This window comes from Macadamia integrifolia, chromosome 10 (genome assembly GCF_013358625.1).
Source record: "Macadamia integrifolia cultivar HAES 741 chromosome 10, SCU_Mint_v3, whole genome shotgun sequence".
Lineage (NCBI taxonomy): Eukaryota > Viridiplantae > Streptophyta > Magnoliopsida > Proteales > Proteaceae > Macadamia > Macadamia integrifolia.
The window spans coordinates 13,163,433-13,395,713 of record NC_056566.1 but is presented as its reverse complement, the minus strand read 5'-3'; the positions used below and the strand labels follow the sequence as shown (position 1 = coordinate 13,395,713).

Below are 232,281 nucleotides of genomic sequence, written 5' to 3'. Positions count from 1 at the left end.
GGGGGGGGGGGGGGTTATAGATTTAGGGAAAAAATTCAATTACCTATCTAATAAGAACTCTAGATAACTTTACTAACAAGAGAAGGATTCTAACATAGAAAATAACATTCCTAATTTGGACTCCACTAACAATTTGTAGCCCACAACATTACTAAATAAAATATAATAATTTAAACCAAATATCCTAATCGACGCTATAAGAAAAGCCACTAACAGCAATATCACAAATGGTTACATAAAAATCAGATCTACGCTAACTAGGATGAATCTAAACCACCTGATCTGCATCTTGAAGTGCCCCTGCATTAATAATATACAACATCACCACCACCACCACCAACCACAATGAAGGGCAGGAGCCTAAAAAGCTCAACAGCAGACAAAGTTATTGGAAAAGAGTCCATGTACAAGGAAATCCTATTAGCAACCCCATACCCAACTCGTCAGCCAATGAATTAGAAGATTGCTTTCTCAAAAATAATGAGAAGTTTCTTGAGGGAACAGAAGCCTGCCTCTCCTAATGAAGTACATATATTTCCAAGCTCCAATCATTGATCCCTCAGCCACGTAATCACAGTTGATGAATCTCCCTACTGGTGCCAAAGAGAAGCTGATGATAGCCTCCATCAAGGTAGATGGACAAATCCATGAAAATTTGTTCATATTCCCAACCAATACCTAATAAGAACTGCTGATGGCCGCTACTTAACATGGCACCACCCACTGAAGTCCAAATGATGTTCAGAAATGATTCAAAATATATTTGGGGTTTAGAGTTCATTCACAAAGTTGAGTACTGAAATTAGGGAGTACTAAGGGTGGTATGAACAGAAAAGGTTTAGGGCTCATTCACAAAGGTTCAAGACTGAAACTATACACAGAAAGGCTCTGGTCCCGCAATTCTAAGTTTATTGTGTTGGATTAGAGATTTAGAGTTATATAGAAGAGACTTTGGGGAAGAAAGTGTCAAACAGACTTCATTAGCCACTACAAATAAACTCGCACACAATGACGATAGCATCATAGCATAATCCCCCTCAACGATGAGGTTGTAGATGGAAAAGGTGCTCACCAGCTTCGGTCCAGACTCTAGATGGAGCAAACAATATAATATGCAACTGTTTGAGGGTAATGTAAAATTAAAGCATTAAAATATATCAAGAACAAATAATTGAACTAGAGGAACAAGGCCTCATACATCAATTTAAATTGAACTTTTTCAGTCTTTAGATGGATCTATGACCTACAATTTAGGAAGTACAATTCCCACAAAAGGAATAGTCAACTACTTGATCTTTTTAGGATGAATACCACAATTAATCGGACAAAGAAATCAATTGGTCAAGAGATATAAAAGAAACAGCATGACTACAACAAAACCACAGTTTGAACAAGGAATAATAGTAGAGACATGTGGTCAACCAATAAAGAGAGGATCTAAAACATCAATTTTTTATGGACAAATGCCACTCTTAAATTCCAACTGGGGTGCCACAATATGACAAAACTCTCTAAAAAAATATTGACAGCCTTCATGGCTTCATCAGATACCAAGATAAAATCATGCCCAACAATATAGTGCAATTCCCCCCCCCCCCAAAAAAAAAAGAGGTTGTAGATGGATAAGGAGCTCACCAGCCTCAATCAAGCCAGAGCGAACACTGTGATATGAAAACTGACAGAAATGCATTTTGGTTGTTCCAAAGGCCATTTTGAACATTCACACAATCAGCAACTAGGCTACACCTAAATACATTCCAACATATCATACCCATTGAAAGAAGAACAATGCCAAGAACAACCTAAACTTGAGTTCCAAAAGACTTATTAATTTAACGGTTTCCTTTTCTCTCCCTTTATAATAAACTCTCATTGCTGCTACTTATTACCTAACACTCCTCAGTCTTACTTTTTTGGTACTTGTTTATAAGCTTTTATTTTAATTTTTTTTACTTGTAATGGGGCCCAATTATAAAGGCCAAATTTTTGTCTATATGGGATACACGAGATTAGTGTCTTATGTTAAATGCTTGAGTTGGATTAGGATAATCATTAGCTTGAAAGAGTTCGGTTTTGAGTCTAATTAATGGTTTTTTTTTTCCCCGAGGTGAAAAAAATTCCATCACCAAGAGGTAAAAGGAAAGAATGTAAAATGCCCTAAGGGGAAAAAAGAAAAACGAAAAACAAGCTACAAGCTACAAGCAGCAACGCACGAAGCACCCTAGGAGTGGGGAGAGTGCAAAATGGAGGACGGCAAACCCCTAGATACAGCAGTGAGCTTGTTCATTGGGAAGTCCCTTATTTCCTTGAATGGAAAAGATAAATTTGATCACTGCCAAATGGCTTGGACACCCTATGAGGTTTGTAAACAATAATGCTTTCTTTTCATCAATGGAAGTCTTTCCAAAAGTATGGCGATGGGGGAGCAAAAAAAAAAAAAAAAGATGGCATTCCAAATCATGTCAAAGGATCTGGAGTCCGAAGCCCATCTTCGAAGATTGTGTTCCATCCAAAAAAATGTAGTTAATAGTAGCACAAAAGGCAAGCTTTCCGACAGTGTTACAGATAGAGCTTCCAGCAAAGGTCATGTCTACCCATAACCACTCTCTCTGAAGGGGAAGGATGCAATTACTACGGGGCTAGCGATTGGAGAGGACTCTTTTCCAAATGGAGGAGGAGAAGGGACAATTAAAGAAGATATGGTCAAAGTCTTCAATCCCATTCCACCAAAGGCAACAAACTGGAGGGACATGAATGTGCCTATAAATGAGAAAGGATTGGGTTGAGAGGCAATTTGAGAGGGCTCTCCACGCGGTAAAGCTGTGATGGGGATATGACCTTTGAATCAAACAATCCTTCACCAAGGGGCAAGAGGGTTGCATAACCGAACCAAATCCCAAGCTGAAGAAGAGCTGAAGGTACCTAAAGGATCAGTAGACCAAATAATTCTTTCACCTCTTCGGCTCTTCCCCATTGACCAAGGGGATGGGGGGCAGGGAGGACTAGATGTCGGAGGGGGGAGGAAGGGATAGGGGGTCTACACACCGTTGGAGATGATGCCGCTACATTGGCATCTTTGGCAAGAGTGGAAGAGTACATAACTCTGGCTCCCACCATAAAGAAAAGGACCCCAGAGGGATGCCAGTTATCAAGCCAAAGGGAAGTAGAGGATCCATAGTCAATCAGGGTGAGAATGGACCGGAGAGCAATCGGAAGAACTTTGAGTATCTTCCCTCAAACCCAGGAAGCATCGAGGGGGATGGGCAGCAATCCAGAGAGAGTCTTTCCTGAGGAGGGTAGAGTGAACCAAGGAGACCTAGATGTTGTTTTGGTTGGAAAAGCTTCCAAAGGAGCTTAAGGATACACCCACAGAGTTAACCTCTTGGATCCTTCTCAAGCCTAATCTTCCATCCTACTTAGGGAGGCACACAGAAGACCAGTTGATGGGGTGGAGGAATTTAATAAAGTCTCAACCTTTCCAAAGGAAAGAGCACACAAGGGATTCCACTTTCTTGATGGTAGATTGGGGCAATTCAAAAACATCGGACAAGAACACGCAACAAGATTGGAGCACTGATCTGATGAGCTCCAATCAGTATAGGAAAGGAGCTTACCCTTCCAAAGTTGAAGCCTTTTTCTAACGAGGTCCAACATAAGAGTACAGCAATGAGTAGTCAATATGGCGGAAATGGGGGAAAGGCCCAGATATTTGCCAGGGAGGGATCCAAGGGAGAAGCTAGTTAGAGTAAGAAAGTGGGCTTTCGAGGCTTCAGAGACGCCAGAAAAGAAGAGATTGGATTTAAAGAAGTTGCCACGAAGGCCAGAAAGCTCCTCAAAAAAGATGGCGGAAAGATATGATAGTCTCTATAGAAAAGGTGTATGCCTCAAAGAAAATCATGAGATCATCGGCGAAGGCAAGATGAGTGTGGTTGAGGGCTTTGCATTTAGGGAGGGGGAGATGAGATGGAGGTCCATAGAGGCTTGGATGGATCTAGAAAGAAACTCAAAAGAAAGGGAGATGATGAAGGGGGAGGGGGCAGCCTTGTCTAATACCAATCAAGGAAGAGAAGTAGTCGGCCAGGCTACCATTGACCAGGACAAAGAAGCAGGGGGAGGAGATGTAGGAATAGATCCAATGGATGAAAATTGGCGGAAAGGACATACTGTGAAGGACCTTAGTGATGAAATCCCACCTGATGGAATTAAAGGCTTTGTGGATATCAATCTTGAGGAGGGCGGATGGAGAATGGGTTTTCCAGTCAAATCCTCTCACAATTTCATGACACAAGAGGATTTTAGCAATGAATTTGTACAGAAAGTTGCAAATGGAAATGGGTCTGAAATCAAAGATGGATGAAGCTCCCTCTTGTTTTAGGATAAGGTAGAGGAGGGTATGATTAATGCCTTGGATTTGGGAGGGACTAAAGAAAAAGCTTCTAATAGCATTAACGAGGTCGCTCTTGATAATATCCCACCAAAAAAGAGAAAAATCCCGTACTAAAGCCATCAGGGCCAGGTCTTATGTGAGAGGACAGTCACTGAGATTTCATCATTAGAGGAGATGACATGGAGGGAAGAGAGGAGGTGGCTGGGGATGAATTTGATAAGAAGGCCGGGGGGGATTGGAGAGTTGTAAGAGGAGGGGTGAGGTTGAAAGAGCTCGGTGAAGCAGTTAGAGTTTAATTAATGTTAGTCTAGTCAGTGCTTCTGTTTAACTATATGTGACTTACTGATTATCGAATTCTGTTAGAATTTGTTTGAAATTTTCAAGTTTACTCAAACACTACTATTTAGTTTTTATAGAAGGATGCAAACCCCATCAAATTAGACAGTTGAATTGAATTTTATTTGTAAGAGTGTGTGAGCTGTGAGCTCGTTTCTCTCTTCTCTTTTATTTGCGTTACAGTTTACAGGTACTGTTCATACTCCCAAAACAGCCCTCCTATCTCCTCTTTCTTCTCTTCTTTTTTTTTCTTTTTCCTTCCATCAGAGGCTTCTGGAACATACAAACCAGTAAGCTTCTCAGCCAGGTTTGTCAGGAAAACCTCCTTAAAAAGTGGCCTGTGCTGCAGCCAATCAAATTCTTGGTTCCTAATCTGGGACTAGGATTGGCTGGTTGCATTAGACTTGCCTTCAAATATTCACCAACTGCTCACACCAAAGAAACCATACTACTAATAAAATATGGATAATTAATTTCTCCTCTTTCTTGCAAACTTTGCATTCACCAGACACATAGGAATCTCTTTGCATTTTGTGCTTCAAAGTAAGATATCAATCAAGACCACTTGCCCAAGAGAAAAACTCCAACTTAATAGAAGCTGCTGAATCCCCATGTATTATTAGGAATGTATTTTCCTTCATCATTTGCCATAAAAAAAAATTATATTTTGCATTAGGTTCCAGTTTAAGGGGTAACCCAAAGAGAGTGTCAGAGATAAAAGCAGGCATTATCTGTAAAAGCACAACAGAAGACATATTTAGATTGCCAAAGGGTTGTATGCCTACATTATATTTAGAAATGTAGTTACAATAAGCGTCATATAGATACGCTAAGTAGCAGAGATGAGGATGTCGAGATGGATGTGAGGTAAAACTAAGAAGGATTAAGTAAGGAATGATCATATCGGAGCTGATTTGGGAGTTGCCCTGATCCATGATAAGCTCCGAGAAAGTCGTTTGAGTGGTATGGCCATGTTCAACAGAGGCCTACTGCTACACCAATAAGGAGGAGTGATCTGATTCAGATTGAAGGAACTAAACAAGCTAGAGATAGGTCGAAAATGACCGTAGGAGAAGTACTGAAGAAAGACGTGATGGTTTAGTCCTTGTCTCAAGTATGACCTTGAATAAGGCCGATTGAAGGGCAAGGATCCATGTAGCAAACCTCATGCAGCTGTGTTTCTACTTCTTTGTTGTTATTGTGTTACTGTACTCACTTATACTTTTCCTATTTTGTCCTTGCTCGGATCCATGTAGCCAACCCCATTAAGTTGGGATATGGCTGAGTTTGTTGTTGTTGTTGTAGTAGTTTCAACAATTTACTGGCACAGTTCTAAATCTCGAAAATTTCGCAAGATTCAATGGTTTCGACCCAACCCAAGATAAGCAAGTTTCAGAAATTTCGACCCTATTTCGGTAAATTTCAGAACAGCCTAGAAAAATACCTGGTTTCAACCAGTGGTTTAAAAAATTTCGACCTAAAGGTAGAAACCCGAGATTTAGAACCATAGTTACTGATCAACTTTAGCTCCTAAATGGCAGTGTGCTTAACCCCAGCTGAAGAAACACTCACATGGCCTGGAACCCTAGTCCAATAAATTCAACTATTTGTAGGATTTTCTTGAAGAGAAAAAGAAAAATAAAAAGAATAAGAGAGTAATAGATCACAAAACCTAAGCTAAGATTGCTTCACTAAAAATAGATCTTTCATTCAGCCACCCAAACCCACAACTCCAGTAGGAAGGAATTTACATTGAGAGTTCAATCACTACAAACAGACAATGAAAAGTAGTAGAACTGTAGAAGTACATGTAAGAAAAATATCACCATAATATTTTAGCATCAGGCATGGTAAGTTTTAGCGCTAGTACTCGGACTTTCCAGTGAGGTGATACTAAACTTATATTGCACAATGTGATACTGGTGTGGTGAAATAAATGGGTTAAAAGAGGTTGAAATAAATTGAATTGCCCAAAAATAGCTGCCATTATAACTCAATTAAAACATGTTCATGAAGTATTTGCCACGTAGCTTGCAAGCATTCTATATTTAGTGAATGCAACTGTCCTAATTAATACTCCATTTATTATCTTTATTTCCACGAGATTCTTGATTGATGATCACACAGCAGGGAGAAGAGATAAGAGAAAATACAACGAGATTTTGAACCATATCGTCTCGTATCTCAGTGAAGCTGATAACCCTACAAGCTCCTCCTCTTCATGGGCAATTTGAGAAGTAACCCATGCAATGATGCAATCATTATTCATTTCAACCCAAAAACCAAAACCACAAAGAGAAAGATAGAAGAGAGAACATTGAAGGGAGAAGTGAGAACAGGTTGGGTTATCTTTTATTCTTTTTTCTCAGTACTGATCTATATCAACTTTAGTTTCAGGATTTCCTTAAAGGAGTTGGATACTACTAGATTTGATTCTTCTTGCAAACCAAGTACAAGCACAGCATCACACACATATCACACACACCGACTAATCCAGCAATGAATGAAGTCACCCAGTTGCCTGCACTTGTAACTTCAATATTTACTACTTGCCTTTTTTATGCAATTAATAAATTTCTCGGCCTCAATTTACGCTCATCTTTGACCGATATTCAATTCTATTCAAATCTTTCTCCTTACTTTAAATCTCTCAATTTCTCCCTATAGTCTCCAACCCTCCCTAATAATTAATTAAGATTTAAAGAAAACCCATCTCTCTCTCTCTCTTCCATTCCTCCCTTATATAAATGGCCTTAAGAGGTCTAACAACAACAACTTGACCATTCTTGTGTTGGTGCAAAAGTGGTGGAGACATTGGAAACCACTCACCTTTAAGATAAGGTAGCCGTGATGTTTCTCACAGTTCTTCTCTAGTCTATATCTTCACCAAACCATTCCGGCCACTGCCAATCTCTTCTGCTCTAAGCTTGCTTCATCCCTGATCCAATTAGATAAGAGAAAGTCCTCAACCATAAGCTATATAACACATAGCTTACACTTCCTCAGTTTCTATCGATATGTTATCAATCAAATCACCACTGTTCTTTCTTCTGGTTTCTTTAATTGCTTTTTTAGTCTGATTTAATTTGTTTCAATTTTACATGTATGGATAAAAAGTTGTTGGCACTGTTCCATTATTATCAGAATGCAAGGATTTTTTTTTTTTTTTTTTTTTTTTTTTTTTTTTTTTTTTTTCTGGGTCTTAATCAAAAGGAAAAAGGATAATTTTTTTTGCTTTGATTCAAGTTTGCAGAGACAAGCATGAGTCAAAACGGAAAGAGTCCAAAGCTGGATTTGAAGCTGAACCTTTCACCACCAAGGGTGAACCCAAGAGTGGAATCACCGAACCAATCAGGATCTATGTCGCCACAGAGTTCATGTGTGTCTTCAGAGCTGACTCAGCTGAGCCAAATTGATCAGACCATTGAGTTCTCCAACAGCCCAGATGCAACACCCATGATGTTGCTGGCTTGTCTTGGTTGCCACATGTATGTGATGACCCCGGAGAAGGACCCCAAATGCCCCAAGTGCAAGGGTACTGTTTTATTTGATTTCCTCAATGACCCCAATATCACCAACAAGAAGCCTAGGAAGAACTAGGATGATGATGCTGATGCTGATGCTGCTGTTGATGGTTTTTCTCTCTTTAGATACTTAGGACCCCCCATCCCAACCCCTCTATGGTCATAGTTTTTGTTTTTGTCCGCTCCCATTTTGTATCTCTTCTTACAATAATAGAACGGCAGCAATAACGATATATAGATAGCAGTTCTGTTTTCAGTTCAGTTGGGCTTCCTTCTTTTAAGCAGATGACAATGTAAACAGGTTACCTGCATCTTCTGTCTTTCTTTCTCTTCCAATCTTACATACACCTTAACTTCTTTATATTGTTCTCTTATAATAGTATATGTGTTGTGTGTAAGAGAGAGAGAGAGAGAGAGAGAGAGAGAGAGAGAGAGAGAGAGAGAGAGAGAGAGAGAGAGAGAGAGAGAGAGAGCGAGAGAGAGGTAGTTTGGTAATCTAAAAGGGAGTAAAAAAAGATGTCCAAGTGGCAGCACAAAGATCAAGTTGGTGGGAGGCTGCAAAAGCGACTAAACAGGGCTGTGGAGCATTGGCCTGGACTGAAGTAACCTATGATGGTTTCTTTGTATGAGAATAATCCACAAAACAGTAACCTAACACAGTGAAAGAGGCATGTCCAGATACACTGTTCCGATATATATTTTTTTTACTTTTGATATATGTGAATTATAAAGTAGTATGGGTTTCCATTCTTTGTTTTCTTTCTTTTTTCCTCTACCCACTACCTAAGGAATAAAATAAAATGGAGAAAAAAATCAGGGTTGAAAGAGAGAGAGGGAGAAAGAGAGACAGATGGGTGTGTTAGGAAAGGGGTTAAGTACTAGAGAGAAGAGAGAAGGGAAGGTGAGGAAGGTGGTGGGTTTACGTAGTACAATCATTAAAAAGGGGGGCATTTGGGATGGAATTTCCATTAAAACAATTTAATGCAAAGAGTAATCGAAACGGTTTAACAAGGGGATTACGTCAGATGATAAATAAAAATTTATTTCCACCTTCTCTCCTTCTCCCTCTGTACTTTAACTCTTTTATCCCTCTTTCTTCTAACATTAAATGCCATCTCATGCTTGGTGGACATACTCGGTTTGGGCACCTGCATCTCTCCACCATGTATGGTTAGATCTAGACCGTTAGATTTTCATTTGAAGATGTTGTACGACATAAGCTCTTAGATCGGAATCTTTACTATGTTGTATGACAGGTACACCATATTCTGTTCATTCGACCACCTACATCTTGGATTCGAATCTTACTGATGTGGCACCCTATGGTGCATTGATCTGGGATCGACCATATTCCTGAAATTGCAAATAGCCCCTAGGCCTCAAAGACTCATTCCATAGAACCCCTTAACTACGTGAATCAATTGGAACCGCTCATCAAGCACCTACCACAACTTCTACAAAGTTGCAACCAGCCCCTCGAAATTATCATAATTAATAATTAACCCCTGACAAAAAAATCAACTCACTGAGAGGTTTTCAATTTGTTATTTTCGGTTGTGTTCACGACTTGGAGAACTACAATCCTCCAGAACAATCCATTTTCAAACTCATCCATGTGAAATGACCAAAATTCCCTTGAACCTTGCACTCACCATAACTCTCTCGGTCAAAGTCGAAATGAGGCATGGGTGCATTGGAAACCACTTTTTTTTATTCTACAACTTTCCAGAAATATTCGACCACAAAAATGCCACCTTGAATGACCAAAATGCCACCGAACCTAAATTGTCAAAAATTGCCACGGAAATGCATAATAAACACCACTGCCGCACCCACTACACTCGTTACAACCTCAAATACACCTCTGAGTACTGTCATATCATCAGAGTGACCATAAGCTACCACGTCACCACATCTGGTCAACTCATCACCAACACATGGCCAGGGTTGCCAACAAGGACAACCAATATGCAACATGACGATGGCATGTAGCTTGATCTACATATTTAGAATACAATCGACCAATAAAGGGCTTCACGTGAGAATTTATTGCACTCCAGTTTCAACAGCTTTTAAGCTTTAAAATCATGTTGTCCAATGTGTCTTTGGTTGTCAATCCCAATCAGATGGCCCCCAATGGAATGCCCGAATAATGTGTCTCAGACACTACACTTACTGTGGGCGCTTTAATTAATGCCCTCATTGAGGCATACCACCGAACTGGTTGAAAGCATTCAATGCCTCTAATGATTTTCATACTCAACCCCATGTTGCCCCCCTTTTCCCTTCCTTGCTAGCCCCATGGCTTGACTCCGCACACACAGCAAGCTAGCTTCAGCAAGCTGTTGTGATGTGGGCACACCCATGGTGAGCGTGCCTTCAATCCTTGCATTGTGTTGCCACAAGAAGAGGGCCCTGTGGGCTAAGCTATTCACGTAGGTCGGCTCGCCACTTTTGGTTACTGATGTTATAAAAACATTTGTCCTTTCATTCAGTATCTCTTTCCTTGTCAGCTTTGTCTGAGATGGATCTTCCCGCTTGCAACCTTCCAATGGTGCTTCTTGTACTACCAGCTGTGTAGCCACCTCACCTCTGAAACATATCCAGCTTTGATGCCATGTCAGCACAATCTCCATGCCATGCACCATCCATATCTACATGAATCCATAGTCCATACCATGCATTACCTTATCCCATCATGCATCCTTTTGCATGGTGTCATGCGTACGTGCATTTCTCATGCATTGTGTCATGCGTGCATGTATCCTTATGCATTGTGACATGCATACATGTATCATCACATCATGCTATTGGCCCAGTCACTTGCCACATCACCACTACATGATGTAAGCCCGTCATCATGATGTTATCCCCACATTAACACATGTACCCACGCACTCCATGCATCCACATAGCACCATGACATATATTCATGCATGCCATCATATTATGCGGTTATGCCACGCCACATCATCAGGAGACAGACCACATTGGCACCATTAATCTGTGGGACCAACACATCATTTCTCATGCATCAAAATACCTCCATATGCAAAATGCACTTTGGGACATTTTGTCGAACACTTGGCACATTCTGAATATACTGTAACTGTCATATCTTCCTCATCCGGTCGGATAGACGCAATTCCATCTGCATTGGAAAGATAACTCAACACAACATAGGAAATGGACTACCCAAATTTTCCAAGAGGGAATCTTCTAGGCAGCTATAGTTTGGTTCCTTGGGCCTAATTTAACACTTGTCTTCCACTTGGTCCACTTTTGGCCTAAATTCTGAAATCAAGAGAAAATACCTAAAGTAGCTCTGTGGTAAGGCTGCTTAGGATCTTATCAAATAGCATGGGAATCCGACCCCTTGGCACAGGCTCATTTGGTTCAAGCATCATATTCCTAGGCAAAGCTTCACGGTTTGGAGAATACACAAGCTTTCCTCATCCAGAGAAGGATCCCCATCTCCCAAGTTTGCTATGCAGGTTTGAGCATAAAGAGATTGAGCATCTCTTCTTTGCCTACTTGTCTCATCTTCTATTTGGAAATTAGTCCTCTCCAAATGCTGGCCGTCGAGAAGAAAAATCCTTCCTTTCCATAGAGAGTGGATATGGATGGATATGACATTCCAAGGGAAGATCATTTGTGACCTAGTGGCCAAGTTTGCTTTTTTTTCTTCTATTAACCAATTTGGATGGAGAGAAATCATAGGAAATGGACCTCCAACTCTTGGCCTCTTGGAAAGATTTGGAACTCCATATTCTTTGATGTTAAAGCTAAGATCTCTAAAGTTTCTACCACTTGTTCCCCCATCCCCTAGAAATTTCCATATTGTAGCTTACTAGGAGGTTCCCAATTCTATGCTCAAGATCCCGGACTCTTTTTGAAATCTGGGTTTTTGTTCTTCTCCCTCCCCTTCTAGGGCTTATATGTATTTTCTTCTCCTTTGATAATGAATTATTTATTCACCCCAAAAAAAACACGACCCACAATTTGGGGGGCTTGTCTTCAACCTTGGACAAAACAATGGCGGTAGGACAAAATCTGATTCAAGAGAGAGTTCTCTCCCATGAGGACTCCAATCGACTTGAAATTTCAGGAGGAAAATTTGAACCCACCATACTCTTGAACCGATGCAGAAAATAAGGCATTCTCAAGCACAGAAATCAGCAATAACTCCTAAAATCAGGTAGGGCGATGGCTTTCAATTCAAATCTAATGCCATTGGCGATGAACACATCCAACCGAAGCTCACAACAGAAAGAGATTTAGGACTAAGGCTTCAAGGGATTGAACCGCATAGGTACAGGTTGGCTTCCACCTGAATCTCAAGTAAAGAGGGCCAGGGATGAGGGAGATTGATCGAACCTCACTCAGGCCTACTAGTTCGGTAATGGCGAGAAGTAACATAAAAGAAGAATAAATAGAAAGAGAAGAGAATCAGAGAGGTTGAAAGAGGAGGAGATAAAAAGAGAGAAAGGGAGGGAGAAGAAGATGGTCAAACGACCAGGATTAGGCACCTACCGGCTTCATAACCATTCATTCAAATCATTTTTCAAGCTGTCCAACAACTTTCGTTACATGCCTTTATATAATAAAAATCAAATTAAGACTTCCTAATTAAAATCTAAAACTGAAGTAGAAACTCCTAACTACTTCCTAAATCCTAGACTAATAAAATGGAAACACAATAAAACTAAAATTGGAAAATTCTAAAGATCCTAGTAGCTTTGAACCCAAATAACTTTGATTCCAAATTGGATCCGGTTCATCTCTGTCTGGATATCTGTACGTGTCTGGATCGATCCATGATTGTGCACCTGCATCAAGAAGACAAGAACCCTGTAGGACAGCTGTAAGAGCACGAAAGTCAAGGATACGAGTAGGCATCTGGTTGATAAGATATACGGCAGTCAGGACAGCATCACCCCAAAACTGAGGAGGAATATTCATCTCAAAGAGAAGCACAAGCCACTTCGAGGAGGTGTCTGTAGTTACGCTCAGCAACACCATTTTGAGGTGGTATATCAAAGCAACTTGTCTAGTGAATGATCTCATAGGCAGTAAGGTAGGACTAGAAATTCCCTTCAGTATACTCTGTACCATTGTCACTTCGCAGTACTTTAATGGTGGCATCAAACTGGGTGAGAACCATAAGATGAAAGAGTTGAAAACAATTGAATACTTCACTCTAGAGGTACATCAGATAGATCCATGTAACCTTTGTATGGCAATCAATAAATGTCACAAACCAATGATACCCAAAAATGGAACTAACGTGGGCAAAGCCCTATACACTAGAATGTACTAACATGAAAGGTAAAGGACTTCTTTTATTAATACTAGAATAAACGGATCGAGTTTGCTTTGCCAAATCAAAGGCATCGCAAAAAAAAAATCCCAGTGACTACTATTATGAAATAAAGAAGGAAAAATCCTATTTAGGAAGCCAAGTGGCAAATGGCCTAAATGTCAATGCCAGAGGAGTAACTCAGATGCAGTCATGCAGAAGCGGAAGAAGAGCCTGACCAACTAAAGAAGTCCTAGTATCATTGTTCATCAAATAAAGACCACCATGCAGCTACCACAACCAATCGTTTTCTCTGTTACCAGATCTTAAAAACACAGTGAGACGGAAAAAATGTCACTTTACAATTCAGATCATTAGTAAGACGACAAATGGAGATAAGATTAGTGGGAAAATCTGGAACACGTAGAACAGATGCTAAAGGTAAGGTAGGTGAACAAATGACTGAACCCTTGCTAGACACAGAGGAGAGGGAACCATCAACAACCTAAACCTTATCCTTACCTGAATTGTGAGAATACTAAAAAAACAAATTTGATGAACAAGTCATATAATCAGTGGCACTGGACTACCAGAGTCAATTATCCAAGGATGAGTGACAACCGATGCACAATGACCACCAAAAGCAATATCTGAGGACGCAAGATTGGAGTCAGACGAAACCATAGTGGTCGTGGATGAAGTGGCAGGCATACCGAAAGGATGAATCATAGACAACATATGGCGGAACATGTCAATTTCTTCCCATGAAAGGGACAAACCAGCAATAGAAATACTAGCAAGGGCAGGCACAAGGTCTGACATCTCCATATGATTAGCAGCCTAGGAAGACTTGCCTCCACCAAGGCCCTTGCTAGAGGATGCAAGGCAATCACGTAATTTGCAGCAAAATTCCTTGGTGTGACACTCCTTCCCATAATAGTCACATTGAACAGGTTCCTTTATCAAAGGTCGAACGATCGGTGGGACAGGTAGTAAGTGTGGGATGGAAGATGAGACCCAAAAAATAAAGTCGATCAGTTAGAGGACAGCCACCGAGGTAACCAATGATTGCTCTAAGGTGGGGAAAGGATCACAACTAAGCACTTGAGCCCGAATCTAATCCTATTCAATATTGAACCCAGCCAAAAATCATAAACACAAAATTGATATTGTTGTTTCCTGTAGCTGGTAGCATCATCGGTACATTTAGGCTAATGGGTATCATAGAAATCAAGTTCCTGCCATAATGTAAGCAACTCAATATAATAGTGTGACAAGCTGAGATCCTTCAACATGATGTCAGGGAGACGTTTACACAAATCAAACACTTGGGCAGCATTCCCAACCTGAGAATATGTCCTTCGCAGTCTTCCAAAGATTGGCAAAGACGTCCAAGAGAAAGTAACCACAAGCAATCTGTGGTTGCATAGAGCTCAGAGAAAAAAGACATATCCAACGAGTCCTCAAAACTCCACTTATCTTGGGATGGACCTGCAGTAGTAGGATGTACTATCTTTCCTGTCAGATAACCGGTATATCCATGGGTATTGTGATGTAGGGGATTCCTAGGTGACTAGTTTTTCTACAAGATTAACTAACCAGGTAGGGTAAACTCAAGGAATTTGGGTTGGACAAGGTAAGAGAAACTCAGCAAACAAGATTGACATGCAAGTAAAGTGAGATTAATGAATAATGTAGCAATGAAAAATAATAGTCTGAGCATAAAAGCACATAAACTCACTCAAGCTTCAGGTGGGAGTATGGGGTAGGGAACATGGCAGCAACTATGTGTTAAGTTTAGCACGAGTCAATCAAGACAGTAAGCAAACTAAGTAAACCAAACAATGCCTAAAATCAACCAACTAATGAAAGGTAAAACAGCAGAAGTTTCTTTAGGAAAACAATAAATATCGGCTTAAAAGAAAAGGTATATGTTCAGATTTCAGTGGGGACTAATGGAGGTAATGGGCGGCCAATGAATGTAGAACAGGGGGGGTTCTTTACTTACCTTCTTGCTGTCTGAAGTCTGAGGAGAAGAGAAGAACTCGAGGTCCTCCAAAATAAAGAGTTGCAATCCAACCTACTTGATAAAGAACAGCAATCCCGATTGTTGGAGAAGTTCCAGCAGCAACCTAATCAGGGGTTTTCTCGATGGAGATAATCTCTAATGATGGTGAACAATTTCTGCAATAGGGCAGCAGCAACAGGGAAGACAGAAAACAGAAAAGAGAGGGCTGAAGGTCAAGAAAGGAAGAAGGAGAATGGGAGAGAGAGCCGTGAGAGAGAGAGAAGGCTAGAAACAGAGGAAGACCGAGAGTGAGAGATGAGAAGAGGGAGACAGTAGCGAGAGAGAATTCGTAGGGGGGGGTTTGGGGGCTGTTTTGCCTTCAATAATCTTCATTCATTAATTAGAACCTTTGGCCATTGGCCTTACAATGTACTTATGAAATAAACTTCTAAGAAAAGGAAAAGATCCAAACAGAATCTACTAAATAAAGAGTTCTATACTTTAGGAAACAAATAAGAGAAATAATAAAAAAAGAAAACAGAATCTGCAAAATACGTAAGGAGTCCTAACCTCTTTAGGAAAATAAAAATACTACTTAATTAAAACAGATTTATTTCCTAACAGAAAAACATAAAATAGGTAAGGAGTCCTCTTCCTTGCGTTGACTGCTAGTGGGGCCCATATACAACTGCTTGAGTTCCTACGTGGCTCTCCAATGGTGGGCCCCAATCTGATCCTTAACCATCCAACCAAATAGAGTCCAGGTTGGATGGTTCTCTGGGCCGCCTCCTCTGGTAAACCATAAAGCTAGGGTTGATGTCCCCATCACATTGATGGCAAGATAATAGGAGTGGAACCACATCAAGTAATTTCTCCCGTCAAGGCAGACAGTGTTGACAGGGAGTGCTGGTCAGAAAGATTGATGTGCTCTATGACTCACCACTTCTGACACAGGCGATGCATCATTAACTTCTGACATGGTGTGACAGTAAAAGAATTGTGCAGGGATGAAGTAGAATGGCTACAACAAGTCATACAGCCCTATAACACAAATCGCATGCAGCAACAATCCCAAAAGGCAAGGGAAAAAAACCTGAAAAGACAAAAATGATAAAGGGTGAAACCCTAATCAATCGATTTTCTCTAGGTAGATGTCCTGTGATGGAAAAATGGCTAGCACAAGCCACATAGCAAATGAACAGGACCAGAGGAAGGCATCATCAACACAAATTGATGCAAAAAGCAGGGAAAGTAAAACCCTAGCCTCCAAAAAATTGATTAAGGTGAAAACCCTAAAATCAATATAAGTAAAAAAGGGGATGGGTCTCTAAATCATTAGGGAAGGAGATCTGAGGGCCTAGACAAAGGAGAAGAGAAAGTGAGAAGCTCTCGGTAGTTTAGAGAAGCAACACCAAGAGAAGGTTGTGAGAGAGAAGAGGGTGATGCAGTTGGGCGATGGAAGGAATCTTTTTTGGTTTAGAAGTCTGTTTTGATTTACTTTCTTTTTTTCTCAGTTAGAAAATTAGTTTAGTTTCCATTTGAGTGAACTTCCAATTTTATTGCTTTGGTTTTCTTTTATAAGCTATGTAATACACTAGTAACAGACATATTTTTTTGAATGAATTTGAGAATTTAGGTTTTGGTTGAAACGATGGCTGCCATGGCTGCAGACCCTCTTTTCCTCCCTCTGAGATTCACTTTCTTCTCTTATCTTCTTCTTCTTCTTCTTCCCTCCTTATTTTCCTCTCCTTTTTTTATTATTTCTCCCTTGCTGGCTGAACCCCTGTTCTGGGCGATAGATACAGCCCCAATTTAGAGGATCGACCTCTTTCTCCTTTAAGTTTTCTGGACTGAGACTTTGGTAGAAGGTTCCCTACCAGTAGGAGACACCAACCCAAGAGCAGCTCTTCCAAAACTTGGTTTTGATGGTGATAAATCAAAACCTGACCGAGATCTGAGCTCTGCTATCGCCAGATCTGAGTTGCAGGTCTTTTTGGATCTTTGTTGCTTGTTGTTTTATGGACTTTTCTGTCGGCATCACGAGGGCAGCAAGAGTCCAAGCTTGGCCCAAGATTTGGGGCTGAATCGAAGACCCTAGAAGGAGCTCTCACCACTGCCAGTTTTCCCCTCTTGTCGCTGGTTCTAAGTCTATCGTGAGTGCTGAATGTTGAAGAAGCTGATTCCTTCAAATTACAAGTAATCTATATTTAGAAGAAAGACCCCTGTCTTAAAAATTGTGTTCTATTATTTCCTCCCTTACTTTAGCAATTGCAAAATACCCCCTATTCTAATTTCCTATCTCAGTTACCCCTATCACTTGTTATAATTTCAATAATGCCCCTGGTTGTTTCTGAATTTACAATATTGCCCCTCAATCATTAAATTGAGATGTTTAGTCACCCGTGTGGGCCCTAAGCGATCCGACTCCCTCGGATCCGCATCAGAGGGAGGAGAGAGGGAGAGGGAGAGGGAGAGGGAGAGAGAGAGAGGCGAAGGGATGGAGGTGCTGATTCCAAAAGTCGAAAGAGAGAGAGAGGTGAGAAAGCTCTTGATTTTTTATCTAGTTTACCATGATCGATTATGACGAATGAATTGCTCTGTCTAGTTGACAAGCCCTATTTATTAATAATGAGTGGAAGGTAGGTACAAATACAATTATATCCCTATGGACTGTTTTACTTTTATACCCATATAACACCCATTATCACAACAAGCACATTTTCAAAAGAAGAGAATAGTTACCATTAAAACTTTGACATGTCTACTGCAAAATATTCTCTACCATGCATGATGACAGTTATTTAACAAACTAAAGAAACTTGGGGAAAAAATCTGCAATTAATTGAATCATTTAACCCGCATAATGACAGTTCAGTGCATCGTCAGTCCAAAATGGCATAGAAGAACTTTCGTAATGCTACTTCCATTTAACAGCTTAAACAAGGTTACCTCCACCATCATTCAGAAATATATTTTTATATTTTGAAAAGCAACCAGAAGTTTACTAATATGACTAGAATTGGGTTGAATAATTCTCAAGCTTACCTGTTTATATTGGATGTACACTTCAACAAAGCATAAAAGGAAAAGTATGAAACATTTTGGAGTTCTGCAGGGCGAGATGATAAGACTGCAAAAAAAAAATGGAGGAACAAGTCAAGAATTGTTATGATCGCATTCTTGCCATCCACTACTGCTTCTGATGTACTTATCAACAATGCAAAATTCTCTATTTTGAGAAACTCAGCAAGCATAATTTTTAGTTGATATTGGGTCCTTCTTCAGTCGGAGGTATTATATGATCTCCCAAGGCCATAAACGAGCTGAACCAAAGAAAACCTCTAGAGGTAAGTTCTTTTCACTTTCTTCTGGCAGTGCCAACCCATAGTGTTTCAGAACCATGTACATCTCCCCTGAGGATATTCTTGTAGAAGTACTAGTCTGCGAATTAACAGGAACCTCAAGATTCAGCTCCCCACTAGGTGACTCTGTATGTTTTAGTGGCTGCAATTTCTGAGGCTTCCTCGTATCTATTGAATTCTCTGAAGATGAATCATCAGCAGAGAAACTACGATGTTTCAATGAAGTTGTGCCTAGATTTGTTACCTCATACCCAATCCTTGATTTAGTATGGTTTCCATCATCATCCCCATGACTCTCCTTTTTCACCTCATCCACTTCTTTTAAAGATGGTAACAAATACCCATCTTTCACCGTCACACTTGCACCTTTTTGTTTTAAATTCTTTGAATTTGCATCACTTTCCACTTGCTGTTTTTGCTCAACCAAAAGTTGCTTGGATTGGGGACTAGGGACATTCTCCAGATACCCCTTTGAAGAAGCACTAGTTGCCTTTGTTGGTTGCTTACTTGGAGGAGATGGTAAAGACCTTCCAAGTGATATGGACAAAGACAAGGAAGATGGAGAACTTGACCTTGACCTTGGCCTAGAACTTTCAGACCTTGAATAGGATGATGTTGGAGTAGATGAAATTGAACATGGTCTAGAAGACACCGATCTTGATCTAGAAGAGGAACTAATCCCAGAAACAAACATTGAGGACCACAAATGCAAGCATGAACTGGATGCAATGTAATTTGACCGCATAGGAGATGAAGCCACCTTCCTTGACTTCTTTCCACGATGTTTCTTTGGACTTCCAGGTTCTTCCCTACCTCTCTCTTTACCTCGATTTCCCTTTTGAGCTGAGACTGGGTGGTTTCCTTACTTGCAGGAAAGCTTCCATTCCCCCTAACCAATTTCCTAGACTTCCCAGAACCACATTCCCTTCTGTCAGTTCTCTGCTGCCTCGCCAACATAGGATCTTTACTTGACTTCAGCCTTCCCCAATATGAACGCCTTAGCATTTTTAAGTCCCCCTTACCACTAGCTGTAAAACCGGTCCTATCATCTCTCCTATAGTCAAACTGGAAACTTCTTCCTTTGAGAAGTATCTACTTGGGGACACTTGCGCATTATGTGGCCAGTTAACCCACAACCATAGCAGGTCTGTTGGGGTTTTGGTTTATCAGGTTGGTTCAATGTTGCCTCAACAGTATGCTCTCTCCAATGTTTCTCTTTAGATCTTCAATCAGTAGGAGAACCATTCATTTATTGGTATCCTACTTGATCTCTTCTGTCAAACCCATGGTAAGGTTCATAACGATCCAAATCAGTCCCATTTTCCACTCCATTATCATTCAGCATCTCACTCGCAGGTTCACCCCATCTATCATTCTCCACCAGATTGGCTGCAACACTAGCACCTCCATCCAGCAATCCTTCATTGGAGTCATGACACTTTTCCCCACCACGATCTCCAGTATGCTTCTGGTGATGATCAATTTCCTCGTCAAATGGATCCTCTGTGTATGGCAATTGAGTATTACTGTCTAGGTGCTCAGAACTCATTTTCTGGTCTGGCCATCTGTAGAAACCTTTTTTCTTCATACCATAACTTTCTCCCCTTGTTAAATCCTTCCCGCGGTAGGCTTCATAGAACCCTGTACGTCGTGCAAATCTTTGAAAAGGCCTTGGCTGTTTGTTCGCCCATGTAATAGATATTGGCTCCCCACATATATTCTAACCTCGTAGTGCTCTTAGAGCTTTTTCCGCAATGGAAGGAGCATCAAATATTACAAAACCATATCCATCTTTCAGCTGAACACTATTGCACCTATACCTCCGGCAAACATGTTCAAGTTCATCCTGTCGAATATGAGAAGATAGATTACCGAGAAACAAAGACATCTGCAAAAAACAGCAACCAAAATTATATTGCATGAACTCACATGATCATATTGGAACAAAAAAAATTGAAAAATAAGTTCGGAATGGTGTCAATTAAATGTAGAACCCATTAATATGATAGAAGTGAAAGGTAATGTAACCGTTCCAATCGTCAATACCACAAAAAATGGGAAAATGTCGGTAACATGGTAATGCAAATGTAATGGCCACATTTTTTTTTTAGTCCTCTGGTGTTTGTGGTATATAATAAACATATCAGCTGTACGCAGAATAACTGAACGAACAACGTCAAAAAAAAAAAAAAAAAAGGAATAACATTTTAAAGCATTAGTTAACAGAAACACATGGCCCAATTATATCCAGGATGATTAACTAATTAAATTTCAGACCATTTTGAAGAAAAATAAAGTGATTAATAACTATGAGCCCATATGACTAAATTGAGCATAACGGAGCTTCTAAGTTCACATGGTCGAGTCACAGATGAACTTGGTCTTGGGAAACCAAAGACGGGCAATCTGAGTTCCGTTATCATAAAGGAAACTAACCACGAACAGTCAAAGTTCTCCCAACAAGTCCTAATTCAGTCTCATTTTCCTTCCTCCCTCTTCTTGTGCTTTTTGTGCCTTCGACAAACAGAGATTCAATGTAGCGAACTCAAATTAATACATATTTCGGCGTCATTGTCAAGGTTTCGCAGATCTTCTGTGGCAGGAAGTACCATGTTGGTGAAACTCTGATGAATAGACAAAATTCACAGACTTCCAGGAAAAGAAGTTGGAGACTAAATCTATAGAAATGTAAACAAATAGAATAAGAAATGGATTTAAACAATACCTGAGATTTGGAAACTACGAAGAACGATCTCTAAAATGCTTCGAAACCCTGAATTTGGCGTAGGAGAGAAGATCCTCTGACGCGTTTTCTGCGGGGGAGAGATGGAAAGAGAGGTAATCAATGGGAAGAGAGCGGAGGCCTCCGTGGTGGAAAGATCTAGACGACCCGTCCAGCAAGGAAAGGCTTTTTTCGCATGCTCGTCTTTCCCGGTTCCCAAATCCCACGCAGCGAACAGAATGAACCCGGATCCACGAGGTACCGGGTCCTCCAAGTGCGATCCCTTCATATGCGTATCGGATGGCTGGCAGTGCTGAGGCATACACCCCAAGTGTCTCTTAGCTTGCGAACGGAGCAGGTTCACATACAAGAATGTTCTCATATACTTCTAATCCGTGGATATAGAATCTATTAAATGAGGAGAGAGAAAATTGATTCTATATCTACGGATCATGATCATTCTCGTACATGAACTGGATCCGCTCCCTCTTGGCCTTTCGATGTGCACTAAGGGATTGGCATACTTGAGAGGATCTTGTTTCCACAAATGATCCTATAACAGGATTTGGTTCCTCTACCATGAGGGGTGCGCAGGACATCTTCTGATGCGGCACAATTGCTCAACATGTGGTGACTAAGGGCCCGTTTGATAACGTAACCAGAAACGTGTTTCTGTGTTTTCTTGTTCTCAGAAACACAGAAACAACATAAATACCGTTTGGTAAAAGTGTTCTGTTCCACTTGTTTCTTGAAACATAAATTGAAATTTATAACAATTTATGCTTCAAGAAACCTGAATGACGAAACAAGTTTTACTTGTTTCGCTCGTTTCTCGAAACAAAAATGGGGCACAAAAAATCGATATTGAAGACGGAGTTTGGCATCACTACCATCACCACCGTCTCCGACTAGCTCCGTCTACAGAGTTCCTCTCCATCTTGTCAGTCGTCGTCGATTTGGGTTTCTTCCCACAGATTCCGATGAGGCACTGTCATCTTCCTCGTCGACTCCGCTGCTGTGTCTGATAAGATTGGAGCAATTGGCGCTAGTAGTCTTGACTTGAGGAGGATTGTGATCCATGACTATCAAATTCACCATCCCGTAAGAATTATCCAAGGAGGCTGAGCTCTGGCTGGGCAGAGGCGCCGGCGGCGGAGCTTGATAAAGCATTTGGGAAGCAGTGGCAAAGTATCCATTCTGCTGAGGAACAACCTCAGATGCTTTGTGCTTCATGGATGCTACGAATTGAGAATTTCTCTGATTAACCGCTCCGGTGGGAGTCGCTGATACTGCTGGAGACTTGTCGCCGATCTCACGAATATCAGGTGAGGGAGGTCCAGCGACACCGCCACCACAAGACAAGAACCTCGCAAACATGCTCTCCACTTCGGGACTTGAAGAACGAGGTTGTAGGAAATCATCAGCTCCTCCTTCTCCGTCTTCGCTGCTACCGTCCACGTAATTTGCAAGCAGGGGGCTCGGGGCAAAGCGAAATCGCATCAGACCGGAATTCAGCTCTTGCTGCTGCTGATGGCGATTGGAAACCATGGTTTCTCTACTTTTCTGTTGCAGTTCTCCTTCCGAATGCTTGGAAGTCGAAGGGAACAAAAGATTCATGTCTTTTGAGGATGCTAAAGACGCATACATCCTTGATGATATGAACTCCAAATTCATCCTTGATGATCGACCCCTCAATTTGCTGCCAACGCCTATCTTGTTCAAGGAAATAGTCGGCTGTCACGTCGGAGCATCTATTTCTTCAAGCAAATGGTCGCCGATCGTTATCCACCGGAATGTAAATACAACACTGTAATCATCCAATCAAACGGAAACAAGGTTTATCAAACACCAAAAATTATGTTTCTGTTCCCAGAAACGGAAATTTCTGTTTCTGTCGTTTCTTGAAATAGAAACAGCAGAAACGTTATCAAACGGGCCCTAAGTGATCCAATGGTCTGGGGAGATAAAGTCCTAGGGAGTTCTATAGAAATGTGAAGCACCTAAGAGAATTGGTGAGATACACGTGTCTGTATTTGAAACCTCTTCATTCGACTAAAAACAATTGTTCAGTGTAATTAGTGAGTTGTGGTGTGCAAAAATCTCATGCTCACCAGGAGGTATCGAGTTCGAATCTCCTGGCACATATATTGTAATACTATGAGTTGAAATCTCATATTCATGATATTAAACACATATATTGCTATTAATTACTTTTTTTTGGTAGAGGCGTTGGCTATTACTACTATAACTACCACAATATATGTGCATGCATTATATTACATGTTATATTGAAGAAAGAATGCTACCGATAACATGTCCCTGTAAGTTGAAGATACTCACACATGCTCTCCCATTGGACATTAGATGCTAATGTACATGTGTTATTGAGTAGTGTTTTCTCGCCCATATTACATATGGGGAGAGTCTTCTCAGTGGGGGGGGGGGTGCAACCTCCACCAGCACCCCCACCATCTCTCTCTTTCCTTTACCCACATAGGTCATTTCACATGGGGAGGAGAGAGACAAACTATGGCGGAGGCAGTGCTCTAGAGAATATTATCTCATTATTTATTGGGCGAGGAGAATACTATTCGATAACACACATACAAACCATTGCCCGCGGCCAATGGGAGGGCATGTGCGATCATCTTTAGCATGGGGGCAACATAGTCTTCTCACACCTGCTGTGTCTTGGCGTAGGTACATGCTATCGGATCACATTATTTTCTTCCAAATTTAAATTCAAGAAATAATAAGCCTAACAGGCAGCGTATCCCCTACTCTCATACACAATGGGTGTGAAATGTTCACACCATCACTAATAAAAGGCAAAAATTCCAACCATATTAATGCTTCTACTAGTGCTCCCATTGTTTCAGATCTGGCTTCTCTCTAACAACTGCACCCTCCAACCACCCTCCAACGACCATCCAAGGGTTGGGAGGGCTTGGTCATGCATCACAACATTTGTCAACGTTTGGGGATACGTGTTCAAACACTTCCAACCCTTGGATGAATCGTTGGAGAGTCAATGGTGTTGGAGAGGATCTTTTTCATTGTTCCTTGCGCTGGTTAAAGGGTCATGCTGGCTTTTAGGAACCGTCCCCATTTATTTATTAAGGTTGTACATATACACGCACGTCTTAATTTTCATTGAGTTTAATAGGAATTGAACAATGGAAGCACCCTCAACGGTTGACCCAATAAAAGATTTTCAAGCTAGATATGTCCAACTAATGACATAACTAGTGTACCTTGACTATGTTCTGTAACTAATGGTGTGGTTTTCTTAGAATTTAGTCTCTCAAGCATTTGGATTAGAAAAGATGGAGTTTTCTGCCAGTCCTTACGTCCTTACTGATCAACCAAAAAAAAAAAAATTAGTCGAAGAAAGAGATTTGAAAACGAAAGCTTATCCGAACGCCTCTGAAACAAAGCATCTTGAGTCTTGTTGCTTACATTAGAATTGGATGATGGAGCACCCCTTGTTCAGTTTCTATATTTAGAAAAGAGAGATGTAAGAAGATATTTGTTGACCTTGAATTGGACATCCAATCTAGGCTGTGGCCCTGTGGCCTGTGGCCTGTGGGTAGTATCAAAAGGTCAAAAGTGTTATCTGTGGGTGTATCTATCTTTTCCTGTGAAAGAAGACTCCACCTCAGGCAGACCTGGGGGCCTCCCGAATCACGTCTTCTGAGTTAGGGTGTCAATTAGGAATCAAATTCAAAAACCGAATCTAGATCCGGACCAAATACTCTGAATCAAATTCAATCCATTATAATATGGTTAAATCCTGGATCTGAAATAAGTATTTATAATTCGGTTTAATTCGGATTTGGATTTATACTAAGAACTGACTATTCTAACCAAAATCGAATCGGACCAAATAACTTAATGTCCACTTTTTCCTCTTTAATTTTCTCTTTAACTAAAAACTTGATGGATATGATTAATGACCGGATATTAGAAGTTCAATAGATGATCCATAGCTCATGATTTATTTTTTTTTCATTCTTTTGTTGGGGAAAACCAATAACATAGCGAATGAACATTTACATTTTGTTTTCTGAATAATAATTGCATAACAAAATCGAATTTGAAACTGGATACTGGAACCAAATAAGAACCGAATATAAAATCTAAATAGGAATCAGAACCGAACTGAAACCGGATAGGTCAGGTACGAGTACTGATTTTCAGAATCGAGATGAGACTTAGTCCGATTCTAGATCACACTAACGCTCCTTAGAACTAAAACCGGAACCGGACCGAATACCTGGTTCCGGACCGAGTGACACCCTTACTTCTGAGCAAAGGCCAAGAGAGGTTGTCAGTGAGGCGGGGGCTCTAAAGGGCAATAAGCTCTGCGGGGAGTGGTAACTACAAAGCCAACTTTATTCCTTCTGACCCAGACACCATTAACGCATTTACCTCTTTTTTGCTTCTTTATTCTTTCTTTAGGTTCGGTCGTCTTCTCTTTCTCCCACCCAAGATTCTCGATTCATCTCTTCTAATACCCCCCAGACTTCGGCCAGATCTGAACAGAGCCAGCTGAGCAAAACTCTTTATCCTCGATGACGATTGGCTCAGGAGGATCGAGTGTGGTTGGTGAGTTTCCAACCCTTGACAGTTTGTGCATCATTGAATCCATTTCTGATGATTGTAAAAATCATATGATTTTTTTCTTGATTTTCTTCGTTTATTAGATTGTAATTCTTATGGGTTTCGGAATTGTCTTCGATGTCATGGGCTGGTTTCAGTTTTTGCTGTTTCTGTACTCTTCGCACTCTTTCTTATACCGGAATCTCTAATGGGTCCTTGATGATGATTCTATGTTGGTCAGACGCCTTTTTTTTCTTTTGGGTAAATCGTCTCCTTGGGCAGTTGTGCTTCTGGGTTTTCTATCATTTTCTTTTATTTAAATATTTCGTTTCTATTTCATTATTTTCTCTTGGAGGAAGGATGATCGTGTTATTTATTACCCTGTTTCATCAATCACAGAGCTTCATTGTATCTTGTCCTTGGAAGAGCTCCATGGGATATGTATGAAAAGATTTGTGATTTTTAGCTGAGGAGGTCTTGTATTTTATTCCTGTTTCTTACGTAGTATTCTTTCTATTTAGACTTCCAGGAATTAAAGTATAATTTTTATTTATTTATTTATTTTTTACTTTTCAGGAATGACTTTACTTTGTTTAACCTATTTGCTAAACATCTGATCTGTTCTGTTGCCTTGTAATCAGATTTCCGTAATGTGTTTTTGTTATTGTATGCTTATGGGAATACAGTATGGAGCTTTAAACTTGACTATTTCTTTATAATTCTTGATGGAGTACTGTTGGTATAAACAGAATGTAAAATTATTTCTACTATGTATGTTTCAATGTACCCTGTATGTATATGGTTTCTTGTATGCTTCTGGGATTAAAGTATGGGGATTTATTTATTGTTTAAGTGAAATATGACTTCCATAAACAGATTGTAATTTTTTTACTTGTGTTTCGGCGTGTTGTTTCTAGTTGTTTATGGTAATTAGAGAATTAAGTTCTCTTGATCATTGGCACATGTATTTCCATTCATTATTCATGTAGAGATGTATTACTTATGTAGATTTCCAAATATATGTCCTTTATCCTTGACCATCACCTTAATCAATGGTTTAGTACATGACTGTGAAGTTTGGTAAATTTTAAGTAAGCTAGTTCGTTTATTCCTTCCTCTAAGCTCATCGTGATTCTAGCTATAGATAATGACATGTGCAAATGCTTACTGTTTCATATGGTAAATGCCTATGTTTTGATCCATGAACATCAAGATGACCAATATGTTGACATGGATGCATATATACAAGGGGGCTATCATTTGAAACCTTCCTTGATATTGAAACTTTTTTTCCCCCCTTTTTGGTATATTTGATATCGAAACATAACTGTCCTTGTTAAGGGGTTCTTGTTGAAATTTAGGGCATGCCATCCATAGACGTCTAACCTTCTTTCCTTTGCCAATCAATGGGTTTAGTAATGGTTCTCTGATTAGAAGTTCTTCTTTGGTCTTTCCTTTCATCTGATGTGTGGCATTCTGGAGTCTAGATCCCCTTAATGATCTAAGGTTTCAATTCAATGAGCTAGCTCTTGGTTAAACAAAGAAAGGAGATCCATTGGTGGACCTAACCACCTATATTTTACATCTTTTTGATTGGCCTACAATTACACGGGAAATTATGGCACCTTCCTTTGCTTTATAGTAAATATTGTGCAAAGTTTGTCTTGATAGTGGCTTGTACGCTTCTGGTGATCTGGTTAGATGGTTTGGTCATAATCGATGTATCAGCAGTAGTGAGTAGTGATTTCGTAGAGAGGATTTTATATAATTACGGGCATTCCATTTATGCATTGTTATATGATAGTTATAATAAAGGTACCTATGTTCTATTCAAATGTTTCACTCACAGATACACTGATATATAGTTCCTGATGAAATGAGTTGGCAGAATATTATCTTAATTTTTATTAATATGCAGTAACGAGGCAAGGGAAATCAGAAGAAGCTTAAAAGACTTGAATAACTTCATAAAAACATTTTGATAGTGTAGAAGATCTAGAACCTATTGAATGATGGTTCAACAACATGGTAAAACAAAATAGTATAGTATTAATTATATTTACATGATACAAGATGCCTATTTAAATGTTTCACTTATCACTAAAAAATAGAAGTCCCCTTCCTTTTTTGGAACTACGCCTCAAATTAATTAAGGCCCCATTTCTTGAAATCCTGAACCATGTATGTAAAGCTCATAAATTTGGATAGTTAAAAAAAAAAAAAAAAAAAAAAAAAAAAGGATTATGATATATTGATTTTTAAGTGGGCGAGCCTTTGGCGCAACGGTTAGGTTGCGCTATTGCTATCATCAGATTGCATGTTCAAAACATGGAAACAGCCTCTCCGTGAAGCGGAGGTAAGGCTGTGTGCATTTGCCCCTCCCAGACCCAGCAGTAGTGGGAGCCTTGGGCACTGGGATGCTCTTATGATGTATTGATTTTAAAATTCACATCAACAATGACGTATGTGAAATAGAGAAATTCATTCATCCATATATGGTATGGATTTGAAGTGACAGGCCTTCGCTGTGTAAGTGGAGAAAGTACTGTAAAAAAGATTTGGTTTCTTGTGATGTCCATTGATGCAAAGGTTGAGTTTGAGTCCAACTTGAAATATTGTCATGTCTAATTGTGATGCTCTGGATATTTTTTGAGACAGTCTACTCTATTTCTAAAACGTGGATGATTGAAAAACAAGGGTAAAACCCCTATACATGGCAGGCATATGATTGAAATAGGTCGCAAGTTTTGACATGTGGCCAAGCTAGGAACTCCCCATCTATCCAACTGTTAAAATGACCACTTACAAAAAAAGAGAGGGAATAGAACTATTGCACTGATGTCGGATTGATGATGCATCATTATCAGGTGGCAGACCTGGCAATGAACACCTTGAATCCTACACCATTGCTTTGACAGAAGCCTTTCGTTGTGGTTTTGTCACTAGAAAGGTAGTGGTGTGGTTTAGAGTTCAATCTATCGAGAAGCACACGAGTGCTGGAACCACACTTATGACCAGGATCAGGTTTAAAAGAATGAAGAAAATTGAGAATTTTGACAAAACCCTGAATTTAATACAATTCAGAAGGGGAAAAAAATATTTTGGTAATTACCAAACAGTACCCTGATTTTTCTCTCTATTCATCTCAGCCTTTTCCCAATTAAATGATGTTGGCTACCTAGACCTTGTCTCTAAGAGTGAATATTTCTGAAGTTTAAAAGAAGCGAGGGACGGTGAATTGAGAAAATACTGCTGTAACTTGTTAAAAGATAATAAGATAGGTCTGTAACTTTACCAATAGAATTGCCTAGGTCTATTGATCAGACCCAAAACAGAAAATAGAGTTTTAATGATACTTTGGGTGGTACGATGGATTTGTCGCAAAGAAAACGAGAAAACAGAGCAGTTCTATTTTCTAGCAAGAAACAATATGATTAAATTGAAAACTAAAGCTAGAATATGAGAGAATGTTACCAGGAACCTGAGTACCAAATATGGAAGCAAACATACTAGTATTTTATAAATATGACTGGTTTAAGGCAGTTGAAAACTAGCCCAAAACAGGGATCCTCCCAGCTCTGAGATGGGAAAAAATAAGAAAGAAATAAAGAAGAAGAATAGAAGAGAAGTAGGATGGGTCACACCTTAGAGGAGAATCCAAATCTGAGGCAGAACACAGAGAGAGAAAGAGAAACTAGTTGCTCCAATGCATAGCACACACACCAGCTTAGATGAATTCAAATTTCTGTTCAAAACTCCACCCACCGTGGGGCGCGGGGTTTGCAGATTTATATAGACTAACTTTTAAACCAATATGTCTCTAAGTAGGGTTCCTAATTAGAATCTCAGTCTGAATTTATCTTTCAGACTCAAAACAGAAAACCACCAGCCCACAATAGGTCCTAAAGCAGCTCAAACACTACTGTTTAACGAATGAACAGTTACGTATAGCACCTAGACCCCTTTAAAAATCTAAATATTATGATTATAAAACTACATAATGACTCTTCTATCCATGCTGGACTTGATGGCCTTGGATTTCTTCATCCTGCTTCCAAACTGGATACATGTTTATTCTATCAGCCTGAGGCTACTGCCGCTGCATCAGGTAGGTTTGTATGGCAAGCTCTTCCTGTTAACTCTGAGAACATATCTAAGAGTTCTTAATTCGAGCTTTAAAAGTTTCAACAATGAGATGCAGAAGTAATAACATGAAAAAGTATATAGTGTAACAGTATCAGAAATCAGTGCACTTTTTACCTTGTTTCCTGATCTTCATTTGTCTTCCTCACACAACTCATGAATCTTTCATTAGGTTGGCTAACCTTCTTTACTGATTGGCTAGCACCAAGAAGTAATGCTATGGTTAAGGTTCAAACCTGCTTTGTGGTCTGTTTTGTGGGAGTTCATTTCTTGCGTGCTGTTGATTATGTCTAAGATTGACGTATGTTTCTCTTCATTGTTATTAAGCTGTATCTTTCGAGAACAATTTGAGCCATCTTACATCTAAGATCTGATGATCATTTTGTGTGTCTAAATAATGAAAGGAATTGAGAGTTAAAGACATACGTTTGAACTGGATTTACTTTGTTGTATGGCATAGGGGATCCCATAGTAGTGGGATTTTGTACAGAAAGCTGTATTTTCTGATTCCTGGAAGAGATCTATCTATAGCAATATTTATCTTTCTCCAATGTGTTCTGTATTCTTTAAGCAGTTTTCCTGTAAGCTCTTCACTTGAAAATGGAAAGAGGTTTTCTACATGGGCACAATGAAAGGTATATTTGTGTGGGCACTCTTGGATGTGTTGTACTCTTGGATCCTTTTTTCAACCTGATGGGCCACATGATGAAATTTGTATGTGATCTTTGACAGATGACTAATCCACGTGGTACCATTTCTATCCAACTGAAAGTTTGGCAGATCAGCCTTCTGCAGTTTTAATATCTTAAAATGCAAGTTTAGAAATTTTGATGCCTGTTGTTTATACAAATGAGATGGCCCATGAAATTTGACTTCTGGGTTATCTGAGGGGTACCTCAGATATCTAACATTTGGATTGGTTAACACAGTTCTCCAAATGGCAAAGCTTGAGGTGCCTGCATTCTATATAGTTCCTGTATGGAAAATATTTTCCCATTAAAAATCTATTCTCTGATTGAAATCGTAGCTTCAGGAGGTAAATTACATCATTATTGTATGCTCGTACCCACAATCCTGCTTGTTGAAGTAGCTAACCTATATTGGAACCACCGCTACCTAGTGAGGCATTTTGTCACCATTGTTGATTCTTTCTTTAATATCTCTTATCCCTATTACTCCACTTTCTATGGTTGTCCATCTAGTATCAAAGCCTGTATGGCAGCAATTGTTTCTTCATCCACCAGTGGGTTGCTAAGAGAGGATGTGTTTTCCCTGTACCCTGTAATGGCCTGCTCACTATGGCACCAACTCAATTTAATTAGTTCTGTAGCCCCAGCTCAATTGCTTGAATCCTTGCAGGCTTTTAGTTTCTTATGACAATAAACTTCCTGTACCGGCTTCCTGGTCGATTGAGATACTTTATCTTTTCCTTTGATTTCATATTATATGCAATTTCTTGGAGAATGGTGCATCTTAACTTGTGCAACCTTTTCCATCCCTTTTGACTTCAGCAAGTTGCTTATCCCTCTTCATTAAGATGTTTTAATAATTTGTGATCTGCTTTAATGCAAAGGATTTGGTAAACATCTTTGAGCTGCCAACCCAGTGCAATTTTTAACATCTTCTTTTAATGATTTGAGTAGAAACTTTTGTGGTATACTAGTGTACTTTCTATACTTAAGGTTTTGCTAATCCTTTCTTTAGTTTATACTTGCAGTACTTTTGCTTTAGTTTTCCTTTGAATATTATTAGTGCTTCTTTTGTACTCAAGACTCCAAACCTTGTAATTTTCAGCTGGAATCATCAAAAGTATATGTGTATGTTTCCTTGCATCAGATTAGTCCTGAAGCAGTCTCCAACGAGTTCTACCGAAATTATGAAACCTGATAGAAAACTTGTGTTGATCTCTCCCCAATATTATCTAGCTGGCGAGATCTTGTGAAGTAGAGGCTGGGTAAAGGAGCACTGAATCCCTTTAAATCTTTTATAAAAAAACGCAAAGCAGGTCTGAAAAAGCATAAAGTATGAATTCATCATGTCTTATCAATTCAAAGTTCTAACTTAGTTGCTAAGGTCAACTCTTCTGATTCCATTTTCATGCATTTGATGGCGAACGCTACTTGTGGACTGTATGATTCATTAACAGTACTTTGAGCACCTCTTAGGAAGTTGAACACAAGAGCATATTAGTCTTTTTCTTTTTTTGGTAGAAAGGGGCATATTAATCCAGAAGCATATAATTGAAGCTTTTATGTCATGAGTTGATTTGTCAGACATAGATATGTTGAAGGCAATTTCACTTGAAGTTTCTTAGATAGAATAGCATTATTAGAAAGGTATCTTATTGTGCAGGCCTTAGGCATACTGGGTGTGTGTGCTGGAGGCATCCATGCTGCTCTGTGGAACCATATGTGGTGCTAGCTTGGCACTGACACTTCTGAACATTGCATGTGGTGGAAATGTGTGGCATGGATGTGCCAAAGTGCACTCACCTTATTAAGCCCTCAGGCCAACCATATAGTTCTCCAATAGAAAGGGAGGGTTTCATGTCTTAATGTTGCTGTGCAGTTCCCCGAAACTTCAGATTGCTGGAGGAACTTGAACGTGGGGAAAAGGGTATTGGAGATGGTACTGTCAGCTATGGAATGGATGACGGAGATGATATTTACATGCGCTCTTGGACTGGTACTATAATTGGTCCTCACAATGTAAGTCTCTTGTTGCTTTTGGAGTATCACCACATTTACTTGAAATATTTCTGTTAAAATCTCAATGTCGTCATCCAGTGCCAGATTAGCATTTTCATTTATTACTTAAATTTTTTTTCTGTCATATATGATGCAATTCATTTATGCTTTAAATTTTATGCCTTCTCATATATATGCCAAGGTCCATATACGAGTGTTTTTAAGTCTTTAGTCTAGTCACTGTGAGGAGAGCTCATTTTCTTGACTTGGTGGCTTCATTGAAGAACAATGAAAATAACCTCCTTTCTTTGGATAGGGCAAAATGCACCAATGCTCAAAAATCAAGATGTGCGAGTGCAAACTAATGATGTAGCACGAATTACCAATGTCCTTCAAATTTTCATGGTGTTCAATAATTAGATCATGAGAGAAATACCTTTTTATATACAAGTTTGAAGGTTATGGTTTTGAGGTAGAAAGAGGAACTAGTCTGTTTGACTGATGTCTGTAGGATACAGGAACGTGACCATGTTCTTAAACTAGAACAAATTAAGCTGGTATTTACTGTTTCTAACAATTTAATGAGAGAAAGGAATGATGAATTGTCTTTATTAGGTTGTGGAATGATAGATTTTTGTGGGGAATATTCTGTTAAAGATTTTCCAGCTACAATGGAGATTGTGGGTTTCACTTTGTGGCTTCTTACTTTCTACTTTGTAGGGTTGAATAGAAATGCTACAATCCAGGCATAATTTCTATTTTGTAATGTTCTACATAGTTTCTATTTTGAAGGAAGACTTAAGTTGTAAGGGATCCTCATACCATATTAGAGGTTCCTAGTTTGTTGGTTTCTTTGAAGTTATAAGTTATGAGAAGAAGGGGCTTAGGCCCTCTAACAATTGAAAGAAAAAAGAGTTTTGGCTTCAACAGATGCTCATTGATTGTTGGATCTACAAGCATTGGGATCATTTAAAAGATTTGAGGAAGCAGATTCTAATATGAAGGCTACATTTGGATTAGAGATCTAATCTCAGGTCTAACGGTCAGATTAAAAAAAACAACTACCAGATTTTAGAAATTAATTTCAGAATAAAATACCAGAAATAAAATATCCAAAATAAAGAAAGTGATGGGGTGGAAAGGTGAAGAGAGAAAATATCCATAGATGGATAAAGGAGAGAGAAGATGGGAGCAAAAAACAGGACTTGGAAATCAAGAATCGATTAAAGAAAGAAGGGGATAGGAGTGGTCGATGGGTGTAGAAGAGAGGGAAGATTCTATCCAAAAAAATAGGATCTAGATTTTGGCTATGTTCGGTTGCCTAGAAATGAGAAGAAAAGAAAAGAAAAAAATTCAAAAACATTGAGTTTGAGGGGAGAGAGACACACATAAGTCGATCATTGCATCATGATGATTTCAAGTCCTGTTAGTTTAGGATTACCAACCAAGAGATTTGGGATTGTTCCTAGCACCATTAGAATTCAAGGTCCAACATCTTAGGTTGTTTAAATTCATATTGGACATGGGAATTAAATTGAGAAGATAACTAACTGCCATGGTCCCGATCTGCACCACTTTATCCAGTAGATATTTGACAGAAGTTTGGATTGAAACTATCCATCCTACATCAGCAAATAAACCCGGCATTAGGTTTATAATGGGAACTGGGATGTCAGTTCAATTTTATGGATACAATGGAAGTATGTTTCCAAATGAGTGAATATTTGTCTTTTCCCCCATTAGACAATATAATAGATGGGTCCAATTCCTTTGATGTGTCCTCATGGGTGATGCACTTGTTCAACCGAGCTCCCAATCTTGTACTGAATAAGTTGTTCTGCTGCAGTGGTATTCTTACTTAGGATTGCATGATTATTGCTGTATGTGCGGGAGCCATGATTATGGTTGTTGTCCAGAGTCTATTTGACTCCAACAGTAACCAATCTTGATTAACTGCTCTGGCATTTGTCAGGTAAAGTAATAGATGTTGACTAATTCAATGTGACCTCAGTTTGGCTCTCTGGTTAGTATTTTTTGTGGTTACTCCGAACCTTTGAGCTCGAACCATAGTGTGAAGTAAAAGCTTCTCCTGTGTTTTTCCTTCCGTGATTCCATCTTCTACTCGAGCTTGTGAACTTACTTACCATTTCCATTTCAGTCCGTGCATGAGGGTCGCATTTATCAGTTGAAGTTGTTCTGTGACAAAGATTATCCAGAGAGGCCTCCAGGTGTTCGCTTCCATTCAAGGATCAACATGACTTGCGTGAACCATGAGACTGGAGTGGTAAAGTTTTCATTCTTTGCCCTGTTGGTAATATTGAAAAAAAAAAATTCTTACATGGTTGGCATTGTATAATTGTGTACATACATATCTACTCCTGGGTTACCAGAATTAGCTTCTATAATAGACAAATCCAAGCTTAAAGCAGTAGTGGCTTATCTTCCCAACCCATTATCGCTCTAGCAAGGTTCTGCTGCCAGGAAAGTCTGGACCCTTGTGTTTGCTGAAAGTAAAATAATTTGTACTCTGACATGCAACTTTGATATATTTCCAGGTAGAATCAAAGAAGTTCGGAATGCTGGCTAATTGGCAGCGAGAATACACCATGGAAGACATACTGACTCAGCTGAAGAAGGAGATGGCGGCACCCCACAACCGGAAACTGGTTCAGCCCCCTGAGGGTACCTTCTTCTAGTTGAAGTTAAAACAATGAATACTTAGAATGCATCGGATATACACCCATATGAAGTTGTAATGCTATGTCGGTCCTATGAAGCCAAAGGAGGACCCAGTACATCTTGAAACTTTTCATTATTCCCCCCCCCCTCCCCTGTGCTCTCCCTGTTTCTCCCGTCTTCCTTTGTCAAACTGTGCTTCAGGGATGCTGTATGATGGATGGCATTGCTTGTGTGTCATATTGAGAAATGCTCTTTTAATTGAGAATATAAAACTAGTGTGCTGTGTTTTATCTTGCTTGCTTGCACTCATGGCTTGTGGGAGCAATATATCTTTCTGTTGTACACTACTGTTGGGGGGCTTTCTTTGCATCTCACTAATCTTATCTTGTGCTTGTACATGTGGGTTTTGGTGGGTGTCTTGTTGTGTGGTGGTAATGAAGTCTGGCTTTCCATGTTTCATCCTTTGCATAATCCATATATTCTAGACTTTCTAGTCTTCCAGTGTTGTGAGCAATTAAAATCTAAGCGCAGTCATGAGTCAACCACCTAAGTGCAGCAGTCATTTGGAGGTTGTTGCCGACTTAGATGCTATGAACCCAAGTGGGGAAGGGAAGAAGATGGATTTGTGTTCGGTTCCCTCCTCTCGAGGAAGTCTTACATTGGATGACATCACCCACGCTTTCAACGATGCTAGAGTTTGGCGGTAACAAGTTGACGCGGTTCACGTCTCTTTCTCATGACTTTTCTTTTCATATGGAAAGGGTGGGGCGGCATAAAATCCTCAGCGGTGAGACTCGTTGCCACGACTGTGCAAAGATTTATTTTTTATTTTTTTCATGATTAAGTTGAAAAAAAAAATGTGCTCCCTCTTTTCTTGGATTCATTTGATTGAGTTGAAGCATGATAATGTTTTTTGACCGAAAATTCATTCAATTTATCTGATAACTTTTTAATGGTACCGTTTTTCATTACGATTCTATTTGTTTGATGGATAAAAAAGAATGATAAACTTGTGAGGGTGGATCTCATATATTATTGATTGGGTTGGTAAGGGAAGAGAAGAGAAGGAAATGATGGAATATGTAATTTTTAGTGGAGTGGACTTGAAGAGAGAGAGAGAGAGAGAGAGAGGTAGAGGAAATGGAGGTGGGGTGAAATCTATGAATAAAAGAGGAACTAGGAGGAATGAGATAGTGAGAACTGAGAAATCAATTTTTCCATGGATGGTACCAATTGTTATCTAAGAATGTTTTTTTTTTCCTCTTAATGTTTGGTTAGTCTCTAGCATTGGTTAGGGAAGACTTGTTCAATAACCTATAACCTTGTTTAGAGAAGACTTGTATTTTCATTATTAATTATAGTGGAAGGTTTTAGACTAAGTCTGTATTTTTTCTCTTTGATTTTTTATTTTTTTTGCCGATAAAGAAATTATGTATTAAAACTAGAAGAGTGATTAAGTTCAAAAAGGGTTTTCCACGTTAAAATTGATGTATTTTTTATGATTGACTTAATTTGTTTTTATGTGATAATTTTGCAAACATTTGATCGTCGTTGCATTTCTCTAATAACTTGCACACAAGTGAGAAATAATTTGTTTTTGTATGTGATTATTTTTCGAATACATGATCATCATATTAATTTGCACACAAATGAAAAATGATTTGTTTTTCCCCACAATTTGGTTAAAGAAGATTTCTTGGACCTCAGTTTGAGATTTTCTCTAAGACTCTGTTTGGACTTTGGATTTGAGGTCACTTCTTTCCCTTCATCTTCCATTCCTTCTTCTTTACTTAAGCAAATGTTTACTTAAGTTTATAATACATTGCTTTTAGAGACAAATTATAACTCCCTCCAACCCCTCTTCCCCCCCAAAAAAAGGATGAAAAAGATAACTTTTAGCAAAACTTCTTGTGATGATGATAAGTTGGGATTTTGAGGAAATTATATGATAAAATATAACATACAGATAAAAGAATATCTGCTCAATTCAATAACTTTGACATTTTAGATTAAAAAAGATAGATGAATCATCCTAACCCTTTCTAGAGACAGATTCCACAATCAACTCCATTAATTTAGCCTTCCATCCCGAATCCAGTTGTACACTTATACCTAGAATATGTAAAATATTTAGCTTAGCCAAACATGGCCCATTATTTTCATGATTTTACCTTGGAAATCCTTTAGGTTAATGGCCAAATGAGTCATGCCATATATAAAAAGGAAAAAGAAAATCAAATAAAACTCCAAAACTATTGACTACTACTCCTCATCTATTTTCTATAACTAATTTGGATTAGATAGTCAACATTATATTGATTGGTCCGGGATTTGTTTTTCTTCTCTTTTTGAGTCAATAGACTTCTTCCAAGCATGCTAACGCATGCTGATTAGCATGCGTATTAGATACATATGGTAGGTGAAATGAAAATCCTTATCTGAAAATAATATAAAAAAATAAGTAAATAAATAAGAGAAAAAATATTTTATGTTTGAGAGTTAGGCATCGATTAGGATAGGCATGGTGGTCATTTTGCCTCCATCTGTGTTTGCGTGAAGAGCACACTTTCGAATAGAAAACACGTCCCTCATAAATAAGAAACAAAATTCAAAAATATTGGCTGCGTTTGCTAGTAATTCAGTTCTTGAAACGACATTTCGTGTCAAAAACAGAATTTTTATTTTTATGTTTAAATACCGTTAAAAAAAAATAGAAAAACACCAAATTGATACCAAAACTTTTTATTCATTTTTTTCTTCCTGAAACGAAAAAACTTCAAAAATATTTTTCTGAATGACCATCAAACGCGGCCTCACTTTGCATGATTTGTAAGAAAATTCGGAAACAATTGTGTATCAAAAAGAAATATAGGGTTTTAGTTCCCTTGATCAGTACCTATCTACCAAGATGGGATCAGCCAGGAATCGGCCGATCAGGCCAATATGATATTGATTCCTCGAATGATGTGTGGCCCTACCAATGAACAAAAATAAATTAATTTTCGATTTTCAGAAAAGGGTCAAGCGGTAGGTCGGGTGGTTAGTTATTGTTTCAAAATGACGGCAAGTTCGGTAGTGGGAGATGAATGAGTGAGTGGGGCCATGGCCCAACCAATTTGGTCGTGTTGACCGTAAGGTGCTTTGAACCAGTAAACATGACATAAATGGCAAGTAGCAAGTGGGAAGTGGCAAAGCAAAGCCAAAAATGTTTTCATCCACTGAACTCCCATATACATTATACTGTACGTCATGACTCATGAACTCATACGTATGTGACGCATGAGAAAATTGGAAGATAACAGAGAATCTCCCATGGCCACGATAGCCTCGACCTTCTTTATTAATTCTTTCACTTATTAAAAAAACAATCCTATGTTGGGGAAAGTTAGAAACTAAAACAAGCAACTAGGCAATGAGGCTCTGACGACCCTTTATCTTCACCTTCTTTAAAATATAGTAATAATTGTTTAAGTATTGTAATAAGTGTGGTTTAGTGGCCCCTTGTTTGATTCTTTGGCAATTATGTCCGTTTATGATCCATATGTGGCCCTTTCGTGGGTCTTGCGGTTCTTGCCTGGCCTAGTGGCCCTTGAAAGGGTTCTCAAAAAGGAATCGTGACCTGCACCAATACAAGGATCAATGGAGTGCATGCGGAAGCATAAATAGCGGTAGAATTTCTATTTTACATGAGGGGAGATTATTTTGCTTCCTCATGTGTCTGAGTATAAGAGCCACACTACATTTAAGGATTCCTTCCCTCCCTCCAAAAAAAAACCAATGTTCAAAGGAAAAAAATCTCTTATCGCAAAAAAAGAAAAATGAAAAAAGGATATATTCATTCCGGGCATTGAATAGAAAACAAAATTGAGACAAGATTGATAAAAGGAAAGGAAACCATTGAAGAATCGACAAAAACCAACCCACTAATATGTAGAAACGCAACCCTAAAACGATGCAAAAGATAATGAAAAAACAAGAACAAACAATGCACATAGATTTACGAGGGTTGGCAAGATTGCTTATGTCCTCGATAAGAAGAGATCGTACTTCACTATCAATGGAGAATAGGATTACGACGTTCGTCCTCACACCTCTCAGTATTGCTTGCTTTACAAAGAAAGAAACCATCGCTACAAATATATAGCGAAAAATCATAATTCGAAAGTATAAAACTGTCATCAAATAAAAAATTCGAGCCCCCCTACACCTTCGCTATGCAAGGGGGCTGATATAGCCAAAATAACCTCTCGGTGGGGGCAATGACACGTGTCACTGCTGGGACACGTGTCCTCCGCCAGATGGAGGTCCCAAGAAACCACTCACACTCAGGCACGCTCAATCACCGAGGCACGCCCACAGAATCACGCGGGATCACGTCGTCTGCATGAGGGGAATATTCCCCCAGAAGGTTGGACGTATCCTAGTAGGACTCTAAGAGGGAAGAAGGGGGAAAAAACCCTAAGGCCGAAGCACTATATAAGAAGGCACGGAAGAAAGGGGAAGGTAAGCTCGAACACCCTCACCATTACTCCCTTATTGAACTGTGCGGCCGACCCTGACTTGAGCGTCGGAGGACTAACCCCGGACAGTTCCGGGCCTCCGTCGTCTGTGTTTGTGTAGGTTGGACCAGCGGGGTTTTTGGCAGCAACAGATTGGCGCCGTCTGTGGGAACGACGGTAATGGTGGGGAGAACCTACAACCGAAGAAGGACGAGAGCGACGTCCAACGTAGACATGGGGGAAGAACCTTCAGGGGAGCTTCCTCCCTCGGTCGAGACTGGACGGGAAAGGGGTCATGATGACCGGGAAGTGTCCGTCAGATGCCAGCGGTCGGCTGGATATTCAGTACGGGAAGGCAGCGACCATCAGCCTCCCGCGGCCCAGGAGTACGTGACAAGGCAGCAGTTCGAAGACCTCCAGAACAAATATAACCGGATGGCAGAGACTATGAGGGAGGTCTCCAAAGCTGTCTCCCATAAGACCGACGGAGCACCCCCGGGGACTCACGTCCAGTTCGAGAGGGCTCGAGAAGAAGACCGAAGCAGTACGGGATCGACGAGGGCCGGCCGCGATCCCCGAAACCGAGCAAGGGAGAGTCCCGCGCCCCGAAGTAGGATGCGACGCGCCGCCAGAGACCCGCATGGGGATCAGCACCAAGGAGACAAGCAGAGATCCGAGGACTCGGGATTAAAGAGGATGATCTTGGACCTGAAGGACAAGATCAGAAAGGTGGCAGAAAACCAGACAGGGAACCGCGAGCCCGACCTCACCAATGATACAGCCTTAGCTGACGAGGTCATGAGGGACCCGCTCCTGGTCGGTTTCCGCCTACCCAAGTACGACACCTATGACGGGTCGGGGGACCCCGTCGATCACTTGGAAGGCTTTAAGGTCACCATGCAATTCCATCGCGTCTCGGAAAATATTATGTGTCGGGCCCTCCCATTGACGTTCAGGGGGGCGGCGAGGCTGTGGTATAACCGACTGCCGACGAAGTCGATCCACAGCTTCAGCGACCTGAGTTACTTCTTCGTGAAGGGGTTCTCTAGTAGCCAGCCCCTCCAGAAGACTACGTTGAACCTAACCAACGTCAAACAGCAAGAAGGGGAATCGCTGCGGAGTTACATGAAGCGATTCCAACAAGAAAAGATCACGATCAGGGGCCTAGACCCGAAGGAGGAGTTCACGGCCCTGCTGGGTGGCGTCAAGGACAAGGAATTGAAGAGGTCCCTGGCGAAGCATACGCCTAGAGATCTGACCGAGCTGAGGGCGCGATGCGATAAGTACATTCAGATGGAAGAAACCCTCCAGGCAGATGAAGAAGTCGAAAGGAAGGCGGCGAGGAAGAGGCCCTTAAGGGTTGATGATAAACCCACCGAAGAAGGAAAAAGACGAAAGTCCGAGCGCAGTCGGGCCCCCAGTCCACCGAGGAAGTTTGAGAGGTATGCACCCCTGAACCGTAGACGAACAGAGGTGTTAATGCAGATAAAAGATTCTCCAGATGCCAGGGCCATGAAGTGGCCAGGAAAGATGGGGCGACATCCCGAAAGACGCAATGTGGATAGATACTGCCACTTCCACAGAGACCACGGCCATGACACTGAGGACTGTTGGCATCTCAAGGGGGAGATAGAAGGAATGATCAGAAGGGGATACTTAGGCAGATTTGTAGACCGGGAGAAAGAGCTGGCTCCAGAAGGCACTGGCCGGAGAGATAACCGTCGGAGAGATGGTGCAGGTCGGTATGAAAGAGGAGGGCTCGCCCGCAGAGGAAATCAAGAACGGCGGAGGAACCAGACACCAGAGGAAGATGAACGCCGGCCTCGAGAGGAGAACAAGAGCCCAACAAGAGTTATAGCAACCATCTGTGGAGGCCCGGCCGCAGGAGAGAGTTCGGTCTCCGCCAGGAAGGCGAAGGCCTACGCGAGGAGCGTACATGTGGCAGAATGGTCGAACAAGAAGGCGAAGACGGGGACGGTCATCTCCTTCTCAGACGATGATCTGGAAGGGGTGCAGACCCCGCATGACGACGCCTTGGTCATCGCCATGACTATAGGAGATTACAAAGTGAAGAGGATCTTAGTGGATAATGGCAGCTCAGCTGATATCCTGTTCCTCGAAGCTTTTCGGAAGATGGGCCTCGACGAAGGAAAGTTAAAGAAGGTCGAACACCCGCTGCAAGGATTCTCTGGCACCCCGGTGAAGGTGGAAGGGTCGATAGAGCTGCCGGTTCGAGCTGGCACCGGAGATCGCCAGGCGACGGTGATGATCAGCTTCCTGGTAGTGAGCATTACATCAGCGTATAACGCCATACTAGGAAGAGTCGGGTTGAATCTGTTAAAGGCCATCGTCTCCACCCCCCATCTCAAAATGAAGTTCCCAACCAAGAATGGCGTCGGGGAGTGTCGGGGTGATCAGGAGACGTCCCGAAGATGTTACGCCACTACTCTCTGGGGAAAAGAAAAGGCGGGTGAGACGCTCCCAATAGAGGATTTACGTGATGATGCCAGTTATCAATGGGGAGAGCCGGCCGAAGACTTGGTGCAAGTTGAAGCTGAAGAAGGAGATGACACCCGGCAATTTCAGATTGGGGCTACCATGCCAAGGCCTCAACAAGAAAGGCTCATCTCATTCCTACGGAGCAACATTGACGTATTTGCCTGGTCGGCGTCGGACATGCCCGGGATCGACCGAGAGGTAATAGAACATCACCTGAACGTTAGCCCAATGAAGAAGCCGGTGCAGCAGAGGAAGAGAACGTTCGCCCCAGAAAGGCAGAAGAAGATAGATGAGGAAGTAGAAAAGTTACTGAAGGCCCAGTTCATCCGCGAGATTCATTACCCGGAGTGGATATCTAACGTGGTGATGGTCCCGAAGGAAAACGGGAAGTGGAGGATCTGCATCGACTTCACCGAGCTGAATAAGGCCTGCCCCAAGGATGCATACCCCCTGCCAAAGATAGACCTGCTCATCGACGCCACGGCGGGATACGAGGCACTGAGTTTCATGGATGCATATTCGGGGTACAACCAAATCAAAATGGCCGAGGCTGACGTCCCGAAAACCTCCTTCATAACTGAAGGAGGGTTGTACTGCTATGAGGTCATGCCTTTCGGACTAAAGAATGCGGGGGCCACCTATCAGAGGTTGGTGAACAAACTTTTTAAAGGGCTGATTGGCAAGACCATGGAAGTGTACGTGGATGACATGCTCGTGAAAAGCCTGAAGGCGGAAAGACACATCCAAGACTTGGAAGAGGCGTTCCAAGTGCTACGACGGTACGGCATGAAGCTGAACCCAGCAAAATGTGCCTTCGGGGTAGCTTCGGGGAAGTTCCTTGGCTTCATCGTTTCGGAGAGGGGAATTGAAGCCAACCCAGTCAAAATACAAGCCATTCGGAACATGAAGTCGCCCCAGAACGTGAAGCAAGTCCAGGAGCTGACGGGTCGGGTAGCCGCACTCGGAAGATTTATGTCTCGGTCTGCTGATAGATGCCTTCCTTTCTTCAAGGCGCTGAAAGGGGCTAAAAGGTTCGAGTGGACGGAGGAGTGCGAGAAATCTTTCGAGCAATTGAAGGAGTACTTGGCCGCACCCCCACTGCTGACAAAGCCGAACACCGGAGATATCCTACAGCTGTACCTTGCTGTATCGACGGTTGCTGTAAGCGCCGTACTGACGAAAGAGGAAGGAAAGCAACAACGGCCAATATACTACATCAGCCGAACCCTTTTAGATGCCGAGACAAGATACCGAAAGGCGGAAAAAGTGGCGTACGCCCTCGTGACGGCGGCAAGAAAGCTGAGGCCATATTTTCAGTCACATACGATATGCGTACTCACCGACCAGCCTCTGAAGAAAATACTGCAACGGCCAGATATGTCCGGTCGTCTAGTAAATTGGGCCATAGAGCTAGGAGAGTTCGACATCCAGTACAAGCCGAGAACCGCAATTAAAGCACAGGCCCTCGCAGACTTCATAGCGGAGACGACGATTCCCGATGACCCGCAGGAATCTGCCGAGGGACGAGCAGATGAGGCTTGGACACTGTATGTGGATGGGGCTTCCAACAGCGATGGAAGTGGCGCTGGAATTGTGTTGGTAAGCCCCGAAGGCTTCAAAGTAGAGTGCGCCCTACGGTTCGACTTCGACGCCTCCAACAACGAAGCGGAGTACGAAGCGATAATAGCCGGAATTAATCTGGCTCGGGCTTTGATGGTGAAGGAACTAGTAGTAAATAGCGACTCCCAACTCGTGGTGCGACAAGTGAATGGCGAATACGAGGCCAAAGAGCAGAGGATGGCCGAATACTTGAACACGGTGCGAGAAAGGTCAGCGGTTTTCAAGGAATTTGAGGTAAAGCAGGTGTCACGAGAAGAGAATGCTAGCGCAGACGCACTGTCGCAGCTGGCCACTTCCGACTTCGCTGAACTTGGGCGAGCGGTCTATTTCGAAGTACTACCACAGCCAAGCATCGAGAAACCCCACGAGGTGTTACCCGTAGGTGAAAACGGCCGAAGCTGGATGGACGCCATAATAGAATACCTCAAGGAGGGGAAGCTCCCAGAGAACAAGGACGAAGCAAGAAAAGTAAGAATGAGGTCGGCACGCTTTTTACTGAAGGATGACACGCTGTACAAGATAGGGTTTACCTCACCGTACCTCAAGTGCCTGGATTCGTCCGACGGTGAGTACGCGCTCCGGGAAGTGCATGAAGGGATATGTGGCCAACACCTTGGAGCCCGGGCCCTGGCTCACAAAGTACTAAGGCAGGGCTTGTACTGGCCGACAATGAGGAAGGACGCGGAAGCACTGGTCAGGAAATGCGTCAAGTGCCAGATGTTCGCCCCCGTGCCTAGGCTACATTCTACCGAGCTGTCGTGCTTATCTAGCCCAGTACCGTTCGCCATGTGGGGGATGGACATCTTAGGTCCGTTCCCCTTGGCCACGAGACAAAGGAAGTTTGTGGTGGTGGCAGTCGACTATTTCACGAAGTGGGCGGAAGCCGAAGCCCTAGCAACGATAACAGAAAAGAACATAAGGGACTTCTTCCAGAGAGCGGTGGTATACAGATTCGGAATCCCCCAGATCGTGGTTACGGATAATGGCACTCAGTTCGCCAATCCAACTTTCGACGCGTTCTGTGAAGCCCTCGGCATCAATCACCGGAAAACCTCCGTCGGGTATCCCTCGACCAATGGACAAACAGAAGTAACCAACCGTACGTTACTCCAAGGGATAAAAAAGAGGCTAGATGATGCCAAAGGAATATGGGCAGACGAGTTGTACCACATTCTCTGGGCCTACCGCACCACTGAGAGGTTAGCTACCGGAGAAACACCCTTCATGTTAACATACGGCACTGAAGCTGTACTCCCAGTGGAGATAGGGGCTATTACCCATCGGATTCGGTATTACAACGAATACGAAAATGACGAAGGACTCCGGGCAAATTTAGACCTCTTGGCAGAAACCAGAGAAGCTTCACAGGAAAGGATGGCCGCCTACCAACGGAGGATCGCCAGGCACTACAACACCAAAGTCCGGAAGAACGAGTTTAGGCAGGGCGACCTTGTCCTCAGAAGGGCGGAAGTGTCGGACCCAAGGCATCAAGGGAAGCTAGACCCAAGCTGGGAAGGCCCCTACAGAGTCTCGAGGGTAATACGACCAGGGTCCTACCACCTAGAGACTACGGGGGGAGTAAGGGTACCCCGATCGTGGAACTCAGATAATCTAAGAAAATTCCACCAGTAGTAAAGTGGCCCTGTTAGTTTTTTTCCGTCTGTAGTTCTTTGCAATTATTGCTCTTCTGAACTTTTTAAATTGTCATTCATCTTGAAATCCGCAAGATTTAATTCATGAATAATACGAGAGCTGGTTTACGGCAACTGAGGATCCTCCAGGCTGATTACCTCTAACCTTGAGAAACGGATGACTGAAGGTCCACACCTTGGAGGCTCAATCACCCCTTCGGCTCGGAGTTCGGCCATAGCCGAACAGACCTGACCGAAGGGGTAGCATCTAAGCCGAACAGACCTGACCGAAGGGGTAGCATCTAACAGACCCTTCGGCTGGAGCCGAGGGTATCTCCGGTGATTCGGTGATCCTGATTGTTGGGCGGTCGACCTTCAGTGAACCCCTCGACCTTCGGTGAACCCTTCGGCTCAAGCCGAGAAGGAAAACACTTGGTAAAATATTGCTAGTAATAACAGGGTCGACCTTCGTCTGACTTACTGACATGTCGACCCTCGGTGAAGACCTAGCATCTAATAGACCTTCGGCTAGAGCCGAGGGTTCACACTTGGTGGATTACTGGCGATTCTTACTGAAGAGTCGACCTTCGGTGAACCCTTCGGCCAGAGCCGAGGGTGCACAACTGGTTGGTGGGTGCCATCGAATGGACCACCTTCGGCCAAGGCCCAGATTCATGCGATTGACAAACCCTTCGGCTGGAGCCGAGAGGGAAAACACTTGTAAAATATTACTAGTGATTACAGGGTCGGCCTTCGTCTGACTTGCTAACAGGTCGACCCTCGGCCAAGTCTCGGGGCCATGCGCCTATGGACAACTAGGGTTTCGGCCCTTTGCAATTATTTATGAATCAAAGATCATCAAATGAACAGATGAAGAAAGATGATTGCATTCATAAAGTCCCGAAGGCAAGGATTACAAAAAGCCCGAAGGCTAGTAACATATGAAGCCCGAAGGCAACAGACTACAAAAGGCCCGAAGGCTAGTTACATACGAAGCCCGAAGGCCAAAAACTACACTAAGGCCCGAAGGCTAACTACATGACAAGGGGCGAGCCTGCGCTGAGAGCCAGGGCGACCTTAAGGAGCGTCCGTCGGGTTCGCGGCCTCGTCTTCGGCGGGGAGTGCCTCCTGGTCCGAACCCCCACGACCAGGGGTCGGAGGGACTTCCCGATGCGGCTGGATCTCTCCTTCCTCGCTGCCTCCTCCACCGTCGGCGTCGGCAACCTCGGTGGCCGATGGCACCGCCTCCACATCGTCGTCCTCGAAGATGAGGCCGCTGTCTGCAAAGGAAACCCCAGGGTAGTGCCCGAGGACCCAATCTCGGACCTCGGTAGCACCCATGGTGTACCCTGGGGCAATGGCGTTGGTGATCTCCTCCTTGAAGGCCTCGGAGGACCGATACTTCTCGACCCCTCGGGCTTCGGCTTCCAGAAGGCGGGCCCTCACCTGCGACTTCAACTCCGAGAGCTTCCGTTCGCACTCTCGGCGCTCGAGGGCCAGGTCGCACTCCAGGTGCTCCACCTTCTCGAGGAGGGTGGAGCGTTCGTTGTCTAGGGAGACCTTCTCCCTCTCGCTGGCCTCGAGCTCCCGACTCATGGCCTCGGCTCGGAGGACCAGCTGACCCATCTGGTTCTGATCCTGCACAGAGCACCGAAGGTCAGAATAAGAATAAATATGTATGTACGTACAGTGCAAGCAAAAAGGAGGCAGGAAGACCGAAGGAGAAGAAGGCCGAAGCTTACCCCCGCCATGTAGATGCACGCCGAGGTCATTAGTGCCGCCGTCCCTTGCTTCTGGGCTTCGGTGGCGTCTCGGGGTAGACTCCCCTTCGTCACCAACTCTCTGGCAACCCGTCCGACGGTCAGAGAGTCGTCTTCCTTCACCGACCATTGTGGGATGAACCCCACCTCGGCCCTCGACGACGGGACCTTCGGGCCTCGGAAGGCAGTAGCGGACGGAGGGTCTTGAGCCAGACCGTCCCTGGGAGCAGCAAGGGCTTGGACGGCCTCGGCAGTCGACCCCTCCGCCCTGGGCCTCTTCCTCGGGGTCTCAGAAGACGGACCCGCTTTTTCCTTCCTCTTGGACTTCGGCGGCTGAGGGGCGTCACGGGCCTTGGCTTCCTTGATCTTTGCTTGTCTCGCGGCGGCGGTGGCCTTAGCCTCGGCTCTGGTAACTTGCACTGCAAGAAGAAACAAGAGGTATCAGTACGAAAGACCGACACTCGAAGGAAGAAGACGGAGTCTAGCCTAACTCACCCGGGCTAAGCCCGAACTTGAAGAGGATGGCGTCGGACTTGAGGCAGTCGGCCTCGACTGGAGAACAGCCTTCTTGCCGCCTCGCCATCGCCAACGACTCCGCATCTGCCCCGAATAGGGCAGGGGCGGAGTTCACATCCCGAAGGTCCGGGATGTCCCAGACCGTGCCGAAGGGCACCCCTTCGGTCGACTTCACAAAGAAGTACTTATCCTTCCACCCGTGGATGGAACTCGGATAACCCTTCAGGAGCCGAAGGTCCTTTCGGGGGCAAAAGTAGTACCAGCCCGTAAGTCCCTTACAGGCCTGAAGAAGGAAGCAGTTTATGAAGAGTCGAAGGGAGAGAGGCCTCTTGTGCCGAACGAAGAAGATGACGAAGCTTAATGCTTGTCGCCACCCGTTCGGCGTTAGCTGGGTCGGGCTTATCCCATAGTGCCGAAACACTTTGGTGAAGAAGGGGTGGAGGGGCAGCCGAAGGCCTGCCTTGAAGGCCTCCTTGTACAGGCACAGCTCCTCGGGGTTCCGATAGCTGGCTCGGTCCGAGGGTTTGGGCAGACGGAGCTCGAAAGCATCCGAAATGCCGAAGGAGGCCCTTAGCTCCTCCAGTTCTGGTTCGTCCATCGTAGAGACGATCTTAAGGGCCTCAACTTCTAGGGGCTCCTGTGTCTGGGCTCGGGCGTCGAGCACCCTCTCCCTGAACTCCTCACCGTTGGAGCCACCCTTGGACCCCGACGGTGTGGCCGCTGACGATGAGTCGCGGGAGGAGGGAGAGTCGGTGGAATCCGAGGACATCCCTCGGACTTCCCCAGGACTCCTATACCTACGTCTTGGTCTTGACCTCTCGCGGGACGATGGGCTGTAGCCCGACGAGGAAGACATCACTTACTTGTTGCTAAGCTAAGGAAGAAGTGGACGAGGCTAGAATGGGGTCCGAGGCCGAAGGTGAGCTCTCCGAAGGGAAAGAAAGAAAGGTTGCCCCACAAATGGCCCCCCACATTATATAGATGGAAGAATGGCGGTACGACTTCCGATCATTAATGGCACCGCCACGTCAGGGTACGAAGCCTCGATGTTTGCGCCCGAATGGACCAAGCAGGCCTAGCAGACGATCTCACCTTCGGTTGGGAGTTCGGCCAAAGCCGAACGGACCTGACCGAGGGTCCCCCCTTCGGTTGGGAGTTCGGCCAAAGCCGAACGGACGTGACCGAGGGTCCCCCCACGGTTGGGAGTTCGGCCAAAGCCGAACGGACCTGACCGAGGGTCCCCCCTCGGTTGGGAGTTCGGCCAAAGCCGAACGGACCTGACCGAGGGTCCCCCCTCGGTTGGGAGTTCGGCCAAAGCCGAACGGACCTGACCGAGGGTCCCCCCTTCGGTTGGGAGTTCGGCCAAAGCCGAACGGACCTGACCGAGGGTTCCCCCACGGTTGGGAGTTCGGCCAAAGCCGAACGGACCTGACTGAGGGTCCCCCCTTCGGTTGGGAGTTCGGCCAAAGCCGAACGGACCTGATCGAGGGTTCCCCCACGGTTGGGAGTTCGGCCAAAGCCGAACGGACCTGACCGAGGGTCCCCCCTTCGGTTGGGAGTTCGGCCAAAGCCGAACGGACCTGACCGAGGGTCCCTCCTTCGGTTGGGAGTTCGGCCAAAGCCGAACGGACCTGACCGAGGGTCCCTCCTTCGGTTGGGAGTTCGGCCAAAGCCGAACGGACCTGACCGAGGGTCCCTCCTTCGGTTGGGAGTTCGGCCAAAGCCGAACGGACCTGACCGAGGGTCCCGCCTTCGGTTGGGAGTTCGGCCAAAGCCGAACGGACCTGACCGAGGGTCCCTCCTTCGGTTGGGAGTTCGGCCAAAGCCGAACGGACCTGACCGAGGGTCCCCCCTTCGGTTGGGAGTTCGGCCAAAGCCGAACGGACCTGACCGAGGGTCCCTCCCTCGGTAGGGGGCTCGGCAAAGCCGAGCAGTGCTGACCGAAGGTCCCACTTTCGACAGGGGGCTCAGTAAAGCCGATCCGAAGCGGCCATAGGTCTTTCTCTCGATCGACCCCAAAGCCTTGGACACTGGTAATGCTAAGACCGAGGGAACAAGTCAACCTCAGAAGATGGTTACTCCCACAGGAAGAAGCTCCTAGTGGAAGTAAGGGGACTCCTGATACAGCCAAAATAACCTCTCGGTGGGGGCAATGACACGTGTCACTGTGGGGACACGTGTCCTCCGCCAGACGAAGGTTCCAAGAAACCAATCACCGAGGCACGCCCGCAGAATCACGTGGGATCACGTCGTCTGCATGAGGGGAATATTCCCCCAGAAGGTTGGACGTATTCTAGTAGGACTCTAAGAGGGAAGAAGAAAACCCTAAGGCCGAAGAGCTATATAAGAAGGCACGGAAGAAGGGGGAAGGTAAGCTCTAATACCCTCACCATTACTCCCTTATTGAACTGTGCGGCCGACCCTGACTTGAGCGTCGGAGGACTAACCCCGGACAAAGTTCCGGGCCTCCATCGTCTGTGTTTGTGTAGGTTGGACCAGCGGGGTTTTTTGGCAGCAACACACCTGTAGTTCATCGACTACGCCTTTCGGCCTGATCTTAGGCCTTGACTCACTTTCCATGGACGAACTTTGCGAAGGAACCCTTAGGTTTATGGAGCATTGGATTCTCACCAATGTTTGAGTTACTCAAGTTGACATTATCGCTTCTGCTTCGTCCACACCTGCTGGCACGAAAAGACTTAGTCAATTTAAGGATGAGTGGAAGGGAGTTAGAGAATCATGATTGCCTGCATGGGAAATCGACAGAGCTATTGAACTTGCGAGGGAAGCCTTATAAACTTCAGTACAAAAGAAAAGGTGGGGAGTTAGGTTTTAATATTGACTCATTAGGGAGGGTTGGTTCCTGCGAGCTAGTTCCTTACAGAATTCACTTATGAACAATGGTCAAGCCTCTTTTAGACAGGGATATGAGTACTTTGACTTTTGTTGCCCCATCCTCAAAGACTCAGAGCCCTTGGAGAGGGAAAAACCAAAAAAAAAAAACAAAATAGTAGGCCATTTCTTCTGCTCCCCTTCACACCATTGAAGCTTATGGATTAGGAATGCTAGAAGCAAGAAGGAAATCAGATCTTACATCCATAGGTCCAGCAGCTAAGATTCTAATTGAAAACTCAAATGCAATTTTGGTACTAAAAGTTACAATTTTACTAGAGAGAGAAAAACAAAAATCTTCAAAAGGGGTTAGTACTTAAAGGGACTTGAACAACTGCCTTAGCCATATTAGCAGAAAAGAGAGAAATTATTCAGTTAATATTCCACTCTCTATTATGAATTTACTCATTAACATAAATAAATTAAAAATTTTCTATTTAACACTAAGAACTATAATATTATTAATAGATGGGATCCATGGATCATGTCAAATTAATAACGTACCAAAGGAACTAGCATTGGAAAAACTGTACTTTTAAAGGAAGGTTTAGACAAAATTTCATGTAAGAGAAAACAACTCTCTCATATACTTGATGAAACTACCGGATCTTTTTTACCTTTTTATTTATTTATTTATCATTTTTTTATGATAAGCGATAAGATTAGGGTTTACAAAGAAGTAGCTCAGCCCACCGTCTATTGTTTTTTATTATGGGAATATGTCCATTTGTCCTTCATTTTTTATCAAACTTGATGATGAGGCGATAATATTAGTTAACATATATACATATGTGGAGGAGCAACTCATTTATAGGGGTCAGTCTCCATATATGATTGAGAAATTTTTCTTTTTTTTTTTTCTATTAAAATATGATTAGAATTTTCATATATGGGTTTAAGTTTTACTCATTAAGTGAGTTGGTTCAAGATTCATATTAGGTTAGAGATTGCTAGTGATTGCATGGTTGTTGTACCAATGTGGAAACCAACCAAGAAGGTGCACAGACATACAATCAGGGGGCAAGGTGATCTTTTCGCCACCCTTTGTGTCTAAGTTTAGGAGTGTGCGGTCAGATAAAAATATTTTTCCCATATTATAATTATGTTGATATGATTGATATAGTTTTCTTTAATGGTTGATGGATATTGTTGTTAAGTTGTAGAGTTTCTTACTTACCTCAACAAAAATTTGTAGTTTCTCTTTTCATTTCTAATGTAAAGTTGCTAACTTTTTTTATCAAAAAAATAAAAGTTGCTAACATATTTTTTATCTCAGAAAAAAAGACAGTTGTTGGCAAGGTTGTTCTCTCATTATACCAACTTTACTAAGACGAGGAGAAAGGCTGATAAAGCAAGATTTGCAAAGATCTCTCTCTTTCTCTCTCACACTAGCTATGTTCAAGCGTAAGTAGTTTTGGAATTGAAAAAATTGGTTTAATTTTATTTATAGGACAAAGTTTTCTATCTGAAAACAACCCTTGTAGCAACATGAAATGACCACAGTGCCCCTCTTGGGGATGCATGCCATTATGTTTCAGCACAAGGCTCGTCTTAGATAGAAAACACTTACCTTCTATTTTGATATACTTTAATTTTCTTATCTCAATGTAAATAAGAAGATAATCTTTTGTTTTTCTCAAATATTTCATGATGACTTTAATAAAACACCAGTGTTCTTGTCCCGAATTGGATATCTACTAGCCATGTCAACTGCATGGTATATATATATATATATATATATCCAGTCTGGTGCATAGTTTACGTACATAAGGCTCCTAGTGTAGAGGCATATAGAATCCCTTGCATGATCTCTATGTTCTCTGAGGTTTAGGGACACTATAAAATAGTGTAATGTCATATTTAAAAATTAACGAATGCTTTCCCCCCTTAAATTTTTTTCATTCTAAAATCTTTCCAAAACCTTATCAATATAGCAGGCTTGATAGTCCCAACATCCTGAGTTTACAGTCTCTTACAACCTTAGTGCTTAGTTTATAACTAGTATCTTTTAAATCTTTCATCAATAAATTACTAAAAAATCACTTTTATATAGAAGAAAACAAACCCACATCATTCCCAATGAATAGTATGTCATTTACATAAAGAGTTAGAAAACATATTGAGCCCTCACTGAATTTCTTGTAAACACAAAGTTCATCTATGTTTCGATCAAAACCAAGCTCTTTTATTATTTGATCAAACATGATGTTTTAGCTTTTAGAGGCTTGTTTCAATTCATAAATGGACATTAACAACTAACACATTTTGCACTCTTCTCCTCAAGAAGTGAATCCTTCTGTTTGAAACATGTAAATGTCTTCATCCAGATGCTCGTTCAAAAATGTTGTCTAAATATCCATCATGTTAGATTTCTTTAGTCAAATTGTAATACTATGAACACAAAAATTCGAATGAATTTTAGCATCGCAACTAGTGAAAAGATTTAATCAGAATCCGGGTGTGATCCTTTGCTACCAGCCTAGCCTTGGATCATATATCAACGTATTTTTTTCTTTTTATAAATTCATTTGCAGCCAACGGGTTTAATACCCTCTGATGTTAGGAAAAAAATCGTCTGCAATTCCGATCTCGTACAATTCCATGAAATACCACCTTCAAGGGGTGACACGTGTATTGATACCAATGTAATGGTTTAGATCTGATTTAAATGTCTCTTCACTGATTTAATGTTTTATTAGTTGTACCAGATCTGGACCATTGTATTGGTATTAATACACATGTCACTCACTGAAGGTGGTATTGCACGGAATTGTATGAGATCGAAATTACAGACGATTTCAACCCCTGATGTTAACTCTTGGATGACAACTGGATCGAATCTGGAAATGGCATGATCATCCTCTAGGAAAGCAGCATGTTTACTAATAAACCTTTTTTTTTTTTTTTATTGAATAGGATTGTAGAAATAATATTTTATCGTAACTTTAAGATAAATTAAAGAGAGTGGGTAGGGAAGAGAGGTTCTCCTAGTGAGAACCCAAAAAGCTAAAAGGGTGGAGTTAGTTGAGAGTATGTGAGCATAAATCGAACCGTGTCTAACATAGTTTGGTTCTTTCTATGAGAACCACCATTTTGTTATAGTGTTCTAGGTGCTGTCAGCTGGGATAAGGTATCCCTATCACGTAAATTATTCCAAACTTATCATATAACTATTCATCATTCATCACCTCAATCTGATCTTAAGTACTTGAAATGTTTACTTAGTTGGCTCTCAACTTCAACATGAAACTCTTTCAACTTTTCAAAAATTTCAAATTCCAATGCATTAGGTAAATATAACTGCATCGTGACCATTGTTTTAATGCACGGTATCAAAACTAGTATTGATCATCTCAAAAAACGATAAAATATCAAAATGAATTGGTATTGAATCGCTTGTATCAAATATAAATACTCCCTAAGTTTCTTTTAAAAATGAATTTTATGACATTTTTTTTACCACTAATTTATGCCATTCAATTAGGAATGTAAATGGATAGTTGAAATCCGAATTCAAATTCGCAATCATATTCTTTTAGGGGTATCTGTATCCAAATAATCTGAAAAAATAATTATTCGATCCGATTAAATAATCAATTAATGATTTTGAGGGTTCTTGAAATTTAAACAGGTTCTAAAGAACGAGGAAAATAGTTAAAACAACCTAGAAAGATATATCAAGAGCAAATTATATTTACTAGGGGAGGAAAATCCGAATTACAGAGTCGAAAAGTAAATAAATAATTAAAATTCCAAATTCAATCTGTATCCATATTCATTTATGGTATCCGCATCCGATCCGTTTACATCCCAATTAATACCGCATCACCCAAGCATCGGTAAAAGTAATAATATCGATAACTAATTTTGTTAAACTTGTGCGGCCCACACAAAGCATGTGGGACCAAAAACAGAAACACAAAGGAAATAACTCCATAGCTCAGCCCAATTGAGCCGTATGCGTAATGTGCACCTCCCTTTTCACTCCTACCCTATTCAAGCTTTCTGCTGCCGGTCGATGCCTCATGGCGCGCATTTGATACGAAAAACAACAAAGTGGGTCCCACCACAGCTAACGCAATGTTAAAACAGATTTCTCCACCCGCAAATCCCTCTCAAATTTAGCTCACACCCTACTTTATATTATCCGTTAGATTGGAATCCAAAACCCTCTCTCTCTCACACGAAATAAAAAAGAGTATTTCCCCCTTTTTTTATCGCAATTCATCCGCCACCAACGAAATAGCAAATCGACTTCCTGGAAAAAGAGAAGAAAGGGAAATAAGATTCACGTCTTGGCGGTCTCGCCCTTGGAGATTTCACGGGTTCTTCGGGTTTAGCCCTTTTTTGATTCATCAGAGATTTCAATTCTCAAGCCGATCCGCTTCATTCATTTAAAGTTTATTCTCTCATCGTCTCATCAGGGACTGTAGAGAGAGAAGAGGAAGAAGAAGAGGGAGGGAGAGACTGGGGAGGGAGGGAAGGGAATGACTGGGGAAGGGGTGAAGAAAAGAGGGTTATTGTGTAGTGGTAGGAAGAAGAAGGACAAGATGAATCGAGCTCAGAGTCAGAGCAGCAGAGATGGGTTCGATTCAGAAATGAAAACAGAGGAGGGAAAGTATCAGAGTAAGAAGAGATTCGAGCGTCAGCTTGTGAAATACGAAGCTTTGCCTGATTATCTCAAGGACAACGAGTTTATTCTTGATTATTACAGGTCTGAATGGCCCATCAAAGATGCCATTCTCAGCGCTTTCTCTTGGCACAACGAAACTCTCAATGTTTGGACGTAATCTCCTCCATCCTCCTCCTCCTTCCTCCCCCCCCCCCCCTTTCTATATATCTCTCTCTAGAGTTTTTAATGGTGAAATTGATGAACTTGTGAGCAGGCATTTGGGGGGATTTCTAATTTTTGTGGCGCTGACGGTGATGAGCTCCATGGATATCCCGGAAGGTCGAGGAAGCTTTCTCTCTGGTTTCTCAAGGTGATCATTCTCGGCATTAGAGATTTCCTCCATTACTTTTATGGGATTATTCTTGAATTTCATTTTTCTTTGCTTATTCGATGTTTGGATAGGTCGATTCCAGGGGCTTTCATCACTGCTAACAACTCAGACAAATTATTTCCGGTAAGTTCACAACTCGGGTCGTCCACCATTCTTTTATAGAGAGAGAACAGAGTCCCGTTGTTGTCACGCGTTTGGTTAGTCGGATCTAAAATATCTGAAACTGGATTTTCCGCAAAAATAAGAAATCTTAAACCATATGTAATTTAGGAATTCTCCCCACCTGAAACGCCTGAAAATCCCTCTCTAGATTCTCTGAGTCAACCCTACAATCTCACCCTACAAACCCGGACTTCATCAGTTTGTCTCCAAGGCTGTGTTTGGTGCTCAACGAAAATGGAGTTTCTTTTAGTACGGAAAGCACCACGAAAATCTGAAGAATCAGTTTTTTCGGTGTTTCAGTCCAAAAATTCCCCCAACGCAAACACACTTCTTTTTGAGTGCACACCTGATGACTGATGAGTGATGAGTAACCCTCCTCGTGATTTTGTCCTTTAACTATTTGCCACGTGGAAAACTTAATTGAACACGAGTAAGTCTATCTGGTTGAAAATTACATTAGACGGCATGCCACTTATGGTGTAGTAGAATTTACTTTAGTGGTATTTTTGTAATTTTCTTTTTAAAATTATAAAATTCAATTTAACAGACCTTTTAAATTTGCTTTGATCTAAAACAAAAGGGGATTAGTACTTTGGATCCATCTCTTCTTTGTTCATTTAAGTTTGCCACGTTAGGAGGGTGGTTTGACAAATGCTAGATATGAAACATGGACCCAACTATGTCCAATTATGTTTGCCACTTGGCAGGTAGTGACAAATACCAGACATAACATGTGGACCCAGTGTGCCCAATTGGGTTTACCACATGGCAAATAGTGACACATATCAAACACAAGGAAGAATCAAGAATATAGTTAAACAAGTTACATACCTTTTTGCTTGGGGATGGGGACCTAGGACTAGGATGGTTGTAGCTTAGGTAACAAACTAACAATGTGAGGCCTCCTCCATTGCTGTACCTAACTACCTACTCTTTATCTGCCAATAAAGGTTTAACAGTGTTACAGTACAGTTAAAGAGGTCAGGTTACTGGTAGGAATTGGAAAATCTTTCATGAGCTTAATTGGAGGTTCAACAACCCAACCACCCACCCATAACCCCATGACCCTATGACCAATTCGTATATGGGCCATGGGGGACAAATCAAATCCAAATTCAGATGTGGTATAAAGCACAAGGGAGATGGGATGGGGACACCGCCCACGTGGGACATGGTTTCATATCGGACGAGAATGGGTTTATGTGAAAATCGTCTGCAATCACTGTATAGCATAGTGAGCATTGAGTAGTTGGGAACCCCTTGGGACGCATGTTCAGATGCTCTCAACTGTCCGATGTTCATCGCATCTCAGCATTCTCTGTAAAGGATGTGGACTTATGGGTTCATTTCAAAAGGGTGGAGAGAGATATACAAAGTGAGCCCCAATTTGCAACGCGGAGGCAGTGTAACCAGCCTTATACTTGAAGTATAAATTAAAAAGAATTTGGTAAAATTTTAAGGGAAAATGGTTTTTTTTTTTTTGGGTGGAGAGTGCGGATCCTGTGTTAGTATACATCCGATGGCTGGGAGGATTCGAATATGCTTCGCCACATACGAGTGCATATCTCTAGTTCCTCCCAGCCATTGGATATACACTAAACCTCCAATGGCATTGGAGAGGATATGAATCTCTAGTTGATAGAGGAAAAACTTTTCTTTTGGGTAGGGGGGGGGTTAAATTTTAATTTAACTAATAATTGTTGATATTCTGTAGGACATGAAACCACGACAAGTAACATCACAAGGGTCAGTCTTCCAAGTGGACGAAGGAGAAAGTAATGGAATTGATGCACTCCCTCGGTGGCCCTGGTTTGTGTTCTTGGTTGGTGCCATGGCTTGCTTGGTTTGCAGCTCCCTCTCCCACCTCCTTGCCTGCCACTCTCGCCGTCTTAATCTCTTCTTCTGGCGCCTTGACTATGCTGGTATCTCCATCATGATCGTCTCCTCCTTCTTCACCCCAATTTACTACATCTTCTTCTGCCACCCCTACACTAGACTCCTCTATCTCTCCTCCATTTCCACCCTTGGTGTCCTCGTCATCATCACATTACTAGCTCCTGCCCTCTCCTCTCCTCGCTTTAGGCCATTCAGGGCTATCCTCTTCCTCACCATGGGCTTCTCAGGGGTCATACCAGCCGGCCACGCCCTTGCCTTACATTGGGGCGCCCCACATATTTTTGTATCTCTTGCATATGAACTTGCTATGGCACTCTCCTATGCCACCGGTGTAGCATTCTATGTTAGCCGGATCCCAGAGCGGTGGAACCCCGGAAAATTCGATATTGCTGGCCACAGCCATCAGATCTTCCATGTGCTCGTCGTCGCCGGAGCACTGGCTCATTATGCTGCCTCACTGGTGATCTTGGATTTTCGCAAGGCTTCTCCTACCTGTCTGACATGGAGTAGTTAAAAGTTACAAATTGTATGAGTGGGACAATATTCCATATCAATTTAGCTTTGATGAATTAATGGTGAATATATAATTGAGTAGATCCAGATAAGAAAGAACTCTATTTTTCTTGCAAGAGACATTGGAGATGTTCATCACTGAATAGTGAAAGTTTATCCATCCTAAACAGCATCTCACAACTACAGATAACCAACAGGGATCAATATGATCCTAACCCACAGGCCGGTGATTGAAGGTGACCCATACTTAGAGAATTTAAAGCCTTACCGACCAGCCCATACTGATACAGCAGGGAAGAACATATTCTCTCCCCATTGCATCTAAGCTTTATGCTACCTGCAATGCAAAGACCATAGAAAGAAATTCCATTTCATCGGAGATGTAAGTTACATCGCGAGGTGATTGCGTCTCCCGGGGTGAGGGTTCAAATCATATGGCAAAAGTGGTGTTTTGTGCCATTACTCCATTTTCATAAACGTTCAGTGACTCAACCATGTCAACCAACTAGTTTTATTACAGACCAAGATTACCAAGAAAGTTATTCACCTAATGTATTCACCATATTTGATCTTCAGCTAAAGGCAAGAAAAATTCCCAGTTAACAGTAAGCACCACTACCTTGCACAGCTCCTCAACTGGAGATTTACCAATCAGAAAACTAGTTTCCCTACAGTTTGTTATTATTTACTTGGACGGCAACATGAATTCAAAGCATGAAACAAAGAGAAGAACATAACTCCCAGCATTACCAATCAAACAGCGCCTTCTGCTGTCCAGTAGATTTCATCAACATTCTATTATGTAGTTCGAAACATCTCTATTGCCGGACCTTCTCAGTCTCTTCTACAAAATCTTATGGAAACATGAAGTTCTTAAATTGCTCAAATTGCCACAAACTCTTTTAGCAAAGGAAACCAATTCATATTTCTCTGTTGTTTGGCAACAAATTCACTTCACATCTCTCTCTCATCTCTCTGTGTCCACCACAAATCTGTGAAGTTGCAAAGTAAGAGAACTTAAATTTCTGTAGAAAAGTTAAGATCCTCCTTGACCTTGTTAACTCCTGACCTCAATAACCTCAGCTTCACTGTCACTGTAATCTCCCCAACACTTAGTTGGCTTTTCCACAGCTATCACCTTGTCGCAAGTTTCTTTTGCAACCACAACATTATTAGAAACTGCAACTATAGCTGTAGGATCATGTTCCACTTCCAGATTTGACTTTTCATCATCTCCAGATGGATGCCCTTGCTTGTTTTGATCATCTTGTGGGTTTTCCCCCTCCTTCCCTTCCAATGAAGGCTTTTCAGCATTCTCTTCTGTCGCAATATCAGTTCTGTTTTCAGCTACTTCATCTGTTGAAGACTCGAGTGAACCGTTTGGAGACACTGGAATACCATCAGGAGATGCCGTACATGGGGCCAAAATACCAGGTGGGAGTGATGGATGGCCATTTGGAGGCACAGGAACAGCAAGGGAAGAAGCTGGAAAACTATTTGGAACCCATGGTTGCCCTGGTATGAACTCAACTGCATGTGGGTTCATTATTTTAGGAGGGCTTAGGTGATTCCCATCCCCAGCATTTTCACTATTCTGGAAACCATCCCTTTTGCGTGGGACCCGATTTCCAGACCGGTTGTAGCCTCCTGACAGACGGGGACCATAAGGAACCCTGGCCATTGCTGACTGATGAGATTTACGAACAGGATTAACAGTCAGCATAGGAGGAACATTAATAGGTGGAGGCAAAATTCCACCAGGATCTTTGAAACCTGGCATGGAAACTGACTCGAAGACAGGAACCATGGATGGGTTGAATGGAAGTGCCGCTGCAGAAAGTTTTCTACTTGTCTCTTTCCCAGGTTCTGCTTCCTGCTTCTTTTCTCCTGCAATTGAAGGCTTCTCATTCTCACTTTCATTAGATACAGATTTTGGACTTTCACTTTCACCTGCCCCTTTTTTTTCAACAGTGCTTGCATCTTCTCTCGGTAAATGCATTACATCTTCTCTTGCAATAGACTGAGGTTCCAAATCAGATAAAGTAGCTGATTGTTCCCTCATGGTAACTTCTGTACCCGAAGTTTCAGATTCAGTTAAAGTAGCATTTGAACCCTTCAAAGAATCAGAATTATCAGAAAGTGCTGCAACTTCCCCACCTTCAATTTTTCCTTCAACAGAAACACACTTTACTTCATGTGGAAGATCAGTAACTGAATTATCACTCCCTTCTGTTTCTTTACATTCAATCACAGATTCCTTTAATTCCTCACTAGAAAGCAGTGGTCGATGCTTACCCTCAATGAGATTCTGGACCTTTTCCTCATTTCTATTCTTTACTGTTGTCTCTACATCAATTTGAGCCAATTTTGTTACAGCATTTTCCTTGCTTTCCTCAGGGTTATGCTCCTCGGTCCGATTTTCCTTTGGTAGCTGCTCCATTACAGCTTTCACTATTGTCCCAGGTGGAGCCAATGCAACCTCTTTGTACGATAAGAGCTTTCCAGCTGATTGCACATTGATTGGACTGGTTAGAGAAGCAGATTTTGTGGGAGCAGGGCTAGCTGGAGCTGATTTTGGGATCAGAGATTTTTCTCCAGCTGTAACTGAAGTGGCAGGGTTATTAAGTTTTGGACTAAAGCTTGAACTCTTAACTAACATCCTCTGAGTAGGAACAGTAGTAGCATTATTTGGAGAAGTTCTTTGGGGTTGGAAATTGGTAGGCCTTCCTCTGTATCCTGCGGAGTCTGAAGCATTCATGGAATTTGTATTCAGCTTTGCTAGGCTTGGCCTCCTTGAGCCAGAGGACTTACGACCTGCAGGTCGACCCTTCGGAACAGCTTCTTGCCATCCTTCATCAGAGGTATCTTCCTGTGCTGGATAGTCATCCTGTTGATTCAATGTGGACCCATCCATAATACTCATAATAGGTTTCTCATCTTTAGATTCTACAAACCGAGCTTCTGTTTTGTTTTCCTTGTCACTGTAGGTCTCTGTCACAAGATAAGTGGGCGACAATGATTCATCCTTTTGATATTCATCTGTAGCTGTGTCCCATTGGTTTTGACCCTGTTTTCCTTTTATCTGTAGTGATAAGGTAAGGAATTCCAATGCTGATGTCAGAAGGATGAAAGGAAATTAAGATAAAATATGCATTTAAGCTTGAGGGAGAAATGCATTTAAGCTTGAGGGAGAAATATACCTTTGCATGGGCTTGCTTCTTTTGGTTTTCTTTCCCTTTCAGGTCAGCATCTGGGTTTATGTAATCTAAAAGGTCCGACACACTGATCCAAAAGTGGGGTAGAGAATTAGATATCATTGACAACACAATTTCCTTGAATAATGATAATTTTATCTTTTTGAGGTTTGAAATAGAAAATGTGATAGCCATTCTTTTCATACTCATTGAACAGAAACAACAACGAAAATAGTCACAGTAATACTAAAAATAATAAAGAGTACCAGAAGAGAGGCTAAAAGGAAGGTCTAATGAACAAGCCAGATAATTGGGACATAAACCAATACAGTAAGACTATGACAGAATCCATCATCATGCATTAATATTAGCTATTGAATCGATGCGCTATCCACTGTGTCGATGGCAAAAATAATAAATAATATAAAAAGTTTACATGACAGTAAAAAACAGCTATGATTAATAATACTTCACAAAATCGAAGGGGTGGTATGATTTTAGGCCATCACAATAGCTAGTGATTGCAAAACCCCATTATTAGGACCAAATTTTTCAGTTTCCCAAGGAGCAAGAACCATGGACTAAACATAGCAGAAAAGTAAACAACAATGAAACTCCATTAAACCAAGCCTTTTTCCCAACTATATGGGGTTGGCAATGCAGATCATGTTTCACCACTCAATCCTCGAGTGAATTCATGTTTGTCGTGAAAAAAGTAGCTAATCAAATAATATTAAATCTCTATCCAGGAGTTAACTATTGAATAGCTATCATTGACGATTCAAAATGGGTGATGCATATCTAATCAAAAGAGTAGTGGTTTCTAAGCCATCAAATTCATGGCTAGATGAAGAATCCTGACTCTTGTAGATATCAAACTTTTCTGTGTCTCATGAAAGATTAACCAGCCTCTCTTATAGTCTTACCTTAAGTGACCTTTGCTCGCTATAGAAGCATAAGTCTTCGGGGTACCATTGCGTGCAGCTTCTTGCTGTTCAAGGGCCTTGGATTCAAAGTACTCTAACCATGCAGCAGCATCCTGAAAACACCGAAAGTGAAGGTAATCTATGAAAGAAGCTAATTAAAATATGAAATCTACTATTACCATTGAACATGAATGACTGTACCTGAGTGCGGAGATCTTCTGATCCAAGCTTGGCTTGCAGTATCTGTAAAGTGGTTTGTTCATGCTGAACGCTCAATGAGTATGCTTCCATCATAGAGAGAGCAATTGCAATGGCATGATAACTGGCAGCAGTCTGAAAAAAAAAATCCAAGAATACAGATTATCCACCTTGCATGTGTACTGGCTATCCAGATCAATTGTTTCAATACACACATTAGAGAAAGAGCGGGAAATACCTGTATATGATCAGCTCCCAGAAGCCTTTGATTACACTTGAGAGCCTCATGTAGGTACCTAAGTGCGAGATGAATGTTTCCCAAGCCTTCTTCCATCATTGCAATGTTAATATAAGTGGCAGCGGTATTTGGATGTGAGGGCCCACAAGTTAAATGTAGAAGAAACAAAGCGCGATTGACATACCTAGGACCAGGGAAAAGAAAAATGTAAGCTATACATTACAACATAACATCTTTTCTTTGTCCATACACTTACACCAACAGCCTTAGCTCTCTCAGACAGAAAATTGCTTACTGTTTCATGAGGATAACATATTCAAGTGTTTTGCAGAGAGAAAGATGCAATTTTGAAAACCACCGGTAGAGTCCTGTTCAATATTCCGTTATTGCTTGGAACCCTGTTTGTCCTGTAATATTTTCCAGTTGTTTCTCTTTTGATGCATGAATGCCAACACTAGCTTAAGAAGCAAAGGGGGCTATCCAGCCACAAACAAGCAAATGTGCACATACATTTGAATAGCAACAAAACAAAATAATTATTGTTCAGAGGTGAAAGTATGGGCAACAAGACTGAAGTAGCCAACCCCAAGTTGGGGCTTAGAGAGAGAGAGAGAAAGAGAGATTTTTATTCTCTAAGAAACCTCCTGGTTGCGTTAACACTTAGAGGGCGGGAATTTTGTTCTCTAAGACACGTCTTGACTTGAAATATACACCCAATAGTTTTGTTAACTACGTGATTCCATTTGGTAAAACTAATAGAGCCACCTTCATCGTCTTAATTTATGTCGCATAGAAGAAAGAAGATGAGTTTGAAGCTCCTAACATGCTTGCAGTTTTTTAGGTGGTTTGTTAGTTTGAGATGGCAAGGAAATCCTTATTCTTACAAAATCTAAATTAATTACTTAAAAAAATTCATGTGGCATGCACCACATAAAGATAAAATAAAGGATGAATAAAATAGATCTAATTTAGGAGTAGCTCTAATACATGATAAGTTGAGAGAATTTCGTTTGAGGTGACACAGACATGTACGACAGAGACCTTTGAATGATCTAGTAAGGAGCAGTGATATGATTCAATTAGAGGGAGCTAGAAGAGTCAGAGGTAGACCTAAAACGACCCTAGGAGAAGTAAGGAAAAGCATGCAGTAGCTTACACCTAAACAAGTATGTCTTTGAATAGAATTAGAGCTGATTGGAGAAAAAAGATCTATGATTCATGTAGCGAATTTAGTTGGGATAAGGCTCAGTTGAGTTGAGTCAGATGCACAGCATAAAGAATGCGATAGGAACTTTGGCAAAAATATTTTTCCAAGTCTATGCCAGCTCATAAAGTAAAAAAAAAAAAATTCTCCTGATCCTTGTTACTCTTACAAATTATTTCCCTCTATGCTGTCTTCAACAGAAATGATCAAAAAAGCAACTGAAGCCCAGGAAATCAATAAAAAAACAGAGACTTACTCCAAGGCCAATTCTGTATGTTGAAGCCGGTAGTAGAAAACAGCAAGATCCCCATAACTCTTCATTGTATCTGGATGATCAAGGCCAAGTTCTCTCTCATTGATATCCAAAGCCTTCTGCTGATAGATGGTTGCCTGCTTATATGTTACATACAGAAATGCATATCATGTGTGATCGATAATAGCAGGCGAAAGAGCTTATTAAAACCAATGGAGTGGGTATTTAATCATTGAATTTGTGCATAGTAATCATCTACATGAATGCAAAAGAGAGATATCTGCTAAGATTGAAAGTGCAAGAGCTTAAATATGGCCATACAGACCATTTTCCAACTATTTAACAATGATATCCTGTTACAATGTCAGCTGTGATATCATGTATGGTTGTACAACTGACCTATAAAATTTTCTTTGAGTTTTAAAGGAAAAAGTCGATCACATAACACTCTGGACGCACCCTTCTACTTCATCCACCATATTCTAATTCCTTTTGATTCCAAAGTTGATCTCCGTAATACCTAGTATAGCACTACAGCCAAAATAAGAAGAAAAAAAAAATGTTTGTCAAAGCACATACCTGGTTAAAATCCCCAGTGTGGTATAGCACTACAGCCAAAAGGCTATATGCTCCTGCTGTCATTCGATGGTAAGGACCACATACTGCCACAAGCTTTGAGAGTGCCTTCAAAACTCAACATGAACAATTAGGGTTTTGAATGCCAGAAAAACCACTCAATTTGTCAGGAAAAATAGATCATGGTTGCAATACCTTAGTACCATAGTTAACAGCATCTTCCAGTTTTCCTTTATCCAATGACATCTTGGATGACTCCAATAGTGTACGCCCATCTGCAGATGAGCATGCTACATGCTGTATCACAAATTACAACCATTAAAGCTTCCATAAGAACTTACAACGTTTTCAATACCAGTCTTACATAATAAAATCATGTATATTACCTTATTTACTGGGACCATGCTAATAATATCTGATTTCCTAAAAGGTAATGGAGTGTCCATATCATAATCCCTAGGGGCAAGCTCAAGTCCAACCTGATAAGAGATGTTCAATTAACAAAAATAGGGAGAAGGTCAATAAACTAAAAACTATACTAAAAATACAGTGATTGAGTTCGGGTACCTTGTGGCATAGCCCGCGAAGAATGGAAAACTTCCTCAAACCCTGGCAAGTTCCATTTTTCCAGCACCACCCAAACCTCTTCAAGAGGTAGGTCTCTACCCATTTCCATTTGAGGTTATCGTCATTAGTCATGTATGCATCAACATTTCCAGTGGAAAGTTTTCCAAACAAGATATTCAAGCATGAGGCTATAGACCCAACCAAGTCTCCTACACCATCAACTGCTGCAATAACTGCTTGTAGTATGCGCTTATAAGCTCGAACAACCATCTCATGTATACAGAGTGACTGTACATGAGGGAGCTTGTCTGCAAGTTCAACCTGGTGTGATGCAAGGGAAAACAAGAAATACACAAAATGGTTTAAAATCTGAAGAAACTTTTGATGAAGTGAAATACATGCTCTCAGGAAAAACAATACTTATGAAAAAGTTCAGAAGTAAATGATAACAAGGTAAGATGAATAACTGAGTTGTAAAATAAGATTAACTAGGTGCCTAGGCAACTAGGTCAGCCCCAGATGTAGACAATAGAATGCGTAGGCTGTAAGAAATCCAGTCGCTTACCTAATGTTTCAACGTTCAAGTGACGACCCAGGCATTGGGTAATCACTATGTGCTATTTTTGTGCCAGGAGATAGAGGAGCTGAGGAGATAAATAATTATATACAAAGGTATTTGAATAGTTGCATGTAAGATTGTACAAGTCCAACAAATTCAATCCCATGGCCACACTAATATATTGTTCAAATTATCATAGTATTTAAATTTATGTAGAGTTCTCGGGAAAATGTGCTGGGGATTTACCCTACCTAATAGCATATTTGGGAAATAATATTAAAATTCATGTCACTGCCAATATTTAACTCCAATAAAATGACTAACCAGATTTTAGAAAGATAAAAGTCATAAGTAGTTCTGAGAATGCACCGGACAATTGGACAGGCACCTAGCTGTTAAGCAAAACTGATGGCTGGACTGTGTATTAGTTATAAGGATGACAGAAAAGTCATAAGGATTAAGGAATCAAACCCCATGAACAAGCAATATCGAATAAACACTTCTAGCCTGAATGCCATGATGTTGGAACAAAAGATAAATTTTTTTGCCAGCAAGGAAAATAGAAAAATACTACTTAATTATGTGACCACAAGTTTTCTCTCAGATAAAAAATATTTGGCAGTTCCCTTCTGAAAATAGACTTGCATTGAACCACTAGAAATAGCCAATAGGACAAGGCACTGAGCATAGTCAAGAAATCTCCCAAATAAGCCATTAAACGGTTCAAGCTTAGCAGTGAACTCAATTCTGGTGAATGTATGAGTAAGTTAGAGCTATTATTGAAAAGCGCCATAATCTGTAAAGGATCCACCTTCTGCAGAGTCCCAGGGGAGGCAGTCTGGAGTTCGCATTTTCTTGCACAAATCTGTCACCCTCGGACTCAAACCACACTCTTACACTGGCAGCTCAAGCATTGACATGTTCTTGAAAACTTCAAATAGAATTTTCAAAATCTTCAAAATTTTGGGGATGTACGATTAGTCCATCACTAAGACCAATGGAAGTCTCTTTTGTGAAAGAGTGCCTTCTTCATCTATTACAAAACTATTAATCCAAAAAGGAGGAAGAAGAAAAAACGAGAAAGAAAGCTTCTACCAGAAGAAGGTATTCAAGTACTCACCACCTGTCCCAATGAACAAATTTGCAAACCCCTGGTATGCATAAAGTCAGTTAATGTCCTCCCATCAACTGGAGAAAGTTCGAGCGACCCAAAATCTGCAACCTGATAACAGTTGAAGAAACAAAAATCAAAATGTAAGGTTCCATAAAACATCAGGAGCAAGGAATTTTTTATGTGAAGGAAAGCCAATTTTACCAATTTCGGAAGTGCAGTATCAGCATAGTATTTATGAGCCATCTCAATCAATTCACCTGGTGCCTGCCACCATACATGAATCAGACCCCATAATACAATACCAAGGTCCTTGAAATTTCAAGGTAAAACAAATGAACTCATATACTTAGGTAAATAAGAAGCGGAACAAACCATGAGGTGAAGACCAGTTTCTGATTCTTTCAGACGCTGGAATGCTGATTCAGAGAGCAGCTTTTTCAACATCAGTTCTTTATCCGAATCTTGTTTTTCTAATTCCTTTAGATTAGTGATATCTGATTTCTTGCTCACATCTCCGTTGCACATAGGACTTTCCTTTGCCAGCTCACTTTTGCTGCTCTTGTCATCTATCTTTTTCCTAATTTCCTTGAGAAGCCCTCCTTGTTTCCCTAGACCTTTGACAGTTGGTTCAACCTTAACTTCTTCAGTTTTCTTAGACTCAGTTTTCCCTGAAGCCTGATTTTGCAAATGTTGCACCCAGCATGCTCCAAGCTCCCATCTGATAGACTTCCTCTGTTTATTGTCTTTCTCTTGCAATTTTGCCAGGCTGTCCCCTATTACTTTTCTTACCAAAGACCTAGCAGATTTTAAATCTTCAGTATCCGGAATATGTGATCGGTGAACTGCACTGGATGTTTGAGGTGCAGATGCCTTGTGTAGTAGCATTCTCAAGCTGAAAAGCAATTCCAAAAGCAAACCATGACCAATTAATCAAAGGGGTCTGTGGTTTCTTAAGTTGTTTCTATCTATACTAAAGATTTTGCATGAATCTGACTTGCAATGGACAAAGTATAAGCCCCACAATGATATCCATTTTGGTTCCCATAAGCACTACAAAGCCAAAGGTGTCCCAAGGGACCTACCTGTTAACATTCAAGGCATTAGCACCTCCATCAGGCTGATCCTCAATTTCAATGTCCTGAGGCATAGGGTTATCCTCCCAATTAACTTCAACTGGAACTTTCACAACACCCGTCCATCCACAATATCTAACTACCACAACGCCTAAAGTAGCAGTATCCTGCAAAAGAACTACACTACTTCAAGGTTTAATGCTAACTAGTTCAACAGACAAAATAAGAGCATACTATGAAAGTTAAATATCAATTTTATAGAACATAAATTAACTATATTACTTACATGAACTGTAGCACTCTCATCTGCAGTTATCCCTTTCAGTAAGTTTCTCTGTGCAAGCTCCTCGGGTGTCATTCCTGGAGCCTGACTTCCATCAATTTTGGCAGCCAATTTTGTGCTTGCATCAGGCACATCTCTTGTTACTGATATCCGCAAATCACCAACTTCCTCTTCATGCAAAGTAGCAGGGAAATTTGGATAGCATGTATTACTATCAATAAGACGCTGTATAGCTGCAACAGCTTTAAAGACTGAAACATCAACAAATAGGCTATGAAGTAAGAAGGCTTTTCGATCTCGGACTTGTCTTTCCTCCGCTGTCTTACAAGGCATAGTGGCCAGAACTGAAAACTCCCTTGCCCACTGTCTGTGATCATGCTTCCCATCTCTGCCTTGACCACCTCCATTTCCTCCCCAGTTTTCATCTTCCACAGGAAGAGGGGGAAATGTAGAAGGGTTATCTGCAGCAACGGGAGGAACAACCCACGTGTTTGCTCGGAAACCATAAGGAAGGTTCCCAAACTGAAGAAAGCAAATGTTATTGTGGACTCAAGGTCTACATATAACTAGAGGAATACCTTCAGCAAAAAGAAACATAACTCAAGGTATAAATTGAAATCTACTTACCTTATTGTGCCCAGTGAAAGCTTTCATGAGAGAGTTGTAAGCCTACAAGGAATATGGCATCAAAGATTAATAGGAGATGGAACAATCACGGACAAATGAAAAGAAGCAACAAAGGAAAATGGAAGATAAACACAGGTCACACAACAATACAGGAAGTTAGTTTAAAACTTACAGCATCAAAAGCTCGGCTGATTTGCAGCAGCAAACCAACCAAAGAGCGACTCCTGAGAAGCTGTTTTCCTGCAGGGTAAAACCCTTCCCGGGAGGCAACAATTGTCACTGGTTTCCCACTACAAACCCGAACCTGCACACAACCATTCCAAAGTCTCAACCCCGTAAACATATAATTACACCAATAACAACAGCCACCGTCAAATTAATAAAAAGTACTTAAAAGGAAAACTTACATCAATTTGGAAGAAATCATCTTCGGTTTTATCCTGAAGGAACGGTCGGGAAGACCTCCTAATGTCTGCATAAGAGAATAACAGTACCCAATCACAATAATCGAAGAAGAAAGAAACCCACATGAAAAACCAACAGCAGAATAAAACCCATTCAAAATAATTGAAGAGAAAAGAAACCCACATTGTACAGGAGACGTAATATGCGAGAACGAGAAGAAATCGTAGAACTGCCCCAGCTTTGGTGGAGGGCACATCGAAGTGAAATCACCTTTGTCCGTCGCGTCCTTCTCAGTATCGACAGCCACCAAAGCCTCAGACTTCCCTTCTTTACTAACTTTGTCGACACATCCAGCTTTATCATTTCCACTAACGGTAACAGTCGATTTCTTGCTCCCTGCTTTGGTTTTCGAATTGGGTTCACCACCAGCACCATTCTCTTTAAGCGAATCGACAGGGGCTTCGCCATCATTGGAGCTAGGTTCCTTTGGAAAGGATGAACCGGATTCTTTGGGGCTCGATCGTCCACCATGTTTGGGAGAAAGCGAAGAAGATCCGAAGGAGGTTGTGCAGGCAACGATGTCTAGAAGTCGCCGGACATGGGCGACGGCGAGTTCTTCCGTGTAATCCTCTGCTAGAAAAAGCCAGGAGTACTTTCAGCATCTCAGCGTGTGTAAGTCCGGTAGTATATTAATGAAATGGGTTATAGGTTTGTAAATCATTGGATTGGATGATCACAACAAATAGTTTAAATGATATGCTAATCCAACGATTAGAAGTATATTGATTACCTTCGACGATGGTGAGATGGAAAGGCTTGAGCGAGACAATCTCCAGAGAGTCTTTCAACCTGGCGCCTCGGACCTGCTCGATGAAAGGTCGTTAGCCGTTGCACTTCCCCACCACACCCCGAGTCCGGTTCTGCGACCCATCCACCCGAGAACCACCTACCCGTATGTGTATGCTATATGTACAGTTAGGTGAGAACCTATGTCCTTTTCGCTCCCATGAATGCCCTTCAAAACATTCTTAATGGCGGCAAAAAGGAAATATATCATATGTGAATTATACACATACAGGTGGTGATCCTGGTTTCTAGTTTGGTGGCTTCCTTTCCAAGTATTCCACTGATGATATCAGAAAAAAAAAAAAAAAAAATCTATGGCTGATATCAAATTGAACCCTTTTTATGAGTTTTTTTTTTTTTGTCACGTGAAATGATGATTTTTTTTTTTTTTAATCAAGGTGTTCGGACCAACTTATGCGCACCTCAACTAATTCTCGAGGAGACTAGCACAGTAATCCACCGCCATGATCTCTCACATGAAATGATGATTTGATAATTGGATACTCTTAAGAAATAATTAAGAGAAAATAGATACATATTTTATGGCTGATATCAAAGTGAAGTAGTGAACCCTTTTATGAGTTTTTCTTTCTTTCTTTCACGTGAATGATGATTTGATTATTAGATACCTTAAGAAATAGTTGAGAGAAAATAGATACATACCTCGTGAGATAAGGAGTAGTTGGTTAAATGGCATGTGTCGACATGGAAAGCTAAAAGCTTTCTGATATCCAAGATCTTGTCCGTGGAGATCCCCTACATCCATGAATGACTAAACTTTAATAAATCGAGGGGGAAAGAATGTTCCCTGACAAAGTCCGTCGATAAAGGGTGGAGTTTTTGTAATTCATAAGCCAAGAGTTTTCTTTCGCCGGTTGGTAGCGTAGTTAGTTGTGTGTGGAGTGGTGTGTAAAAATCGGATTTAGATCCTCTCCCCCGAGGACGGTGGAGAGAGAGACCGTCCCCAGCACGCTCGGGCTGGAGAAGATCGTACCAGGATTTTGAGCCTCCTGGTTCTCATCCTCGGAAGACGGAGTTAACTTTTTTCTTTTTTTTGGTGTGAGCAGTCGGAACTGAGGTATGAGTTACGAGCACCATTTGCCCTCCCCACCACCACCCCTCAACTCCTCCTTACAAAGGAAGAAGGTTCGAACCTTAACCGTGACATGGGAGTAGTCCGGCGTCTCAACAGTAAATTCAAGGACCAATGGCAAAACTGTAATAAAAAAAAATACTTATCAATGCTCAAAATTTCAGTGAGAAAAATAAACGAGCATAATTAGAGTTGCAGAGAACAGAGAACCAGAGAGAGAGAGAGAACTCTTACCTTTCTCTTCCTTCTTCTTCTTCTCTCCTTTCGTCTTATGAGGTTTCGATTTCCCAGCCTTCGGAGCCATTGCTCATGAAATACGTCAGAGCAATCGAAAAAGGAACATACAAGAAATCTCAAATCTCTGCAAATTCGAACGAAAACGAGCAGATATGCAGAACTGAGGAGAAGAAGTAGAGAACTGCAATGCTTCTTACTCTTCTTCTTCGTATTCTACATCAAAGCTTCAATCAGAGAAATCGGAGATTGAATTTGCTCTGCATTTCATCCGAATGGATTGAAAAGAGCAATGGAGAAAGAAATTTATTGAAAAAAGATTAGACGAATTGGAATCAGAGATGACTACTTCCGTACTGCGCTTGTTTTCTTTTCTTCTTTGCCTCTCTTCTCGGTGCTTGAGAGATTGAGTAGTAAATGCAACCGAACTGAAGTGCTTTCTGCAGTGCTTGTGCTCTTCTCGAATATAACGTTGGGAGAGGAATGAAGAGAAGTTATTAAAGTGAGAACTAGAGAGAGAGAGAGAGTGAGGGAGAAGGTAAGGTAATGTGGGGTGTGACTTGTGAGCGTTTTAATGGTTGGATGGATGGATTGAATATATGGAGCAATATGATACCAGATAAGGCAGGCATGCTCTCTCTCTCTCTCTCTCTCTCTCTCTCTCTCTCTCTCTCTCTATACACAAAGAGGATGTGAGATTAGCGATTTCCGGCCTCTCGTTTCACTGCCTCAACCACGTCAGCTCTCTCTCTCTCTCTTATGAAAATACCACTCTTCATTTTATACAAAAAAAAAAAGTTTGTTTGGACTAGTTAGTGGTAGAAATGGAAACAAATAAATCGAGATTTGGGATCAAATGTTATGGAAAAGGAGACCAGGTGACCCCGGCCTTAACAACATGGTCCGACCGTCCAGATAGGCCACTACAGTTGTATATTCAATGTAAGATCGATAGGAATCACTTATATGCGTGGTGATATACTACCAAGCACCGACAAATTACTTGAACAGGAAATGAATTTGATGTTTCTTTCCGCCAAAAGTTGATTTGATTGAGTGGGCTTTAGGTTTTTGGATGTCTAAAATGGTTTGAAAATGAGCTGATATAGTCTTTGAATAACTTAACCCCATAAATCGGTTTATAAGATGAAGTGATTCAAGACTATATCAATCCACATCAATTCTCATTAGAAATTGATGTGGGATCAGCCCCCCATATGGTTTATATGGGATCGTAACATACCACAATGCTTCTGAATTCAATGTACACGATGGTCACTTTGGATCAGGCATTCCTTTCTAAGCGACTCTCATTTTGCTCCATGGTTTCTACCTAACGGCTCTCATTCTGACACCAAGTCGCACCTTTCACATACAGGTTGGGCTGAGAATCAACTGCTCTAATACCACTGATACAGTCTTGGAAGAACTCAAACCCATAAAATGGTTTACAAAGTGAAAGGACTCGAGACCATATCAATTCCCATTGGGAAATTAAAGGATTTTGACTAATTAAGAAGATGTCAACCTCTATCTAATAAGAAATTAATTGGGTTTCAAATCTCCTACTTTATTCCCACTTTCTACTATATAAATACTTAAAATAACTCCTCCCATATTCCACCCATGATCACATAATCCCGTAACTCCTAATAACTTCTTCAACCACATAATAAATTCTCCCTATAATAACTCTTACTTACATAATCGATAATGACATAATGACATAATGATTTACATATACCTATTTCACATAACAGAGCCAACCATTCTCTAATGGTAAGTGGAGAACACAGGTTCAGCCTGACCTACTTGATCTAAGAGATTTCACCTACAAACCGATCACCTAGTTGTGCCAAGTTGAAAGGAGATGCGGCTATTTTAACCTTAGGTTGTAAAAAAAATGGTATGACATAATGAAAATTAGAATTTAATTATGCAATCAACATGATGAATCATTGGACATGAAATCAATACACGAGAGATTCGAAGATGGGTTCCTTGCTGTTTTCTAAAGGTGTATGGGTTTCTATTTGCTTTAGCTTTGGTAGAGATGATGGGATTTATATATATATATATATATATATTAAATCCTTCTACCACAATAGAAAATGGTTTATCACTGCCTGCCTCGTTTTCCATTATGCATTTCAATCACACATCTCATGTGCTTGAAAGAATTAGATGATTTTGCCCCAAATTTAATTGATCACGGAAGCTTGGATTGAGAAAATATATAAAGCCTGCAGGTGAGGAACGTATTCAGCTTTTGGCTGAGCTGTGTGTCATCAAATATAGCTTTGATATTAACCAACAGAACACGAGGTTAAGTAGGAGACACCCAAAAAACAGGGGTGAAGTTATATTTGTGTACAAATTTGAAAGAATACAAAAATGTTAATGGATATAAGATGGTTGGCTTTGTGACACGGGATGTGATTTCCTCTTTGGAGTGGGAGTCCATTGTCATATTAACAAGACCATGAGATTCCAACAAAAAAGGCAAAGAAGGATAGACAACAAAGATGAAAACTGATGTCACTCTTTATGCAAAGTTGTTCAACCTGATCAGCAACATACAAGCCAGTGACATTACTTGTGGATCGGAGGCTCTCCCAACCATTTTGCACGGAACCCTGTTCCCTTACAATCGGAGCAGCACATTGATCCCTTCAGGAATATGAAAACAATGTTAATGTCGTATTCAAAATATGTATGTTTATCGAATTATAGGACTAAGGAATGAAAAATACCTTTCCAGCACATATAACGCAGTCGCTGTTTCTGGAATGCACATGGCAGAGCATGTTATCTCCAATCATGAAGAACCCTGTGCCTCCACACCATTTGCATTCAACATGCCCATTTGAGTTACAAGTTGAACAAGAAACAGGCCTTGGTTGCTGCACAGATCATAATATAAGGTTGGGATTATATGGACAAAAGAAGAAATAAGCCGGTCCTGAAATGCCAATCATTAGTCCCTCCCCCTTGTAAATAAACTCATAACAAGTAAGTTTTAAGTGTTTGCTTCATGATCTATCCTACCTGTTAGGGTTGGGCAAGGCCCTTATTATGTCAATAGGACTGTAAGGCAATGAAAGTTGCCCCTAATAAATTATGGGCAAGAGATCACTGCCTAGTGCGGGGGCCAATGGGAATGTGCGCAGGGCCATCAACATCAATGGGATTTTTTATTTCAAAGGAAGTGGGCCAGTAATTTTGCGTGCACCTATGTCTGGGTGCAGGGGCCACGCAAACCAGGCAGCTTTCGTTTTCTCATAAATTATTTACAATACATTTTTAGTTGTTTGCAAAGAATGAGGTACGGGGAGAAACAAATGTGTAATAACTAGAAGGAATATAAACCTCTGACAGCAAGAGCTCACTATGCTGCATCAAAATCATATCCAAATAACATGGATTTGGCTTTCATCAATTAATATCCACATAAAATGGTTCCATTCACATAAAATTTAAAATACATATATATATATATATATATGTGTGTGTGTGTGTGTAATGGTTACACTGAAATTGGATCATTTTTTATATATAGCCTCCTGACTCAAAACAGATCTCACCCCCCCTCCCATTACACCCACGACATTGAGCCAATAGAATGTTTCATTTATCGAGCCCTAACCATCACCGCTCAGCAATATATTGATTTTACTTATCCTCACCAAGGACGCTTTTCTATTGTAAAACTGTACCCACTGTCTACAGTTGCACATTGTTACCATACACTTCTAGGGTCCACAAAGATTTTGCCCTTTTTTTTTTGGGTGGGGAGGGCATCTATCTCTTTTTCATGGTGTTGAACTCTTGTTAGCTTAGCCCCATGTCTATTTCGCTGTTTCTTTTCTCTTGAAGTCATCATCTATCTGAGATCTCACTGACATTTTCTTTTATGACTGATCTAACCAGAAAATTTAGCTTCTTCACACTTCCTAGAAATAGTTTTGAAATGACATGCTCGATTACAAGTTTCATGCTCCATTAAAAACATAAAAGTGCAATGACTATATTTCATTCCAAGCCATAATTTGGTAAGAGAATTAAACCCACTAGAAATAACAACAATAAATTTGAAAGCACAAGGTCCACTTTCAGCCTTTGATAATCATTACACTGTAAGTGCATGGGTTCCTAGATTTGATCATTGAACACTTCAACTAGCTACACATCATGCCCAAAATTGCACAAATTGAAAAATGATTTGGAAAAGTTAAAAGCAAATTATGGAAAGCATAGTCTATGATGAGATTTATAATTTTGGGATCCTTTTTCTGATTTCAGTTCTGCGAAGTATATTCCTAAAGCTGAGCCCTCTCTTTAGTTTCAAAATGGTCATAGTATTCAAATTCAATAACTGAGTCTATAGTAGACATCATAGCATCTATGTTTTGGACCTTACAATACCCCCTACACATGTATCTAGATTTTATTTTTTTCAACATTAAGCCACCAATAAAACCTCCCAAACTGTAACCAGCTCTGTTGAATCTTCCTATCTTCTGCAACTCATTCTCAAGTCCCAAAACAAGTTTTTTTTTTTTTTTTTTCTCCCTTTTGAAAAATGAAAGTGGTGCCAGTCAAATCTTCACTTCAGCCTATCATGTCCTTGCAATACCAAAGGTTGGCAACCATATATTCTCCTGATATTTAGCACCCTGCCAGGAAAGTCCTACATAATTTTGTGACAGTCATTTACCCAAGCAACAACTGTATCATAGCATGAGAATCCAATAAGCAAAGTGGAAACTAAGGCTGTGTTTGGTAGTCATCCAGAAAAGTGTTTCTGACGTTTTTCCGTTCTATGGGAACAAAAAAACGGAAAAAAGCATTTGATGTCAACTTGGTGTTTTTCGTTTTTTTTATACGAAAGGAGAAAAAAAAAAAAAAAAACGTTAGAAATGCAATTATTTCGGTTTCGTTTCAAATACAAAAAAAGTGAACAACTAGAGTAATCGTTCTTGAAACAGGTCCACCAAACACCATTTTTTTTTGTTTTAAAATGGCATTTTGACACACAAACTGAAAATTCGGTTTTGACATGAAATGTCGTTTCTAGAACTGAATGACTACCAAACGCAGCCTAAGTTTCACTGGCCGCAGGAGCAATTATTGGGTTATCAGAAGAGTGATTTGTCAAGTTCTGACTGCATTTTTTCTAGTCTTTTCACTCAATTCAAAAATTGCATTGTGTTCATCACAATCCTCCTATGGTTGTATGTTTCTTGGTACTCGACATTTTACACCACAAAACATTGACAGCTTCACTACCATCTTAAAAAATTTTCCTTCAGTTTATTAGGTATACAAATTGGTGTCCATTAACAGGTACATATCAGTGTTGTCAAGGAATACAAGGATGCCGTTTGGGCCCTAGAAATCAGACAGTAGTCCCAACTATTCTCTTGTTATAAAATCTCCCAAGTGAACATTTGGGTGTTGGGATGGAGAATGTTGAAGAAGTCTTCTCTCCCATCCCTCCCTTTTTTCTCAGTTTTAAAACACTGCTCCAGACCATCAAACTAACAAACTCTCCACTATTTTATCGGCTACTGGAGCTACCCTTGGATTCCAATGAGAGTGCTGCTCATCCCTGATTCCATCTTTCCAATCCTTCCACTCAGTTGAACATTCTTATTTGGCTATCTTACGTGTTCCATGACTCTGAGATTTCTCAATAGCCTACATTCTATATTTTAAGATGCAGTCACTAATTTTTTTCTTTTCCTGAAGGAAGGAAACAGTCACTGGTCACTATCATCTTATGAAATTTCCAGATGGGAGCCTTAGTTCCTTACGCATATGCTTGCCACATGACAACTTGGATGCATGTCCTCTAGTCACAGGATTTATGCCTCTGTGTTTTGGTGATAAAAAAACCTTGGATGATGATAACATTAGGATTACCAACATGTGTTTGATCATGAAAGACCTAATCAATCCAAAATGCACATTGACATAAAAAAGGAGTACTTGGTGAAGTGAATACAAGCATTTTGGAGCAAAAGAGAAATGGATGTCTCAAGAATAAACTAGAGAGCTTCAAGACCCAAGCTGAAGAATTAAATCTTTGAAGCATCATGAAGAAGAAGAGTCCATTAGCATAGGTTGCTGTTTTTATTGTATTATCCACGTAACTTATGTTATATTCACATGCATTAAAGCCACCCAAAAGCCACTAAGGACTTAACTGAAATGCTCTTAAACTTAGATGGCTAAGAAATCCAGGTTAAATCTGTCCGGACAGCAATTTCGCTGTCTGTCTACACTCGTCTACCTCCCTAAGGAGATGTCCGTTGACAAAGGAAAAGACCGCATGGCCGTAGAGGCGTATGGTTAAACTAGAGTATTTTTTAAAAGTCCTCTGTCAGAGGTCGTCCGTTGAAGGAATGTGAGGTTAGTAGAGCCAAACAGACTCTTGACTAGTGTATAAATGTAAAATGGGCCTCTGAGTCAGGACTCAGGAGACATCTACATACGGATGCAGACGTCCATGCTCTTACAGAGACGTCCAGTGAATCACTTGGACGCAAAACTAGTATCCTTGACTCTCAAACATGTCAGATCCCTCAGCCATACAGACGTCAACAAACATCCGCTAAGCTGGAGCAGATTTCCACATACTTGTACAAATGCCTATGTGGCATGAATTACAACGGTAACTTTAAGACCGTAGGGAGTCCAATGACTATATTTTTTACCTTTGGAGTTCAGCGGTTGTCTGCATGGTGTTTTTGCTTAAATCCAGAGTGTTTTCTTTCTGATGTCATGTGCCTATTTAAAGGGGGTTTATAGACATTCAAAACAACTTTTGAATAACAATTGTTTATGCACTTAACTAAGAATTCCTTTAACCTTGGGGTTTATTGTTTAGTGAGAGATCTTGAGCTTTATTTTTCCATCAAACCTTTGTAGAGGTTGTACCTTTTCTTCTCTCACTTTCTTTAAAGTATTGCAAGTACCATGTTTGGAAGTTTATCTACACAAGAGGAGTCATGAGGTGACATTGTCTGGTTTTGGAGTGAGCCTTGGAAAACACCTTAGGTTTCTAGTGAACTGTGAAAAAACTACAATAAGGTTATGACTGCTACCTAAGAAAGCAACTGAGATAGTAGAAATCCAAGTGCTTGAGGAGCCTTGGTAATGGACATAGGGAGTTTCCCAAACCACTTTAACTCTCTTGTGTTCTCTCCTGCTTATTTGTTTTTAGCCCCCTTTACATCTTTTTGAGTGTGGGTTAGAGTTCAAAAATTCATAGCTTCCACGTTTATCATCATCGACAGTTTTTTAACCTTGTTTTAATCTTCAAATTTTCTAATCTCAATTCACCACCAACACCACCCCCCCCCCTCTCTTGGGAGATCTCTGATCCTAACACCAACATCTACAATCTAATATCCCTGAGATGTGTCTTCAGACCTAACTTGAGAAGTCAGAAAGTAAGTTCATCAAAATTTTCCAAGCATAAACAAATTGTACGTGCAACTCATGTGGGGTTTGTGGGCCACACTTATGCAGGTGACCCATTGGGCCCATAGTGGTTAAGCCCACTTAAGGGGGCAAGCCCCGCCCAACCTATTGTGGGAGTAGGTTAGGGTTGGGGGGACTACTATATATAAGTCTCTATGGTCCCTACAATCACCACTACGTAAAAACACAATTCACTCACAAAGTTGTGGTGAAGATCCAAGTGGGAGACTGCAAAAGACCTAGAGGATCAAATCTAGTTCGTGGGACAAGGTTCGTGATCAAGTTCAAGCTATTACTCGAGGAAGCTTCTCAAACATCTCTACAGGTATTCTCCTTACTCCCATTAATTGCCCCATTAATGTCTTGCTCCATAAAGAACCCTATTTCATGTACTAGTTCCATGTGAGTGTTCTAAGCACTGAGAAGGGCAATTTTTTGGTCAATTTCCCCAACAAGTCAAACCTTAAAAGAGAATAGTGTGTAGAAACGCAACCCTAAAACGATGCAGAAGATAATGAAAAAACAAGAACAAGCAATGCACACTGATTTACGAGGTTCGGCAAGATTGCCTACATCCCCAGTGAGATGAGATCCTGCTTCACTATCAATGGAGAATAGGGTTACAGCACTCGTCCCTCACACCTCTCAGTATTGCTTACATTACAGAGAAAGAAATCCTCGCTACAAATATATAGCTAAAAACCCTAATCTGGGATCACCGTCCTACCTGTCGAGGCGCTGCACCAGTACTCTCTAGGTTAAATTGTGACGGAATACAAGACATCGTACACCAACAATCTCCACCTTGGCTTGAATTATGTCGAGCCTCCTATAAAGATAACTTGTAGACGTCTTCATCCCCGTATCTCATTAGAGGTACAAACCCGCACCTATTTGGTGCGTCCTTCATCTTAAACAATGAGTAATATTAATCAAATTCAAACAGGACTCGAACTTCTCTGTAGTAACTGGCTTGGTAAACATATCTGCAGGATTGAGATCTGTATGAATTTTTCTCAAGTGAATACTACCTTCTGACACAAGCTCCCTGATCTTGTGAAATCTCACATCAATATGCTTTGTCCTTGCATGAAACACCTAATTCTTTGCAAGATGTATGGCACTCTGACTGTCACAATGTAACACTGTACCTCCTTGCTCCAACCCCAACTCACGAACTAATCCAGCCAACCAGACTCCTTCCTTGGTAGCCTCAACTGCCGCCATGTACTCTGCCTCTGTAGTGGACAATGCAATTGTAGACCGAAGCATCGCCCTCCATGATATAGGTCCACCAACGTAAATACATACCATGTAGTAGACCTCCTTTTATCTAAATCACCAGCATAGTCGAAATCAACATAACCTACCAATTCTGTGGAACTTCCCTTGCCACTGAACATAACACATATATCTTTAGTCTTGCTCAAGTATCTGAAGATCCACTTAATTGCATTCCAATGCTCCTTCCCTGGATTACTCATGTATCTGCTAACAAAACTGACTGCATGAGACAAATCCGGCCTGCTACAAACCATAGCATACATGAGACTCCCAACTGCGCTAGCATAAGAGACCTGAGTCATCTGCTCCACCTCCTCATGTGTTGTAGGGCATTCCCTTTCAAATAACTTGAAGTGGCCAGCTAACGGAGTGCTAATTGGCTTAGCCTTTTCCATATTGAAATGCTCTAACACCTTTTCAATATACCTCTTCTGAGTTACCCAAAGTTTACATGCATTTCTATCTTTAAGGATTTCCATGCCAAGGATCTTCTTAGCAGCACCAAGGTCCTTCATCTCAAATTCAACACTCAACAAAGACTTCAAAGAAACTATATCATATTTGATCTTCGCAGCAATGAGCATATCATCAACATATAGCATCAACAAAATAATGTAATTATCACTTAACACTTTATAATAAACATAACTATTATACTCACTTCTTATGTAGCTAATCTTCATCATGTGAGAATCAAAGCGCTTGTATCACTGCCTAGGAGATTGCTTAAAACCATAAAGCCACCTCTTAAGCAGACAAACATGATCTTCCTTTCCCTGCACCTTGAAACCTTCAGGCTGCTCCATATAAATCTGTTCCTCTAAGTCACTATGAAGAAATGCAGTCTTCACATCAAGTTGTTCAAGCTCCAAATCATACATGGCCACCAAAGCAAGTAGTACCCTAATTGAAGTGTGTTTCACCACTAGAGACAATATCTCATTGTAGTCTATCCCCTCCTTCTGTGCATAGCCCTTGGCTACAAGTCTGGCCTTATACCTTTCACGCTCCTTCTCAGATCCTACCTCTTTCTTACGAAAGACCCATTTACACCCAATGATTTTTCTTCCTTTGGGTTTTTTCACAATCTCCCAAGTCTTGTTATTTTGCAGAGACTCTATTTCCTCCATCATAGTTGTCATCCATTTATCATATTGTGCATCACTCAAAGCATCTGGTAGGAGGATGAATCACTTGTACCTACAGTGAGGGCATAGTCAACTATGTCCTCAAACCCGTATCTCACAGGTGCTTTGTGAGTACGCTTCCCTTTATCCTTTGCTACAGTATAGGAAACTTCTACTGCTTCCTGTTGTCCTGGTAAGTCACTGGATGACTCATTTTCTTTTGTTATTTCTGACTCACCTAACTCCACCTGCACAGTAGAACCTTCTTTATTTTCACCAACTGTTTGTGAATTGCATTTTGACTTCACCATATGAGACTTATTAAACACAATGTCCCTACTAACCACAACTTTCTGTGAACTTGGATCCTACAACTTGAATACCTTTACGCCTTTCTTAAATCCAAGAAAGATGCAATGCTTAGACTTTGAGTCTAACTTGGAACGCTGCTCACTCTCAACATTTGCATAGGCTAGACAACAAAATAATCTACTGGTTTTCCAGTCCATACCTCTTCGGGAATTTTACAATCAATCGCCTTTGATGGAGACCTGTTGATGAGGAAACATGACATATTCACTGCTTCTGCCCAAAATCTCTTGCTCAACCCTGCATTTAGCCTCATACTCCGAGCTCTTTCTAGAAGTATTCTATTCATCATTTCAGCTACACCATTTTGCTGTGGTGTCTTTGGAACCGTGAAGTGACGTGTAATCCCTTCAGCTTTGCACAATTCTAGAAACGGCTTTTACGTGTACTCCCCTCCATTATCTGTTCTCAAGTACTTAATTTTCTTTTATGTCTTCCCTCAGCCTTCCATTCCTTAAATTTAGAGAACACCTCACTTTTATGCTTCATGAAGTAGATCCAGACTTTCTTTGAGTAATCATCAACAAAGGTCACAAAGTATTCTGCCCCACCTTTAGATTTTGTTGTTAAAGGACCCCATACATCGTTGTGTACATAATCAAGCACCCCTTTACTCTTATGTTTTGTAGTTTTGAAACTAACCTTGCATTATTTTCCGAACACACAATACTTGCAAAAGTTTAATTTACAAGTTTTCACTCCCTTCAACGGTTTCCTTTCATGAAGCTCCATCAATCCTCTTTCTCCCATATGCCCTAACCGCATATACCACAGATAGGTATCATCTGTATCAAATCCTGTATCTGTAGTCACAGATGCTCCACCTGTAACTGTGCTCCCTATGAGTCTGTATAGGTTTCCTGTTAGCTGTCCCTTCATGACAGCCATAACACCCTTAATAACTTTGAGAACTCCACCTTCTGCTATGTACTTACAGCCATTTGAGTCAAGTGCCCCCAAAGATATTAATTTTTTCCTTAATTCCGGTACATGTCTCACATCTGCTAAAGTTCTTACTATCCCATCAAACATTTTGATTTTGATAGTGCCTATCCCAATGGTCTTGCATACAGCATCATTCCCCATTAGGACAGACCCACCATTATATGGTTGATATGTATCAAACCAATCCTTATGTAGACACAAATGATATAAACATCCAGAATCTAAAATCCAAGAATCATAAGGTTGATTCTTACCTAATGATATAGAGAGTACATCTCCATCATCTCCATCTGAACTATCAGCCACGCTAGCTTCCTCAGATGCCTTATCTACACCTTTATTCTTTAAGTCCGCCTTCCTCTTCAAGCACTTTCCTTCAAATGACCTTCCTTCTTGCAATAGTAACAAGAGACCTTTGTCTTTGCCCCTTTTCATTTCAATCGACTCTTCCAATATCCCTTCTGATTTGATCTCCCTCTTTCCTGCTCCTTGTCACCACCGAAAAAACCTTCTCCTTGAGATTTCGTACTACTGACCTTTTTTCCTTGTATCATTGGACATAAGGGCAGCCGCAATTTCATCCATCTCAAGGGTCTCCTTCCAGTATAAGATAGTCGTTACTAAGTGATCATATGATTCTGGGAGCGATGACAGCAACAGTGACGCCTTGACTTCATCCTCGATCTTAACCTTCAAGTTTGCAAGTTTACTTACGATCTAATTGAACATGATAAGATGCTCTAATAGATCCGTACTTTCCTCCATCTGTAGAGAATACAATTGCTTCTTCACGAACAACTTGTTCGTTAAGGACTTCATCATATATATGCTTTCAAGTTTTGCCCATAACTGCAGTGCAGATTCTATACCCACAACATATTGTAGGGCATCATCAGAAAGATTCAATCGAATAGCACTTACTGCATTTTCCTCTATCTCTTCCCAATCTTCGTCAGTAATTTTTGCAGGTTTCTTCGACTTCTCCAACAACGTTTTCGCCAAACCTTGTTGCATCAGAAGATTCTTCATCCTTTGACGCCAGAGAGTTAAATTATTCTTCTCATTAAACCTCTCGATATCATACTTGACATACGATCCCTTCCCTGCCATCGTGATAGTAAACCCTAGAAAACAGAAACCTAGAGCTCTAATACCAATTTGTAGAAACGCAACCCTAAAACGATGCAGAAGATAATGGAAAAATAAGAACAAGGAATGCACATTGATTTACGAGGTTCGGCAAGATTGCCTACGTCCCCGGTGAGATGAGATCCTGCTTCACTATCAATGGAAAATAGGGTTACAATGCTCGTCTCTCACACCTCTCAGTATTGCTTGCATTACAGAGAAAGAAACCCTCGCTACAAATATATAGCGAAAAACCCTAATCTAGGACCGCGTCCTGCCTGTCGAGGCGCTGCACCAGTACTCTTTGGGTTAAACCGTGACGGAATACAAGACATCGTACACCAACATAGTGAACTTCAATAAAATAAAACAATCAATTGGAGACCTAGAAATATCAAAACATGCTCAACAGGAAAATTCTACCAAATGAATAAATTACAGATATTGTTCATCAATTGCGTATATATCAGTATAATACGATCAATTCAGAATAAACAACTGTTCTTCATCACTGACTTTAAATGAAAATACCAAAGTGCACAACCCAGAAAATAAAATAAAATCAATTCTTTCATCATTTAAACCTTGAGGGGGAGATGAACAAAGGCAAGAGCGGGGAAGGGAAAAAGGTATACCTGAGAGATTAGCCAAGCCTGCTCTGTGCGCTTAACAAAATCGGAAGAGCTTTCAGAAGAATCCACCATGGAAGCTCTCACGCCACGAGCCATTGAACCCATAAATCTTTCACCACCACCATCTCTATAAAACGGTACCCTTCCCATATCAACCCGAGTTCTTCTTGATGAAACGAAATTGTTCTTCACGGCTTTTGCCAAATTTACAGGTCTGCAATACGCGCAACTCGACATTTCTTATTCTCCTTCACACCAGAGTAATGGTGCAAGGAAGCGCAGGAGAGATAGGTAGAGAAATTTCCTGGAGCTGCTGGTGGCGTGTATCGCCGCTTGTATTACGGCATTTACTAGGGGCCAAAACCCCCATTTCGATGGTCTGACCAGCCACTTTGCTTCTTGTATTCTGGTTTTTATATGGCCACGTGGCAATGTAATACTAACGAAATTAGGTTATTGGTAGCTGTGTGCCAGTGTTAACCGTCCACTACAAATCGATGGATGACAAACTTAGTCTGTGTTGCGCCACCACTGCCTAGGTAAGATTGAGTGAAGCCAAAAACTTGGTGGACGAACAGATCCTGAAGTAATTTCCTCAATGTCAACTTTCAGCTCAAGTCAAAGAAACAAGTCTTGATTCAATCCCCCCTATCGACACTTCCTCTTCCCTTTATGTCATGCTTCAAGCTCCCCTCTTCAGTTCTTTCTTTATTTGACTCTTTAAGTTGAAATTTCTTTTGATCCAATGATGAAAAGAAATTGATTCCTACTATTGTTTGGTCCAAGATTTATCATCTTATATGAATCAAGCGCTTCTCGAGGAAAAAGCATGACAATTACTCAGCCCTAATAGGTCTCTTTGGGGGCGATTAATGAAAGCAAAATATTTCCCAAATTGCAGTATCCTTGAAGCTTCTTGCAGTCCAAGTTCCTCATGGTGGTGAAAATCTATTGTTCATGGTAGAGATCTCCTTACGAAAGGTCTTTTCATCCGTATCGACGTGGTAGAATGGTTTATCCTTGGACTGCCCCTTGGATACCCAATGTTTCTTACCCCTTCTACAGCTCATTTTCCGTTGCTTCCTAGTGCTCCATCGTCAGTTGCATATTTCATTGATTTGAAATCATTTTGCCGGAAAGTGGATCTAGTTCGGTTTTGGTGGACTACTGATATAACAACAAATATTATTCTTTCTATTCCTATTTCTCTTTCTAATGGAGCTGATACTTGGATATGGTCTCCCACTTCTAGTGATAATTTTGAGGTCTCATCCACTTACATATTGGCTCTAAATCCTCAAGATTCCAGTGCCAATCCTACTTGGCTAAGGTTATGGCATATTCCTGTTGCGCCCAAGGCTAAAGTTCAAGTGTGGAAGGTACTTAATGCCAAGACACCTATTCCTTTACTACTCAAGCAACGGGGATGCAATTTTAACTCTCAATACCCATTTTGTAATTATGCAAATATGACGTCTCAGGATCATCTATTCCTGACATGCTCCTTCTCTTGTACTCTTTGGAATTCAGTTGGATTCCATTTTATGCACATCTCTATTTCTTCTTCTTCTATCCATGACTGGATCTCATCTATTTTGGCATTAATGATTCCCAAACGATCAAGGGACTGGCTATTAGGCCTCATGACTGTTGGTGTATGATGTCTTGTATTCCGTCGCAGTTTAATCCATGAAGTATTGGTGCAGCACCTAGACAGGCATGACGAATTTTTTTATTTGAGGGCAATTGTAGTTTAATCCGGATTAGGATTTTTTCGCAATATATTTGTAGTGAGGGTTTCTTTCTCTGTAATGCAAGCAATACGGAGAGGTGTGAGGACGAGCGCTGTAACCCTATTCTCCATTGATAGTGAAGCAGGATCTCATCTAACCGGGGACGTAGGCAATCTTGCCGAACCTCGTAAAATCCGTGTGCATTGTTTGTTTTGTTTTTCCATTATCTTCTGCATCGTTTTAGGATTGTGTTTCTACAATGACAAGTGTTATTTGGAATTTATGAATTGCTTATCTTGATGCTACATTTAGAAACTCGATTCCGACCATTCAGTCATTGGCTTATAAATGCATCCAATTTACTCAAGATTTTTGTCGACCTCCTTGTGCATCCAACTCAATTTTTGTGCTGAATATTAGATGGGATCCTCCATCGTCTAGTTTTTTGAAGTTTAACGTGGATGGCTTCTCCCTTGGGTGTCTTGGAGCTACTGGTTTTTGTGGATTTATGAGGGATGACAAAGGTGCCTTTCTTTTGGGGTTTGCTGGTTCTGCAAGTATTTCTTATGCATTCATTGTTGAAGCCTTGGCAATTCGTCAAGCCCTTTCTCTTGCTGCTAATCGGGTTTTTCATTCCATCATAGTGGAGAGTAATAACTTAATGTTGATCAATCTTCTTAAGCATCATTCAACCAATGTTCCCTGGAGAATCAATTAGATTTTAGAGGATTGTCTTCACATTGTGTCTCGTTTCGCTAGAGCAGTGTTTCAACATTGTTATCGCGAAGGAAATTTTATTGCAAATTCTCTAGCTACTTTTGGTTGTAATTCTACTGATTTTGTTGTTTGGGAGCCCTCCACCTCCTTTTAACGTCGCCTCTCCTTTTCAATGATTGTAATGGGTCCTCTCAAGCTCGTTATGTTTCTTCTACAACGGATGCTCATTTAACATAAGTTTATTATTCTACCCAAAAAAAAAAAAAACTTTCAGCTTAAGTGGAGTCTTAATATAGTGGCAAAATAAAGTTTTAAAAAAGTCAAAACTATGAGGATAATGCATTGATTATAAAAAAATTACATATCAGTACATGAGAGAGTTTTACCAAATCTATGTTTGAAATTTGATATATGACTAATCTAAGATCATTACCTACATCATCCTTTCATGTGATGCAACTTAGATAGTGTCTGATTATAAATGGAGAGATGTGATATAATGTACGAACATAACAAACATAATTTAATAGGGTTTGATAGGGGAGAGATTTTGTGTTTCGTCACGCATGGTGCATGCACCAAATCCAATGTATCAGTATCAAATCACTAGATATTGGCAATCCGTAATGGTTTGCATGTTGCTGGTCTCAATACCCAGTTGATATTGTATCAATTGAACGGTACAAAACAGGGGTAAAAAGCTAAAAAAAAAAAAAAAAAAAAAAAGAAAAAAATCTTCTTCTTTAGGAAAATTAAGGGCATTTATGTTCAGTACTGGCAATCTGATACCAATCTATGCCAATACCATATCAGTTATTGGGATACCCAATCCAATACCATGAACTAGAACCATGACCTACCAAATCATTGGATAAGGGTGAGAGGTTGTGTACTGTACATAGTCATGCCCATCCAACGGTTGGGTGCATAATCATACACCATGCATGGTTGTGCACAAAACCTTTTGTCAATGTATAATAAAGATAAATAGTTTATGTGGGAAGCATGGGGTTATGCCCGGACACATGAAGAGCCAAAAAGACCACCACGCCCCCCCCCCCCCATCAATAGAAATGATCCACCACTTGATGCTTCTACATACACTCCTTTGGTCCTCATGCTCGTGCAGCAGAGGCCATGCTCCCCCACAGTAAACACTTTCCCTTATCAATATTACCAATAATGAATAATTGTGTTATTCAAGGGGATGGCTCCCCATGCAACTAGTGCAGGAAGAATTTTCCATTCCACATCAGTAGTTATGCATAGTATGGCATCATCAATTACAATTCATGATAGTCGAATAGGAGAGAGAAAGTAAATAAATTAATCATTGTGAAACGACATACATTAAGACTCCTTTTGGTTGCAAGATAAATTAAAAATGAAAGGAAAGTGAAAAATTTTTAATCATTACCCCATCTGACTATATCACTAACTCCAAATCATTTCATATTTGTATCGCACACGATATATATATATATATTCATACTACTGTCTTTGGTATACTTTTGCAATAAGACAAAAAAAATCATCGACATCTATCAAAAGAATTTTCCAAATGACCAAAAACCCCCTCAAAATGGAAGATGAAAAAAATATAATTCTCTCTCTCTCTCTCTCTCTCTCTCTCTCTCTCTCTCCATATTTAAATCTCTTTAATTAAAAAAATTCCAAACGACCAAAAAAAACTTCAAAATGGAAGATGGAAAAAATAATAATTATCTCTCTCTCTAGACGTGGAGGAGAAAGGTGGAAGTAATTCTTGCTATTACTCCTCCTTAAATCTCTCTCTCTCTCTCTCTCTCAATATTTAAATCTCTATAATTAAAAGAAAAATCCAAATGATCAAAAAACCCCTCAAAATAGAAGATGAAAAAAAGTAATAATTCTCTCTCTCTCTCTCTCTCTCTCTAGACGTGGAGGAGCAAGGGGGAATAACCATTAATTATAATTATTAAATATTAAAAAGGATAAAAAAAAATAAAAAGGCACCTAATAACCCTTTCCCACGATTAAAAATAGGGAGATTTACAAAGACAAATATAGAGGGAGAGAGAGAATTATGGAGAGTGGGGAGGGATTGAATAATTATGGATATATTTACTACATAAAAACGGTTTCCCTCAATCCTCTTCCATCTATTTTAAAAGTTTTTTACTGCATGGAACTCTTCACTAATAACACCATTACTTCTCTTAAATTATCTGTATAATACACTATTATTTATTAAATATACCACAAAGAAACAAAAAAACAACTACAATATCCTTGAATTTCACAATTTAAGATTTCCCTTATATTCCAGTAGCTCAGAATATCTTAATTTCACATTTCTTTTTAACTATTAAATAGTACAAAATTTCTCAACTTCAACTTCCTTTGCTCTTGGATCACGAGCACCGCATTTCTCAAATTCAAATACTCCACATCCACAAGATATATCTGTCAAACTAAACTTTATGTTTTGTTTAAATGGATCATTGGTTGTTGAAAGACCAATGTAATTGGTAGTGTTGGCAATTTATTTTTGCCAAGTATTAAAATTAAATTATGTGCTTATGCAAAATTTGATTGTTCTTCAATCAGTCTTTGGTGTTGTGTCCATGTTGGTTTTGGTTTTATTATTTTATCTGTGAGATTGATGTCATTATCAGGACCTTCGTAGAGGAAGACGATGTATATGTTTCTTATGTTTCATGTTCACATATCCTTTCTATTATGTGAATTGTATTGTTTAGTCTGTGGATTTTATCTATTGGATTCAGAATAATTAGGTTTAATTTTGTTTTCAGAAAATGCTAACTTTGAAAAATCAGGTCACCAAGTTTTGCATAACTTACTTTAAATGGATTGACCCAATAATCTTGTCTTAAGAAAAAAATATATATATATATATATATATATATTCCATATTTGGTTATGAAAATTCATTTTACTTTGTATCCAAAATCCGTTGCTATAAAATTGTAAAAAGTATCATTAGTTCATTACTAAATATGGTAACTAAATTAAGTAGTTCATACAATCACATGAAATCATGCATATAAAATGTACTTTTTAAAATTTGAAATTTTCACTTCCCTTTCCTTTAAATTCCCCTTTGCAATCAAATATTATATCCTAAGTGGTTAGCATGGAGATACCCCCTCCTTTTATTTTATATTTTTTCCTAATTTAGTCACATAGTATATGTGGTAAAAATATTTTACATGTCATTGAAAAAATAACTAATGGTTATATTGGGGATGAAAATAAAGTCAAAATTTAGTTGTTGCAAAGTTTTTAATTAATCACAGTGATTGCAAAACTTTCCACTTTGGTTCGCTCTTTTTTATTTATTTTTTGTAAATGAAATTTATACAATCGACATTGCTCTTCTCTAGTAAACCTCCATGGAACCCAAAAGCTTCCAATTGGCCAACACCTTCATCAAGCTGCTTACCTTACAGTGGTAAACCTCTCAATGCTTTTGCATGCTTTGCCAACTCACTGCATTCCTTGCTTAGACAAACTTATGCACACTCTGCTCTTGACTAAGTGTGTTGACAACAATTACAACTAGCATAATGCATCTTATGCTCAACAACAATCGTGGTGTTGTTATTTTTCGGGAACACCTAATAAGTGTCATTTGACCCATTTTTATTGTAATAGGTAATAATGACCCCTAGGGCCCCAATTTCCTTGCAGATTCTGTCATCCAACATTAGCATTTGAAATTGAATCTTTTCTTGTGTAGTATGTTTGCTATTTTCCAAGATTAAATTGGATTAAGTCTAAGGACCGGGTTAAATAATGAGTCAAGAGCATCGATGGTATAAACATCAAGGAAATCAATCAAGTGTAGACGATTTCTTATGTTTTATGATTTTATACTTTGTAACTTGCGTATTATTATAGTTCTAAGGATGCATGTAGTGTGACTCTTGTGAACCCCATACCAAAAGGGCATAACTTATGAAGTACCCAAACACGACTTGAATGATTGAACATTAGTTGGCTGACTTTGCCTTTGCTAAAAAGATGCATCATGAGAATATTAGTGTACTTGGACACACATGACTGAATACTCTAAAAGATAACATACCGGTTTCTACCAAAAAAAAAAAAGATAACATACCAGTAAACTTATACTTCTAGCGATTGGACTTGGGAAATCAATGGAATCATGCACCCCCCTCGTAGTTGATGAGACATGTAGACAACTAGTTCGAATTGTGAGTCGTTAGAAGCCTCCTATCATTAATTATAGGTTAGTTAAAAAAAGGAAAGACATTAGAGAGAGCTACAATCACAAATGAGAGTCTGGTGAGAGTGAAGGAGAAGAGGCAACATAAGAGATATCATATAATCAACAAAATTTGTTTTAACAACAAAACTCAAACATAGGTTATTGAAAATTCCATATTAAGATGGACCAAAAAAGTATTTAGGCTTACAAGAGGAGTTTGGGTAGTCGAAATCAATTTATTTCATGAAATTAATGACCATACAAGTCAACGTCTAAAGGGTTGGACTCATTAGTTTCTCTCTCATCTCGGGAAGGAATCTTATTGGCTTGAGAGCCCTTAAGAATCGTGTGATACAAATGCAAGAAACAGAAAAATCATAAGATTGATTTTTCCCAATGATGAAATACTAATAAAAATTGACATCCATTCTTTAAGATATAGATCCAACCTTTGTAAATAATTTTATAGGTGTTTATAGAAGATGATCACAATAGATGAAACCACCAAAATCCAAGGAATTCACAAGAAATGAGGGAGCTCACCCCAGTTGGACAGGTATACCACAACCCGGTATTTTGAGCTTCTTCCTTCCCCTTGCATGTGTGACATTGAGATATTTATATCTTTAGGGTGGAGATGACCAACCATAAAGTCTAACCCCAAGTGAGATGTTAGCCATCTAATGACCATATCCATAATGCCCTTTGGGTTTACATTGACAATTACTAAAATGCCCTCAAAAGAAAAAGGGAACAAAAATACAAACTACCCATTTCCAAAATCAAAATCGGTTTTTGCAAAAAGAGGAAATAGATATTATTTTTATATTAATAAATAAAATATTATATTTTGCAAAACCATTTGGACAATAAATTTTTTCAAACTGGCAGTTGTAGGTACGTGTACACTTCTATAATTGTCAAGTCACTGGCAATGGAACATTAGTCACTAAGATCAACACTCAACGTACATGAGATTTTTTCATTGATGGACTCTACATACCTTATATGTACTGACCATCAAGAGATTAGTCCTCATGTCTCCTATAGTCTGAGCAATTTTAACTTGCACCCTTTCAAACCCATCACAGTCCAACAATGCATACGTAAGCATATAATGCATCATGATAGGTGCAGTCAAGTCGAGCACTATAATGTGGTTCATCCGGATGATTATCCATAAACCAGTCCACTAATCCAGTAGACCAAAAAATAATGTTACCACTGAACAATTCCATAAGCCACAAAATATATCTTATATGCCACAAAATAAAGTGAAAATGTCCAATAATAATGTGCAAAAAATAACACAAATAAAAGTGTGTTGGGCCATACAATTCCAATACTCTTCTACTTGGCCTAACACACTCCCATATTAATTACATGTTTCTCAAATACACCAAAAGGCAAATATTTTTTAAAATGATCAACCAAGTTTGACTTAGATGGCTCTCTTTAAACATCTATCTCCTTATTCCTTATCAGATCATAGATGTAGTGATACCGACCCTCTATATGTTTGGTATGAGAGTGACACTTTGAGTCTTTAGTGATGGCTATTGTACAATTATTGTCACACAATAGTGGAATGAGTTTTTCCACACAATCCATGCACTATCAATAATTCTGACAAAAACTTCCGAAGATATACAGCTTCCTTAGCGGCTGCATTTAAAGCAATATATTCAGCTTTCATAGTTGGTTGAGCAACACATTCCTGTTTCTTGCTATTTCAATATCAAATTTTGCCACTACCCATTTTGAAGCTTTTAACATCTTATTATAATTTTGGTTCGTAAAAATGTAATCGTTTCTTTTGAGAATCAAAGGATCAAAATACAAATATTTATTGGATATCATGGAAAAGATCATGCCACTCCAAATATGCTATTAGTGGCCTCAAGTTTAGGGATAATAAAATTCACAACTGAGCTTTACTAATCAAGGTGGCTTGAAGATTGTTTCAAGAGCCAAGACCTCAATGGGCTAATCTCTTAAGTCCATATACTATCTGGATAATGATTTCTTACATGCAAGGTTGGGCAATCAACCCTTAGGGGCATGATGAGGTTTATCGAAGGGTCGTAAGGTTTCTATTGGCGATAGAGACAAAGTAAGCATACGCTGCACCCGACAGCGTTCTTATCCCTTTTTTGAGATGAAAGAAATGGGACATTACTGTTTAATAAATAGGGCAATAAGGGTATAAAATTGTTGGGACGGTTCGCCCAAATTAGGTGTGCGAGTGTATGTCGTATCTCCTATCCCCATTCCCTAGAAGCGCCGGTTTGGATCAGAGTGGGGCGAGGTCGAGAGAGAGCGAGAGAGATTTACAGTCCCTAAAGTAGCTCGCCGTCCTGATTATGGCTCCCTCGGACCTTGTTCTCATCACCTGCATTAGCAGCAGATTCATTTCGCACGATAAACTTATCATTGGTTAGGGCGAGAGAGAGATAGAGAGAGAGCGAGCGAGGGAGAGAGAAAGAGGGAGAAGGAGGGAGGGAGGGAGGGAGGGCACACGTAAGAGCGGAAATGAAAGTAGGGGGAGACGGATTTCTTCCTAAGGCTGGAAGTCTTGAGAAAGTTCCATGCTTAATTAGGAAGTGCAGGGAGCTTGGCAGCTGGGTATGTTTCTTATCTTTCTTGATATTTTGCCCTAATAGTTTGTTTACGGGCTAATGTTTGTTATTTTTTAATTTTTAACTTTCTGTTTGGAGTTTAGATTGTTTTTGTGGAACCTTGATAGAGATATTATAGTTGGTATTGGAGTTTTTAATAAGCATTGGTTTGCAGTTTTTTTGTTGGTTTGAGTTGATTCCAATGGGAATTTAGTGATAGTTGGTGTAGAAGACATTTTTTGTTGCTCCTCTCTGCAATACAGAGATGTAGAGATAAGATATTGGAACTGTTTGGATGGTGGATGATGGGTTGGTATTTGAAATCCAATTTGTTTGTCTTAATGGGTAAAAATCGAAAATATTTTATCGAAAATTCGGTCATGTATTCATCTAGATAAGTACTGTTAATTTTTTGCACAAAGATAGAGTTTAGTTGTAATATGATTTCAATCTACTGTTTCTATGGGAACTGGGAAAATGATGTATATCAGTATATGTTATAATATTCAGTTAATTCGTTAGTTTGGGATGAATGATGAGATGGCTCTAGCTGTCACTTAACTAAGTATTTCTATCACAAATACATTCAATAGCATACCCTAATCAAACCAGACCATGTTGTTTATTTAGGTGCCTCATCCCAAATTCCCAATAAGTCAATAGACTGATTCCAGTTTGTTATTTGATTGGAAACTTTCTCCAATATTGCTAGAAAGTAGCCATGGTTAAACTGCCTCTATCATTTAATAGAAACGTTTTGTTCTTCATTTTTTTTCTTATCAAATTAAGAAGTTTCAATATTAAAACTAGACCAAGGTACGTCCTGGCATCAATGAGATATATTTAAGTGGATTGATGTCATTTATAATGGATCATTGGATTACTGTCCAAAACAGCATATTTATGAATTATTTTTACTAAATTTACACAATAAGCTTATTCACTTAGACCAAATGTATGCTTTCCCCACCCCCAAAGGGGAAATAGACAGTTGAGGTTGGAACCAAATGTATATGATCTCTGTGATGAAGATGCTGATATTTCTGTCATTTCTGAAGGAACGAGAGATGGCATGATACCTCCTCAAAAGGACATGGGTTATGAAATAATTCCTAAGTGATCAACTCTTTCGCCCAAAAAATTTCATCTTCAAACCTAAGTCTGGGTCGAGAAAAGGATATGGAATTATTAAACAGTTCTTTTGCAGATGAGCAATAATAAGATTTAAAAATAAAAATAAAAATAAAAATAAAAATAAAAATAAAAATAAAAATTAATAAGCGTCGTTGTGGCATAAGAATAGAAGCATTAACGAACCTTAGGATATAGATGGACCTGCTCAGAGAATAGAATACAACATGCAATACAGTTGCTAATGCTATAACATAGGACTTAATCCATAGTTCACTCCATTTCCCATTTTGGTGATTTAATTGGATAAGGATTGTTGGATCCTTCTTTCCAGTAGAAGGAGATGTTCTTGGACATGTGAAGATCAATATAATTCTTTATAACTGTTATACGTTCGTGGGCCACTTTCAGGGCTTTGACCAGCCAGATAACTGATGAAGGATCTGCTTTAGGTGGAACTTGTTGCAGTATACCTGATAACAAAACCAAAATTTGAGAACATTATCCTCATCATTGATGGATCGAATATGCCCAATAATGCTGTGGCAGTGTATCCTAGTGAGATCTAAAAGGTGTACCAGTGACTGCTGGACCAGGATTACAAACAGTGCTCCAGTCAAATTTTAATTCGAGAGCTTGAGGGTGGGGTGATCAGGTATTGGCTGTAGCATGGGTGACAGGTAATTCTTACAATCGCCCTTCAAATATTGAAAGATGTTGACTATAGTCACCCATCTTGCTGCCCTGGTGATAATACATTGATGCCTTTTTGCAGCATAACCCTGAAAAGCCTGCTATTGCACTCTTGGATGCTCAAGATACTCATTGAGTGAACATCTACTGAACTCATTCATCTTTTATGAATACTTATGCAGGGCCAAGGCCATATTAAATTTAGATCTCAAGAGGAAAAACCCAGGTATTGTGGAAATATGCTGACAAAAAGGGTTCCTAGAGCCCTTGCCAATAATTAGCAGATGGACCATGGACAGTTACACGATTCACCACTAGCAAAGAACACCTGGCAGGCAGTTGTGCAGAATGGAAGTCTAGTTTGATCTCCCTTGGAATCCAATTGCTGTTGTTCACTCTTTTGAAACCAGGTCTTTGGATCAAATTCGACTTTCACCCTTCTTCAAATCTCCATCAAAACACTAAAAAAAAAGAAAAAAAAAATAAGACGACCTTGTGTTGGAAGTGGATTGAGGATGCAACTGCTTCTTGATAGCCCAGCCGGGTTTGAAAACCTTTCTCTATCACTGACTGGTATAGCTATAATGACGAAGGCTTAGCTTTGCTCTGTTTAAGTGGTTCTGTCAAAGCCACAGAAGGGGCGGGCTGATGTATGAATGTGAATAGCACCATAAGGATTATGATTGTTAGAATGCCATGGCAACTGGTAATGGTAGTTGTCTTTTTGGTTCGACTTTGTGTAGCGATTGCCATGTACTTGGGGAGTTAGAGATGAATGGTGCAACAGGACAATTGTATCCGATCCTATTTAGTTGGGTAAAGGCTTAGTTTAGTTGAGTTGAGTTGAGTTGCCATGTTGTTGGAACAAGAAGGAGTCAGAGCTGAGTATCTTGGGAACCAATTTCAACAACTTGGTAGATTTTTGGTATTTGCCTATTTGGTGTAAGTGGAGTTGAGCATATGTATTTGGTTTTGATTGGAGTAGAAGGTGTTGGGCAATGATTGGAATATCTTCATGGTGGTGGCCAAGTTTGATGAATATGAATTATCGAAAGAAGAAGTGAACAAATAGCTGAATTTGCAATCCTTGTTTAAAGTTGAAATAAAAAACATGGATAATATGGATTAAGTTGTTTATCTGTGTTTGTGCGGATGCGAAGAGTATTTTTATGGCCTACTAAATGGAGGTAGTTCGAGTAAGGGTGGCTTGGAGGATTGCATTAATCATCAAGACACCACATGTCATAGATATATATGGAAGGTTGGAGTGGCTGAAGTTAAATAAGCCTTAAGAAAGATGAAAATAGGCAAGACACTAGGCCTAGATAAAAGGTCCCAATAGAAGTGTGGAAGAGCTTAGGATCACGTGGGGTATCTTGGTTAACCAATATATTTAACAAGATTACAAGCATAAGGAAAATGCCAGATGATTTTAGCAGAGGCATTGTAGTTTTGATTTACATAAATAAAGGTGATATTCAAAGTTGCAATAACTATAGAGGCATAAATCTAGTGACTCATACTATGAAATTATGGGAGAAGATTATTAAAGCCCACCTGAAAAGAGAAACTACTATCTCAGAGAGTCAATTTGGTTTTTTGCCAGGTAGATCCACGACATAAACTATTTAACTACTTAGGATGCTCATAGAAAGATTTAGAGTTTGCAAGAAGGATATCCATATGGTCTTTGTTGGCCTAGAAAAAGACTATGACAGAGTCCCTAGAGAGTTAATTTGGCATGTAATAGATGAGAGAAGGGTGTTGAGTAAATATGTGGATATAATTAAAGACAATTGTGGGAGGTTAAGGTGGTGAATTCCCAATTACAATTGGGTTACACCTAAGGATCATGTTTAAGCCCTTATCTGTTTGCACTTTGCACTTGTCATGGATGATTTAGCCAGGAGTATTTAAGATGAGGTTTCGTGGTATACACTTTTTATTGATGATATTGTTTTGGTGGATTAGACAAGAGAAGTGATTAGCGTTGTGTAGGAGTTATGAAGATCAACTTTGGAATCAAGAAGTTTAAGATAAGTAGGACAAAGACGGAGTATATGGTGTGTAACTTTATTTTCACTAAGACGGATAATGAAATGGAGAAACTTGAGGGGAGAGAGATACCGCAAAGTGATTATTTTAAATATCTGGGGTCAGCATAAATAAAGAATGTGATAACCATGATATAGAGGATGATGCCTCTCAGAGAATTCAAGTGGGATGGATGAATGGAGATGTGTGTCCAAAATGTTGTGTCTTATGTGACAGGTATATTCTTGTAAAGCTTAAAGGAAAATTCTATAGGACAATTCTATATGGGATGGAATGTTAGGTAGTTAGGTAGTGGAATATAGATAAGCTAAGTGTAACAGAGATGAGGATGTTGAGATGAATGTGTGGCAAAACTAGGACGAATAAAGCAAGGAATGGCCATGTTAGAGCTGATTTGGGGGTTGCCCCGATTCATGACAAGCCCATGTATTTGAGGTGGCATGGCCATGTTGAGTGGAGGCCTTCGGATGCACCAGTAAGAATGAGTGATCGGATTCAGATTGAATGATCTAAAAGAGCTAGGGGTAGGCCTAAAATTACCATAGGAGAAGCAGTGAGGAAAGCGATGCATAATTTAGGTCTTTACTCAAGTATGACCTTGAATAGAGCCGTTTAGAGCGTAAGAATCCATGTATCCGACCCCATTTAGGTGTGATTTTACTGAGGCGGTGTTGTCTCTCTTTTTTTAAGAACTTTTACTAAGATGTTGATGTAGATGCACATTATGGAAGGAAATATGAGAGGAAGAAGGGTCCAACCTTAGTCCACTTGAGTGGCTAGGGTCCAGCCAAGAAGCCAGCCAAACCCCGACTTGGTCCACCTGAGTGGCTAAGTACAAATAAGGGCCAATTGGGCCCATCGGCTAGGGGAATAATTAGTAGTTCTTTTTAATTAATTAGTGGGCCATTGGACCTATCGAGTTGAGTAAGTGGCATGTTAAGTCCAAATTGTCTTAGGACTCTATTTGTTTTCCACATAGGTTTATTATTCCTAGTCCAATTTTAAATTCCTAGTTGTAGTAGGAGTGTTTAGTCCTGTTGGGAAACTAGCTCCTAGTAGTAGTTTGATTGCTATTCTGCCCTCTATAAAGAGAGGAGCCTATGTACTCATAATTTCATATTTGAATAAAGAATAATTGCAGTCAATTGTTTAGAACAGCTGGGATAGCTGTGGGTGAGAAGCCCTGGCCGAGACAGCCGCTCCTCCCCCACTTTTCCCTTTGTTTCTTCTTGTCTAAAGCTTTCTATTTTATCCTAAAGTTACTACTGTTGAAGTATACGACTGTTGTGAGTATTCAGAAGTTTAGATCTGTCCAAGTTACAAACCAGAATTGATTCTTTCTCCTAGGTCAGAAAATCAAGAAAGCTTGTAACTTCACAACCAGCCGTCAGAATCCTCTCAACTTTGGGGGTTTTTGTACCCTCCCTAGGGACTATCTACGCCCAAGAGTGCAGCTCAATTGGACTCCTACAGACCTGGCCGCACCTCTCTCTCTCCAGCTTTATAGCAGATCTTTCTCTCTCCTATCGGGTTGGGTTTTGGGCTGGTTTTGCTCCTGCATTGGTATTGTATCCTTGGGGGTTTATTTGAAGGTCTTATTTCTTTGTTTCCTGCTCGTATCTGTATTGTTTGGGGTTATAAACTGCTGGGGTAGTTTCTTGTAATCTAGTCCTGCATTACATGTCCTACTTGCTCCGATCCATGTAGCCGACCCCATCTAGCTGGGAAAGGGTTGAGTTCGTCGTTGTTGTTGTATCTGTGTTTGTGCAATAGCTAAATGTTTATGTAATATTGTAGTTCAGTGAGGTAGGATAGGCCTGGACCTTGTTGATCTAGCTTAGTTCGGGCTCAGATCATGGAGTGCTGAGCTAGCTTTTGTTACTGACAGCCTTAGCTATGTCCATACAATTAAAGAGCATGTAGTTTGTTTCTCTTCCATACAATAAATGGAATGCTTTTCCATGTCTTGGGCTCTTATACTCTGAAATAACACTTTTTTATATTAATCAATTTCAACGTTATCTTATACTTGTCTGATTTTCAGGAATGTGATTATTTTCCCCCCGTTTTAAGAGTAGGGAAGATAGTAATGGAATCTGCATTTCTTAGTTATTTTGTTGAACTAGATACAAAAGGATTATGTAGACATTTCTGGACCACATACATATGGAGACCCAGTGGAGAACTAAATAATGGTAAAGAAATTCAGTTTACTTGAGGATGATATCTTCTTCTTCATTTTTTTTTTTTTTTTGACATTCTTTATGTAACTCCCATAATAGCTATTTTGTGCTTTACTTCTTCTCTAGGTGTTTACTCATTCTTTCTAGAAATTCTTTATATGATGTTTTGTTGGGCATTTATTTTCGGGTTAAATGCCTTTGCAGGATGGTTTTGCATTATCTTTGAAGAAACATGTGGAGGAAGAAGCTCGGGATCTCAGTGGAGAAGCTTTTTCTCGCTTCATGGATCAGTTGTATGATTGTATATCCGGATTGCTAGATAGTAATGATGTTGCTGAAAATTTAGCAGCTCTACGAGCTGTAGATGAGCTGATAGATGTGAATCTTGGGGAGAGCGCCTCCAAGGTCTCAAAATTCTCTAACTACATGCGGACTGTGTTTGAGGTTAAGCGTGATCCTGAAATCCTGGTCCTTGCTAGTAGGGTTCTCGGTCATCTAGCCAGAGCTGGTGGGGCAATGACTGCTGATGAAGTGGAGCGCCAGGTTTGTAGTGTATTCTTTTAGTTAACTGGATTGTGTTTCGGTGAATTATTTATCTGAAGTAACTTGTAAGAAGATTATCTGGAGTTCTTTGTTCCTTTAGGTAAAAACTGCACTAGATTGGCTTGGTGGGGACAGAATAGAGTATCGTCGTTTTGCAGCTGTCCTGATCTTGAAAGTAAGTGCAATATTTTTCTTTCATATATGTAATTCATTGGGTGACATTTTATTCTTTCTCCTCCTATGGGTTAACAGACTGTAATATATGTATATGTACCTGTGTTTTCAATTAATAGGTATGAATAAGGCCTTCCTCTTGGTCAAAATACGGGCCCAAGATGTGGAATGTAAGCTTCACCTATTAAAGACAAATTTTAATAAATAAATTGATAAGTATGTGAAAGAAATGTTTATGTAAATAACTGATGTAATGAGATGATATTAAGTTGTTTCAAAAGGAATAGCAATTTATGCAATATTTATACGATTGGATTGTTCTGAAAGCTAAAGCTTTCCTGGTTAACTCGAATGGGCATTTTTCGATCCAATGAGAGTCTCCCTTTGGGAACAACTAAGTACTTCCGACGAAGAAAATGTCTTTATCCCAAAGCTCCATTCAGTAATATCCCGCCCTCGTCCTTCCATTTTTCCAATTGGGGCAAGGAGTGTTAAGGGTTCTTCGTGGATGCCTTTGGGCTCTCCCATCTCTATCAGAAAGAGAAAAAGGAAGGCTGATAATTAAATTTTTATGTGGACTATTTAAGAGAAAAATGAGAAAATAACTTGTTACGTGTCAATGTTATGCAAGAGCACAGTTTTGGATTAAAATACAATAGCAGGGGCCTTCAGCTTTTCATGACATGTGGCATTGTGATGCGCCATGTATCTCCTTTGATGTTTGAGGTGCGAACGTAACCAATTATGGTATGTTCGTGCTGAACTTGATGATATACATTGAATTTGATGCATCGGGATAATCTCAAGTTGTTATTTGTTCAACTCCTAATCCTTCTGGCTGTTGTTGGATGCTTAAGAGTTTCCCTTTTTTTTAAGAGGGGGGGGGGGGGGATCGGCAAAGAAAAGACGTGTAAGATTATACTTAGTGCTTGATTTATCTTTGGTGTTTATGACATAATATGCAATTTCCTGAGAGTGTAAACTAAATGCAGATTTTCCTTGCAATGTTAGCTCTTATCAGATCAAAGTATTGACTGATATGGTGTTTTATCTTTAAAATATCGTTTTTCTAGTCTAAAATTTAGTAATTCAACACTGTTATTGCATATTTGAGACATTAAACATTGGTTTGCGCGAGAGTAAGTTCATTTTCATCTTGGAGTTTCTCACTTTGATCCAGAAAGGTGATTTCTGTGCTGACATTATGGTATGACCATTCCCCTGCTGTAGGAAATGGCAGAAAATGCGTCAACGGTGTTCAATGTTCATGTTCCTGAATTTGTGGATGCTATCTGGGTTGCATTGAGGGATCCAACATTGGCTGTCCGGGAGCGGGCTGTAGAAGCATTGCGTGCTTGCCTTCGTGTAATTGAAAAGCGTGAAACACGGTGGCGTGTGCAATGGTATATTATAAGCTTCAGAACAAATTAAGTGATAGAAACCAAACATATTTCTTCCAATGGTTCGTCTATTTACTTAAATTGCATCTTAGAATAGAGATTGGGGGAAAAGCTAAGTAACTGGAATCTTACTAATTCTATTGATTATTAAGTGGTTAACTCTATAATGGTCATGTACTTAGCCTGAATCTTTTGTGGTTAAATCCAAGATCTGTATATGTTCCTTTTTTTTCTTTAGCTGACGTATACATAATACGATCTCTCAGATATGGGTTAGTCTGTTTTCCTCTTTTTCTTGTGTGTGACCTATACATATAATGTACGAGTATTGATTGAACAATCACCTCCATGAATAATCCCAGAGCTCCAATGAAATAAATCTCCACAAATAGGGAAAACAGAAAATCAGATTTGGAACAAAACCCAATACTGGGCAGAATTGGGGGAGACTGATGCAGCTCAGCGATGGAATTAGTTGCTATCTTTAGACTTGATTTTTATTTACTTCCTTTATTGGTTAGAGATTAGATTAACAGTCTTTTATTTAGATTTGATTTTTATTTTAGTTGCTATCTAGTTTTAGTTTCCATTTTTAATTAGCTTCCAAAATTATGTCATTATTTTTCTTTAAATAGCCCTGTAATGGAGAACTCAGTTTTAGATTTGAATGAATTTGAGACAATATGTTTTGGTTGAAGTCGATGGCGGCCATGGATGTTTTCTTTCTCCCCCTTCTCTAATATTCTCTACCCATCTCTCTCTTTTCCCTTCTCTGATATTCTTCTCTTACTTCTCTTTTCAATCCCTTTAGCCTTTTCTTTCTTTCCCCTCTGTTTACTCTTTCTTTTCTCTCTATCTTCCCTCCCTTCTCCTGTCATTATTTTCTTCTTGCTCTTTCTTTTCTGGTTCTATTCCTGCGACCCTAGCAGTCTCAAAGAGAGGTTTCGATCTCCCTTTAATTCCCTATTATTTCTCCTCACTACTAATACTTTGTTTTCTGGGTAGTATAAGCAGCCTTTAGTGTTGAGGCCGATCTCCATCAATACTCCTCTGATGGGTCTGAGCTTTAGGGCATAAGAACCCCTATCGTAGGCGACTTGAACCCTAGAATTTCAGACCCAAAGAAGATCGCTGTTGGGAGAGATAAACCTGCAACTCAGGTTAACCGAAGGTACCGCCCAGGTCTGGTTTCAGTCAATAATATCTCCTGGAGTGCTGAACAATGGAACCCATTAGGGTGGGCGTACGGCAAGGCTTTGCAGCACCTTCCATCGCCTGGAACTTCATAGAGAACAGATCAATGGCGAGGAAAATTGCGCCTGAACCCCAAAGTGTTTTCTGCGTTTTCGCTTGAGGCTTGGTTGAAGACAACTTCATAAAGTGGTGATTGGGTTTTACTTTATTCTAATATCTCATATTAATGCCCCTTCCATTCCCCACTGTATTACAATTTGCCATTGAGTTTATTTTTCATTCCAAGAATACCCCCTCCCCCTTATACGTTACACTCTTCTTCTATAAGTGGAGATTCAAAATTCTTCTAGATTTTTATCCTTTGTGTTAAAAGTCCTTCTTTTGTCTTATTGCCTTATTGTTGCCCCTTACTTTAACCTCCTATTTACACCATGCCATCAAGTTGAATGTTGTTCCTAATTTGTTCATGGTCAATAATTGATAATTCCCTTCATATCCCATCAGTTATTTTAACCTCCTTTCCTCCTTTTAAGATCCTTTTTATTTACAAGTCTGCCAATCCTTTCTAGTTTTCCTGTAATTACAAAACTGCCACCTCCCTTTAGTTTCAGTTAATTACAGAACTGCCATTACTCCTTATATTTTGAATTTACTACTTTATTGTGGGCCCTAAGCAATCCGATTCCTGTTCTTGGAACCCGGATCTGCATCAGAGACCTTCGGTTGGCTGTAGGAGCCTCTGGTGGGGCTCAAACTTGGATCGAAGGAGGCTGCTAGGATGCTGAATAAAACTCTAAAAAGGATCTTCAAACTGATCTCAGATCTGAGAGATTTGCAGGTTCTTGATTTCTGGTCTTTAAATAAGGAAACTTGGAGAAAACTGGCTGTAGCAGATCCAAGTCTCAGATATCCCTGAAAACCTGGTCGAGTTCCTCCCTTGGTGTCCCCAACAAATGCCCAAAAGGGCTCTGAAAAGTTACTTCTAGGTTGAGAGTTCTTGGGGAAGCCTATTAGGGTCAAAACCCTAAATCTGGGAGAGATCAATTGGCTGTTTTGTGCTGATCTGGCCTTCATTCAGTAGTTGATCTTCAAGGCTTCAAGTAGGCTCTAATTAACTCTCAATCACTTTCTCACAGTAGTAGAATAAAGAGAAAAGAGCAAGGAAGATAGGATAGATGTGGGTGGGATGGACTCTCTCTTTCCTTGGTCTCTTACCCACAGCTATTTCAGCTGTTGAAGGAATTCTATCTCAGAATTTTGGAGCAATAAAGCTGCAAATTTCATTCATAAAATAGTTGTGTCTTGAGTTGCAGCAATGCCTCTATTTGTAGAAGAGGTTAATGGCTAAACCTACTTAGCTAGGGCTTAAGCTACTTGATTAACAATGACCTGTTCACCAAGAAACTAATAAAAAACATAATTGGACTCCTCAAAGACAAACTTAAGACTCCGACATGGAGTTGACTTAATAAAAACAAAAAAAATCATAATAGGACTAGGAATCGCTGGAGAGAACTTGGGCTGGTTCAATCAGCCTAATTTCGGGCTGATGGGCTGGTTCGATGGCTTCTTCCTTCTTCTGTAATGCAGGCCAGCATGCCTATCTACATCAACATATAAATACAATTCATCTCCCTCTCTCTCTCTCTCTCTCTCTCTTCTTGTTGATAACAACCTTCCCCTCCCCTACCTCCACAGCCTGTTGCATGATAGGTGTGGAATGGTTTTCAGTTTGATTTCCTAGATAAATATGCAGGCAGGGATCGATAGATCCAAAAAATGCTGTGTGTAATGTGCCAATGATGGAAACTATGGCAGTGGCCTTAGAAGAATAAGCAGCAGAAATAAACATAAGGATTCTGAAAAAAAAATAAGAATTTAGAAAACAGGCTTTAGGGTTTTAAGGAGAAGTCATGTAACTTTAGAAGCACTAAGAAAGTGTTGATGTACTGGTTGAGGAGACTATGAGGGTCAGCTTAATCATGCGGTCTTGTCAGCCTGAGTTATCTGGCTTCCAGTTTGGCCTGCCAGGTCCAGAAGTGATTTTTGTTCAGAAGTCAGGACTTCTGCTTAATAAATATAGGTTAAAGCATTCAACCAAAAAAGAAAAAATATAGGTTAAATTAAAACAGATAGATGGACTTAACAGCAAGGTGAGGAAACCAAATTCTTGGTAATAAATCCCACTATACTTTTTAAGGCGCCAAAGTGGCTGAAGGCCACTATAGTATTAAAGGCTCCTAGCAGCACCAAAGAATACAGAAAGGCCTGCCCAAAATCAAAAGATGGAACAGTGATCCTCTTAGATGATGTGAATTTAGTCCGATCCACAGCCTCACAACATAAAATCCTATCTAATTGAAGTCCTTCACAGATGCAAGATTTTACTTCCAATCTATATGGACTATCAATAAATATCTTCTTGGGAATGATCTGCTCTTTTTTTAAAGGTGGGATAGTGAGTCTAGCATTGTGTGTAACGTCGATGGCCGTCTTCTCTGAATAACAAACTATTTAAGTTGTTGCTACAGAACTTGAAATTGCACCTAAGTATTCAAGTTTATTGACTTGTCATTGTTCCCTTGAATGAATAGTGAAAAGTTCAAGGTAAAATGAAAGAAATAAATAGTAATTACGACAACAATAAAAAGGACCATCAGAGCAAGGGTTTACTGTCCCCAAAGAAGCAAAGCTACCCTAGAACAAGGTGGTACAACTGTACAAACAAGGAGCTGGTTACTCATTCTGTGTTAATGCTGAACTGGAGAATCTGGCAATTGGATTAAGATGAGTTTTATGTATGAAGTTCTATAATGAGTAGAGATGTGTTGTTAGTTGATGATGATCTACTGTGTTGTTTTGAAGATACAGCCTAGTTTCTAAATCTGAAACCGTAGTTAGTATTTTGGTTTCCCTCCTATATCCCCCCATCCAACCATTGGATCAAGGTCAAACTTCGATGATTGGAAGGGCTTAGGGATACCCACTTACCCAGTATTGTTAGTAATTCGGGGATAATCAGAATTCTGGTTGAGAGATGTCACAGGCTTTGTTCTGCTGATGTGCACTTCTGCCATCCTGTTGTGGGTAGGATTCTGAAATGTACTATGGTGTTAGCTTGAATGTCCCCTATGCCTCCCTGCTCCATCTCTGTCAACACCCTGTGCACCTTACCTCACCTCCCTCCCTATTCGGAGCTGGACACCATCTCTCTAAAAGATTCAGTTAGAGGTGAATTTACAAATTCTACCCCTCCACTTCAACTCAGCTAATGACTTAAAAAGGTTAGATAACAACTTAACAAGATAGTGAACTACTTCACTCTTTATCATGACAAATGGAAGGGCTTCTTAAAACTACTTTATTGAAGAAAGTTCCAAATCTCTTAAGAGTATGGTAGACCAATGTGTTTGATTCCGACGCCGTTCATCTTTCATGAACATAATATTCCTACTCTTATAAGAAAAAAATTGGATTGAAATACTGATATTCTGGGTTTATAAGTTTCTTTGATAAACAAAAATTGGAAATCGTTGCATTTTGGATCCAAATTAGATGCTTCACATGTTTTGAATGTATTAGAAAGCCTATTGAAACCATGTACTCTGTTCCATGTTGTTTTCAGAGTTTCATGAACTGTGGTTTTACATTATAGTGACACTGGCTGTGGATGAGGGGACCGAGTAGTCTATTCACTTAAGAATGGAAAATATACAAATTCTTCTATGCTTATTAGCTTCTTTTACTCACTACTACTTGGACTGGACTAGGATTGACTAAACTTTTAGTCACACTTAGATTAAAAAATGAAGGACTTCTAAATCTGCCATGACTCAAAATAAAAGTAAGACTTAAACTTGAAAATACAAAGTAAATCCCTAAAAATGAGTTTGCATATACTTTTCTCATGACATTATCATGATTTGGTCTGAATCATGTGATATTGGACTTGTCGATAGGTAATTATAGTTTTTCTAAGTCTATCGGAGCCATTGCATTCGGGAACCTTTTGAGGTGGAAAGTGATGGCCCAATGGAAATTTTGGGACCTTTGTCTAATGCTCTTTTGAGTCTGCTTGCTTTATTGATGCACACATATTCTCTTGTTTTCATTGAACCTTGTACAACATCTTCTGCATCATTCCATATTTTTAGTGCAAGCCATTGTTTTTCCTTATCTCAATTAAGAAAATGGCAATCGATAATGGCTTCATGCTTATTTATATATCAGTTGTTGAAGAGTAAATCATTTCTTCTCACAGTATTGCTGTTAATTTGGTCTACATTCTTTATTTGTTGTTTTCCCTTAGGTATTATCGAATGTTTGAAGCTACACAAGATGGACTTGGTAGAAATGCTCCTGTTCACAGCATACATGGTTCACTACTTGCAGTTGGTGAGCTTTTAAGGTTGGTAGGAGATGGTCATGTTTTTCTTTTGACCTGTTCATTCATGTTGGCTATTCTGGATTTTATCTTAGGTGTTCAGCATGCATATTCTCTTTTCTAACTTCTATAAGGTTTGCTATAGGAAGTTTGAATAGCTACTTAATACTTAATAGTGCTTTTGGATGAGTGGAGATGGGGATCGGCCTAAAAAATATACAGAATAAAATACAATAACAAAGTAGGAAAGAAAGCAGGGGAAGAGCTTTATTATCCTGGTGGGTTCACTGTGCATCCATTGACCCCTTCATGCTTTGGTCTCTAAAAATCTATTGTGTTTGTATGGCTTGCGTAGCCCAGAAAGATATCTTGGCATGCATTGCCCACAAAGATATCTTTTCTTGAAGGTTCTTTTGCTGAGGTGTTTTAGTAGTTACAATTTGTATTCGTTATTTGGTTTCAGATGTAATTCAAGTGCAGTGTATTTATGTTCATGAGTGGACTTTGTTACTGCTTCTTGGGGGATTAGCTTGCGACAGGATTACAGGAATAGGGACAAACCAGATTGGGAAAATTCAAATATCATAATATCAAAGGGTCTGATCTGGTGAATATACTGCTTGAGCACTCTATTCGGTATGGCCTTGTGGGAAACAATCCGTCAAAGTTATGAAGCAATTCAATGGTCAGATTTTAATATATGGCAGAATCCTTAAGATATGAAACTAAAATTTCTGACAGGAAATCAGAATTTTAAAAATTAAGAATAAAAGCAACAAACAGAATTCTGAAACATAAAACTGAAGAAGAATAGGAAAAAGAAGATACGAAGGATATGATCAGGAATAGGCTGGAATCACCGCCGGTACCCAATGTTGGAATTGTCACCAGGGAGCCTACTGAATCACCACATCTGGGAACATTCTGAATCACCATAGAACCAAAGGCAAAACCAACTTCATTACTCAACTTTGTGTAAAGGTATAGTTTTTATATTTTCTTAAATATAATACTCATAACAGGAATCAAACTAGACCTAAAACTCCTTCAGCCAATTGCTTACCTTGGAGGTAGTCTACTACTCTACTACTACTACTACTACTAACTCAACTTAAAATTTTGGAATGCCATCCACTTTGATGTTAGCTCTAAGCTTGCCATGCTTCTCTACCATCTTGTAAGCGATTCTCGAAGGAACTGGCTTATTATTGTGTCCTGGGGTTTGCGCACCTCCATCTTGCATCCCTCTATCCCCCCTTGATGAGTTTGCTGCTTTGTTTTTATTGTTGCTAGTTTTAACTCTCTCCCCCTCGGGGCCTTGTATATTCTTTCTTTTCTTCTTTGGTAATGAAGTTTTTATTTGCGCACACAGACTCACACACACACACACACACACAATCCAACCCATAGAGACATAATCCAACCCAACTAAAACACTTAAATAACATTTAAAGATAAATAAATAAGACTCTAACTGAACTAATAAGTAACTAAGGGTCGAGATTTCGGTTTTGACCTTGGCCATTTTTTGATTCGGAATTTCAGGGAAACCCTAATTAAGCATTTCCAAACACATTAGACTCTTTAAGTTGTAAAAATATACACCCAAGATGCTAGTTTGGTATCATACCCTAGCTTGGTATTGTACGCCGTACCCTCTCAAAGCCTATCCTACACTTAATTTTGTATTGGGACACACAAAATTCAATGAAAACAACTAAAATATGCATTTGGAATGAAGAAAAACTATTTAATATTACACAATGTCAGTGTTACAACTTAAAAGTACAGGTGTGTACAACTAAGGTTTTAACACCCTTGCATGACCGTCCCTTCAATTCTATGTTAGTACCACATAGAGTTCTAGGAAAGCTCGAAAATTTTGGGCAAAAGGGTACAGGCCTAAGTTTTAATCATACACAAATCTTGCTCAAATATGGCAAAATGTTGCTTTATTATGTATATGCATTGTAGTAGCGTCCAACACTTTGTTCCATCAAGAAATATAGGTGATATGGCAAAAAATATCAATTCTGGGATTTTTGGAGTTTCCTACCTCTAATAGGAGAAACCACTCAAAACTGAATCGAAACCGAGTCAAATCCAAAATTTCGATTTTTCAGCCGAAATTTCGCTCGAAACCTTGCATTCCTTCTGAGTTGCACAATTTCGTTTAGACCTCTGTTGAAACTGAAATATTTCGCGTAGTAGTTTCGACTGAGATTTTGAAATATGTCCTACCCACATTTTAGGCCCATTAATATGCCTCTTACAATCATAGTTGTCACATTGCCAAGGCGAACCAAGGCGTTAGAGGCCTGCCTAAACACTTAGGCGACAAGTCACTCGCCTTAAGGCGAACAAGGAGACTAAGTGTTATTTTTTATTTTTCCTATTTCCTAACATTATTTGATATGCTACATATACCTTGTATCATAAAAAATCACATTAAGCCACGTCCTGTCATAAAAAATCAACATTAAGTCACATCAAGTTATAAAAAATCAACATTAAGCCCCATCAAATAATAAAAAATCAACATTAAGTCATATTAAGTCATGAAAAATCAACACTTAGAGAAATGCTCTTGCTCTATAAGAAGTTTGACTGGTCAAATGATTTTATTTTTATATGAGATTTTTTTTATTAGGTAGCACAAAACCAGCTTTCGAACAAGCTTAAGATTACTTAAATCTGAGTTGTAATTACAAAGTTATGTCTTGTTTAAACTTATTTTAAAATTCGCGAATGCTGTTAAAATTGCCTGAATGAACATAGTTTTATGGACATCAAAACAAAATATTATTTTACCGGGCTTTTGGTTTTTCTGCTATGTTTTACCATGATAAGAGTTATAAAATTTTCAGAATTGAGAAAAACCCCCAGCATTTGAAAGTTGAAAATCACCACTACAACAAAAAAATTCCAGCTTTTTTTCTTGGAGTGGGTTGACTTTTATCATTTTGGAATTTGATTTTTAAATTATTTTTATTGGATTCAAACAGGGGGTATTTTCTTATTTGTGAATAATATCTTAAGTAAATGAAATAACAAATATAAAAATATTTACTTAAATTATATTTGGCATAAATAAATGCCAAAATATAAGGCGACAATAGCATTGGCGCCGGCAAACCGCCTGGACGTACCCTGGCGGCACCTTGACAACTATGATTACAATGAAAACCTAGTGGATCAAAAGCCCAACATGTATAGAACCCAACCTAAGGATTATTTGAATAAAAAATAAGCCCATTCTTTGATTTATCTGCATCATCTTAGTTACTTCTGTTTGGGTTTTGAGTTATCCTAGCTCTAATCTGTAGTTGTCAAGGTGTCACCTGAGCTTTCATTTGCCTTGGATGCCTTCCTCTCTTAGGTTGGTGCCTTGGATGCCTTATTGGTTTTGCTTTGCGTTTAGGCCCCCGCCAATGCCTTGGGTCACCTAGACTCCTTGACAATTATATTCCTAGCTCTTAAAATAGGGGATGACTTGCATCTGGGTGTATTTATTATCAGTATGAGTCAAGAAATTTCACTTGGATATCTGTGACACCTAAGAATACGGAAGTCCCGGACCCGCATGAAAGATCGGTGATGTGTTCCCACTAAGAATACGGCAAGTACCAGGGGGTTTGGGAGATCGGTGAGGGTGTAGCAACCTTAAATCCCACATCGCCTAGGGATAGATTGTTGGGTTAGTTGATAACCTCTAGCCTCATTAATATGGAACAACGCATTTTAAAGCCTTGAGGCCCATTGGCAAAGAGGACAATATTGTGCCAAGGTTAATAAGGAGGGGCGTTACAGCATCTTGGTATTGTAGTGGTATTATCTTATAGCTGGTGGATGAAGTTGCTTGATCCATGTTCTCGGTGCGTAAGACAGGTCCATCTCCTTGTTTAACAATTTAAGAATTGATGCTTTCAAGGCCTTTAATGCTGATTCTTGGGCTCCTCGTTTTTTCTTCTCTACTGGTATTTTATTTTGTAGTTTCTTGTTGAATTGTCTATGCTCCGTAATGATAGTCTTACTTATCTTGGTTGATTGGCCTAAAAGCCCGCATTTATCTCTCAATATCAACTCTATTCTTTTTACCTGGTACATCACCCTGCCAATTCCATGTGCCATAAGCTCTGCTTATTATCGCTGCATCAGTTTGTCAAAATGTTTTCTATCACACTTAGAGGTGTGCCTTAGATCTATTTTTGTAGAGTTTGGGAAAATGTGGTTGCATCCTTTATTCTAAGGGAGAGAAGTGTGATCCAAGGTGAGAGAATTTGACAGGATAGGCAATTTTGACCCATGTGGAAATTAAAATATTTCCTCATATGATTGAAATCTGATCAAAATTTGGTAAAGTTTCTGAAATGAAGGAAAATTCGGGAAATACTTAGAAAATTGCAATGAGACTTAAGGGATGCTTATTTAAGCGTGAATACACATGTACGAGTAATTAGATGTTAAAAAAAACCCATTGAAAGCATTATCTTGGTTTGCTCCCGATTTTGCTAGTGTTTTACATTGGTGTTATGGGTGAGGGTTTCCTCCGACGCCAGTATGCAATTTGGGGCAAATGGGAGGGGTGGATTTCGAACTGTCAGATAGGGGGTTTTTATGGAGTAGAGAGTGTGGGTCGTCTCGGTTGTTTGTGATGGGGTGTAAAAGAATCCGCACTACCTGTCGTACAACTCCTTTTCCGTTAAGTTATTGTGTGCATGGTTATAATATTGAAATCAATTAAGTCATTCACACTATTGTACGTGTATTTTCATTAGCAAACAGAGCATATTGTGGTTAAAATTTAATTATATAGGCCTAAAAAAGCCAATTGAATTTAATTGTTTTTGGGGAAATTGGCTATCAATAAAGTTGGGTTTTAAGATTGAAGCAAAGTGCAAAACTCCTACAAACTTTATAGTATGTGAGTCTCATGTAAGCCAACCCCATTTAGTTGGGAAAAGGCCGAGTTGTTGTTTTGGTCTCATGTAAGCATTCAAACATTGCCAAATCTAGCCAGAAAATTGAACAAAGATGATTAGTTTTAGGGACTTCTCTTTCTTAAAGTTTCAACTCAAATGTGTTCAGAGATCCTCGAATCTCCTTCCCGTCTTGTCATGGGAGCATAGATGAGTTTGGTGACAGGTTTGAATCTCCCAAGATTTGTAAGTTCTTACACATTTGAAGCACATTTTAGCAATTTCTATCATTTCAACTCATCTGCTGATTTCAACCATTTTGATTTCTTTTGACTAGAAATTTGGTATTTTATATAAAAGATTGTAGCATTTTTTTTTGTTTTTGACTGAAATTATGACATTTTGATCGTTTTGTTTCACTTATTTCAAAAAAATATTATATAATTTGTATTTCCCTTATGATTTGTTTTCGAGGTCCAAGTAAACCGAAGATAGAAAATTTTGATACATTTTGTTTGAAATTTTGAACCGTGGGGTGATCTTGGGTTGTGAAGCTAAATTTGATGTTTGCTCAATGGGGAATCTGGGTCTGGGAAGTGTAGGTTGTGAGGCCCATAATCTTTGAATTGAAGTATGTAAGGGTATAAGACTATTAGGGTATACGTGGAGCTCTTTATGTGTTTATGTCTTGTGCGGTATTTTTCAGCATTGTAAGGGGCATACTTAAATTTTCTGCCCACATATATGGATAGTGATACCGTGTGGGTCACTAACTGACACAGTCTTTTCCCTCTTTATCTTCTTCTTTTTTCTCTTCCTTCTTCTTCTTCCTCCACCAACTGAAACTGGTTCTCCATTTACCAGTTCTGGTCCTTCCCTAACAGATTAAGTTTACAAATCTTAACTTGGTATCAGAGAAAGGGAAGTTTTGAGACTCGAACCAGATTCGTTCTTCTCTTTTCTCTCTGCAAGCCCTAGAACTGGTCAAAGGCAGTAGGTTTTAGAGCTTGTAAAGGAATTTCCTACCATATGAAATTGGGATTTGTAATATGCCAGAGACGAATTGAAGGTTTTGTTTTTGTGAACTCCGCCACTGGGAGAAGTAAAAAGCAGCCAATTGTGGCTAGATCAAGTGCTGAAGCTGAGTCAAGGGCCATGGCACAAAGAGTTTGTGAGCTCCAATGGTTGAAGCGGCTGGCGCAAGAGCTGGGATTAAAGTTGATGGCTTCATTGACTATGCTGTGATAAAAAAGCTGCTATAAGTATAGCTCAAAATCCAGTTCAACACAACCGCACAAAGCATGTTGAAGTTGATTGTCTTCGTTAAATTAAAGATAGACTTGGGTGTGTTTGAACACAATTTGTAAAGGCTGGAGATCAACTGTCAGATGTGCTAACAAAAGAGTAATTTTTTACCCATTTCATCCTCTTCTAGGCTAGCTGGGCGTGCACAACATCTATTCCCTAGCTTGAGGGGGGGTGTTAGAATGGTAATATGTAGGGGTATAAGGGTATACATGGAACTTTGTGTTTATGTCTTAGGGGCATACTTGTCATTTTCTACTCATATATATAAATAGTGATACCTTGTGGGTCATTAATCAACAGTCTTTTCCCTCATATGTTCTTCTTTTCTCTATCCCTTCTCGTTCTTCTTCCACCAAGGGTGATGCGAATCCGGGTCCAAAACCGGAATCGGATTGGTTATGGGCCAAAAGAATAAACAATTTAACATGAGCAAACCAGTGGCAATCTTGTAATTTCTGGTACAATTTAAAACCCTTTGAGTGAAATAACCGAATGGGGATAGAGCTGGAATTAATCCCAAAAGAAAACTTCAGTTCTGGAAATTAATATAGTGGTAGGGTTAACCTGAAGTAAAGTTTTAAAAGCAAGGATTTTACTGTAAAAACAAGGGATATGGGCTTAGTTGTAATAACAGAACCCATTCTTTTAAAAAGCAATAGAAGAACCCCCTCTTCTTCCTCTTGATAGGGCACCAACGGTAACCCTCAACTTGTTGGATATCGATTCTCAGCCACAATTCTACGGCTCGAGCTTAAGCTTCAGACAAGAAGTCGCAGCAGCAAATCTGCTATCACTCCAGCACCAGCAAACCTAGGCAGACCAAGATCAGGGGTGCTTCAAAACCTGCAGCACGACTTGGCGATGGCCTGTAGAACCAGCAGTGAACCTTGACGACACTTGGAGTCAGGCTTCTGGGGTTTAAATCGCTTGGAGACCAGCTTCCTTTGACCTGATCCAAGAGGTAAATAGATCTGCCGGAGGTGTTCCAGCAAGGCCTCTTTTGATTTCTGGAATCACTGCCCAGCAGAGAAGAGGATCAGTGCCCAGTGATGAGGTCGTGAACACCGAGTAGGGGACGAGGGAAGAAACAATAGTGAGATTAATCGGAAGCAAGGAAGAAGAAGAGAGGAGAAAATCAGAGGAGGAGAGGAGCATGCACGGCAGCCCATGGTTCTAAACCAAAACTTCATTCAACTATTCAATTCCAATCAATTCAAGTCCCATCGTTGGGTGCAGTAACACTATTTAAAGACAAAAACATAAACCTACTTTCCTATTCTGAAATTGAATAAATTTGCATCTAAATCTAAAGATAAAAACAAAATCTCACTCAAATAAAAATAAAAATCAACTCTAATGCAACTCCTCTTATTTCTAACTCTAAAGGGAAATTAATAAAGGAACAAAATCAACCCCAATTAAATCAATCTTCCAACTGCATCAAAGGGCAAACTTCTTCTCCATTTATTGATTGAAGTACTTCTATCATAAAGGAGCGTCAGCCGCTCCGGCTCATTCCTGTCTCTTGCAAGACCTCTCAAGAAGGTGCGGGTACACAAATCGAACATCGAAATGGACGTTTTCCACAGCTTGACATTTCCTTCTGCATGAGTATAATTCGCTGCTGAAAGCAAGACCCCCACTCTGGTATTCTAGCTATGTCAGCCAATTTCAGGCAGCCCTACTATGTACTACTCTGACCTTGTCTTCTTCATCCGTACACGTACCAAAATTCTTCTTTCCAGAGAGGGATATTCAAACTACATGATTTAGAAAGTCTTTGACTAAGTATCTACCTGAACTAGTGCCAAGGAGTGATGAAATCCCAGTGGTTGCCGGTTCGTATTTATATGTCTAACCAACTCCCAGGGGCTGTGTTCCTCTTGTGCTTCGCTTCCCTTCCCTCCCCTCTTAATAAACTAAAGTAGTCGTCAGCCTTCTATAAGTGACTTTTCGAGTCCCATTCAAGCTAGTTGGGGCTTTGCTTCTTGTAGTAGGCCCGTAACCCCTTCATTTGCTTGCCTTCTTCCAGCCCAGAATCACAGAATGCCTACAGACTAGAAACTAACCGCTAGAAGATCACCCTTTGGGTGTCGCTTCCAGCGCAGGTTGCCAAGCATTCTGTCAGACGTCCCGGCCTGAGAGCACCGTTCACCTTTGGTACTTCAGTATATCTTCAAAAAGAAAAGCGCTACTTCAATGCAGCCTTAACTGCAACTACATTAAGCAAGCCCCACCGACACCTACCTGTAGAGTCAAAGTACCAGTGACAGTGACTTTGACTGTTTATGGATTCAGTAAGCTAAACTCCATCAAATTCCTCAATCAATATCAACAAACAACTTGTCGTGACCAGCGAAGAAAATAACATGGTGGTCGTATATCAGCAGCAAGCAAGAAGCCTGATGTGCTAACAAGCCCACAGCAAGAAAAGGCCTACTGCATTTTGGAAATCCAGATGGGTCACATGGGAGATGTGACTGCTCCTTAACCTAACATTTATAAGATTTTGTCTCTTTAAATGAATGACAGAATCTGACAGAATCCAGTATGCATCAGAGGATCCTTTCTGTTTTAGTTTATTTTCTGTTTAATATTTTTAGCTCTTGACAGTTGGAGGTTATGTAATATGTGGTATATTTTCTAATTGAGTCATCTTCCTTCCACCCCCTCCCCCACCAGGAACACTGGCGAGTTTATGATGTCGAGGTACAGAGAAGTGGCAGAGATTGTTCTTAGATACCTAGAGCACAAGGATAAACTTGTTCGCCTCAGCATAACTTCTCTGCTTCCCCGCATTGCTCATTTTTTGCGGGATCGTTTTGTTACAAACTACTTAACGGTTTGTATGCTGTCTTTTGCATGATAGATTATGCTTCTATTGCTAAATTGAAGAGGGCAGTTTTGTTTGAGTGTTATATTGATATTTGTTCACACTGATCTTGTAATGACTGTATTTGTGGTTTCTTCTGCAGATTTGTATGGATCACATTCTTGCAGTTCTTCGAATACATGCTGAACGTGCTAGTGGGTTTATTGCTCTTGGAGAAATGGCTGGTGCTTTGGATGGGGAACTTATCCACTATTTACCAACAATTACTGTTCATTTGCGTGATGCAGTGCGTTTTATATTCTTATTGCTGTATTTTGGTCTCTAACTAGTTTTTCTGTCTTTCTTATTACAGTAACTATATTTTTATTTTTTTATTTTTCCTTATTTCCGTTTCTGTTCATAATGTTACTGGTCTTTATGGTTGATTGTAGATCGCACCTCGTAGAGGTAGACCATCTCTCGAGGCTTTAGCTTGTGTCGGAAGCTTTGCGAAAGCCATGGGGCTTGCCATGGAGCCTCATGTTCGCAGCCTTTTGGATGCTATGTTTTCTGCTGGTCTTTCTCCTACACTTGTAGAAGCCCTTGAGCAAATCACCGTCAGGTAATACTTCTTGTTTCTTTCTACTGTTTTGATTGTCAGGTCCTTTTAGGAAGTCTAATAATCTGTTCTCTGTGGATCTTTCAGTATTCCTTCTTTGCTGCCTACCATACAAGACCTCTTGCTTGACTGCATTTCATTAGCCCTGTCAAGGGCCCATTATACTCAGCCCAGGCCAGGTGGTGCAGCAGTTCGTGGAAGTATGATCAATAACCCTCAGCAAGTTTCAGACCTTAGTGGTTCTGCTCTTGTGCAACTTGCTTTGCAAACCCTTGCTCGTTTTAATTTCAAGGTTAGTTTGTGCTTTTCTATCTGAGCTGTACATCTATTCTTGTCATTTCACCGGAATTAAATTTTGGTGTAGGGCCATGAACTTCTTGAGTTTGCAAAAGATTCTGTTGTTGTATATTTGGAAGATGAGGATGGTGCGACTCGAAGAGATGCTGCCCTATGTTGTTGCAGATTAGTTGCAAATTCCTTTTCTGGAATAGTGTCTACACAGTTTAGTTCTAGTATGTCGAATCGAACTGGTGGAGGAAAGCGGAGGCGTCTTATTGAGGAGGTTTATTTCAAAACTATTCATCTTGTATTCAATATTATTCATCATATTTGTTTTATTTGCTTTTGTGTGCGTGTGCGAGCAGTGGTGGGGCATGTGTTGGTGTGTGTAGTTTCCTACCAAAGACACTCATGTTTTTTGGTTTGTCGTGTTTACTTTGCTGTTGCTGTTGGTGTTATGCATGCTACTACATTCTTGAGTCTACCACGATTTCTTATTTTTTGGTATTATTTAATTGAACTGCATTTTCAAATTTTCCCAGTTCAGTTCAACTAATGCTGATTGAATTTGGCATATGAAAGACTCCCCTTGGGAGAGGTCTAACTCCTTGGAAAAAGGAGATAAGGATGTATTCAATGGTTTGCACATCAGAAGTAAGTTTTTGTGGTGGAGATACTGTACAACTACTGAATAAAAGTCTTAAAAAAGAAGAACTCCTAGTATGATCTATACAGAAGTGTAATATTTGTCGTCAAGGTGGTTGAGCCAGTATCTAAATGGAAGCATTTGGATTGAGAAGATTTTTTAGAGGTTGACAATATTGGTAAGCGCAGGTTGTGAAATTATGTGTAGTGGGGTTGGATAGGTTATGTGTAGGGTTCTAGGATTGAAATAAAAGGCCCTAAGGTTTATTGGGAATTTCTAAGAGAGTGGTGCTTTTGGGCTAAAACTGAGATTTGTCGGCAAGTGCTGAGGGTTCTTTTTTTTTTTTGTTTTGGGGGGGGGGTGTTGAGGGGGTGGCGGATCGCAAGATTTGGAAAAAAATGTGGTATCTAGATATAGCTTTAATGGTTGCTATAAGGTTTTAGGGGGTCAGCTTTAGCTTTGGGGTCCTGGGGCTCAGTTCTAGGAAGTATGTTGAACTGCGATTTAGGAGTTTGGTGAAAGGGAGGAATTGTTCTTAACGTGAAAGGGCAAGGTTTAAAGTATTGGTCTACATCGTCTTGCGCTGGTGGGTTTGTACGTAATTGTATCGTTATATGTATTGGTATCTTTAAGGGTTACTATATGAAAGGTTTAGGCCCCGTTTGATTTGTTTCTGCTGTTTTTGTGTCTAGAAACAGTAGAAATGGTTTTATCCATTTTTGTGCTAAGAAACAATTTTGGAATTGCAAAATGGTGTTTGATTTTTCTGTTTCCCGAAACGTTTTTAACAGTGTAGTTGGGTTCAAGACACGAGTGAAGGCACAATGTTGCGGGTATGCAGCTCACAAGTAAGGCAAGATGTTGGAATTGCAGGTATGCTTTGAGGAGATGAGCTTCAGAAGGATGAAGGCAGTTTGGAACTGTGAGCTTCACACAACCAGATTGGAGTTGCCACTTCTGGATAGCGAGAAGTTTCAACAATGGGTTGGGGTTGGGGTTGGAGTAGGTCGAGTGAAGTGTCGGGGTTTTCACAATTTTTTATCCCTCCCACTTGTCTCTAGAAACAGAAATATAAGTCTAACTTGTTTCTTCATTCTTGTTTCTAGACATAGAAATATGCATAAATTTCTATTTCTATTTCGAAAAAATAAGTGAAACGAAACAAAAAAATCAAACAGTTTTTGGGGTGTTTTTTCGTTTCTGAGCACAGAAAAACGGAAAAACACGTTCTGGAAATAAAATCAAACGGGCCCTTAAAGTGTTGGTCCATATCGTATAGTATTGGTATCGCTGTATTGGTGGGTATCGCAACACCGATACTTTAAAATTTCGCTATGGGTACTGTCCACTTGTAGGCAACATTGAAGTGGTTAAGTTGGGGGTCCCTGATCCTCAATAGAAAAGCTTCCGAGATGAAATTTACTGCCAGTAGATGAATTTGTGCCTCATTCTCTTTGCAAATGAAGTTCCTTTGTGGTATTGTGTAACGTCTTGGCAGTTCCTTTGCATGCTTATGTGTGATGGAGGTTAGGGAGCTCAAATTTGAGGATTCTATTGGGGTAGTTCATTTCACCCTTTAAGGGGTAACACATTTTTTTATTTTTTTGGTATCGGCCATGATATTTTGAGATGAAAAGTGGAGTTACAAGTATAGAATGAGGGAAGAGGTACAAATAAGTGCCTTAAGCTACAATTCAAGCTCCAACAACTATAGATGCTCACGTCCAAATAGAACAGCTATTGTATAACAACCTACACCCTACTAGGCAGACTAATGCGGGATGGTGTCAACAAATGGGGTCTAAAGGGATGTGTACAAAAATAAATATTTTAATTAGTTGTGGGGCCCATTAGTGATTAATTTCGGATTTATTTAATAGTAGTTGTTATTGGGATCTTGTTGGGCCAACTCCCAAACTGTTTTCTCTTAAGTAGTGGAGTTCTATTAGATTTAGTTTCTATTTGGAGGTTTAGTAGTTTAACAAGTTAAGAGTCCTAATAGTATTTTCTTAGTTGGTTTATTTATCTGAAGAAAGTAAATATTAGGGTGATTAGAATAGGTGGATGAAGTGGTGGGGTGCATCCAGAGTCTTGTATGATTGACGTATTCCTTTAAAACTCAAGAAAAAATTTATAGAACAGTTATACGACCAACAATGATATTTGGAGCTGAATGTTGGGCAGTAAAGAGACAACATATAAACAAATTTTGCATGGCTGAAATGAGGATGTGGAGGTGGATGATTGGTAAAACTAGAAAAGATAATATGGAATGAACAAGTTAGAGCTAATTTAGAAGCAGCTCCAATTCATGATAAGTTGTGAGCAAGTCAATTTAAGTGGCATAGACATGTGCAATGGGGACCTTTGAATGCTCCAGCATGGAGGGGTGATTTAATTGATTGAAGGACCTAAAATAGACATGGTTAGCGTAAAAAGACTCTAGGAGAAGTGGTGGGGAAAGTCGTGCATAGTTTAGGACTAGTAACGAGTATTTCTTTGAATAGATCTGATTGAAGAAATAGATTTATGTAGCTGACCTCATTTAGTTGGATTAAGGTTGAGTTGAGTTGGGTTGAGATATTAGGAGGATTCTTTTTTTAATATTTTTGAATTTTTAAATACATGTAACACGCTCCCTTCTGTATCGAATAGTATATAGAATTTAGAATTTGGATTCGAGTTAGTATCTGAGAGAAGGCTATGTCGAGGGATATGGAATCTGAACCAGTTAGAGAGGGCTCTCCAGATAGTGAAGCTATGTCAAGGGATATGGAATCTGAACCAGGTGGTTTTGCATCAAGGGCAGGTGGTGCCCTTTGTACGGACAAGATGCCAAGCTGTGGAGGAGGAGAAGTTTCTAGAGGAGGAAGGAGACCCGATTATTTTGTCTTCTCTGGGGGAGGAAGGGAGAATGGGAAGGTCGATCTAGAGGGGAGAAAGAGAGGAGGGGTTGGATGGGGATTCCAGGAACCATTGGAGATCATGGAACAGACTGAAGAGTCTTTGGCAAGACCATGGAGTAGACGGATCTAGGCCCCATAGTAAGAAATTGCACCCCCTTTGGGTGCTAGTTATCAAGCCACAAGGAAGCAGATTGCCCGTTACCGATCTTACTTTGAATGGCCTCTATGGCAAGAGGCCTAGCCTGCAGAATTTTGTGCCAAACCCAGGAGGCATCTTGAGAAAGAGAGAGAATCCAATATACTATATTTCTTGGAAGCAGGTAGGAGTTGACCCAAGAGGCCCATATATTGTTTTGCTTGGAAGCAATCTTCCGGATGAGGGTATCCTTAATCCTTTAGGCCAGGACCTCCCTCATCTTTGGAGAGGCAAATGGAGGACCAGCGGATAGGGTGGAGGAATCTTGATGAATCTCCACCTTTTTAGAGGAAGGAGTAGAAGAGAGATTCAATGGCTTTGATGGTAGCCTTGGGGAGGGCAAAGATGTCAGACCAATAGATGTAGGAAGATTGGAGTACAGATCTGATCCTTTACTCCATTTTGTTTGACCATTATCCTGTTAAATGCTTTAAATTTTTTACTTTCCTATGCTACTCTTTGCTGGTCAATGCATTAAAGGGGGGAATTATAAAAGGGAAAGGAGGTAGTAAAAATGTTGGAGTAAATGCAAATTCGTTCTTAAAAGTGAGGTTTGTCAAAATGGACAGTCATTGTGGGGTGGAGGGAGTATTAACTAAAGTGAAAAGGACATAACTACCCTTACTATCTGAAAGCTTGCTAGAAGGACCGATAACATCTCAACAACTAGATTTTGGATTTTACTACTAATAAAAATTACGGTATAACCCTCCCAGGAACTCGACTCTACCCGAGCACTAAGGAGTGGGGACTGTAATGCCCCAAAGTTTGGAACCTTAGGGTATATATTTTTTTTCTATGTTTTTTTTTTAGCTTCTTTAAATATTTGTTTTGTGGCTTAAATCAATGACTAAGCTAGCCTAGTGGTCAGGACCTTGGTTAGTAAAAGGGGGAGGCTTTGGGTTCAAACCATATAATTAACAAAGAGGGAATTAAGGATTTAATTAAGAGATTATTTTTAATTAGTCCTAGTTTATGGTGGGACCCACCATAACACTAACTAAACAAAATCGTGGGAGAGGGAAGGAGCCCAAGTCGTGGAAGGTTAGAAAGAATTTGTTAAATAAAAAAGGAAGAAAAAAACAAAAAGTCAGAGACAAGTAGGAATCTAAGGCTTGGGTTGCAAGAAATGGAAGTAGAGAAGAAATAGAAAAGGAGGAGAGAAGGTGCTGTCCTAAGGGAGACGAAGAAAGAAAGAGAGATAGAGTTAGAGAAAAAGATGGAGAAGGAAAAGAGAGAGAAAGGGGGATACCAAGAGAGAGTTGAGACCGAGAGGGACTAGGAGAAGAGGGAATCGTAAGGTATAAAAGGAGAGGAAAAGAGAGAGAAAGAGAGACCCTTCAACCTGTGGTTGATCCACAACATTAGGTAAGCCAATATTTTTATAAATTTTGATTCTTGAACTGGTTTTATGTCCCTAATTCCTGCATAACAAGATCTGATCACATCCCAAACAAGTGGTTGGTTTCTACCCAAAAAACTTTGGGGGTTAGCTTTGATTCTAATTTCTAACTTAGTAGTTCAGTGATTTAGTTGGCCTTTGTTTATGTTCAAATTTAGTTTTCGAAATGTGGTCTTCCTCAAATATTGAAACCTAATCTGTTTTAGGGTTAGGGTTTTCCTTGGGAACCAAATCTCGAGACCCATTATTGGTTGGATTTGGACAAGATTTTGGGGATGTGTTATTACTCCCTATTGTGATATTCGATCAAGGTTTTTAGCGATTTGTGGATTTGAGTTAATTTCATAAACAGTCATATACCGAAATTGTGTTCTTGAACGGAGTTCCATTATAAGTGTTTTCAAAATTAGTTTTCATTCAGCCTTTGGGTTGTTATAAAACCATGGGTTTTGATTCCAACTGCTGAATATGAGGTCTATTCTAATTTTCAGACCAAGGAGATTTTGTGTAAAGGTGAAAAGAGAAAGTGTTTGAGGGTAAATAGATTGTAGTTGCCACTCGAGAGGAAGTGATCCGTGAAGCCATGGAAATTAGATTTTGATAACTGCTGTACACAAGTGAGTGTTAGTGGTGTATGAGGTGATGAAAATGTGGCTAATAGGTGATTGGCCGACTTCTCTCTTGGAGTATGGGAGGTGGCAGCCTGATTCCCTCGATGCCAGTTAAAGTGTCGAAGTGTGAAATTAAATAATGGTGTTTTTCTAAAAGTTCTATTTGGTGAAAAGTTTTGCTAAACCTCTGTGAATTTTTTTGGTGCTGTTACTGTGTTGTGATTGAGATGGAGGTATGCTTGGAGCAGAGTTTGATGGCAACTCAAAAGATCAAAAGGTGAGATGGGGGGATACATCAGGGGGGATAGTTGATAGGAGGAGACCCAGGACACGACAGTGAGCCTATTCCTCGGGGTGACTTGAAGATTTCTTTATTTGTTGTTATGTCTTTTTTATTAGGTGGATGTAGTAAGGTTAAATTTAAGATGTAAACTCTGATATTTGAGTTTGAAGTTTAACTGAGAGTCTGAGACATTCCTTAGATTGCCACTAGTAGGAGTTGTTTGAGATTTATGGCAATAGTTGATTATACGGTATGAGATTTGAGTTAGATGAAGATTATTATAAATGTTTTGTTAGTATCTATCGATCATTCGATCAACGTCTGTGAGGGCTGAACCCTTATTGACATCTGAGTCTAGGTCGTGACAGGTATTGACCAAGGTTCAAGAACTCATTTCGTTTTGATTTTTCGGTGGTTCTGAAACGTTGAAACAATGTACTTTTTTCCATGTATTTCGCTTTTGATTTTAGGGAGCTAATGGCTGAAGTGGCCGAAATTAGCGAAATGAGCGAAGCGAAATGACCGAGATGGTCGAAATTTTCACGAAATAGTATATTTTTTGGGGCCGAAATGGGCGGAATTTCGAAAAGAAATGTGCTAAATATGACCGAAATCAATAATGTTTTGTGTTTCTATGCCATTTCGTTTCGGTGAAATGGGAATTCGTTATGTATAGTCCCTTATTTGTTGCTTTGTCCTTGTAGTGGGTCTTTTGGTCTTCAACCAACTGCTTCCTGTTGTTCTTGTACACTAAGATCTGTACCTTATTTTTTCTCTTGTAATAAAATTTCTGTGTTTTACTATAAAAGGGAAATATATCAGTGTTTATTTGTTACCTCTTAGATTCTGAATTTACTTCGCCTCTTTAGAGGTTCTAGTTAGGTAATTTCGTATATTTTTAGGTGCTCAGTTGCAGGGCCTTTTACCTAAGGTCAGTAATCTCCAGTGAGGAACTTCTTATATTTTAATTTTTAAAGGGGGTGGGGGAGGGGAGGGGAGGGGAGGGGAGGGGATGGGAGGGGTTGGGTATTGCAGCTTATGCTTGAGGACCTTTCAATGCCACAAATGCCGAATATATATAAGTATTTGTGGGAATGTTATTTTCTATCTTTTTTTTAGAGGGGGGTGGGGAGGGGTGGGAAGCAGTTGTTGTGGAGATCAACCTTGGAATCAAGATGTTTCAAAACAAGTAGAATGAAGATGGAGTGTAAGATGTGTAACTTTAGTCATATTACAATGGATAATGTAATGGTGATGATTGAAGAGGGAGAGTTACCGCAGATCATTTCAAGCATATAGGGTCAATCATAGATTGTGAAAGTGATATAGAGGCTGATGTTTCATAAAGGATTAAAATATGATGGATGAAGTGGAGAGGTGCATTTGGGGTGTTGTATGACTGAAGTATTCCTTTAAAGCTTAAAGAAAAGTTCTATAGGACAGTCACTAGATCGGCTATGATGTATGGGGCAGAATGCTAGGCAGTTAAGAAATGTTATATCTTTTTGTTTGGGTGCATAATTAAATGCATTAAAAGAAGGGGGAGGGAGAATATAATCTCAAAGGGGAAATTACAAGCCCAAAAGGGTAACAAAAGCCCACAAAGGGCTGCTTACAACTGAAGCCCACATGGGCTAAAGACAAAACAAGGAAGCCCATTACAAGCAAGGGCAACCGAGTAAAATCCAATTAGGGTACCACAAATCCTAACAACCAATCTCATCTCTTCATCTTCTCAACTGCCAAGAGAGCACCACCGTCAAGAGGTAAGCGATGGCGGTGGGGTGCTGGCCTTGTGGAGGGCCACGACCAAGCATGCAACTGGCCTAGTGGAGGTGATAGCCACGATGGAAGGCGTTGGCCTTGTGGAGGGCAACGACGAAGTAGCTGCGGGCGAGACAGGTTGCTGGCAGCAAATCAGTGTTAGCCAAGTGAGCTGGCACTTTAGGCGGTGGCTGGCTGGTGACCAAGCGGCGGCGATACTGGCCGGTGACTGGGGAGAGAGCAGGTGAACGGAACTGGAGGTGTCGATGTTGCTGGCTGAGTGGGAAACCAAATGACCCTAGACAGGCCTAGCGGGGATGGTGACCTACGGGCCGACGGTCAAGACGCGACTCTAAGGCTGTGTTTGGTAGCCAAGAGAAGAAAAGAAAAGAAATGAAAAGAAAAAAGAATCTAGAAAAGAGAAGAAAAGAAAAGAAATGAAATGGTAAGGAAAAAAAAATGTATGTTTGGCTACCATTAGAAGAGAAGAAAAGAAAAGAAAAGTTTTTATATTTTCTCATGTTTTCTTGTGTTTTGGCAAGAAATATTTTTTTTTTTTTAAGCAAAAGAAAACTTCACCATTCCCAAGGTGAATTTTGAAATTCAAAAAATGAATGTTCTCTTGGTTTAGGACATGCCAAGCACAAAGAGAAATTCTTAAACAAAAAAAAAAAGTATAATTTTTCTTTTCTTTTCATTTATTGGCTACCAAACACAGCCTAACCGACGGTGCTCCATCCAAAGATGAAGAAGCAGAGAAAGGGAGGTGAAGAGGAAGAAGAGAGAGAGGGAGTGATGCAGATTAATAACCAAAATAGGCTTTTTTTATTAGGAATAAGCCTAGGGTTGGGTTGTATATGTGTTGGGCCTTCAGTCTATGTGGTTTGGAGTGTATTGGGCTACTTTTATGGGTCTAAAAGAGGGGTTCTAAGATTGAGTACGGGATTACTAGTTAGTTTCATTTTTTCATTAGTTTCCTTTTTAGTTGGGCTTTGATGGGGTTAGTTAGTTTCTAAATTCAGTCAGAAGCTAGTTTCTAATTTCAGTAATTATATTTTCAGAATTGGAAACTAGAGGAGTTGTTTTTTATTTAGTTTTCTATTTTAGTTTTGGAAACTAAACTTAGTTTCTATTTTGTAAACCCCCCATCATTATTATAAATAAATGAGAGCTCTCATTAGTAGAGCCACGATTTATGAATTAAAACAATGCTTCTGCGTTTTGCTCCCTGTGAATGTGCTTTTTGTGTGTGATCAAAGTGAAGGACTGGTGTTTGATTTGGTGACTCTTTGCGGTGTGAAGTCCAAGAGGTCTCTCCTATCTATTGCTTTCATCTTTTCTAAGGTACTCAAGAGGTTGAATTGCTGATCTGCTGCTCCTGGTAGTTAGATCTGTCTTGCATCTATTTTGTCCAGTGATAGCTAGTTCTGTGAAGGATTTTCAGATTCTGTCCTGGTCTGTTTCCTTGTCCAATTGGCCTGCAATTTTGATCAGAGATTCCCCTCATCTGGGACAGAACTCGATCCACTCAGGAGTCCATTCTGAACTGTGGTTTGCAAAATATTTGAAATCACCATATTTCTGTCCTGTAGTGCTAACGACTCTGTTTTCAGATCTGAAACAGAGATTGGTTGATTGGCCTGCTTATCTTGGATTATCTGAAGTCTAATTGTGTTTGTGGAATGATATTTGGCCTTAGTTCTATCTCTTATCTATCCTGCCTAGTTTATCATATTCTGATCTCAGAACCACTGATTTCTGGAATCGGCAAACTTGATTCCCAGTTCTGGTTTTAATCAGATTTGACCTGTACCACTGTTATGCCTTTACTATTGGTTGTTCTTTGTTTAAAAGTTCATGCAGTTGAGACTTGGTTAGACTCCCTATCCTAGTCTACATTAGGGAGAGGGGCAGAATGAAGAAGAAGAGGAGGAGAGAGCAGAAGAAAGAGAGAGAAAGGGTGTGAGGGAGAGGAAGAGAGAAAGAAGGGTGGTTGAGAGGCGGGGGTGCCAGGCTGCTCCAAAGCAGCGGCCACTGGAGATTCTGCTGGGGTTTTGGTTTTGGTGTCATATTGATATGCTATGCGTAGCTGATATGAAAATATGCTGAGATGGATGTGTGGCAAAAAACTAGGAAGGATAAGCTAAGGAGTGATAATACTAGGGCTGATTCTAGAGTTGCCCAAATCCATGATAAGCTCCGAGGAAGCCGTTTGAGGTGGTACGGCCTTATTCAATGGAGACCTAGGAATGCACTAGTAAGGATGAGCGACCTGATTCAGATTGAAGGAGCAAAAAGAGCTAGGGGCAGGCCAAAGATGATGATAGGACTATAGTAGTGAGGAAGGACATGCATAGTGTAGGTCTTCTCCCAAGTATGATCTCGAATAGATCTAATTGGGCGGTTCTTTAAGTGAGTTTTTTATTTTCTCTGTTTTGTTGTGTTGCATTCCTTCCCTTTTACTTTTTCATTTTCTTTTCTTTTGCTGTCTATCACCATATCCATGTAGCCGACCCCATATAGTTGGGATAAGGCTCAGTTGTTGTTGTTGGGGGGAGCAGTTGTTTTCTATACTAAAGAGCTTGCAATTTGTTTTCCGTTTTATTAGTTGCAATTTATTTCTGAGACATTTGTCTGTTATTATGGATATTTTGGCAGAATTCTGTGCTGAAATGTCATTTTTGTTTGTTTTAAACTGAACTTATTTGGAGAAGTTGTGCCTAATCGATATGTAATGATTAATCTTGGTGTTACATGCAGATTGTGGAAAAGCTTCTTATTGCAGCTGTTGCAGATGCTGATGTTAGTGTTCGGCAGTCAGTATTTTCATCCCTCCATGGAAATGGAGGTTTTGATGAGTTTTTAGCACAGGCTGATAGTCTGAGTGCTGTCTTTGTTGCACTGAATGATGAGGTATGAAAAGCGGTCTTACATGGGATGATGGAATTATGAAAGTAATTGTCACATGCTTCTGGAGAGTAATGTCTGAGCAGCAAGTCACATCTTTTAGTTTAGTTAGTTATTCTTTATTCCATTGGAGAATATGTTGTATCAACCTCTTTCCATGTCCATGCTTGACGTAGAGGGTGTGATCAGTGTGATTCATTTCATACAAAGCATGAAGCATAAAATACTCTGAACCTTTCAGGCCATACTTTTGAATGTTGCTTTAGACTAGGAAGTGCTTTCCTTAACTTATGAACTTCCTGATTTTATGAAGGAAAGGAGAAACAAGGTGGCCCCTTGTAATAGGCCAAATGCTATTTACCTGGCCTGGCTGCTGTGGGCTCTATAATGCCTCGACAATCATTTCCCACATGTTGTAAAATTAACATGTATCTACTGTCCTTTTCTACAATTTTCACAGTCAGTATCTCAGTTTAAACATTTTTGTCCATGCTCTGGACATTGCTTCGTATGAATGACTGAATGTGTGCATTAAGTTTGTGTCGACTTTCTAGGGTATTTTGGCCTCATTAGTGTTTATATATATATATATATTCTTTATGTTGTATTGCGCAGGTTACAGGGGTATTTCTGTCCCCTTATTTTCTTAGTGCTGATCATTATAAATAGACAGGGAGTGACCTGTGGCTGCGTATTCTCACACCAGCTGCAGGCTGCCTCCCATCACTTTGGGGCTGCTTGTGGTTCTCGATCTCTCTTATCTTCTTCCATTCTCTTTGCCTTGGTTTGACCACATGATTCTGGAACTCTAGCATGGTATCGGAGCTTCTGTGATCAGATTTAGGTAGGGGTGAACATGGTCCGGGTTTCTTAAAACCCTAGCCCAACCCTAGGTCCTCAAAACTCAATCCAGATCCAACCTAATCCTCCAGGCTCATGTCCATGCCCAACCCTACTGGGTTCATGCCAACCCAACCTGGCCCTAATTTACCTTGGCAGGGCAGGGTTGACCATAATTGGCCTTGATTTTTTCCAGGGCCAGGTTAACCATGATTTCCCCTGTTTTTGCCTTCTACACTTGTATGTATTTCTCTTACCTTATATATGTTTTGATTGTTTTAATTGCATATTTACATGTCCAGTAGCTAAATTATATCTCGTCAGTGTTTATAATATGCTAGTGTACAACAACACTCATTGTATATTAGCAAACTTGGGTCCAAACCACAAGTACCATTTTGGGGAGTTTTTTTTACGAAACTAATTCATGTAATAGGTGTGAAATGGTAAACATCGGTAGCACAAAAAAATTGGGGGGGGGGGGGGTTGTTCAAAAAACCATTTTCTATGCCTCGAAACCTAGCTTTCGATTGGCCCAAAAAATCCCAGGTTTTGGTCGGAACCCAAGGTATCTTGGTTTTAGTTAGGGCCGAAACCGGCCTCGAAACTGAAACCTCAGTCCTTGACCCTCAACCGGTGCTGCCGCCACCACCACCACCACCACCCCCATCACCACAATCGCAACTTCTTTGTCACCCTCTCAACAACCTTGGCCCTACCACTGCCACCGAAACCAGGGGTGGAAGCCCTAAAAAGGTCACCGGGCACAGACACATACGGCTCCTGTGTGATGACGACTGGTCTTATAAGGGACAACTATGTGACTGATCGCCAAAGCCAGAGAGAAAATGAACAATGACATTCCATAACTCTGTGATAACATTATTTTTCACTTCCACTGGTGCTTGAACCATCAAAGACATATGACGCCTAAAACGAAACAAAAATCGGGGACAACAATGAACATAGAGCTGTAATCCCCAAATATAGCACAAGAAAGCATAGGCGCGTAATAAAAATAATCAGCAACCGAAACAACAAAACACAAGTCTTATCTATTATATGTTTTGGTAAGTCCAAAATTGAAAATTTAACTAATTTAGAAAAGCAGATTTGGTGTTTGATGTGCTTTAGTTCTTACATATGATCTGGCGATGAAGATGAGAGGGATATTAATTTAAAGAGTATTGGAACTCGTTATTTCTAAGATCAGAAGGAGAGAGTTCCAAATGAAAGAGGGAATGAGGTGGAGAGAATTGCAGAAAAGAGAAGCGCATCGGCTATGACAAGCATAGTTGTCAAGGCGTCACACAGGCATTTAGGCCCCTTGACAACTAGGGTTGCCTAGGTGGGTGCCTTGGGCTTTGTTGGCATCTCCTTTCGTCCAGGTCCCCTTCAGCACCTTAGGTCGCCTGGATGCCATGAAACTATGATGACAAGGGCAGTGAAGAGAAGATAAATCAACATAGCTACCCAGAAGAAGAGGGTCTATTGTAATTTTTTTGATTCAATATATATACAGTCTCCCCCCACGGTTTTGTGAGTTGTGTTCTCTTTCCTTTTCTCATCTTCTTTTCTTCTCTTTGACTTCTCTCGTCTGCTCTCTTCTAATGTAAATCTGGTTCACCTTTAGGTAAACAAACTCCAAAAATTAACAATCCTCAACGAAATCCAAATCTGACTTCAGGTTATAGAATCAAAGAGAATCCAAGCAGGCTGATATTAGGACTGAATAATAACACAGAGATTTGGGAATTAGGAAGTTCACAATTTAGCAGATTAGGTCCAGAAACAGGGTAGAAAAACCCACTAAAAGTCCTCCAGCTGAGCAGCAAAATACCAGCAGCAAGTTGTAACAGATCAGACTGAGGGAGCTGTTTCAGCCAGACTTAGGGAGAAAACCTGCGGTGGGGTTTTGGCTGGGCAGCAGGGGCTGAAACCTGGTCAAGTGGCCTACTTGGGGTGGCCTTTGAACCCTCCAAAGGGCCTTCAAGGGGGGCTTCTGATATGGGAGATCAGGCCTGGTTGATCCACACAGAACCCTGACACTTTTAAAAATCGATTTTAGTAATCTGGCTGATCTTCAATCTTCAACTGTTGGGGGTGGGGGGGGGGTTTGTGCTGGAACTTCAATTCGATGCTTCAAGTACTCACAAATCACACTCTCACAAACACAAATAAGAAGGAAATAAGAAGGTAGAGAAAGAGGGAAGAAGATGGATAGTTGTGGGTGGGATAATGGCTATTTCAGCCTGGGCATCTCAACTGTTGTACTTCCTCTTTCTGGAGTTTGGGAGCTAGCAATTGCTGCATAAACTTTATTCATACAATTGTCTCTAATTTTTACAATAATCCCTCTTAAATAGAGGTCTGAAAATTACAATTTAGAAGCTTGTTCTCAAATTAGAAACTAACTCAAAAAGGAAACTAATGCATAATAGTAATTAAACTCCAACTTGTAACTTAAGGAAACCAATAAACAGATACTAAGGACTTTCTAGAAGGCAGCTCCTCACTTGTAAAGCATCTTTGACCAGTCAAACAGAAGAAACAAAAATCCAGCTGTAAAGGAAATCACAGGCCACAAAGGGGAGTCTTCTGGCCAACTATGTACACCTGTAAAGGCTGGATTGGTGGGGCTATTTGAAGGCCTTCTAGAAGTCTGGAAACAATATGCTGTAATAAGGGGATTTCTATGCTGGTCGATGGGCTACTGATATGGCCAGCATAGGGGCCAAAAATAGAGAACCAAAACTGGCCTCGACCTCAGCCCAAGGGCTGGCTGGTTTTGGCCTTCTTCTTCCTGCGATACTGTAGCCCATGATAGGGATCTACATCATCTTCTTTCTTTCTGACCAGGTACTGATCCGGGTTCTGTTATTGTTACAATCATCCTGTACCTCATATCTATCTTATAAGGAAGAAAAATGGCTGCTGTAGAGCACAAGTATTGCAGAGAAAAGGTACAAAAGAAAGAATGGTAAGGTCATGTAGGGAGACTAGAAGGTATTGGAGGGAGGAAGCATGGAAGTTGCAGACTTGCCGGATGGAAGGGAGTGATGGACTCTCTGAGTCTTTCAGGCTATATTGATAGTGAAAAGCACCAATACTTTATGGAGACATGGAGGACACGTGCAGCTTGCCAGTCAAAATGGATGCTTCAATTTTCTCCCCTTTCAAATCCATGGTAATTACCACTCAAATGGAACTTCAATGAAGGTAGTACTCCCAGATTTTAAGATTTGACGCAGCGGATGAGGGCCTACCTGAGTTCAGGGAGATGCAAGGAGTTGCTTTTTGTGGTGAGGGAGGGTGTGAAGTGGTGGAGGGTTGCCGGAGAAGAGGGAGGAAGTTTATCGGTGTAAAGCAGCCAGATCAGGGTTAATTAAATTTGGAGTGATTCTCCAAAAGAAAAAAAAAAAAAATTAAAAGAAAATGATTCCATATTTTTGTTCTTGAGCACTTTTTGGGCTGGTTTGTTTCATGGGAAAACAAAATCAACCTGGAAGCATTTTGATTCCACTCATAAAGTGTTCCCCTGGAAGAAAAAATCACCGGAATCACTCCCCAGAACTGTTTCCAAAAGGGGCCTTAGTCAGAAATGATTGGGCTTTCAACAATCATGCTGTTCTTGTGCATGTGGTGGTAAATAGGATCAAGCACAATTGATCAGGTGGGCCTCTCAATCTCCAAAATTGGAGGCTGTTAATATTTCTGACATCAGGTCCCAATGGGATACTTTCTCTGTATAGATTTGAGGCTGTAAAGCAGATCTTTGTGTGAAGTTTGAGGATATAATTGTGCATTCTGTTGTTAGTATTCGGTGGGATAGCTTTTTTGTATTTCTGCCTTTAGCCTGGCTCAGTCAATAACAACTACATGCCTTATCCTAACTAAATTGGGTCGGCTGCATGGATCCGTGTAAAGACAATATATATCAATAGATAATAATATGATATAAATTTAATACACATCAACACAACACATCAATAAAAACCGACCTAAATGGGGTCGGCTGCTTGGATCCTTGACCTCCAAACAGTTCTTTTTGAGGTCATACTTGAGACAAGTCCTAAACTATGCATGTCTTTCCTCACTGTTCTCTTATAGTCATTTTAGATCTGCCCTTAGCTCTCTTAGATCCTTCAATCTGGATTAGACCACTCCTCCTTACTGGTGCATCCTAACTCCCAAGGCCTTCGTTGAACATGGCCATGCCACCTCAAATGACTTTCTCAAAGCTTATCATGAATCGAGGTGACTCCCAAATCAGATCTAATATGGTCGATTCTTTATTTTATCCTTCCTTGTTTTTTCGCACATCCATCTCAACATCCTCGTCTTTGCTACACTTAGCTTATCTATAATCTATGTGCCACTTCTTAACTGTCTAACATTCCATCCCATATCATAGCTGGTCTCGTATGACTGTTAGCTTTAAAGGAATACGTCGATCACACAACACTTTGGATTTAGCCATGCTCAATCCGCTAAATCCCTTTGTAAAATATTTTGAGTTTTAAAAAAAAAATCCGGATACTTTTCTGTAGTAAACTCACCCCCCCACTCGTTGTTTGTTGCTTTGTTTGACATTTTTATCCACAGGATGAAGAAAAATCCTTGTAGCCCATTCCCCTTTTAAGGATATTTGGAAACTGTATTTCCTCGGAAGTGCAAAGCATCATGTTGTGAGATAACTCAGAATTGGGTGATGACCGCATCGTGTTGTGAGATTACACAGAATTGGGCGATGACCTTAGACACATGTTTGGAGAGAAGGGAGAAGATGGTTCATTGGTTCCTCTTCTTTTATTTTTCTTATGCTTACAGCGAGATGTGAATAGGAAGATCATCTATTTGTGTTTGTTCCTTGAGGTTTGCCTCCGTTTGCTGGTCTTATGAGTTGATTGGTTTTCCCTAAGAACATAAAGCAGTTGATGTACTTATGCCATTTTGTTCTGTTTGGGGCTAGACACCCCTTTTTTTTGGTGTGTGGGTGTGGGGGGACTACCCCATTTGAGCCCTAGATGCCTATGGGAGGATTGCTATGCTATTTTCTGGGTATGTATTATTGTTGGTGCAAGGAGTCATATGGAGAGCCACTACTGTAAGGGTGGCTCATTGGGTAATACCTGGTGCTACCTGCCACACCCTAACCCTAACCCTAACCCTAATTAAGAATTATGATTCATTTTATCTGCTGGCATTGGGCCTGCGATAGGGATAAACTAAAGTGAAAAATGGGGAAGAATAGAAGCTGGTGGTGGTGTCTTAATGATTCAATAGAAAACAATAAAAAATTCTTGAAAATCTGGATACAGAATTTCATATTTTATTTTGCATGGAAGAATTTTAGGGTTTTAAGTTGAAATTTAATTACTCAGAAAACAGAACAGCGATAGGGATGAACCTTAATGCAAGTGCTCTGCGGGGCCAGGGAAGCTTGTGATTCCCTAACTGAGTGCATGTCAATATGTTATGTGGTCCCTAAGCAAGTTTGTCTATACCCGTTGCTCACCAGAAAGAGGAAATTTGTACCATCTTAGGTTATTTATTGGTGTTTCTGACATACTTTTTTGCAATGTTTTGTCCTATTCTGTTTTCCACTTCCCTGAGCAGTTACTCATCATACCAGTCTAGATATGTCTACTTCTGCCGACTCTTGAATTTGTTCATCCTTTATTCTGCATTGTTCTTTGTTGTTGGACTGTGATGTTCATGAATATGCTTTCTTTCTCCCTCCCTGAACACTTGACCATTATATCTGAGTCTCAATATGTCTACTGACACCTAATTATGAATGTGCTCACCTTGGATTCTGCTTTGTTGTTGCAGGACTTTGATGTTCGAGAATATGCTATCTCAGTGGCTGGGAGATTATCAGAAAAGAATCCGGCATATGTTCTTCCGGCCCTTCGTCGTCATCTGATACAACTGTTGACCTATCTGGAGCAAAGGTAATGCGAAGGATCTTACTTTCTAATGATGGTCCAATGTTATTTTTGTCGTTGTTACTGTACCACTACCACTGCTACCACTAGATTGCACTGCATTAGCAGTAGTAGTAATAATGTCGTAATAATTATTCTTCATTTGCTTTTTGTCCTGTGCCTTTCCTTTATATGTTGAGAATCCTTGTTTATTGTGCTAGGCACTATTATTATTATTATTATTTCTTTATTTATTTATTTTTTCTTGGGTGCGTTAGGTAGGCAGCCGACACCTACTTTTCAGCCAAACAACCCTTTCCATGGATCATCGTATTTTTTGATTACCTTTCATTGCCTTTCATTTTCTTTGTTCTATGTCCTTATGTCCTGTTGCTAGGGCATCCCACGTAAACGACGCACGGCAGAGATACACATTATCGCATGGACAACAGTGAGTTGAGATTGTTGCCAATAAATGGAGGATTAGATTTGCTTCCTTAAACATTGGTTCACTGACGAGTAAGAGTTTGGAGTTAATAGATGTTATGAGGAGGAGGAAGGTTAGCATTGCATGCATTCAAGATACTAGATGGAAGGGTAATAAAGCAAAGATGTTGGATGATTTCAAACTCTGGTATGTGGGAGACCAAAGTGGTAAAGGCAGAGTTGGCATAGTGGTGGATAAAGACCTAAAGAACGATGTGGTGGATGTTAAGAGAGTGGGAGATAGGATTCTTTCCATAAAGCTTTTGTTAGATAAAGAGGTTGTCAACATTGTTAGTGTGTATGCACCCCAAGCAGGACTGGATGAAAACATCAAGCTACAATTTTGGAAACACATGGATGATTTGATGTATAGTTATGGCATGGGTAAAAAATTATCATGGGAGGAGACCTGAACGGGCACATTGGGAAGCGTAGGAAAGGGTATGGAGAGGTTCATGGAGGATATGCTGTGGGGGAAAGGAATGAGGAGGGACCTCAGATTTGTAATTTGCGACAATATATGATTTATCCATTGCAAACACTTTCTTCGTGATGCGGATCTGGATTCCGAGGACTGAAATCGGATCGCTTAGGGCCCACAAGAATAAAAAAAGTAACTCAATTTGTTGGTGGAGGGGCATTCTTGTAATTTCAGAAACAATTCAAACCCTTATAGAGAGGAGAATAGATAATAGGGCCAAATAGAAATAGAAATGGAAAGGAGAGGGGTGTTTAAGAATTATCAAAGAGAAGGGGGGTAATAGAATATAACTTTGGGGAACAAGGGCTTAATTGTAATAACAGGGAATAAACTCTTTTAAAATAAAACAAAAAACCTGTTTCTTCTTCTTTTCGTGAGAACCAGAAACCTGTGAAAACTGAAGAATCGTCAAGTTGATGGAGCTCCTTCAACGAGTCTCGGTTTGGGCAGATCTTCCAAACGAAGGCAGCCAACCCCGTGGCCTCTTGATTCCGGCTGATAGATACTTCAAACAAGAAGCAAAAGGAGCTGTGCTGTCCCTACAACTCAGATCTGGCTGTGCATACTGTTCCAGATCTGGTTGTGGAGTAATGGTTCCCAAATCAGTAGGACTCCTCAGATTCAGATGTCTGAATCGCTTTATGGCTTCCTACTACTACTACAAGTTTCAAGCCATCAGCCTTGGGTATGAAGGAGATTGACCAACTGTGAGATGTAGCTAACGACGCCCCAGAAAACAGAGTACCAGAAAATTCAACAGCAGGAAATAAGAAAGGGTTGGGAGGAAGAAGAAGATTAAAAGGGGAAAGAGAAGATTTCAGAAAGTCAGGGAGGGGGAAAACAGCCCACGGCAGCCATGGTTTTCATACCAAATTTCAATTCTTCAAATTCATTCCAATCTAAAACTGTGTTCCTCCATCCATTACATGTCTAATATAAAGAAAAAATTCAAATAATTAATGAAAACTACTTGAAAATGGAAACTAACCTACATAGCAACGAAAAGAAAATCCAATCTAAATTAAAATACCTCAAACTAATTTCTAAACCTAAAAAAGGAAAGTAAATAGGAAAATCCCAAATCAAAGAGATCCCTTCCATCGCCCAACTGCATCACTTCGCTAAGAGGGAAGAACACTTGATTACCTACAAAAGTGGGCAACATTCCAGCGAAATTGACTTCTTTCTCACTAGAAGGTTCGACATATGGATATGTGAGGATTTTAAGGTTATTCTTAGGGAGAGCTTAACATCTCAACCTGGATTATTAATCTTGGACATGTGCTTCAGTTTGCTGAAGAATAAGGCAAGGAAACCTGTTTGTCCAAAGGTAAGGTTGTGGAGACTGAAAGGAGATTCTTTGGGGTCGTTTTCAGATAATGTGGTGAAGTTCAAGGGAAGTGGGATTGTGAAGGAGATGCCATCGCTATGTGGACTGAGATAACGGATTGCATTCGGAGAGTTGCTAAAGAGGTCCTAGGGATGTCTAGGGGTACTCAATTGGCCCTTAGAGAGACTTGGTGGTGTGATGAGGAAGTGCAGGCGGCCATTAAGATTAAGAAGGATAATTTTAAGTTGTAACAAAGAGCTAGGGGGGGTTGAAGATAAAGAGAAATTTAAGGCCGCCAAAAACGAGGTAAGGAAGATCGTGGGGAAAAGCGGGTGAAGAAATATGATGATCAGTACAACAGTCTAAATACCAAGGAAAGGGAGAAGATAACTAAAGTATGGGAGAGGAAGAGTAGGGATTTCGATCATGTTCATTGTATTAAGAGTGGTGATAGTAGAGTGCTTGTGAAAGATGAGGACATTAAGAGGATATGGGATGAGTACTTCTGTGACTTACTTCATGGAGACACCTCAATAGGAGTGGTTTGAGTTTCCATCATGATAACACATCATAGATATGTATAAAAGATAGGAGTGACTGAGGTTAAGGAAGCCCTAAGAACGATGAAAGTAGGTAAGTCACTAGGCCCAAATGGGGTACCAAGTGAAGTGTGGAAGCTTGGACTATGTGGAGTCTCCTGGCTAACCAAGTTGTTTAACAATATTATGAGCATGAGAAAGATGCTTGACGAATGGAGAAGTATTTTTGTCCCAATCTACACAAATAAAGAAGATATCCAGATTTGCAATAACTAGAGAGGCATAAAACTTATGAGTCATACTATTAAATTGTGGGAGATGGTAATTAAAGTCCACATAAGAAGAGAAGCTAATATCCTGGGGAACCAATTCGGTTTTATGCCTGGGAGATCCACGACGGAAGTGATCTACGTACTAAGGAGGCTTATGGAAAAATCTAAAACATACAAGAAGGATTTCCAAATGGTCTTCATTGATCTTGAAAAGGCATATGACAGAGTCCCAAGAGATTTAATTTGGCATGTTTTGGAGAAGAAAGGGTTGTCAAGCGAACACGTGGAAATAATTAAGGACATGTATAGGGGGAGTGGTGACTAGTGTGAGACCTATGGAGGTCAAGGTAATGAGTTCCCAATTGTTGCAATTGGGTTACATCAAGGGTCTGCATTGAGTCCTTATCTGTTTACACTTATTATGGATGATTGACAAAGGACATTGAAGGAGAGGTCCCGTGGTGTATATTTTTTGTCGATGATATTGTACTGGTGGCTGAGACAGTGGCAAGGATTAATGATAGGTTGGAGTTATGGAGATCTATATTGGAATCAAGAGTTCTTAAGATAAGTAGAATGAAGACATAGTATATAATGTGTAACTTTAGTTAATTGAGGACTAATAGCAGAATGGTGAAAATCGAGTGTAGAGAGATTTTGCAATGCGATTATTTTAGTTATGTGGGATCAACCATAAACAAGAAAGGTGAGATAGACGATGATGTTTCTCACAAAATTAAAGTAGGTTGGATGAAGTGAAGAGGTGCATCTGGAGTGTTGTGTGATCAACGTATTCCTCGAAAGCTTAAAGGAAAATTCTATAGGACGGTTGTAAGACCGTTATGATGTATGGAGTGGAATGTTGGGCTGCCAAGAAGTGTAATATGGATAAGCTGAGTGTGGCAGAGATGAGGATGTTAATATGGATGTGCGGCAAAACTCGGAGGGATAGGTTAGAGCTGACTTGGGAGTTGCCGCAATTCAGGAGAAGCTCCGAGAATGTCGATTAAGATGGTTTGGACATGTCCAAAGGAGGCATTTCAATGCTCCAGTACAAAGGAGTGATTAGATCCCCAGTTAGGGGCAGGCAAAAAATGACCACTGATGAGTTGGTAATGGAAGTCATGCGAAGTTAGGTCTTGACCCTAGTATGACATCAAACAGAGCTGTTTGGAAGGTAAATATCCGGGTGGCCAATCGTTCGTAGGTGGGATGTACCAGAGATGTTGCTTTGCTTTGTTTCTTCTCTCTCTCTCTCTCTCTCTCTCTTTTTCTCTTTGGCCTCTTCTTTCTTTTTTATTTTTCCAAACTTGGATCTATGTAGCCGACCCTATTTAGTTGGGATAAGGCTGAGTTGTGTTGTTGTAGTTATTCTTCATTTGCATATTTTACTGTTGAGTTTTAGGATATTGACTTATCTTGCTATGTCAGCAGTGCAGATAGCAAATGCAGAGAAGAAAGTGCTAAACTACTGGGTTGCTTAATTCGCAATTGTGAACGCCTAATACTTCCATATATTGCTCCAATACACAAGGTTTAGCTTTGCGCTTTTACATTAGCCAGATTAAGTGAATTATATTTATGACATTGGCTGTAATTTTGCAGGCACTTGTGGCAAAGCTTTGTGAAGGCACTGGGGTAAATGCTAGTAATGGTGTTATCAATGGAGTGCTTGTAACTGTTGGGGAGCTTGCTAAAGTGGTGGGTACTCTCTCTCCCCCTGCCATTTTTTCTGTCATTCTTTTTGAGTTTATCCACAAAGAAGGAAAACAAAAAGTGAAGAGAGTGGTAGGACAACAGGCTCAATGCCCCACGAAAACTGCCTCTTGACAGTCCACTAGGCACCCAAATTTGGGGCATGGTTAGACCCCACCTTTTCAGATCAACATTCTTGCACTTTGTTGAAAAGAGGGAATGGAAATTGGAAAAATGTAAAGGGTATAAGGTCAGGAGCTATATATATATATATATTGATAGTTGAAAATACATGGGAAAAGACCAGTACAAGGTGGACCATATGGTTAAATTGGACCACCAGATTTATAGGGGGCCTACCTATCCAATGGGTGGAACTTGCCACATTGTCTACCAAGTGGCTCAAACCAGTGGGCTGTTGTGCCAAGGCCTACGAAGTGACCAATATGCCCGACTTTCGCCTTTTGCTGAAGAAAGAAAAACTTGAAATTTCAGTTGCAAAATGCTAATGCCATTGAAAGTTCTTAAGGCTCCTTGTAATATTCACAAGTGCTACTGAACTGTGTAAAGTTCACAAACCTTTAAATCATACTACATTTCAGGCTTTGGGTGGGACAAGTTATAAATGACCCCCGCCATCTCATTGATTTAATTTCAACCCAACATCTCATTGTTGTTGTTGTTGAGGAACAAACCCAAGGAATGTGGTGGATAGATGTGCTAGAGACAAGGTCATTATATTTCTGATATATTACCTCAGAAACTAATGCGGAATTGATCTTGAACCAGGGAACCAGTGGGAGATAGATTTTAACAGGACTGGTGAACGGCGAATAAAATTAATAACAGAATTCTCTCTCTTATTATTATTATTATTTTTTTTTCATTTTTTTACATATGAAAGCAAAAGCAAAATTAGAAAGGAAATGACCTGGGCATTCTACCAAAGCCTTGATAAGCATCACACCAACCGTGCAAAGCCTCTCACCTTGCTACTACGTGGTAAAGCCTATCTTGTATCTCACAAGGTAAAACATTATAAAACCATCATCCTTTCTTTTGCCTAAAATCATTGCCTAGAGTACAACTCCAATCTTGTTTTTTATAATCTCAATGAAAAATGAAATAGGAAACCTCTATTATGGTAGGAGGGTCCCTTACACTTCAGTAACTCTCCATAGCTAAGGAAGAGTCACCAATATCGGAAGTAACTAGTAACTATAAAAATAGTTACTAAAGAACTTAATTACTGAGCTACGCAAAACTTATCCTCACAAGAAGCTAGAATTTCAAGAAAATACCTTAAAAAAATACTCTTATACTTGATGAATATTCCATAGAAGTATGAATGTAAATTACCAAAATACCTTTACACTAAAACTAATGACAAACAATGTACAAGTTGTAACTAAACTCAACTCACTGAGTGGGCTTCTATCTGAATTCAAGGAGTCCCAAACATGCCAAATGAGTCCTGGTGGTCATGTGCTGCTTCATTATGTGTTAAGAGGTTAGTGGCATTTTTATAATTTGATAAAATTCTGAACCAAGCTTTTTCCCCCTTATAAAAAAAAAAAGAAAAAAAGAAAAAAAAAAAAGGACCCAAGTGTTTTTGTGCATCTTGATATCTTTTATTAGACTAAAACTAGACTGATGAGATTGATGTGGCATTTTCTATAACATGGACCCATCCATGTTTACAATGCCAGCCATATGGCAAAATGCGATACTTTACAAGTTCTTAAGCCATTATGAACATTATGGTTTCCCAAGTTGTAAATATTGTTCTTGCTGATTCTTTACATTAGTGTGGCTCACTTGTTTCTACATATATATGTGCTATGTGTTTGTATCTTCTAAAGGGCTATAATCATATGGTCCTGAAGGGAATTAAATTTTTACTCCTAAAACAATAAAGCTGTAATAATTTATATAGTCAGAACCTGTTGTCTGGCCTAGTCACTGGTGTACACCTGTAATAATTTAATACATTGAGAATGAAAACTTTCCATCTTTTTGGGGGGTCAACATACATGTTTAGTGAGGATGAACTTCATTTTTGGAAATCAGCTAAATAGAAGAATTTCTGAGTTTCCTGATTTTCATAATAGTGAGGACAAAATTGCGGCCATGTGTGTTGCTAGGGGTTTCAAAACCTAACCTGAAATGGTAAATCTGACCGAAACCAACTTAAAAAAACCCGGACCAAACCAAACCGATCCTTATTGGATTGGTCTTGGACTGAGCTATGATGGGACTGGCTGAAAACTGGACTAGACAAACCGACCAATATCCAAACCGAAACCAAACCGAACCAGATGAAAACGATAAGAAAAAATGATTTATGAGGTTATGAATAGGTGAATTGATTATCCCTTTTTTACAATATTAGTGAGAATATTTTTTATTGTAAGGGAAATTGTTATAAATCAATGAATGTGAGGTTATAAAAAGGGAAATTGATTTGTAAATTGTAACAATTCTTCCATTGATTTCCTTATTCACTGGACAAAATTAGTTGGATAGTTAAATGAATGACTTGATAGTTGAGGTTTGTGCTGCTGCAAGTGAGGAAAGCTTGATTTTAGGAATATTTTTTGTTAATTATGCATTTCTTTAGTGATGCCCTTTTTTTTTAAGCTTCCTGACCATGGGGAAATCTTGCTTTCTGATTCTGGTTTTGGTTTAGGGTGGTTTTGCAATGAGGGAGTATCTTCCTGAACTCATGCCATTAATTGTTGATGCTTTGATGGATGGTGCTGCTGTCACTAAACGTGAGGTGGCTGTAGCAACTCTTGGTCATGTTGTCCAAAGCACTGGGTAAATTAAGTTACTTATATGTAGATCTCCTTTGTATTGTAATATGACCTGCCAATTAATGCAATTGAGAATAAGTTTAATTTCGCTGGCGCATGCTTATTCTTTTTATTGATCTCCAGCATATATTACGCTTGGTTCTTTGTGTGGTCAATGTAAGAGTGACTTCATGTTAATATCATTCATATTTGCGTGGACACAGATCTCTGTTAGGTTTTGACTGCTGATGTATCGTTGCTCTTAAGGTTTGAGGTTGGCTGATTATGTTTCACTCGGTGTCTGTTTTTTACCCTACCTATGTTGTATCTTATTTAGCCTCTTCTTTCTTAGATCTCTCTCTGTCTCTGATACTATATTTGTTTCTCTCTGATACTATATTTATGTCTGAAATAGTATTCATATCATTACATGTCAGTACCAAAATTGATGCTTTTGATGTTTTTTGATACTAAACTTTTGGTTTTACTTCTAATATTGTGGTGCTAAGTATCGGGCCATATGCAGCATGAGATTATCATAATTCATATATTTTTTTTGTTAGTTGGTTATGTGACATATTTAATTTTAATTATAAAAGAAGCATATACAAGTGTGTGTGTGTTTATATATATAAAGTTTAGAACTGGTTAACAAAAGGTATTGATATACATAATCTGTATTTTAAAATCATAGTTGTCATGGCATCTAGGCAACCCAAGGCGTTGGAGGCCTGGAGGGGGTCCAGATGCAAGGCAGCACCAACAAGGTGACCAAGGCGCCTGGATGCCTAGGACGTTGTCTGGGCGATGCCTAGGACGTTGTCTAGGCGATGCCTTGACAACTATGATTTAAATGCTCCACCACTAAAGTCATTTCTGGAAATACCCTCAAACTCTTTGGATTGCTCACACCCAGTTCCCCTGCCCTGCAGATAAACATAATCTATACTAGTCGTGATATACTTCCATGGCATGAATTATAATTTTAGTTTGCCTATTCCGCAAAAGTGAGGGGATATAAATGGATGCTCAACCACTTAAGTCATTTCTGGAAATACCCTCGAACTCTTGGATTGCTCACACCCAGTCAGCCTGCCCTGCAGATGAACACAATCTATACTAGTCGTGATATTCTTTCATGACACCAAATATTATTTTGGTTTGACTATTCCTTGCCATTAAATCCTTGTTTGTTACTGCTTTTAAATAAAATTATTCTTTTTTTTTTTTTTTTTTTTTAAATTGGAACATTAGGGAATAAAAGTGAATTTTCTTTGATTTTTAGTTTGCGGACTGATTTCTCTCTTTTGGCAGCTATGTGATTGCTCCATATAATGAGTACCCACAGTTACTTGGTCTACTCTTGAAATTATTGATTGGCGAGTTGGCATGGTCTACTAGACGAGAAGCACTAAAGGTACTTGTTTTTGAGTTGGTATGCTCTGTGCTGCTTCCCTCGTATTGGTTCCATATATAACTTGCTCTGTCTCTTCACTAGGTTTTAGGAATAATGGGTGCATTGGATCCCCATGTCCACAAGCAAAACCAACAAAGCTTACCTGGATCACATGGAGAGGTTACACGTGCAGCTAATGACACTGGTCAGCATATTCGGTCTATGGATGAGCTACCTACAGACCTTTGGCCCTCTTTTGCAACATCTGAGGATTATTTCTCTACGGTAAATATTTAATAGGACATTCACATCTTGTCGTCTTTTCTTGTTTCAGTATTGATATTTGATTGCAGGTTGCTATCAATTCTCTTATGCGTATACTTCGTGACCCCTCGCTATCAAGTTACCACCAAAAAGTGGTTGGATCTCTTATGTTCATATTCAAGGTATCATTTTCCTTAGTTTTTTACAGGTATAACATATATTTTTTTTTTTTAAACTTCTTCGGGTTTTCTGATTCCTTATTTCCTCTTTTGCGAGATTAGTCAATGGGCCTTGGTTGTGTTCCATACTTGCCTAAGGTGAGCACATATATCGCAATAAAGTTTAGGTTCCCCCTATGTATATTGATTATTATTGTTATTTCATTTTAAAGTAAGGATTGTTTAAAAATTAGAAGAACCCTCTAGATGATTCAAAACAACCTAACCCCCCCTTTGTGAATTCATCCAAAGTTTGCCACACAGTACAAGGCTACAAGCATTGTGTCCCCTGGACTTGGGGACAGTGGACATCCAAAAAGAAACTATTCTCATTGCTTTCCTTACCACCCTATGCACCAAAGGTTCCTTAAGCTTAACTTCAACCTTTTGTCCATCACTCCATACTAATGTTGCTTCTTTTTACAGGTCACTCTTCCCATTGTCCATATTTCTTATTTCTAATGATTTTTTTTTTCCAATATAAAGGATGCAACATGATGTGAACAAATTATTTGCTTTATAAGCACGATGTCTTTCTATTTATGGCCCAAAGTAGAAAGTAAGAATTTACAGTGGTCAATATTGTTCTAGAATCTAGATGGGTAACAGAGAAGTTGAATGAAAATATCACTTTAGGAAAGTTTAAAGGGTGTTAGGGTTCTCTCTGGTGCTGCAGTGGACGTTTTGAAACATAAATGTTGTCAAGGTTTGAAGAGGTGATTCTTGTCTGGTCCTGTAGTGTATTGGTGTGATAATCTAGCTTTGGCACCAAGTATTGCAGGAAACTAAGTGTTGGCAGATTATATAATTTTCTTGTGTCTAAATGTTTATAGAAGACCTTGTTTTCCGTCATCCATGATGACTACAAATTTTGTGGACCGTGATTTAACTTATATTTTCAGTTTAATGTTCACTTGGAATTGGTGGTGTTGTGTTGCACTTGATGAGATAAGATTATTCTTGAATGTGGTTGAGATAGTTGCTCAATGTCTATAGGTTCTGCCTGATCTTTTCATCACCGTTCGCAATTGTGAAGATGGGCTGAAGGAGTTTATAATGTGGAAGCTGGGAACTTTGGTATCTATTGTTCGGCAGGTATTAATTGTTGTTATTGTTGCTTGTTTCAGCTAGTCATAGATTCATTGATTGTTGGAGTCATTCCAAGAATGTTTATTTTGTGTTATCTGCAGCATGTCCGTAAATATTTGCGTGAATTGCTCTCTCTTATATCTGAACTGTGGTCTTCATTCAGTTTGCCGGCTACTAACCGCCTTGTGCATGGCTCTCCTGTAAGTATGGCATGGTTATTTCGTTCTCACACTACCAGCTGTTTCTGGCTTAAAGTTTATAGAGGTCATCTTGTATGTTCTTACTGGGACATATCTTATTCGTAGATTCTGCACCTGGTGGAACAACTTTGCCTGGCTCTCAATGATGAATTCCGAACATATCTTCCTGTTATTCTTCCCTGTTGTATTCAAGTGTTGATTGATGCAGAACGGTGCAATGATTACACTTATGTTCCTGATATTTTGCATACCATTGAAGTGTTTGGTGGTTCGTACTCTTCAACGTTGGTTTTGTTTCTGTGTCCATTCACGTCTATGTTAATTATTTCTACTATACATGAAGTATGGCAAACAGTGTGGCAGTTCTCATAAAAACATTCGCAATGTAGGAACCTTGGATGAACACATGCATCTGCTTCTTCCTGCACTTATACGTTTGTTTAAGGTGGATGCTTCAGTGGATATACGGCGTGCGGGAATCAAGACTCTTACGAGGCTGATCCCTCGTGTGCAGGTTGATATCTAGCTTCTATGTGCGATTAATTTGTACTAAACAAGGGTTATGATATAATAATATTATCTATCTTTTACCCGATTTTTTTTTTCTCTCTCTATTATGAATATTATTCTTTTCAACTATTTCAGGTTACTGGTCATGTATCATCTCTTGTGCATCACTTGAAACTTGTCTTGGACGGGTCAGTTATTTTAATTCCTTGACAAACTCTGTTCTTGATTCTGGAACTACCATCAATACAGTTTTTGTTTATGTTTATTGTGCTTTTTTTTATTAGTCTAGATCTAGTTGGGTATGGACTAGTAGGGAAAAATCCCATCACCAATGGGTGATTGAAATGGAAAAAAATGTTCATGGACTGTGCACCTGATTGTTATATGTTTATCTGCCAACATACAGTTAACAGGTACACAGCTACTCAAATTTGATGCGTTACAGGTTCATTGCTTGCAGATGTTCTTTTTCATCCAGTTTATACTAGACTGGATACTTGGCTCAGCAGTTAAGTTGCGCTGTTGCAACCTATTGGTTGTGGGTTCAAAACTTGGAAACAGCCTCTCCTGCGTAGCAGGGGTAAGGCTATTTACATTTTCCCTTCCCTGACCCTGTAGCAGCGGGAGCCTCGTGCAGTGGGATGCTCTTTTTGTACTAGACTGGATCCCACCTCTTCCTATGACATGATGTGTAAATTGGATTTTTGTTTGTTTTGCATGTGTGTGCACATGTAAATGTGTATGCATTGTGTCTACTGATCCTTTAATATTCTCTGTTTATTTGTGTCCTTTAATCTTCTACTTGTTGGGTTGTCTTCTTTTTCTCTATGTTTACCCCTTTCTTTCTGAATTTTACATGTTGGTTCAATTGTTGAAATATTTCAATTTGCAGAAAGAATGATGAGCTTCGCAAGGATGCTGTTGACTCCCTTTGCTGTTTGGCTCATGCTCTTGGGGAGGATTTTACCATTTTCATCCCATCAATCCACAAATTATTGTTGAAATATCGTTTGCGGGTCTCAAACTGTACCTTATATTATCATTTTTATTGTCATTAATATTTGGTTTACTTCCTGCTTATTGTGGAGGCGATGAATGAAAAATAATTCTCTTTCCAGCACAAAGAGTTTGAGGAAATTGAAAGTCGGTTACAGAGACGTCAGTCACTCATTTCAGGGAGTATCTCTGCACAAAAATTGACTCGTCGGCATCCTGTCGAGGTTATTAGTGATCCCTTAAATGATGTAGAGCATGATCCTTACGAGGAAGGGTCTGATATTCACAGGCAACTCAGAAGCCATCAGGTAGTCTATTTTCTTTATTTGATTTCTTTCCAACTTTCTATAGTTACCATGTTGAACAATTGCAGCCATGTCAAAAATTGTCTTTGAGATATGCTTTCATCACTGGATGGATGACCTAAATAGGAGCAATGCCTTCAAGTTGTAAATGTTGTGGTTTGGACTGTGTCATTGAGCATACCGTTGGGTTTTCTTCAGTGTCCAGGCTTACTCTGATTTTTGTTGAAGTTAAGGTCTTATTCGCCCAGTTTCTTGTATATTTATTGTTTCAAGTGGTAAGTTATGTAATTTTGGTTATCTCTGCTATCTCTATTAACATTAGGGTTAAGAAATGTCTTCTCTTTGATAGTTTCTGTATGCCTCCATGCTTTTCACATTCTTTTGCTGTTGGGATTGCTTATCAGGCAATGTTTTGCAGCTTTATATCTTAAAACATCATGATATTGTATAAGGTAGTTTGCTTTCGCACCACTCCCAGACTATGTTGGTATAACATTGAGACTTCAGAGCATGATTAAAGATTTTTTTTTTTTTTTTTGGGGTGGGTAAAAAATATATAAAACAGGGAAAATGATTAAAGATTCTTATTTCTTACTCCAGTGGGCTTTCCTTATTTTATGTATACCTAGGGATGAGCCCTGCCCAAAATTTAAACCCTTTTTTACTCGAGCCCTTTTGTTTCCACATTCCGACAACATTTGCTTATTTCAAACCTTTTTTTACTCAAGTCCTCTTCTTGAAAGTGGGGCCAAGAACAGTCTACTCCTCCGGTATTGCCAAGGATACTCTTGTTTATTCCATCATCTCCTACGAACCCTGGTCTCCCCCTAGCCAATCCCCCTCTGCCATCTGGTCCTCTCTTTCCCCCCTCTCCCCTCATGGTGGAGAGTAGAGTCATTTGGTCCCTCTTCCACGGGTTGCTTCTCTTCCTCTACTTGGCACCAAGTGAGGTCCCGAGGCCCTTAGTCCCCTGGCACCTAATAGTGTGGTTCAAATTCCACATCCTTTGCCATAGCTTCACTGTTGGGGAGTTCTCTCTAACTGCCTCCCTAGCCAGTCCTTCCTCATATTTGCCTCATACTTGCCTCTCCAACTTGTTGCCTTTGTTGGAATGATACTGAAGTCATCAACCACCTCTTTTTTGAGTGCCCTTTCACTTCCACCATTTAGAATAGTGTTCTTGCTCATGCTGGTCTACCAGGAGTCCCCTTCCCCTTATGAAAGAATGGATCTGGATAGACTTGGCATTTGCTGGAAAGCTTGCCTTTGGTGTTGCCATCAACCTCATTTGGATGGAACGTAACCTCCATAGATAGACTTCCAACTGTAGATCCTTTGATTAGATTTAGAATGCCACCTACTTTGATATCTCCTCAAAACTTGCTTTGATCCCTTGCCGTTCTGTTAAGGATTCCCCAAGGAACAAGCTTATTGTTGCTTCCCGAGGCATACCCTCTTCTTTTTTGAACCACCCTTCCCTCCACCCTTAGGGTTTGTAGCCTCTGTTATTTGAGTTGATTCTCTTCCCCCGTTGGATTCTTGTATATTCCCCCCCCCACTTTCCTTTCCCCGCTGGTAGTGGATTTTATATTCACTCAAAAAAACAAAAGTGCTTATTTTAGAAGATTTAGTGAGAGTGCTCCCTCATGCTGACTGGTGGGTGTGGGAAGAAGTGAAAACAAGGAGTTGAGGACTTCTGGGAGAAATTTTCTGGTTCTTTTACCTTGATGTCATGCTGGTAATCACTCATTGGGAAATTGCTTCCAATTACTAAAAATATAGTGACTTTATTCTTATTGTGAGAGATTGGAGACATTTACTTGGTCATATCCTTCCACTTGTTTATGAAAGAATACCTCTGATAGAGGGTTAAACTCAATTTGAGGGCCAAGGCTAAGCTAGGACTTGAAAGGAGGCCAAGGATCTGTTTTGGGAATGATGTTCCTTTCTGATAAGTAATCTTTGTTTTTGTTAGGTTCATGCTAATTGTGAAAATTGGGTTTTTGGTCTTCAGGCTGTACGGCTGTACCTTATAAATTCTTTTATCAATTCCATATCTTCTAACTTCTTAAAAGAAAGGAAAAGAAAATGGAACAAATGTGCAGTCTTAAAAGAGTACCAGTTAAGGATTTAAGTTCCTTCAGTCTTTACCCTCTGTATGGACTTGGAGTTTACTTCAGTATTTACCCTCTTGTTTGGAATCTTGCAGACAGCAGACATAAATAAGCAAGCAAAAATGTCCAAAGACACACACACACAACAAGCATATATACTTCTGAAAGTGTCATAGTTTGCATAATGTCAAATAGAGGAGGTGAGAAGAATGTTTCTTTTCCTTGCCATTTATCAGAAGGCTTGATGCAAACCAGATTGCATCAAAGTACCCACATCCATTCGATGGTTCGAAGGAACAACAGTGGATTGAAACCAGATTGGTCTGGTTAGAAGAAAATAATCGAAAGTTTCTATCATATTTAATGGAAGATTAAGGCTAACTGGCCAAATGATATCAGATCAATAGCAAGGAATAAAAGTAGGAGTAGCAGCGCCAGTAGCACACCGTTTTTTCTCAAGGTTAAATTTGGGTTGTAAAAAATGGTCCATTTTGTGTGATTTGGTTGTCTGAAATGTTATCAAGTTACCTATCCAACAAGAGCAAGTTATGGATTGAAGATAAAACTCGAACCATGGAAATTGAGTTGGAATTTAGCTTAAACAGGATTGCTGGTGGGTTAGGAAATATAGGACAGAAACAGAGAAAAGTCAATAGCTTCAACAATTTAGGTCAGAAAGGCCCGAAACTGTAGTTGATGTATTAATTTTGCATGTAGATTAAGGCTGCCAAGTCTGATCAAAATCTGATGGTTGGACTGTGAAATCTGAAGCAAATCTACTGCGACTAGGAAAGCCAAAAACTAAAGAAATGGTAATGAAATTCTAAGAGTTCAAAACAGAGTTTAGTGAGAGGTTCACTCATAGGATGTAGCAATAAACTGAGACCATATTCAGCCAATTAAATCAGAGTTGATAAGAAGCTGAATTTGATTCTGTTACAAACCAGAATCTTAGTAACCAAACCAAGAGAGCCGAATTTGTGTGTTGGAGGCAGCCTGCGATAATGAATTGTGTCCTATCGCAGGCTGCTCCACATCTATATATAACTCCAAATAAGAGGTGTAAGTTGGGGGATAGAAATACCCCTAACCTACTTATTACAATAACGGATTCTAACTGGGAAAATCAGAATTTGACTAGAAGTTTGGGGTTTTTAAAACTGAAGTTATATCTGAGAATAATGAGGCAACTTGAAATCAGATCTGGGGCAGAATATATTCAGCAACTGGAGTTCAAGATCAGTAGCAAACCTGAAGGCTTAAACTGAAGCTATGGTAGAACAATATAGCCACAGGTAATAGGGTTAAGAGTCCTGACCTGAAATTACTTGGATGACAGAGAAGAAACAGAAAGAAAGATAGAAGAACACATGGGATAATAAGATAATGGGCAGGAATCCACGTAGCCAATTGTTTTGGAATACACCAAAAAATAGTGAAGAGAAGAAAAGAAAGAAAGATAGAAGAACACATGGGTTAATAGGATAATAGGCAGGAATCCACTTAACCCATTGTTTTGGAATACACCAAAAAATAGTGAAGAGAATCCACTCTTGCACTAAGGAATCCACCTTAGTTTCACTTGGGATCCACCTAGTAACACCACTGAATCCACAGCAGCGAAATTTCACAAAAAATGAAAGTTATGCTTTGTGAATTCGTGTACCTGAATGGCTTGTGCATATGTGTGTGTGTGTGCGTATATATATACACACTCTGAAAGAGGACTCCTAACATGACTACAAATAGCCTAAACCAACTAGTAATCAGACTAGCTACTTAATTGACCAGTAAAAGACTTAAAAAAACTCCTATTCTGGCTAAGATTTTAACTTTAATTAAATAATAAAGTAATTTCCCATTCCTAAGTCCTACCCTTAAAACTCATGGTACTTTTGGGTTCTTATGTGTAAGAAAAATTTGACTGTTATAAACTTATTCACTATGGTTTCTTGTATTCAGTATTTTTCAGTTTATTAACCTGACCTTCTTAGAGAATCTCATATACAGCCTGGATTATAGATAGCAGACAACTAGCCAGTTGTTTGATAATTTGATTTCTTGTTGCCCGTTCTTGCTTTGGAGCCAGAATTATTTATAGCTTTTGCGAGTTTCTTATAGGTTAATGATGGTCGACTGAGGACTGCTGGGGAGGCCTCTCAGCGCAGTACCAAGGAAGATTGGGCAGAATGGATGAGGCATTTTAGCATTGAGCTTCTCAAGGAATCTCCTTCCCCAGCTTTACGAACCTGTGCAAGGCTTGCACAATTGCAGGTGTGATGAGATGTTTTCACTTTTTTTACTTAAATCTTTCACCGAACCTTCAACTCTGGTCTTACACATTTGCAGCCTTTTGTTGGGCGGGAGTTGTTTGCGGCTGGTTTTGTTAGTTGTTGGTCACAACTGAATGAAAGTAATCAGCAACAGCTGGTTCGGAGTTTAGAGATGGCATTTTCCTCTCCAAATATTCCTCCAGAAATTCTGGCAACACTGCTTAATTTGGTAAATCTTTTTTCTCTTAAATGGATTTCTTTCGACATTCTTAAAATGTGTTAAAACGTTAGTTTATTTCTTCTCTTACCCAGGTAGGCCATGAGAGTTAACTGGGTACCAAGTCACTTGGACCCACGCGTCTCGTAAGAATGGTGCCCAAGTGCACTTAAGCTAATTGGCAATTGCTTTATATTTAAGGGTTTTCTTTCCCGTTATGTTTAACTAGGCACAATGATGTCTAGGACCCTCCGTGTAATGGCACAAATTTATGCATTATTTTTAAAGTAATGGTTATACTGGCATCATATTTCAGAAGCATGACAGCTGAAATTAGCAACGTGCAGTTAATGAGAATGCTAGCTGTAAATAATAGTAAACATGGAGCAGATTGATGCACTTTTCAGTCACTTAAGGAATTAAGGGTGATAAACTCTGTTCCATTTGAAGTAAACATGGAACAGATTGCTGAATACCTGAGTATTAAAGCTAAAAATTTTGGGAAGACTGAGAATTAAAAAATTTGTTCTGCATCCCAAGGGACATGAGTTGGCTATATGTGGGGCTAGATTTCTGGGAGTTCACAGTATCCATTAAACTTTTGATGTCTGCATTACATTTTGATGCCATGAAGAGATTTTGTTACTGTATCTTTGCAGGCAGAGTTTATGGAACATGATGAAAAACCTCTCCCCATAGATATTCGACTGCTTGGTGCTCTCGCTGAAAAAGTAAGTTTTTCATATTGTGGGACTGATCAAAGTCATTAAAGATCCTCTATAGTGGGTTTTGGATTTCAGTGCTTATGCTATTGTTTATTTTGCCTTTGAAAAGGTCCTTTTATTTTTGAAGTTACATACTGAATCACCCCTTCCTTCAGTGTCGAGCATTTGCGAAGGCTCTGCATTACAAAGAAATGGAGTTCGAAGGTGCACGCTCCAAAAAGATGGATGCGAATCCAGTTGCTGTGGTGGAAGCTCTTATACACATAAATAATCAGTTGCACCAGCATGAGGTCCTATATTCATCTTTTTCTTCTTCTTCTTCTTTTTTTTCTTTTTTTTTTGGGGGGGGGGTGTTGGGGGGGTGGGGAATAGGCAAGAAACAGGAGGAACATATCAAAGAGAGTAAAGTGAGGATAGAACGAAGCATGGTCGCAAGAGGGGAAGGCCAGAATACTGTCCCCAAACCGTTTATAGCAGCTATACCTAAACAGCCATGAAAGTGAAACCCAGACCCCTCTAAAACACCATCCACATCCACTCCTTGAACGAGATCAGGAATATATATATATATATATATATATATTTTTTTTTGAGTTAACAAGCTGGATGTGCTGTAACATCTCACTTAAATCTATGTCATAAACATTTTGGTGGTTCTCTTTATATACTGATGAAACTTTGTTTTCTCAGGCAGCAGTTGGGATACTGACATATGCCCAGCAACATTTGGGTGTTCAGCTGAAGGAGTCGTGGTAAGTTTTTCCATGGATGCTCCATATGATTACTCTAATTTTTTTTTTCCTTTTATATATCTTTATATAATTTACAGAGTGATTGCTAAATATTGGCACATTTTCAGCATCACTCTTGTCGTGTTGTAGTTTATTTTCCTCTACTGCCTTTTCAGGTGAGACTAATTGTTCATATCTTGGATTTTGATTAGGTATGAAAAACTGCAGCGATGGGATGATGCTCTTAAGGCATACACTGTTAAAGCATCTCAAGCGATGACTCCACATCTTGTTTTGGATGCTACATTAGGTTTGTAGTAGATTATGCACTTTATCGCCTAATGTGCATTCCCTGATTAGTTTTATTGTAGTTTGCTGGCACTCTTTATAATTTTATCGTAGATTTTTGGTGGTTTAACTGTAGGAACTGTCAATATTGACTTTCCTGGTTGGGTTTAAACAGTAATTGGTATTAGTTTTGTCAGATGTTGACATGAAGAATTCCACAACTGTTATTGAGGAGGTTAAATTATTTTACATATTTCTGTGCTGGTAAAAAATGAGTGGTCAGAAAAATCTAGAGGGTGATCGATCATTGTTTTATATGACATAGAAGATCTACACGTGATATCAAAGTGATGACTGTTAGCTTCAAGAGTGTCCGGATGGGTATGGTAAAAAGTACCAAAGGAAGAAAAACTGAAGCACTTATTTCATAACACTTGACTCAGTGACTCAGTGCGGCAACTGAGTTAATTCAGCCTTGACGCAGCCAAGTGGTTCTTCATTGTACCGAGCTCTTTTGGTTCAGACCAAGCCCATGCTTGGTTTTTTTTTTTCCATTCACTAATAACCAAGCAGAAATCGTTGGCTACAATGCTACATGGTTTTTAAATTTGATTCTTTGTTATCTTTATTATCTAGTTGTTGGATGAGGCAGGAGTTTTAATTTGTTTAGATAAGGTAAGTGCTATTTTTTCTTCTTTCCTTGTAATAGTTTAGATAAGGTAAGTGTTTTTTTTTTTGGGTGAATTAATAAATGCATTAAAAGAAGGGGGAGGGAAAATATATCCCCTAAGGGAGATTACAAACCCTATAAGGGTAAGCAAAGTCCAAAAGGACAGCAACCAAGGTTCAGTGGGCTTGAGGAGTGGAAGACATGTCACAAATGACATGTCTGAAACAACACAAGGCCCACAGGCAAAAACACTTACGATTCAAAAGCCCACATGGGCTGAACAGGAACCCAGATAAGGTAAGTGTTATGTAGTGAAAACACTCCAATTCCTTTCCCCATGGTTTGGAGAGTTTCTTTTTGTCTCCTACTTAGACACTAGTTCCTACATTGAGTATGAGATAAAAATGCTCATACGTCATATATATTTTGTAAGACTCATTAATCTCCAAACAATTTTATTATTTAATGAAGATGGCTTGTTACTGTTTTTTCTTTGGACTCAGAATTGGTTGTGAGATTCAACTACCTTATTGGTGAGACTCCAATACTGCTGGTGGGATTGCAGTAAGGCCAGGTGATAGGTTTGGTCATATCCTTCTATTCTATTCTTCTAATTTTCTTTACTGCTATTCTATTAAAACAGGTCAGTTTCTTCTAGTTTTGTTTTGTTCTTGTGCATGTTGATTTTGGAATTTCTGTTCCTTACAAACAAATTTAGATTTCAGATTGAATTTTGTTAACAGCAATCAGATCATAATCTAAACCTGTCTACAGTTTCAAACTGAATGTTTTCCTGAAATTCAGGTAGAGTCCGACTACTGCCTAATTTACTGGAATGCAAAGTTCTGGCTTCTATTTTAACTCTAGTTTCTGATTCTTGTTTTAGATTAAAATCTTACCGTGAGTCCGTGACTGCTTTGATCATAATGCTGTTATTTATTCCTTAAACCTGTTCTGACTTCGTACTTTAATCTGAGATTGATTCCTTGAACTGCAGTTTTAATCAAGAGCCCTATCATCAGTAGGACTCCTCCGTTGGATCAGAATCATCTCTATATCTAACCTTTGGATTAGAATCATCTTTTGAGGAATTGTCCCTTACTATCTAACAGAGCTTTAGTTAGAATACTGGCCGCAGCTGAACTTCTGATCATTAGTTATCAAATTTTTCTTGAATCTGGTCATATATCTTTCACTGTGATTCTGGTTTAACCTGAGATTCTGAATCCTAAATTCTAATCACTTAGATTTCTAGAAACCTATCAGGAAGAGATCAGTTATTTATGTGTTTGAACGTTGTAATTCTTGGTCTGATCTGCCTACTCTACTTGAACGTGGTCTTGTTAATGAATGAGGGTTCAGGCATGGCCCCAGAACCCAATATTGTGTCCCCATCATGTCCTACCTAAACCTGTGCCACTGTTCAATTAACTCTATTTGTGGGATTTGTATGACTTGGTTAAGTGTTTTGCTCCGGGTTAGTTAGGTATCCTCTCTACCTTCTCATTGGAAGCCCGAAGTTTAAGGATTCGATGTTAGAGCTTTAAAAACCCCCTCAGTTTTCGATGTTTCCCGTCCATTACTTGTCTAAACTCTTGTCGAATTGGGTAATAAATGAATATGCTTATCAATGTGAGTGCAAAATAACAAATTTTATAAAAACTAAATTCTTAATTTGTTTTCTGGACAAAGAATTTCGACAACTAAAAATTGGGACCATCTTTGCAGTAGTGCATATGAATGTAGTATAAATAGGTTGGGAAAATCCAGGATAACCAAATGTAAATTAAAATATCCATTCTGTTGGGTTTGATCTCTAGCCTGGGATGGAAAGAAATATGCCATAAATATTGCACATGCGCATCTGACATCAGAGAGAGGAAGCAAACGGCTGTAGAAGGGAGAGAGGCAGTCCCCAAGACACAACAATATGGCTATTGCTTGAGGAGTCAACATAATGGGAGGAGACCAAAGACAACTTGCATCTGACATCAAAAGAGATGGGAGTCCCAAATCTGCTGGAAGGATCTGAAGTTGGTGGAGCATTTTTTGAAATTACACTCCATCCATATGTGGTTACACCAAAGGCAAGCTTACACGTCTTATGCACCACATCACAGGGAGACTTACTTACAAAGTACATTTCCACCCGTATGCATTCCCTTCGCAATTGGAAGAATCATTCATCTCCTTGGCCAGCATTTTTCCAGGAACCGTTTCCAAATAGAAGAGGAAAAGGGGAAAACAAAAAACAGATTATCAACATCTTCCAAAGCATTCCAACAAAGGCAGCAGGAAGGGGAGATATGAATCTAACAATTGATGAGAAAATACTGCGTTGGGAGGCAGTTGGAGAGGGTCCACCATATTGTGAAATTATAACTAGGGATGTGGCTCTTGAACCAAATTAGCTTGCACCAAGGAGCCATGGGATCTGATGAATTCCCAAGCCGCTTTGGAGCTCAAAAGGCTAGAGAAAATGCAGTCTGAAAAACATTATCTCCCTTAGTATCATAGTTCAAAATTATGTCAAGATTTTGAAATTTTTTTGCTAGTTTCGACATGCCCGAGATGAAACAAGAGACGAAACCAGAAGTAACGTAATTTCGGTAAAATTGTTTCGTTGAAATTTCGGCCATTTCAGTAGTTTGCCCTCCAAAATGGCTGAGCAAAACAAAAAGAAAAATTACACTTTTTTTAGCAAAATTTTGCCAAAATTTTGGTATTTAACTTGACTGAAATTGCCTACCGAAATGAGATTTAGAACTATGCCTACCGTTAGGCCTTCTGGAAATGGATGGCAAGGCCTGCCAGGCAACAGATAACAAAGGATAGGAAAAAGGCCGAGGGGGGGGGGAATCATCATGATTAATGATGTCTATAGCCATGGACTGCTGGGAAGGCCCAAATGTAAATGGGTCTAGCACCAATTGAGTGGAGAAGAACTCATAGGTGCCAATGATCAAGCTAAAGGAAGGTGGAGGTGGTGAGGCGTCATCATCAATTCCGCAGGAAATGGCCCCGAGAGCAAGAGAGCAATAGGCCTAAGCTTCAGAATCTTGCACTAGACCCAGGAGCCAAGATGCATCAGAAATTGAAAGAGCAGTCCAAATAGAATCCTTGCGAAGGAGACTAGCGACAACCAAATGAATCTAGAGGGTCTAGATCTTTCCATAGGAAGGCAGGCATAAGGGACTCGAACTCCTTGAAGGTAGACTGAGGCAACCCAAAAATACCAGTCCATTAGATGTAAGATGATTGAAGGACTGATCTGATCAATTCCAAGTAAACGACATAAGAGAGAAGCTTGCCTTTCCAAAGCTGGAGCTTCTTGTGAATGAGGTTTTAACATAGGAGTGCATGGATGAGCTGTCATCCTGGCCAGAATCAAAGGCAAGCCCAAGTACTTAAAAATGAAAATTGCGAATGGAGAATTGTATGTTTTGAATCATACTATAATCTTGTGAACATCAGTAACTCCTTAAAATGTGAGAATTGTATATTTTGAATCATACTATAATCTTGTGAACATCAGTAACTCCTTAAAATGATGCAAACAAGACGTAAGGGTCTCTAGAGAGATAATATTCACTATGGAGAAGATCATGAGATCATTGGAAAAGAAGAGGTGGGAGAGTTAAGAGCCTTGCACTTTGGAAAGGGAGAGATAACTTGCTGATCCATACAACATTGGATGCTTTCAGAAAGGACTTTTGTGCTAGGGTAAAAATGAATGGAGATAGACGACAGCCCTGGCGAGTACCCACAGTGGAGGCAAAGTAACTAGCCATACTACCATTGATGAGTACTGAGAAGCACGAAGACTAGATATAGTGTTGGATCCATGGTTTTAAGTATCTCCGATACCGATACGATACCCTCCGATACGTATCTTAAATTTAGTCGATCGATACGATACACACCGATACGATACATTGAATTTTTTAAATCATTTCGTATCGATATATATCCTACAATACATACCGATATGCATCAATACACCACTAATACACATCGATACGATACGACATGCCTCGATACAACTCTATGAAAAATATAAAATTGAGGTAAAATGTACGTTTCGGTATGTATTGGTACATATCGGTGAGTATCGATATGTATCGATCAGTACGTATCGGTATATATCAGCACGTATCGGTAAGTATCGATATATATATCGGTACGTATCGATACGTATCGATACATATCGGCTCTACGGTCATATAATGGCCAATATGGATAATTTTTCAGGAAAAAAAAAAACGATTTTTTGAAGGGTTTTTGTTCCAAAGTTGCTGTCAGCCATACTTCTCTCTAACTAAAGTGGAAATCAAGGTTGGGAACAAGGATTTTACATTTATGGGACAACTACAGACCTTGAATTCTTAGTACGATACCCTCAATTTAGCGTTTATGCATAATACATGTTATCAATAGCTTTTTTTAACAAATTCTTTTATGCAAAAGTGTTTAAAAAAATGTTTCCTATCCATTTATGTGTGTATCTTTAATGTATCTTAGTGTATCTCCGATACGATACGATACTCTCCGATACGTATCTTAATTTTGGCCGATCGATACGACGATCGATACCGATACTTTAATCCTTGGTTGGATCTAGTTGAAAAACACTGAGGGGTAAGCCATCTTAAGCAAGAAGTTAGAAATGAAGTCCCTCCTCGAGGAGTTGAAGGTTTTGTGGATGTCAATCTTCATTAGGGTAGTAAGGGAATGAAATTTTCTGTCAAAGCCTCTGACAATCTCATTACAATGGGGGATACTATTCATGATACTCTTGCCAACAATGAAAGTCAATTGATTATCACTGATAAGAGAGTCAATAACCAACTTAAGCATGTTGGCAAGGACTTTGGCAATGGATTTGTACATGAGATCGCATTGGGAAATGGGCCTAAAGTCATACTTAGCAGATGCGCCTTCCTTTTTGGTGATGAGGCAACAGAAGGTATGGTTAATCCCCCTTGATCTACCTTGGGTTGAAGAAGCAGCTCTGAAGGGCCTTGATGATGTCTTCTTTTCTAGTGTTCTAGGAGGTGGAGAAGAAACCATACTAAAACCATCATGTAAGAATGGACAATTGCTAATATTTCTTCCTTAAAGGGGATAGCTGAAGTGTGCTCATGAGGCGACTGGGAATGAACTTGTTAAGAAGATTCTCATGGATAGGCTCAATGGGAGCCAAGGAGGATGGCCTGAAAATCTCCTAAAGTAGTTAACCATGTCTACTTTAATATCTTCAACTAGGATCCATCTCTTTCCGGAAGCATGGGAATGAAGTTGATGTTTGTTATGGCTTTCATTGACCTATTAAAGTAAGCATAGTTAGAATCACCAAGTTTCAACCATTAAGTCTTGACTTTTGCCTCAAGAAACTCTCCTCTTGGGCAACCAAAGTGAGGATGAAGAGCCACTTTTTCTTCCACCAGGGGGCATTGTTGGTGTTAGATTGGAACCTCAACTGAATATCAGAAAGCTTATTTCTACACTCCGAAACCAACAAGGTGGTGATACTGAAGGAGGAGTTCCGAACTTTAAGTGCACGTTTAACTTTTGAAGCTTCCTTGAGAAGGCAATAAAGTGGGGATGAATAGGCATGGACTGGCTTATCCTAGGATTCATTAACAATAGAGAGGAAATCTTGGTTAGAGGACCACATGTCAAAATATTTGAATGGCTTAGGGCCAAAGGAGATGTAGGAGATGATGCTATGTTCAGAGATGCCGGGGTGGTTGAAGGAAGCATGGGAGGGGAAGGTGGAGAGCCAGGCTCATTAACCAGAACACTATCAAGCTTGCAAGCAATCCGAGGGTTGCTGCTTCTTCTTGCCATGTGAATTTAAGACCTCTCCCAAGTCATTCGCACCTATGTCATCAACGCACTCATTGAAGTGATCAACGGATGACCCAACAATGAACAAGCTGATCACCACTTCTCTTTTCATGGCCATACCTAACAACATTGATCTCACCACCCAATTCCCAAGGGAGGGGCCCGACCGGAAATGCTGTACAGCGAAGATCTCCCCAAAGAGAGGCTTCCTTAGAGGGGCAGTTAGAGGAATACGTGGTAGTGAAAAAGAAGCTAGAGTTCCCGAGGCAATCTAAAATTTTGAGGTGAAGGAGTTCAGAGGAGGAAATCAGCATAATATGAATTTTAGAGGGGTCTTTAAGAAACCAAAGACGACCACAAGAGTGGTGAAAATAGTTAGAATAAACAGACCATGTTGGGGCAGCTAAGGATGCAATATGGAAAGCCTTATCCTCCTTGACTCTTGTTTCAATAAAGTAGTAAAATGCAGAATGGTGAAGCTTAGTAAGAGAACAAACCTCAGCTTACTTGGAAGCTGAGGTAAGGCTTTTGGTATCCCAAATAAACCCTGGTTCATTAGATAACAAAGGGAGGTTACAACATAAGCCATAGTTATTAAGGCGGTATGGGTACGCTAAGGCAGTCATGCGCTTTATGGGTTTTAAGTAAGGCGACGCCTTATTAAACCTTATGACCAAGGGAGATGCCTTTTATGTTTTTATTTGTTAATTTTTTTAATGTATTACCACAAATTGCTTATCTGTTGTTGTTATTGGAAAGTCTATGGGAATTCTGTACACTCGAGAACTATGGGATCAAGTCTATATAAAGTAAAAAACCACACTTTGGTTGAACAATCACAAATCACAAAATCCTTTTAGCTTTTTTCTTCTTCATTTGTGATAACTAGGCACCAGTGTTCCTTCCTCCATCGATTCTAGCTCGGCGACTCTGCTCCAACGATTCTTCCTCAGGCCATTCGTCTTTTTTTTTTTTTCCATTCCTCTTCCCTTAATCCCTTCTTCTTCCCATTCTAGCGAGACTTCCGTTCTCTTCTTTCATTCTTTTCCTTATATCCTGGCTTTCTTTTTCCATTCCAGCGGTACTGACCTTAATCGCATCCCTAATCAGACTGACATGAGTAGAAATATAGTGGATGACCTTAGGCACTCATTTTTGCATCATTGAGGTAAGTATAATAAATTCTTACATATTTTTACAGCCTTTTTTTTTCTTTATATTTATAATTTTATTTCATAGTTATATGATATGTTTTGATGAAGATGAACTTAGTTGGTTCACTTTATTGATTTGTTTTTCTGATAAATATCTTGCATTAGCATGAGTCTTTAAACTTTATTAAGCATACAAGTAGAATTATATAATAATGTAGACTAGGATAGGGGTCTAACCAAGTCTCAGTCTGCAGGAACTTTTAATCAAAGAACAACTAGCAATTACCCAAAGATAGGCAGCAATCAACAGTTTAGAATTAAAGTGTCGAACAGTCGTTGTAAATCGGAATTTCAAACCCAGAAATTTGAATGTCAGAAATCAGATGTTACACCAAACAATAGGACTAACCAGCAGCAGGTATAGGGTATTAACAACTCACAGTCAATAACAAAACACCACAGGAACAGGGAAGACAAACCAGACCTATCGATTCTGGCTTCTGTTCAGGAACAACCACTACAAGACAAAAAATCAGAGATTTCTGATATCTCACAAACCACCTACCAGATGGGGCTCCAAGCTGGGTCGAGTTCCTCTCTGAAGGAGGGTAACCTCCAGTCAAAATTTCAGCCAGAGGTGACCAGTGGTTGGGCCAGAACAGAAGGTCGAAAATCCTTCCCAGAATACCTATCACCTGGACAGAACTGTAGTGAGAAACGGTTAAATACCTGTAATGTTTAGCAGCAGGAGACCTTGAGAATAAAGCCAGAAAAATACTAGGAGAACAGTAGAGAAATCCTCTCGGGCTTCACACCGTAGAGTGTCAACTGGATCATACACCAATCCCTAGACCTTGATCATACACAAGGGAGCCTCAACAGAGACCAGCAGCAGCGGCAAGCTTCTTTTTTTATAATTCAAATTGTGGGCTACTAATGAGCCTTCTCTTTATTTATAATAGTGACGGGGTTACAAAAATAGATACTAAACTTAGTTCCCAAAAACTGAAATAGGAAACTTAGTAAAATAGGAACTCTTCTAGTTAGTAAAACTGAAAATAGAAACTAGGAAAATTAGAAGTTACATAAAATAGCAACTAGTTATTTTAGAATCTAAATAAGACTGAAATTTAGAAACTAAATAATGAAACTAGTGAACCCCATCACAGCCCAAACCGTGGGCCAATAAACTAGCCATGGTCGACCCAATCAGCCACTAGGGTCGACCCTCTTCTTCCTCCTAGAATAGGTCTTCAAATCTGCATCATATAATTTCTAATAGGCTATTTGTGCCAAATAAAATAGTTACTTGAAAAAAGCAACACTAGAACACTTTATTAGATAAGGTAACGCCTTATGCCCTATTTATCTCCAAAGCGCTTCAGGAGACCCTCAAACGCTTCTGTTGCCTTTTAGCCTTAATAACAAGAGCTTGGGGTAGCCATGGGCTGAGGGACACAAATAGGTTGCTATGATGGTGCTGTTGGTATATGATGTCTTGTATTCCGTCGCAGTTTAATCCAGGGAGTACTGGTGCAGCACCTAGACAAGCAAGCAATACTAAGAGGTGTGAGGATTAGGGTTTTTTTGCTATATATTTGTAGCGAGGGTTTCTTTCTCTGTAATGCAAGCAATACTGAGAGGTGTGAGGACGAGCGCTGTAACCCTATTCTCCATTGATAGTGAAGCAGGATCTCATCTCATTGGGGACGTAGGCAACCTTGTCGAACCTCGTAAAATTCGTGTGCATTGTTTGTTTTGTTTTTTCATTATCTTCTGCATCGTTTTAGGGTTGCGTTTCTACAGGTGCTGACGTTAAGCATGAAGAGGGGGTGAAGAAAAGGATGGCAGAGTGAAGGTAGAAGAGTCAATCAGAGGTGAGGCAATGGGATGGCGGTAGGATTGACGAGACGAAATTGTAAATGGAGGGGTGGGTGAAGACGATGGGTAAATGGATCATGTGGGTCAATAAAGGCTCCAACCCCACAATCGATGAAAGGTGGGGGAAGATTTGCAAGATGGGAATAGTTGTGGTCCAATAAAGGATGGGAGGGAAAACTAGGCATAAGGTGGATTGGCCCATAAGCGAAAGGACAAGAATGGGCTAGGTGGGCCAGAGGAAAGGGACCAACAGGAGAGGATTGATGGTTTAATGGCTTGAGGTTGAGGGTTGGCCCGATAAGGAGAATGATGGGCTAGAGGAAGCCATCGCTGGGTTGGAGTGAATGGTGAGGCATGGTTGAGGGCCCCACTCCACAAGTAAACTTCGAGAGGGGTAAAAGGGAGCTGGAGGTAGAGGGCCTAAAAAAAAGGGGATTTCGATGACCAATAGGCTTGCAAGGAAGGAAGTTGTGAAGGAGTAGAAGGTTGGAAGGTAGTGGTTGAGTATGACTTTGGGCAGGTGATGGAGGGCCAATAGGGGATTAGGGGTAGAAATCCCTGAGATATCTCAGAGTTGCAGGGGGAGAAATTGCACAAAGAAGGGGGGGGGGGAGAGAACTCACACGCATAGCCCTCAGGCTTCAACCACACAATCTTAATTCATCTTTTCATTCTCTAGTTATTCAATCAGTTACATGGCATAAATAGTAAAAGAAATCCAATATGGAAGGAAACCTACTCTAATTTGGAAACTCAACTTAATTGGAACCTAAATCTTAATAGCTATCTCCTACTTAAGCTACCAAATAAAAGACTGCATGAAAATAGAAATAAAATCCTAAAGTTCCTACTAGTCAAAGACCCAAATTGGATTTGCTTCAACTCTATCTGGATACCTAGATGGGTTTGGATCGGTCCATGGGTACGAATCTGCATCAGCAGGTTATGAAGGCAAGATGATGATGGCGATCGATTGAGAGGTAAGATGAAGGGAGGGAACAGAGAGCACTGGTTGTCATAATCACATGGGAGGTAACAAGGCTGTCAGCACTAACATTGGGTATTGAGGAGAACCCAACGATCACAACATGGTTATTGACCGGAGGTTTGGAAGTGGTGATAGTGTCATGGCCACATGGGGAGCCAGTATGAGCTTTGCTATGGCAGTTGCCATAACACCAAGGAGTATTACGCTTATCGTAACTGGGGGATCAAGGGGCAGTAGAGGGCAAGTGTCCAGGCTTGGAGAGCGAGGGAGGTGGAGGAGGGTAGATGGTGGTTGTGGTTACGGGTTAGTGGAGATGCTGCAAAGGCTTAGTGATTCATGGCCAAACACTCTTCAAACGAGCCAGTGAGGAGGATGCCATTCGAAGACTACCTCTTGCTTGAATAAATGCCCATCATCATCAGCCATGACGATGGACAATGGCAAGGGTTCCTCAACAGAGACCTTAACGCAGATATGCACGAAGACAGGTCTGTCTTTCCTCTTGGTTTTTGCATTTGAGTATATAGGTTTACCCAACTCTAAACCAACAATGCTGAGCCTATCAGTACACCAAAAATGAAGGCGAAGGCAAGGCAGTGAGATCCACAAAGGAATGGTTTTGAGATCGACTCATTGTAATTGGAGGTGACGGTCCTAGTGGCAGAGAAAAAATTGGTTTCCAGACAACTTGCCATGGTCCTCCCTCTAGAGCACAAATTTTATCATATTTGTCAGAAAGCTTGAAGTCTCCATTGCTTGGTGAGAGAGAGTTTGACAATGTGGAAAGGTGGAAGGCTGCTGATAAAATGGCCAACCCAGGAATTTTATCATAGACTAGCCTCATTATTCAATAAATCAGACTGAGAGTGTGCAATCTCGGAGCTCCTTACAATGGAAGGAGCAACAAAATGGAGGGGATGACCCTCTCTAGAAGGCACAGGATCCTGGCTAAAGAGGGCACACCAGGGCATGCCACCCTGGGAAGGGGAGGGGATGGCAGGGAGGAGGGAAGGGAGGGCCTGGGTGGTGGCGGCACCACATCAGCTAGGCCCACCATGGCTACTGGAGCTCATGGTTAGGGGAAGGGCACTCATGGGTGACTCATGCTTTGCTCTATCTTTGTTTGACACCAATATTTACATATATTAGAATGGTCATGGAGGAAAATGTGATATGATCCTTCTGAACTAAATGAGATGGGGCCAACCAGATCCCAATTCCTGAGACTAGTGTTTCATGAAATTCAGATTCCAATATAATTGTTCTCCTAGTGATCCGTCATCTTGTACTGCCATGGACGGCCACTATTATGTGATGTAGCAGACATTTACAAATGACCCTGACACAAGGCCCCTTATGATCTACTTTTGAATTTACAACTCATTGTACCAATAATAATTTGATTACTTTCCCCTAACATTTAAGACTGATCTCAAAGCAAATGCCTCTGGAATTGGCTAAAAATTGGAAGTACCTTCTAAATTTCATGTCAATCATGTAGCTTACAGAGTATACTTTATTGTCCTCACCAGTTTACTTTCACATTCACATTCAGTTACACTAATAAAATGACCCAGAATGCAATGGATTATGATAGGGGTCATGTTGTAGTTTGCAGGTAGTTGCTTTGATAATCCTTAACTTTTTATTTTTCTGGTTGATTTATTTTGGGTCACTCTTGTAGGAAGAATGCGATGCCTTGCTGCATTGGCTCGTTGGGAAGAGCTTAACAACCTTTGCAAGGAATTTTGGACCCCTGCTGAGCCTGCAGCTCGACTGGAAATGGCCCCAATGGTTGGTTTTAGAATTTTGGTTTGATGCTACTCTTTTTTCATGCTGATGCTTCTCACATACATCATGTTCCTGATATAGGCTGCTAGCGCTGCTTGGAACATGGTGGAGTGGGATCAAATGGCTGAGTATGTCTCTCGTCTTGATGATGGTGATGAGACCAAGCTTCGAATTCTGGGGAACACTGCTGCCACTGGTGATGGAAGTAGCAATGGTACTTTCTTCAGGGCTGTTCTGTTAGTTCAGCGTAGAAAGGTAAATATGTTTTCTATATGTAGATCTGCCAAATGCTTGTATGATTCTTTTCCTTACACGGCGTGCTTTTTCCTTTTTCAGTATGATGAAGCACGTGAGTTTGTAGAGAGAGCAAGGAAATGTTTGGCGACGGAGCTTGCAGCACTGGTTAGTTTCTTAGACCCTCCTATTGTTGTAAGCTTATTCTGTGGTACAATTGTGTTTTCTGTGGTGGGCAGAAACATTGATCCATGGAGGTTCCCCCCTCCCCTTCCCCCCCCACCCCCCCACCCACCAAAAAAATAAAATAAAATAAAATAAAAAGGGTCTGATTTCTCAATTTTCGTTTATTGAATACTGACCAAGAAATCCCCACGCCAGGTTCTATTCTCCAAAAGCACAGGCGTTTATCATATGCTTTGATTGTTTCTTTTTTCCCCCTTCCATTCTTCCAGTTCACAGGATAAGGCACCTCTTGGTAATGTGTTAAAAGTAATGGGGGAGAGGAGAAGTGGTAGAAAGTCGGTGAAAGCATGCTGTACTTATGCCCTTAACAAGTGCAATACTAATTGCTAAGTGAAATGATACCAATTCACATTATAAAGTTGTTGGAAAGTCTATGATCTCTGAAGTATTTTTATTTTCTTGTAATAGATTACAAATTTACAACCACCCGCTTGGTGATAAATATTATCCAAGCCATTTAAGTAAACTGCTTGGCCTAGAATTTTTCCTAGGGATCCATGTAACATATCCCCAAAATGTAGATGGTTTGACTGGACTCAAGTAAAATCCACCCCCCCCCCCCCCCCCCCCCCCCCGCCTTTTGACGAGTTTCATTTGCTTACAGTTAAGATCTATATGCACTGTCTACCTATTTTATACCTGGTTGTAGGTGTACATAAACTCATTAGTTTTCTCCCATGGATGTCCAATAATAGTTTTTCAGAAATCAACATTTCAAAACGGATTATGGTGGATTTTGAAATTATTTGGATTTTCTATTTAATAATAACATGTGAGGGGCCTCTTCAGGTTTTTTTTTTTTTTTTTTGAGTTGACATCCAAGTATCCAACTGCATTTATTGTTTATTGTTGGAGCTTAGTGCTGGAGTTTTTGAGTTCTGCAATCATTTTGCACGAGTTCTCAGCTCTTTCCACTTCTTTTACTTCATCCATGCATGAGATGTTTCTTTTTGTATTTCATATTCAAATTTCTCTGTACAATTGCTTCTTCTTTCCTGCTACTCACAGTGTAATATTCTTATTGCGAATCATTGGATATGAATACTATATTACGTTGCTTTTGATTTGTTCCATTTGTGATGTTTTCTCTCGCTTCAGAAACTTGGTCATTTATGCATTTCATGTTTTAGAATATCATCTTTGTATCTTGCAATTTTGTAGACTAAGATTTTACATTATTCCTGCTTAGGTTCTTGAAAGCTATGAGCGTGCTTATAGCAATATGGTCCGTGTTCAGCAGCTGTCTGAATTAGAAGAGGTATGAGGTGTTTAATTGGACTGGTCATCAATTTGCCACGTGGACTGTTTTTTATGGGTGAGATGACCTACTTTTTATGTATCACAGGTCATCGATTACGGTACCCTTCCAGAGGGAAACCCTGTTGCTGAGGGGAGGCGAGCCCTCATTCGTAATATGTGGACTGAACGCATACAAGGAGCAAAGCGGAATGTTGAGGTAGATATGCTGTTGGACTAAATTTCTCAATTGGTTAAAGAATCTTTCTTCTGGAATAGTTGTTACCTTCTGACCTGAAATTCCAAATTTAATGGATACGTGAGTAATTGTAGTCATAGCTAATGTACCATTCGCTTTACTTTTGTCATCCATCCCCTCTGCCAATCCCAAAATATTTGTCTTTTGAATTGATTTTTTTTTGGGTAACATCCTTTGAATTGATCGACTTTGTGTATATTATGCATATATGTACTTTGCTATTATTGGTTTATGTTGTTAAGGCCAATTATTATATTTTGCAATCATATAATTGCTTTGGTGCCACTTTTTTTGTTTTCTATGGGGGGCACAAGGGGGGGGGGGGAGGGTGCTGAATTCAGACTTTGCTGCATCATTTCATCTAAACTTGGAATGCTTTTGTTTAATATGATTCTATCCGACTCTTTCTTTATACAGGTGTGGCAAGCGCTTCTGGCAGTTCGAGCTCTTGTCCTTCCTCCTACAGAAGATGTAGATACCTGGCTCAAGTTTGCTCTCCTCTGTAGAAAAAATAATCGGATCAGTCAGGCTCGATCAACTTTGGTCAAACTATTACAGGTAAGTGGTTTGTGTCTAGCAGCACATAGTTTGCATGCCAGATTTGGTTAACTCAATTTTCTGTTAGATTGTCTAATTGTTTTGTTTATTTTTTATTCAGTATGATCCTGAAACTCGTCCGGATTTTATTTATCGTGGGCCACCTCAAGTAATGTTGGCATACTTGAAATACCAGTGGTCTCTTGGTGAAGATGTGAAGAGAAAGGAAGCATTTATTAGGCTGCAGGTATGCAAGACGTTTCTTTTTCTCCAAAAGCTTTTGTGGTGACACTTTCTGCTGTAATGATCTACCTAGCGTTGCCCAAGTAATCTACAATCTGGTTGCTTTGTTCAATAGGACTTGGCCAGAGAGCTTTCTGCTACACCAAACATTTCAGTAGGGACATCTAATGGCTTAGTTAGTTCCTCAAGCCCAGGTGTCCCCCTACTTGCCCGTGTCTATCTGAAGCTCGGGACTTGGCAGAGGGCACTTTCTCTTGGATTGGATGATGATTCCATACAAGGTTGTCGTCAATGTTCTGATCTCTTGTGGTTTTGGATTTCGTTGTTTATTTTGTTGATTCTTCTGAACATAGATTGGTATGATTTGTAGAAATCCTTGTGGCATTCCGGAAGGCTACACAGTGTGCAAAAGATTGGGCAAAAGCATGGCATACATGGGCCCTATTCAATACTGCTGTGATGTCTCATTACACTTTAAGAGGCTACCCTTCTAATACGGGGCAGTATGTTGTAGCAGCAGTTACTGGATATTTTCATTCAATAACATATGCAGCAACTTCTAAAGGTGTAGATGACAGTTTACAGGTAATCTATCCAGGTTTAAGAATATATCCTGCTCTGCAGCTTGGTCTAGACTGAGCGAGTATAACTGTTAAGAATAGTTTAATATGCCACAAATTTGGATTGTTGCATTCTTGTAATGTGGAGTCTGCTGTTAAAATGTCAAGTTGCTAACATGAATTGGTGGTGTTTTATTTAGAAATTACCCACTCCCTTTGTGATTTTTGAAGTGGTGATTGCTTATAAAATTAGCCAAGATGTCAATTATGGCTTCATTACAACCCCCCCCCCCCTCCCCCAAAAAAAATAAAAAATAAAAAATAAAAAAATTATGGCTTCAAAACATCAAATGTTTTATTTTTAATCAGCATACCGATTTATATTTTTTTGGTAAGATCAGCATACCAATAAGATATGTACTTTGTTGGAGGTAGAATCCTCTGCCTTTTTCTGCTCACTTTTGTCGTCTCCAAAAAATAATAATTTGAATAGAAAATTTTTAATTTTGTTAGAAAGAGAGAGTGGCCTTTGTGTATTTACCAGTGTTCCCCGTAGATGAAAGAGGGGGAAGGAAGGTGCAAGGAAACTACATTTTCAGGCGGTAAAGGTGAATCTTGACACTACATTGGTTCCCAAGATGATTGTCTCCCTGGTACTATGGTTTAAAATAAGTAACTGTTTAATCTATCAAAAGGGGGGAAAAACTCCTCTCCAACAACAACAGAAAAAAGGGGAAAAAAAAGAAAGGAACAGGATTAGGATAATACACTTGAGGGTCAACCTTATCTTCTAACATTTTAGCTATGTTTCTGTGTTACTTGATTTCCCTCGACTTCTAACTAGAAGCAAGCTTCAATGAGTACTCATTGATGTTATTGGGTTCTAATGCTGGTTTTATTTCACTTCTCCTTATCAGTATTTGTCTATTGGAGTCTTAACATTGTTTATAAATCTCCATTCATGGTCAGTAGAGTGCATTTTATTTATGCAATGGGAAGCAACTTTGCTTTTGAAAGTTTGATGCTGGCTGGGATCAAGCCCTAAATAGCCTGCGGGTGTTGGGATGAATTATATGGAACTAGGACCCAAAAGTATAGGAAGAATAGGTAGCAGAAAAACTAACAGAAGCTCTGGAAATATCAGAGATTGGGTTTACGGTTGTATGGGGAGAAAATTTATAGCTGTCAAATCCTAGTTCTGATAAATACTAGAAGACAGGTCTAGTAGACTTTAAGATCTAGTGAACCATGCATTTCTGGTTAACCTCGATTATTTGGTCTACAAGTTCAGCTGATAGATCCAGATTGATTTATTGTTAAGTTTCCTAGAACAGGAATGACAAAGATGAGATCTAGAGTAGAAAAGAAAATTGGTCTTATTCACTATTGGTTAAGAAAAAGAAGATGGAAATAAGTAAGGATCAAGGTAAGACTTAAGAGAGAGAGGAGGATAGAAGGAGAGAAGCAAGAGGAAGAGAGAAGAAGGAGAAAGTTAAGAGAGAAATATTTGCAATTATAAAGGTAAGAGAGAGAGCTCTTCCCACCTATATTCTTTCACTAACATAATAGATGAATTATATACACCGCTCTAGGGAGGTAAAAGGGGGGAAAAAATTGAAAAACACAATATAAGCCAACAAGTAATAAAATAGCCCCCAAAGTATCCCTAATACATAAACTCTAACACTCCCCTTCAAGTTGGAGAATAAATGTCAACATTCTCGACTTGCATAATAGGGTACTGAACTGGGGGCGATGAGCTCTTTGGTGAATATGTCAGCCAACTGATCGCTTGTCCATACGAAAGGGGTGCAAATGCAGCCAGTGTCCATCTTCTCTTTGATGAATTGCCTGTCCACCTCAATGTGCTTTGTTTTTTCATGTTGCACCGGATTGTGAACAATACTTATAGTTGCCTTGTTGTCACAATAGAGTCTCATAAGTCCTTCAGTGTCAACCCCCAATCGTCTCAACTATATGAGCTCACAAACTCCATGGGCCATTGCCCTAAATTTTGCCTTTGCACTTGATCTAGTTACAACAGGTTGCTTTTTACTCCATGTAACTAGGTTACAACCCACAAATGTACAATACCCTGTTGTAGATCGTTTGTCGGAAATTGGACCAGCCTGATCAACATCAGTGTAGCCTTCTATCCTCAAATGATTGTGCCTACATACAATGGTCCTTTCCCTGGGGAGGACTTCAAGTACCCGAAAATGCGGTATACAACATCCAATTGCCCACTTTTGGGAGCATGCATAAATTGACTCACCACCCCAACTGCATAGGTGATATATGGGTGAGTCAAAGAGAGAAATCAACTTTCCCACAAGTCTCCATTATTTTCCTGCATCAACAAGAGAAGGTCCACTGTTTTCTCCTAGCTTATGATTCTGATCAATAAGAGACCATAGAGGAAATTGTTTGGTTTTAAAAATATGTTACCGCAAGCGTACGGTATATTGTAGCCAATGGGTCGATCACAAGGAGATTAGTTACTCTATCTTACCCACTCTAAGTACGGCGAGAGTGAACAAGGGATGGTTTATAAATGCTGAAAATAACAACTAAAAAAAATCTGCAAATAATAAAGCAAAACTAATAAATAAAGAACTGAAATAGAAAGCAAGTAAGTAAAAAAAATTTGTCAATACATCGGCCGAATTTCCTGGAGAAGCACTACTGTAGGCATCACCTTTAATTATAGTACAAATGTAAATAAGAACACAAGGAAAATGGAAAAAAAAAAAGCATAAAAACCCTAATTCCACTACTTGTATTTAAATAAAAATCTTAATTCTACTAATAAACTTTGTTATACCTGAATTGAAACTTAATTGATTTGGAGTGATGGTGTTGGAACAGAATTTTTGATGAAGAACCTGCTCTCTTGAACTTAAAAACTTTTGATTCTTGTCACTTGAACCAATTCTTTCCTAGAACTAGAAAGTTTGAAAGCTAGAACTATAGATTGCACTAATTAAATTAATTAAACTATGAGCTAAATTAACAAAGTAAACTAATAATTAAAAATTGAATTGCATTATCATTAATCACTTGAATAAAAGCTTGAAAAAACATAAGGAGAGAGAGAGAAGAGAACTAAGCATAAACTAGGCAAAAATAAAAAAAAAACTAGAAAATAAACTAAGGGGAACCATCATCCTAGGAGGGGGGAAGGGGCTTTTATAGGGCTTTGGTCTTGCCTCCTTCCTTCTACAAGTCTTCTTTAAGAAAAGAAAGAAAATACAATAAATTCAATCTTTGTAAAAATCCTCATTCTCTGAGATACTATGTGAGGAAAGAGAAACTGTTTCCAAAATTAACAGATTCCATTCCTTGCAATATTAACCAATATCTTGCAATCTTGACTGAATCAGAAAGGAATCTCTCCATAGCATCTTTAAGATCTTGTGAGGTGGCAAGGAGAGAATAATCTTCAGGATTTTGTAGCAGAGAGGATGTGGTACCATTGAGTGGTCCCACCCCCTACTGACTTTGGTTCAATGTATGGGCTGCCTTTGGACAAGTTAGTTCAAGTTTGGACCGGTTCTTGGTTCACTTTAAGCACTTTCTCTTGTAAATTTAGAAACTGCAAAAAAAAAAAAAAAAAAAAAAAAAAAAAAAAAAAAAAAAAAAGTAGTACTATCGAGTGGGGCATAATGTACACTTATATCTCTAAGATTTCACACATTATTGTGCTCATCAAAAACCATTCTTCACATCTAGTTGATACAATGGCCAATCTCTAATAACCGCCAATGATAAGAGGACCCTTATCGAATTATGCTTTGCCACGGGAGAAAATGTCTCCTGATAGTCAATTCCATATACCTGACTGTACCCTTTGGCCACCAACCTAGCCTTGTATCTCTCAACAACACCATTAGATTGGCACTTGATTGTGTAAACCCATCTACATCACATTGGAACTTTCCCCTGGGAAGATCAACCAATTTCCAAGTATAGTTCTTCTCAAGTGCCATCATTTCCTCAGACATGGCTTGCTTCCACTTTGGGTTAGATATAGCTTCATTGACATTTTTTGGGAATGGAGATAAACGAAAGGGCAACTGAAAAAGCAACACTTGTAGGAGAGAGAGCATTATAGGAAACAAACTAGGTAATAGGATTAGTGCAAATTTTTTTTCTCTTACAAATGGCAATGGGAAGATCTAAGTCAGAAGATGAAAGAGAAATGTTACTTGACTAAGGAGGGTGGATCTCAGGATGTGGATTCAAAGAGGACTCTTGGAAGGTCTTCTTTCCCTTTCCTTTGTATAGAAGTAACTACTTCTCCTGACTAGAACCAACACCTGAATTATCAAACATGTCAACGATATCCTCTTTCGGTTTCTCAACATCATGCAAAAATGGATGAATGGGCAAGGGAGTGAGAAAAATGAATGACATCAATAGCCTCTTCAGGGGAGAACTCTTCACTCCTACTATTCTCCTTGAAGAGGGTACTGAGGAGCAAAAAAGGGAACAAACTAATAGAATGTGACATCCTCGGAAAGAAGCTGTTAGATGGAAGAGGGATGATAACATTTATAGCCTTTTGCTAGAGGGAGAATATCCAAAAAGGATGCATTTGAGGTCCTTGGGATCAAGTTTAGTCCGATTAGTCTTGTGGATAGAGACATAACGGACACATCCATATACCTTTAGGGAAGAGGAAAAGTAGACATATGAGGGGACAAGGTTTCAAAAGGGGATTTGGAACCAACGAGTTTAGTCGGCATGCGTTTATTGAGGAAAGCAGCGGTTAGAAGAGCATCAGACCAAATTGTCTTAGGGACATGCATGCCAAAGAGGAGACTCTGAGAGACTTTTAACAGGGCGATTTTTCCTCTCAGCCACCCCATTCTTTTGGGGTGTGCCCACAGAAGCAAGTTGATGGATAATTCTGTGGTCGGTAAAAATGTTCTGGAATCTATCATACATCTATTCATCACCTTTATCTGAACGGAAAATTTGAGCACGAGTTGAAAACTGAGTAAGAATCAGATAGAAATTCTTAAAGATATCATAGACATCACTCTTATGTTTCATCAAAAAATTACAAGTAGACCAGGATCAATCATCTATAAAGGAAACAAAATAACAAGAACCAAATAAGGAAATAGTGGGAGAATGTCCCCAAACATCAGTATGCACAATATGAAAGGAACAATGGATCTATTGTCATGGTAAGGATAAGAAGAACGACAATGTTTAGCTAACACATAGGGCTCTCACTGAAACACATGGGAAGGAGGAATAGAAGAAAACATGCCACATCGTCGTAAAAAATGAACATTAAGCCACATCAAAAATCAACTTTAAGCTGCATTAAGTCATAAAAAATCAACATTTAGGGAAATGCTCTTGTTTTATAGTAAGTTTGACTGGTTAAATTCTTTTATTTTTATATGAGACTTTTTGTATTAGGTATAACATAAAACCAACTTTCCAACAAGTCTAAGTTTACTTAAATCTGAGTTGTAATGACAACGTTATATTTCAGTCAAACTTATTTTAAATGCTTGAATGATGTTAAAATCGCCTGAATGAAAATAATTTTATGGCCATCAAAACAAAAGATTATTTTGCCAGACTTTTGTTTTTTGGCAATGTTTTACCATGTGATACAGCCAAATTGACCTCTCGGTGGGGGCAATGACACGTGTCGCCTCTGAGACACGTGTCCTCCGCCAGACGAAGGTTCCAAGAAATCACTCACGCTCAAGCATGCTCAATCACTCAGGCACGCTCACAAAACCACGCGGGATCACGTCGTCTGCATGAGGGGAATATTCCCCCAAGGACGACGGTCGTAGGGGAGAAGGACGGGGGAAAAGACAAGAAGGAAACCCTAGTCCGAAGAAGGATATAAGGAGGCCGAGAGGAAGGAAGAAGGTAAGCTCTGATACCCTCACCATTACTCCTTTATTGAACTGTGCCGTCGACCCTGACTTGAGCGTCGGAGGACTAACCCCGGACAAAGCTCCGGGCCTTCGTCGTCTGTGTTGTGTAGGTTCGACTAGCGGGGTTTTTTGGCAGCAACACCATGATAAGATATATAAAATTTTCAGAATTGAGAAAAACCCCAGCATTTGAAAGTTGAAAATTGCCCTACAACCAAAAATCTAATTTTTTGTCTTTGGACTGGGGGTTTGACTTTTTATCATTTTGGAATTTATTTTTTAACTATTTTTTATTGGATTCAAATAGGGGGTATTTGCTTATTTATGAATAAAATATATTAAGCAATTCATTAACTTGGAAATGATATTTGGAATAAATAAGTGCCAAAATATAAGGGGACATGCAGTACAATAAGGCAACAGTCGCCTAGGCCCCAGGTAAACCGCCTGGTCGCCAAGGTGACGTCTTGACAACTGCAGCTCAAAGATACCGGACCAATAGATATACGATGATTGGAGCATAGTTCAAATAAGCTCCATATGACCGGCATAAGAGAACAACTTGCGTTTCCGGAGCTGAAGTCTCTTACACATGAGGTTAAGGATGTAGGTGCAGCGGTGTCTAGTCAATCTTGTAGGGATAAGAGGTAACCCGGGATATTTAACCGCAAGATGACCAACAGTGAAGAATGTATTCTCTTGAAGGAAGCTCTAATAAGCATCAGAGAGGCCGTCCAAAAATTATAAAGATTTCTTGGGGTTGATTCTGAGGCCTACGTAATTTTCAAACTGGTTCAGGCCTGCGGTAATAGTCTCAATAGATAAGATGTTTGCTTTGGAGAAAATCATAAGGCCATCTGCAATGGTCAAATGGGAGATCTTAAGCTTCTTGCACTTGGGCATAGGGGAGATGAGCTGCTGATCCGTCTTGCACTGAATCACTCTAGAAATCACTTCCACAGCATGGGTAAAAATTAAAGGAGACAAGGGGCAGCCTTGCCTGATGCCAACTGAAGAGGAGAAGAAATCTGCAGGGCTACCATTGACAAGCACCAAGAATTGAGGGGTGGAGATGCAATGGTAGATCCAATTGACAAACACAGGAGGGCACCCCAAAATATTAATAAGCCACAACCCATGTAAAGTTAAAATAGGCCCCGTTCTTCATATGTGACTCATTTGAAGTTCCTTTTTAAATCTATTGTAGATTTTTGCATACATTTGATTTGTTGTGAATTGTACACTTTCAAGTTTTCTCCTTTGTCTGGTGACTCTTGACTGTTCTTTTTGCGATCCCTAGTTACATATTTCATTTAGACATTTTGCATACTTCTAATCAACATTCCTTATTTTCCTACGTTTGCATTTTAGGATATTCTTCGACTCCTTACATTGTGGTTCAACCATGGAGCTACCACAGAAGTTCAAATGGCTCTGCAGAAAGGATTTTCTTATGTTAATATCGACACTTGGCTTGTTGTTTTACCTCAAATAATTGCCAGGATACATTCAAATAACCATGCTGTGCGTGAACTGATACAATCTCTCTTGGTGCGGATAGGACGAGCGCATCCACAGGTTTGCCTTGAATAATTTCCTCTGCTTATCTTTTTTAGATTCTAAAATGAGAAATCCTGATGTGTATCATGTAAAAATTATCATTTATGGTTATTATTTTAATCATTGGATCTTGAGCATAGTGTGATTTTAGTGGCATTTATTGTAGCCATTGGATAAGGCATTGCCCAAGTGAAGTGGCCGAGATTGTTGTTAAGTTCGTAAGGTTAGATTAGTGTTTCATTCTAAAATAATGATATTTTAGCTACTAATAAACACCCCCCCCCCCAAAAAAAAAAAAAAAATCACATTGAATATCTGTTGCTTGCCATTTTCAACTATATGCCCTTATTGCCTGGCACCTAGTGTTATTTCATTAAATTTGTGCCTTTCTACACCTTTTTTGAGCTTATATTCTGTTACAAACAAATTACAATGTGTCTTCTACACCCATGGACCTCTAGTCCTCTATACCTTGGGATTATATTTGTCCAATTAGTTTAGATGACTAATGTTTCTTCCTTTCCTATTGTAGCTAGACTTTAGTTTCATATTATGTTTAGACTTTAGGCTAAGCTAGCTAAGAGTTTTAGTTTCATTATGTAATCATTCAGTTTTAATATAAATGGATTGGCTGGGGCGATAGAGGGATTATCCATCTATTGCACCTCCTTCCTCCATCATGTTGATCTCCTGTCATCTTCTCTCTTCTCTCCTTCTTTGGTTCTAGATTCTGGTTCGTTTTGATTCTGATACACTTCCATATGAGTTTGTGGTTGGGTTTCTTGAAGCAAACAGAGCATAAACTCCATTTGTTCGAATTTTCCAGTCGAGTGTTATCTTATTAAGCAGCAGATCCTGCCTTCCAATTTCAGACATTCAATAGGCGATAGACTTTAGGCCTTTGGTATCTTGTGCATTGGTTATGTGCAATAGAACTTAGGCTTAGTTTTCTTCCACATTAGTTATGTATTTTTTGTAACTTTGTTTAGTTCCGTGATGTTATTGTCATTCTATGTTAAATTTCTAATAAGCTATTTCACGGTATCTTTATGATTTTGTATATTCCATTTGGGTGCAATTTCTCTAAATGAGCCCATCTAGTGAGGTATCTACAAAAGCAGCTTATGGGATGCTTTTATCAAAATTTTGTGGTCATACTATCCACATCATCCTTGACCGTCAAAAGAAGTGCCTCGACGTGCTGCAGCCACTACTTTTGACTCCTTTTATTCAATTATGAACTCCATTGAACTTTATCGATTCCAATGCAACTCATCGTTCTAGAGTTGACGCAACAAACTATGCGAGCCTCCTGACGAAACCAACAAAAATCCTTTCCAAATACAGAAAATAAGAGGCAGTTTCATTATGGTGGTATACCAGCCGGTTTAGTGTGCATTGTTTTGGCAAGTAAGCGTCCCTATGGAGCAGATGTGCTGATGGATGGAAGGTCTTGCCATGCGTCTGCCGAAATTGAGGATTTTCATCTTGAGAGTGCTCGGTTCTGCCAGCAAGCTGAATGCTGTGTCGAGGACTCACGTGGTACGTTTTTGGCCCGAAAGCACCACACCATATAGCACAACCAGCAATCAATTTTGTCAAGATTTGGAAGGCTAAGGAAGGGGTTCAATATATGGTGGGTCAGTGACTTGATTTTGGCTTCAGAATTTGTCCATATGTTCTCCTGTCTATCCATGGTTAGAATTACTACGCCAGCTTTATCTGGTAGCTGAAAGTTCAAGCAGAAAAAAATCACTCATTGTTGAGCCATAGATGGGCCTCAAAATTGGGGATTTAGAGAGTCAAATGATACTCTCCACCCATCCAACAATTGAAACCACCACATCCGGCCTGCAGGAAGAAATTATCTGCTTGTCGAGAGACCCTCTAAATATGCTTATCTAGAGAAACTTTTGCCTAATCAATCTCTATTATTGTTATATGTATACAATAATAGAGAAAGAATATACAAGGGGGAAAAGGGAGACGAAGGGGAAAAAACCACCGAAAGGGGGGAACAACAACAGCAAAGGCTTAGAGCCTAGCTAAAAGAAGGGATATATCAAGATGGGGGGAGGGGGAGATGATGGAGGGAGGGAGGCCCCAGGAGACAACAATGAGCCTGTTCCTTAGGGAATCTAAAATCAGACGCTGATGAATGCATCCTATCTTAGAGCTGACCTCAAAGTAGATGGCTTTCCAAATATTGCCAAACGATCTGATTTTGGAAGTCCATCTACGCAGGTTACGCTCCATCCAAATATGGTTGATAGTGGCCCCAAAAGCAAGCTTTCCAATGGAATCACAAATGGTATGCCCACCAAAAGTCATATCAATCCAGATCCATTCTCTAGACTAGAGAAGGATTCTTCTTTGGGATGGCCAACAGGAACTGTGGACCTTCTAGATAGAGTAGGTGAAGGGATAAGAGAAGAAGAGATGGTCAACATCTTCGGTGCCATTCCAGCAGAGATAGCATGAGGGAGGGATCTGAATATGCTGGTGAATTAGGAAGGACTAAATAGGAATACAGTTAGAGAGAGCACACATGGTTGTGAAGCTGTGGCGTAAGATATGGCCTTTAAACCGGATTGTTTTGTGCCATGGCACGATGGGCCCTTTAGAACGGATGAAATCCCAAGCAGAGGCTGAGGAGATTGATCCATGGGGAGACAAAAGCCAGATAACTCTATCTCCCCTTCCACGATGTCCAGGAGGGATGGGCGTAAGGGAGGAGCAGAGGTCAGTAAGGGGAGGGTGGGAAGAGGGGGAAGGACCATCCATTATCTGAAAGGATGGAGGCAACCCGAGGCCAATCTACTCAACCCAGAGGAGTAGATGGATCTAGGGGAAATCAGGGGGAGCAGAATACCAGAGGGGTGCCAGGGGTCCATCCAAAGAGAAGTGGAAGACCCATCACCAATGTAATACGAAATTGCTCCTAAAGTAGAAGGTCTAAAGCTAGGAATCTTACACCAAATCCAAAAGGCATCTGACGAGGGGGAAGTAATCCAAAGTGAATCATTGTTGAGAAGGTAGGAGTAGATCCAAGAAATCCAGATGCTATTATGCTTAGAGGCAATTTTTCTAATGAGCTTCGGAATCCCGACAGCATTGACATCTTGGATCTGTTTGATCCCTAAGCCTCCCTTCGCTTTGGGCCTACAAATCTTTAAGCAACTCAGGGGGGTGAAGGAATTTGGAGGAATCAGTTGCTTTCCAGAGGAAGGAACAAAGGAGGGAGTCAATAGATTTTATAGTGGCCAAAGGGAGAATGAAAATGCCGGATCAATAGAGCTAAGAAGATTTGGAGGACTAATTTGATGAGAACCAAAGAAAAGCTTTCCTTTCCAGAGCTGGAGCCTCTTCCTTATAAGATCAAAGAAGGGGAGCAGTGGTGGGAGGAGAGCCTAGAAGTGAACAGGGGAAGCCCTAAGTACTTCACATGAAGAGAAGCGAGAGAGAAGATAGAGATGGCCAGAAGCTGATCTCTACAGGCATTAGAGACACCAAAAAGGAAGCGGTTGGAAATTGAGCAGGTTAATGCGGAGGCCAAAGTGGGATTCAAAAAGACGAAGAGAGGACATAATGTTGGAGATGGAGGAAGGCTTGGCTTTGGAGAAGATCATGAGATCATTAGCGAAAGCAAGGTGGGTGAGCATAAGACTTTTATACTTAGGAATGGGGGAGATGAGGTGTTGTCCAGTGGAAGATTGGATGGAACGGGAAAGAACCTTAAACCGAGAGAGAAGGAAGAGGGAGAGAGGACAACTTTGTCCGATGCCAGTCAAGGAAGGAAAATATCCCACAGGGCGCCCATTGACCAGGACAGAGAAGCGGGGAGATAAGTGCAAGAGAGAATCCAATCGATTGAGTCAAATGTCGTAGGACCATTAATCTTAAGAAGGGCAACAAAAGAATGGGATTTACGGTCAAAACCCCTGACAACCTCATGGCAAAGGTTGATGATGTTAGCAATGCTACTACCAGCAATAAGGCAGATTGGTTGGGGCTAACAAGAGAATCAATAATAGATTGGATTCTGTTGGATAGGATATTAGCAAAATTTTGTACATAAGGTTACAGAGAGAGATGGGCCTAAAGTCAAGCATGGATTGGACAACCTCTTTCTTAGGGATGAGACAGAGGAAGGTATGGTTGACACCCTTGAACTGGGAAGGGTTAAGGGAAAAACTTCTGATGGAAAGAATGAGATCATCTCTGATAATACTCCAACAAGCAGAGAAAGATCCCATACTGAAGCCATCAGGACCAAGGGCTTTGTTGGACTTATGGGATAGGATAGCAACTATGATCTCATCATCAGAAGTTATGACCTGGAGGGAAGGCCAAGATTGTCAGGAATCAATCGACATTGGTATTCCTTCAAGGGGGAGGGCTGGAGGGCTTTTAGCAGAGCCACCTTGTTCAATCCTTTGGTGAAAGAATTCAGTCGGACAAACTTAGATTTTTTCCTTGAGGGCAGAGAAAGGGGAAACCCTTAGGTTCACATGGGAAGCTTCCATGGGCCTTTGTCGGCGGCTAAAAGAGGGCTGAACTGTTGTGGCATGGATTTGTAGGGGGGCGAGATCAATGTCATCATGGCTTGGCTGAGGACCAAGAATGGAGGCGGCGATGGTGGTAGTGGATCTCGGTGGAAGGCCAAGACGTTGAACATTAGTGGTAGCAAGTGCAATTGAACCATAGGCAGGCAGAAGGCCAATACAAGACGAGGTAGTAGCAACGGCAATTGACCCTAGCGGGAGGCCAGGGCTGAGAACTAAGGAATTTTGATGGCTAGAAGAGCAAGGCGGGAGGCTAGGGCAATTAGTGTCATCCATGACTTCCACAGGGGAGCTAACAATCGTTGAACCAGATCAGGTGATAACAGTGGAGGAGGGCATCCTAGGCTAACAGTCGAATTGGAGCCGACGCCTTCCAAGGTGATAGATGGAGAACCAAGGGGGAGCTGGCGGTGGGCCAGGAAGAAAGTTATTCAAAGAAACACCAGAGTGTGAGCAGGCGAGAGTTGGAGAGGTCGTGATGTCGCCTTCCAAGGCAAAAAGAGACATGGCAGGGATGGTGGGGTTGATCTAATATTTACTATGTGTATAAGGTGATTCATGTTAGTCAGGTGGATGCGTCAACTTGTGCCTGGCAGTCTGGCAGTAGGAGGCCTTAAGAATGCTCTTTCTCTCTCTTCTGACTTATTTTCGAAGATCTTGAATGATCAGACACCAAAGGATTCAACTTTGTCTTCAAACCCAACCATCTGTTTTTCATGTCCAATTATGCGTGCTTACAATTTGAAACTGTCAGTCACTATGAGCCCACATTTGCAGTAAACGTTGACCACAGATGGACCCAACATATAGCAGTTCTCCCAACTGACCTTAGCTGCTTAGCATGCGTTGGATTCTCCAAATTTGATGCTAATCATTGTTTTTCTTGTTCTGAAACTTGCTTAGACTGTATTTCCTTTTAGATTTTGTATTCACAAATTATTCTTTTTCAGGCTCTTATGTATCCTCTTCTTGTGGCATGCAAATCAATAAGCAAGTTGCGTAAGTTTGCAGCTCAGGAAGTGGTTGATAAAGTTAGGCAGCATAGTGGCACACTTGTAGATCAGGTGAAAATTAAGTATCTCAGGTTGATTGTTTATGCTGCATTATTTTCATTTTTATTTTTTATCTTATAACGAGACATTATTAATATATCTTTCATACAGGCACAACTTGTGTCAAAGGAGTTGATCAGAGTTGCAATATTGTGGCATGAAATGTGGCATGAGGCATTAGAAGAAGCTAGTAGGTTGTATTTTGGTGAACATAACATCGAGGCAATGCTCAAGGTATTGGAGCCATTGCATGAAATGCTTGAGGAAGGGGCTAGCAGGGCAGATAATACCACAATAAAGGAGACAGCTTTCATCCAGGTAATTCTATTATTTCTTATAGCCCCTAGTTTTTTCCATGGCTCATTCATGCAACAAATTAGGGGGATGGTGCCAAAGCCTCCAATGTATGTGAATTGCAGTGAGATGCAAAAAGGACTTGGTGTATATGTCATAAATCATCCCATGTGCTAGAAATAGTCGCGATGTGTGACTGTCATTTATTATGTATTCAAAAGACAACATCATAAATTATGAGTCTCTGAACAATAATATTAAGATATAGAATTGACATTAGGAATCTTAGAAAAAGATGCTGAACTTAGGAATCTTAGAAAAAGCAAGCTTGAGTGCATAATAATTCTTTTGAGGATTGTAGTAGTTTGACTAATAAGCACTGTGAAAGCAGGCATATGGTCGTGAGTTACAAGAGGCTTATGAATGCTGCATGAAGTATAAAAGAACTGGAAAAGATGCTGAACTTACCCAGGTATCAAACCTTATTTGAATTTTCTTTATTTCTATCTTATGAAAGTGTTCAGCATAGCACCCATATTGTTCTTTCTCCTCTCTCGTCTCTCTTACTCCCTCATTCAAGGATTAGCATGATTGTAATCAACTTCCAAGATTATTTCTTACTTGATGTACTTTGGTGTTAGGATTTTACATTATTCATGCAGTTCCACTTCTAATGGATTAATGTGGAACAATCACTGATTTTCGACTCATTCACTTTTCTTAAGTTTCTTGTGATCTTTTTGTTTCATTGATTCTTCAGGTAAAACTATAACTCATTGCAGTATACTAATTGTACAATCGACTAAGCTAGGTGTGATTTCCCCAGAAGATCTCTTGGCAATTTTTTTCGTGTGTGCTGAAAATTATGAAGCATGCCCTGAGGGTGAAAAGATTGGTTTTGTTCCAATATTGTGATTGGTCTTAAGCATTAAACCATATCGATGCTATCTATCTTTATTTGATTCCCTTTTATCAGTATGTTTCTATTGAATTGACATCAGGAGTAATTGCTGATTCCGTGCATTTGAGCTAGTTTAAGTTTATTAATTTAGTTTCTTATTTTCTAATTCTTTTTCCTTTTTTACTATGTAAATAAATATATAAATTTCTTGTAAGCATGAAAGTTTCAGTGGTTGATGCTGTCAAATCCCAACCACCAAGGTCTCCTTGGTGTGGCTTTTTTTGTGGGTGGGGTTTGGGTGGTGTATGTGCTTCGGGGCTGCCTGTTCAGGAGGTGGGCATTGGTTTTGTTGTTTTTTCTTTCCCTCACTGGTGGTTGGAGGCATCTTTTCCTCTCTTTTCCTGTTTCTCCATTGGCCCAAGTCTCTTTTCTTCCTCCAATAATTTCCGTGCCTGTTGCCTGCCAAGAAGAAAGGTGTTAAGCTTTATCCCATTGTGAATCCTGTTGCTGCATTCCACCCTATTGATGTCTTTAGAATGGATGAATCCAGTTGGCAGGCAGCATTCAAAAGTTTTCAGACATTAATCATGTTGATGCTGATTATCTGTCTCCCTTATTAGAGTCTCTTTTATCATTGTGCTTCTATTAGATTGACATCTGGAGTATTTGCTGATTCCGTGCATTTGAGCTTAGCTTAATCTTATTAATTAATTTTGGTGAGATATGTACCACTGCAGGGGCATTATTGTCTATCCTGCGGTAGTGTGTTTGTTAGCTGCTAACCACGATAGGTGGAGTGTCCCTATTGTAGTATAAATTAGGTAGTAGAGTTATGCATAAGTTTATTTATATTTCTTTCTTTGCAATTAGTTTTGTATATTCGTAGTAGGATTCCTACTAAGGATCTGATTTCAGTTATTATAAATATTAACCATCTGAATCCTATTATGGTCTATTGGATTCTCCCTCCTCAATCATCTCTCCTTTCTCCTTCTCTTATTCTTCTCATCTAAGGACTGGTTATAAGATTCTTTGTTGCTACATGGTAGCAGAGCAATATATAATCTGTTAATCAATTCTTCACATTCAAATCTGTTTTGAGAGTAGTCTCAGGTATTATTCTTTCGGCTGCAGCAGCCTATGCTGCCATATATACTATCTAAGGCCCTAGTTGATGTGATATGAAAATAAATTAGGGTCTCTTTGCATCTACTCAAGGTTTAAAGTATCGCTATCGTCTGTATCGGCCAATAAGTACCGGTATCGGTCCTTACCAATGTGATACTACGGATATGCTACATGGAAAATTTTAAAATCTTGTGTTTCAATATGTATCGTACGATACATACCGATATGCACTGATACATACCAAAATGCACATTTCACCTCAATTTTTATATACACACCAATACGGTACACTACGGTTATATAATGGTCAAGGGTTGTTTCTCAGCAAAAACACAATTTTTTGAGAGGGGTTTTTGTTCCAAAGTTGCTGCCAACCATTTTTCTCTTTAACTAAAGTTGAAATCAAGGTTGGGAATCCATATTACACCCATAAACAACTACAAACCTTGGATTCTCGGTGTGATACTCTCCATTTTAGTGTTGATGCATAATACATGTTATATTTATTTTTTTAACTGTTTTTTTTATGCATAAGTGTATAAAAAGTGTTCCCTATCCATTTATGTGCGAATTTTAGCGTATCTCCGATATGTATCTTAATTTTGGCTGACCAATACTGAGACCGATACCAATACATTAATCCTTGCATCTACTACCTATATCTGGTTTTTCTCACTGAGTTATAGATCTACAGGATCAATTTTTATGAATATTAGCGGCACTATGTTCTGGAATTTCTTTGAGTCTCAATTACTTTGCATCACCAGCAGTTTTCTCTAAGATTTCAGGACAAGGTTCACCCAATTAATAGGTAAACTCGATTCAAGGTTTGGACCTGTTCTGTGCATCTGATTCTGTAATCAAAAATCTCCTTCACAGCCTTGTGATACTCTGTTTTTTGAAGATATTTTTTCCTGCATCGAGTTGTGGATTTATTTTGGGTCTGACCATCTGTTCCCTATCATATTTAAGTGCAGTATTGACCCTCTTGGTAGGCAGACTCGACCCTGGTTTGGAGCTTATCAGAACTCCTGCTTTTGTGTCATCAGTTTTCTTTTCCAGCATATCCAATGCTCTGTTTTGGGGAGGTTTTTGGGGAGGTTTTATCATAGAATTGATTCTTGCAATTACTTTGGATCTGACCAGCAGATCCATCTGAGTTTTTAGGGCATTGTTTCCGTCATATAGTAGGTCTCTCGACCATATTTTGGTGACCATCTGACACCCAGGGTTGCTGCAATTGAAATTACCCCAGTTCTGGGTTTTACAAAGTTAAGAATTGCTTTTGTGTGATTCTGTTCCTTCAGTTGTCTTCAGATCAGTATTATTTTATAGGATTTATATCCTTTACTGCTATAATACATATCTCCAGGCTTGGAGTCCCATCGACGCTACATTTTTTTCATATGTGGTTGTGGAACAGTATGGATCCTGCTGGTGCAACAAGTGTCATGTTCCGCACCACTGCAAAAGGAGTTTGGGATGACTTGAAAAAAAGCTCCTCCCACTCCAGGTAGGATGGGACAGATCTTTGAATGATTACTTCAATGCTTTTAAGGGGTATGAAAGAGGAGCTCAATATGCATCTTCCACTTACTACTAATCTGGAACAATTGAAAATTCTTTTTGGGGTAGGGAGCAATTGAAATTTCAGTGGGAGGAATTTCACGTTGTAAAGTTTATGGCCTTAAGAAATTCAGATTATCAATTCGTCAAGAGTCAGTTGCTTGCTGGGAGAAAGTGCCTTCACTCAATGAGACCTTTGCTCGTCTTCAGCGGAGTTCCAGAGCTGATACCTCGCACCTCATAAAGAAGGTTCTGCTTTTGTTGTTGGCCTTGGACGCCGTTCTACCTTTTCTGGTAGAGGGTGTGGCTCATAGCGAGTGTTAGAAGTCCAGGATCCTGCAACTAGATTAGAGTAGAAGAAGGAGAAGAGAGAAGGAATAAGAGAGAGGAGAGAGATTTTAACAAGCAGCCAAGGGGAGGAGGCTACCTGCAGCTTGTTAGAATGTATGTAATAGGGATACTTTAGGAATTGTCTTATGTTAAGTTGTCCATATATGTCCATATATATGTGGGAAAGAACAAGAAGCCTTTCCCACGTTTTGCTTTCATTTCCCCTTCTCCTCTCAACTTCTCTCCTTCCTTCCTATCTTCCCTCTTCTTCCCTCATCTCTAACCCTTGTCCTTCTTATTTCTAACTTGGTATCAGAGCTTGTACACAGGTTTGAGAGTCGATCAAGCATCCTGGTTTCATTATTTAAGTCTCTCTTGGAACCCTAGAAGCAAAGGCGTCCATTAGAGGCTATACTCTGTAAGAAAAGTATACAAGAAGACCTAATGGAGTTCTAGATTGTATTTGAAGACACTTGGAAGGAGTTTGAAGTCCAAGAGGACCATTTGAAGCCCAAACTGAGAAAGGAGGAGCTCCCTTGGATTACCACCAGCTTTGGAGTCTTCTCCTTGCTTCTCTCTCCTCGAAGCTAGGTTGGGGATGTGGCTGGGCTTCAAAGAATCACCCAAGGGTCCCCTATGATCCCTCCAAGTGCTGGCTTGTAATTTTGTATGGTGTTGGAACACAATCCAAATCTCTCGTTGCTGCCAGGTATTGACAGCTTCTCTGTTTTTGGTTGTTTGGTCTGAAAGTGGCTAGTAGTGGTGTCATTGGTTGTTTTTGATGAATGTGCTACCTCATATGATGCTTTTATATGCTGTTGGGATGAAGCTCTACAATTAGAAGTGTTTGTTAGTGGCTTTCTCTCAAGGTTTCATGGTTTAATAGCCTGTTGGAATTTTTTTTTTTCTTTTTTGGATTGTGAGAAGACAATATTTGGGATTTGTGTATCCCCTTTGGTTTGGATCTCCATTTGTGTTGTTTGAGGAGTATCCTTACATTATGTCTGATCTCACAGAGCCTTTGAAAGCTACATCGGGTGGGTCAAGTAGTACAAACCCTAGTTCTATTGTCTTTGATAATCTTAACACCTAGATTTCTCTTGCAAAGTTGGGTAGTACCAACTACTTTTATTGGTCACACTCTGTGAAGAGGGAAGCTAGGGTATACTACTGGGGCTACCAAGGTTTCCACTGTCGTAGACCCATGGTACCTACTATTATGACTTAGCTACTCTTCTCCATGAAACTTGAGATTGGTAGGAGATTTATAAGGAAGGAAACTGCCAAGGATATTTGGGATAGTGTCTCTAAGACCTATGATAGGGTAGGTGACTCTGTGAAGGTCTACCAGCTTCTTCAACAGGCCCTCTCCATGAAGCAGGGGGCTAAGTCCAATTCTGACTACTATAATACTGTTATAGGACTCTGGAGGAGTATGATCATTATCGAGATCTTCAGTTGATCAATCCTGATGATGAAGCCAAGGTCTATAGATCTCTTAAAAAATAGCGTGTTCTGATTCTTTTTGGTGGGTTAAATTCAGACTATGAGTAGATCTGGATATAGATTTTGGGCAAGTCACCTCTTCCATCCCTTGATGAGGTGTGTAGCTACCTCCTAAGTTAGGAGACCAAGAGAGGTGCCGTGGATTCTACACCTTCACTTGAGTGCTCTGCTCTTTCTTCCACTACCCATAGAGATTGGAGTGGAGGCGACCGAGGTCTGGGGCCTTTCTGTGGAGATGACAGAGATGGACGACAGTGTGATCATTGTGGAAAACCTGGACATATTCGAGAGAGGTTCTGGGTCCTTCATGGTCGTCTTAGTACACGTGGTGGATCTACTGGCACTCGTGGTGGCCGCAGAGGAGGGGCTACAACCCATGCTACTATGACAGAGATTGATACTAGAGGCTCCTCATAGGCAGATACCAGCTCCTCTAGGGATGATATTGCAGTGCTTCGTCAATTCATATCTCAGCTTGATAGCCCATCTACCTCACAGGATGCCTCAGCTTCCCTTGTGCATGTCACCACCTCTGCACCTTTCACAGCTTCGTCGTGGGTCATTGACTGTAGTGCCACTGACAACATGACTGGACAACTGGTACGTTCCACTACTATGACTCCTACTCCATTTGTTCTGGTAAGGATAAGATCTGAGTGGTTGATGGTACCTTATCCGAGTAGTTGATGGTACCTTTTCTATTTCTAGTAAAGGTAGTATCCTCATTTCCCTAGCCGCATGCCTCTCCCTCGATATATATATATATATATATAACCTCCAAAATAATAAAGAGTACAAAGGATAGAAATACCCCCATACCCTATGCAATACATATCAAAATAGAAAACAACTTAGAAGGACTAAAACACCCCTAGATTCTTAGCAATCCCCCTCAAGCTTGAGCGTATACATCACCCATGCTCAACTTATTACAACAAGTGCGAAAACTAGGAGCCAATCAAGACTTAGTAAACATGTCGGCCAACTGAGTTGTGGAAGAGACAAAGGGTGTCTCGATAAACTTCTTTAAGACTGCATCTCGAACAAAGAGACAATCCACATCTATATGCTTGGTCCTTTTATGAAAGACCGGATTATTGGCAATATAGATAGCAGCTTAGTTGTCACAATACATCTTCATTGGAGTAAGCACAATGAAAACCATCTCTAGAAGTAATGACCAAAGCCACATCAACTTTACGGTAGTATGAGCCATCGATCTGTACTCCGCCTCAGCATTAGACCTAGTAATAGCCGTTTGTTCCTTACTCCGCCATGTAACTAATTACCTCCAACAAAAGTTCAATAACCAGTTTTAGAACAATGATCGCTTGCAGGATCAGCCCAATCAAGAGATTAGTTGAGAAACTCATTTATTTTATGGTTCCTAGACCTGGCATATCTTTTGTTGTTAGTTTATGGAGTCACCTAAGAAAACTCATTGAGAGGCAGCGTGTCGAATCCTAAGGAATCTCAGGGGGCTCAAGGTAAGTGGCTTATTTATCAACCTCACCAACATTAATTTGTAGAGTGTAGCAGAGATGCGGATGTTGAGATGGATGTGTGACAAAACTAGGAGAGAGAGAGAGGATTGACAGGGTGTCAAAAGTTGAGTTGGGAGTGGCCCCGATTCAGGACAACCTTCGAGAATGCCACTTAAGGTGGTAATGGCCATGTTCAGAGGAGGCCTTGGGATGCTTTAGGTTGGAGGAGTGATCAGATCTAGTGGAAGGACATAAAAGAGCTAGGGGCAAACCTTAAATGACCATTGATGAGTTTTTTTGTTTGGATGAATAAATAATTCATTACTGGGAGGAAAAATATACAAAGGGAGAGTGGGGGGAAGGAGCCACACGGAGCACAAAGCCAAAGAGGAGCTCAAAGGACAAAGGGCCAAACTAAGGGGGGGTGGGAGATGGAGGGGAGACCCCCAGAAACAATAATGAGCTTGTTCCTTAGGGTATTACGAACTGACCTATGACAGGTGGAGCCAATCTTGGAGCTAACATCAAAGAAGATTGCTTTCCAAATCTTGGCAGAAGAGCGGGAGTTGGAATTCCATCTTCGGAGATTGCGCTCCATCCAGATATGGTTGAACGTTGTTGCAAAGGTGAGCTTCCCTATTGTGTCACAAATGGTAGAACCGCCAAAAGTCATATCAATCCAAATCCACTCTCCACTCTCTAGACAAAAAGGAGGGGGTTTTTGTAGGATGTTCAAATGGATCTGAGAGCCTTCTTCCAGATAGAAGAGGAGAAGGAACAAGAGAAGAAGAGGTGGTCAGCATCTTCGGAACCATTCCAACATAGGCAGCAGGACAGGGGGACCTGGATGTGCCGATGGATGAGGAAAGTTTGGGTAGGGAAGCAGTTGGAGAGAGGGTGCCAAACAGTGAAACTGTGGCAAGGGATATGGCCTTTAAACCATACGATTTTATGCCAAGGCATGAGCTGGGTTTTTTATACGAATAAATTCCCGAGAGGCCGAAGTGACGGAGCACGTAGAGGAGGGCGTCCAAATGATCTTATCATCCCTTCCATGGTGCCCCGGGAGAGATGAGCAAAAGGGCAGACCAGAGATCCAAGAGAGGGGGAAAACCAGGGGGGACAGCCACTGGGGGAGAGGATGGAAGACACCATAGCAGATCTGGGGAGCCCTGAGGTGTAGATTGCTCTAGGAGGGACCAAATTGGCAAGGATACCTGAAGGGTGCCAGGGATCAAGCCAAAAAGAGGTGGAGGAGCCACTGCCAATAACATAGGAGAGACCATTAAGGGCACAGGCCTAGAGAGAATAGTTCGCCAGATTAATGAGGCACCCGAAGAGGGGCACAACAGACCAAAGGGAATCATTTTTAAGGGGGAGGAGTAGATCCAAAAGACCCAAATGTTGTGGTGCTTGGTGACAATCATCCAAATGAGCTTGAGAATGTCGACAGAGTTGGTGTCTATTATTGTTCTCAGGCCTATGCCACCTTCGGCCTTGGGGGAGCAGACTTTAGACCATTTGATGGGGTGGAGGAATTTAGAGGATTCGACCATTGATGAGTTAGTAAGGAAAGGCATGCAAAAGCTAAGTCTTGACAGTACTATGACATTAAACAGAGCTGTTTGGAGGCCATAAATCCTTGTTGCTGATTATGTTTAGGTGGGATGACCCGGCGGTGTTACATTGCCTTGTTTCACTTCTTTGCTTTTTCTTTTCCCCTTTTCCCTCTTCTTTCTTTTATCCTTTTTTGACAGATCCATGTAGCCGACCCCCTTCAGTTGGGAAAAGGCTGAGTTGTTGTTTGTTGTTGTTGTTGTTGTTGTTAAGGTGCAGATTGGGCTAGTGCTGATGGTGATAGGATGTCTATCACAGACTATTGTACATTTATTGGTGGCGTTCTTGTTATGTTAGATTATGGGATGTGGCAACTGGATTAAGGGAATAATAGATGGCACTCAACAGATCTTCGTCGTGGTTTACTAATGCAAGCAACACTTCTCTAGTAAAGGTACCCACTATTAATAAGATCGAATAGATAAGGAGCCCATCCAGAGCATTAATGAGGAAAGAGGTGCAACCAAGACCAAGGAAGGAAGGGGGATTTGCCCACTATTGAGGTAGAGGTATATGGTAGAGGAATTTAAGTTTTCATGTTTATATATAAGAGATGGTGAAGAAAGAGATAATGAAGCAGTAATTTATGATAGTAGGGAATCTATATCTAGGTGGAATCAGACCCAGAATCAATGGAGAAGAAGCAGTTCCAAGTGAGGGAATGAAACTCCATTATGAGACTATCAAGCCCCAACCCCGTATATTATTAGCGAGGGATTATACGCCTCCAACTGCCGGAGCTTCAGTTACGAGAAATCATGATCATCAAATCTAGTCCGTCCACCAGTAGATATAGAATCCGCAATCAGCAATAAGTCATAGCCTTATAGTGCCGAACTTATTGCCCTTCCCATATATCCCTATACAGACTACCTCCCCAAAGTTTTAGTGCCCATCTCCAGTGAATAGAGAACCGGCAAATGAGAATAAAAGTGCCCAGGCCCGTATATTAATTAAAGTTCCTCTCCCCTAGCACCATCTAATGGGGCGAGAGCAGAGTAGCAGACACTAGTGTATGAGGGCGGTAGAGGGGAGGATAAGGGGAACTAGGTATAATTGGATTAATAGTTGTTAATATATTACAGATAAATAGATGTAATGTGGATAATTAGTTGAGAGGGGTGGGGAGGAGCAAGTGGCATACGATTGTGTCTATATCCAATGCTGAAGCCGATTATAGGGTTGTGTCTCATACTATAGCCGAGTTGATGTGGTTGAAATCATTGCTTCAAGGGTTGGGATTTCCAGTTACTAAACCCATGAAGATGTTATGTGATAATCAAACTGCTATCTTTTTTGCTAGTAATCTGATGTTCCATGACCGAACCAAACACATTGAAGTTGATTGGCACTTTGTGAGGAGTGCAGTTTTAAGGAAGTTGATTGTTACTCCATTTGTTTCTTCTATAGATCAGCTAGGTGATATGTTTACCAAGCCTCCAGTTAGTCCTGCATTCTAAAAGGCTTGCTTCAACTTTTAAGTTGGGCATGGGTGATTTATGTGCTCCAGCTTGAGGGGGAGTGTTGAGATATGGACCACCGCAAGGGGATTATTGTCTATCGCTATGGTAGTGCATATGTTAACTGTTAACCACAATAAGGGGAGTGTCCCTATTGTGGTATAAGTTGGGTAGTAGGGTTTTTTTTTTGGGGGGGGGGGGGGGGTGGGTGTGTGTGTGAACAGATGAATTCATTATCAAAGGAGATAAGAATATACAAAGGAATAAAGTGGGGGAGGGAGAACAAGGCTAGGGCCTTATAGGGTAAACAAGCCAGGCTAAAGGAGAAGCTAACATAAAGGGGGCTCCAGTTGGAACAACACCAAAACTAAGCTAAATAGAATACATAAAAAATGGGCGGGAGATGATATCAACTGAGAGACTAGGAAGCAACAATGAGCCGGTTCCTTGGGGTGTAAGTAACAGTATGGTGGCCGAGAGATCTGAGCTTGAAGCTAACATCAAAATAGATGGCTTTCCAAATCAGGTCTGGGGAGCGAGAGTTGGAAGTCAATCTGCGAATGTTTCGTTCCATCTAGTGGTGGTTGATAATTATGTAGAAAGCTAACTTACCCAAAGTGTCACGAATGGAGGAGCCTGCAAAAGTCATATCAATCCATTTCCATTCTCTTTCGAAGGGTAAAATATGCCTTGTGACCGGCCAACAGTTCTCTTCCAGACAGGGGAAGAAAGGGAGCAGGAGAAAAAGAGTTGATTGATGTCTTCGGAACCACTCTGGAAGAGATTGCAAGAGGGGGGACATTTATATGACGGTGGATGAGGAAAGATTGCGCTGGGAGGCAGTTAAAGATGGTGCACCATGTTGTGAAGCTATAGCGGGGAATGTGGCCCTTAAACCAGATGATTTTACCCCAAGGGGCAATAGGACTTGTAGATCTGACGAAATCCCAAGCAGAAGCAGAAGTAAATGTCCCAGAGGAGAAGGGAAGCCATATGCTTCGTCATCCCTTCCTCAATGGCCTGGGGGGAGAGGCGGGAGGGAGGACCAGAGGTCAACAAGAGGAAGGGGGACCAGCCATTTGGGGAGATGATGGAGGCAACATGGGCATATCTATCTAACCCAGAGGAATAGATGACTGGGGATGATCATGGGAGCAGAATCCCTAAAGGGTGCCAGGGGTCCAACCAGAGGGAAGTCGACCGACCATTGCCAATGGAGAAGGAGATGGCATTTAGAGCTGTGGGCCGGTGCTGAAGGATTTTCCTCTAGATCCAAGAAGCATCCGAGGGATGGGGGCAGACGAAAGGGAATTGAGCTTAAGGGTGGAGGAGAAAACCCAATCAACCCAGATGCCCTTTAGTTTGGAAGCAATTTTCCAGATGAGCTTGAGGATTCCAACAGAATTGGCCTATTTGATCCTCCTCAAGCCGAGGCCTTCTTTGGATTTGGGGGGCAAACCTTGTCCCAACTCGAGGATGGAGAAACTTGGAGGTATCTGTCCCTTTCCAGAGGAAGGAGTAGAAGATGCTCTCAATCATAGTTGTCACGGCATCAAATCGATCTAAGGCGATGGAGGGGTGGCTAATCGATTTGGCGATGAATCGCACGTTATGGCGTTGCCATGGCGGTTAAATTGCCCGTGTCATTTTTTATTTTTCCTATTTTCTAAAATTATTTAGTATGCTATTTTTTTATTTCCTCTATTTTCTAAAGTTATTTAGCATGCTACAAGCCTACAATATATACCCTATAACATATAAAACCAACATTAAGCAACATCAAATCATCAAAAATCAACATAGCCCTATCAAAATCACCCTGCATTTTACAAAAAATCGACCGCCTAGTGAATCAGGCGTGACCTAGAGTCCATGGCGGTGCCATAGCAATGCCTATCAGCCAATGGCGACCGCCATTTGTGACTCACGTAAATCGTAGCATTGCCATGAACTTCTTTTTCTGCCAGGACGCCTAATCGCCGCCTTGGCGACACCATGACAACTATGCTCTCAATAGATTTAATAGTGGAAGCCGGGAGGGCAAAGATGCCAAGCCAATAAAGATATGTGAACTGGAGAGCTGATTGGATGAGGGTTAGGCAGCCAGCATAGGAGAGGAGTTTGCCTGTCCAAAGCTGGAGAATTTTCCTTAGAAGGTCAAGCATGGGGGAGCAGTGATGGGCAGAGAGCTTGGAGGAGAGTTATGACTAAGTTAAGTTGTTAGTTGTTAAGTTTATTTTTATTTCTTTCCTTGTAATTAGTTGTATATTCTTAGTAGGACTCCCTAGTAAGGTTCTGATTTCAGTTATTACAAATATTAGCCATCGACACAGTAGGAGATTACTGAATCCTATTGTGGTCTATGGGATTCTCTTCCTCCTCAACCGTCTCTCTCCTTTCTCCTTCTCTTCTTCCTCTCATCTATGGACCGGTTAGAGGATTATTTGCTGCTACAAATTTCTTATTTCTAATTCTCTTTCCTTTTTTACTATTTATTTTCTGGTTCTCTTTCCTTTTTACCATTTATTTTCTGAATCTCTTTCCTTTTTACTATGCATATAGATTTTTTGTAGGCACGAAATAAGTGTGGTTGATGTTGTCAACCCCCAAGGCCTCCTTGGTGTTTTAGCAATGTGATACTAATGATTTAGTTATTCTTTGCCAGGCTTGGGATCTTTACTATCATGTATTCAGACGCATAGACAAGCAGCTTCCTAGCCTTACTACCCTGGATTTGCAGGCAAGAATCATAGATGCAATATTAATGGTGACTTTAGCTTCTTGAATCTCCTCATAGTCTTGGTACTGACTTTACCATCAATGTGTAAAATAACAGTCTGTTTCCCCAGAGTTGTTAAATTGTCGCAATCTAGAGCTTGCTGTGCCGGGGACTTACCGAGCTGGTAACTTGGCCTAGAGTCTGATCTTATATCTCTTTTATTCATAACTCAGTTTCTGTGGTACTAAAATGTGCACCAATGTATCGTGTTTCAGGATCACCTGTGGTTACAATTGCTTCATTTGCAGCACAGCTTGTTGTTATAACATCTAAACAGCGACCTCGAAAATTGACAATTCACGGAAGCGATGGGGAGGACTATGCTTTCTTGTTGAAGGGACATGAAGATTTGCGTCAAGACGAGCGTGTCATGCAGGTATCCTTTCTTGTCTGACATTTTTTTCAATTTGCAAATGAATGGATGTAGAAAATCCCTATTATTTGAGTTTTTAAGGATTGGATACTTTGATAGCATTAATAGATGTTACCATGAGTTTTATGCTTTCTTTTTTGCTTGTAGCTTTTTGGGCTGGTGAATACTCTGCTGGAGAACTCGAGGAAAACTGCTGAAAAGGATCTTTCCATTCAAAGATATGCTGTCATTCCATTATCTCCAAACAGTGGCTTAATCGGATGGGTTCCAAACTGCGACACCTTGCACTTTCTTATCCGTGAATACAGGGATGCTAGAAAGGTTTGTTCAAATTTGTTTTCTTCTTTCTTCTTTTCCCTGTTACTATCCAAGTTTCATCTTATTGTTCTATATTCATCATGTTTTCCAGATCACGTTAAATCAAGAGCACAAACTTATGCTGGCTTTTGCACCGGATTATGACCACTTGCCACTCATAGCTAAAGTGGAAGTATTTGAGCATGCTCTGGCAAATACCGAAGGAAATGACTTGTCAAGGGTGTGTTTCCCTTTTCATATCTTATTTTTTTCACCAAAAAAAAAAATATGCCATTTCATGTAGTGGGAAAAATCTTTTGATAATCTCAACTTTAGAATCTCTTTATTACGTACTTGGCAGGTTCTATGGTTAAAAAGTCGTACATCAGAGGTCTGGCTGGACCGGAGGACAAATTATACTAGAAGCTTGGCTGTTATGAGTATGGTATGTATTCCTCACTGTATTCTTTGGTGTTGTCTGAAATGTCGGAATGTAAAGCTAACAGGTAAGTTGCGTGTGTAACAGGTTGGCTACCTTCTTGGGTTGGGTGATCGACATCCAAGTAATCTTATGCTGCATCGCTATAGGTATTTTGACAATTTTCTTTTTGGGGCAATTACTATCACTCCCCTACCTTTACTTTTTTTTTCTGATACTCCCCTACATTTGAACTATTACCTCTCCTTCTCCCTTGCTCTTTTTAAATACCCAGGTTACCCTTTATTTTCACCTGTTAACCTGTTCATCTCTCTTTCCCTTTTGATTTTTACCATTTTCTCTCTCCTCCTGCCCTCCCTTCTTCCTTTGCAGACACTGACAGAAGGAAACCCCATCGTGTTCATGGGCCAGGCTTAATTTGGTGATTAATTCTAGTAACTGTTGATGTTACTGGGGGGTTGTTTAGAGGAAATAATAGTCTTCAATCCATCCGACTTGGCTAGAATAAACCGATTCATGTAGATTGTAGGACGGACGGACGTACGATTGGATGAAATGAAGCAAAGCTCCTTTATTAAATCCTTCTCTGATGATCAGCTAATCTGCTTCCTTCTAATCTCTTCCCCATGATTCCCATTCCTAGCTAGCTAGTCATTTTAATTACTTGCCCTTTGCTGATGACCGGAATCTGAATAGAGTTAACTGAATGTGTAGCGCGTGCAGTGATTATTTCTTTCAAATCTCTCTTAACGTAAATTCATAAACCCTTTTCTTTCTCTGAGAGAGAGAGAGAGAGAGAGAGAATTTTCTGACATTATTTTCTTCTGACAGAGGGATTGATTCATTCAGGAGTTGGTTGAAATACGACATCGGGAAATTACAGTTGGAAGATTTTTCCAAGAGCATTGACCGGATTCAGTAAAAAAACTATTAAATCCCAAGATCATTAAATAATATATGCTTAGAAAGAATGTATGATCTACCTTGTATACTTAATTCTTAACACAATGAATGGGGAGAATGCTTGAATGAACTACTGATCACACAAGCTCTTTATTCATAACCAACAAAGAAGAAGGAAAATGACAAGTATGCCCCCCCTTCAAGGCTGTAAGGGTAATGAAGCACTCCTTCAAAAGTTGAAGCATTCCTCCAAAAGTTGTCTGATTCTCATGAAGAACTGGTGAGATAGGAAAATTAGGGTTTTGGGAGAAAACCCCTAAATTTTTAAGAAGATGAGCATCAAACACACAAACTTGGCAGGTAGAGACACAGGGCTGGTCGATCTCCTCTGTAAGGGTGAGGAAGGTCTCCTCCAAATATCAACTGATTCTGAAGGGGAACCTCAAAAATATATGGGATAAGGGTTTTGAGAGAAAACCTTAATTTTTAGGAAATTGCATATTTGGATGGGCTTCAATCTTGCCAGTAGTGATGAGTCCTTCCAAGTTGCTGTACTTGATCTTCAATAGTTGAAGATTTGTTCATAGAAGTAGGAAGAAACAAACTCCAAAATAAGAAGAATAAAAAAATCGCAGAGAGTTTGCAAGGTTTGGGGGTTTAAAACATTGAGGTGTTGTATAGGACAGCAACTAGATTCATATGAATCAGCTCAGTAGTGCTGCCCTATGGGGAATTAGGGAGACAAGGTAGGAGAGGATGGAGGATGTGAAGATGGAGGCTTGCGATTTTTGGAAGAGGAGAAGGGAAGGCTGAAAACCCTAGATCAGAAAATTAGGCTCTGATATCATGTTAACAGCATGAATGGGGAGAATGCTTGAATGACCTAATTGATCACACAAGCCCTTTATTTATAACCAACAAAGTAAAAGGAAAATTGCAAGTATGCCCCTCCCCCCTTCAGCCACCCCTCATTAAATAAGGTCGGTGGAAGGGGGAAGAGGCTAATGTGCCCTTGCGGCACTTAACTACCTAAAATAACAATAATGCATTCATCAATCCCCTAGGTTGCAGGCTTGTAGTCAGCTTGGTTGGGGGGCGAGGGCTTGGGCGAGGACAGGGGAGGGTGAGGCAGGGCTGCCTTTAGCCATGTTCAAAGTAGTAGTAGGAGGAGGAGGAAGAGTAGGAGAGAGGAAAAAATTAAAAAAGGAAAGGAGATGAACAAGTTAACAGGTGAAAATAAAGGGTCATCTGGGTATTTATACTTAAAAAGAGCAGGGGAGAAGGTGAGGTAAAAGTTCAAATGTAGGGTAGTATCAGAAAAAAAGTTAAAGCTAGGGGAATTTTAGTAAATATAGGCTAAGTGTAGGGGAGTGGTAGTAATTGCCCCTTCTTTTTATTCAGAGAGAATGATTTGGCAGGTAAGAGTCCTTGAATCATAACTAACTATTATATTGTTTCGCAGTGGGAAGATCCTGCATATTGATTTTGGAGACTGCTTTGAAGCTTCAATGAACAGGGAAAAGTTCCCAGAAAAGGTATGGTATACCACATGCCAAATGTTACTTCATTCTAAGCATTTCATGTTTATGGTTCCTTAGTTTCAACTTAAATATGTTAAGCCCAATATTAAAAATCTTGGCACAGGTTCCCTTCCGTTTGACTAGAATGCTTGTGAAAGCCATGGAAGTTAGTGGCATTGAGGGCAACTTCCGCTCAACTTGCGAGAATGTGATGCAAGTCCTCCGAACAAATAAGGATAGTGTGATGGCTATGATGGAGGTAAGGAAAAAAGATTCACTTGTTTGGTAATTCTTCTTCTTAGCCATATTGCTCGACAGGTAACACATTCACAAAAATCAGCCACAAAGGTGTCTATTTGGATAATTCCAGCCTGACCTGAATCTAGTGACAATTAATGACATGCCTTTCCAAGATGGCAAGATTCACCTTCCCATTTATGAATTAACTAAGAACTTTGAAGGTTTTAGGATTGATTTGGCCTTCCAAAATGTTCTATATTAAAGGAAAATTCAGCTTATTTTATTTACTCCTCTTTTCCATGAAAATTGTGGGCTGATGGAGCATTTGGACCTTTTGATCCTAAATTTTCATAAACAATAGAGGATTGGATGATGTTATATGAATCTTTGAAGAATTAACGAGCTAAAAATGTAGTCAGTGGGCAATTAGCTGGCAACCACCTTTGAACCGGCGGTTGCAAATTAGCCAAGCAGCTTACCACCTTGGTGGTAACATTGTCAAAGTTTTGATTTTCTCTAGTTTAGCTATTAGGACTTGAAAGCCTTAATTTGCTAATTTTGAGTCCAAATGTATTACTAAGCCTATGTGGATTGATTCTCGCTTTTCAAAACTTAGGGGTTGCACAAATAGGTGAAAAGATGGGGGAAGGTCAATCAAATGGTTTGGACATGTGTAACAAGGACCGGCAAATGCACCACTGAGTAACATATTGCAAATTGAACTTTGTAGAACTTCAAAGGCTGAAGGAAAAGCCGAAAATGATCGGGGTTTGAAGAACTATTCATGTGCTTAAGAGTTGGTAGCTGCTGTGGCTCTAGATAGAAATGGAAAACACAATTAGTTAAGTCTTAGTTTAGTAGAGGTGAGCAGCTGAGCTATGCTGTATTATGAAATTTGGTGAAATCTGGGATGTAGTGACATGGTTCCCTGCCATTTTTCATCGCTTATATTTATATGTAATGAGGATGGACATGCATTTGTGTCAACAAGGCAACCTTAAAACTTATATTCTTCATTTCTTCCTTTAGGCAATCACTGAGATCCTAGAATTATATTTCCTCCTTACATCACCACATATAATTATTGTGTAGGAACGTTCTCTCTATTAGACATTTGGGTGCCTTGGTGTCGCTTTGAAGCCCATGCCCCATCCAATGCCTTGGGTTGCCTAGACGCCACGACGACTATGCGTGAAGAATCTGGTAGTATGGACACACATGGCAGTATTTGATTTGTCACTATGGCCTAGAAATGAAAAATAGGCATGCCCCTTGATGCAGATACAACTGCACTTACCTGGTTGGACCAGTATGACCGGCTGTGGAAGCCAAAGGCCAAGAAGAACCTATCCCCCAGGTGTTTGGTCCAACAAGGGCTGGTAGTAGTTTAGTTTAATGATGTCTTTTATTTTATCATGTTTGTTTTGGGATAGGATACGTAAGAGAAGTAGGAGTCAGTTTTGGTTTTAGAATCTAAGTAGGAGTCTTATTATTTTCCCTTTATCTACTTGCATACACTTAGTGTTGAAAGGAGGTGAATTTAGTTTGATTTGTGCTTGTGAGTGATGGGTAGCCTTAGGGAGAAGAGGGAAAATCGCACGAGGGGGAAGGGGAATCGCACAACGCACGAATTCACTAATTCTAAATAAAATTAACTCTAATCTCCAACATTGAATTTATGCAAGTATTTAAAGGGAAATAATAAGACTACTCCTACTTAGACTCTAACACTGAAATAAACTCCTACTTATCCTACCCAAAGACAAACATGAGAAATAAAAGACATAATATAAAACTTACTACCAGCCCTTGTTGGACCAAAACCTAGGCTAGACGGGTTCTTCTTGGCCCTTGGTTTTCGCAATCGGTCATGTTGGTCCAACCAAGTAAGTGCAGTTGTATCTGCATCAACTCTCCTCTTCTGAAGAGAACTCGACCCCATCGAGTTTGGATGAGGTCTAAGAATGCCGTCCGAGTCGATGCGCCTGAGGAGAAAAATACCAGCTGTCCTCTTGAGTTTGAGAGGGGGAAGATCCTTTGCTGGAAGGAACTTCCTCTCAAGGCTACCATGCTGAAAAGAGTATGTATTCTTATATCCACAGTGTTTGACTTTCTTGTCGAACAATCATGGGTACCCCAAAAGAATGTGATAGACTTTCAGAGGTAGAACATCACACTGAACCTGATCAATCAGTCCACCAATGGAATACGTGGGCAAACACCTTTCATTAATTTTCAGATTATTGTTGTTCACCCACCCAAACTAGTAGGGATTCGGATGAGGCTCAGTTTTAAAACCCAACTTGCGAACATCTTCAGCAACAACATTGGTACAACTGCAGGGGTCAATCACCATATTATACAAGCTATCATTGCATCACACCCTGGCTTGAAAGATACTATGACGGCACCAATCGTCCTCCTCGGGAATCCTCTGTGTAGTCAAAAGAGGATGAATCACATAAAACGATTGAGGCTCACCATCACTATCACCATCATTAATCTCATTAGGCTCACGATCACATTCAGCCTCCAGATTTATGCCTTCGGTTGCTCTTTTGGTACATAGGGCATAAAGTTGTCCTTATCGATGTATGCTAACAACCAGTTAGGACATTGATTAGCTCGATGCTCGTACCCTTTGCATTGGAAACATTGAATAGCCTCCTTTGGAAATGCTGAGATCCTGTCATAAACACGCTGAGGTGAGGAGTGTGGATGATTAGGCTATGAAGATGACATGTCTGAATTGTGTCGAGGTGGAGAATATGGCCAGCTGGGTCGTGAAGATGCCATAGATGAAGCACTAGCCTTTGTTCTATTGATTGACTTTTCCTGTAGAGATGACTATGGCTGAGTAGAACTAGGACCTCTAGGAAAAGCATTTGTAAATGGCCTCCGATTGTATGGGCGTTTCAGACTTTCCTCAACCTGATATGTTACTTACATGACATCTTCCATTGTAGGCAGTCGGCTAGATGCAAGGGCAGCACTAAGTTGACGATGCAAACCATTGCAGAATTGTGCCACCAATACTTCATCTCACTCAAAATCAGAACGAGTGGCCAAATAATAAAATCTAGCAACATACTCTTCAACGGTCAAATTCTCCTGTTTCAATTGTGCAAACCTGAGATGCATGCGTTGCTTGTAATCAGAAGGCAAGAATCTCTGGTTCTTGACTTCATGTATTTCAGCCCAAGTAGTGACTAAACCAATACCTTGGGTTCGATTCTGTTGTTGTTGCTTGATCCACCAGACTCGGGCCGTGCCTTTCACTTTGCCTCTGCAAATAGGATCTTTCAGGCCTCAGTCAACCCGTACCATCTGAAGAATGTCTCTACGCTGTGAATCCAGTCAAGGTACAGTTCTTGATTGTTGTCTCCATAAAAATTAAGGACATCCAATCTTTCTACTCTTTCTGCTCCATCATTATATCTACCAGTTCCATATGGTGGTGGAAGTGATGGTGGCAGTGCATGATGTGGTGGTGGTGTATGATGTGGTGGCAATGATGGTAGTGGTGGTGATGGATCCTGTGGAGTGGGGTATAGGGATGTCAATCGGTCAGTTCGGTTTGGTTTCGATCGGGTTGAATCGGTTTCGGTCTAGGAATGAGGGAGATCAAAACCAATCCTTTAAGGAACTTTGGTTTTCGGTTGGTTTCGGTTTCAGTCTAGTTTGGTTTTGGTTTATTTCGGTTTTTCATATCAGGTTAATACCGGTTTAGATCGGTTTATTATTATGCTTGAACCATAATGAAATCTTATATTCATAACTTATAGTGACAAGTTTTGACCAAAAAAACACTTTAAATTTATGATTAAATCATGGTTTATCATTGTAAGGGAAAGATAACTAATATTGAAACCAATGGATGACAAATTACTAAGAAGATAACTAATATTGAAATCACAAAATGAATCCTATTATTCAATCATTCATTAACTATCCAACTAGTTTTTTATAGTGAACTAGAAAATCAATTGAAGCATTATTACAATTTACAAATCAATTTATCTATTCATAACCTAATATTCAATGATTTGTAGCAATTCCCCTTACAATAAAAAATATTCTCACTAATATTGTAAAAAATGGATAGTCAATTCACCATTTTATAATCTCATAATCATTTATTTTTTTATCGGTTTCATTCAGTTTGGTTATGGTTCGGTTCGGTTTGGTTTGGACCGGTTTTCAGCCGGGGATCTCCTTCTTGGGTAGAGATATAAGTGGAAATAAGGGAAAAATATGGTGGATAAAAGAATTAAAGAGAAACAAAGGGGCACAGTGGGAAAATATAAAGGGAGAAAAGGGTTATCGGGGTCGGGTTTGGGATTATTGACAGAAGCCAGGGATCTCCTTCTTGGAGACGAGAGACCAAGAAGGGTTTTTTTGTTTTTTTCAAAAGGAATCGACGCCAGAAACTGAGACGCCTACAATTCGATGAACCTGCTGTGAGAGTGGAAGTGGAGGGTGACCAACGGTGGCGAGTCAACTTTGACCAAGGCAAGGTGGCTCACGATGGGACTTCGACGTAGGTATGTCCTCTGTTCTTCCTCTCTTTCGTCTTCGCTTCTTCGTCTTTTCTTCTGCCTTCTATTGCTCTCTCTTCTCGGCTTCTTCCGCTGCGTCTTCTTCTCTTTTCTATATATATATATATAGATTTTTTTTTTTTTTGTTGTCGGACCCTAGAAAAGAGGTTCGACCATGGAAGTTAGAAAGAAGGGGAGGGGCGGTGAAAACAGAGGGGTCGATTCTGTCCAGAGAAGACATAATCAAATTTTTTTACTTTTTATTTATTTTTATTTATTTTTACTGTTCTCGGTCCTTGTAGGAACCAGAATAATGTATGGGCAGGTAGAAGAGAGATGGGGGATGGGAATCCTTCGGCTCTGATACTAAATTAATGGGGTATCCTTGGGGAGAGGAGGGAAAATCGCACAAGAGGGGGAAGGGGAATCACACAACGCACGAATTCACTAATTTTAAATAAAATTAACTCTAATCTCCAACATTGAGTTTATGCAAGTATTTAAAGGGAAATAATAAGACTACTCCTACTTAGACTTAACACTAAAATAAACTCCTACTTATACTACCCAAAGACAAACATGAGAAAATCCTACGTATCCTACCCAAAGACAAACATGAGAAATAAAAGACATAATATAAAACTAACTAGTACCAGCCCCTGTTGGACCAAAAACCTGGGCTGGACCGGTTCTTCTTGGCCCTTGGCTTCCACAGCCAGTTATACTGGTCTAACTAGGTAAGTGCCTCCTTATCTGCATCAGTGAGCATGTGTGTTTCCCCCTTTTTCCCCCTACTATTCTGATTTTCTTCCTCTTCCCTAAGGCCCCCCATCAATTTAGTATCAGAGCCAAAGGATCCCCATCCCCCATTCTCTCTTCTTCCCTGTCCATTCTCTATTCTGGTTCCTATAGAGATTTGAGGGAAAAAAAAACCACCGCCACCTCTAACCCACCCCATCCCTTCAACCCTACTGCAACCCCCTGCCTTCTGTTGCCTTCGATCAAGGGTTCCAATAGCACCAAAGAAAAGAGAAAAAAAAAACGAAGTCAAAGAAGAGAAGAAAAGCAGGCGAGAAGAGCTCTCCTTTTTCTCTTGACCTCTTCTCAGTCGAACCCCTCTTTAGGGTTCCAACAACAACAACAACAACAAAAAAAAAAAAAAAAAAAGAGCTGAGAGGGAAGATCGAACTAGGAAAGAAAAAAAAAGAAAAAGGAAGAAGAAGCAAAAGAAGGCAGTGAAGAAGAGCATACCTAATTTCAGAAGCTCCCACCGTTGGTAGCCGAAGCTCCCTGGAGTTCCGCCGTTGCTCCCTACCGTCGAAGTCACGAGGCCTTACCCTTCTCGCAACAGAGAACCCACGATCTTCCACTTGTGGCTTCTTAGATTTCCATCTCCAATAAGGAGATCACTTCTTTGTCGGTAAAACCCACCCTCGGTCCCTCTTTCATCTCCTTATCACCTTTTTTTTTTATCTCTTTTTGTCCTAATTTTTTAGTCACTTCCAAGTATACCCTTAAGTGCATACATGATATTATTCCTTTGGATTTAAAGTGAACTTTCAATGTTTCCAATTCAGCCATCCCTGTAAAAAAAAAAAGAGTTATTTACCATTCTGCCATTGCTCTTTAAACCTCCTTTATTTACTATTTTGTCATCATATTTGAGTGTAATCTTGCCTATCTCCACCATGGTAGTCAATAGTGAAGATGTTCAACAGCTGAATTCCTATGAGGGAGAAATTGATGCTCTTACTACCGTTGTCACTTCCCTTAAGACAATGATGGAATCCATGCAAGTTTCTATTTATTGTTTGGTGGCAGCAAGTAAAGGAAAGAGTCCCATTCAATCTAAGGATTCTTCTAACACCAACCCACAGGATCCGTCAGTACCAATACCACCACCTCTACCACATCATACACCGCCCCCACCACCTCCAGCACCACCATATGGAACTGGTAAATATGATGGAGCGAAAAGAGCAGCAAAATTAGATGTTCTTGATTTTTATGGAGATAACAATCCAGAACTGTACCTTGACTGGATTCACTGCTTGGAGACGTTCTTCAGATGGTATGGGTTGTTGACTGAGGCCCGAAAGATCTTATTTGCAGAGGCCAAACTGAAAGGCACGGCCCGAGTATGGTGAATCAAGCAGCAGCAACAGAACCAAACTCGAGGCATTGGTTTAGTCACTACTTGGGCTGAAATGCATGAAGTCATAAACCGGAGATTCTCACCTTATGATTACAAGCAACGCATGCACCTCAGGTTTGCATAGTTGAAATAGGAGAATTTTTCCGTTGAAGAGTGTGTTGCTAGATTTTATTATTTGGCCACTCGTTCTGATTTTGAGTGGGATAAAGAAGTATTGGTAGCACAATCAATGGTTTGCATCCTTAAGTTAGTATTGTCCTTGTGTCTAGCCGACTGCCTACAATGGAAGATGTTGTACAAGTAGCATATCAGGTTGAGGAAAGTCTGAAACGCCTACACAATCGGAGGCCATTTAGAGATGTTTTTCCTAGGGATTCTATTTCTATTCAGCCACAGTCATCCCCACAGGAAAAGTCAATCAACAGACCACAGGCTAGTGCTACATCTATGTCATCTTCACGGCCTAGCCGGCTGTATTCTCCACCCTGACGTGATTCAAACATGTCATTTCCACGGCCTAATCATCCATGCTCCTCACCTCAACGTGGTTATGATAGGAACTCAATATTTCTAAAGGAGGCTATTTAATGTTTCTCATGCAAGGGGTATGGGCATAGAGCTAATCAATGTCCTAACCGGTTAGCATACATCGACAAGGACAATTTTATACCCTATGCACCAGAAGAGCAACCGAATACAGGAACAATAAATCTGGAGGCTGATTGTGATCGTGAGCCTAATGAGATTAATGATGGTGACAGTGATGGTGAGCCTCAACCGTTTTATGTGATTCGTCCTCTTTTGACTACACAGAGGATTCCTGAGGAGGACGATTGGCGCCGTCACAGTATCTTTCAGGCCAGGGTGCGATGCAATGATAACTTGTATAATATGGTGATTGACCCCTGCAGTTGTACCAATGTTGTTGCTGAAGATGTTCGCAAGTTGGGTCTTAAAACTGAGCCTCATCCGAATCCCTACTAGTTTGGGTGGGTGAACAACAATAATCTGAAAATTAATGAAAGGTGTTTGCTCATGTATTCCATTGGTGGACTGATTGATCAAGTTCAGTGTGATGTTCTCCCTCTGAAAGTCTATCACATTCTTTTGGGGTGCCCATGATTGTTCGACAAGAAAGTCAAACACTATGGATATGAGAATACATACCCTTTTCAGCATGGTGGCCTTGAGATGAAGTTCCTTCCAGCAAAGGATCTTCCCCCTCTCAAACTCAAGAAGACGGCTGGTATTTTTCTTCTCAAGCGCATCGAATCGAACGGCATTCTTAGACCTCATCCAAACTCAACGGAGTTGAGTTCTCTTCAGAGAAGGAGAGTTGATGCAGATACAACTGCACTTACTTGGTTGGACCAACATGACCGACTGTGGAAACCAAGGGCCAAGAAGAACCCGTCCAGCCTAGGTTTTGGTCCAACAAGGGTTGGTAGTAGTTTAATTTAATAATGTCTTTTATTTTATCATGTTTGTTTTGGTATGGGATACGATACGTAAGAGAAGTAGGAGTCAGTTTCAGTGTTAAGAGTCTAAGTAGGAGTCTTATTATTTTCCACTTATATACTTGCATACACTTAGTGTTGAGAGGAGGTGTATTTATTGAATGAAATTAGTTTGATTTGTGCTTGTGAGCATGTGCATTTCCCCCTTTTTTCCCCCTACTATTCTGATTTTCCCCCTCTTCCCTAAGGCCCTCCATCGCCCCTATTTCATTGTTTGTCAATTCCTTTTAAGGGACAAATTGGCTGCAGATGAAGCTTTGGTGGTCTTTAAAAGGAATTCTACAATTCCTTAAACCATGGCTATAATCGACAGTGATTCCTGAGGCTTAATTTTTGAAATTAGGTTGATCTGAGGAGTAAGACATACCAAGGAAAATCTATTCAATCTGATTTGCACATGAATACGATTCTATTACGTCAGTGTCGTTTTATCTTTTAATCCGTGCTGAATGTACAGCCGCAATTTAGTTCAGTTTCTGTTTAGTTTCCCAGCGTGATCTAGTCCATTTGGGATAAACTTTGTATGGATTGCCAGTACATGTCTCTTATTTTCCATAGTTCATTGTTGTTGCTATTTAAAGTCCATTTATAGCAAAATCAAAGGAGAGTGGGTTAGGTCTTCCTTTTTTGCATGTGTACATTTTTGCGTCATATATGCAGTTTATTTAGATTATGCAATTGTACAATTTCCTCTTTTATTTGTTCCATCTTTGTGTAGTCATTCATTTTCCAGTATGTTTAGATATTCTTTTTCATGGTCTTGGCATAAGTTTCTTGTATCAAGAATATGGCTATTTGTTTTTATGAAGTGTATCTTACTGGATTAAGCAGTGCGTAATACCTTCAAAATTCATAACCTAATCCTTGAACCTTAGTTTGGTTGAGATAAACTTAATTTTTGGGGCTCGATTTATTTATCCTAGACCCTAGTCTAGGTGTTGAGTTCTTTTTGGATTTTTCATCAGAGATCTATTTTGATACAATCATTTGCACAAGTTATACTTTACTAATAAGAGGTTATCTTTTTCTCCTTTTTGTGGGGGGGGGGGGCAAAGGGTTCTCTGAGCTGCCAGGGCAGGGTATGATATCATTTTGTCGCACCTCATTGATGTGCTCCCATAACCCATATGCCACTTGCTCAGAGAACCCTCCCATCTTTTTTTTATGTATATTCCAAAAGTAAAAAAGTGCCTTGGAGGTGACTGAATTGAAAAGGTAATCTAAGTTATTTCCTGAATCCTAATTACTGCAATTGCATTTGTCCAATATGTGGTGTCCTCTTCATTTAGTTATGTATTTGGTTGTTGACGAAGTGCCCTTTTCTTATTTTTCTTTTTTCTTTCTAAAGGTAATAATTTTTATTTCCTCCTATTTTCAGGCCTTTGTACATGATCCTCTCATTAATTGGAGACTTTTCAATTTTAATGAAGTCCCTCAAATGGCAAATTATGCAAGTACTCATGTCCAGCCAGTTGTAAATAGTGAAGAATCTGCAACAAGTAGAGAACAACTTCCTCAACCTCAACGGGGTGTTCGTGAGAGAGAACTTCTTCAGGTGACTGTTGGTTATACTATTATATCCTTAATATTCCGTACTTTGGTTTCTTGTGCTCAGCACATTTGCTTACTTTTAATTCGTTTTTTGTAGGCTGTAAATCAACTTGGTGATGCCAATGAGGTTCTAAATGAGCGTGCTGTGGTTGTTATGGCTCGTATGAGTAATAAACTTACAGGACGTGACTTTTCAACTGGTTCTTCAGTGTCGGGATCTACTGGTGCTGTCCAATACACAGTAGATCACAGTACCTTGATTTCAGGAGATACTCGTGAAGTGGATCATGGTTTATCTGTAAAACTGCAGGTTCAAAAGTTGATTCTCCAAGCTACATCGCATGAGAATCTGTGTCAAAACTATGTTGGGTGTGTACCAATCGCCACTTCCCTTTCGTCTCATTATCAACATATCATTTATCGGTTGTCATTCATGGTCATCCTCCCTGCTGAGTCCATCACTACTGAATAAGACTAATTTCCAAAAAGTTAAGAGAACTTAGTGACATTTTTTTTTTTGGGGGTGGTGGGGAGGGGGAGGGGGGTTTTGAACACCTTAATTTTACCCTGTTACCATGGGGTCAAGCCAGCTTACTTGCTCCTATTAGGTAAAACAAGCGACCTTAATTTTACCCTGTTACCGTGGGGTCAAGCCAGCTTACTTGCTCCTATTAGGTAAAACAAGCTGATTCAAGGCCTCAATGAACATGAGACTGAATGACGATTCCAAACACCTTTACCAATTTAAAGTAGGGAATAGGCTCTATTGGTTACCTACGTATACTATGCCTCTTCACATGAATGATTATATTAATTTAAAGAGAAACAATGATTAAAAAAATCAGTGTGAGGGGAGATGTAGACCACCCCCCCAACTTGGTCAGAGAACCCTCTCACTTTTTTTATTATATAGTTTGAAGGGCGTACTCGGTGGACAAGGCTCCTGCATGTGCAAGGTCTTTAATTCTTTAATTATTGAAGACTAACTTTGTCGCCCTTCTTGAACCTTTGAACAAGATTACATTGCTGGCCCAAGTTTTTCTATTCGAGAATGCAATTTCTCCTGTGCTTCAACCAGTTATAAACTTTACCAGGTGATCAACTCTCGTGGAGAGAGCAAACATAATGTTCTAATGAGGCTATACATTGGGCCCATAAACAGGGTTGCAAGTTCTCTATAAACTTTCCTAGTCCTAGGAAAGACTGTTCTACTTCTATTACAACATTCAGGTGGTAACTCTTTCCCTCCCCGACTTCTATTGTGACAATTTTAAACTCATAGTGACCAGATAACCATGAGGCTTATCCTGTCGATCAGATATCGTAGACAATCCTGTTTTAAAGCTTCTGCATGTTGTTTAAGCCTCTGGAAATGGTAGTGTGAACAGAGCACATGCTGGTGGCTGTATCTTTGCAATGACATTTGTTTAATGCACTTCTGTTCTAAATTTATTTCCATGTCATATTTGTAATGCATGACCTCTGTGAAACACTAAGATTATCTCTTCTGCTACCCTGTATTATTTATTTATTTGCTGGTTAATCCACTTTGTAGGCTTGTGACAGTCTTTCCTTTGTCTATTTCCTTTACCATTTTTGGTGTCTTATCCATATGTGGCTTCTTTCAGGTGGTGTCCATTTTGGTGAGCAGCCACAAATTTGTAAATATATGGTGTATGAAGTGTACATAGTGTTGCAGCTATTGTAATTATGTATGAGAATGATGCACATGTACAGATGAGTTTTTAGAGCAAAGGAAATTAAAATGTGTCTTAGAGGCTGTCCTGAATTCACTTTTCAGTTCTTTCTGTTGTAAGTAGTGAATGATATGAAAAGCTGTTGATATGTTCTTTGAGAAACAAGATGAATAAAGCTCTACAGATACCTTGGTTTCTCCCTCTCAAGATTTTTTTTTTTTTTTTTTTGGCTGGGTGGAGCGGGGTGACCCTCAGGATTGTGCTTTTGATAATTTAGTCTTGCGGCCTTTGTCGATCCCTTGCTGATTGTAACTTAGGGCCCGTTTGATAACGTTTCTGTCGTTTCTGTTTCAAGAAATCATAGAAACATAAATTTCCGTTTTTAGAAACAGAAATGGAATTGAAGGTGTTTGATAAGTTATATTTTTGGAAGTCGATAGAAACCAGCGAAAGAATGGTTACGAGTCGTTTCTAGAAACGACGTGGGTCGTTTCTTGAATCATAAATAGGTAAAAATTTCAATTTCTATTGGTGAAAACAAGTGAAATGAAATAGTTTTATCAAACTCTTTTTGTTTCGTTTCTGTCGTTTCTGTGTCCAGAAACGCGTTTCTTGAAACATTATCAAATGGGCCCTTAAGGTCCCCCCAAAGAAATAATATTAGAATAAAAACATGTTTGGTAACGCCAGATTATTTTCTGTTTTGTAATGAACCAGACATTTGGAACACCTTTTTTTTTTTCTTTCAAGTTACAGAAACAACTTGACAAAAAACCTAACCCTGTGAAGTGTACCCTGAAGCTGCCCCTCTTTTCCATCCTGTGTTATTCACCTATGCTTCCAATCCTCTCTGTTGCTTTATCTTCAGAGGCTAGACCGTTTAAATTTCACTTTATAAGACTCCTAACCATGTGTTCTCACCATTCTCGGAGAATTTCTGTGATATTGCTTACCATGTAAACAATCTTTGAAATATCTTGCCTGAGAAGATTCCCAGAAGTACCACATGTTCTTGTGAGCAACTTCACCAATTGCAGGGATCGTTTCATTGATAATATTTGAGTATCTATATTGTGTGACCACGTACATGAGCGACCTCTCTCCAGCATGTGTGAGATCAATCATTTTTGGCAAGTGACCTGTGTTACCGATCATCTCACAATTATCGTGGTCACATTACAGTATGGAATTATTAATTAATTATTTAATTGGATCGAATAATTATTTTTCATATAATTCGGATTTTAATTCAGATATTCTTTAATCGGAAACGGATGCCTCTAAACGAATATGAATGCAAATTCGAAGTCAGATATCGACTATCCATTTACATCCTTAATGCGAATGTTGAACTATTGAGAACCTCTTTAGCATGGAAACCCGCAGAGAAGATAAGGCGGTGAGCTGAACGGCACATCCTGTAATTTACTTGAAGCAGAGGAACATTGTCTTGTTCCTAGGCCTTGCCTCATTGCTCTTCTATTGGAATTGTCGGCCTTGGCTTTTAGAAATTGGCCTGCTTACATTTTATAATACGCATTTCTATTTCTGAAATACATTTTTTTCTCACACCATAAAAGGTCATGGACTTGTCTTCCATCTTCCAATATAGCACAAAAAGCTAACTCAAATCAGCTCACTCACCCATTAAAATCTATTTATAATTAATTTATCAAACCAAAATTTTCATATGATATGAGAATGTCTAAAAGAATTTGGAAAGGGAAAAAGGATATATCCCTGTCTTATAGAATGTCTTCTAGATTTAGTTCTACCTCTTTCTTGTTGTTTGATCAAATAAAAAGAATTGCTTGAGTTGATTTGATTTTAATTTGACTTTAAAACAAATGATGAATGCAAACCCTCGCCGCACAAACTCCAGATTTGGTCCAAATAATAATATTAAATTTTTGATATTGTATCATGACTTTAACCCACAAGAAAATATCTACTAGCACTTGCTCCTCTCTCATGTAGCTGCTATAAGATGTTTCGCTCATGTCTAATTCAAAAAATTCATCTTCTATTAATGCCCATATGTGTTCCTTCATTAGCTTCCGAATTAACACAAGAATGATATATATATATATATATATATATTGGTATACTTATATTTGATTGGTATCCAAGTGGACAAATTGCATCCATGTTACATAAAGGAGCAAAGAAATCGTCATCAATCCGCTAATGCTGGACGAAAGCTTAGCTTTTATTTCAGTTGGATTCTCGATAGAGATCGATGCCTACCAGAAAAGGAAATATTTTGAGAGAGATTGGGTAATGGTGGGGGTGGGAGTGGGACAGCAGATACTCTTTGAAAGACTACTGCGGCTTATAATAATGGTTCTGATGGAAAATGATTGCTGGATAGATCTTCTTTGGAGCATTTTGAAAGATGAGATTCTCTGCATCATGTATAGGAGACCACTTGGAAAAAAAATATTTAGGGTTAAGGGGACCCGATTAGTCTCTCGCACACATATATATGGTTTTTTTTCGTCACTATGTTTAAGTGAAGTATAATGTTTCGTTATATGTCACATGGTAGTACATGGGTTATTTTATATGATAGAGAACCAAGTAAGCATCTCATTGGTATAATTGTTAAAATAATAAAAAAAAGGGAAAAATAACGTTACTTAATCGCATGGTTCCTATGTCCAGACATACGAATCCATGAAATAACTGCTCCGCCCACAATGAAATCAAGAATCTCATTTATATTGATGCTCCAACATGCACTCTCATTGTGCAAAGACCACGCGATCAAGTAACGATCTTTGTATTCATCTTGATGACGATTTGGTGATTTTACTAAACCTTTTAATCGGAGTTTGAGCAAATTTTCTTGCTTATTAAAGACCAAAATATGGCTATTGGGATGATGTAGAGTGCTTTTTCACATGGATCAACCCATCTACTGCCGTGGAGAAATTAATTCGTCTAGATTGAGCAGTTGCAAACCATAGTCATTTTTTCCTTAAAAAATTCTTACTGGTCTCTTGAACTACCTGTGTTCAGCTCTTGTTTAGCTAACTAACTAGTGGCAATGAATTACAATCCAGGAGTGATTAATTCAATGAACAACCCATGATCAGTGGTTAACTATTAAACAATGAGAGATTAAACTGTTCAAATGAAAAGTAAATTAAACAAAATAATGATTGTAGTCTTATACCATTGACATTTGACAATCCATAAAGTGGTAAGATGTTTCGGCTCTTGCTTAATTAATAATTTAAACAATAATGAACAATCCATGACTGATTAATTACCAATCATTAACCCCACCTAAAAAATTTTACCAATCATGTTTCAAGATAAAGCCTTGAGATGGAATTCAACCATAACTAACTACTCATATGTGAACATTTTTTTTTTTTTTCGGTAGAAGTGAACATTGTGTGTATATGGGTGTGTGAAGAGAAAGCGAAACCCATGCAACCCTATAAAATACCTTATTTAGCATTGATAATTAAAATAAGGGTAAGATTGCATAGCCGTAGAAGCAGTATGGGCCAATGAGAGTGCACATAGGGGCATATGCGTAGATGAGATTTTTTATTTTACAAAGATAGAGTGGTTTTCACATTTATTTGTTTCCATGCAAGGACTACGAAACCAACAGGCAGCCTTCTTTTACCCTTAAAATAATCTAAACATGAGTCAGCTAAATATTTTGCTAAGACTATCATGATTAATACAACAACTCTCCAACCTTATCCCACTAATCAGCTAGCTCTATTCAATGTCATACTTGATCCAAGGATTAAACAATGCATGTCTTTCCTCACCACCTCCCTTAAGGTCATTTTATATTTGCCCTCAACTCTTTTAGTTCTTTCAATTTGTATTAAATCACTCATTCGTATTGAAACATCCAAAGGCCTCCATTAAACATAGTAATGCCACCTCAAACTAACTTTTTGTAACTAATCATGCATCGAGAGCTACTTCCAAATCAGCTCTAATATGATCATTCTCAGTTTGCCACTTCTCCATCTCAACATTCTAATCTTTGTTACATTGAATTCATCTATATGATGCTTCTTTTTTTCTTTTTAATAATCTATTTGATGATTTTTAACTATCCAACATTCCACACCATACATAATGGCATTGAATTTATCTATATGATGCTACTTCTTCTTTTTTTTAATAATTTATATCATGATTCTTAACGGTCCAATATTCCATAGCATACATCATGGTCTAGAACTTCTTATAAAAAAAATTCATTTAGATTTTAAAAGAATACGTCAATCACTATCATGATTAATCTACTAATCAACAAATGATCACCCTAGTTCTCAAAGAGGTAGAGAAGGAGGACCCTCACCCACATAAACCGAAAAAAAATCCTTTGCACAGTGCGACGAGTATCTAATGGTTGAAACAACATCGAAGCACGTGTCAATTTTGTCTTGGTCGTCCGATGCTCATCGCACCACCACACCCGCGGTAGACAATCATCGCCCGCACTAACCTTTCAAACCAACTTCTAAAAGCTCCACAAACCTCATCACCCCAAGTTCAAACACCATCTATAGACGGCTAGACCCCAACTCCATAACCTGATAAGTTCCCACACTATCCCCAGTTGCCCACCTCTCTCACTCTCTCTCTCTCTCTCTCTCTCTCTCTCTCACACACACATAACCAAACCCACCCACTACTTCCCACACAATAAGAAACAAAAAATAAAAAACTCACTCACACTAGTCTTACTGGTCTTCTTGTTCGGTCCATAACTTCCTCTATATAAACAACAGGTCTCACCTATTCTTCTGTTCTCTCCCTCTCTGTCTCTCTCTCTCTCTCAGTGTGTTTGTGCGAAGAACCCTATAGGCCTTTAAGTACACAAAATGGAAAAGAACACAAGTAGTACGGGACCTCCATCACCAATTGCAACAACAGCAACGACATCAACAACCTTCGTTCAAGCGGACACTCACACCTTTAGAGAGCTCGTGCAGAAACTTACCGGTGCCGGCGACGATTTGCAGGAAAAACTTCCGATAACACTTCCAGCGAGATTCTCTTCAAGATCGTCACTTTCTGGAGACATCGTCGCGCCTCGACGATCAGCTTTCAAGCTTCAAGAGAGGAGACAGAACATGAGGAAGCTCGAAATTAAGCTCGGTCTTACTTCGATTCGAAGCCCACCGTTCTCACCTCGACAAATCCAGACCCAAACCCACCTGGTCGTGTCGCCGGTTCCGAGTCCGGTGACCCCACTTGGCTCCGATACTTTGTCGTCCTCTGTTCAGTGCTCTGGTTCGGGTAGCGAGTCTCCATCATCGCCTGCGGTTTGGGAGGAAGAGAAGGCGATTGCAGAGAAAGGGTTTTATTTGCATCCATCGCCGTTAAGCACCCCGAGAGGTTCAGACCCACCTGAGCTTCTACCTCTGTTTCCTTTGAGTTCTCCGAGGCAACAATCTGGGGATCTGTGAAAGGCTTTGGCAGAAAAAAAAAAGAAAAGAAAAAAAAAGGGTATGTACGTCCTAGGATTTCCATAAAGTTCTGGTTTTTCCACCATTTTTGTTGGGTTCTCCAAGATCTTTTTCTGGGTTTAGGTTTAGCGAGAAACTCCAAAAACCAACAAAATGTCCCTGTTCTTGGTTTCTGGGTTTTTGAGTTTCTGAGTTGCTGGCTCTTATTCTTCGACTCCGATTTCTCACTAGTCAATTTCTTTGTTGATCATCACTGAAAGAGAACTTTAGTGGTGGAAATGTATGGCAAAAAGTACAAAATTTCTATGACTTTTACGCTTGGAATTCGATCTGGATTTCTAAAATATATTATCTTTTGTTTCAATCGAGCAACCCCAACCAACAAAGTCATAGCCTTAATGATCAAACCATCTCTCTTTCATCACTTTATAATTTTTCTTTAAAAAATATATATATATATTGGCAAGATTAAACTCACTATCAATCTCTGAAATTTCTTCCAAGACTTCCAAAAAAGTTTTTAAATTCAGAGCGAACTGGTTTTAATTGTGTTCTTCTTTCAGAAATTAATCCCATCTCTGATACCGAAATGCGAGAGAATTGTATGAGGTGACGGCTATTTCCGTAATTTCAAATACCCCCACTACTCCACTAGACTTGGTCAATTAATGTGAGAACCGTTCGCCAACGCCATTTTGAAAATTTTTGAGCCGTTGGCAGAGCAGCCGCGCAGCGCAGTCTTTACTGTTTTTAAAGTTTAGTTTAGCCGTTTCTCCAAGTAATGGGCCTGGGCCCCTTACTTGTTGGCCCCACCTAAGAATGTGTACGTTTCTTTCTCAACTGGGCCCCCACCGGGGTTAGGTTCACGGGTTTACGGTGGACTTGCAGCTATACGGCGGCTTTTGATGTGCTCTGGACCGTCCGATTTTTTATATGTACGGTGGAGATAGAACCCATGTGGTTCTTTGTCGAGGTTTCCCACCTATGGTACGAAGACTAATAAGTCATCACATGGGTGATGAGTGTCACTGATTTTAAGTTGATGTGGTCCCCTCTCCTGGAGGGTTATTTGCCATGTGGCATGTCTTTTTGATAGGGTATTTTTGGAGGGTCAATCATCCAATGATCAAAGTGATGATAATCATCACATCTTGTTCTTTGGATTGAGATTGTTGAGGAATGAGATGGAAATTAGCTTCTTCTTTTTTTTTCTTTTTCTTTTCTTTTCTTTTTTTTTTTTTTTTTTTTTTTTTTTTTTTTTTTTTTTTTTTTTTTTTTTTTTTTTGTGAAAGCAAATCTTTCCCTTTAAAGAAGAAAAAATTGGAAGTTCCAAAGTTTGGGTGTATGATCCAATGTAGTACCCACAGCATTCAATTTTGATGAGATAGTAATAAAAAAATAAATGGTAAATGGTTGTTTCGTTATGAATTAGTGGTTGTGTATTTGAGAAATTTTACTTTACAAAGTAAGGTGAGGTTGTGTACTTTATGACTCTCCCTAGATAGATTCTGCAGTGACAGGAGCCTCCTGCATTGAATACATTTTTTATTGATAAAAAAAAGTGAGCAATCAAACATATCATTTACGTATTTAATCAGAATTAAAGAGAGAATATTTTTCAAATATGTGATATTTTAGAGCTTTTTGTTCCATAGGGGTCTTGCTATTGAAGTTAAGTTCAATTGAAAACAATGGCAAAAATTAAGATGAAATATACAAATTCAACGAAAAGGTGAAAAAAAAATTAGGTGATGTATATCGATACCCAATCCTGATTCAAAAAATTGTTCAATTCAATTGATCTGATTCATATTTTTTAATCCACAAACCTTGGCAACTTTAGGGTTTTTTTTCCACTCTTACTTGACCTAATTTGTAGTGTGGTCTGTTTCTTTATAAGAAAAAAAACCTCCAAATTGATAGTTATTGATAGAAGTAAAATTCAACTCTTTTGTATTAATCCTAACCAATAAAAAAAAATTAATATATTGTTTTACACAAGAAGAACAAATGGAAATGTGGGGTATGTTTTTTCTTTACAACCTGAAGGGATGAAATTTCTTTTCAACGTATTCCATGGTCTATGAATAGTATTGCAAATACTTTGGCTATGAAGGCTCTATCTATCATATGTATGACAAATTAGATGCTTACCATTATGTAGCTTGATCTTTATTTGACTGAAGCTATTGGTTATATACATGCTTATCATCACTAAATTCTCTACTAATCAAAAAAAAAAAAAAGAATTGGTCATTCTTAGCGTTGCATTAATGAGAATTTTTTGAATTACTTATCAAGTAAATAAGTTTCTTATCCTTCTCAATTAATTTTTCCAAATACAATTGAATTTTTCATTATGTTAAACATAAAAGCACATATTAGGTTATACACGCTATCACCAATAAATTCTCTATTTACCAAGGAAAAAAATGAATTGGCTAATCTTTTTTTCTTTTAATAGGTAGGGAGGGGTAGAAGACAACAGCTAAGAGGTTCAAACTGGAGACCTCCTGGTGAGCTTGGGCTTTTTGCACATCACAGCTCACCAACTACGCTAAACAATTGTTGTTAGTGTTGCATAAATGAGAATTTTTCGAATTACTTATCATGTAAATTGGTTTCTTATCCTTTTCAATTAAATTTTCTAAATATATAGAGATGAAAAACTTAATCACATGAAGATGATGTCGACAACATGTCACTTAGATTAAGCAGTAGGCAAATTGTCAATATAGGAAATAATCATAGTTGTTGAAAACACGCCACTCATAATGATTTCTATTAATTTATTAGATGATATACATCATTTTCGACCATAAGTGATAGTTTATAATCCTTGATCCTATTAAGGCATAAGCCCACACCTTAGGAGAAAAAAAAAATAAATAAAACTTTATATGTTACAAGCTCATGAAAAAAAAAAAAGTCCCCTCCTAGGAAAGAGGATATGAGACTACTAGAATAATACAAATCATATGTTTATTAGTACAAAATTTTATGTTCTTACATTTTATAACAAGTATACCTAATTTTTGTTGAATACTAATTATGTGTAGGGAAAAAAGATTTTGTTTTGGGAGTGTAACGGTTGCACAGACATTGAGGGAGTTGATATGACTACCCCATCCCCCATGAAAGGTGGAAATCCCCACCCTGTTGATGTTTATAGGTGCATTTCCATTTGGTCCCTGTCATGTTGGTGCAGTAGCCATGTCACCAGGTAGGAGAACTCTTCCCCTTAAGTTTATAGGAAATTAATGAAGGGAGAAAATTTTTACAAGGTTTTTCCTCTCCTATTTTTAGAAATAAGAAATATAGAATATATTTAACAATGCTTCCTTTTTTCTTATTTTATTTTGATTTATTTTTATTATTATTTTTATATTCTCTCTATAGATATATGTGTCATTTATTATTTTCATAACAAAATATATGTTACTTTTTTTTTTTCTTTTCCTAATAAGCGTAGTTGGAGGATTAGAAAAAGAGATGAAGGAAAGATCGGATCCCAAGACATGGCCACAACGATGAACAATGGAAGGTCCTCACTGTTGGGACGAGCTACAACTTCAAAATGTATGTTATTTATTTCTCATGCTTTTACACATAGATTAAAATCCAAGACTATTTCTTTGAATATTTATATTTAAAAATTAATCACTCTATTTTCTAATTTTCAATATATCTTTTTCTATTTTTTTCAATTATAATATAAGATATATTGTCTATTATATTACATAGTACTACAGCCATATTTAATAAGATTCTACATTTTTAAGACATGTTTTTGGTAGGTAACTATGTAATATATATTATGCAGATACTTTAAATTAAAATATAAAAAATGATTTATGTCAAAAAAATTTATTAAAAAAAAAATGGTGCATCTTGTTGTCACCAAGTAGGTGAATTTAGAAGTTTTAAGCTTTATTTTTTGTCCTTTTTCTTATTTGAAAATTTTATTTAATGCAGTGGTACCTTTGTCTTTTCATATATAAATTACATTAAATGATTTTCAATTTTTTAGAAAATATTTTTACCCTACATTAAATCATTTTTTGGGAATAAGAAGGGGGAAAAAGGGTAAAAGTCTCGATCTTCTTGTAACCAACCTCACAAACAAGATTTTCTCTAAGATTTTTCCCTATAAGTGTAAAATGTATTATAGAATAAATATAAATTAGGTAAAAAGAAGACTGTCAGGATGCATAACGATTGCACTCTTGACACAAGAAGGATGAAATAACCATCCGACTACTCATGAAATGAAAATTCTTAACCCTTATTGGATGCCCTCAAATGTGCTCTCATTGACCCTTACACTGATGCAAAAGCCACAGCTTGGTAGTGATCTCCTTTTCTTTAAATTATTAGAGCTCTCATTATAATGCACTTAACTCCTACTCCTACTTATGTTAGATGTTTAAAATTAAAGAAAAATAAACAAATAAATAAAGTGATCAATGACAATTTTGGGCCCATTGGAGAAGATTAATATGTTGTTGCTTGGCACATTTGACTTATTAATTTTAACTTATGCATGCATGGGCCAAACACTTTGAGCCGTTTTGCCTTTTCTTTCCCTGTGAATAAAGTTGCTTTTGATATCCCAAGTTTGTGCGTCTCCGGGATGGATACAATGTAGTTCTTGTTGGTACATCCATGCATCTATTGTAGTATAAAGGAACCTCAAAGAGGTAGTTTAGTTGGAAATAAACCATGTTTTCGGAAATTGTTAAGTTTGTCTCAAATTCTTGATCTATTTTGAAGATTGAACCGTTTTAACATATTTTTGTGACAACTCAAATGGGAAGTCGTTTGAGATTTGGGATGGAAGTTGACAATGTAGTTCTTGTTGATGCATCTACCATGACCCGATAGATCGACCCACGACTTGGAAGAGTATATAATGTATTATCGTCTTGTTGAGCAAGTCATTGTAATTTGGGTGTTTTCAAGTTAGAGTTTCAGGGCGAGTTTTTTTTTGTCGTTGCTTGGTATAATCTCTCTTCTACATAGTAAAATATCTTCTTCTTCGTCCGAAGATGTAGCACACCACACCAGTGTTTGAACTTCGTTAAATCTCTATGTTTTGCGTATCTATTGGTTGTTTATTTTTGTATTTGTTGGTGTTTACCCCATCAGAAACTAAGGTAAATGGGTCGATATATATATGACCTTGTCATCTCTCTCTCTCTCTCTCTCTCTCTCTCTCTCTCTCTCTCTCTCTCTCTCTCTCTCTCTCTCTCTCTCTCTCTCTCTCTCTCTCTCTCTCTCTGCGCGTGTGTGATTGTGCATGTGAATTGAAGTGAAAGGAATGGAAGTTGATGTGAAACAATATTTTCATTGCTGGTAAGGTAAAGTGATATGGAGGAAAAAAAATCAATTGGGTAATTGGTTGGAAGTGAAGAAAATTCATTGATTTTACATCACTATATATTGACTATCTTCACTGACTTTACGTGAAATCAAATAAAATCTAATTGTCTTGCAGATGGCAAGAATCACAACAGATATATATGGTGATATGGTGAACCTGTTTTCTACAAAAATTTGTGTACTCAGCCTTCATATGTTTCCCTACTAGACAACAAGAGTATATATATGGGGCCTGAAAACTTTGACATAAGTTTTTAGTCACAAATAAGAATAGGAATAGGAACCTTTCACATGTTTAGAAAAAGACGAATCAGCTTGGAATGGAAATCCATTTGAGTGAGGATAGTACACAATAGCTAGTTTCCTCTAAAACCTAATCCCTGACTTGTGAAGAGGTGAAGTCCCATCAACTATATCTATTGTAGACTTTATCACAAAAGATAGATATCCAACAGCCTTTAAATTTCATTTAAACTTCATGAAACATCAGTCCCAATATTAATTCATGGGAATTAAAAAACAATAAATTGTCATAAGGTATCTAAACTTAAAAAAAAAACTCTAGGTTTCTTGAGTTCAAAATTTTTTTTTTTTTTTTTGTGTGTGTATGAATAGAATTCTATTCATGAAAACGAGCAAAGCATGTAGTAGCCAAATCCGTCAACCAAGGAGTGAATTTGTATTTGTTTTCTTTTAACTTCAACTATATTCTCCTTGCTTCACTAGTTTTCATGTCCTTATCTTTACTCAACATTTTTTTTTTTATATATTTCAAAAAAGGTAAATTTAGGATATGTTTGATTATCAAGAAATGAATAGAAAAGAAGAAAAAAAAAATTTTAAAAATTGAATTTGATGGGAGAGATAGACACATAAGTCAATCATTGCATCTTGATGAAAAAAATCACGATGATGTAATGATTGCTTTATGTATCTATTATATTTCTTTCCTCCAATTCAAATTTTTTTTTTTCTTCTTTTCTTTTCTTTTCTATTCATTTCTTATAACCAACTTAACCTCAAAGAAAAAGTATAACACATAATTTTATATCATTTCCACCCTCTTAGAAATAAATTATTTGCCCTCCCCCACATATCTTCTCTTTAGGCAATAATTATAGTCTATGATCACGTGTATATATATTATAACTCTTGTCTTCCCCATTGAATTCAGTAAAAGGTGGTAATGCAACCTTCTCTAATGAATGATATTTTACCCCCAAAAAATATCTAATGAATGATTTGATCCAATAAAGAGGTTCCACAATTAGTGTATGAAAGATAATGAACTCCATCATCTTTGACAAGACAACACTATTTTCAATGATTTTGCCATTTGTGGAGAAGAGGTTGATACTTTGCCACGTAGGAGGGAGACAAGTGTATAAGTTAAGTACCAAATTAATCAAAAGAAATATAACTGATAAAACAATCTTGACTTTGCAATCATAGGGCTCCACATGTTGGCCATCTCACCCTATAATGTATAAAATTTCAATCAAATAAAACTTTTTCATATGCTATTTGCAATAAAGTATGAACCTTAGTTTCAACAAGAATGTAACCTTAAATATTTACTCTTTAAGTATACCATTTTTTTTTTCTCTTTCAATGAGGGTAGCCATTTCACACAAAAGATACATTAAATTGTCTATTAAATAACTCTCAATTTTTTGAAAATCATTGTTTACCCTTATATTTAACGATAATTTAAATAACTTTAAGACTTAGAGAATAGATAAAAAAATAAATAAATAAATAAAAAATTACAACTTCTTAGTTCACCACTTTGATGACAAGAAGTTATAATCATTCAAAGTAATCTTATTTGTATGAGAGAAAAATTGTAATTCATGAACGGCTTTTTATAACGAAAAGACATGTGGCCAATGCAAAAGAACCCATACCCAAAAATTATAGCATATCATTTTTTCTGTTAAAATGTAGTAAGTTGGTGGAGAGAAAACTCCCCACAACCCCCCCACCTCCCACAAGGAAAAAAAAAACACGAAGGAAGGACCTTCTAATTTACTAACAATTGTTTTTAGGATTAAAAACTGATTAGAATTACCAGAAATTTATCCTGCCCAAAATGTGGTACTCCTACTCACTCTTGTAATGTTTCCTAAGTGAAAGAAACATATGCCACCAAAGTATAAATTTCTTTACCCAATATATATATATATATATATATATGCCCACACTGGCATTCTCTCTCCTATTATTATCATGTGGATCCATGTGATTAATATCATTTTTGCAGATCTTCATTGGTTTGGTGTGCAAATTCCTTCCTCCACTGGCCTTGTGGGAAACCCTTTTCCTTCATTTATTTCCTTCTCTCTCTCTCTCTCTCACAGTGATGCATTCTCCCTTTCCCTGACCCCACAATATGAAGACTTGGACACCAGTATCAGACAAAAAAAAATGTATATTAGACAAACTTTGATGATTTGCAAAGCCTTCAATTTTGTGTTGAAATGAAAAAGGCTGAGTAGGATCTATTAAGAAAAACTTAAAAGTCCTGAACTTGTTTTCAATACATGATTTAAATACCATGATGTGCTCAGCTCACACCACAAAGCTTTACTGAATGGAAGATTGAATCATTCTTCAAGGAAACATAATATGTACTAATGGGAGTGAGTTTCTTGCTCAGATAAGACCAGCCTTGACCTTTAGGTGTTTTCTGCCAAGACAAAGGAGGCAATTCTAATTACATCCATATATGCTCTATTATAAATAATGAAACAAAAATCTTATAAGATCCTGGAAGTCCCTTGAAAATGCAAAAGAGTGATTTGGGCCCATTAAGGGATCCATCTCTTTCAGTCTCTAAGTCTATGGGCTGGGCTAGACTGGACTGAGAAGAAATTTGATCCATCTAGTCCTGGCCAGCACAAAAATTGCATCCAGTCAATGCTCAATAGTCCAAATTATACTGTCATCATACAATGATAGGAAATGCATTTATTTTTTTAAAGGATGCCCACCACTGCGGGGTCTAGGGAGGGTTATAATGTATGTGGTTTTACCCCCGCTTTGTAAAGAGGTTGTTTTATCTGCTTGTACCACAGATGGAGAACACCATGAATCAGTTTTCTGAAACCTGAAATGGGCAGACTATAATCTTGGATCTAAATGTTTGGTCTTCTTAGGAGTGTAAGTTTTGCCTCCTGCCCGAGCCCACCTGAAGCCCACTCAAATTTTCAAGACCTGTACTGGGCATGTATTGGGCTTGACAGGAGCGGCATCGGAGGGGGCTGAGAGCTTTTGTAATATTTTTATACAAGATTCCATGGATTAAGTATCATATTTCATACTTTGGGTAAAGTATTTCACACTCAATATACACCATTTATTTAATCCATTATATACGTGTTTAGCTTAAAAATTATTTTTTCTTATTTTATAAAAAAATTAATAATAATAATAACTGTAATAGGGCCGAGCCCAACTGACCCTAAACCCCAGCAGGATTGGGCCTGAGCTGAGATATCCCAATTAAGAGGTTACTTACCGACATATATCCTTCAACTTACAAGTCTTACCCAAGTCAGAAACTTCATGTAAGCATTAAGAATGGACGGAATGTAATTCAAAGAGTCAGAGATTTTAAAGAGTTAGAGTTCTTTCCAACCTCTCTTGACTCTTGAGAGTTATTGGTTAGGGAAGGGAATATAAAGAGTAAGAGACTTGAAGGGAATACAAAGAAATAGTATTGTTTGACTCTCGATGAAGATGAGTTGTACTGTTTTGATTCTTTTGATTGAAATCGATGATTTTCCTATGACTCAGATCAAAACCAACGATTTTATGGTGACACGGTATGACTCGTTTCAAGTCTTGCCTAAGTCAATTCTTGATTGTCCAACAATGCTCCAAACATAAGATTATCGAAAACGTGCAATTTACCAAATGTAATAAGTCAAATATGAACTACCTCAGATGAAGGAAGATTTCTTTTGCCAATGACTGGAGGTGTCTTAAGATAGACGTGAAAAAAAAATAATGAGAACAGCATTTTCAACTTTATATAGTAAGGAGAAGAATAATTATGGAACGAAACTTGTAGCAGCCAAGTTGCTACAACCCCTGATAGTAGTTAGGAAATAAAATCCAAACGGTTGACTGAAAAATACAGAACCTAGATGGGTGTGTTTTTTATGCCACCGATAAAAAAATAATAAATAAATAAATGGGCCTCTTTCAATCTGGACCGCCAATGTGATGGACTGGAGCTTCTCTTAATGGTGATTGGTGGATTGGGTGTAGCGTGGTCCCAGCCTACTGTATGCAGCCACGTGGGCGGCTACATATGCACTTCACTTTTTTATTACATTCTGCTTTTCCTCATCCATCACATCATTATTCTAAGCCCTTAATTCATAATGGTGAGGACCATGAAGAGCTAGTCTTTGGGCTGTAGAAACTGTTATGATCGTTGGATTAGAATCTGGATGTGTGGGGCCAAGTTCATTCTAATTGTCCTCCTCCTTTCTACTGGTTTTGCAGGAGAATCTAGTGATCTTCACCCTACAGCTCGTTCTGTTACTTTTCCCATATTTTCTTCTCTTACTTATTGATTCAATTAATTTCCACTTCTCTTTTCTTCTTATTTTACCAAAAAAGGCCAGCATAACAAGGCGAGAACCGAGAACTCACATGAGTTTTGTGACTTTCGTCTGTGATTTCACAGGAATTTTGGTACAAAATCAAAGGAATTCCGTCCTCTCACCCCATAATCCTTTCGTGGCTCCAATTCCACCGCAAGATATCGTCCCAACATTTCAATATCGGTCCCCTCTCTCTTTCTCTCTCAACCAGAATCACTATTTGATAAAGACTTGAACCCCACTTCACTTCTTTCTTGTTTTCTTCTGTTCATTGTTTTTTTTTTATTTTCATGTACAGAGATAACCCACATTTGCTTCTACACGATTACGACTTCCATGGATTAATATAGACTGGGGGGTTTCTTATCCCACCAGCAAACTCAGAACAATGCGTACTTCTGCTGTAACTCAAGAACCCATTCATCTTTTGGATGTTTTATCCAAATGGGACTACTGCTTCGATTCTAGAGGTTTTTTCCACCTGGGTTTTAATGGGCACAGAGTTTAGTTGGTGGGAAGAAGGAGAGGCCCAATGTGGTTGCAGCATCTTTGGGTTTGAGTAGAAGTGTGTTAAGGATTCAGAGGATTTGGAGAAACTTCAATTGGTCTATTGGATTGCACTGTGATAGGATCCCAGTTGGGTTTGCCTCAGTTGGTGTGTCTTCGGGAGAGAATGGATTGGGTGAAGATGGTTGTGGTGGTCTGCAGGAGGAAAACCTCAGCTTGAATGGTGGGAAGGCAGGGAATCCAAAAAAGGTGCTTATTTTGATGAGTGACATTGGTGGTGGTCACAGAGCTTCAGCTGAAGCCATTAAAGCAACCTTCAATGAAGAATTTGGAGACGAGTATCAGGTCTGTTTGACGGATTGCAATTGGACTATGGTATTCAACAACTTGGGATTTATTTCACTATTTACTGATCATGTTCTGTGTGCTAAGAGTGTACGCCGCAGGTGTTTGTTACAGATTTGTGGTCGGATCACACGCCTTGGCCTTTCAACCAATTGCCCAGGAGCTATAACTTCTTGGTGAAACATGGTCCCCTCTGGAAGTTGACATATTATGGGTCTGCTCCTCGATTGGTGCATCAATCCAACTTCGCTGCAACTTCGACATTTATAGCTCGGTGAGGCTCTGCTTCCTTCTACTTGCTGCCCACCCCTCTCCTCTCAGTATTCTACTCAAAAGTTCTGTGCTGTGTTCTTTTCAATAGTAAGGAAATCATATCTACTGATATGATAGTACCTGAAGAAAATCAGTTACCGTTAGATACTGCAATTTCAATTTGCTGCTTTGTTTCGAAGTCCCTGGATATTATTGCCTTTCACACTCTGTTAAATTGCTAATACCCAACCAACTCCTGTCTGAGGAGTGCAAGAGTTGCTTTTCACGTTTGCTCTATCTCATTTGTTTAATGTGCGTAGACAATACTGATGCAGAATGAACCATGACCAAGTTCCACTCACTGAGTATAGTGTGATCTTAATGAATTTGTTTAAAATTTCAATAAGTGCATGAAAATACTTGAACAATATTCTGCTAGCGTTAATTTTTTTTTTTTTTTTTTTCTCAATATTTCTCTAAATTGCAAAACTGACTCATGTCAGGGTAGCTTGAGACGCTAGAAACTAGATTCCACATTGCTAATGTCCTCCAAAATCTCAAACCATGAAAGAATGATGAGACTGTGAACTGTTATGGGAGAAGAAAAAGAGAGAAAAATGCATGGCCATTTTTCATGGTATGAGTTATAACTACTTGGCTTAGTTGTGGTGGGTATGTGGAGCAATAGTATGATGGGACTCCATTCATGATAAAGTTGATGTCTTCTAGCTAAGCCAAAAAAAAAGGTGGTTTTTAGAAACATAACATGATTCAAGTGTTGTTTTTGGTTTTGTCATGTTCAAATGGCTTGACTGCATAATTTTATGTCCCTCTTTTTCCTATTATAACTTTCAAATCAAGTATGCTAATCCTTACTTTCCATATTTCCCCATCATTTTCTCTATATTTCCTAATTGTTGCAGTTTTTACTATGACTTTTTGTGTTTGTGTATTTTACAGAGAGGTTGCTAGAGGGCTGATGAAATACCAGCCAGATATTATTATCAGTGTACATCCTCTTATGCAGCATGTTCCACTGTGTGTACTGAGGGCAAAGGGTCTTTTGGAGAAAATCGTGTTCACCACAGTCGTAACTGATTTAAGCACTTGCCATCCTACATGATACGATCTCCTTCTGCTGTTGAATTTCCCAGGGCAGAGCCAGAAATTTCTCTCTTTTTTTTTTCTTTTTTTTGAGGTTGGGGGTGGCATAGATGTTAGGGAATTGCTAATAGCACATTCTCACAGACATTAGGTATCTTGTACAGATTTGACAATTCTAACTGTTGAATAGATAGGTAACCATTTGGGTTGCTCATCTTTCTAATTTTGTAGCCAAACCAATTACATGGTCCACCATGTACTTAACCTTTATTTTTATCAGCCATCCATATCTTTCCCAAAATTGACCTGTTGATTGTGCTATTTATGGTTCCATACTTTTGGACTAAAACTTACCACATAAGTCAAGGATTGGGTTGAGAATATGTTGTAAACATTTGAACTTTAAGATCTGTCATGTGGTAGATATTTTGAAGAGCATATAGATAGACTAATTGGGCATGAAGTTTAGACTTAACCATATTCAACTGAGCCTTATCCCAACTAAATAAGGCTGGCTACATGGATCCTTTTTCTCCAATCAGCTCTATTCAAAGCCATGCTTGTTATTATTCCTAAGCGTTGTGTCCTTCCTCACCACGTATCCTAGAGTCATTTTAAGCCTACCCTTGCCTCTTTGAGCTCCTTCAATCTGAATCAAATCATCACTCCATATTGGAGCATTCCAAGGCCTCCGTTGCATTTGTCCATGTGCCGTCAAACAGTTGTCTTGAAACTTATCATGTATAAGAGCTAATTTAGCTCTAATTTGTTCATTCCTTATTTTATCTTTTTTAGTTTGGGACTCATGCATAAGCCCATAAAATATATGACAAATCAAACAAAAGACTTTTTTGTTATTAATTAAAAATATGTAAAATGTAAGTTGGGTGGGAGGAGGGGCATACCTATGACACATTGGAAAATTTTGGGAGGGCCATGGATGCACATTGTGTCATGGCCCCACTACATACATGCATGTACACATAGGTTTGTCAACAGTTGGGGGGGAGGGGGCATGCCCCCTGGCCACACCTGGGTCCACCCTTTTATCTTCCTTTACTGCCTATTATGGTTTGTGATTATGGTACTTTCATTTCGTTTCTGTTGTGTTCAGGTTTCATAAGCTTGTAACTAGGTGCTATTGCCCAACGACCGAGGTGGCAAAAAGGGCATTAAAAGCGGGACTTCAGCCTTCTCAAATGAAAGTTTATGGCCTCCCGGTGTGACCCTCATTTGTGAAGCCTGTCCGGCCTAAGGTTGCCTTTCTTTCTTTCGAGTAACTTCATATGCTTTTCTTACATGCCTTGTAGGTTATTTTGTCTCTGACATAGATTGATCAGGTTCTACCAAAATGAGATTATTGAAAGAATTTGACTGGGTTGATTTTGGTTTTCTAGACCTCCTTGGAGGGGGCTTGCTGAATGTTATTTCTTACCCAATGCATGACTGCATATGCTTTTGTTTTATTGGTTTTCTTTGACACTTTCCTTGTCTACTGCCTTATTCTACAGTGGTTCAGTAATATGTTGTGCTTAATTGAAAGTTTTACATTAGCACCTACTTATTCCTCTTCTATAACGAGGTTGAATTGAGGAGAGAATTGGGAATGAATGAGGATCTTCCTGCTGTCTTACTGATGGGAGGAGGTGAAGGAATGGGTCCCATTGAGGCTACTGCTCGGGCACTTGGGAATACGTTGTATGATGAGACTGCTGGTGAACCGATAGGTCAGATTCTCGTGATTTGTGGCCATAATAAAAAACTTACCACCAGATTGCTTTCAATTGATTGGAAGATTCCTGTTCAGGTATCACCCTGATCTTACCTTCCATTTGCGACCTTGATTATGCTTTTCTTCTTCAAATGCAGCTCCAACATTCCTTCTAGAAACAGAAATAACTTCAATTTCAAAGTGCAAATAAAGGCGAGAGTTGTGCTGGTCAAATCTAGTCAGCTTTTCTAGGAAATGAAAGCCTGAAGGAAACCAGAATTTAAACATGGTTTATTTTAGTTGATCACATAGTTATCAAGGTGCCACCTAGGCGACAAGGCAGGCCTTGATGTCTAAGGCAGCTGGTCGCCTTATGTATCGAGGTGCCTAGTCCTATAAGATGAAGGAAGCATACCTTTGATTATCTTGAATATGGTTACCGTCTTAAGTGCCTTGGCCTTGCCTTGAGCCATGATAACTATGATTGACTGGACCTGGAAAAGATGGTGGTTAACTGGTTTTAACTGTTGAAAAACTGGTGGGTGAAGGTGAGCTTAAAGTGGCCAGGCCAGTTAGGGTTACTCATCTTCAAGCTGTCAAAGATTCCGAGGGTCAGAACATTCTGGCAGGTTGACTGGATGAGTCAAGAGCTGTTGCCTTTATTTGCAATTATGTGTTTTTTTTTTTTCATTGGTGATCTTTGCTTTTATGTGATGGAGATACTATTTAGGGACAAGGGAATTTCTAGAAGATTAAAATATTTTGTTTTGTTAGGGTTACACTCTGTGCAGTTGCTTAGTTTGGATGTAATATAAAATTTCCATCAAATTTAGGTGTATATTAGAATTTTGCAATCCCCTCCAAGGGGTGGCATACCAATTTTGGGTGCTTCAGACTGACGTGTTGGTGTACATGCATGTAAGGGGAACAAGGCACATTGAGGATGATGTCTTAATTCTGCTTTTCTCATTAAAATTATATTTTTCCTGTATCCTTTCTTTTTTGTCTAATAACTTCCCTCGTTTGGGTACTTGAGCTCCAATTTTCAGGTGAAGGGATTTGTCACTAAGATGGAAGAATGTATGGGTGCCTGTGATTGCATTATTACGAAGGTAATTTTTCTTGTGATGTTGGATGGACTCTTTTTCTGTTTGCATTATTGCCCATTTTCTAGCTGTAATTGGCAAGCCGGTATTGCAGGCGGGACCAGGCACAATTGCAGAAGCTATGATACAGGGTCTTCCTATAATACTCAGTGATTATATTGCTGGACAGGTAATTAGGGTGTTAAAGCAAATAAAAAAGGTCTCGCCTATTTTGGCCGTTAATTTCAGTAATGCTATTCCCTCCATCCCACCCCCCGCCCAAAA

General features: G+C 39.7%; 7 protein-coding genes, 1 long non-coding RNA gene and 1 pseudogene across 19 annotated transcripts in view; 6 read left to right on the top strand and 3 right to left on the bottom strand.

Moving 5' to 3' along the window:
* Window positions 1–21,821, bottom strand: part of LOC122091444 (cell wall protein RBR3-like) — a 34,097-nt gene extending 12,276 nt beyond the window's left edge. For 2 of the 9 annotated variants that reach the window (XR_006143933.1, XR_006143938.1), the window contains exons 1-2: window positions 21,642–21,821; window positions 18,600–20,804 (exon numbers count right to left, since the gene is read on the bottom strand). Coding sequence is in view for 2 of the 9 variants with exons in the window: in XM_042661397.1 (XP_042517331.1) it covers window positions 18,849–19,661 (813 nt within the window). In the remaining 7 variants the exon portion in view is untranslated. Of the gene's footprint in view, window positions 1–18,599; window positions 20,805–21,352; window positions 21,510–21,641 lie in introns of all 9 variants that reach the window. The other 7 variants (XR_006143935.1, XR_006143934.1, XM_042661397.1 and 4 more) reach the window with 5 other exon arrangements.
* On the top strand, window positions 5,932–8,558 carry LOC122091445. Its single transcript, XR_006143939.1, has 2 exons — window positions 5,932–7,564; window positions 7,970–8,558. It is a non-coding gene; the product is annotated as an uncharacterized LOC122091445 (long non-coding RNA).
* Window positions 21,822–25,970: 4,149 nt separating the features above from the next.
* On the top strand, window positions 25,971–36,042 carry LOC122091440 (ubiquitin-conjugating enzyme E2 variant 1C-like). Of its 2 annotated transcripts, none has more exons than XM_042661388.1 (4): window positions 25,971–26,246; window positions 32,952–33,091; window positions 35,229–35,354; window positions 35,626–36,042. In XM_042661388.1, exons 1-4 carry the CDS (start codon window positions 26,213–26,215, stop codon window positions 35,764–35,766), a joined length of 441 nt encoding a protein of 146 aa, XP_042517322.1. In that variant the 5' UTR covers window positions 25,971–26,212; the 3' UTR covers window positions 35,767–36,042. The 2 variants fall into 2 exon arrangements, with proteins under 2 accessions (XP_042517322.1, XP_042517323.1); XM_042661389.1 differs by lacking the exon at window positions 25,971–26,246 and adding an exon at window positions 32,212–32,337.
* A 19,345-nt stretch (window positions 36,043–55,387) lies between these two features.
* LOC122090714 (heptahelical transmembrane protein 3-like) lies at window positions 55,388–58,821 on the top strand. The gene is made up of 4 exons (XM_042660398.1): window positions 55,388–55,952; window positions 56,053–56,148; window positions 56,241–56,292; window positions 58,046–58,821. Exons 1-4 carry the CDS (start codon window positions 55,654–55,656, stop codon window positions 58,739–58,741), a joined length of 1,143 nt encoding a protein of 380 aa, XP_042516332.1. The 5' UTR covers window positions 55,388–55,653; the 3' UTR covers window positions 58,742–58,821.
* A 354-nt stretch (window positions 58,822–59,175) lies between these two features.
* Window positions 59,176–72,738, bottom strand: LOC122090713 (protein TSS-like). 2 transcript variants are annotated; one of them, XM_042660397.1, is made up of 24 exons: window positions 72,488–72,738; window positions 72,131–72,346; window positions 71,958–72,019; window positions 71,467–71,559; window positions 70,748–70,820; window positions 70,141–70,587; window positions 69,960–70,024; window positions 69,725–69,856; window positions 69,553–69,594; window positions 68,929–69,447; window positions 68,652–68,809; window positions 67,942–68,461; window positions 67,771–67,833; window positions 67,576–67,677; window positions 65,897–66,217; window positions 65,716–65,808; window positions 65,525–65,626; window positions 65,333–65,437; window positions 64,757–64,890; window positions 63,297–63,480; window positions 63,062–63,193; window positions 62,861–62,973; window positions 61,941–62,022; window positions 59,176–61,822 (listed from the first exon to the last, which is right to left on the bottom strand). In XM_042660397.1, exons 2-24 carry the CDS (start codon window positions 72,198–72,200, stop codon window positions 59,798–59,800), a joined length of 5,637 nt encoding a protein of 1,878 aa, XP_042516331.1. In that variant the 5' UTR covers window positions 72,201–72,346; window positions 72,488–72,738; the 3' UTR covers window positions 59,176–59,797. The 2 variants fall into 2 exon arrangements, with proteins under 2 accessions (XP_042516331.1, XP_042516330.1); XM_042660396.1 differs by having other exon boundaries at window positions 72,131–72,738.
* A 1,675-nt stretch (window positions 72,739–74,413) lies between these two features.
* LOC122090736 lies at window positions 74,414–85,521 on the bottom strand. Its single transcript, XM_042660426.1, has 3 exons — window positions 85,107–85,521; window positions 74,884–75,033; window positions 74,414–74,800 (listed from the first exon to the last, which is right to left on the bottom strand). The coding sequence occupies exons 1-3, from the start codon at window positions 85,338–85,340 to the stop codon at window positions 74,723–74,725; spliced, it is 462 nt and encodes a 153-aa protein (XP_042516360.1). The 5' UTR covers window positions 85,341–85,521; the 3' UTR covers window positions 74,414–74,722.
* Window positions 85,522–94,022: 8,501 nt separating this feature from the next.
* LOC122091291 (serine/threonine-protein kinase TOR) lies at window positions 94,023–211,740 on the top strand. Of its 2 annotated transcripts, none has more exons than XM_042661153.1 (57): window positions 94,023–94,412; window positions 100,672–101,010; window positions 101,111–101,185; window positions 102,415–102,587; window positions 108,088–108,186; window positions 117,072–117,231; window positions 117,365–117,508; window positions 117,654–117,823; window positions 117,908–118,112; window positions 118,185–118,382; window positions 128,668–128,820; window positions 135,490–135,611; window positions 140,127–140,226; window positions 140,298–140,393; window positions 143,077–143,207; window positions 144,497–144,599; window positions 144,681–144,863; window positions 144,932–145,024; window positions 145,124–145,159; window positions 146,057–146,155; window positions 146,251–146,349; window positions 146,455–146,617; window positions 146,739–146,863; window positions 146,995–147,047; window positions 147,752–147,875; window positions 147,978–148,163; window positions 152,396–152,548; window positions 152,624–152,776; window positions 153,424–153,495; window positions 153,645–153,779; window positions 154,180–154,241; window positions 154,433–154,530; window positions 166,736–166,845; window positions 166,924–167,097; window positions 167,179–167,244; window positions 168,512–168,580; window positions 168,668–168,778; window positions 169,235–169,375; window positions 169,476–169,601; window positions 169,713–169,878; window positions 169,968–170,182; window positions 177,441–177,647; window positions 183,145–183,258; window positions 183,358–183,564; window positions 183,932–184,012; window positions 196,198–196,272; window positions 196,369–196,435; window positions 196,527–196,687; window positions 196,832–197,005; window positions 197,094–197,222; window positions 197,343–197,426; window positions 197,508–197,569; window positions 199,786–199,858; window positions 199,968–200,102; window positions 209,672–209,848; window positions 209,942–210,213; window positions 211,473–211,740. In XM_042661153.1, the coding sequence occupies exons 1-57, from the start codon at window positions 94,320–94,322 to the stop codon at window positions 211,489–211,491; spliced, it is 7,410 nt and encodes a 2,469-aa protein (XP_042517087.1). In that variant the 5' UTR covers window positions 94,023–94,319; the 3' UTR covers window positions 211,492–211,740. The 2 variants fall into 2 exon arrangements, with proteins under 2 accessions (XP_042517087.1, XP_042517086.1); XM_042661152.1 differs by having other exon boundaries at window positions 140,124–140,226.
* Window positions 211,741–216,229: 4,489 nt separating this feature from the next.
* LOC122091107 (VQ motif-containing protein 33-like) lies at window positions 216,230–217,303 on the top strand. The gene has a single exon (XM_042660933.1). It carries the CDS (start codon window positions 216,407–216,409, stop codon window positions 216,992–216,994), a length of 588 nt encoding a protein of 195 aa, XP_042516867.1. The 5' UTR covers window positions 216,230–216,406; the 3' UTR covers window positions 216,995–217,303.
* A 9,909-nt stretch (window positions 217,304–227,212) lies between these two features.
* Window positions 227,213–232,281, top strand: part of LOC122090808 — a 7,393-nt pseudogene continuing 2,324 nt past the window's right edge.

Coding starts and splice junctions, on each gene's coding strand:
- LOC122091440 (XM_042661388.1), top strand. CDS start 26,213: ATGACGATTGGCTCAGGAGGATCGAGTGTGGTTG. Junction 26,247..32,951: donor AGGAGGATCGAGTGTGGTTG/GTGAGTTTCCAA, acceptor GTTGCTGTGCAG/TTCCCCGAAACTTCAGATTG. Junction 33,092..35,228: donor CTATAATTGGTCCTCACAAT/GTAAGTCTCTTG, acceptor TTTCCATTTCAG/TCCGTGCATGAGGGTCGCAT.
- LOC122090714 (XM_042660398.1), top strand. CDS start 55,654: ATGACTGGGGAAGGGGTGAAGAAAAGAGGGTTATTGTGTAGTGGTAGG. Junction 56,149..56,240: donor TTTCTCTCTGGTTTCTCAAG/GTGATCATTCTC, acceptor ATGTTTGGATAG/GTCGATTCCAGGGGCTTTCA. Junction 56,293..58,045: donor ACTCAGACAAATTATTTCCG/GTAAGTTCACAA, acceptor GATATTCTGTAG/GACATGAAACCACGACAAGT.
- LOC122090713 (XM_042660396.1), bottom strand. CDS start 72,200: ATGGCTCCGAAGGCTGGGAAATCGAAACCTCATAAGACGAAAGGAGAG. Junction 68,462..68,651: donor AATGCCTTGAATGTTAACAG/GTAGGTCCCTTG, acceptor ATTGCTTTTCAG/CTTGAGAATGCTACTACACA. Junction 65,627..65,715: donor GCATGGTCCCAGTAAATAAG/GTAATATACATG, acceptor TTTGTGATACAG/CATGTAGCATGCTCATCTGC.
- LOC122090736 (XM_042660426.1), bottom strand. CDS start 85,340: ATGTCGAGTTGCGCGTATTGCAGACCTGTAAATTTGGCAAAAGCCGTG. Junction 75,034..85,106: donor AGGCTTGGCTAATCTCTCAG/GTATACCTTTTT, acceptor TGATCTGTGCAG/CAACCAAGGCCTGTTTCTTG. Junction 74,801..74,883: donor GCGTTATATGTGCTGGAAAG/GTATTTTTCATT, acceptor ATATTCCTGAAG/GGATCAATGTGCTGCTCCGA.
- LOC122091291 (XM_042661152.1), top strand. CDS start 94,320: ATGAAAGTAGGGGGAGACGGATTTCTTCCTAAGGCTGGAAGTCTTGAG. Junction 117,824..117,907: donor CTTGAGCAAATCACCGTCAG/GTAATACTTCTT, acceptor TGGATCTTTCAG/TATTCCTTCTTTGCTGCCTA. Junction 152,777..153,423: donor TGGCAACACTGCTTAATTTG/GTAAATCTTTTT, acceptor GTATCTTTGCAG/GCAGAGTTTATGGAACATGA.
- LOC122091107 (XM_042660933.1), top strand. CDS start 216,407: ATGGAAAAGAACACAAGTAGTACGGGACCTCCATCACCAATTGCAACA.